The sequence below is a fragment of the Engraulis encrasicolus genome, chromosome 9 (assembly GCF_034702125.1).
Source record: "Engraulis encrasicolus isolate BLACKSEA-1 chromosome 9, IST_EnEncr_1.0, whole genome shotgun sequence".
Classification (NCBI taxonomy): Eukaryota; Metazoa; Chordata; class Actinopteri; order Clupeiformes; family Engraulidae; genus Engraulis; species Engraulis encrasicolus.
The window spans coordinates 4,107,761-4,396,118 of record NC_085865.1 but is presented as its reverse complement, the minus strand read 5'-3'; the positions used below and the strand labels follow the sequence as shown (position 1 = coordinate 4,396,118).

Below are 288,358 nucleotides of genomic sequence, written 5' to 3'. Positions count from 1 at the left end.
AAAACAAGAAAAAAAAGGTTGGGAAAAGAACAGTGATGCCCCCCTTCTCTAGTGACACTGCATCAGTGTAGTCGAAGGCACCAACTCCTCCTATGTACATTCAACGAGAAAGTTACCATTAGGCACGGCATTTATAAATCGATTAAACAGGAGTTGTGTATTGTGGAAATGCACAACTCCCTACACAAGTCAAGAGCTAAGCGTCGAGACTCTTACAGAAAATGCCGGCATTACCTCTGGTTCTCTCGAAGCGGCATGCAAGCAGTCAACCACACAGGACACAAAGTGGAAGCACATCACCAGCGACACTGTGATAGAGTAACACTACATCAGTCACAACAGAGACTACGTTCGCACACACGAGAGAAGCGTACAGAACGCATCTTTTACCTTGAGTTTGCCCAGCTCAGCACACCATCCCAGAACAGCAGCCGACCCCACGCCAGCCGCCGATGGACAGGGCTACAATTAAGTTAAATGGTGTCAGTAACCAACAACTAAGTACATTACAATGCACCAAAAAGAGCAATAAACCAATCGAGAAGGACGCCTACCTTTCCTGTACGGTGGCTCAACCACAAACGGAGGGGCAGAGAGAGCGGTGTGCCCACGCTACACTCGACAGCATCAAAAACACAGCGTCTTTGCTAGCTAGCTACCACCGCAATGATTTATGCTACACACCTGAAGGAAAGGGGAGTGTCGTTACCCCGTCAGAATAAAGGTTCAGGATAACCACCGGTTAGCGAGTTTGCGAAACATAGGACGATATTGCGCCCAACTGCGTTTGGCGTCTCCGATTGGCTACAACGGCTCCCTTGTTCCTCCCCTCTGATGGCTTTCATTTGACAGCAAGAATTTCAACTCTCGCTCAAAGCAGGCTTGCAGAACATTCGTGTACAAATAATTTGGCCGATCTCTTGAAACAGACAAAAGTAGGGTACCCAAACCATTTACGATGCAGTAGGCCTACACAAATGCCGTGTTTCATTTTAGCGTGGTTTGGCATATCTCTTGAAACAGATGTGCCAAGTCAAACAAATGTAGCCGTAGACTACCCAACGATGCAGTGAGCTCCAGTATTTGATTTCATTTTTATTTACATAGCCTAATAAATGAAAGCGTCAGCTAAATGCAATGTAATGTAGCCTAATGTAACCTAATCCTAACTACATAAACTCCTGTGTTAAATGCCGTATCATGTCATTTTATTAATGTTTGGCTGATCTCTTGAAACAGATGACACTGAAAGCATAAACAAAAGCAGGCCTAGCCAACGATGCAATACAAATGACGTTTCTATGGTAGGCCTATTTCATTTTATTCACATTATCCAAACCTCGAGGTGATCTGGTAAGTTGTCCACCGAGTCCATGGCACATGTGGTAGCAAATGTCGGTAAATCTATCTGGTGGTCATATTAGGAACTGCATTCTGCACATCAATTCATCCCCACTTCTGTAGATCTAACATTAACACATGGGTACTTTGATAAGGTCTATAATGAAACACTGAAGTTGTGGTGATAGTTTTCTGTTGTCTAACCTACCTCAGTTTTAACCAACTTTGCCTGTGACCTGACCAAAAATAGGTGGTGTCATGATGACAGACAAGGCATATTGGATTGTAGAAAATTAAATAGTATTTGGAACAAGGTATAAATCAGATTTCAAGGAGTGAAACTGCTACAATGGCAAATCAACACAATGATGAAAGACAATGCATATTGCATTGTAGAAAATGTATTAAATAGTATTTGGAACAAGGTAGGCTATACATCAGCAAGTGAAGAGAAAATCCGAAGTGCTCAGGGAATTGTTCCGAAAAAATCTTGAAGGTGCTCTTTGGTGTCGGGTAAAAAAACAATATCTTGTCAAAAAAGGGAGTCCAAGACACTCTTTTGTGGAAGAATATTAAAAAGCCTTTATTGAATCATGGCTAATAAGTTTAAAAACATGGGAGCAGAGACCCACAGCTTTTTAATATTTTTCCACAAGAAGAGTGCCTTGGACTCCCTTTTTTGACAAGGTATACATCAGATTTCAAATACTGAAACTGCTGCAGTGCCAAATAGACACCGGGAGGCAAGCAGGCAGAGAGCATAATGAGGACAGCACACTCAAATCACGCAGATCAAATCTAAGCATGCAAATGTAAAATCAAGCAGCACAGCAAAACAAACCATGATAAACAATGCAACATGATGCACAGCAACATGAGCCAGTGTGACAGCAAACCACACCAAAAATGTATGCAAAACAACGAAAATGTAAAATCACAAAATGTGGTCAGTTTAAAAACATGCAAACCAAGGAAAATGTAAAATCACAAAATGTAGTTTGTTTAAATCCAATCCAATATGCATTGTCTTTCATCATTGTGTTGATGCCACTGTAGCAGCACCTTGATGAATTGATATGCAGTTAGGGCAGTTCCTAATATGACCACCAGATGGATTTACCGACATAATAAATAGAAGGTTAATCCTACATTTGCTACCACATGTGCCATGGACTCGGTGGACAACTTACCAGATCACCTCGAGGTTTGGATAATGTGAATAAAATGAAATTGTAAGAAACGTCATTTGTATTGCATCGTTGGCTAGGCCTGCTTTTGTTTATGCTTAGAGTGTCATCTGTTTCAAGAGATGAGCCAAACCATAATAAAATGACATGATACAGCATTTGTATAAACACAGGAGTTTATGCAGTTAGGATTAGGCTACATTACATTGCATTTAGTGACGCTTTCATTTACTAGGTCATGTAAATAAAAATGAAATCAAATACTGGAGCTCACTGCATCATTGGGTAGGCTATGGCTACGTTTGTTTGACTTGGCACATCTGTTTCAAGAGATAAGCCAAACCACGCTAAAATGAAATACGACACGGCATTTGTGTAGGCCTACTGCATCGTAGGTAAATGGTTTGGGTAGCCTACTTTTTGTTTGTTGTTACCCTACTTTTAGTGTCTGTTTCAAGTAGGGTTGCCAACTGTCAATGACAAAAATACGGGACACTTCATCGTGCCGGGGGTCTGGGGGTCGTCCCCCAGAAAAATTAGCATTTCTTAGATGTAATTTCTTGCATTTTAACGTCCTGTGTCCCGTTTCAGTTCAATACGGAACCCGTACTTTTATCTCTAAATACAGGACGATTCCGTATTTCAAGGGACGGTTGGCAACCCTAGATGCAAGAGATCGGACAAATTATTTGTACACGAATGTTCTGCAAGCCTGCTTTGAGCGAGAGTTGAAATTCTTGCTGTCAAATGAAAGCCATCAGAGGGGAGGAACAAGGGAGCCGTTGTAGCCAATCGGAGACGCCAAACGCACTTGGGCGCAATATCGTCCTATGTTTCGCAAACTCGCAACCGGTTACATTAGGAATGGGATGGCAGTTCATATGGGAGTCAAGGCAGGTTAGCAAATACTTTTGATAATATAATGTAGGCCTAGGCCAACGCACACGCACACACACACACGCACGTTTATGTCTGTCAAAAGATAGAAAGCATAAAGTTACAAAACTACACTACATGCGTAGAGCAACTTGCCCACCTGAAGTTACTAAAATGGCAAACAATGCTGTAAACTGACACGTGGAGGTGGCAGGGACAGATTACAACAGTCCAAAGGTTTTTTCATCCCTGTAAATTCATGTGACTGCCTCCAGAGGCCACTCCCCCTGCTTAGGGCACGGCCCTTTTACACAGAAACGAAACTCAGCTCTTCCTCTTCCTGCTTTGCTGTTCTGTGTGGGAGAGATCACAAGCTGGTGTGAAAACGACTTACAGTGACATAAAATGGCAAAGGCCAGTGTGTTATTAGCGCAAGATGAGTTCAGCTGTCCAATCTGTTTGGATCTCTTGAAGAATCCTGTAGGCATTCCCTGTGGACACAGTTTCTGTATGGATTGTATCTCCAGCTGCTGGGATCAAGAGGATCCAAAGGGAGTCTACAGCTGCCCACAGTGCAGACAGACTTTTACTCCAAGGCCAGTTCTGGGCAGAAACACGATGCTGGCTGAAGTGGTGGAGAAGCTGAAGCTTCTGGGACTCCAGTCTGCTCCTGCTGCCCACTGCTATGCTGAGCCTGGAGATGTGGAGTGTGACGTCTGCTCTGGGAGAAAGCGAAAGGCTGTCAAGTCCTGTCTGGTGTGTCTGTCCTCTTACTGTGGAACTCACTTCAGAGCTCACAACGATTTAAACCCAGGCAAGAAACACAAAGTGATTGACGCTGCTGGTAAACTGGAGGATCTGATCTGCTCTCGGCATGACAAACTGCTGGAGGTCTTCTGTCGCACTGATCAGACGTGCATATGCATGCTGTGTGTCATGGATGAACACAGTGGACATAAAACTGTTTCAGTCGCAACAGAGAGGACAGAGAAACAGGTGAGACGTGCATTATTAAGTTGCAGTCTGGACACTCAAACATATAGTAGGATATATGCATTGTTGCCATTTGATTTACAACCCAATAAAACAGGTAATAACTTATATATAGGCCTATATTTATAACCCAATAAAAGGTGATACTAAAGTGATAAGCTCATTTTATACCTCTCCTTGAGTTAAATGAATGGGTTTTACCTTTCTCCTGTACTTTCAACCGTTCTCTGAGCGGCAGTGCAAATTTTACCTACATGCTAGCAGTTAACATTGAGTCCTATGAGACCAGCTGGCGGCTAACTGGTCTCATAGGACTCAATGTAAACTGCTAGCTTGGAGGTAAAATTTGCACTGCCAGTCTGCCAAAACCAGAGAACGGTTGAAAGTATAGGAGAATGGTAAAACCCTATTATTTAACTCAAGGGGAGGTGTAAAATAAGCTTATTTCCAAAAATGGGACAGTATCACTTTAAGTTTATGACCTGCAATCAGTAAGAGCCCTGGGTAGCTATAGGTGCATGAGAAATGTAGAGATGATGGGGACCAAAGACATTGTGCGCCTGCTGGTTAGCAGTATGGCCCTGTGATAGATAGACCATTCAGTTATAAAGAACCAGTATCCAAACAAAACCATTGCATAACATTTTTAAATGTATGTTATTAATGTGGATATTTCAATATTTGGAATTATATTGTCAGAGAGAGCTGGGAGAGACACAGAGGAAATCTCAAGAGATCATCAAAGAAAAAGAAAAGCAATTCCAAGAGCTCAGACAGACAGATCTTAGTAACACAGTTTTGTTTTCAGTATTTGAAGAACCTGTGATATGTATATTGGTTACCAAAGGATGGAAATATTAATAAATTATGATTTATTTTCCGGTTTCCACACGACTGTTACAGTTTACAGTCTTTCCAGTCCATTCACTTGCTCTGTGGTTATTGACTTGGGTTACGAACAGACTCCACCAAGTGGTAAGGAAGAGAACTGCGCCTAACAGAAGCAATGGGTTTTGTTTTGATTTTTTAGACCGTCAGTATATCTCCTTATAGTCGAAATAATATTATTATCATACATATATTTATATGTGGTACATTTAGGATGTAGCCTATGTCTGAAGAAACGGAACAAAATAATTACCACACAAGATTCTGATGTGACCAGTGCTGGGTGTGTAGCCTAAGCTGTGGATTAAAGTAGAGTGATTGCAAGAAACAAAGACATTTGCTGCGACGAAGACAGCGTTTTAAGGTAGGCCTACACCGTTTGGTTATACATTTTGTTGACTTATGGTTGTGGTTTGAAGTAGCTATTAGGTTTGGCTTATTTGCTGCATGGTGGGTTTATTGCACAATGTAGACAGACTTTTTGTAAGCTATAGGCTACTATATATTTTGTAAGCCTACTCTTCTAAAAATCCCCACACTCAAAACTTTGTGCCCATGCTCATCCTGTCTTCCTTAAACGATATTTCAATTTCAAACTGTCAAAATGACAGTGGAGTGCACATTTGCATGGAACAGTAGCGTGATGTAGCCTAACCTAGTAGGCCTATGAATGCTTTGGACTGTGATGGCTCCAGTGGTGTAGTCTACTTTTTGAAGTGGGTATACTGTATATTTGAGCATTTTTTGATGTGTGTATAGTCTACTGTATATATTTGTGCTATTGTAAATAATGGATCAATCAATTTTAAGTGGGTATACTGTAATCCCTGAAATTTTGAAATGGGTGCGTAGGCTATACCTGCGTTTTACGTAGACTACACCACTGGCTGTGCATTTCATCAAGGTGTAGGCTACAATTCTCCACTTCAGGTTGATATTTTGACAACACTAATGTCCACATGTAGTACGACTGCAGATTTCGTGGCTTTTGTCTTTTTGGTTAGGAAACCATGTTGTTCGCTTTGTTTTTTTTTTTTTGTTTGTTTTTTTTTTGTTTTTTAAAAGAGGGCCGCCAAGGGGAAAATTCTCCCGGTGGGAAAAGGTGGGCCACTCCGCCCCTGCTTAAGGTGCTTTGTTGTCTTGTGTTTCCAACAGTGTTCTGCCGATGCAGCAGTGGAGAACAGTGAGAGGGTCTTCACTGAGATGATCCGCTCCATTGAGAAAAGACGCTCCGAGGCAACGAAGCTGATCAGAGATCAGGAGAGGGCGGATGTGAGTCGAGCTGAAGAACTCATGAAGACACTGGAACAGGAGATCGCTGAGCTGAAGAGGAGCGTTGATGAGCTGGAGCAGTTTTCACAAAGAGAAAACAACATCCAGTTTCTCAAGGTACTATGGCACTATATATTTATCTGAATAAACACTATTTAAAGGTGCACTGTGTAGGATTGTAGCCAGATCAGGTATTGCAACTCTGCTGCTCATTGGAACTGTGCCGCATATTCCCAAATGTGATCTTTTCATAAATATTTACTTAAAAATAAACTAATATTTACTAGTATGACCAAAGCACAGCACGTTTTGCATAAAAAAATGTCGAATTCTGGATAATCAAATGGTGGACATGGAGGAGATCCATCTTTTCATGTATGAAAAACGGATTTTTCTCAGTCATAATGAATACTTAGAGTTTGATGATGGTGGTAAGTATTTGTGAATGAAGTAACATTTGTGAATGGGTATCATGGCTTCTGGAAATAAACTACTAAAAATATTACACAGTGTACCTTTAAATGTAGGCCTACACGGTTTCATTCTAGTAGCTAATTTAAAATTACAGGTTATGTTTGCAGCCAAGGATAATGGGTTCACATGGGAAGGACCATGTAAGCATTATGGTGTTATACATATTTGTGGAAAAGAGTAGTTTTGTGAATGGGCTCTCTACTTCATGCTGCTACGTCTGGAAATACAGCAGTTTAAAACTAGACCCTTTTCCAAAACATTTGAAGTTTAATATGGCTTAACCAGTTTTCCAAAGACCACAAAGAAAAATACCCATGTGCAACTATTAAAAAATTGCTGACAAGGTGACCATTTGAATTTGAGAGGATATATTTTCACCTAAATGACTTTGTAGATCATTAGTGTGTAAATAAAACAGAGCTTTTGGATCATATACATACAGGCTGTTGTCTTTCAATCGAGCATGTTCTGGCAGGCCACACAGTCAAGCAAAGCTGGCAGGTTTTTTGTTTTGTTATTTTTCTAGGTTCTCAGCTGATGTACCTGTGTATACTGTAAAGTAATATTGGCCTATTGTAGTAGTTGTAACAAGTTCAGACACCAGTAAGTCGTGGACACCACAGAAGACCAAAGACACAAATCAAATGTATATGGGGGTTTATTGAAACAAAGGACACAGAAGACAAATGGGAGGATCGGAGGAATAGCTGCTCACCTACAGGGGTATCAATGCAAACGGGAAACACTGCAATACTATAACCACTACAAATCCTAGGACTACAAACACACAATATTATCAGCATGCAAAGGGTTAAAGGCACTGCAAACTGTTAAGGGTAAAACCAAAACAAACACTAAATACATAAGACTGTGGTGAGCAGCTAACCCCTCACCCCAGCCAGTGGCCCACGATGCACAAGCTTAAAACCCAAGTAATTAAATAGACTATGTTTTAAATATAATTATCTTTATTAAGTTAAACACATAATATCTAAAAGCATAAAATCAACACACATTATCAATAACAAACTACTATCTCACTGGGCCGCTGGCTAGAGTAATTGGTGGCGCACAGTGTCCCAGCACAGGTTGGCCACCCTGTCTGAGACAAACAAAAAATTAAGCAAGCACACACACACACAAACCTTCAATCACACATTAAGACTGCACTCATGCACTCACACAACACCAACGGAAGCCAGCTACAGGAGATTCAGGTGAGTCACCAAGGTAAGTTAACCAGGTAAGTTTAACAGTCTCAATACATAAACACACTCAATATCTTTCACACAACACAGGCACTCAAAAGAAAATAAAGCTGCACGCCACCAACCTTACCCCCTTCACAATGGAGACCAAAGAGGCCCGGCACCTCCAACTTCCTGTTTTTAAAGGAAGCCATCATTTCTGACCGGGCACTTCCTATCCCTCAGCGCCACAGCTCCCCTATGGTCCCGGCCCAGTCATTGCACCCACCCCGAACAGTCCAACCTGTTACATAGTTGTGTATTAAACCTCTATCGTTTTTTGCATCTCAGATTCATTTGAAAGAATAGTGTGGATCTGAAGTAGCCTACACTAAGCTTGTACTGTTGCATATATCTTCTGGTAAAAACAACAGCAGGCCTTTACCTGTTTGCAAGTCAGTTACTGCATGAATGTGATCTTGCTAAGTGAGCTTTAATTCGACAGCATAGAGTCAAGCAAAGCTGTGTGCTTTTACTCTACTCATTGATTATGCATCTTTTGCATCTCATAGAGTTTCCAGTCTCTGTGTGCCTCCACTACATCCGACAAGTCATCTACGTGCTCAGTGCATACAGATGTGCTTTTTGAGAGAGTGAGTGACGGCCTCACTCTGCTCCAAGACAAACTGCAGGATGTGCTCCACCAGGGACTACAGGACATTGTGAAAACTGGTACGTCTGTCTCATAGTCGTGGAAATCATTTATCACTTAACATCATTGGCAAAGCAAATTGGTGCTTGTGGGGGGGGGACGACAGGTGGTCCAATGTAGTATTGGATGGGGGGCCCTTTCAGATGACTTTGTCCTGGGCCCAGCAAAAGCTGTCAGCGGCCCTGACTGGTATATTGTCTTTCAACAGGTGAACAAATCAGCATTTTCAGACCTTCAGAGCCTGTGACCAGAGATGATTTCCTCAAATGTAAGTAAAGCAGGCACACAATTTTGCTAGATTATTCATACGATACAGTTCAGATACATGAAAAGTGTGACATGTAGCTGGTCTGCCTACCTACTGTATCGTGCATTTCTCTAAATAAACATTGGCTGTGGTGGCTTATGGTGGCTATTTGTGTTAAAGAGAGTGTGTGTGAGTGGGCATATTGCAGGATATTAAGACTCAGACCACAAGCTTGGCTAGATACAGTATAACACACACACACACACACACACACACACACACACACACACACACACACACACACACACACACACACACACACACACACACACACACACACACACACACACAGGGAGGGAGAGAGAGAGAGAGAGAGAGAGAGAGAGAGAGAGAGAGAGAGAGAGAGAGAGAGAGAGAGAGAGAGAGAGAGAGAGAGAGTTCCATTCCTAAAATGTTATTAAGTTTGTTTGTTTTACAGGACTAGTAATAATCTGCTGTATGTTAAACATGATCACAATGAATAATAATGATTCTTAAACCCCCACTACAGATTCCTGTCAGCTGACTTTGGACCCCAACACGGCTTATTATATGCTGAGACTCTCTGAGGGAAACAGGGTTGTAGAATTTGTTACAGTGAATCCCTGTTATCCTGACCATCCAGACAGATTTAGTAATGTATCACAGGTGATGTGTTCAGAGGCTACGTCTACCAGATGCTACTGGGAGGTTGAGTGGTCTGGATATGTGTATATAGCTGTTTCATACAAGGGGCTGAAGAGGAAAGGAGGTGATTATGATGCAAAGGTTGGGTACAATACAAACTCCTGGGCACTGTTCTGCCATTCATCTGTGTTCCGCTTCTACCATAATAATAAAATTACATATCTCCCTCATGCTCAGATCTCCTCTAGAATAGGAGTGTATGTGGATCACAGGGCAGGAACTCTGAGCTTCTACAGTGTCAATGCTAACACAGTGACTCTGGTGCACAAAGTCGAGACCACATTCACTGAGCCACTGTATCCTGCCTTTCGGCTCTTTGATTATGGCAACCAAATCAAATTGTGTCAGTAAGGACAGACAGAATAGCAAGTCTACAGTAGGCCTATACATAATGTTTCAGCATCTGCTTTTATGAAACTGTTCAGCCATTGTACACTACTGTATTTTTGATGCTCAATCTATATACGTATATCTACTATAACATAAAGAGCACAGAAGAGCCCCTATATGTTCCATCAAGAGTTGACAAGGTAAAATCATCCTTTTTATAGGTGCTCTTCTGTGCTCTTTATGTTATAGTAGATATACAGTATGGACTGTATAGATTGAGCAGTGGGTATGTGTCAAAATAAAAGTCCTGCTTCAAAAATTCACCAGAGATACGTAAACCGATGTGATGATTTTCTAAATGGGCACCCAAACTTTGTCATACCACTGTATTTTGCTTCAGGTAATTGTTTGTGTGTGCATCCGGGCGGGCGTGCATTTGTGTCTCTTTTTATTTTCTTTAAGATTTGGGAAGTTGGTCATATAATTTATAAGGGGACCTTTCGGGACATTTCTGCAGTCATCTCTCGAAATGAACTGGGTTGCAAATTGCATGGAAGTATTTTATCAGTCAATAGTCTGAATGGAAGAAATCATCAGCTGTGCAGCCTTCATTGTGTGACAAAAGCTGCATTGTTAATACTAATAAAAAATTGTGTTGTTTCAAAGATGGGATGTTTTTCTCTCTCTCTCTCTATGAGAAGGGATAATTACTGGACGTTTGATGTAGAAATTATTGATATTACCACAGGATTCGTTTGTCATTAAAGGAAAAAATGGAAGCCAAATGTTTTCCTATTCATTCCAACCTGATCCTCTTTGATTACAAGTACAATCCAGGATGCTACAAAGTATTTCTTGAAATGTACTAATATGAATAAAAGCATCTGCTGTGTAATGTGATGAATATGTTATTGTTGACAACAAACACCATAAAATACAAGGAATATTGCTTTTAGGATTCCCTGGATGATAAAGTGGAAAAGTTTGGACATACTGCATTTGTGGGAAATACCAGCCCAACCCAACACAACACATAGAATGCAAAGCACTTAGGGCTGCTTGCCTTGGGCATATAACAAAGATCAGCGTTCTTAGTTTGTCAGTTTTTTCAACCCTCATGACCTTACAGGAATGAAAATTAAATAGAAAAAGTACAAAACGGGTTAATAAGCCATATAATAGATATCTGAGCCCATACCAATATGCTTGTCAGCATACCAATGGGTGTACTTGGCCTATTGAGAAGAAGTGACATATTTAAACAGATTTTACTTAAAGGTTAGGCCTATGTGTTTCTGATGGGAAAATGCTCATACTAAACCAGTTTTGGAGAAGGACTAAACGTTGAGAGGGCTAAACGAAGCTCCACAGTAAACTACGTACCTACCATGTGCATATGCAAACACTATGAACAAATATAGGGAACTGTGAGGAATCTAAAGAATAAATCATGTTGTGATAATAAATGTCAATCATTGCATTGGCATGGTTTTTCAATTGTGTGAATATGAAGTGACACATTAATCAAATACCAGGTTTCAAATGCCACACTAAATATCTACTCAAAGCAAATTAATTGATAAAATACATTTTAAAAGAAGTTTTTAACTGTAGCAGCACATTTCAACTATTGTCATTGCACAGTGTGTCAATGGAAATGTTCACTTTATTCAGCCAGTTTTCTTGGCAGAGGTGAGCCCCCTCTCCATTCATTTATATTGCACAGACAGATCTACCTTGTACTCACAGCTGCAGGCACTGCTGTGACAGTTCGGGGCGTGACACCTCTGGTGTTGTATCTACTGTACATCTATGGTTGATAGCTTTGTTTCAGGCTCTCTCCTGCCCTCTGCTGTTCAACTGAAATATAACTGTTGGCAGAGGAGAAGTCACTTGGACCAAGTTGTAAGTTGTGAGCAAGTTGTAAGTATTCAAGTCCCGGTCTAGTCCCAAGTCAGACAAAATAGGTCAGGTTGAGTTAAGTCCAAGTGCACTATATTACCAAAAGTATTCGCTAACCTGCCTTGACTGCCATCACTGTTACCTGTCCTGTCTGCACTTAATGTCAGTTTGTATATGTCTTGTCCTGGCATGGTATAGAGAGAAAACGTAATTTCATTTTTCCTTGTATGTCTTGTGCATATGATGAAAGTGAAGCTGACTTGACTTGACTTGACTTGAGTCACATATGAACTTACCTGCCATCCCATTCCTAACCCATAGGGTTCAATATGACATCAGTCCACCTCTTGCAGCTATTGCAGCTTCAACTCATCTGGGAAGGCTGTCCACAAGGGTGAGGAGTGTGTTAATAGGATTTTTGACCAATCTTTCAAAAGCACATTGGTGAGGTCACTGATGATGTTTGTTGAGAAGTGTCCGCTCCACTTTATCCCAAAGGTGTTCTCTTTGGTTCAGGTTCAGATCCATACCATACTCTGGTGCACAGTCAACTTGGAAGAGAAAGGAGCGTGTTCCAAACTGTTCCCACAACGCTGGAAACATGGAATTGTCCAAAAGGTTTTTGTATCCTCTCCATAATGACATTGAAACATTTTGGACATGTTGTAGATTTTTGGGACATTTTTAAAATTATTTATCTGAAAAAAAACAATTAATTTCATTATCTGTGTAACACATTTATATTGACAATTGAATATTGAGCTTATAGCTATTTGAGCCCAATTAACTAATAATGATAATAAATAAGTAATAGTAATATAAGCACTTGGGTATTAATTAGTAAATAAATAGGCCTATGCACAAGTCAGATAGTGGTTATCCATTGTGTGCTGGCAGATAGCCAAGATGTCTTATTAATGTGTATTGGGTTATGACAATTGATTAGCCCAGCTAAGAATCTTATTTAGTTATGGGTTAATAAAAGAACGACAGACATTTCCACAACGTTGTGTGAACAGTTTGCAGCCCGGCCCTTCCTCTTCTGACATGACTGACCAACGTCTACAGCAGGGGGGGGGCAACTTTCATGATGTCACAGTTCAATTACATCACCTCTGTACCTCTCTACCAGGGGGGGGCAACTGTCATGAGAAGGAGGGCCACACTTTTTCATCGCCACCATTGGAGGGCCACATGACCAGGGATCTGACTGCAATTGGCAGAGTGATTTCACAGTTCAATTACATCAGTACAGTGCTTCTAATAGAAGATAACTGATGTGTTGTCAATAAAGCAATCAATCAATCAATCAACCTCTGTACCTCTATACCAGGGGGGGGGGGGGGCAACTCTCATGAGAAGGAGGGCCACGTTTTTTAAACCCCCCCCCCCCCCCCCCCCCCCCCCCCCCCCCACCCCCCCCCCCCCCCACCATCGGAGGGCCATATGACCATGAAGGATCGGACTGCAACTCACACATTGGAGGTGCAGTGGGTTGCTCACTGACTGCCAAAATTGTTTGTAGGGAGTAGGAGTGATCTCTATCGGCTAATAGTATAATTACAAGGGACCACGGACGGCAGTGTTCTGGAAAATCTAGTCATGTTTTCTTAATTTCTTTAATTATGTATTATCTAAGGGCCAGACTGAGTGAGGAGGCGGGCCGCATGTGGCCCCCGGGCCTCCAGTTGCCCATCCCTGATCTACATCAACAACAGCTGACCAACATCAGGGTGTGGCCTCAGCAAGGCGCTTTTGGAAGAATGGTCAAAATGTCCTATAAACACTCTCTCTCCTCAACCTTGTGGACAGCCTCATCCCAAATGTCCTATAAACACTCTCTCTCCTCAACCTTGTGGACAGCCTCATCCCAAATGTCCTATAAACACTCTCTCTCCTCAACCTTGTGGGCAGCCTCATCCCAAATGTCCTATAAACACTCTCTCTCCTCAACCTTGTGGACAGCCTCATCCCAAATGTCCTATAAACACTCTCTCTCCTCAACCTTGTGGACAGCCTCATCCCAAATGAGTTGAAGCAAGAGCTGCTAAAGGTCGACCGATATCATATTGACATATGACATTGACATATGTGTTAGTAATGGGATGGCAGTTCATATGGGAGTCGAGGCAAGTTAGCAAATACTTTTGATAATATAATGTAGGCCTAGGCCAACACACACACACACACACACACACACACACACACACACAGACACAGACACAGACACAGACACAGACACAGACACAGACACACACACCTCACGCCCGCACACGCACGCACACACACACACACACACACACACACACACACACACGTTTATGCCTGTCAAAAGATAGAAAGCATAAAGTTACAAAACTACACTACATGCGTAGGGCAACTTGCCAACCTGAAGTTACTAAAATTGCAAACAATGCTGTAAATAAACACGAGTAGGGACAGATTGCAACAGTCCAAAGGTTCTGTCATCCCTGTACATTCATGTGGCTGCCTCCAGAGGCCACTCCCCCTGCTTAGGGCACGGCCCTTTTACACAGAAACGAAACTCAGCTCCTCTTCCTGCTTTGCTGTTCTGCGAGGGAGAGATCACAAGCTGGTGTGAAAACGATTTACAGTAACAAAAAATGGCGGAGGCCAGTGTGTTATTAGCTCAAGATCAGTTCAGTTGTCCAATCTGTTTGGATCTCTTAAACAACCCTGTAGGCATTCCCTGTGGACACAGCTTCTGTATGGATTGTATCTCAGGCTGCTGGGATCAAGAGGATGCAAAGGGAGTCTAGCTGCCCTAAGTGCAGACAGACTTTTACTCCAAGGCCAGTTCTGGGCAGAAACACGATGCTGGCTGAAGTGGTGGAGAAGCTGAAGCTTCTGGGACTCCAGTCTGCTCCTGCTGCCCACTGCTACGCTGAGTCTGGAGATGTGGAGTGTGACGTCTGCTCTGGGAGAAAGCGAAAGGCTGTCAAGTCCTGTCTGGTGTGTCTGTCCTCTTACTGTAAAACTCACTTCAGAGTTCACAATGATCTAAACCCAGGCAAGAAACACAAAGTGATTCACGCTGCTGGTAAACTAGAGGATCTGCTCTCTGCATGATAAACTGCTGGAGGTCTTCTGTCGCACTGATCAGACGTGCATATGCATGCTGTGTGTCATGGATGAACACAGTGGACATAAAACTGTTTCAGTTGCAGCAGAGCGGACAGAGAAACAGGTGAGGCGAAATACATCCTCTCAATAGCAGAAATGGCATACTTCAATCAAGTTAAGTTTTAGTTAAAACACTCCTGAACAAAAATATTGAATATATACCAAGCATACATTCAGTATTTATTTACATACAGACATCCATACTTTTTCACTCTGTCAGAAAATTGCATGATATCATACATTAAGGTAAATAATACTGTATGTATATTGCATTTCACTCAGTTAAATGGCATGGCTCTATCTATTACAAGTAGGTCTTATGAGCAGATGCCTGAGAAATGTATATCCCATAAAGGCCCAATGATTATGTTTGTAGGGACCAGTAAACTAGTGTTATGGCATTGTTTAAAGGATATATTGTAATATATTGTGGCGATTATATTTCAAGTTTACACATTTAGTTGTTTTTTTTTACTTCCAGAAAGAGCTGGGAGAAACAGAGAGAAAATTCCATGACATCATTAAAGAAAAAGAGACTCACCTACAAGACCTCAGAAAGGCTGTAAAAACTCTACAGGTAAGTAAACCTTCGCACAAGACAACATAATGCCCCACAATATGCAGAAAATGCTTTCCTGCCCATCGCAGATGTTTGTTACAGATGTTCTCCATGCTGTGTTGTCTTGTGTTTCCAACAGTGTTCTGCTGATGCAGCAGTGGAGAACAGTGAGAGGGTCTTCACTGAGATGATCCGCTCCATTGAGAAAAGACGCTCCGAGGCAACGAAGCTGATCCGAGATCAGGAGAGGGCTGATGTGAGTCGAGCTGAAGAACTCATGGAGACACTGGAGCAGGAGATCGCTGAGCTGGAGCAGTTCTCACAAAGTGAAAATAACATCCAGTTTCTCAAGGTACCATGGCAGCATAAACACTATATAACCATAACACATGGCCTAGTTAATAGGAAATACATTCTTCAAATATTAATGAACTATTTCAAGGAATAGAAGAGGGAAAGTAATACATGTTCAGATTCAAATGCTCTCTATAAATAAAAAGTATAGGCTATTCTCTGGTGCAAGTATGTAAGGTGCAGCCTTTTGCCTTTTGCAGGACATGTAGAATGTGCTCTTGCTAATGGAGCCCAGTGTTAGTTCTAGTGGCCACAGAGTGTAGCAAAGCTGTCAGCTTCCTCTGGGAGCTCAGCTGATCTAGTTGGTCTCCTTACTCAGCTGGGTGTATATTACTAAGCAGCGTACAGTAATCAGTGTGATTATTTACATTTGAAATTCATTGTTTGCGTCTCATAGAGTTTCCAGTCTCTGTGTGCCTCCACTACATCTGACAAGTCATCTACGTGCTCAGTGCATACAGATGTGCTTTTTGAGAGAGTGAGTGACGGCCTCACTCTGCTCCAAGACAAACTGCAGGATGTGCTCCACCAGGGACTACAGGACATTGTGAAAACTGGTATGTCTCACAGTGATGGAAATAACTTTACACTTAACATCATTGGCAAAGCAAATTGGTGCTTAAGGGGGGGGGGGGGGGGGGGGGGGGGGGGGGGGCAGGTGGTCCAAACTTTAGTATTGGATTGGATGGGGGGCCCTTTCAGAACTACAGGACATTGTGAAAACTGGTACGTCTCACAGTGATGGAAATAATTCATCACTTAACATCATTTCCGGGAAGTCGACAGGGGGGGACAAAGGGGTCAGTTGTCCCGGGCCCAGGGAAACAGGTGGTCCAAAATTTAGTTTTCATTACATTGCATGTATTGGATGGGGGGCCCTTTCAGATGACTTTGTCCTGGGCCCTACAAAAAGCTGTCAGTGGCCCTGACTGGTATATTGTCTTTCAACAGGTGAACAAATCAGCATTTTCAGACCTTCAGAGCCTGTGACCAGAGATGATTTCCTAAAATGTAAGTAAAGCAGGCACACAATTTTGCTAGATTATTCATACGATACAGTTCAGATACATGAAAAGTGTGACATGTAGCTGGTCTGCCTACCTACTGTATCGTGCATTTCTCTAAATAAACATTGGCTGTGGTGGCTTATGGTGGCTATTTGTGTTAAAGAGAGTGTGTGTGAGTGGGCATATTGCAGGATATTAAGACTAAGACCACAAGCATGGCTAGATACAGTACAACACACACACACACACACACACACACACACACACACACACACACACACACACACACACACACACACACACACACACACACACACACACACACACACACACACACACAGAGAGAGAGAGAGAGAGAGATGTCAACAGTTCCGTTCCTAAAATGTTATTAAGTTAATTTGTCTTACAGGACTAGTAATAATCTGCTGTATGTTAAACATGATCACAATGAATAATAATGATTCTTAAACCCCCACTACAGATTCCTGTCAGCTGACTTTGGACCCCAACACTGCTCATAATCAGCTGATACTGTCTGAGGGAAACAGGGTTGTAGAATTGGTTAATAAGTGGCACTCTTATCCTGACCATCCAGACAGATTTTCTCATGTAGGACAGGTGATGTGTTCAGAGGCTACGTGTACCAGGTGCTACTGGGAGGTGGAGTGGTCTGGAGATGTGTTTATAGCTGTTTCATACAAGGGGCTGAAGAGGAAAGGAGGTGATTATGATGCAAAGGTTGGGTACAATCCAAATTCCTGGGCACTGTTCTGGGATTCATATGACTTCCGTTTCTACCATAATAATAAAATTACATATCTTCCTCATGCTCAGATCTCCTCTAGAATAGGAGTGTATGTGGATCACAGGGCAGGAACTCTGAGCTTCTACAGTGTCAATGCTAACACAGTGACTCTGCTGCACAAAGTGGAGACCACATTCACTGAGCCACTGTATCCTGCCTTTTGGCTCGGCAATTATCGCAGTAAAATCAAATTGTGTTAGTGACAACAGGCCAACAGCACACCACATGTGTATCATAACATGCCATAACAGTGTGCGCTTTTATGATTTTCTTTGAATAGGCCTATGCAAATGTGCTATGTGTTGTTGAACAATTAACAAAACTAATGACTTTGCCTTTTTCAAATGTTTTTTTTCATATATATATAATAGAATTGCTTAATAATTTCAAGATGTATGAAGTACATTCCCATGAACTCTGTTAATATAGAACCTACAATGACTAAAGTAAAAGTGTGAAGGTACTATATGTGTTAATCATTTTGCTGTATATAGGCCTACTGCATCTATGATATATTGAATTGTGATATTCCATCTAATGCTGAGGCCCTCCAGTGTCATTAAGCAATGTTGTTAACCAGTGCAACTACAGTGCATGTTCCCTGCACTAGAATGAGTTGCTGTCAGTGATACGTACAGTAAGCCATACATCTCTGTTCATGTTCAGATCATCCTGGCTGTTAGTGCAATAACACATAGGCCTATGGTTATTGATGTTATTCTTAAAATGAATTATTTTTCCTCAGGAATTGTATTAAATGCTTGTAGGTTTCAAAAAATATAGTGTGCCTATTAGCAGCTGTCATGATGACTAACTATGCTATGTGTGTGGCAATAAAGGATATGTTTACTTTTAAAGGTGTGTCACTTTCATTATTCATTGAAAGAAGAGAAGATCGGAAAGTGAAATAAATTGTAGCCAAACTGTAATGTCAAATAATTATATTTGTACAGCATACATTTAAAAGCAGGAGTTGGCAGATAGTAAAATGAAAAGGCAGACATTATCGAATGGAGGGGAAGTAGGGATCAGTGTGTCAATGGAAATGTTCACTTTATTCAGCCAGTTTTCTTGGCAGAGGTGAGCCCCTTCTCCATTCATTTATATTCCACAGACAGATCCACCTTGTACTCACAGCTGCAGGGACTGCTGTGACAGTTCGGGGCGTGACACCTCTGGTGTTCTACTGTACATCTATGGTTGATAGCTTTGTTTCAGGCTCTCTCCTGCCCTCTGCTGTTCAACTGAAATATGACTGTTGACAGAGGAGAAGTCACTTGGACCAAGTTGTAAATTGTGAGCAAGTTGTAAATATTCAAGTCCCGGTCTAGTCCCAAGTCAGACAAAATATGTCAGGTTGAGGCAAGTCCAAATACACTAGCCCAGCGGTTCCCAAACTGTTTTCCTTGCGCATTTCAATGTGGTTCGCGCACCCCCTAAGCGAATGTTTGGTGTGCTGATGGCCACTTTAAGTATGGCTTCACTGCACAAATCATTTCAAATTATGCAGAGTCATTTGGGGAATCCTCATTTCCAATAGACCTGATGTTTCTTCCAGCATAAAATTCACCACACAATTAAAATGACTAAATGTTCATTAATGATGTGTAAAAACACACATATCCGCCATTGCCAAATTCAGCTCGCGCACCCCCTTGTAGCAAGCCGCCACGCACCCCCAGGGGTGCACGCACCACAGTTTGGGAAACCCTGCACTAGCCTATATTACCAAAAGTATTCGCTAACCTGCCTTGAACTCACATGTGAACTTAACTGCCATCCCATTCCTAACCCATAGGGGTCAATATGACATCAGTCCACCTCTTGCTGCTATTGCAGCTTCAACTCATCTGGGAAGGCTGTCCACAAGGGGGAGGAGTGTGTTAATAGGATTTGTTGACCAATCTTTCAAAAGCACATTGGTGAGGTCACTGAGGATGTTTGTTGAGAAGTCTCCACTGTAATTTATCCCAAAGGTGTTCTTTTGGGTTCAGGTTCAGATCCATACCATACTCTGTCATCCATGTCCATATGGACCTTGCTTTGTGGACTGGTGCACAGTCAACTTGGAAGAGAAAGGAGCGTGTTCCAAACTGTTCCCACAACGCCGGAAACATGGAATTGTCCCAAATGTTTTTGTATCCTCTCCATAATGACATTGAAACATTTTGGACATGTTGTAGACTTTTGGGACATTTTTACAATTATTTATCTGAAATTAACATATTATTTTCCTTATCTGTGTAACACATTGACTATTGAATATTGATCTTATAGCTATTTGAGCCCAATTAACCAATAATGATAATAACTAAGTAATAGTAATATAAGCACTTGGGTATTAATTAGTAAACTAGACTGCCTGTGCAGTCGCCTTCGACTGCTTAAGGTATATCCCCGAAACGCAACGCTTCCAGTCCCCCATCATTCCTACCACTCCCGTCCACCTTTTCATGAACGTATATGATAAATACAAAATATTAAAGAAATATATTTAATATATATAGATCAATGACATGCATAGGCTTAAAACCAAATGACTATTGTGAAAATGAAGAAAAAAAATGGGGCAAATGGTAACACTGTTTTAATGGTTTACAGTGAATATACCACATTAGGTACAGTGTTATAACCAGTGCAACAACATTTAATGCCATGTAATACCAGTGTAACACCATGTACCAATCTTGTACTTACATCATGTATTTGTGTGTAAGTGGTATTACAGGAATTGCATATTGTTACACTGGTATTACACTGTTGTTACATGGTATTAAATACATTATGCTGGTTATTACACTGTACCTAATGTGGTAGATCCACTGAAAGGGTGAACCTTTAAAATAAAGTGTTACAGGGCAAATCAATCCACCCAGTCAGAAGTTATGTGCCAAATGAAAATTCCGCCATTTTGAAATTATTGGCCTCCAAAATCTAATCAGTTCATGAATCTACCCTAGAACATTGAAACACCAAATCTGGGACAAATCCATCCAACTGGTCAGAAGTTATGGGCCAAACCAAAATTCAGCCATCTTGAATTCAGCCATCTTGAAAGTGTTGGCCTCCAAACTCGAATAAGTTCATGAACCTACCCTAGAGCATTAACACATCAAATCTGGGAGAAATCCATCCACCCAGTCAGAAGTTATGGGCCAGACAAAAAATCGGCCATCTTGAATTCAGCCATCTTGAAAGTGTTGACCTCCAAACTCGAATCAGTTCATGAACCTGCCCTAGAGCATGAACACACCAAATCTGGGAGAAATCCATCCACCCAGTCAGAAGTTATGGGCCAGACAAAAAATCGGCCATCTTGAATTCAGCCATCTTGAAAGTGTTGACCTCCAAACTCGAATCAGTTCATGAACCTGCCCTAGAGCATGAACACACCAAATCTGGGAGAAATCCATCCACCCGGTCAGAAGTTATGGGCCAGACAAAAATTCGGCCATCTTGAATTCAGCCATCTTGAAAGTGTTGACCTCCAAACTCGAATCAGTTCATGAACCTGCCCTAGAGCATTAACACACCAAATCTGGGAGAAATCCATCCACCCGGTCAGAAGTTATGGGCCACACAAAAATTCGGCCATCTTGAATTCAGCCATCTTGAAAGTGTTGACCTCCAAACTCGAATCAGTTCATGAACCTGCCCTAGAGCATTAACACACCAAATCTGGGAGAAATCCATCCACCCGGTCAGAAGTTATGGGCCACACAAAAATTCGGCCATCTTGAATTCAGCCATCTTGAAAGTGTTGACCTCCAAACTCGAATCAGTTCATGAACCTGCCCTAGAGCATTAACACACCAAATCTGGGACAAATCCAAACATCCGTTCAAAAGTTATCGCGTTAACACGAAAAACGTGACGCGGCGGCGGACGCGGCGGCGGCGGTGCACGCAAAACCATTACATCCCCGACGCTCCGCGTTTCGGGGATATAAAAAACCATTACATCCCCGACGCTCCGTACTGTAAGTCAGATAGCAGTTATCCATTGTGCAACTGGCGATAGCCAAAATTAAGTCTTATTAATGTTTATTGGATTATGGCAATTTATTATCCCAGTTATTATATCCCCGAAACGCGGAGCGTCGGGGATGTAATGGTTTTGCGTTATATCCCCGAAACGCGGAGCGTCGGGGATGTAATGGTTTTGCGTGCACCGCCGCGTCCGCCGCCGCGTCCGCCGCCGCGTAAGGTCTTTCGTGTTAACGCGATAACTTTTGAACGGATGTTTGGATTTGTCCCAGATTTGGTGTGTGAATGCTCTAGGGCAGGTTCATGAACTGATTCGAGTTTGGAGGTCAACAATTTCAAGATGGCCGAATTCAAGATGGCCGAATTTTTGTTTGGCCCATAACTTCTGACCGGGTGGATGGATTTGTCCCAGATTTGGTGTGTGAATGTTTTAGGGTAGGTTCATGAACTGATTCGGGTTTGGAGGTCAACAATTTCAAGATGGCCGAATTCAAGATGGCCGAATTTTTGTTTGGCCCATTACTTCTGACCGGGTGGATGGATTTGTCCTAGATTTGGTGTGTGAATGCTCTAGGGTGGGTTCATGAACTGATTACAGTTTGGAGGTTAACACTTTCAAGATGGCCGAATTCAAGATGGCCGAATTTTTGTTTGGTCCATAACTCCTGCCTGGGTGGATGGATTTGTCCCAGATTTGGTGTGTGAATGCTGCAGGGTAGGTTCATGAACTGATTCGAGTTTGGAGGTCAACACTTTCAAAATGGTGGAATTTTTATTTGGCCCATAACTTCTGACTGGGTGGATTGATTTGCCCGGTAACTCCTTAATTTAATGGTTCACCATTTCAGTGAATCTACCATATCAGGTAGGCCTACAGTGTAATAACCAGTGTAACAATATTTAATACCATGTAATACTAGTGTAATACCAGTGTAAAAATAGGCAATACCAGGTACAATGTAATAACCAGTGTAACAATATGTAATACCATGTAATACTAGTGTAATACCAGTGTACAAATATGCAATACCATGTAATACCACTTACACACAAATAGCCTACATGATATAAGTACAAAATTGGTACATGGTGTCACACTGGTATGACGTGGTATTAAATATTGTTACACTGGTTATTACACTGTACCTTATGTGGTATATCCACTGTAATAGTGAACCATTAAAACAGTGTTACCATTTGCCCCATTTTTTCCTTCATTTTCACAATAGTCATTTGGTTTTAAGCCTATGCATGTCATTGATCTATGTATAGATAATAAATATATTTATTTTATATTTTCTATTTATCATAAACGTTCATGAAAAGGTGGACGGGAGTGGTAGGAATGATGGGGGACTGGAAGCGTCGCGTTTCGGGGATATACCTTAAGCAGTCGAAGGCGACTGCACAGGCAGTCTAGTTAATCCTGTTTAGTTATGGGTTACTAAAAGAACGACAGACATTTCCACAACGTTGGGCTGCACGATTATGGAAAAAATCATAATCACGATTATTTTGGTCAAAATCGTAATCATTATTGATTATTGATTTTTTTTTGCAGATTTCTTTACAAATTATAACAAGATGAATTATAACCAAGAAGGAATTATATGCGGGATGAGCAAAATAAAATTAATTGTAATAATTTTGTTAAGGCAATAGCATGAAACTTAGGTGGACAGATTTCTGGCCAGAAACACCAGCCTGTCAGTATGTTCTGGCTTCAAGGACGCTCTCAAAGGTAGGTCATTATTGCCACGATTAAATCACGATTAAAATCACAACTTCGATTTCCCCATTTTATCACGATTTCCAATTATTTTCAATTAATTGTGCAGCCCTAAAAGAAGGACAGACATTTCCACAACGTTGTGGGAAGTGTTTGCAGCCCGGCCCTTCCTCTTCTGACATGACTGACCAACATCTACAGCAGGGGGGGGCAACTTTCATGATGTCACAGTTCAATTACATCACCTCTGTACCTCTATACCAGGGGTGGGGGGCAACTTTCATGATGTCACAGTTCAATTACATCACCTCTGTACCTCTATACCAGGGGGGGGCAGCTTTCATGAGAAGGGGGGCCACGTTTTTTCATCGCCTCCATCGGAGGGCCACATGACCACGGATCGGACTGCAATTCGCAGAGTTCGAGGTGCAGTTGGTTGCTCACTGACTGCCAATATTGTTTGGAGGGAATAGGAGTGATCTCTATCGGCTAACAGTATAATTACAAGGGACCACGGACGGCAGTGTTCTGGAAAATCTAGTAATGTTTTCTTTATTTCTTTAATTATGTATTATCTAAGGGGCCAGACTGAGTGAGGAGGCGGGCCGCATGTGGCCCCCGGGCCGACAGTTGGCCATCCCTGATCTACATCAACAACAGCTGACCAACATCAGGGTGTGGCCTCAGTAAGGCGCTTTTGGAAGAATGGTCAAAATGTCCTATAAACACTCTCTAGTCTCTCCTCAGCCTTGTGGACAGCCTCATCCCAAATGTCCTATAAACACTCTCTCTCCTCAACCTTGTGGACAGCCTCATCCCAAATGTCCTATAAACACTCTCTCTCCTCAACCTTGTGGACAGCCTCATCCCAAATGTCCTATAAACACTCTCTCTCCTCAACCTTGTGGACAGCCTCATCCCAAATGTCCTATAAACACTCTCTCCTCAACCTTGTGGACAGCCTCATCCCAAATGTCCTATAAACACTCTCTCTCCTCAACCTTGTGGACAGCCTCATCCCAAATGTCCTATAAACACTCTCTCTCCTCAACCTTGTGGACAGCCTCATCCCAAATGTCCTATAAACACTCTACTCAACCTTGTGGACAGCCTCATCCCAAATGTCCTATAAACACTCTCTAGTCTCTCCTCAGCCTTCTGGACAGCCTCATCAGGTCCTATAAACACTCTCTCTCCTCAGCCTTGTGGACAGCCTCATCCCAAATGTCCTATAAACACTCTCTCTCCTCAACCTTGTGGACAGCCTCATCCCAAATGTCCTATAAACACTCTCTCTCCTCAACCTTGTGGACAGCCTCATCCCAAATGTCCTATAAACACTCTCTCTCCTCAGCCTTCTGGACAGCCTCATCAGGTCCTATAAACACTCTCTCCTCAACCTTGTGGACAGCCTCATCCCAAATGAGTTGAAACAAGAGCTGCTAAAGGTCGACCGATATCATATTGACATATGACATTGACATATGTGTTAGGAATGGGATGGCAGTTCATATGGGAGTCAAGGCAGGTTAGCAAATACTTTTGATAATGTAATGTAGGCCTAGGCCAGGGGTCAGGAACCTATGGCTCGGGAGCCATATTGGGCTCTTTTGGGAACTGCATCTGGCTCTTACAGTACTTACGCTGTACTGCCAACAGTCCCTTGAAATACAGAATCATCCCGTATTTATAAATAAAATAATGTGTTCCTTATTGAGCAGAAACTGGACACGGGACGTTAAAATGCATTAAAATGTTGGAAATTACATCTTAGAAATACAATTTATACGGGGGGGGGGAGGACCCCCACACCCCCTTCTATAATATAATGAAGTTGACAGTTGTCAACCCTACCTGTTATCAATACAACTTAACTTGACAGTACGCTCTACAATTGTTGGGCATAATTGAAATACATGCTCTTAACTTTCACGCTTTTTTCACTTTCACTTAATTGTATTTTGGCGTTTATGGCTCTCTCCACCAAAAAGGTTCCTGACCCCTGGCCTAGGCCAACACACACACACACACACACACACACACACACACACACACACACACACACACACACACACACACACACACACACACACACACACACACACACACACACACACACACACACACACACACACACACACACACACGTTTATGCCTGTCAAAAGATAGAAAGCATAAAGTTACAAAACTACACTACATGCGTAGGGCAACTTGCCAACCTGAAGTTACTAAAATTGCAAACAATGCTGTAAATTGACACGAGCAGGGACAGATTACAACAGTCCAAAGGTTCTGTCATCCCTGTACATCCATGTGACTGGCTGCCTCCAGAGGCCACTCCCCCTGCTTAGGGCACGGCCCTTTTACACAGAAACGAAACTCAGCTCTTCCTCTTCCTGCTTTGCTGTTCTGCGAGGGAGAGATCACAAGCTGGTGTGAAAACCATTTACAGTAACAAAAAATGGCAAAGGCCAGTGTGTTATTAGCTCAAGATGAGTTCAGCTGTCCAATCTGTTTGGATCTCTTGAAGAATCCTGTAGGCATTCCCTGTGGACACAGTTTCTGTATGGATTGTATCTCAGGCTGCTGGGATCAAGAGGATCCAAAGGGAGTCTACAGCTGCCCACAGTGCAGACAGACTTTTACTCCAAGGCCAGTTCTGGCCAGAAACACAATGCTGGCTGACGTGGTGGAGAAGCTGAAACTTCTGGGACTCCAGTCTGCTGTTGCTGCCCACTGCTATGCTGAGCCTGGCGATGTGGAGTGTGACGTCTGCTCTGGGAGAAAGCGAAAGGCTGTCAAGTCCTGTCTGGTGTGTCTGTCCTCTTACTGTGAAACACACTTCAGAGCTCACAACGATCTCTTCCCAGGCAAGAAACACAAAGTGATTGACGCTGCTGGTAAACTGGAGGATCTGATCTGCTCTCGGCATGATAAACTGCTGGAGGTCTTCTGTCGCACTGATCAGACGTGCATATGCATGCTGTGTGTCATGGATGAACACAGTGGACATAAAACTGTTTCAGTCGCAACAGAGAGGACAGAGAAACAGGTGAGACGTGCTCTATTAAGTTGCAGTCTGGACACTCAGACATATGGTAAACATATGCATTGTTGCCAGGCCTGGAATTTCGTCATTTTGGCAAGGCCACTTGAGAGGGCATCAGAGAGGGCATCAAGGCACTGTGGCCTTATGCCAGATATATTTTCAAGGGCACAAGGCCAAAGTGGGAGGGCACGACGGCCATGGCCCTCAAGGCCCTCGCGAAATTCCTGCCCTGATTGTTGCCATCTGATTTACAGCCCAATAAAACAGCTTTAAGTTTATGACCTGCAATCAGTAAGAGCCATGGTTAGCTACGGTATAGGTGCATGAGAAATGTAGAGATGATGGGGACCAAAGACATTGTGCGCCTGCTGGTTAGCAGTATGGCCCTGTGATAGATAGACCATTCAGTTAAAAGGAACCAGTATCCAAACAAAACCATTGCATAATATTTTTAAATGTATGTTATTAATGTGGATATTTCAATATTTGGAATTATATTGTCAGAGAGAGCTGGGAGAGACACAGAGGAAATCTCAAGAGATCATCAAAGAAAAAGAAAAGCAATTCCAAGAGCTCAGACAGGCTGTGAAAACTCTTCAGGTAAGGACCCTTCATGTGATATACCAGACTGCTCTCTCTTGTTATTGCTCTGCCTACCATATTAAAATATATCTCGCAACAACACCCACCAGGAAACATCATGGAGAACAGAAATGTCTTAAGATGCAGTGTTGTCTTGTGTTTCCAACAGAGTTCTGCTGATGCAGCAGTGGAGAACAGTGAGAGGGTCTTCACTGAGATGATCCGCTCCATTGAGAAAAGACGCTCCGAGGCAACGAAGCTGATCAGAGATCAGGAGAGGGCGGATGTGAGTCGAGCTGAGGAACTCATGGAGACACTGGAACAGGAGATTGCTGAGCTGAAGAGGAGCATTGCTGAGCTGGAGCAGTTCTCACAAAGTGAAAATAACATCCAGTTTCTCAAGGTACTATGGCACTATATTTCATATGAATAAACTCTACTTAAATGTACACTGTTTCATTGTAGAGATTTGAAATTACAGGTTATGTTTTGCAGCCAAGTATGTTAGTCAAGCAAGGTATTGGTGCGCACATCTAAGATGCAGGTGCAGGACCAAAGGTGAGACTCGCATGTAAATCCACCATTTTAACACACTTGGCTGGAAATAAAGGTGGAATGTCCACACACTGCTCCCCTTTTTCTTTTTCTTTTCTTTTATCAAGTGAACGTTTTCGAGCGTTGTGCTCTTCACTAGACTAGCCACCCTCTAAACTAATGCTCCTTGCCAGATAAAACCCGATCACCTTGGGGGTTATGCCAACAAAAAATGAAACTAAACAGACAGACCGTAAGTTAACACAAAATCAAAAGAAAACAAAAACACAAGACAAGACAAGACAGCAGCACGACCTATACCCTGAGCAGTACAGGGTTAAAGGCCATGCTACCTGAAAAACAATCACATGTAAACTGCACAGCTAAGCTCACACATGTTTACATCAACCATTTGCTTCCGCATGTTCAAGTTAGCATTTTACAACTGCACTTGACAAGATTTAGATGAGCATAGAACATACCTGTAAGCAGGCCCAAGGTGGCTACATCAAAGCCAGGCCTTAGCCTGAGGCCCATGTGTGTGGCTACAGTACAGATAAATACAAACAGTCAATACACAAGACAACAAAATAAAGAAATGAATGAATGAATATAATGAAAGGACAACATACCCAAAGTGGCCAGTCTGGCACACACACTAAAGCAGCAGGAACTACCATGCTGTTGGCTCAGGGTTTTTAAAAGATGCATCTAGTGGCCATTGGTTAATTGCCCTGTAGTCGCCCCGCCTCTTTGTTACTGGAGGTAGGTAGGTAGTTACTGGGAAGGGCACAGCGAGGTAGCAGAAAGTGTCACCTGCTACATTTGTTTGTTTATTTTCTGGGATCTCAGTGGACGTTTAAATACTGTAAAGTAATCTACTGTAAAGTAAAGCACTGTAAAATAAACTTTAGTTGTGTACTTAACTATTTCACGATAGTGTGGATCTGAAGTAGCCTACAGTATGTTTGCACTGTGGCCTATATCTCTATTCTTGGGTAAAAACAAGTAGGCCCATACCTTTTGTCAGTATGTGCAGTGTTGGGAAAGTTACTCAAAAACTGTAATGCATTACTGATTACATGTTACTGTCTTTTCAAAATAATCCCTTACACTACAATATTACTATATTTAAAATGTAAGGCATTACACTACTTTTGGATTACTTTAGTTACTTTCGCCAAAAGAACTGTAGGCCTAAATATGGATCTGGCTATTTATTACAGTGTAAATCAAGCTCATGAGTCATGACTTTTTCATCTCCAACCTAGGTGTTTTTAGCAGCATGCAGACTAAACACTACCAGGCTCAGGAATAGCTTCTTTTTGACCCACCACACTAAATACCACTAAAATACAGGTCATTGTAATGCATTTGTAACTGAAGTTATTTTGCAGTGTAACTAGGTAAATATTACCGATTTTTGCTCAGTAATGCCTTACATTACTGCATTACAGCAAAAAGTAATACATTACAGTAATTAATTACTTTTGTAATGCATTACCTCCCAACACTGAGTATGTGCATCATTAATGTATAGCCTAACAAGACTTGAACATGACATTTGGTGTGTCACAGGATGTGCAGACACATCTGAACTATAATATACAGTATGATGGGAAAGAGTGTGTGTAACTATGTGTATGAAGTGCATATACACACAATTTTAGTCTTAAAAAAAAACAAAAAATCCCGGCCCGCGACTTCATTAAAGATTGTGATTTTGGCCCTCAGTCAATTTGAGTTTGACACCCCTGATCTAGATGTATTTCTGAACACTCTACTCATTGATTATGTATCTTTTGCATCTCATAGAGTTTCCAGTCTCTGTGTGCCTCCACTACATCTGACAAGTCATCTACGTGCTCAGTGCATACAGATGTGCTTTTTGAGAGAGTGAGTGACGGCCTCACTCTGCTCCAAGACAAACTGCAGGATGTGCTCCACCAGGGACTACAGGACATTGTGAAAACTGGTACGTCTCATAGTCGTGGAAATCATTTATCACTTAACATCATTGGCAAAGCAAATTGGTGCTTTAATATTGGATGGGGGGGCCCTTTCAGATGACTTTGTCCTGGGCCCAGCAAAAGCTGTCAGCGGCCCTGACTGGTGTTAACCTTTCCTGATGTTATCCCGACCGTAGTCAGAATGTCAGGGGAATTACTTTTATCTCGAGAAGAAACTCCAGGGCCGAAGGACCGTAGTGTCCTTCGGGGTTAACTCCCTACCGTTACAAGTATAAACACACGGGGAGGGTAACTTCATGAGGCTCCTTTTTAACCGGTTTATTGCACCAACATAACCTCACGACCGCTCCGATTGCCGCCCTGACTGCATACAAAAACTTCTCCCGCTAGCTTCAGCCTTCCTATCTCCTCAAGCCCCGCCCGCGCATGCGCACAACGCCTCCCATGGCATATTTTACAACACTACCCCCACTCTGGATAGCAATTACTCATAATTCTAATCCAGTACAGTAGCATACATTTCAGTCCTCATTACTTCACACAAATCAAAAGACATAACAAACCATTTCTAGGAAAATGTCATGAGGCAAAGTCCTGGCAAGGCACATAATAAATGAGGGCATTACAGTTACCATTTAAGTAATAATGCATGTACGTCGACCAATAGCAGTGATGCACAGTCCCCACACTACCTAGGCAACCGGAGCATAAACACATCAATGAAAAGTGAACAACAAAAATTGTCAACAGCAACAATTTTCTTTTTCTTAAAAGTCTCTGTTTCTTTTTCTTTTTATTCAGTCCTTCATGTACTTTTCTAATCTAGGGGTCGGGGTGGACTACCCGGGTCCCCAAGCCGTGTAGGGTTTTATTCTGCCCTGGTTCACAACGGCTTTCTTTCTAGTCAACCCATTCTCCAAACCTGACTGGAGATCTTCGTCGGCGCCTCAGCCTTTGAGAGCGCTGTTCCGGCAGCTGCGCCGTGGCTTCACCCCCACTATCTGCAGCGTCGTCCTCTGGTGAGCCGGTAGGAGGAAGTGAACCGGCCGCCGCAGAGTCGTCTCCCGCTGTACCCAGGACCGACTCCTGGTCCCCGCTGGAGAACAGGTCAGTGAGGTCCAGCGCCACAGAGTCTGTGGCCACAGGCGGAGGGGGAACCTCCACCGGCGTCCATGCCTGGGCCTGCTCCATGACCCAAGCGTTATCCAGTGGATCACGACTCCGGTAGGCCTTCAGCTGATCGTGGTGAACCACTTTCACTTTGGTCTTTGGACCTTTTTGGATGCGATACACTAGGTCGTCCAGCTGTCCCAGGACGAAGTAAGGTCCTTCATAGGACGGAAGGAACTTCCTGACCTTGTTCTTGACTCTCCGTGTGCCCTTTATGAGGTACCACACGGCGTCTCCAATGCAATATTGAGTGCGGCAGCAGTTTTTGTCATATTGTCTCTTTGCACGCTCTACTGACTCCCCAAGTGCATCCCTAGCTATCTGGTGTGCCAGCTCCAGTCGCTCACGGAGACGCTGGACATACTCAGGGGCAGTGGGAGCATCTTCTGGGTCAGGAGGGAGGCCGGTCACCAGGTCGGCCGGCTCACACACCTCCCGGCCAAACATCATGAAATTTGGGCTAAGTCCGGTTGCACTGTGCCTGGTGGCCCTGTAGGCCATGACTGCGTAAGGAATCATCAGATCCCAATCCCAGTGGCAACGCTCGGCAGTTGTGGCTAGGATCTTCTGTAGGGTGGAGTTGAAACGCTCCACTTGGCCATCCGACTGTGGTCGGAATGGGGTGGTTCGCGTCTTCTCAACCCCAAACAGAGCGCACATCTTCTGGAACACTTCAGATTCAAAATTTCTGCCTTGGTCGCTGTGGATAGTATGGGGGGCGCCAAAGCGGCACACCCACTGGGAGGCTAGTACTTCGGCAACAGTCTCTGCTTTTTCATTGGGCAGAGGGAAAGCCTCCACCCATTTCATAGAATAATCCTGGATGACGAGCACATAGCTGTTTCTGCGCTCCGTTTCATTCAGCGGCCCCATGATGTCCAGAGCTACCCGCTCCATCGGGGCTCCGACTCTGACAGTTCCCATGGGAGCCTGGGGTGTTTTACGGGCCCTTGCTTTGGATGCACAGCTTTTGCAAGTCAGACACCTGAGGCTGACATCTGCCCGCATCTGGTACCAGTAGTATCGTGTCTGAAGTCGCGTCACCATGCGCTCTGTTCCAAAGTGACCACCAACAGGCCCTTCATGCATCTGTCTCTTGACATCCGACCAGAATACTCGTGGTAGTATCACTTGAGGATAGAACTGGGCACCATCCAAACAGTAAAACCGCCTAAACAGGATGCCACCTCGGACGAAAAGGCGCCTCCACTGACTCCAGTAGGCTTTAGCGGCTGGGCTATGTGCCGAGATGGTTGTCCATGGAGGCCGTTCTCCACCAGCCTCCAGCCATGCCTTGATAGGAGATATGTCTGGGTCAAACTCCTGCGCGGCTTGTAACTCTTGGGCGGACCAACCACCGAATTGGGGGGTGTCGGGAGATGTTGCGTCTACCCCCACTGCACTCGCCCTTACGGTTACATGCCTGCCCACCCCCACTGGCGTTTGCACTGTTTGGATTTGTGCGGAGTCCAGGTCGCACTGTACGCCCTGGTGGCAGACGTTTCTTGGATAGAGAGATGGGCCTGGCAGTTGACATGGGCATGACTGCCTACAGGGTGGACGGGAGAGACTGTCTGCATGAGTAGAATTTCCAGCATTCGTAGCATTACAGGGTCTAGAAAATTTGTTTTGTGTTTCAAATTGAAGGTTGTGATGAGCTCTATTTATGCACCAAAAAGAAATCAACAGAAATCAACCTATATTGAATAAAACAACAAAGACCTAGCTCAGAAGTTGGTATCAGTGTTGGAGCCAAAAGGGCATTTACACCTATGTCTTAGATAGGCTTAAGGGGGATTCATACTTGGCGTGACTGGTGTAAGTCTCCTTCATACTTCACTCGCGACCTCACTCGCGACCTCACTCGCGCCATCACGTGACCCAAAATGACGTCACATGCCGTGGCGCGAGCTGCCGTGTCGCGACGTCGTGCACCCCACATTTTTTGTAACATGTCGTGCGCCACCAGCGACCATGCAGGTAGGCAGACAAAGCAGGAGTTGCGAAGAGAGGCTACAACTACTGTAGGCTACTACAGAATGGATCCTGCACCATTTTGAGGATAATAAAATGTCATAGAGAGTTATTTTATCTTCTCTCTTAAATGTTCAGTGAAACAATTGTTTACTTTGTTCAGAAGCACGTTGTGTTCAGCGATCTATTTATAAATTCTGCCACCAGAAAAATGCTCTCACGTGGTCTTGGAATGATCTGGCAATGTAGGCTACAACAAAAAAATATATGTTTCAATGTGGTAAGTCACAAGTCAGACGTTCAGTAGCCCTACAGCAGCCGTGTTTGGCTTTCTATTTTATACATCCGTAGAACTCAAGCTGCCGTTTCTCTCATGAACAGCAGAGGGCACTTCCGACAATGCGAGCGAAAGCCTTCTGAAGTATGAATAGTCTGTCGCAAGTGATGACGTCATTAATGGTTCTCGCGCCACACGCGACAAAATGCGCACGTGAAGTATGCAGAGCCCTTTAGAATGCAGCCGGCCCGGGCGATGGACGATGTTGAAGTCATATTCACCAAGTCTCTCGAGCCACCTAGCCAGCTGGCCCTCAGGCTCCCTCATCTTGGTCAGCCAGCGGAGACTGCTGTGGTCGGTACGGACAGTGAATGACCGCCCCAGGAGGTACTGGCGGAAATGTGATGTGAACTCTACAACTGCTAGCAACTCTCGGCGGGTGGTGCAATAATTCTGCTCAGTTTTGGACAGACGACGACTCCCGTAGGCCAGCACCCGCTCTCGCCCTTACGGTTACATGCCTGCCCACCCCCACTGGCGTTTGCACTGTTTGGATTTGTGCGGAGTCCAGGTCGCACTGTACGCCCTGGTGGCAGACGTTTCTTGGATAGAGAGATGGGCCTGGCAGTTGACATGGGCATGACTGCCTACAGGGTGGACGGGAGAGACTGTCTGCATGAGTAGAATTTCCAGCATTCGTAGCATTACAGGGTCTAGAAAATTTGTTTTGTGTTTCAAATTGAAGGTTGTGATGAGCTCTATTTATGCACCAAAAAGAAATCAACAGAAATCAACCTATATTGAATAAAACAACAAAGACCTAGCTCAGAAGTTGGTATCAGTGTTGGAGCCAAAAGGGCATTTACACCTATGGCTTAGATAGGCTTAAGGGGGATTCATACTTGGCGTGACTGGTGTAAGTCTCCTTCATACTTCACTCGCGACCTCACTCGCGACCTCACTCGCGCCATCACGTGACCCAAAATGACGTCACATGCCGTGGCGCGAGCTGCCGTGTCGCGACGTCGTGCACCCCACATTTTTTGTAACATGTCGTGCGCCACCAGCGACCATGCAGGTAGGCAGACAAAGCAGGAGTTGCGAAGAGAGGCTACAACTACTGTAGGCTACTACAGAATGGATCCTGCACCATTTTGAGGATAATAAAATGTCATAGAGAGTTATTTTATCTTCTCTCTTAAATGTTGTTCAGTGAAACAATTGTTTACTTTGTTCAGAAGCACGTTGTGTTCGGCGATATATTTAAAAAATTCTGCCGCCAGAACAATGCTCTCACGTGGTCTTGGAATGATCTGGCAATGTAGGCTACAACAAAAAAATATATGTTTCAATGTGGTAAGTCACAAGTCAGACGTTCAGTAGCCCTACAGCAGCCGTGTTTGGCTTTCTATTTTATACATCCGTAGAACTCATGCTGCCGTTTCTCTCATGAACAGCAGAGGGCACTTCCGACAATGCGAGCGAAAGCCTTCTGAAGTATGAATAGTCTGTCGCAAGTGATGACGTCATTAATGGTTCTCGCGCCACACGCGACAAAATGCGCACGTGAAGTATGCAGAGCCCTTTAGAATGCAGCCGGCCCGGGCGATGGACGATGTTGAAGTCATATTCACCAAGTCTCTCGAGCCACCTAGCCAGCTGGCCCTCAGGCTCCCTCATCTTGGTCAGCCAGCGGAGACTGCTGTGGTCGGTACGGACAGTGAATGACCGCCCAGGAGGTACTGGCGGAAATGTGATGTGAACTCTACAACTGCTAGCAACTCTCGGCGGGTGGTGCAATAATTCTGCTCAGTTTTGGACAGACGACGACTCCCGTAGGCCAGCACCCGCTCTCGCCCTTACGGTTACATGCCTGCCCACCCCCACTGGCGTTTGCACTGTTTGGATTTGTGCGGAGTCCAGGTCGCACTGTACGCCCTGGTGGCAGACGTTTCTTGGATAGAGAGATGGGCCTGGCAGTTGACATGGGCATGACTGCCTACAGGGTGGACGGGAGAGACTGTCTGCATGAGTAGAATTTCCAGCATTCGTAGCATTACAGGGTCTAGAAAATTTGTTTTGTGTTTCAAATTGAAGGTTGTGATGAGCTCTATTTATGCACCAAAAAGAAATCAACAGAAATCAACCTATATTGAATAAAACAACAAAGACCTAGCTCAGAAGTTGGTATCAGTGTTGGAGCCAAAAGGGCATTTACACCTATGGCTTAGATAGGCTTAAGGGGGATTCATACTTGGCGTGACTGGTGTAAGTCTCCTTCATACTTCACTCGCGACCTCACTCGCGACCTCACTCGCGCCATCACGTGACCCAAAATGACGTCACATGCCGTGGCGCGAGCTGCCGTGTCGCGACGTCGTGCACCCCACATTTTTTGTAACATGTCGTGCGCCACCAGCGACCATGCAGGTAGGCAGACAAAGCAGGAGTTGCGAAGAGAGGCTACAACTACTGTAGGCTACTACAGAATGGATCCTGCACCATTTTGAGGATAATAAAATGTCATAGAGAGTTATTTTATCTTCTCTCTTAAATGTTGTTCAGTGAAACAATTGTTTACTTTGTTCAGAAGCACGTTGTGTTCGGCGATATATTTAAAAAATTCTGCCGCGAGAACAATGCTCTCACATGGTCTTGGAATGATCTGGCAATGTAGGCTACAACAAAAAAATATATGTTTCAATGTGGTAAGTCACAAGTCAGACGTTCAGTAGCCCTACAGCAGCCGTGTTTGGCTTTCTATTTTATACATCCGTAGAAAAAATGCTGCCGTTTCTCTCATGAACAGCAGAGGGCACTTCCGACAATGCGAGCGAAAGCCTTCTGAAGTATGAATAGTCTGTCGCAAGTGATGACGTCATTAATGGTTCTCGCGCCACACGCGACAAAATGCGCACGTGAAGTATGCAGAGCCCTTTAGAATGCAGCCGGCCCGGGCGATGGACGATGTTGAAGTCATATTCACCAAGTCTCTCGAGCCACCTAGCCAGCTGGCCCTCAGGCTCCCTCATCTTGGTCAGCCAGCGGAGACTGCTGTGGTCGGTACGGACAGTGAATGACCGCCCCAGGAGGTACTGGCGGAAATGTGATGTGAACTCTACAACTGCTAGCAACTCTCGGCGGGTGGTGCAATAATTTTGCTCAGTTTTGGACAGACGACGACTCCCGTAGGCCAGCACCCGCTCTCTGCCCTTACGGTTACATGCCTGCCCACCCCCACTGGCGTTTGCACTGTTTGGATTTGTGCGGAGTCCAGGTCGCACTGTACGCCCTGGTGGCAGACGTTTCTTGGATAGAGAGATGGGCCTGGCAGTTGACATGGGCATGACTGCCTACAGGGTGGACGGGAGAGACTGTCTGCATTAGTAGAATTTCCAGCATTCGTAGCATTACAGGGTCTAGAAAATTTGTTTTGTGTTTCAAATTGAAGGTTGTGATGAGCTCTATTTATGCACCAAAAAGAAATCAACAGAAATCAACCTATATTGAATAAAACAACAAAGACCTAGCTCAGAAGTTGGTATCAGTGTTGGAGCCAAAAGGGCATTCACACCTATGTCTTAGATAGGCTTAAGGGGGATTCATACTTGGCGTGACTGGTGTAAGTCTCCTTCATACTTCACTCGCGACCTCACTCGCGACCTCACTCGCGCCATCACGTGACCCAAAATGACGTCACATGCCGTGGCGTGAGCTGCCGTGTCGCGACGTCGTGCACCCCACATTTTTTGTAACATGTCGTGCGCCACCAGCGACCATGCAGGTAGGCAGACAAAGCAGGAGTTGCGAAGAGAGGCTACAACTACTGTAGGCTACTACAGAATGGATCCTGCACCATTTTGAGGATAATAAAATGTCATAGAGAGTTATTTTATCTTCTCTCTTAAATGTTGTTCAGTGAAACAATTGTTTACTTTGTTCAGAAGCACGTTGTGTTCGGCGATATATTTAAAAAATTCTGCCGCCAGAACAATGCTCTCACGTGGTCTTGGAATGATCTGGCAATGTAGGCTACAACAAAAAAATATATGTTTCAATGTGGTAAGTCACAAGTCAGACGTTCAGTAGCCCTACAGCAGCCGTGTTTGGCTTTCTATTTTATACATCCGTAGAACTCATGCTGCCGTTTCTCTCATGAACAGCAGAGGGCACTTCCGACAATGCGAGCGAAAGCCTTCTGAAGTATGAATAGTCTGTCGCAAGTGATGACGTCATTAATGGTTCTCGCGCCACACGCGACAAAATGCGCACGTGAAGTATGCAGAGCCCTTTAGAGTGCAGTCGGCCCGGGCGATGGACGATGTTGAAGTCATATTCACCAAGTCTCTCGAGCCACCTAGCCAGCTGGCCCTCAGGCTCCCTCATCTTGGTCAGCCAGCGGAGACTGCTGTGGTCGGTACGGACAGTGAATGACCGCCCCAGGAGGTACTGGCGGAAATGTGATGTGAACTCTACAACTGCTAGCAACTTTCGGCCGGTGGTGCAATAATTCTGCTCAGTTTTGGACAGACGACGACTCCCGTAGGCCAGCACCCGCTCTCTGCCTAGCTGTACTTGAGAAAGAACAGCACCGATGCCAACATCACTCGCGTCCGTATCCAGGACCATGTTCCCTTGGTCCAACGGGTAGCCCAAGACCGGAGCGGTGGTCAGTAGGCGCTTGAGTTGGTCGAAGGCTTGTTGACATTCAGCAGTCCAATGGAATCGAGCATATTTCTTGGTCAATGCATGGAGGGGTCCAGCCACTGTTGCGAAATCTTGGACAAATCGTCGGTAGTACGATGCTAACCCGACGAACTGGCGAACTTCCTGAACTGAAGTGGGCGTAGGCCATTCCTGTACCTTCTGTACCTTGGCGGGGTCCGAAGCCACCCCTTCTTCGGAGACTACATGCCCCAGGTAAGCTACCTGTCGTCGGAAGAGGCAACATTTCGCTGGCTTCAGTTTCAAGTTCGCTTGTAGCAGCCTATCGAAGACTTGACTGAGACGGTGCAACATCTCGGGCACGTTGCGGCCTAGCACTATTATGTCGTCCAAATAGACGAGACACTGCATGCCGGCTAACACCCGGTCCATTAAACGTTGAAATGTTGCCGGAGCGTTGCATAACCCGAACGGCATGACATTCCATTCAAACAGACCGTTTCTTGTGCAGAAAGCAGCAGCTCGACGGGCTCGTGGCGTCAGTTCAACCTGCCAGTATCCAGACGCGAGGTCCAGCGTGCTGAACCACTTGGCAGTGGAGAGGGTGTCAAGGGTGTCCTGGATCCGGGGCAGCGGGTAGGCGTCCTTAATAGTGCAGTCGTTCAGTGCCTGGTAGTCGACGCAGAGGCGGTAAGTTCCATCCTTCTTACGTACCATCACGAGGGGTGAGGCCCAGCTGCTGTTGCTACGGCGTGCCACACCGGCCTCCAGGCCTTGTTCTATCTGCTGGTCAGCATCCCGCTGCTTCTCCCATGCCATGCGACGGGGCTGCTGCTTCACCGCGGCTCCTGGCCGGACCATGATGTCATGTTGTACAAGGCTGGTACGGCCAAGGTCAGTAGGCCCTGTGGAGAACACTGTGCTGTACTTACATAAAAGTTGGGCGAGCTGGGGTTGCTGTTCTTGGTCAAGCTCAGCTGCACTTTGGTTGTAAAGTTCTCTCAGGTGCAGGGGGATATCGCTGTGCTCTGGCAGTTCGGCCATGGCCGTGGTGGCGCTGGGTGGTAGAGCGTGCGCAGGCTGGAGGACGCCAGCAATAGCACCCTTCCTGATGGTGACAGGAGCATTGCCCGGGTTGAATACACGGAGAGGCACACCTTTAGCATGTTGGGCTTGGAGCAGCACACGAGCAACCAGCACTTTGTGTCTCCCTACGAAACCCCTGGTAGGGGTGAGCATCACCTCCCCTTCCACACGCCGTTTAACAGGGATTTTGCCTCTTATGACATACTCCACTCCGGCCTCCACCACCACCGTCCGAGAGACTCTTACAGCCTGGATCTTGGGCTGGCTCACGGTGTTGAAATATGGCACTTCCTCGCCAAAGAGGATGATGCGGTTGGTGCCAAAGTCGAGGCGCGCCTGGGCTTGAGTGAGGAATGGATGGCCCAGGAGGGCCTCTTCGCCAGCAATGTCGGCCACCAGGAAGTTCACGCACCAGGAAGTTCACGCTCACCTGCCGGTTGTTGATCTGGACAAGGAGTTGAACCTCCCCGGTCACTGGAACATCGCCTGGCCCAACCCCCAACAGCGTCTTCACCGTGGATGGCTGAAGTGCAGGCCTAACTTCTGGGTGAATGGCATTGTAACAGTGCAAGGGAAGCACACTCGTCCGGGCCCCGCTGTCCAGAACAGCACAGACGTCCAACTCATACATCATCAAATGGATGTTCATCTCTTGGCCGTGGGTTTTGAAATGGAGGACAGTAGGCTCGGAGCCCTCGCGGGAGGCATTTGTGTACTGGTGAGTTGCCCGGTTCGTTTTCCTGGGAGAGGGACAATGTCTCTGAATGTGCCCGATGCCTGAGCAGTTGTGGCAGCGAATCTCCTCCCATTTAGCATTTTTAAATGTTTTACGGGGGGTTGCTCGATGAAACTCATGGCTAACTGGCCTACTGTTGGCCCCTGGAATGGCTGTGAGGATATCAGTCTCCCCGTCTTCCACTCTTTCTCTGACCATAGCGGTGGTACGGGGTTTTCTTTCGGGAGGGCCCCGGGCTCCTGAGTGCATAAGGGCGGTGACATGTGATGCTGCTCGCTTAGTGGTTTCATAGCGGTGGGCAATGTCATAGGCCTTGGCTAAGGTCTGGGGTCGTTTTTCTAGCAGAATCTTTTCTTTGCACAATCTCTGCATCCCCTATGGCATGGGTGAAAACTTCAACACCTATTGTGTCTTGCTCTTCCTCAGTTCTATCGCAATATGCCACTGACACTTTGCCATATATATCGTCCCTTAACGAATGGAGAGCTTCGCCAGGCTTGCGAATGCGTTGTCTTAATTCAATAGCTACAGCAGCTGCATGCTCTGATGAGGGGCCATACGCATTTTCAACTTCCTCCACTAGGCGGCGATAGCCCCACTGAGTGGACCGGGGGTTCTTATGCACAATTGCCCCTGCGGCGCCCACTAGACAGAACTTTAACTGGATGGCCTTTGTCTTTTCAGTCCAGTGATTTGCTTTGGCGCAGCTCTCAAAACGGTGCTTGAACTCTGTCCATGGCGTGGTGCCATCATACTGGCCAGGACGGAGGGTGGGGATTCTTTCCCTAGTATCATGATCATCCTCACTCTCTGAGGAGGGTTGGTAGTGCACAGAGCGGGGGCGACGGGCATGCCTACTAGTTTGGCGCTGTTCACATTTTGGGGAAGGTGCCATTAATTGTACAGCTGGGCTGTCATCTTGTGCTGAATGTGCTTGGTCAGTGTCTTTGGATGCTTTAACATGGGCAGAGTGGGCCAGTGGCTTTGACTGTGGGACATGACAGGAAATGGGAGTGCTATGGACAAAACTCCCTGAATGGGCAGTGGCAAAGGGGTTTGAGCTGGGGTATGCAATAGTGGCTGTGAATGGTGTTTCCACCTGCCCATTGTCAGTATGATGCACGTGGGTGCAGGGTTGTTTGCACCGCACGTCAGCCTGCTGTCTCTCTACATCTGCCTTAAATGGATTAGTATCAGATAATTTCAGTGACTGAATTTGAATATAACTCGTTGCACTTGCATTTGGCATTTCCCCTTTGCATGAGAAGCTCTGTGTCTTGTGAACATTTTGGTTTACATTCATTTTTATTTCGTATTCACCTGCTGTAGTCATCGACATAGTTGGATTGGAGTGGCTAGTCACGTCGCTGCGTTTATGTTTACCTTCATTCACGTGTACCTGACCGGAGGCCGCCATGTTGTCTTCTTCGTGATTATAAAGTACCGGGAAAAGTTTATACAGTACTATGCCAACATCTCCGGTTTCCTGAGCTATTTTCCAGTATGCTCACCAAAGTTGCAGTGTAATAACTGTCCCTTCGTGGTCGCCAGTGTTAACCTTTCCTGATGTTATCCCGACCGTAGTCAGAATGTCAGGGGAATTACTTTTATCTCGAGAAGAAACTCCAGGGCCGAAGGACCGTAGTGTCCTTCGGGGTTAACTCCCTACCGTTACAAGTATAAACACACGGGGAGGGTAACTTCATGAGGCTCCTTTTTAACCGGTTTATTGCACCAACATCACCAACACCAACAAAACTTCTCCCGCTAGCTTCAGCCTTCCTATCTCCTCAAGCCCCACAACGCCTCCCATGGCATATCTTACAGGACTGGTATATTGTCTTTCAACAGGTGAACAAATCAGCATTTTCAGACCTTCAGAGCCTGTGACCAGAGATGATTTCCTAAAATGTAAGTAAAGCAGGCTCACAATTTTGCTAGATTATTCATACGATACAGTTCAGATGCATGAAAAGTGTGACATGTAGCTGGTCTGCCTACCTACTGTATCGTGCATTTCTCTAAATAAACATTGGCTGTGGTGGCTTATGATGGCAATTTGTATAGAGAGAGAGAGAGAGAGAGAGAGAGAGAGAGAGAGAGAGAGAGAGAGAGAGAGAGAGAGAGAGAGATCCACAGTTCCATTCCTAAAATGTTATTAAGTTTGTTTGTTTTACAGGACTAGTAGTATTCTGCTGTATGTTAAATATGATCACAATGAATAATTATGATTCTTAAACCCCCACTACAGATTCCTGTCAGCTGACTTTGGACCCCAACACGGCTTATTATGAGCTGATACTGTCTGAGGGAAACAGAGTTGTACAATTGGTTAATAAGAGGCACCCTTATCCTGACCATCCAGACAGATTTAGTAATGTATGTCAGGTGATGTGTTCAGAGGCTACGTCTACCAGGTGCTACTGGGAGGTTGAGTGGTCTGTAAATGTGTATATAGCTGTTTCATACAAGGGCCTGAAGAGGAAAGGAAGTGATACTGATGCATATCTTGGGCACAATACAAATTCCTGGGCACTGCTCTGCCATCCATCTGTGTTCCGCTTTTACCATAATAATAAAAATACAGATCTCCCTCATGCTCAGGCCTCTAGAATAGGAGTGTATGTGGATCACAGGGCAGGAGCTCTGAGCTTCTACAGTATCAATGCGAACACAGTGACTCTGCTGCACAAAGTTGAGACAACATTCACTGAGCCACTGTATCCTGCCTTTTTGCTCCAGTGTTATGACAGTAAAATCAAGTTGTGTCAGTAACAACAGACAGAATAGCACGTCTACAGTACATAATGTGAAACATTTATGAAACTGTTCAGCCATTGTACAATAATTTTGATGCTACGTATATCTATATACAACGTAATGACATAAAGAGCACAGAAGAGCACCTATTAAAAAAGGATGCTTTTACCTAGTCAACTCTTGATGTAACATTGGTTGCAGTGATATACTGTAGTCATGTGAGCAGAGGAACTATTAATGGAAAATCTAGCAATGTGCATGGACAAAAAAAATTGCAATTGCAAAATATTCTTCAGTCCAAAAGGGGGGATTGGAAACCGCTGAAGTAATGGGCTGCATGTGAAACAGTTATTCAATCTTTTTATAGTCATAAGATATTTTGAATAATTAAATTCCAGGGCCTATCTCTATTCCAGACCCTCCGTTGTCAATACAGTAGCACCTTTTCAGTCATCGGTACCCAGTGATGTTACTGTACTAGAACCAGTTGGTGTCATTTTTCATCTTCTTTCTTTCTTTTCCCTTTGGTTTAAAAGATGTTGAAATGAAAGTGCTGCTTCAAAAACTCTACCAGAGATCAAGTTGTACCAGAGATACCAGAGATAGCCGATGTAATAATTTTCCCAAACTTTGTCATACCACTGTATTTTTCTTCAGGTCATTGTGTGTGCATCCGGACGGGTGTGCATATGTGTTTCTGTTTATTATTATTAACATTTGGGAAGTTGGTCACATCATTGATAAGGGGATCTTTCTGGGCATTTCTGCAGTTACTCAATGCAACTCTCAAAATGAACTGGATTGCAAATAGCATGTAAGTGTTTTATCAGTCAAGTCAGGCTGAATGGAAGTATTCACCTGCTGTGTAGCCTTCATTGTGTGAGAAAAGCTGCATTGTTACTACTAATAAAAAATTGTGTTGTCTCAAAGATGGGATGTTTTTTTCTTTCTCTCTGAGAAGGGATAATTTCTGGACGTTTGATGTAAAAATTATTGAGGATATTACCACAGGATCCTTTGGTCATTAAAGAAAAAATTGTAAACGAAATGTTTAACTATTCATTCCAACCTGATCACCTTTGATTACAATCCAGAATGCTACAAAGTATTTCTTGAAATGCACTAATATGAATAAAAGCATCTGCTGTGTAATGTGATGAATATGTTATTGTTGACAACACACACGATAAAATGCAGCAAATCTTGCCTTTAGAATTCCCTGGGTGATATAGTGGAAAAGTTTGGACATACTGCATTTGTGAGTAATACCAGCCCAACCAACAAAACACATAGAATGCAAAGCACTTAGGGCTGGTTGCCTATGGGCATATAACAAAGATCAGCGCTCTTAGTTTGTCAGCTTTTTCAACCCTCATGACCTTACAGGTATGAAAATTAAATAGAAAAAGTACAAAACGGGTCTTTAATAATAAGCCACAGATATCTGAGCCCATACCAATGTGCTTATTAGCATACCAAAGGGTGTACTTGACCTATTGAGAAGAAGTGACATATTTAAACAGATTTTACTTAAAGGTTAGGCTTATGTGTTTCTGATGGGAAAATGCTTATACTAAACCAGTTTTGGAGAAGGACTAAAAGTTGAGAGGGCTATACGAAACTCCACAGTAACAGTCATGTGCATGCAAACACTACATGAACAAATACTGGGAACTGTGAGGAATCTAAAGAATAAATTACATTGTGATAAGAAATGTCAATCATTGCATTGACATGATTTTTCAATTGTGTGAATATGAAGTGACACATTAATCAAGGACCAGGTTTCAAATGTCACACTAAATATCTACTCAAAGCAAATGAATTGATAAAATAAATTTGAAAAGAAGTTTTTAAAAAGATATTTACTGTAGCTGCACATTTCAACTATTGTCCTTGTACAGTGCGTCAATGGAAATGTTCACTTTATTCAGCCAGTTTTCTTGGCACAGGTGAGCCCCTTCCCCATTCATTTATATTCCACAGACAGATCTACCTTGTTCTCACAGCTGCAGGCACTGCTGTGACAGTTCGGGGCGTGACACCTCTGGTGGTCTACTGTACATCTATGGTTGATGGCTTTGTTTCAGGCTCTCTCCTGCCCTCTACTGTTCAACTGAAATATAACTGTTGGCAGAGGAGAAGTCACCTGGACCAAGTTGTAAGTTGTGAGCAAGTTGTAAGTATTCAAGTCCCGGTCTAGTCCCAAGTCAGACAAAATAGGTCAGTTTGAGGCAAGTCCACATACACTAGCCCAGCAGTTCCCAAACTGTTTTCCTTGCGCATTTCAATGCGGTTTGTTTGGTGTGCTGATGGCCACTTTAAGTATGGCTTCACTGCACAAATCATTTCAAATTATGCAGAGTCATTTGGGGAATCCTCATTTCCAATAGACCTGATGTTTCTTCCAGCATAAAATTCACCACACAATTAAAATGACTAAATGTTCATTAATGATGTGTAAAAACACACATATCCGCCATTGCCAAATTCAGCTCGTGCACCCCCTTAATTGTAGCAAGCCGCCACGCACCCCCAGGGGTGCACGCACCACAATTTGGGAAACCCTGCAGTAGCCTATTTACCAAAAGTATTTGCTAACCTGCCTTGGACTCACATGTGAACTTAACTGCCATCCCATTCCTAACCCATAGGGGTCAACCTTTTGTCTCTATAGAGTTCTTCAGTAACGCGAAAGCATGTAGTAGATTGTAGTCTTTCATGTTAGCATTTAAGGACTTCCTGGTTCGTATCGGCTTCCGGCCTCCATTGGGAATGAATAGGGGCCAGTTTCAAATAAGCTCCAAGTGCAAGCACGCGCTTAGCGAACCCCCGCAAACTGTCGAGGGTGTTAAAAATAGGCTGTAGGTATGACATGGTTGATCATTTTGTGTCAAACTTCGACATAAATACGATGTTGCGTCCATATGCTAAACCCGGAAACTTTTGGCGACTACAGAAGCGGCGCCTGTATCTAACGTCATGTACGTGCGGAGGGTTGTACCCATGGCAACCAAAGGAAAGTATGTAGTTCGGAAGTTTTAATGATCAGAAAGGGGTTAGCAATATTGAATTAAAATCGTCATGATTTAACATGTGAATACACCAACATGATGATACGATCCGTTCCACTAATGAGAAAGGGATGCGGGGATGCGCTAATGTTCGTTGTTGGTGTGCAACTTATATTTTTGCCAAACCCGTGTTGCAATGTAAAAAAATCGCCATAGAACCGGAAGTCCAAACGCCGCATACAAGTTGACGTCAACGCTGAAGAACTCTATTACAGCTTCAACTCATCTGGGAAGGTTGTCCACAAGGGTGAGGAGTGTGTTAATAGGATTTATTGACCAATCTTTCAAAAGCACATTGCTGAGGTCACTAAGGATGTTGGTTGAGAAGTCTCCACTGTAAATTTATCCCAAAGGTGTTCTTTTGGGTTCAGGTTCAGATCCATACCATACTCTGTCATCCATGTCCATATGGACCTTGCTTTGTGGACTGGTGCACAGTCAACTTGGAAGAGAAAGGAGCGTGTTCCAAACTGTTCCCACAACGCCGGAAACATGGAATTGTCCCAAATGATTTTGTATCCTCTCCATAATGACATTGAAACATTTTGTAGATTTTTGGGACATTTTGTACAATTATTTATCTGAAATTAACACATTATTTTCATTATCTGTGTAACACATTTACACATTGACTATTGAATATTGATCTTATATCTAGTCCAATTAACTAATAATGATAATAACTAAGTAATAGTAATATAAGCACTAATAAGTATTAATTAGTAAATAAATATACATACTGAAAGTCAGATAGTGGTTACCCATTGTGCAACTGGCGATAGCCCAGATTAAGTCTCATTAATGTTTATTGGGTTATGGCAATTTATTATCCCAGTTAATAATCCTGTTTAGTTATGGGTTACTAACACAGTTCAACAAAGACGCTTTTCCACACCTTTGTAGTTGGGCAGGTGCGTAGGATGTTATCCCAGGGGAGTTGTCAGGAAACTTTAATACAACATCCGATCTTCTTCAGGTAAACTTTACCTGAAGGTTGGATGACCGAAACGTTGTATTAAAGTTTCTTGTGGAATGGACAGTGTGCAGGATTTCTTTGCACTGCTTATGGATTAATAAAAGAACGACAGACATTTCCACAACGTTGTGGGAAGTGTTTGCAGCCCGGCCCTTCCTCTTCTGATATGACTGACCAACGTCTACAGCAGGGGGGGGGCAACTTTCATGATTTCACAGTTCAATTACATCACCTCTGTACCTCTATACCAGGGGGGGCAGCTTTCATGATGAGGAGGGCCACATTTTTCATCGGCACCATCGGAGGGCCACATGACCACGGATCTGACTGCAATTCGCAGAGTTCGAGGTGCAGTTGGTTGCTCACTGACTGCCAATATTATTTGGAGGGAATAGGAGTGATCTCTGTCGGCTAACAGTATAATTACAAGGGACCACGGACGGCAGTGTTCTGGAAAATCTAGTCATTATTTCTTAAAGTGTTTATGAAACGAAAACAAAGTAAAGGAATTTGACCATTTCCGGGACAGATTCTGAAAGTTCTAAGCCTTGTGAATAAAATGGGATATTGTCTGGGTGATATTTTGTCCTAAAAGTCATGTTAAAACGTTCCCAAATAGTGTTATGTTCGTTTTTTTTGGTGACATGCAAATTTTATGCAAATGATATGCGTGACATAAAAGGGGGGAGTTCACCTCATTCCACCTTGTTCAGATCAATGGCGGCTAGTACCAAACCAAAGCGCAGTGTCAAGCAGTGTGTTGCTGTAGGGCCGAACGGTGCCAGCTGCAAAAATGGCTACTTGACAGAAGGAATATCTTTGCACAAGTTCCCTTCTGTGAAGAATGATGGAACTGTGGCCAACTGTGGAGAAGGCTAAAACAAGGGCTTTGTGGATCCAATTCGTACGCAGGCACCGGTGTGGCAGCTTTTGTGATATGCACCGGATTCTCATCCGCCCTGTAGGCTATCTGCTTGTAGGATAGACTGAGTAAAGTTAAGCCTATAGGGTACAGTTGGGCTGAATCAAATATGCCTGTGTAACAACAAGACTCTGATCTAATTCCGAAGTGTAGGCATAACATAAATGACAGCCCCAAAACATTTGCTAACCATATCGAAGATTGTGTAATCTCTGTTTATGTTGACATTCGCTTCCTGCCATACATTTGTCCCACATCGCTTGCCATAGCCTCGTACAAGCAGATGTACATGTGGATGAGAATTCCGGTGCATATCACAAAAGCTGCCACACCGGCGTGGTTTTGAAGCAAGCTCATGGTCACTGTTGTGCTCGGCACATTTCCACCCCTCGTGCTTCACCACAAATGTGGAGATCACGGGCATGGTTGGACTGAAGAGAATGCTATTGTCTCAAGCAGTTCCAACAATTGACATCACCGGCATGCAGACTGAAACTGCCCCTGTAACTGCTCGTGCACTGCTTTGCTTTAGGCTACATTTTACCTTGTCCATCTGCTTTGTATGTTGTTTTCAGGAAAGGGTAATGCACATTACATGCCAAACCGGTGCAAATGCTCTCGGGATATGCACTTTTTGTTGATTGCCATTCAACTGGTCAATAAATTGGTTTTGGGATATCCGCGCTTCAGCCTCCGTGGTGCTCTCGGTCGAGGACAGCCAACTCACAGACTGGGCTACTGCTTAGCGAATAAACGAAGATGCATATAGTGTAGGCCTACTTTTTTTCTCTCTTCTTCTTTTTTAGGATTTCGGGGCTGCTCCAACAGCCTATTACCTCTGTTTTTTCTCTAGTTGATCATATGATTTACACAGAAACGAAACTCAGCTCTTCCTCTTCCTGCTTTGCTGTTCTGTGTGGGAGAGATCACAAGCTGGTGTGAAAACAATTTACAGTAGCAAAAAATGGCAAAGGCCAGTGTGTTATTAGCGCAAGATGAGTTCAGCTGTCCAATCTGTTTGGATCTCTTTAAAGATCCAGTTACTATTCCCTGTGGACACAGTTTCTGTATGGATTGTATCACAGACTGCTGGGATCAAGAGGATCCAAAGGGAGTCTACAGCTGCCCACAGTGCAGACAGACTTTTACTCCAAGGCCAGTTTTGGGCAGAAACACAATCCTGGCTGACGTGGTGGAGAAACTGAAGCTTCTGGGACTCCAGTCTGCTCCTGCTGCCCACTGCTATGCTGGACCTGGAGATGTGGAGTGTGACGTCTGCTCTGGGAGAAAGCGAAAGGCTGTCAAGTCCTGTCTGGTGTGTCTGTCCTCTTACTGTGGAACTCACTTCAGAGCTCACAACGATTTAAACCCAGGCAAGAAACACAAAGTGATTGACGCTGCTGGTAAACTGGAGGATCTGATCTGCTCTCGGCATGACAAACTGCTGGAGGTCTTCTGTCGCACTGATCAGACGTGCATATGCATGCTGTGTGTCATGGATGAACACAGTGGACATAAAACTGTTTCAGTCGCAACAGAGAGGACAGGGAAACAGGTGAGATGAGCATTATTGAGTTGCTGTTAGGACACTCAGACATATGGTAAATATATGCATTGTTGCCATTTGATTTACAACTCAATAAAACAGGTAATAACTTATATATAGGCCTATATTTATAACCCAATAAAAGGTGATACTAAAGTGATAAGCTAATTTTATACCTCTCCTTGAGTTAAATTAATGGGTTTTACCATTCTCTTGTACTTTCAACTGTTCTGAGTGGCAGTGCAAATTTTACCTACATGCTAGCAGTTAACATTGAGTCCTATGAGACCAGCTGGCGGCTAACTGGTCTCATAGGACTCAATGTAAACTGCTAGCTTGGAGGTAAAATTTGCACTGCCAGTCTGCCAAAACCAGAGAACGGTTGAAAGTATAGGAGAATGGTAAAACCCTATTATTTAACTCAAGGGGTGGTGTAAAATAAGCTTATTTCCAAAAATGGGACAGTATCACTTTGATTTTATGACCTACAATCAGTAAGAGCCATGGTTAGCTACGGTATAGGTGCATGAGAAATGTAGAGATGATTGGGACCAAAGACATTGTGTGCTGGTTAGCAGTATGGCCCTGTGATAGGTAGACCATTCAGATAAGCAGTATCCAAACAAAACCATTGCATTAAAAAACTACATGTTATTAATTTGGATATTTCAATATTTGGACTAATGTTGTCAGAGAGAGCTGGGAGAGACACAGAGGAAATCTCAAGAGGTCATCAAAGAAAAAGAAAAGCAATTCCAAGAGCTCAGACAGGCTGTGAAAACTCTTCAGGTAAGGACCCTTCATGTGATACACCAGACTGCTTGTTATTGCTCTGCCTCAGTGGTGTAGTCTACTTTTCTGTGGTGGGTATACTGTATATTTGAGCATTTTCTGGGGTGGGTATACTGTATATTTGAGCATTTTCTGGGGTGGGTATACTGTATATTTGAGCATTTTCTGGGGTGGGTATACTGTATATTTGAGCATTTTCTGTGGTGGGTATACTGTATATTTGAGCATTGTTGAGGTGGGTATACTGTATATATTTGTGCTATTCTAAATAGGCCTAATGGATCAATCAATTTTAAGTGGTATACTGACATCCCTGACATTTTGAAGTGGGTATACTGCGTATACCTGCGTTCTACGTAGACTACACCACTGCTCTGCCTGCCGTATTAAAATATATGAAAAACATCTTGCAACAACACCCACCAGGAAACATCACGGAGAGCAGACCCTAACAGAAATGTCTTAAGATGCTGTGTTGTCTTGTGTTTCCAACAGTGTTCTGCTGATGCAGCAGTGGAGAACAGTGAGAGGGTCTTCACTGAGATGATCCGCTCCATTGAGAAAAGACGCTCAGAGGCAACGAAGCTGATCAGAGATCAGGAGAGGGCGGATGTGAGTCAAGCTGAGGAACTCATGGAGACACTGGAGCGGGAGATCGCTGAGCTGAATAGGAGCGTTGCTGAGCTGGAGCAGTTCTCAGAAAGAGAAAACAACATCCAGTTTCTCAAGGTACCATGGCACTATATATTTATCTGAATAAATACTATTTAAATGTAGGCCTACACGGTTTCATTTTAGTAGCTAATTTGAAATTACAGGTTATGTTTACAGCCATGGGAAGGACCATGTAAGCATTATGGTGTTATAGATATTTGTGAAAAAGAGTAGTTTTGTGAATGGGCTTTTTACTTCATGCTGCTACTTCTGGAAATACAGCAGTTTTAAAACTAAACCTTTTTCACAAACATTTGACTTAAATTGGCTTAACCAGTTTTCCAAAGACCACAATGACAAAATATCCATGTGCAACTATTAAAAAAAAGTTGCTGACAAGGTCACCATATGCATTTGAGAGGATATATTTTCACCTAAATAACTTTGTAGATCACTAGTATGTAAATAAAACAGAGCTTTTGGATCATATACAGGCTGTTGTCTTTCAATCGAGCATGTTCTGGCAGGCCACACAGTCAAGCAAAGCTGTCATGGTTTTTGTTTGTTTGTTTTCTGGGATCTCAGTGGATGTACCTGTGGATACTCTTAAGTAATATAGGCCTAGGCCTATTGTAGTAAACTTAAGTAGTTGTGCATTAAACTTCTATTGTTTTTGCATCTCAGATTCATTTGTAGTGTGGATCTGAAGTAGCCCACACTAAGTTTGTACTGTTGCATATGTAACCAAGTGGAACTTTAGAGGTTTTCCTAAAATAATAATCATCAAACTGATACTTGTAATTGCACGACTATGCCACTGGGGGACTTCCACCCCAGAATATATTTTGATTTCAACTAATAAGGCACAACAGGTTCGTAGAATGGACAAGAGACGTACCTTTGTTTAAAGGAATAACAATATTTTCTTTATTAATACAATTGAAGTCAATAGTTAAAACCCTGCGCCGCTGAGATAAAAACAGTAATGCTCATTAGAACGGGGTTGGCTGCCACAGGATAAAAGGGTTTCACCGAGCCAGGCTAGCCGGGCAGGCTTACTAGTCGAGAATAAATTAGTTCACCACTCGTGCACGCGGACAGGCAAACAAACAAACAGAAAGGCTAAACAATTTCGCTATGGGCAAAACAGCGGTGAGCAGCTGCCTCGCAAGCAGTCTGCCCACACTAGACAGAGACCCTCGACGTACTCTGAGGTGTCTGGAATCAGGTGAACACACACACAGGGATCAGTAGGCTACATGTTACATACAAATAGTGGACAAATGCTTAACATGAGCTACGCCTATCAGGCTTGTACGAAATTCCGAATTGGATGAATTCGAATTCACAGTAATGCCATAATATGAACACTAGGTGGTGTCATTACCTTGCATTTCTTTGAATTTAATCTACACCACCCATTGAGAGTACATAGAACACCACCACCTAGTGTTCATATTATGGCATTACTATGAATTCAAATTCATCCAACTCGGAATTTCGTACAAGTCTGACGCCTATGACAAGGATATTTACAAGCTCACCTCCACAACACTGAAAGGGGGGGGGGGGGGGGGCACAAGACTGGGGTTAGATGCCACGGGAACTCTGGGTCCTGAGAATGAACAATATGTTTAAATACACATCTCTAGATGGTTGCAGTCATCTAGACAAAACTGTGATCACACATACCTTGCTGCACCAGTAGCAAAGGCACCGGGCATCATCAGCGAATACCGGCACAACGGGAAGGCTCCAATGAGCCGGTCTAATTCATCTGATTTTATAAAAACAATGGCATAGCCACCAATTACGGATTAGCCACTGAGCGGCTACCTGAGTCCCGTGACGTCATTGGGGTATGGGAACTGCTGAGGGACACACCTTACTAAACAGACAGTGCGCCCTGTTACACATATATCTACAGTGAGTCCAATATGTATTTGATCCCTTGCTGATTTTGTTGGTTTGCCTACTAAAAAAGACATGATCAGTCAATAAATGTTATGATAATATGTATTCTAATATGGAGAGACAGAATATCAAAACGAAAATCCAGAAATTAACTGAAGAGAATATATATTAATTTATTTCCATTTCATCGAGCAAAATAAGTATTTGATCCCCTGCCAACTGATTACAGTTCCGGGCCCACAGACCAGATGGGCACTTCCGATCAACTTGTCATCTGAATTTAAGACACCTGTACATACTAACATGCATAAAAGACACATTGAATCAGCAGAATCAGTCCATAGTATGAGTGAATCAGTCACATTCCAACCTCACCAGCATGGGAAAGACCAAAGAGTGGTCAAATGATATCAGGGACACGATTTTAGACCTGAACAAAGATTAAATGGACTGCAAAGCCACAAGAAAGAGACTGGGTATTAATGACCCAGCTGTTGATGCATTTCTTCCAAAATGTGAGGAATACAAAATGACTATCCATCAGCCTGTCAGGGGTTCTATACAAGATTTGACCTTTGTAGGGATTTGATAATCATGAGAACAGAAAGAAATCACCCTAGAGCTGTACGGGATGAACTAGGCAATGATATCAAAGCTATTGGGACCAAAATCACTGATAAAACTACTGGTAGCACTTAATGCCACAGAGGTTTAAAATCCTGTAGTGCACACATGGTACCTCTACTTCAGAAGGAACCTGTGCAGTCCCACTTGAGGTTTGCCAACGGACATCAGACTGGTTTAGGATATGATAAGGAGGTGCTGTAGTCAGATGAAACCAAAATCAAGCTGTTTGGCATTATCCCAATTCAATGTGTTTTGAGAAAGAGTACTGCTGTCTATGATCCCAAGAACACCCTCCTCACCATCATGCATGAAAGTGGTATCATTATGGTTTGAGGGTGTTTGTCTGGCCAAGGCACAGGACAACTTCACATCGTCAATGAATGGATGGAGGGAGACATGTAATGTGCAATCCTGAGTGCAAACGTCCTTCCCTCCACCACTACACTGAAGGGTGGGCCATTTTTGGATCTCCCAACATGACAATAATACACAACATACAGTCAATGCAACAAAGGAGTGGCTCAATAAGAAGCATATTAAAGTCGTGAAGTGGCCTAGACAGTCTCCAAATATTAACCCTATAGTAATTCTATGGAGAGAACTGAACCTCCCATTTGCCAAGCTACAGCCACAAACTATTAATGTTTTAGAGATAATGTGCAAAGAAAAATGGGCAAAAAATATGTTCTACTATATGCACAAACATTGTCATTAACTAAAAGAAGCATCTAACCTCAGTGCTAGACAACTAGGGCTTTGCCACAAAGCACTTTATCCTCTTTAGCTAGAGGGGTCAAATACTTATTGGCCTAAATTAAATACAAATAAATTAAAATATATTATTTTAAGTTATTTTCTGGAATTTCTTTTTGATATTCTGTCTCTCCATGTTTGAATACATATTATCATACATTTATAGACTGATCATGTCTTAATTAGTGGGCAAACCAGCAAAATCAGCAAGGGATCAAATACATATTGGACTCACTGTATATCTATTCTGGTAAAAACAACAGTAGGCCTTTACCTGTTTGCAAGTCACTTACTGTATGGATGTGATCTTGCTAATTGAGCATTAATTCGATGGCATAGAGTCAAGCAAAGCTGTGTGCTTTATCTGGCAGCTCAGTGTATCAAGTTGATCACCTCGCTAGGTCTAGATGTAGGCCTATTTCTGAACACTCTCATTGATTATGTATCTTTTGCATCTCATAGAGTTTCCAGTCTCTGTGTGCCTCCACTACATCTGACAAGTCATCTACGTGCTCAGTGCATACAGATGTGCTTTTTGAGAGAGTGAGTGACGGCCTCACTCTGCTCCAAGACAAACTGCAGGATGTGCTCCACCAGGGACTACAGGACATTGTGAAAACTGGTACGTACGTCTCATAGTCGTGGAAATAATGTATCACTTAACATCATTGGCAAAGCAAAAAGGCTCACCACTGGTATCAGGGAAGTCGACAAGGGGGGACAAAGGAGTCAGTTGTCCCGGGCCCAGGGAAACGGGTGGTCCAAAATTTAGTTTTCATTACATTGCATGTATTGGATGGGGGGCCCTTTCAGATGACTTTGTCCTGGGCCCAGCAAAAGCTGTCAGTGGCCCTGACTGGTATATTGTCTTTCAACAGGTGAACAAATCAGCATTTTCAGACCTTCAGAGCCTGTGACCAGAGATGATTTCCTAAAATGTAAGTAAATCAGGCACACTCTTTTGCTAGGTTATTCATACGATACAGTTCAGATGCATGAAAAGTGTGACATGTAGCTGGTCTGCCTACCTACTGCATCGTGCATTTCTCTAAATAAACATTGGCTGAGGTGGCCTATGGTGGCTATTTGTGTTGAAGAGAGTGTGTGCGAGTGGGCATATTGCAGGATATTAAGACTCAGATCAGTTCCATTCCTAAAATGTTATTAAGTTTGTTTGTTTTACAGGACTAGTAGTATTCTGCTGTATGTTAAACATGATCACAATGAATAATTGAAGAGTTCAGATGCAAACCTCCCTAAGTGCCTTTTGAGAAAATAATCTTAATTCATTTTTATTTAATACAAAGCTATCAAAATTGCATATTTTTTATTTTTATTTATGTAATATAACTATTTATATGTATTATCAAGTACATGAATGTAAACCAAACCAACAACGGGGTTCTCTAAAAATATAGAAGTGCAGGTCTTCAGAAATGGAGTTAGGGGGTTTTGCATCTGAACTCTTCAATTATGATTCTTAAACCCCCACTACAGATTCCTGTCAGCTGACTTTGGACCCCAACACGGCTCATTATCAGCTGATACTGTCTGAGGGAAACAGGGTTGTACAATTGGTTAATAAGAGGCACTCTTATCCTGACCATCCAGACAAATTTAATCATTTAATGCAGGTGATGTGTTCAGAGGCTACGTGTACCAGGTGCTACTGGGAGGTGGAGTGGTCTGGAAATGTGTATATAGCTGTTTCATACAAGGGGCTGAAGAGGAAAGGAAATGATAATGATGCAATGCTTGGGTTCAATACAAATTCCTGGGCATTGCACTGCCAGTCATCTGTGTTCCGCTTCTACCATAATAAGAAAAATACAGATCTCCCTCATGCTCAGATCTCCTCTAGAATAGGAGTGTATGTGGATCACAGGGCAGGAACTCTGAGCTTCTACACTGTCAATGCTGACACAGTGACTCTGCTGCACAAAGTGGAGACCACATTCACTGAGCCGCTGTATCCTGCCTTTTGGCTCCGCAGTTATGGCAGTAAAATCAAATTGTGTTAGTGACAACAGGCCAACAGAACACCACATGTACATATCATAACATGGCAGTGTGCGCTTTTGTGATTTTTTTTGATAGGCCTATGCAAATGTGCTATGTGTTGTTGAACAATTAACAGATCTAATGACCTTGCCATTTTGAAATGTATTTTTTGTTTCTAGAAGTGCTTAATAACTTCAAGATGTATGAAGCACATTATGAACTCTGTTAATATAGAACCTGCAATGACTAAAGTAAAAGTGTGAATGTACTATATGTGTTAATCATTTTGCTGTATATAGGCCTACTGCATCTATGATATATTGAATTGTGATATTCCATCTCTTGGTGAGGCCCTCCAGTGTCATTAAGCAAGGTTGTTAACCAGTGCAACTACAGTGCATGTTCCCTGCACTAGAATGAGTTGCTGTCAGTGATACGTACACCAAGAAGTCATACATCTCTGTTCATGTTCAGATCATCCTGGCTGTTAGTGTAATAACACATAGGCCTATGGTTATTGGTGTTATTCTTAAAATGAATTATTTTTCTTCTATTTGTACTTGTAGGTTTCAAAAAATATAGGCTATTAGCAGTTGTCATGATGACTAACTATTCTATCTGTGTGGCAATAAAGGATATGTTTACTTTTAAAGTTGTGTCACTTTCATTATTCATTGAAAGAAGAGAAGATCGGAAAGTGAAATAAATTGTAGCCAAACTGTAATGTCAAATAATTATATTTGTACAGCATACATTTAAAAGCAGGAGTTGGCAGATAGTAAAATGAAATAGCAGACATTATCGAATGGAGGGTAAGTAGGGATACGACTCAGTGTGTCAATGGAAATGTTCACTTTATTCAGCCAGTTTTCTTGGCAGAGGTGAGCCCCTTCTCCATTCATTTATATTGCACAGACAGATCTACCTTGTACTCACAGCTGCAGAGACTGCTGTGACAGTTCGGGGCGTGACACCTCTGGTGTTCTACTGTACATCCTATGGTTGATAGCTTTGTTTCAGGCTCTCTCCTGCCATCTGCTGTTCAACTGAAATACAACTGTTGGCAGAGGAGAAGTCACCTGGGCCAAGTTGTACGTTGTGAGCAAGTTGTAAGTATTCAAGTCCCAGTCTTGTCCCAAGTCAGACAAAATAGGTCAGGTTGAGTCAAATCCAAATACACTAGCCCAGCGGTTCGCAAACTGTTTTCCTTGCGCATTTCAATGTGGTTCGCGCACCCCCTAAGCGAATGTTTGGTGTGCTGATGGCCACTTAAGTATGGCTTCACTGCACAAATCATTTCAAAGTATGCAGAGTCATTTGGGGAATCCTCATTTCCAATAGACCTGTCGTTTCTTCCAGCATAAAATTCACCACACAATTAAAATGACTAAATGTTCATTAATGATGTGTAAAAACACACATATCCGCCATTGCCAAATTAAGCTCGTGCACCCCCTTGTAGCAAGCCGCCACGCACCCCCAGGGGTGCACGCACCACAATTTGGGAAACACTGCACTAGCCTATATTACCAAAAGTATTTGCTAACCTGCCTTGGACTCACATGTGAACTTAACTGCCATCCCATTCCTAACCCATAGGGGTCAATATGACATCAGTCCACCTTTTGTTGCTATTACAGCTTCAACTCATCTGGGAAGGTTGTCCACAAGGGTGAGGAGTGTGTTAATAGGATTTATTTTTTCTTTTTAAAAACCTAACCTGTGTTGACTGCCATTGACCTGTCCTGTCTGCACTTTATGTCAGTTTGTCTTTTCCGGGCATGGTATAGAGAGAAAACGTAATTTCATTTTTCCTTGTATGTCTTGTACATATGATGAAAGTGACAATAAAAGTTGACTTGACTTGACTTGACTCACATGTGAACTTAACTGCCATCCCATTCCTAACCCATAGGGGTCAATATGACATCAGTCCACCTCTTGCTGCTATTGCAGCTTCAACTCATCTGGGAAGGCTGTCCACAAGGGGGAGGAGTGTGTTTATAGGTTTTTTTTTGACCAATCTTTCAAAAGCACATTGGTGAGGTCACTGAGGATGTTGGTTGAGAAGTCTCCACTGTAATTTATCCCAAAGGTGTTTTTTGGGTTCAGGTTAAGGTGCTGTTTCCACGTAGCAGGATATTTTTATAGCAGGGTATTTTTTTTCTCCTGTTGAGGTGTAAACGCAACATGTGGATAAAAATAAATCCTCCATTGTAACAAATGCGTTTCAGCCCCCTAAACAGGATATTTTTTTCTCCTGTTTTTAAAACCTGGATTTTAAATTTCTGCTACGTGGAAACGGAAGACCAAAACCAATGCAAAACCAGGAGAAAAAATAACCAGCTACGTGGAAACGGCACCTAAGACTGTGCAGGCCAGTCAAGTTCCACCATACTCTGTCATCCATATCTTTATGGACCTTGATGTTTGTTGAGAAGTCTCTGCTCCAATTTATCCCAAAGGTGTTCTTTTGGGTTCAGGTTAAGATCCATACCATACTCTGTCATCCATGTCCATATGGACCTTGCTTTGTGGACTGGTGCACAGTCAACTTGGAAGAGAAAGGAGCGTGCTCCAAACTCTTCCCACAACGCTGGAAACATGGAATTGTCCAAAATGTTTTTGTATCCTCTCCATAATGACATTGAAACATTTTGGACATGTTGTAGATTTTTGGGACATTTTTACAATTATTTATCTGAAATTAACACATTATTTTCATTATCTGTGTAACACATTTATATTGACTATTGAATATTGAGCTTATAGCTATTTGAGCCCAATTAACTAATAATGGTAAATACTAAGTAATAGTAGTATAAGCACTTGGGTATTAATTAGTAAATAAATAGGCCTATGCACAAGTCAGATAGCGGTTATCCATTGTGCAACTGGCGATAGCCCAGATTAAGTCTCATTAATGTTTATTGGGTTGTGGCAATTTATTATCCCAGTTATTAATCCTGTTTAGTTATGGGTTAATAAAAGAACGTAGGGCTGGACGATTATGGAAAAAATCATAATCACGATTATTTTGGTCAAAATCATAATCACGATTATTGTTTTTTTTGCAGATTTTTTTGAAAATTATAACAAGATGAATTATAACCAAGAAGGAATTATATATGGGATGAGCAAAATAAAATTAATTGTAATAACTTTGTTAAGGCAATAGCATGAAACTTAGGTGGACAGATTTCTGTCCAGAAGCACCAGCCTGTCAGTATGTTCTGGCTTCAAGGATGTTCTCAAAGGTAGGTCATTATTTCCACGATAAAATGACGATTAAAATCACAACTTCGATTTCCCCATTTATTCACGATTTTCAATTATTTTCAATTAATTTTGCAGCCCTAAAAGAACGACAGACATTTCCACAACGTTGTGTGAACAGTTTGCAGCCCGGCCCTTCCTCTTCTGATATGACTGACCAACGTCTACAGCAGGGGGGGGCAATTTTCATGATGTCACAGTTCAATTACATCACCTCTGTACCTCTATACCAGGGGGGGGGGCAACTTTCATGATGTCACAGTTCAATTACATCACCTCTGTACCTGTATACCAGGGGGGGGGCAGCTTTCATGATGTCACAGTTCAATTACATCACCTCTGTACCTCTATACCAGGGGGGGGCAACTTTCATGATTTCACAGTTCAATTACATCACCTCTGTACCTCTATACCAGGGGGGGGCAACTTTCATGATGTCACAGTTCAATTACATCACCTCTGTACCTGTATACCAGGGGGGGCAACTTTCATGATGTCACAGTTCAATTACATCACCTCTGTACCTCTATACCAGGGGGGGGGCAACTTTCATGAGAAGGAGGGCCACGTTTTTTCATCGCCACCATCGGAGGGTCACATGACCAGGGATCGGACTGCAATTCGCAGAGTTCGAGGTGCAGTTGGTTGCTCACTGACTGCCAATATTGTTTGGAGGGAATAGGAGTGATCTCTGTCGGCTAACAGTATAATTACAAGGGACCACGGACGGCAGTGTTCTGGAAAATCTAGTCATGTTTTCTTAATTTCTTTAATTATGTATTATCTAAGGGCCAGACTGAGTGAGGAGGCGGGCCGCATGTGGCCCCCGGGCCGACAGTTGCCCATCCCTGATCTACATCAACAACAGCTGACCAACATCAGGGTGTGGCCTCAGCAAGGCGCTTTTGGAAGAATGGTCAAAATGTCCTATAAACACTCTCTCTCCTCAACCTTGTGGACAGCCTCATCCCAAATGTCCTATAAACACTCTCTCTCCTCAACCTTGTGGACAAAATGTCCTATAAACACTCTCTCTCCTCAGCCTTGTGGACAGCCTCATCCCAAATGTCCTATAAACACTCTCTCTCCTCAACCTTGTGGACAGCCTCATCCCAAATGTCCTATAAACACTCTCGATTCACAGTAACAAAAAATGGCAAAGGCCAGTGTGTTATTAGCGCAAGATGAGTTCAGCTGTCCAATCTGTTTGGATCTCTTGAAGAATCCTGTAGGCATTCCCTGTGGACACAGTTTCTGTATGGATTGTATCTCAGGCTGCTGGGATCAAGAGGATGCAAAGGGAGTCTACAGCTGCCCACAGTGCAGACAGACTTTTACTCCAAGGCCAGTTCTGGGCAGAAACACGATGCTGGCTGACGTGGTGGAGAAGCTGAAGCTTCTGGGACTCCAGTCTGCTCCTGCTGCCCACTGCTATGCTGGACCTGGAGATGTGGAGTGTGACGTCTGCTCTGGGAGAAAGCGAAAGGCTGTCAAGTCCTGTCTGGTGTGTCTGTCCTCTTACTGTGAAACTCACTTCAGAGCTCACAACGATTTAAACCCAGGCAAGAAACACAAAGTGATTGACGCTGCTGGTAAACTGGAGGATCTGATCTGCTCTCGGCATGACAAACTGCTGGAGGTCTTCTGTCGCACTGATCAGACGTGCATATGCATGCTGTGTGTCATGGATGAACACAGTGGACATAAAACTGTTTCAGTCGCAACAGAGAGGACAGAGAAACAGGTGAGACATGCATTATTAAGTTGCTGTTAGGACACTCAGACATATGGTAAATATATGCATTGTTGCCATTTGATTTACAACCCAATAAAACAGCTTTAAAGTGATACTAAAGTGATAAGCTCATTTTATACCTCTCCTTGAGTTAAATGAATGGGTTTTACCTTTCTCCTGTACTTTCAACCGTTCTCTGAGCGGCAGTGCAAATTTTACCTACATGCTAGCAGTTAACATTGAGTCCTATGAGACCAGCTGGCGGCTAACTGGTCTCATAGGACTCAATGTAAACTGCTAGCTTGGAGGTAAAATTTGCACTGCCATAACCAGAGAACGGTTGAAAGTATAGGAGAATGGTAAAACCCTATTATTTAACTCAAGGGGAGGTGTAAGAGAAGCTTATTTCCAAAAATGAGACAGTATCAGTAAGAGCCCTGGGTAGCTATAGGTGCATGAGAAATGTAGAGATGATGGGGACCAAAGACATTGTGCGCCTGCTGGTTAGCAGTATGGCCCTGTGATAGATAGACCATTCAGTTATAAGGAAGCATCCAAACAAAACCATTGCATAACATTTTTAAATGTATGTCATTAATTTGGATATTTCAATATTTGGAATTATATTGTCAGAGAGAGCTGGGAGAGAAACAGAGGAAATCTCAAGTGATCATCAAAGAAAAAGAAAAGCAATTCCAAGAGCTCAGACAGGCTGTGAAAACTCTTCAGGTAAGGACCCTTCATGTGATATACCAGACTGCTCTCTCTTGTTATTGCTCTGCCTACCATATTAAAATATATCTCGCAACAACACCCACCAGGAAACATCATGGAGAACAGAAATGTCTTAAGGTGCGGTGTTGTCTTGTGTTTCCAACAGTGTTCTGCTGATGCAGCAGTGGAGAACAGTGAGAGGGTCTTCACTGAGATGATCCGCTCCATTGAGAAAAGACGCTCCGAGGCAACGAAGCTGATCAGAGATCAGGAGAGGGCGGATGTGAGTCGAGCTGAGGAACTCATGGAGACACTGGAGCAGGAGATCGCTGAGCTGAAGAGGAGCGTTGCTGAGCTGGAGCAGTTCTCACAAAGTGAAAATAACATCCAGTTTCTCAAGGTACTATGGCACTATATTTCATATGAATAAACACTACTTAAATGTACACTGTTTCATTGTAGAGATTTGAAATTACAGGTTATGTTTCGCAGCCAAGTATGTTAGTCAAGCAAGGTAGTGGTGGTGAGCACATCTATGATGCAGGTGCAGGACCAAAGCAACCGTATCTCACTCATTTCGTGAAGTATTCACGAAAAAAATAGCTTCATTTTCGTGGTGCATTCACGTTATTGCCCGGCTTTCGTAAAGTCTTCACGAAAATAATAGATTAATTTTCACGCTGCCTATTCACTTGAATTGCCCGACTGTTGCCTAGCGACCCACTAGTTTGATGCCCTTTCGGTAGCCTACCGTCACATGGTAATCAAACATTTCAAACAAGCAATTTAGGGTTAAGGTTAGGGTTAGGGTTAGGTTTAGGGTTAAGTAGGGTTAAGGTTAGGGTTAGGTTTAGGTTTAGGTTTAGGTTTAGGGGACATAAGGTGTAAGTACCGAAAGGGCGTCGACTTAGTGAGTCCCGAGTGTATCAGCAGTGTTCTGTCAGCACGCCCTCCCCGCCCCCCCCCCCAACCCCCCCCGCCCCTACAGACGTTTGGATAACCATAGCAGCAGTGGGCCAATTCAAGTGAATAGGCAGCGTGAAAATTAATCTATTATTTTCGTGAAGACTTTACGAAAGGCGGGCAATAACGTGAATGCACCGCGAAAATTACTCTATTTTTTTCGTGAAGACTTTACGAAAGGCGTGAGATACGGTTCACCAAAGGTGAGACACGCATGTAAATCCATGATTCTAACAGCAAGTGAACGTTTTCGAGCGTTCTCTACTGTCACGTCTGATGAAGAGCACACCGCTCGAAAACGTTCACTTGGTAAAAGAAAAGAAAAAGAAAAACGGGACCAGTGTGACAACATTCCACCTTTATTTTCAGCCAAGTATGTAAAATGGTGGATTTACATGCGGGTTCTCCCTATAAATTGTAAATTCTCTAGCATGATGGTGTTATAAATATTCATGAAAAAAGTGAATGTTTTGTGAATGAGCTTTCTACTTTTTACTGCTACTTTCTGGAAATTTAGTAGTTTAAAAATACACTTATACACACTAATACTTATACTCAAAAATATTTGGTATGAAACTGATTGAGTTTAATATGGCTGAAAGACCGAAATGGGAAAATATCCATTTGCAAAAAATAGGCCTACCTTACAACATAACAATAAGCTTTTGAGAGGCTATATTTTCACCAAAATTATTTTGTAGGAAGTATTAATGTGTAAATAAAACAGAGCTTTTGGATAATATATAGGCTGGTGCTAATCGAACATGTTCTGGCGGGCCACAAAGTTAAGCGAAGCAGCCAGGTTTTTGTTTGTTTGTTTGTTTGTTTGTTTGTTTATTTTCTGGGATCTCAGTGGACGTTTAAATACTGTAAAGTAATCTACTGTAAAGTAAAGCACTGTAAAGTAAACTTTAGTTGTGTATTTCACTATTTCACAATAGTGTGTGGATCTGAAGTAGCCTACAGTATGTTTGCACTCTAGCCTGTATCTCCATTCTTGGGTAAAAACAACAGTAGGCCACGCCCACACCTTTTGCCAGGATGTGATCTTGCTAATCGAGCATTCAATATTCAATGGCCCTGGAGTCCAACAAAGCTGTGTGCTTTTTCTGGCAGCTCAGTAGATCTAGTTGATCACCTTACTCTTCTAGCCTAGGTCTAGATCAGGGGTGTCAAACTTAGGCCCGGGGGCCAAATCTGGCCCGCGGAGCCATTTTGTTCGGCCCGCGAGATCATTTCAAATGTGTATTACAGTTGGCCCTTATACCGTACATCATTAATGTATAGCGTAACAAGACTTGAACATGACATTTGGTGTGTCAGAGGATGTGCAGACAAAGGTGTAGGTTTGGCTCGAAAAGTGGTTGGGACATTTCAATCCGAATGGTCCGGATATGCTGTTTTTGCATTAGGCCTATATTTGTGAAAGAATGGTAGGGACAAGCTAGGTTTATCTGGAAAGTGGTATGGACATGTCCCCACCGTCCCCCCCTAAAATTACGCCCATGTGTGCAGACCATTGACAGTAAATAGAATGGACGCCAAATCAACGCTATTTGCCATTCAACGCTTTGAAGCCAGATTTGGGAACATTCCAACTTACATTCCACCTTAGCAACGCCAAACACAGGTGCTGATTGGACAACAACAAGACTTCTAACGGTCAATCAAACCATGTTCTGATGCTCATTGGTCAATTTAACTTTTAATATCTCTCTAAAATAAAACATCACCACAAAAAATCACCACCCTGGTAAGTTGGAGAGCAAGGGGACCTACTAGTTGAGCGAAAAATGATCCCCCTGGAGTGGCATTTAAGGGAGATACAGGGTTTTATGTCTCTCATAGGAATGAATGGGATTTGGCCATTTTTTGGTCTTTTTGGGTCCAACCTTGGCTCCAACTTGGCTTCAACAATGAAATAGAATTTTGGCCTCCATTCTATTTACTCTCAATGGTGCAGACACATCTGAACTATAATATACAGTATGATGGGAAAGAGTGTATGAAACTATGAGTATATGAATTGCATATACGCACAATTTTAGTCTTGAAAAACTGTAAAAAATCCCGGCCCGCGACTTCATTAAAGATTTGATTTTGGCCCTCAGTCAATTTGAGTTTGACACCCCTGATCTAGATGTATTTCTGAACACTCTACTCATTGATTATGTATCTTTTGCATCTCATAGAGTTTCCAGTCTCTGTGTGCCTCCACTACATCTGACAAGTCATCTACGTGCTCAGTGCATACAGATGTGCTTTTTGAGAGAGTGAGTGACGGCCTCACTCTGCTCCAAGACAAACTGCAGGATGTGCTCCACCAGGGACTACAGGACATTGTGAAAACTGGTACGTCTCATAGTCGGGGTGGCAGGTGGTCCCCAAATTAGTTTTCATTACATTGCATGTATTGGATGGGGGGCCCTTTCAGATGACTTTGTCCTGGGCCCAGCAAAAGCTGTCAGCGGCCCTGACTGGTATATTTTCTTTCAACAGGTGAACAAATCAGCATTTTCAGACCTTCAGAGCCTGTGACCAGAGATGATTTCCTCAAATGTAAGTAAAGCAGGCACACAATTTTGCTAGATTATTCATACGATACAGTTCAGATACATGAAAAGTGTGACATGTAGCTGGTCTGCCTACTGTATCGTGCATTTCTCTAAATAAACATTGGCTGTGGTGGCCTATGGTGGCTATTTGTGTTAAAGAGAGTGTGTGTGAGTGGGCATATTGCAGGATATTAAGACTCAGACCACAAGCTTGGCTAGATACAGTATAAGACACACACACACACACACACACACACACACACACACACACACACACACACACACACACACACACACACACACACACACACACACACACACACACACACACACACACACACACACACACACACACACACACACACATGTCAACAGTTCCATTCCTAAAATGTTATTAAGTTTGTTTGTTTTACAGGACTAGTAGTATTCTGCTGTATGTTAAACATGATCACAATGAATAATAATGATTCTTAACCCCCCACTACAGATTCCTGTCAGCTGACTTTGGACCCCAACACGGCTCAAAATCAGCTGAGACTGTCTGAGGGAAACAGAGTTGTACAATTGGTTAATAAGTGGCACTCTTATCCTGACCATCCAGACAGATTTAGTCATGTATCGCAGGTGATGTGTTCAGAGGCTACATCTACCAGGTGCTACTGGGAGGTGGAGTGGTCTGGAGATGTGTTTATAGCTGTTTCATACAAGGGGCTGAAGAGGAAAGGAAATGGTAATGATGTAAGACTTGGGTACAATCCAAACTCCTGGGCACTGTACTGCGATTCATATGGGTTCTGTTTCTACCATAATAATAAAAATACCGATCTCCCTCGTGCTCAGATCTCCTCTAGAATAGGAGTGTATGTGGATCACAGGGCAGGAACTCTGAGCTTCTACACTGTCAATGATAACACAGTGACTCTGCTGCACAAAGTGGAGACCACATTCACTGAGCCACTGTATCCTGCCTTTCGACTCCAGCGTTATGGCAACCAAATCAAATTGTGTCAGTAAGGACAGACAGAATAGCACATCTACAGTACATAATGTGAAACATTTATGAAACTGTTCAGCCATTGTACAATAATTTTGATGCTACGTATATCTATATACAACGTAATGACATAAAGAGCACAGAAGAGCACCTATTAAAAAAGGATGCTTTTACCTAGTCAACTCTTGATGTAACATTGGTTGCAGTGATATACTGTAGTCATATGAGCAGAGAAACTATTAATGGAAAATCTAGCAATTTGCATGGACAAAAAAAAATGCAATTGCAAAATATTCTTCTGTCCAAAAGGGGGGATTGGAAACCGCTGAAGTAAAGGGCTGCATGTGAAACAGTTATTCAATCTTTTTATAGTCAGGAGATATTTTGAATAATTAAATTCCAGGGCCTATCTCTATGCCAGACCCTCCAGTGTCAGTACAGTAGCGTCTTTTCAGTCATTGGTACCCAGTGATGTTACTGCACTAGAACCAGTTGGTGTAATTTTTCATCTTCTTTCTTTCTTTTCCCTTTGGTTTAAAATATGTTGAAATGAAAGTGCTGCTTCAAAAACTCTACCAGAGATCAAGTTGTACCAGAGATACCAGAGATAGCCGATGTAATAATTTTTTCCCAAACTTTGTCATACCACTGTATTTTGCTTCAGGTAATTGTTTGTGTGTGCATCCGGGCGGGCGTGCATTTGTGTTTCTTTTTATTTTTTATGAACATTTGGGAAAGTTGGTCATATCATTTATAAGGGGACCTTTCTGGGCATTTCTGCAGTTATTTAATGCAACTCTCGAAATGAACTGGGTTGCAAATAGCATGTAAGTGTTTTATCAGTCAAGCATTCATCAGCTGTGCAGCCTTCATTGTGTGAGAAAAGCTGCATTGTTACTACTAATAATAAATTGTGTTGTTTCAAAGATGGGATGTTTTTCTCTCTCTCTCTCTGAGAAGGGATAATTACTGAACGTTTGATGTAGAAATTATTGAGGATATTACCACGGGATCCTTTTGTCATTAAAGGAAAAAATGGAAGCCAAATGTTTTCCTATTCATTCCAACCTGATACTCTTTGATTACAATCCAGGATGCTACAAAGTATTTATCGAAATGTACTAATATGAATAAACGCATCTGCTGTGTAAAGTGATCAATATGTTATTGTTGACAACAAACACCATAAAATACAGTGAATATTGCTTTTAGGATTCCCTGGGTGATAAAGTGCAAGTTTAGACGTGCTGCATTTGTGGGAAATACCAGCCCAACCCAACAAAACACATAGAATGCAAAGCACATAGGGCTGGTTGCCTTGGGCATATAACAAAGATCAGCGCTCTTAGTTTGTCAGTTTTTCCAACCCTCGTGACCTTACAGGAATGAAAATTAAATTGAAAAAGTACAAAACGGGTCTTTAATAATAAACCACAGATATCTGAGCCCATACCAATGTGCTTGTCAGCATACCAATGGGTGTACTTGACCTATTGAGAAGAAGTGACATATTTAAACAGATTTTACTTAAAGGTTAGGCCTATGTGTTTCTGACGGGAAAATGCTCATACTAAACCAGTTTTGGAGAAGGACTAAAGGTTGAGAGGGCTATAGGAAACTCCACAGTAAACTACGTAACTGTCACGTCACGTGTATATGCAAACACTACATGAACAAATACTGGGAACTGTGAGGAATCTAAAGAATAAATCATATTGTGATAAGAAATGGCAATCATTGCGTTGACATGGATTTTCAATTGTGTGAATATGAAGTGACACATTAATGAAGGACCAGATTTTTAAAATAAGTTAATATTATTTAGGTAGATATTTACTGTAGCAGCACATTTCAACTATTGTCCTTGTACAGTGCGTCAATGGAAATATTAACTTTATTCAGCCATATTTTGGCAGAGGTGAGCCCCTTCCCCATTCATTTATATTGCACAGACAGATCTACCTTGTACTCATAGCTGCAGGGACTGCTGTGACAGTTTGGGGCGTGACACCTCTGGTGTTGTATCTACTGTACATCTATGGTTGATAGCTTTGTTTCAGGCTCTCTCCTGCCCTCTGCTGTTCAACTGAAATATAACTGTTGGCAGAGGAGAAGTCACTTGGGCCAAATTGTAAGTATTCAAGTCCCGGTCTAGTCCCAAGTCAGACAAAATAGGTCAGGTTGAGGCAAGTCCAAATACACTATATTACCAAAAGTATTCGCTAACCTGCCTTGACTGACATCACTGTTACCTGTCCTTTCTGCACTTTATGTCAGTTTGTCTTGTCCTGGCATGGTATAGAGAGAAAACGTAATTTCATTTTTCCTTGTATGCCTTGTGCATATGATGAAAGTGACAATAAAAGCTGACTTGACTTGACTTGACTTGACTTGACTTGACTCACATATGAAATTAACTGCCATCCCATTCCTAACCCATAGGGGTCAATATGACATCAGTCCACCTCTTGCAGCTTTTACAGCTTCAACTCATCTGGGAAGGCTGTCCACAAGGGTGAGGAGTGTGTTAATAGGATTTTTTTGACCAATCTTTCAAAAGCAAATTGGTAAGGTCACTGAGGATGTTTGTTGAGAAGTCTCCACTGTAATTTTTCCCAAACGTGTTCTTTTGGGTTCAGGTTAAGATCCATACCATACTCTGTCATCCATGTCCATATGGACCTTGCTTTGTGGACTGGTGCACAGTCAACTTGGAAGAGAAAGGAGCGTGTTCCAAACTGTTCCCACAACGCTGGAAACTTGGAATTGTCCAAAATGTTTTTGTATCCTCTCCATAATGACATTGAAACATTTTGGACATGTTGTAGATTTTTGGGACATTTTTACAATTATTTATCTGAAATTAACATATTATTTTCATTATCTGTGTAACACATTTATATTGACTATTGAATATTGAGCTTATAGCTATTTGAGCCCAATTAACTAATAATGATAATAACTAAGTAATAGTAATATAAGCACTTTGGTATTAATTAGTAAATAAATATACATAGGCCTACTGTTAGTCAGATAGTGGTTATCCATTGTACAACTGGCGATAGCCCAGATTAAGTCTCTAATGTTTATTGGGTTATGACAATTTATTATCCCAATTAATGATCCTGTTTAGTTATGGGTTACTAAAAGAACGACAGACATTTTCCACAACGTTGTGGGAAGTGTCTGCAGCGCGGCCCTTCCTCTTCTGACATGACTGACCAACGTCTACAGCAGGGGGGGGCAACTTTCATGATGTCACAGTTCAATTACATCACCTCTGTACCTCTATACCAGGGGGGGGGCAACTTTCATGATGTCACAGTTCAATTACATCACCTCTCTATACCAGGGGGGGGGCAACTTTCATGAGAAGGAGGGCCACATTTTTTCATCGCCACCATCGGAGGGCCACATGACCAGGGATCGGACTGTCACTTGCAGAGTTCGAGGTGCAGTTGGTTGCTCACTGACTGCCAATATTGTTTGGAGGGAATAGGAGTGATCTCTGTCGGCTAACAGTATAATTACAAGGGACCACGGACGGCAATGTTCTGGAAAATCTAGTCATGTTTTCTTAATTTCTTTAATTATATGTTATCTAAGGGCCAGACTGAGTGAGGAGGCGGGCCGCATGTGGCCCCCGGGCCGACAGTTGCCCATCCCTGATCTACATCAACAACAGCTGACCAACATCAGGGTGTGGCCTCAGCAAGGCGCTTTTGGAAGAATGGTCAAAATGTCCTATAAACACTCTCTCTCCTCAACCTTGTGGGCCTCATCCCAAATGTCCTATAAACACTCTCTCTCCTCAACCTTGTGGACAGCCTCATCCCAAATGTCCTATAAACACTCTCTCTCCTCAACCTTGTGGACAGCCTCATCCCAAATGTCCTATAAACACTCTCTGCTAAAGGTTGACCGATATCATATTGACATATGACATTGACATATGTGTTAGGAATGGGATGGCAATTCATATGGGAGTCAAGGCAGGTTAGCAAATACTTTTGATAATATAATGTAGGCCTAGGCCAACGCGCACACACACACACACACACACACACACACACACACACACACACACACACACACACACACACACACACACACACACACACACACACACACACACACACACATACACACACACACACACACACACACACACACACACACACACACACACACACACACACACACACACGCACGTTTATGCTTGTCAAAAGATAGAAAGCCTAAAGTTACAAAGCACTACACTACATGCGTAGGGCAACTTGCCAACCTGAAGTTACTAAAATGGCAAACAATGCTGTAAATTGACACGTGGAGGTGGCAGGGACAGATTACAACAGTCCAAAGGTTTTGTCATCCCTGTACATTCATGTGACTGCCTCCAGAGGCCACTCCCCTGCTTAGGGCACGGCCCTTTTACACAGAAACGAAACTCAGCTCCTCTTCCTGGTTTGCTGTTCTGTGTGGGAGAGATCACAAGCTGGTGTGAAAACGATTTACAGTAACAAAAAATGGCAAAGGCCAGTGTGTTATTAGCGCAAGATGAGTTCAGCTGTCCAATCTGTTTGGATCTCTTGAAGAATCCTGTAGGCATTCCCTGTGGACACAGTTTCTGTATGGATTGTATCTCAGGCTGCTGGGATCAAGAGGATCCAAAGGGAGTCTACAGCTGCCCACAGTGCAGACAGACTTTTACTCCAAGGCCAGTTCTGGGCAGAAACACGATGCTGGCTGACGTGGTGGAGAAGCTGAAGCTTCTGGGACTCCAGTCTGCTCCTGCTGCCCACTGCTATGCTGGACCTGGAGATGTGGAGTGTGACGTCTGCTCTGGGAGAAAGCGGAAGGCTGTCAAGTCCTGTCTGGTGTGTCTGTCCTCTTACTGTGAAACTCACTTCACATCTCACAACGATCTCTTCCCAGGAAAGAAACACAAAGTGATTGAAGCTGCTGGTAAACTGGAGGATCTGATCTGCTCTCAGCATGATAAACTGCTGGAGGTCTTCTGTCGCACTGATCAGACGTGCATATGCATGCTGTGTGTCATGGATGAACACAGTGGACATAAAACTGTTTCAGTCGCAACAGAGAGGACAGAGAAACAGGTGAGGCGAAATACATCCTCTCAATAGCAGAAATGGCATACTTCAATCAAGTTAAGTTTTAGTTAAAACACTCCTGAACAAAAATATTGAATATATACCAAGCATACATTCAGTATTTATTTACATGCAGACATCCATACTTTTTCACTCTGTCAGACAATTGCAATATATCTTACATTAAGGTAAATAATACTGTATGTATATTGCTTTTCACTCAGTTAAATGACATGGCTCTATCTACTACAAGTAGGTCTTATGAGCAGATGCCTGAGAAATGTATATCCCAGAAAGGCCCAATGATTATGTTTGTAGGGACCAGTAAACTAGTGTTATGGCATTGTTTAAAGGATATATTGTAATATATTGTGGCGATTATATTTCAAGTTTACACATTTAGGTTTTTTTTTTTTACTTCCAGAAAGAGCTGGGAGAAACAGAGAGAAAATTCCATGACATCATTAAAGAAAAAGAGAGCCACCTACAAGACCTCAGAAAGGCTGTAAAAACTCTACAGGTAAGTAAACCTTCGCACAAGACAACATAATGCCCCGCAATATGCAGAAAATGCTTTCCTGCCCATCGCAGATGTTTGTTACAGATGTTCTCCATGCTGTGTTGTCTTGTGTTTCCAACAGTGTTCTGCTGATGCAGCAGTGGAGAACAGTGAGAGGGTCTTCACTGAGATGATCCGCTCCATTGAGAAAAGACGCTCCGAGGCAACGAAGCTGATCCGAGATCAGGAGAGGGCTGATGTGAGTCGAGCTGAAGAACTCATGGAGACACTGGAGCAGGAGATCGCTGAGCTGAAGAGGAGAGTTGCTGAGTTGGAACAGTTCTCACAGAGTGAAAATAACATCCGTTTTCTCAAGGTACCGTGGCCTCTTAAACACTACATAGGCCTATAACCATAACACATAGTTAATAGGAAATACATTATTTTAATATTAATGAACTATTTCAAGGAATAGGAGAGGGGAAATATTTTTTACGTTTTTAATGCTCTATAAATAATAAGCATCTGAGGGAATACTATGAAGACTGCATATTCTCTGGTGCAAATATGTTTTGGTAATAAAGTTTATGTAAGGTGCAACCTTTTGCCTTTTGCAGGACATGTAGAATGTGCTCTTGCTAATGGAGCCCAGTGTTAGTTCTGGTGGCCACAGAGTGTAGCAAAGCTGTCAGCTTCCTCTGGGAGCTCAGCTGATCTAGTTGGTCTCCTTACTCAGCTGGGTGTATATTACTAAGCAGCGTAAAGTAATCAGTGTGATTATTTATTTACATTTGAAATTCATTGTTTGCATCTCATAGAGTTTCCAGTCTCTGTGTGCCTCCACTACATCTGACAAGTCATCTACGTGCTCAGTGCATACAGATGTGCTTTTTGAGAGAGTGAGTGACGGCCTCACTCTGCTCCAAGACAAACTGCAGGATGTGCTCCACCAGGGACTACAGGACATTGTGAAAACTGGTACGTCTGTCTCATAGTCGTGGAAATAATGTATCACTTAACATCATTGGCAAAGCAAAAATGCTCACCACTGGTATCAGGGAAGTCGACAGGGGGGGACAAAGGGGTCAGTTGTCCCGGGCCCAGGGAAACAGGTGGTCCAAAATTTAGTTTTCATTACATTGCATGTATTGGATGGGGGGCCCTTTCAGATGACTTTGTCCTGGGCCCAGCAAAAGCTGTCAGCGGCCCTGACTGGTATATTGTCTTTCAACAGGTGAACAAATCAGCATTTTCAGACCTTCAGAGCCTGTGACCAGAGATGATTTCCTAAAATGTAAGTAAAGCAGGCACACATTATTCATACGATATAGTGTTGCACCGATACCATTTTTTGGCCCCGATACCGATACCCGATACCTGGCTGTGCAGTATCGGCCGATACCGATACATACCGATACCACTATTTGAAATGTATATACAGCTCCCAGGAAAAGGTTTGTACACCCTTTGAAATTTCTTACATTTCTGTCAAAATTGGTCATAAAGCATGGTCTGATCTTCCTGGAAATCACAAGAAGGAACAACCAGAGTCTGCTTTAACTAATTCAACCCAAACATTTACAAGTTTACATATTTTCATTGGCCATAAGATGTAAACATTCACAGGACAGCAAGGCATAAGTAAGTACACCCTTGCATTCAATAGGTTTTAACCCTCAGTTAGTTGCAATATCCTCAACCAGACTTGTCCTGTAGTTGCAGATCAGATTAACAAAACAATCTGGATGTATCTTGACTCCCTCTTCTTTAGAAAACTGCCCTTCTTCAGCAAGGTTTCTGGGATATCTGGAGTGAATAGCTTTATTGACTTCATGCCATATCATCTCAAATGTTTTTTGTCAGAGCTTTGACTGGGCTATTCCAGAATGTGTATTTCATTGTTATGAAGCAATTCAAAAGTCAATTGCCTCTAAAATATGGGTTGTTGTCCCATTTCAGCACCCATCCTCTTGTGTGCCTCAACTGTGTGACAGACTACCTCACATTTTTTCTGTAAAATATCTCAATAAACTTCTGAGTTCATTGTTCCACGATAATAGCAAACTGACAAGGGCCTGAGGCACCAAGGTAGCCGCATATAATGATGCTCCCGCCACCATACTCAAAAGTGGAGATGATGTTTTGGTGAAGGTGTGGTTCTCCAGTTCTCCAGTTCTCCTCCAAACATGATACTATGTGTTCCCCTGAAAAATTCAACTTTGGTTTCAACGTTGGTCTACAGAATATTTAGCAGTAATTTTATGAAGCATATAAATGCTTTTTCGCAAACCTCAAACGTGCAGCAATATTTTTTTGGACACCCCATTAATTTTAGATTGGCAGAATGAACCCCATTTTTAGCTATTCTTGGTTACATCTCCACTTCTGAGTATGGTGGCGGGAGCATCATTATATGCGGCTACCTTGCTGCCTCAGGCCTTTGAAAGTTTGCTATTATCAGTGGAGCAATGAACTCAAGTTTATTGTGATATTTTACAGAAAAAAACGTGAGGAAGTCTGTCACACAGTTGAAGCACATAAGAGGATGGGTGCTGAAATGTGACAACAACCCATACTTTAGAAGCAAATCGACTTTAGAATGGCTTCATAACAATGAAATACACATTCTGGAATAGTCCAGTCAAAGCCCTGACAAAAAACAATTGAGATTATATGGCATGAAGTCAATAAAGCTATGCACTCCAGACATCCCAGAAACCTTGCTGACGAGAGGCAGTTCTCTAAAGAAGAGGGAGACAAGATACATCCAGATTGTTTTGTTAATCTGATCTGCAACTACAGGACAAGTCTGGTTGAGGATATTGCAACTAACTGAGGGTTAAAACCTATTTAATGCAAGGGTGTACTTACTTATGCCTTGCTGTCCTGTGAATGTTATGGCCTTATGACCAATACAAATATGATAACATGTAAATGTTTGTGTGGAATTAGTTAAAGCAGACTCTGATTGTTCCTTCTTGAGATTTCCGGGAAGATCAGACCATGTTTTATGATAAATTTTGACTGAAATGTAAGAAATGTCAAAGGGTGTACAAACTTTTTCCTGGGACTGTATATGAAGGGCTGTAGTGCATCCTACTTGGATGTAAAATTATTGCATGGCTTTGTCAGGCTGCTGCCTACCTTTGTGAAACAGGAAAAAAGACTAATACAAAGTCAATCCAGCAAAATACCTGTTAATACCTGTATTCAATAACTATTTTCAAGGCTGTTTAAGTGTCATACAAGCACCTGTAAATGGTATCGGTGCCCTATTTGTTGGTACTCGCCGATACCGATACCACCATTTTAGTGCCGATCCACCGATTACACAATACTGGTATCGGTGCAACACTAGATACAGTTCAGATACATGAAAAGTGTGACATGTAGCTGGTCTGCCTACTTACTGTATCGTGCATTTCTCTAAATAAACATTGGCTGGGGTGGCTTATGGTGGTTATTTGTGTTAAAGAGAGTGTGTGCGAGTGGGCATAAGGCAGGATATTAAGACGACCAGTTCCATTCCTAAAATGTTATTAAGTTTGTTTGTTTTTACAGGACTAGTAATAATCTGCTGTATGTTAAACATGATCACAATGAATAATAATGATTCTTAAACCACTATACAGATTTCTGTCAGCTGACTTTGGACCCCAACACGGCTAATTATCAGCTGAGTCTGTCTGAGGGAAACAGAGTTGTAGAATTGGTTAATAAGGTGCTCTATTATCCTGACCATCCAGACAGATTTAGTCATGTATATCAGGTGATGTGTTCAGAGGCTACGTCTACCAGGTGCTACTGGGAGGTGGAGTGGTCTGGAAATGTGTTTATAGCTGTTTCATACAAGGGGCTGAAGAGGAAAGGAAATGATACTGATGCAGTTCTTGGGTTCAATCCAAATTCCTGGGCACTGCACTGCTATTCATCTGGGCTCCGTTTCTACCATAATAATAAAAAAACTGATCTCCCTCATGCTCAGATCTCCTCTAGAATAGGAGTGTATGTGGATCACAGGGCAGGAACTCTGAGCTTCTACAGTGTCAATGCTGACACAGTGACTCTGCTGCACAAAGTGGAGACCACATTCACTGAGCCACTGTATCCTGCCATTTGGCTCCGCGATTATGGCCACCAAATCAAATTGTGTCAGTAAGGACAGACAGAATAGCAAGTCTACAGTAGGCCTATACATAATGTTTCAGCATCTGCTTTTATGAAACTGTTCAGCCATTGTACACTACTGTATTTTTGATGCTCAATCTATATACGTATATCTACTATAACATAAAGAGCACAGAAGAGCACCTATAAAAATGGATGATTTGACCTTGTCAGCTCTTGATGGAACATTGGTTACAGCAGAGAGAGTAGAGAGAGAGAGAGGTCCCATTGGCCCATTGATTCTGGGTTCTATTATTGCAAGGGGGAGGGGGGGGATTAACCTTTAGGCAGACCTAGGCAGACCTAAGGACTGTTCTATTCAATGCTAGGAGTATTATGACACGCCCCTTTAGGCAGACCGGAACCTGGTCATGTTAGGTGCCCATAGCAACCTATTACATTGGCATATCTCTATATACTTAAAGAATCTCTGTTTGCAGTGGAATGCTGTAGTCATGTGCAGATGTACTGTGTTTGCAGATTTCTAACAATATTAGCAGATAAACTATTAATGGATATGCAATATGCAATATGAATGGACAAAAAAATGCAATTGCAAAATATTCTTCTGTCCAAAAGGGGGGATTGGAAACCGCTGAAGTAATATGCTGCATGTGAAACAGTTATTCAATATTTTTATAGTCAGGAGATATTTTGAATATTTAAATTCCAAGGCCTATCTCTATGCCAGACCCTCCAGTGTCAATACAGTAGCACCTTTTCAGTCATCGGTACCCAGTGATGTTGTCTGCACTAGAACCAGTTGGTGTCATTTTTCATCTTCTTTCTTTCTTTTCCCTTTGGTTTAAAAGATGTTGAAATGAAAGTGCTGCTTCAAAAACTCTACCAGAGATCAAGTTGTACCAGAGATACCAGAGATAGCCGATGTAATAATTTTCCCAAACTTTGTCATACCACTGTATTTTTCTTCAGGTAATTGTTTGTGTTGTGTATCCGGGCGGACGTGCATGTTTCTTTTTATTTTCTTTAACAATTGGGAAGTTGGTCATATCATTTATAAGGGGACCTTTCGGTGCATTTCTGCAGCTATCCAATGCAACTCTCGAAATGAACTGAGTTGCAAACACAGGCGATTCAGGTGGGGCCCCAAGCAAAAATCCAAAAGAATGAGCATTATAACCAAAATCACCACTACTGTGGTAAAATATGGGCTGTCACTTGCCTGGTTAACACCAGACCTAATCACAAGTGAGATCGAAATGATTGTGTAGAACTAAAGGCAGTATGGGAGTTCCCAGGTAGGCCGTCACCATCTAGGGTCTTGGGGGGGGCCCAAGCGGCTGCCTGGTGGCAAGATGCACCTCTGGTTGCAAATAGCATGTGAGCAGTGCTTAATTTGTCAAGCGGGAGGTCCAGGAGCGCAGAGGATGGGTGCCCCCCCCCCAGAGGGGGTGTCTATGATGTCTTTCCCTGAGGTTCCATCCAAGGTTCCAGAGCTCTCGTCTGAGGTTCCGAAGCTAGCTCCCCCTTGCTCCCCCTCAAATTAAGCACTGCATGTGAGTGTTTTATCAGTCAAGTTAGGCTGAATGGAAGTATTCACCAGCTGTGCAGCCTTCATTGTGTGAGAAAAGCAGCATTGTTACTACAAATAATAAATTGTGCTGTCTCAAAGATGGGATGTTTTTTCTTTCTCTTTGAGAAGGGATCATTTCTGGACGTTTGATGTAGAAATTATTGAGGATATTACCACAGGATCCGTTTGTCATTTGCCCCTTAATGCGCGCCGTACCTCCAGTGGCACGCTGTAATAGTCATTGAAATGTAACTACCACAGCACTACAATACTATGACACAACACAGACCCTTAAGTAATGTACCACGACTACATCACCATACTGGTAACAACAAATTAAATAAACCAGCGTCTTAAGGGGTTTTTAAAGAAAAAAATGTAAGCCAAATGTTTTCCTATTCATTCCAACCTGACCTCCTTTGTTTTACAATCCAGGACGCTACAAAGTACAAACCCCAACTCCGGTGAAGTTGGGACGTTTGGTAAACAGTGAATAAAATCAAAATGCTATAATTTTCAAAACATTCAATCTATTCATTAGATGGAGAATAGTGAAAAGACAACATATTAAGTGTTAAACCCGAGAAAAAAATATTATTTTGGGAGACATATGTAGGCCTAAGTTACTCATTTCTAATTTGATAAATCCAACACGTCTCAAATAAGTTGGTTTTCAACACTCATGACCTTACAGGAATGAAAATTAAATAGAAAAAGTACAAAACGGGTCTTTAATAATAAGCCACAGATATCTGAGCCCATACCAATGTGCTTGTCAGCATACCAATGGGTGTACATGACCTATTGAGAAGAAGTGACATATTTAAACAGATTTTACTTAAAGGTTAGGCTTATCTGTTTCTGATGGGAAAATGCTTATACTAAACCAGTTTTGGAGAAGGACTAAAAGTTGAGAGGGCTATAGGAAACTCCACAGTAAACTAGGTAACTTTCACGTGTATATGCAAACACTACATGAACAAATACTGGGAACTGTGAGGAATCTAAAGGACAAATCATATTGTGAAAAGAAATGTCAATCATTGCATTGACATGGTTTTTCAATTGTGTGAATATGAAGTGACACATTAATCAAGGAGCAGATTTAAAATGTCACGCTAAATATCTACTAATATAATATGAAATAAAATCATTTTTAAAATAAGTTAATATTATTTAGGTAGATATTTACTGTAGCAGCACATTTCAACTATTGCCATTGTACAGTGTGTCAATGGAAATATTCACTTTATTCAGCCATATTTTGGCAGAGGTGAGCCCCCTCTCCATTGATTTATATTGCACAGATCTTCCTTGCACTCATAGCTGCAGGGACTGCCGTGACAGTTCGGGGCGTGACACCTCTGGTGTTCTACTGTACATCTATGGTTGATAGCTTTGTTTCAGGCTCTCTCCTGCCCTCTGCTGTTCAACTGAAATATAACTGTTGGCAGAGGAGAAGTCACTTGGACCAAGTTGTAAGTTGTGAGCAAGTTGTAAGTATTCAAGTCCCGGTCTAGTCCCAAGTCAGACAAAATAGGTCAGGTTGAGGCAAGTCCACATACACTAGCCCAGCGGTTCCCAAACTGTTTTCCTTGCGCATTTCAATGTGGTTTGTTTGGTGTGCTGATGGCCACTTTAAGTATGGCTTCACTGCACAAATCATTTCAAATTATGCAGAGTCATTTGGGGAATCCTCATTTCCAATAGACCTGATGTTTCTTCCAGCATAAAATTCACCACACAATTAAAATGACTAAATGTTCATTAATGATGTATAAAAACACACATATCCGCCATTGCCAAATTCAGCTCGTGCCCCTTAATTGTAGCAAGCCGCCACGCACCCCCGGGGGTGCACGCACCACAGTTTGGGAAACACTGCTCTAGCCTATATTACCAAAAGTATTCGCTAACCTGCCTTGAACTCACATGTGAACTTAACTGCCATCCCATTCCTAAACCATAGGGGTCAATATGACATCAGTCCACCTTTTGTCTCTATAGAGTTCTACAGTAATGCGAAAGCATGTAGTAGATTGTAGTCTTTCATGTTAGCATTTAAGGACTTCCTGGTTCGTATCGGCTTCCGGCCTGCATTGGGAATGAATAGGGGCCAGTTTCAAATAAGCTCCGAGTGCAAGCACGCGCTTAGTGAACCCCCGCAAACTGTCGAGGGTGTTAAAAATAGGCTGTAGGTATGACATGGTTGATCATTTTGTGTCAAACTTCGACATAAATACGATGTTGCGTCCATATGCTAAACCCGGAAACTTTTGGCGACTACAGAAGCGGCGCCTGTATCTAACGTCAGAAATGTTCTAAGCTATGAGATAGCCGTCTCTCATTGGCTCCCATTATAGCCCCGTTGGCGCACGCAGCCAAGTAAAAGATGAATGGGAGCCTATTGGGCTAAATGGCTCAGCAGGGATTTGTGACGATTCTGTTCTCTGGTTTGTAAAGATGTGTGCACATTCTGTACCTTATCATGGAAGTTGTATTAGAAGTGAAGTTAAAGGTTCCTGACATGGCTTTGTTCTCCCAAAGACGTGTTAGTTTTGCCCTGCAACACGCTAGCATTCGGCTAATACCTGCTGGCTGAGGAATCTCTGCGACTATTCACGACCAGAGCTGACGAGAGACGTACTCTGACTGATCCTCCTAGCAGAGACATCTACGGTCACACACCTCAACCCCCACCACCGTCCAACATGTTAATTGAAGGTGCCCAAATTCTTAAGGATGAGCGCAGTCATTTCCTTTACCCCATGTACACATGCCGCTTTTCCACCACCTTAAATGCAATAAATAACAGGTGTCCGCAACAATCCTAACATAACTTTAAACACATCGACATCTGAAGTCAGACTTAAAACTACAAAACAAATGGCGTATGCCGTAAAGTCGATTGTCACGTGTTATGTCATTGCTATAGTTGAAATAAGGGTCATTTTCACGAATCTAACACTTGACAAGATGCAAACGTGTCGGCAAATGCTTTCACTTACTCATATCTATCGAACGCGACTTCATTGTTTCCAGGGAAAAAATCACACGGGCAGATAGTTCTAAGAGAAGCGTACAGCCCCATTGGCACCCATTCATTATTTACTTGGCTGCGATAACATAGCTGCAGTGCCACTCCTGGCCACACCAGCTAGTTGTCGTTCTTGTACAAGATTCCATTTTCTTTGCTAACGTCATGTACGTGCGGAAGGTTGTATCCATGGCAACCAAAGGAAAGTATGTAGTTCGGAAGTTTTAATGATCAGAAAGGGGTTAGCAATATTGAATTAAAATCGTCATGATTTAACATGTGAATACACCAACATGATGATACGATCCGTTCCACTAATGAGAAAGGGATGCGGGGATGCGCTAATGTTCGTTGTTGGCGTGCAACTTATATTTTTGCCAAACCTGAATCTCTATGGCGTGTTGCAATGTAAAAAAATCGCCATAGAACCGGAAGTCCAAACGCCGCATACAAGTTGACGTCAACGCTGAAGAACTCTATTGCAGCTTCAACTCATCTGGGAAGGTTGTCCACAAGGGGGAGGAGTGTTAATAAGATTTATTGACCAATCTTTTAAAAGCACATTGCTGAGGTCACTGATGATGTTTGTTGAGAAGTCTCTGCTCCAATTTATCCCAAAGGTGTTATTTTGGGTTCAGGTTCAGATCCATACCATACTCTGTCATCCATGTCCATATGGACCTTGCTTTGTGGACTGGTGCACAGTCAACTTGGAAGAGAAAGGAGCGTGTTCCAAACTGTTCCCACAACACTGGAAACATGGAATTGTCCAAAATGTGTTTGTATCCTCTTCATAATGACATTGAAACATTTTGTAGATTTTTGGGACATTTTGTACAATTATTTATCTGAAATTAACACATTATTTTCATTATCTGTGTAACACATTTACACATTGACTATTGAATATTGATCTTATATCTAGTCCAATTAACTAATAATGATAATAACTAAGTAATAGTAATATAAGCACTTGGGTATTAATTAGTAAATAAATATACATACTGTAAGTCAGATAGTGGTTATCCATTGTGCAACTGGCGATAGCCCAGATTAAGTTTCATTAATGTTTATTGGGTTATGGCAATTTATTATCCCAATTAATAATCCTGTTTAGTTATGGGTTACTAAAAGAACGTAGGGCTGCACGATTATGGAAAACAATCATAATCACGATTATTTTGGTCAAAATCGTAATCATTATTGATTATTGATTATTTTTTGCAGATTTTTTTGAAAATTATAACAAGATGAATTATAACCAAGGAGGAATTATATACTGGATGAACAAAATAAAATTAATTGTAATAATTTTGTTAAGGCAATAGCATGAAACTTAGGTGGACAGATTTCTGGCCAGAAACACCAGCCTGTCAGTATGTTCTGGCTTCAAGGACGCTCTCAAAGGTAGGTCACTATTGCCACGATTAAATCACGATTAAAATCACAACTTCGATTTCCCCATTTTATCACGATTTTCAATTATTTTCGATTAATTGTGCAGCCCTAAAAGAACGACAGACATTTCCACAACGTTGTGGGAAGTGTTTGCAGCCCGGCCCTTCCTCTTCTGATATGACTGACCAACGTCTACAGCAGGGGGGGGGCAACTTTCATGATGTCACAGTTCAATTACATCACCTCTGTACCTGTATACCAGGGGGGGGCAACTTTCATGATGTCACAGTTCAATTACATCACCTCTGTACCTCTATACCAGGGGGGGGGGGGGGGGGCAACTTTCATGAGAAGGGGGGCCACGTGTTTTCATCGCCACAATCGGAGGGCCACATGACCAGGGATCGGACTGTGACTTGCAGAGTTCGAGGTGCAGTTGGTTGCTCACAGGTCTATTTTTGTGCAAAGAAACTTTACTTGACTTGCAAGCTTTCGGTCCTTAGACCTTCATCAGGCAGATGTTTATACAAAAACCAATCTTTCAAAAGCACATTGCTGAGGTCACTGATGATGTTTGTTGAGAAGTCTTTTAGTAATTTATCCCAAATGTGTTCTTTTGGGTTCAGGTTAAGATCCATACCATACTCTGTCATCCATGTCCATATGGACCTTGCTTTGTGGACTGGTGCACAGTCAACTTGGAAGAGAAAGCAGCGTGTTCCAAACTGTTCCCACAACGCTGGAAACATGGAATTGTCCAAAATGTTTTTGTATCCTCTTCATATTGACACTGAAACATTTTGAAGACATTTTTACAATTATTTATCTGAAATTAACATATTATTTTCATTATCTGTGTTGTAACACATTTATATTGACTATTGAATATTGAGCTTATAGCTATTTGAGCCCAATTAACTAATAATGATAATAACTAAGTAATAGTAGTATAAGCACTTGGGTATTAATTAGTAAATAAACATACATACTGTAAGTCAGTCAGATAGTGGTTATCCACTGTGAAAGTGGCGATAGCCCAGATTAAGTCTCATTAATGTTTATTGGGTTATGGCAATTTATCATCCCAGTTAATAATCCTGTTTAGTTATGGGTTAATAAAAGAACGACAGACATTTCCACAACGTTGTGGGAAGTGTTTGCAGCCCGGCCCTTCCTCTTCTGATATGACTGACCAACATCTACAGTAGGGGGGGGCAACTTTCATGATTTCACAGTTCAATTACATCACCTCTGTACCTCTGTACCAGGGGGGGGGGGGCAACTTTCATGATTTCACAGTTCAATTACATCACCTCTGTACCTCTATACCAGGGGTGTGGGCAACGTTCATGATAAGGAGGGATACATTTTTTCATTGCCACCATCGGAGGGCCACATGACCAGGAATCGAACTGTCACTTGCAGAGTTCAAGGTGCAGTCGGTTGCTCACTGACTGCCAATATTGTTTGGAGGGAATAGGAGTGATCTTTATTGGCCAACAGTATAATTACAAGGGACCACGGACGGCAGTGTTCTGGAAAATCTAGTAATTATTTATTCATTTATTTAGTTATGTATCATCTAAGGGTCACACTGAGTGAGGAGGGGGGCCGCATGTGGCCCCCGGGCCTCCAGTTGCCCATCCCTGATCTACATCAACAACAGCTGACCAACATCAGGGTGTGGCCTCAGCAAGGCGCTTTTGGAAGAAAGGTCAAAATGTCCCATAAACACTCTCTCTCCTCAACCTTGTGGACAGCCTCATCAGGTCCTATAAACACTCTCTCTCCTCAACCTTGTGGACAGCCTCATCCCAAATGTCCTATAAACACTCTCTCTCCTCAGCCTTGTGGACAGCCTCATCCCAAATAAACACTCTCTCTCCTCAGCCTTGTGGACAGCCTCATCCCAAATGTCCTATAAACACTCTCTCTCCTCAGCCTTGTGGACAGCCTCATCCCAAATGTCCTATAAACACTCTCTCTCCTCAACCTTGTGGACAGCCTCATCCCAAATGTCCTATAAACACTCTCTCTCCTCAGCCTTGTGTGGGCCTCATCCCAAATGTCCTATAAACACTCTCTCTCCTCAGCCTTGTGGACAGCCTCATCCCAAATGTCCTATAAACACTCTCTCTCCTCAGCCTTGTGGACAGCCTCATCCCAAATGTCCTATAAACACTCTCTCTCCTCAACCTTGTGGACAGCCTCATCCCAAATGAGTTGAAGCAAGAGCTGCTAAAGGTCGACCAATATATTGAATCAGATGTGTTAGGAATGGGATGGCAATTCATATGAGAGTCAAGGCAGGTTAGCAAATACTTCTTGTAATATAATGTAGGCCTACACACACACACACACACACACACACACACACACACACACACACACACACACACACACACACACACACACACACACACACCACACACACACACACACACACACACACACACACACACACACACACACACACACACACACACACACACACACACACACACACACACACACACACACACACACGCTCGTTTATGCCTGTCAAAAGATAGAAAGCATAAAGTTACAAAACTACACTACATACGTAGGGCAACTTGCCAACCTGAAGTTACTAAAATTGCAAACAATGCTGTAAATTGACATGTGGAAGTGGCAGGGACACACACACACACACACACACACACACACACACACACACACACACACACACACACACACACACACACACACACACACACACACACACACACACACACACACACACACACACACACACACACACACACACACAGTGTGCAAACAATGCTGTAAATTGACATGAGCAGGGACAGATTACAACAGTCCAAAGGTTCTGTCATCCCTGTACATTCATGTGACTGCCTCCAGAGGCCACTCCCCTGCTTAGGCACGGCCCTTTTACACAGAAACGAAACTCAGCTCCTCTTCCTGCTTTGCTGTTCTGCGTGGGAGAGATCACAAGTTGGTGTGAAAAACGATTTACAGTGACAAAAAATGGCAAAGGCCAGTGTGTTATTAGCGCAAGATGAGTTCAGCTGTCCAATCTGTTTGGATCTCTTTAAAGATCCAGTTACTATTCCCTGTGGACACAGTTTCTGTATGGATTGTATCACAGACTGCTGGGATCAAGAGGATCCAAAGGGAGTCTACAGCTGCCCACAGTGCAGACAGACTTTTACTCCAAGGCCAGTTCTGGGCAGAAACACAATCCTGGCTGACGTGGTGGAGAAGCTGAAGCTTCTGGGACTCCAGTCTGCTCCTGCTGCCCACTGCTATGCTGAGCCTGGAGATGTGGAGTGTGACGTCTGCTCTGGGAGAAAGCGAAAGGCTGTCAAGTCCTGTCTGGTGTGTCTGTCCTCTTACTGTGAAACTCACTTCAGAGCTCACAACGATTTAAACCCAGGCAAGAAACACAAAGTGATTGACGCTGCTGGTAAACTGGAGGATCTGATCTGCTCTCTGCATGATAAACTGCTGGAGGTCTTCTGTCGCACTGATCAGACGTGCATATGCATGCTGTGTGTCATGGATGAACACAGTGGACATAAAACTGTTTCAGTCGCAACAGAGAGGACAGAGAAACAGGTGAGTCATGCATTATTAAGTTGCTTGCTTGGACACTCAAACATACATGGTAAATATGCATTGTTGCCATTTGATTTACAACCCAATAAAACAGCTTTAAAGTGATAAGCTCATTTTATACCTCTCTTTGAGTTAAATGAATGGTTTTTACCTTTCTTCTGTACTTTCAACCGTTCTCTGAGCGGCAGTGCTGGCGGCTAACTGGTCTCATAGGACTCAATGTAAACTGCTAGCTATAGGAGGTAAAATTTGCACTGCCATAACCAGAGAACGGTTGAAAGTATAGGAGGATGGTAAAACCCTATTATTTAACTCAAGGGGTGGTGGAAAATAAGCTTATTTCCAAAAATGGGACAGTATCACTTTAAGTTTATGACCTGCAATCAGTAAGAGCCATGGGTAGCTACGCTATAGGTGCATGAGAAATGTAGAGATGACCAGACATTGTGCATCTGCTGGTTAGCAGTATGGCCCTGTGATAGACCATTCAGTTATAAGGAAGCATCCAAACAAAACCATTGCATAACATTTTTAAATGTATGTTATTAATTTGGATATTTCAATATTTGGAATTATATTGTCAGAGAGAGCTGGGAGAGACACAGAGGAAATCTCAAGAGATCATCAAAGAAAAAGAAAAGCAATTCCAAGAGCTCAGACAGGCTGTGAAAACTCTTCAGGTAAGGACCCTTCATGTGATACACCAGACAAGCGGTGTAGTCTACTTTTTTGAAGTGGGTATACTGTATATTCGAGCATTTTTGGAAGTGGGTATACTGTATATATTTATGCTATTCTAAATAATGGATCAATCAATTTTAAGTGGGTATACTGAAGCCCCTAAAATTTAGAAGTCGGTATACTCCGTATACCTGCGTTCTACGTAGACTACACCACTGCTCTGCCTGCCGTATTAAAATATATGAAAAACATCTTGCAACAACACCCACCAGGAAACATCACGGAGAGCAGACCCTAACAGAAATGTCTTAAGATGCTGTGTTGTCTTGTGTTCCAACAGTGTTCTGCTGATGCAGCAGTGGAGAACAGTGAGAGGGTCTTCACTGAGATGATCCGCTCCATTGAGAAAAGACGCTCCGAGGCAACGAAGCTGATCAGAGATCAGGAGAGGGCTGATGTGAGTCGAGCTGAGGAACTCATGGAGACACTGGAGCAGGAGATCGCTGAGCTGAAGAGCAGAGTTGCTGAGCTGGAGCAGTTCTCACAAAGAGAAAACAACATCCAGTTTCTCAAGGTACTATGGCACTATATATTTATCTGAATAAACACTATTTAAAGGTGCACTGTGTAGGATTGTAGCCAGATCAGGTATTGCAACTCTGCTGCTCATTGGAACTGTGCCGCATATTCCCAAATGTGATCTTTTCATAAATATTTACTTAAAAATAAACTAATATTTACTAGTATGACCAAAGCACAGCACGTTTTGCCTTGAAAAAAATGTCTAATTCTGGATAATCAAAATGGTGGACATGGAGGAGATCCATCTTTTCATGTATGAAAAGCGCATTTTTCTCAGTCAAAATGAATACTTAGAGTTTGGTGATGGTGATAAGTATTCGTGAATGAAGCAACATTTGTGAATGGGCATCATGGCTTCTGGAAATAAACTACTAAAAATATTACACAGTGTACCTTTAAATGTAGGCCTACACGGTTTCATTTTAGTGGCTAATTTGAAATTACAGGTTATGTTTGCAGTCGAGGATATTGGGTTTACATGGGAAGGACCATGTAAGCATTATGGTGTTATAAATATTTGTGAAAAAGAGTAGTTTTGTGAATGGGCTTTCTACTTCATGCTGCTACTTCTGGAAATACAGCAGTTTAAAACTAGACCTTTTTCAAAAACATTTGAAACTGATTAAGTTTAATATGGCTTAACCAGTTTTCCAAAGACCACAATGACAAAATACCCATGTGCAACTATTGAAAAAATAGCTGACAAGGTAACCATATGCATTTGAGAGGATATATTTTCACCTAAATAACGTTGTAAATCATTAGTGTGTAAATAAAACAGAGCTTTTGGATCATATACAGGCTGCTATCTTTCAATCGAGCATATTCTCGCAGGCCACACAGTCAAGCAAAGCTGTCATGTTATTTTTTTGGGGTTGTTTTCTGGGATCTCAGTGGATGTACCTGTGGATACTGTAAAGTAATATAGGCCTATTGTAGTAAACTTAAGTAGTTGTGTATTAAACTTCTATCGTTTTTGCATCTCAGATTCATTTGAAAGAATAGTGTGGATCTGAAGTAGCCTACACTAAGTTTGTGTTGCATATATCTATATCTATTCTGGTAAAAACAGCAGTAGGCCTTTACCTGTTTGCAAGTCACTTACTGTATGGATGTGATCTTGCTAATTGAGCATTAATTCGATGGCATAGAGTCAAGCAAAGCTGTGTGCTTTATCTGGCAACTCAGTATCAAGTTGATCACCTCGCTAGGTCTAGATGTATTTCTGAACACTCTCATTGATTATGCATCTTTTGCATCTCATAGAGTTTCCAGTCTCTGTGTGCCTCCACTACATCTGACAAGTCATCTACGTGCTCAGTGCATACAGATGTGCTTTTTGAGAGAGTGAGTGACGGCCTCACTCTGCTCAAAGACAAACTGCAGGATGTGCTCCACCAGGGACTACAGGACATTGTGAAAACTGGTACGTCTCATAGTCGTGGAAATAATTTATCACTTAACATCATTGGCAAAGCAAATTGGTGCTTGGGGCGTGGGGTGGGGGGGCGGGGTGGGGGGGGAGACAGGTGGTCCAAAACTTAGTATTGGATGGGGGGCCCTTTCAGAACTACAGGACATTGTGAAAACTGGTATGTCTCACAGTCGTGGACATAATTTATCACTTAACATCATTGGTAAAGCAAAAAGGCTCACCACTGGTATAAGGGAAGCTGACAGGGGGGGACAAAGGGGTTAGTTGTCCCAGGACCAGGGAAACAGGTGGTCCAAAATTTAGTTTTCATTACATTGCATGTATTGGATGGGGGGCCCTTTCAGATGACTTTGTCCTGGGCCCAGCAAAAGCTGTCAGTGGCCCTGACTGGTATATTGTCTTTCAACAGGTGAACAAATCAGCATTTTCAGACCTTCAGAGCCTGTGACCAGAGATGATTTCCTCAAATGTAAGTAAAGCAGGCACACAATTTTGCTAGATTATTCATACGATACAGTTCAGATACATGAAAAGTGTGACATGTAGCTGGTCTGCCTACCTACTGTATCGTGCATTTCTCTAAATAAACATTGGCTGTGGTGGCTTATGGTGGCTATTTGTGTTAAAGAGAGTGTGTTCAAGTGGGCATATTGATAAGACTCAGACCACAAGCTTGGCTAGATACAATATAAGACACACACACACACACACACACACACACACACACACACACACACACACACACACACACACACACACACACACACACACACACACACACACACACACACACACACACACACACACACACACACACACACGGGGAGGGAGAGAGAGAGCGAGAGAGCGAGAGAGAGATGTCAACAGTTCCATTCCTAAAATGTAATTAAGTTTGTTTGTTTTACAGGACTAGTAATAATCTGCTGTATGTTATTAAACATGATCACAATGAATAATAATGATTCTTAAACCCCCACTACAGATTCCTGTCAGCTGACTTTGGACCCCAACACGGCTCATAATAAGCTGATACTGTCTGAGGGAAACAGGGTTGTAGAATTTGGACCAGTGAGTCACTCTTACCCTGACCATCCAGACAGATTTAATAATTTTACACAGGTGATGTGTTCAGAGGCTACGTCTACCAGGTGCTACTGGGAGGTTGAGTGGTCTGGATATGTGCTAATAGCTGTTTCATACAAGGGGCTGAAGAGGAAAGGAAATGGTAATGATGCAATTCTTGGGTTTAATACAAATTCCTGGGCACTGTACTGCGATTCATATGAGCTCTGTTTCTACCATAATAATAAAATTACATATCTCCCTCATGCTCAGATCTCCTCTAGAATAGGAGTGTATGTGGATCACAGGGCAGGAACTCTGAGCTTCTACAGTGTCAATGCTGACACAGTGACTCTGCTGCACAAAGTGGAGACCACATTCACTGAGCCACTGTATCCTGCCTTTTGGCTCGGCAATTATCGCAGTAAAATCAAATTGTGTTAGTGACAACAGGCCAACAGAACACCACATGTACATATCATAACATGCCAGTGTGCACTTTTGTGTTTTTTTGGATAGGTCTATGCAAATGTGCTATGTGTTGTTGAACAATTAACAAAACTAATGACCTTGCCTTTTTCAAATGTTTTTTGTCATAGAATTGCTTAATAATTTCAAGATGTATGAAGCACATTCCCACGAACTCTGTTAATATAGAACCTGCAATGACTAAAGTAAAAGTGTGAATGTACTATATGTGTTAATCATTTTGCTGTACTGCATCTATGATATATTGAATTGTGATATTCCATCTCTTGTGAGGCCCTCCAGTGTCATTAAGCAAGGTTGTTAACCAGTGCAACTACAGTGTATGTTCCCTGCACTAGAATGAGTTGCTGTCAGTGATACGTACAGTAAGTCATACATCTCTGTTCATGTTCAGATCATCCTGGCTGTTAGTGTAATAACACAGGATATGTTTAGGCTACTTTTAAAGTTGTGTCACTTTCATTATTCATTGAAAGAAGAGAAGATCGGAAAATGAAATAAACTGTAGCCAAACTGTAATGTCAAATAATTATATTTGTACAGCATACATTTAAAAGCAGGAGTTGGCAGATAGTAAAATGAAATAGCAGACATTATCGAATGGAGGGGAAGTAGGGATCAGTGTGTCAATGGAAATGTTCACTTTATTCAGCCAGTTTTCTTGGCAGAGGTGAGCCCCTTCCCCATTCATTTATATTGCACAGACAGATCTAAATTGTACTCACAGCTGGTGTTGTATCTACTGTAGCCTACATCTATGGTTGATAGCTTTGTTTCAGGCTCTCTCCTGCCCTCTGCTGTTCAACTGAAATATAACTGTTGGCAGTGAGTCACTTGGACCAAGTTGTAAGTTGTGAGCAAGTTGTAAGTATTCAAGTCCCGGTCTAGTCCGAAGTCAGACAAAATATGTCAGGTTGAGGCAAGTCCAAATACACTAGCCCAGCGGCTCCCAAACTGTTTTCCTTGCACATTTCAATGTGGTTCGCGCACCACCTAAGCGAATGGTTGGTGTGCTGATAGCCACTTATGGCTTCACTGCACAAATCATTTCAAATTATGCAGAGTCATTTGGGGAATCCTCATTTCCAATAGACCTGTTGTTTCTTCCAGCATAAAATTCACCACACAATTAAAATGACTAAATGTTCATTAATGATGTGTAAAAACACACATATCCGCCATTGCCAAATTCAGCTCGTGCACCCCCTTGTAGCAAGCCGCCACGCACCCCCAGGGGTGCGCGCACCACAGTTTGGGAAACCCTGCACTAGCCTATATTACCAAAAGTATTCGCTAACCTGCCTTGACTCACATATGAACTTAACTGCCATCCCATTCCTAACCCATAGGGTTCAATATGACATCAGTCCACCTTTTGTTGTTATTACAGCTTCAACTCTATTCGCTAACCTGTGTTGACTGCCATTGACCTGTCCTGTCTGCACTTTATGTCAGTTTGTATTTGTCTTGTCCTGGCATGGTATAGAGAGAAAACGTAATTTCATTTTTCCTTGTATGTCTTGTGCATATGATGAAAGTGACCATAAAAGCTGACTTGACTTGACTTGACTTGAACTCACATGTGAACTTAACTGCCATCCCATTCCTAACCCATAGGGGTCAATATGACATCAGTCCACCTTTTGCAGCTCTCTCAGCTTCAACAGAAATTGAGTGGAGTCCAATATGCGGACTTCCCTCCTCCCTTGCTCACTTGCCTGCTTGTGATCTCATGATGATGTCACTGACAATGGAAAATGAATTCAATATCTTGCAAAAGCGCAATTGTAAACTCATTTTCTCATTTGCAAACTGGATGATGAATGAAGAATAGTCCCCCAAAAATTATTTTGGCTAGGCTGACAGCTGGGAAACTTTATTGTTTTCTCCACGGAGGAGGGGCCAGGAGGCGGGGCGAGGAGACAAGCACAAGTGGAGGAAGCAAGGTCGCATATTGGGATGCACCCATTGACTCCCATTATAGCCCCGTTGGCGAACGCAGCCAAGTAAAAGATGAATGGGAGCCTATTGGGCTAAATGGCTCAGCAGGGATTTGTGACGGTTCTGTTCTCTGGTTTGTAAAGATGTGTGCACATTCTGTACCTTATCATGAACGTTGTATTAGAAGTGAAGTTAAAGGTTCCTGACATGGCTTTGTTCTCCCAAAGACGTGTTAGTTTTGTCCTGCAACACGCTAGCATTCGGCTAATACCTGCTGGCTGAGGAATCTTTGCGACTATTCACGACCAGAGCTGACGAGAGACGTACTCTGACTGATCCTAGCAGAGACATGTACGGTCACACACCTCAAAACCCCCCACCGCCGTCCAACATGTTAATTGAAGGTGCCCAAATTCTTAAGGATGAGCGCAGTCATTTCCTTTACCCCATGTACACATGCCGCTTTTCCACCACCTTAAATGCAATAAATAACAGTTGTCCGCAACAATCCTAACATAACTTTAAACACATCGACATCTGAAGTCAGACTTAAAACTACAAAACAAATGGCGTAGTGCCGTAAAGTCGATTGTCACGTGTTATGTCATTGCTATAGTTGAAATAAGGGTAATTTTCACGAATGTAACACTTGACAAGATGCAAACGTGTCGGCAAATGCTTTCACTTACTCATATCTATCGAACGCGACTCCATTGTTTCCAGGGAAAAAATCACACGGGCAGAAAGTTCTATGAGAAGGGTACAGCCCCATTGGCACCCATTCATTATTTACTTGGCTGTGATAACATAGCTGCAGTGCCACTCCTGGCCACACCAGCTAGTTGTGCTTCTTGTACAAGATTCCATTTTCTTTGGCTTCAACTCATCTGGGAAGGTTGTCCACAAAGGGGAGGAGTGTGTTAATAGGATTTTTTTGACCAATCTTTCAAAAGCACATTGCTGAGGTCACTGAGGATGTTTGTTGAGAAGTCTCCACTGTAATTTATCCCAAATGTGTTCCTTTGGGTTCAGGTTAAGGTGTTGTTTCCATGTAGCAGGATATTTTTTTATAGCAGGATATTTTTTCTCCTGTTGAGGTGTAAACGCAACATGTGGATAAAAATAAATCCTCCATTGTAACAAATATATTTCAGCCCCCTAAACAGGATATTTGTTTCTCCTGCTTTTAATACCTGGATTTTAAATATCTGCTACGTGGAAACGGAAGGCCAAAACCAATGCAAAACCAGGAGAAAAAAATATCCACATATAAAAATATCCAGCTACATGGAAACAGCACCTAAGACTGTGCAGGCCAGTCAAGTTCCACCATACTCTGTCATCCATATCTTTTTGGACCTTGCTTTGTGGACTGGTGCACAGTCAACTTGGAAGAGAAAGGAGCGTGTTCCAAACTGTTCCCACAACGCTGGAAACATGGAATTGTCCAAAATGTTTTTGTATCCTCTCCATAATGACATTGAAACATTTTGGACATGTTGTAGATTTTTGGGAAATTTTTACCATTATTTATCTGAAATTAGCATATTATTTTCATTATCTGTGTAGCACATTTATATTGACTATTGAATATTGAGCTTATCACTATTTGAGCCCAATTAACTAATAATGATAATAACTAAGTAATAGTAATATAAGCACTTTGGTATTAATTAAATAAATAAATAAATAAATAAATAAATATACATACTGTAAGTCAGATAGTGGTTATCCATTGTGCAACTGGCGATAGCCCAGATTAAGTCTCATTAATGTTTATTGGGTTATGGCAATTTATTATCCCAATTAATGATCCTGTTTAGTTATGGGTTAATAAAAGTGTTTGCAGCCCGGCCCTTCCTCTTCTGACATGACTGACCAACGTCTACAGCAGGGGGGGGCAACTTTCATGATGTCACAGTTCAATTACATCACCTCTGTACCTCTCTACCAGGGGGGGGCAACTGTCATGAGAAGGAGGGCCATGTTTTTTAACCCCCCCCAACATCGGAGGGCCACATGACCAGGGATCGAATCTGACTGTCACTTGCAGAGTTCGAGGTGCAGTTGGTTGCTCACTGGCTGCCATTATTGTTTGGAGGGAATAGGAGTGATCTCTGTCGGCTAACAGTATAATTAAAAGGGAACACGGACGGTAGTATTCTGGAAAATCTAGTCATTATTTATTTCTATCTTTAATTATGTTTTATCTAAGGGCCACATTGAGTGAGGAGGCGGGCCGCATGTGGCCCCCGGGCCGACAGTTGCCCATCCCTGATCTACATCAACAACAGCTGACCAACATCAGGGTGTGGCCTCAGCAAGGCGCTTTTGGAAGAATGGTCAAAAGGTCCTATAAACACTCTCTCTCCTCAACCTTGTGGACAGCCTCATCCCAAATGTCCTATAAACACTCTCTCTCCTCAACCTTGTGGACAGCCTCATCCCAAATGAGTTGAAGCAAGAGCTGCTAAAGGTCGACCGATATCATATTGACATATGACATTGACATATGTGTTAGTGTGGCCTGCGTTATCTCTTTACCGTAATATTTTTAAGATTTTTAGATGTTTTTAAGATGTTTAGTGACTACGCCACTCTCATTTGTTAGGGTGAGAGAACCCAACCATCAAACACTTGATTTGACTTTCCCCGCAACAGGTTAGTGAATAACAAGAGATACAACTGTCATACAATTCAGAGTTCTGTTTCACTCAAGAAAGGCTGCCAGACGGCTAGCCCAAGGGGCTGGAATATAATCCGCGCATGCGCGAGTTCTGAGGTACACTTATATCAAAACTTCATCACGTGAGTGTGCCGCGCTACTGTACACGGGGTCAGCCCAATGTTCCCACGGCCCATTGATCCCACAACCCATTGGTCCCACATTGCTAAGACTTTTGCGTTTTTTCAAAATTAGGCCCAATGGTCCCACAGCCCATTGGTCCCACAGCCCATTGGTCCCACATCACTAACATTTTTTAATTTATTTTTAGGTCCGTTGGTCCCACAGCCCAATGGTCCCACAGTCCATTGGTCCCACATCACAAACACTTCAATGGGCTGTGGGACTTAACATGGTAATCAAACATTTCAAACAAGCGATTTAAGGTTAGGTTTAGGGTTAAGGTTAGGGTTAAGGTTAGGGTTAGGTTTAGGGTTAAGGTTAGGATTAGGGTTAGGTTTAGGGTCGTATGACGTAAGTGGTAAGTACCGAAAGGGCGTCAAACTAGTGAGTCCCGGGACCAATGGGCCTAAAAATTCAAATAAAAAAAGCAATGTGGGACCAATGGGCTGTGGGACCAATGGACTGTGGGACCAATGGGCTGTGGGACCAATGGGCCTAAAAAATGGAAAAAAGTCTTAGTGACGTGGGACCAATGGGCTGTGGGACCAATGGGTTGTGGGACCAATGGGCTGTGGGACCAGTGGGCCGTGGGACCAATGGGCTGTGGGACCAGTAAGTCCCAGCGCGGCATACTTCGTCCTCTTTAATCCCTCACGCGATCTGATAAGGTACGAATTGATACTGGTAACGAGGTGCCTACTGGCAGTTAGCTGTCCGAGAGCTGGTGACTATTGTTGCCCCTCTCCAGGCTATCGTTATCAGGCTATTATCCCCACCTTATTAAAGTGTGCTATCGCCGCAGTAACGGTGGCTTCTCCCTGTAGCTTGTGCTTTCGCATGTGAAGCTACTCTCGTGGAATCCCCGAGGCGCATATCCACCTGAAATTCAACTTGAGGTAAGTAATCTGTTGTTGTGGTTTGCTCTAGGGAGGAAAGAGATTACAGAGACATCTCTCTAGCTATATCTCTAATGTTGCTACAGGCACCTTCGGCGCCGTTCAGTAGCTCACTGTGATTCTGCCGCCACTCTCCCTCTATCGAGTTGCTTGTGTGCATGAACTCTCCTGCAGGACGGCCGTGACTTCCTCTGTCGAGGAAGTCACTCGCTGGGCTTGTTGGTTCCACAGTGGAATAATTATCCTGTGTAACAAACTGCCGCCACTCTCCCTCTATCGAGTTGCTTGCGTGCATGTTATACTCCAGCTGCCTCATCTGACGTGATCTCGTGCTGCGCAACTCTCGGCACCGACAATCTCATTCTCGGTACCGGTGAGAGATCAACGCTGGTACCAGAATTCCACTTGAAATTCAACTTGAAATTCAACTTGAGGTAAGTAATCTGTTGTTGTGGTTTGCTCTAAGGAGGAAAGAGATTACAGAGACATCTCTCTAGCTAATCAACGCTGCCTGCCGCCGCTCTCCCTCTGTCGAAGGAGTTGCTTGCGTGCATGTTATAGGCTACTCCAGCAGCCTCACATGACGTGATCTCGTGCTGCGCAACTCTTGGTACCAACAATCTCATTCTCGGTACCGATGAGTGATCAACGCTGGTACCAGGGTCGGTACCTAGGGTGATTAGTGCTGCTACTGGAGTGTGAGACACTTGTGTGTCGTGTGACGTGTGCCCACCATCTCTTGCACCTCTGCTGGAACCATATCTGGTACCAGGCAGTGACAGTGCTATCAGGTTCATGCCTAAAGTCAAGGTGTGACTGAAATAATAATGATACTTAATGATGAAGTAATAATAATAATAATAATAATAATAATAATATTTATATATTTTAATATAAGTTAAAAAAAAGGAAAAAAAAGGGATGCCTGGATCCCAGAACTGTTCTAATTGCAACAGTAGAATGCCAGTGAAAGATGGACATACACTGTGTGTGACATGTATGAGCCCTGATCATGCACTAGCTTTAAGGGCAGGGAGAGCGGTCTCCCCTTCTCATCACATACTCTACTGAGTAAGGTGAATAAGGCTACATGAGATAATACACCATCCTCCCAGGCGTCCACGGACTCAGGTTCGATACCAGCTACTCAACCCTCTCCTCAGCAACTGTCTGAGACTTATGATGTTCTAGCAATAAAATGGCGTCTCTGGTGAAGGGAAATTTGTCCTTGGCATCCGGTCAACAGTGGTTGATGCAGCAGCTGGCTGAGCGCCACTAGGGCCTGGGCACCAGGCAGCCCCATTAGGGCCCGAGCACCAGGCTGCGCCATCAGGCACAGAGCGCCAGGTGGCCCCTTCAGTGCAGCCTGCAAGGGTGTCACCACAGCAGCTGTCCCCACAAGGTGCTGATAATAGTGTGGAGCTGCTATCAGTGCAAGCATCCGATAACCTTGATGCTGGATACATAGATGGCTTAACATCTCCCCATCATTCTGATTTGAGCTCAGACCTCTTCCCCCGGACTTTGTCAGGGAAATGACGACTGTGTGGGAGCAACCAGAGGCGGCTACCCCTATGCGACAGTGGGCACAGTTTGCCAACATCCACGGAGCGGATAACGTTGGTTTTTGGCAACTATTTCGCGATGGATGACTATTGCTGCTCTCGTCCTCCCTCCTACAGCTCTTGTGGGGAGGGACCCTCCATGCCCGAACAAACAGTGCCGCACCACTGATAAATGGCCGAAAAAGTCATTCTACAATGCGTCCCTTGGGGCACACCTTATGAACACAACATCTTTACTCATGTTGTACCAGATGGAGCTTATTGAAGACCTCTCAGCCGCCCCTGCTCAGGAACTGGTGGAGGAGTTTAAAAAGGCCTTTGAAATCCTTTTGCACCTTGCCAAGGGTGCAGCACACTCTAGTGGGAGATCCACTGCTTCACTGTGGATGACACAGAGGCACCTGGGTCTGGCTCAGTTGAAGTGGCCCAAGCAGGACAGGAGCAGGCTCATGGAGCTACCTCTTACTCCTGGCGTTACCTTTGGACCTGGAGCAGCTGACATGCTCCACCGGGCCAGAGAGTCTAGGGTGTCAAAGAAGGAGTGGGAGTAACTGTTGCCAAGGCCCCCTCCACCCAAACGGCATCGGCCTAATAAGGGCTATTCAGGTAACCCCAGTGTGCCCTTCCCAAAGAGCTGCCCCAATATGCAGAGACATGGGCAAAAACGACCGGCGCATGTTTCCCCCTTTGCAAGCCGCCGGCCTGGAAACCCTGCTAGGCCTTATAGGCCTCGGCAGCGTGATGGCCACAGACCAGTTCTGCCGCCCCGCAGCCTTATTCCAGATATTCAAGTGGCCCTGCCGCACGTTTTCTCCCACACTCAATTGGAGGTGTGGGAAATGTGTTCTCCCAGTTCTTGGGTTGTTCAACGGTAAGGTTTGGTTACCGGCTACAGTTCAGGCGCCGCCCACCCATGTTCAAGGGTGTTCTTGTTTCTCATCAGCCAGACCCAGAGCGGCAGCTGGCCTTACAGAGGAGATAAATACTCTGTTAAGGAAAGGAGCAATACGGGAGTTAAGTCGCAACGAACGGCGGAGTGGCTTTTATTTGAGCTACTTCCTAGTTCCGAAACTAGATGGTGGATTCCGTGCAATACTGGACCTAAGGCCACTAAACCAGTATTTACGCCCGTTGCATTTCAAATGCTGTCACTGACCCAAATCTGTCAATCGTGCGGGCATTGGTTCACGAGTATAGGCCTCAGAGGTGCCTATTTCCACATTGCAGTCCACCCTGCTCATCGCCAGTTTCTCCGATTGCGTTGGAGGACAGAACTTTCGAGTTCAATGTCCGTCCCTTCGGCCTATCTCATTCACAAAGTACATGGACACAGCCTTGAGCCCGCTGTGTCAGAGGGGCGTCAGAGTCAATTATCTATCTCAATTACGACTGGTTAAAATTCATGGCTGCTGCATCCTAGGTGGTACGCCTTGGCCTTCTAGATATGGGTTCAGTGCAAAGTGGTACCTGCCCAAGTACACCCAGTACTGGACAGGAGAAAATCTGTCCCTATGCCACCTTTGTGCCTACGAGCCCTCCAATGGTGGGCCATACCCCGGAATTTGTGCAGAGGTGTACTTCTAGGCAGAATCTACCGGCGTGAAGTTCTGACAACAGACGCATCGCTGTCAGGCTGGGGGGCAGTCTGGAATGGTGTAGGAGCCAGAGGAGTGTGGCGCCCACCTTGGAAAACTGCCCACATAAATATTCTCGAGTTGAGACCGATATATCTTGCCCTCCGGCACTTTTTGCCAGTACTCCAGAACAAGAGTGTCTTCATTCGAACAGACAACATGTCGGCCATAGCATATGTGACCGCCAGGGAGGCCTGAGGTCCCAGGCGTTACGCAACATGGCCCGGGAACTCCTCCTCTAAGCAGGCACTCGACTCCACTCGATCAGAGCAGTGCACCTGCCGGGCACTCTGAACACAGCAGCATACCTGCTGTCAAGGGGTAAGCCACACCCAAGTGAATGGCGATTGCACCCGGAAACAGTGCATCTGATCTGGGTTCAATTTGGGAAGGCACACCGCAATCTTTTCGCCTCAAGGGAGTCGACCCACTGTCCACTCTGGTTTTCCTTAAACCAAGACGACGCACCACTGGGGGTGGACGATCTTCCCCCCTCTCTCCATGATTCCTGGAGAAGACCAGGAAGGAGAACCTGAGAGTTGTCTTAATGGCTCCATTTCGCCCCCAGGTGCCATGGTTTGCAGAGATTCAGACCCTCCTCTCGAGCACCCCATGGCAACTCCCATTGCGCAAGGGGAGAGTTGTGGCACCTGACACCAGCCGCCCTAAATCTGTGGGTCTGGCCGTTAGAAGGGACACCCTCCTCGCTCGGGGGTTGTTATTCCTTGCAGTGTGCTAGGGCCCCATCGACAAGAGCCTTGTACTCTTAAAGATGGGCAGCCTTCAAAGCATGGTGCGAACAGTGGCATGAGTGCCCCCGGTCCTGCCCTCTAGCTTCAGTCCTGGAATTCTTGCAAAAGAAACTTGGCGAAGGCAAGTCCCCTTCAACACTAAAGGTTTTTCTCTCTGCAATATCCGCCTGCCATGGGAGAGTAGATGGCAAAACACTGAGAGCTAACCCTCTGTCTATCCAATTCATGAGAGGAGCTCAAAGACTGCGCCCAAGGAGGCTTCAATCTGTGCCGCCATGGCAGTTCCACATTGTCCTCAGTGCTCTGGCGAAGCCCCCATTCGAGCCCGTTTGGAGTATCAACCTAAAATGGCTGTCTCAGAAGGCGATTTTTCTTCTCGCCATCACCTCAGCGAAGCGTATTGGAGAGCTACATGCGCTGTCCATTCATCCTGACTGCTTCCATGTTCAGCCAGAAGGCACCGGTGTGGTCCTACGCCCTAATACAGACTTTATGCCGAAGATTCTTTCAACACAGAATCTCAACCAGGCGATTGTGTTGGACTCCTACCGCCCTCCTAACTCTGAGCCACCTCATGGTCGCTCCTGAAGGGAGTCCTTTTACAAGAAGTTTGCCCGGTGGCCTGCTGGGCTTCACCGTCGATCTTCACAAAGTTCTATAACCTCAACATGTTATCTCCCACATCCTTTGGGAATTCGGTTCTAAGCTTGTGACAGATGGTCACATATTCGACTGTGTTTAACTTGAGTTCTGTTAACCAGTCACTCTAGCCCTGTTGGCATGTGGACATTCAATAAGGGTTTTTGACTCTTGCATTGTCCAGTGTCTTTATTCAATTGTCGTATGGTTGTCCGCTGCGACGTTTGGGCATACATATTCCAGCCCCTTGGGCTAGCCGTCTGGCAGCCTTTCTTGAGTGAAACAGAACGTTGGGTTACGGATGTAACCTTGGTTCTGTGAAGGAAAGAAAGGCTGCCAGACTTCGTCGTCGCTCTGGACTTCGCGTTCAGGATTTTTATGAGGACGAAGTATGCCGCGCTGGGACTTATATACTGTGTACAGTAGCGCGGCACACTCACGTGATGAAGTTTTGATATAAGTGTACCTCAGAACTCGCGCATGCGCGGATTATATTCCAGCCCCTTGGGCTAGCCGTCTGGCAGCCTTTCTTTCCTTCACAGAACCAAGGTTACATCCGTAACCCAACGTTCTTTTTATTTTCTTTCTTTTCGTAATGAGTCTCTGTATCTGAAAATATGCCTCACGGGCTCAGTCAAATATAAAAATAGAATATGAACTTTTACAGTATTTGTAGGCACGCCATCTCAATATACAAAATTGTGCAAATGTGCTAGCTATGCAAAAGTGCTGATTGCGCGAGGCAATTACACGAGGGGCAGACCAAATAACAAAAATTGCACGGCAAACAAAGTTAGTAAATCAAATTGTACAAAAGAAAACAAACTGCCAAAAGGGCAAAATTGGTAATGGCCACCACACACACACACAAGCCTGTTAGACACACGTCTTTGGTCTCCCCCTACAGCAAGTATAGGTTCCAAAAGGAGTCTGAGATTTAAGATACGTCTCCCAGTAATACTTCAGTGTTCATACCCTAATCATATACACAAGCTCCGTCTTGGCGGTTACTAAGTAGAAACTTACACGAGCCCCTTCGTCTCGGATGTTAGAGTGAAACTTACACGAGCCCCTTCGTCTTGGACGTCAAAGTGAAAAGGTTGCACAGGATGAATCACTCACACAATAGGACAAAACAAGAAAAAAGGTTGGGAAAAGAACAGTGATGCCCCCCTTCTCTAGTGACACAGCATCAGTGTAGTCGAAGGCACCATCTCCTCCTATGTACATTCAACGAGAAAGTTACCATTAGGCACGGCATTTATAAATCGATTAAACAGGAGTTGTGTATTGTGGAAATGCACAACTCCCTACACAAGTCAAGAGCTAAGCGTCGAGACTCTTACAGAAAATGCCGGCATTACCTCTGGTTCTCTCGAAGCGGCATGCAAGCAGTCAACCACACAGGACACAAAGTGGAAGCACATCACCAGCGACACTGTGATAGAGTAACACTACATCAGTCACAACAGAGACTACGTTCGCACACACGAGAGAAGTGTACAGAACGCATCTTTTACCTTGAGTTTGCCCAGCTCAGCACACCATCCCAGAACAGCAGCCGACCCCACGCCAGCCGCCGATGGACAGGGCTACAATTAAGTTAAATGGTGTCAGTAACCAACAACTAAGTACATTACAATGCACCAAAAAGAGCAATAAACCAATCGAGAAGGACGCCTACCTTTCCTGTACGGTGGCTCAACCACAAACGGAGGGAGAGAGAGAGCGGTGTGCCCACGCTACACTCGACAGCATCAAAAACACAGCGTCTTTGCTCGCTAGCTGCCACCACAATGATTTATGCTACACACCTGAAGGAAAGGGGAGTGTCGTTACCCCGTCAGAATAAAGGTTCAGGATAACCACCGGCGAGCGAGTTTGCGAAACATAGGACGATATTGCGCCCAACTGCGTTTGGCGTCTCCGATTGGCTACAACGGCTCCCTTGTTCCTCCCCTCTGATGGCTTTCATTTGACAGCAAGAATTTCAACTCTCGCTCAAAGCAGGCTTGCAGAACATTCGTGTACAAATAATTTGGCCGATCTCTTGAAACAGACACTAAAAGTAGGGTAACAACAAACAAAAAGTAGGCTACCCAAACCATTTACGATGCAGTAGGCCTACACAAATGCCGTGTTTCATTTTAGCGTGGTTTGGCATATCTCTTGAAACAGATGTGCCAAGTCAAACAAATGTAGCCGTAGACTACCCAACGATGCAGTGAGCTCCAGTATTTGATTTCATTTTTATTTACATAGCCTAATAAATGAAAGCGTCAGCTAAATGCAATGTAATGTAGCCTAATGTAGCCTAATCCTAACTGCATAAACTCCTGTCATTTTATTATGGTTTGGCTGATCTCTTGAAACAGATGACACTAAAAGCATAAACAAAAGCAGGCCTAGCCAACGATGCAATACAAATGACGTTTCTATGGTAGGCCTATTTCATTTTATTCACATTATCCAAACCTCGAGGTGATCTGGTAAGTTGTCCACCGAGTCCATGGCACATGTGGTAGCAAATGTCGGTAAATCCATCTGGTGGTCATATTAGGAACTGCATTCTGCACATCAATTCATCCCCACTTCTGTAGATCTAACATTAACACATGGGTACTTTGATAAGGTCTATAATGAAACACTGAAGTTGTGGTGATAGTTTTCTGTTGTCTAACCTACCTCAGTTTTAACCAACTTTGCCTGTGACCTGACCAAAAATAGGTGGTGTCATGATGACAGACAAGGCATATTGGATTGTAGAAAATTAAATAGTATTTGGAACAAGGTATAAATCAGATTTCAAGGAGTGAAACTGCTACAATGGCAAATCAACACAATGATGAAAGACAATGCATATTGCATTGTAGAAAATGTATTAAATAGTATTTGGAACAAGGTATACATCAGCAAGTGAAGAGAAAATCCGAAGTGCTCAGGGAATGGTTCAGAAAAAATCTTGAAGGTGCTCTTTGGTGTTGGGGAAAAAACAATATCTTGTCAAAAAAGGGAGTCCAAGGCACTCTTCTTGTGGAAAAATATTAAAAGCCTTTATTGAATCATGGCTAATATGTTTAAAAATATGGGAGCAGAGACCCACAGCTTTTTAATATTTTTCCACAAGAAGAGTGCCTTGGACTCCCTTTTTTGACAAGGTATACATCAGATTTCAAATACTGAAACTGCTGCAGTGCCAAATAGACACCGGGAGGCAAGCAGGCAGAGAGCATAATGAGGACAGCACACTCAAATCACGCAGATCAAATCTAAGCATGCAAATGTAAAATCAAGCAGCACAGCAAAACAAACCATGATAAACAATGCAACATGATGCACAGCAACATGAGCCAGTGTGACAGCAAACCACACCAAAAATGTATGCAAAACAACGAAAATGTAAAATCACAAAATGTGGTCAGTTTAAAAACATGCAAACCAAGGAAAATGTAAAATCACAAAATGTAGTTTGTTTAAATCCAATCCAATATGCATTGTCTTTCATCATTGTGTTGATGCCACTGTAGCAGCACCTTGATGAATTGATATGCAGTTAGGGCAGTTCCTAATATGACCACCAGATGGATTTACCGACATAATAAATAGAAGGTTAATCCTACATTTGCTACCACATGTGCCATGGACTCGGTGGACAACTTACCAGATCACCTCGAGGTTTGGATAATGTGAATAAAATGAAATTGTAAGAAACGTCATTTGTATTGCATCGTTGGCTAGGCCTGCTTTTGTTTATGCTTAGAGTCATCTGTTTCAAGAGATGAGCCAAACCATAATAAAATGACATGATACAGCATTTGTATAAACACAGGAGTTTATGCAGTTAGGATTAGGCTACATTACATTGCATTTAGTGACGCTTTCATTTACTAGGTTATGTAAATAAAAATGAAATCAAATACTGGAGCTCACTGCATCATTGGGTAGGCTATGGCTATGTTTGTTTGACTTGGCACATCTGTTTCAAGAGATAAGCCAAACCACGCTAAAATGAAATACGACACGGCATTTGTGTAGGCCTACTGCATCGTAGGTAAATGGTTTGGGTAGCCTACTTTTTGTTTGTTGTTACCCTACTTTTAGTGTCTGTTTCAAGAGATCGGCCAAATTATTTGTACACGAATGTTCTGCAAGCCTGCTTTGAGCGAGAGTTGAAATTCTTGCTGTCAAATGAAAGCAATCAGAGGGGAGGAACAAGGGAGCCGTTGTAGCCAATCGGAGACGCCAAACGCAGTTGGGCGCAATATCGTCCTATGTTTCGCAAACTCGCCTCCGGTTACATTAGTAATGCGATGGCAATTCATATGGTAGTCAAGGCAGGTTAGCAAATACTTTTGATAATATAATGTAGGCCTAGGCCAACGCGCACGCACGCACGCACGTGACACGTTTATGCCTGTCAAAAGATAGAAAGCATAAAGTTACAAAACTACACTACATGCGTAGGGTACTGCCCACCTGAAGTTACTAAAATGGCAAACAATGCTGTAAAGTGACACGTGGAGGTGGCAGGGACAGATTACAACAGTCCAAAGGTTCTGTCTGCTTAGGGCACGGCCCTTTTACACAGAAACGATACTCAGCTCTTCCTCTTCCTGCTTTGCTGTTCTGTGAGGGAGAGATCACAAGCTGGTGTGAAAACGATTTACAGTGACATAAAATGGCAAAGGCCAGTGTGTTATTAGCTCAAGATGAGTTCAGCTGTCCAATCTGTTTGGATCTCTTGAAGAATCCTGTAGGCATTCCCTGTGGACACAGTTTCTGTATGGATTGTATCTCAGGCTGCTGGGATCAAGAGGATCCAAAGGGAGTCTACAGCTGTCCACAGTGCAGACAGACTTTTACTCCAAGGCCAGTTCTGGCCAGAAACACGATGCTGGCTGAAGTGGTGGAGAAGCTGAAGCTTCTGGGACTCCAGTCTGCTCCTGCTGCCCACTGCTATGCTGGACCTGGAGATGTGGAGTGTGACGTCTGCTCTGGGAGAAAGCGAAAGGCTGTCAAGTCCTGTCTGGTGTGTCTGTCCTCTTACTGTGAAACTCACTTCAGAGCTCACAACGATTTAAACCCAGGCAAGAAACACAAAGTGATTGACGCTGCTGGTAAACTGGAGGATCTGATCTGCTCTCGGCATGATAAACTGCTGGAGGTCTTCTGTCGCACTGATCAGACGTGCATATGCATGCTGTGTGTCATGGATGAGCACAGTGGACATAAAACTGTTTCAGTCGCAACAGAGAGGACAGAGAAACAGGTGAGACGTGCTCCATTAAGTTGCTGTTTGGCACTCAAACATATGGTAAATATATGCATTGTTGCCATTTGATTTACAACTCAATAAAACGGCTTTAAAGTGATACTAAAGTGATAAGCTCATTTTATAGCCTACCTCTCCTTGAGTTAAATGAATGGGTTTTCACCTTTCTCCTGTACTTTCAACCGATCTCTGAGCGGCAGTGCAAATTTTACCTACATGCTAGCAGTTAATCTTGAGTCCTATGAGACCAGCTGGCGGCTAACTGGTCTCATAGGACTCAATGTAAACTGCTAGCTTGGAGGTAAAATTTGCACTGCCATAACCAGAGAACGGTTGAAAGTATAGGAGAATGGTAAAACCCTATTATTTAACTCAAGGGGAGGTGTAAAAATAAGCTTATTTCCAAAAATGGGACAGTATCACTTTAAGTTTATGACCTGCAATCAGTAAGAGCCCTGGGTAGCTATAGGTGCATGAGAAATGTACAAACCCCAACTCCGATGAAGTTGGGACGTTTGGTAAACAGTGAATAAAATCAAAATGCTATCATTTTCAAAACATTCAATCTATTCATTAGATGGAGAATAGTGAAAAGACAACATATTAAGTGTTAAAACCGAGAAAAAATATTGTTTTGGGGGACATATGTACTCATTTCTAATTTGATAAATCCAACACGTCTCAAAAGAGTTGGGACGGGGATCAGTGAAAGTTAGTAAACATCCAAATAAGATAAAACAACAAAGAAGAACATTTCAAAATGAATTGTACTGACGGACAATATAGGTGTCCAGGTATAAGATCATCACAGAGAGGCTGAGTCACTCAGAATTAAAGATGCAAAGGGAATAATTACCATAGTTATTACATACAATTTTGAATTCCCTTTGATTTACCACGATTGAGTGTATATAAGACATATTTTCTTTACTAAAATCATTGTTCATGACATCATGAAATATATATTGGCTGTAGTCTCACTCTAATTCCTGGAGTGCTAGAGCCATTGAAAATTGACCATATTAAGAATGCTTAATGCGTCCAAATGATACAGGGGTGTAACATTCTCCTAACGCTAGAACTACCAGGATTTTTCTGCCTACCTAGAAGTACCAGAGAGGGGTCATTTGACCCGGCAGCTTTTACCTAATACAATAATCACTCATTTTGTTATGGTAATGAGGCTGTTAGGGGCCATGTGTGGGGTGAGGGGTGAGGGGGTCACACCTTACAGTGCTAGCAGCCAAGACAAACAGGGACAGACAGCTTCTTCCCAAGGGCTGTCAGCCTCCAAAATCACCACAGGTAAATAGCAACTTGCATGAAGATATCAGCAATAAAGACAGATAGCACAGTTTGGCGGACAGTGTGTTACAGTTTTTCTCCATTGGTTTGGCTCATTTCTTGAAACTGAGATGTCATTCTCAAAACATGGACAAATCCCAAAACTAATTTGCAGTTCCTCACAACAGAATGGCATTTATCATTGCTTTCATCAAATTTCAAATGCTTTTGTACATGTCTCAATCATTTAGTACATCCTTGCAAATGGCTATGAACAAGTATCCTACAGTTAACACAATCAGCTTACATTTAGTAGACTTTTCAAATGAATGTACCTTGCTGATCTATCCCAATTGGTTGATTCTCAGTGTAATGGTTGTCCTGAAAACATGTCAGCTTATTTCTTCATATAAGTCATCAATGAACGTGTGAATGTCCCATGTGATCATGGCGAATCATATGACTGCAACCAGATAATGGTTGAATTACAGTTTTTCTCGAATGGTTTGGCTCATTTCTTGAAACTGAGATGACATTCCTATAACCATTGGGTCATTTGGCCAAACATTCTTACACTTCTGCACAACAGTTCAGATAACTAGCAAAATGTCATATACCTCCCAAAACAATGGGTGAGCGAGGGCAGTCATGGGTGAGCGGTTAGGGCGACAGACTTGCATCCCAGAAGTTGCCGGTTCGACTCCCGACCCACCAGGTTGGTGGGGGGAGTAATAAACCAGTGCTCTCCCCCATCCTCCTCCAAAACTGAGGTACCCTGAGCATGGTACCGTCCCACCGCACTGCTCCCCATGGGGCGCCACTGAGGGCTGCCCCCTTGCACGGGTGAGGCATAAATGCAATTTCGTTGTGTGCAGTGTTCAATTGTGTGCTGTGGAGTGCTGCGTCACAATGACAATGGGAGTTGGAGTTTCCCAATGGGCTTTCACTTTCACTTTTCTTTCATTCTTGCATCAGCACTAAACCGTCTCACATATAAATAGTGAGTACCATCAAAATGGCATAGATCCTTCTCAATTGCTTTGGCTCATTTGCATTCATTTAGTCCTTCTGTCAAAATAAACTGGATGGTTCAGCATAACTAAATGGATCCTCATCACTCGCTCATATCACCCCAAAAACAGTTTACCCATGTGTCAAAACTAAATTTCTTCCCCACATATATCATCAGTACCCCCAAAATACATTGTCCCTTTGCCATTGTGTAAGGACTGTCAGTCTAAATGGTTAGGTGTTTTATCTACGTTCAGCTAACAGATTTTGACTATGTATAAAAATGAAAAAGTGAGTGAAACCATTGAAGTTTGACAACACAGACAATTTACCAAGGACATTTATCAGTAACTTTCTTTACTGTAAATTCATATACAGAAAGTAATGTCCATATATCACAGGTTTCTCATGGGTTTGGCTCATTTCTCAAAACAGAGATAACATTCTCAAAATAACATGGACAAATGCCAAAGCAACTAGCAATTGTTCAAAACAGAATGTCGTTTGAAAAAATGTCATGAAATTAGCCAAATAACAGAGGAAACTGTAGTATACACGGTTGTAAAATGATTTTCTACTAACTAGTAAAGTTACAATACCATCTGACCTGTTGAACACTGTCATGAATTTACTATGTAATGAAATTCTTAAAATATGATGTCCTTGACTGTTTTGGAATTGCATAGACAACTTTGCATATGATGACTTACACAATGAAATAATGCTGACGTGTTTTGGAGAGGGCAACCATTAGACTGAGAATTGTCTAATTTGTTTAGATAAGCAAGGTCAATTTATTTGGAAAATGTGCTGAATGTATGCTGAATGTGTCAACTGAAGGGTATTTGTACATATCCATCTGCAGAGATGTACTAAACATTTGAGACATGTACAAAGCATTTGATATCTGATGAAAGCAATGAAAAATGCCATTCTGTTTTGGGAAATTGCAAGTTGGTTTGGGGATTTGTCCGTGTTGTTTTGAGAATGTCATCTCAGTTTCGAAAAATTAGCCAAACCAATCGAGAAAAACTGTAACGTGTGAATCTCCCATGCCATGTGACCATAACGACTCATGTGAATACAACCTGGCAATTGTTAGATGGATAAATACCAGTGCATGTGGACTAATGCTTCATTTCCCTCAAGAATTTTGTGGTGAAAGAAGCTCCTCTCCAAGGAACGAAGATGCAGAGATACAGCACTCAACAGGCATTGGAAATGATCTACACACACACACACTCTGTGTCTCAAGTGACAGCTGTGAGCTGCTAACAGCCACATTTCCACAACAAAAGGAGTGTCCGCAGGGGGTCCAAAGGGTCAAATGACCCTCTTGTGGGGCTTTTAGGTAAAAAGGTCAATTGACCCCTCCGTGGTAGTTCTAGTGCTAAGCACCTGAGCTCACTTGAAATAAACCCAGAAGACATGGGAAACTGTCCTTTGCTTACAGAAGTCAGCAGAAGTTGTAGAAGTCCATTCTTTTTGACAATAATAGAGCATTGCACATCCTGTGCTACAGTAAAAATGGACCATCCAACTTGTGTTAGTGCTAGCTTCAAAAGTCAGCTTCCATGATGGCATGCGGGTGCAGTAGTGCATTGGTTAAGATATTCTCACTCATCTGTAGAGTTAAATACAGTGCTGAATGGTATAAATGGGTTTTAAACAGCATGAAAAGCCACTCATGCATTATATTTTGAAGGGAGATCTTCGATTACTGCCACATAGTAAGGTCAAATTGCATTCTCTACTATGTTTTAACAGTTTGGGTCCATCATAAGGACCAGCAGGTGATAAAATGGTGGGTTTTTGGTCAAGACCTGTCATACTGTAAGCATTACAGAAAGGAAGACACTGCAGAACATGACAAGGAATACACCCACCATTTAAGCTGGTGAAATCATGTCCAAGATAGGAATTAACACTGTTTTTTTTATATAAAATCATCTCATCGGTTAATGTATTTAACTATTAAGTGTTGTCTTTTGTTTTGTTTTTAGTCTTCCTCGACATTTGCTGCCATTTATTGTCCCCGTCCCAACTCTTTTGAGACGTGTTGGATTTATCAAATTAGAAATGAGTACATATGTCCCCCAAAACAATATTTTTTCTCGGTTTTAACACTTAATATGTTGTCTTTTCACTATTCTCCATCTAATGAATAGATTGAATGTTTTGAAAATGATAGCATTTTGATTTTATTCACGGTTTACCAAACGTCCCAACTTCATCGGAGTTGGGGTTTGTAGAGATGATGGGGACCAAAGACATTGAGCGCCTGCTGGTTAGCAGTATGGCCCTGTGATAGATAGACCATTCACAGTTTTATAAGGAAGCAGTATCCAAACAAAACTATTGCATAATATTTTTAAATGTATGTTATTAATGTGGATATTTCAATATTTGGAATTATATTGTCAGAGAGAGCTGGGAGAGAAACAGAGGAAATCTCAAGAGATCATCAAAGAAAAAGAAAAGCAATTCCAAGACCTCAGACAGGCTGTGAAAACTCTTCAGGTAAGGACCCTTCATGTGATATACCAGACTGCTCTCTCTTGTTATTGCTCTGCCTACCGTATTAAAGTATATCTCGCAACAACACCCACCAGGAAACATCATGGAGAACAGAAATGTCTTAAGGTGCGGTGTTGTCTTGTGTTCCAACAGTGTTCTGCTGATGCAGCTGTGGAGAACAGTGAGAGGGTCTTCACTGAGATGATCCGCTCCATTGAGAAAAGACGCTCCGAGGCAACGAAGCTGATCAGAGATCAGGAGAGGGCGGATGTGAGTCGAGCTGAGGAACTCATGGAGACACTGGAGCAGGAGATCGCTGAGCTGAAGAGCAGAGTTGCTGAGCTGGAGCAGTTCTCACTAAGTGAAAATAACATCCAGTTTCTCAAGGTACTATGGCACTATATATTTACTATCTGAATAAACACTATTTAAATGCAGGCCTACACGGTTTCATTTTAGTAGCTAATTTGAAATTACAGGTTATGTTTGCAGCCAAGGATATTGGGTTTACATGGGAAGGACCATGTAAGCATTATGGTGTTATACATATTTGTGAAAAAGAGTAGTTTTGTGAATGGGCTCTCTACTTCATGCTGCTACGTCTGGAAATACAGCAGTTTAAAACTAGACCTTTTTCAAAAACATTTGAAACCAGTTTTCCAAAGACCCCAATGACAAAATATCCATGTGCAACTATTAAAAAATACAAAGTATATCTGACAAGGTAACCATGTGCATTTGAGAGGATATATTTTCACCTAAATAACGTTGTAAATCATTAGTGTGTAAATAAAACAGAGCTTTTGGATCATATACATACAGGCTGTTGTCTTTCAATCGAGCATGTTCTGGCAGGCCACACAGTCAAGCAACGCTGTCATGTTTTTTTTTTTTTCTGGGATCTCAGTGGATGTACCTGTGGATACTGTAAAGTAATATAGGCCTATTGTAGTAATCTTAAGTAGTTGTGTATTAAACTTCTATCGTTTTTGCATCTCAGATTCATTTGAAAGAATAGTGTGGATCTGAAGTTGCCTACACTAAGTTTGCACTGTTGCATATATCTAGATATCTATTCTGGTAAAAACAGCAGTAGGCCTTTACCTGTTTGTAAGTGACTTACTGTATGGATGGGTGTGATCTTGCTAATTGAGCATTAATTCGATTGCATAGAGTCAAGCAAAGCTGTGTGCTTTATCTGGCAGCTCAGTCTATCAAGTTGATCACCTCGCTAGGTCTAGATGTAGGCCTATTTCTGAACACTCTACTCATTGATTATGTATCTTTTGCATCTCATAGAGTTTCCAGTCTCTGTGTGCCTCCACTACATCTGACAAGTCATCTACGTGCTCAGTGCATACAGATGTGCTTTTTGAGAGAGTGAGTGACGGCCTCACTCTGCTCCAAGACAAACTGCAGGATGTGCTCCACCAGGGACTACAGGACATTGTGAAAACTGGTACGTCTCATAGTCGTGGAAATAATTTATCACTTCACATCATTGGCAAACCGGTGCTTGGGGCGTGGGGGGTGGGGGGGGGAACGACGACAGGTGGTCCAATGTAGTATTGGATGGGGGGCCCTTTCAGAACTACAGGACATTGTGCGAACTGGTACGTCTCATAGTCGTGGAAATAATTTATCACTTAACATCATTGGCAAAGCAAAAATGTTCACCACTGGTATAAGGGAAGCTGACAGGGGGGGACAAAGGGGTTAGTTGTCCCGGGCCCAGGGAAACAGGTGGTCCAAAATGTAGTTTTCATTACATTGCATGTATTGGATGGGGGGCCCTTTCAGATGACTTTGTCCTGGGCCCAGCAAAAGCTGTCAGCGGCCCTGACTGGTATATTGTCTTTCAACAGGTGAACAAATCAGCATTTTCAGACCTTCAGAGCCTGTGACCAGAGATGATTTCCTCAAATGTAAGTAAAGCAGGCACACAATTTTGCTAGATTATTCATACGATACAGTTCAGATACATGAAAAGTGTAACATGTAGCTGGTCTGCCTACCTACTGTATTGTGCATTTCTCTAAATAAACATTGGCTGTGGTGGCTTATGGTGGCTATTTGTGTTGAAGAGAGTGTGTGCGAGTGGGCATATTGCAGGATATTAAGACTTAGACCACAAGCATGGCTAGATACAGTATAACACACACACACACACACACACACACACACACACACACACACACACACACACACACACACACACACACACACACACACACACAGGGAGGGAGGGAGAGAGAGAGAGAGAGAGAGAGAGAGAGAGAGAGAGAGAGAGAGAGAGAGAGAGAGAGAGAGAGAGAGAGAGAGAGAGAGAGAGAGAGATGTCAACAGTTCCATTCCTAAAATGTTATTAAGTTTGTTTGTTTTACAGGACTAGTAATAATCTGCTGTATGTTAAACATGATCACAATGAATAATTATGATTCTTAAACCCCCACTACAGATTCCTGTCAGCTGACTTTGGACCCCAACACGGCTCATAATCAGCTGATACTGTCTGAGGGAAACAGGGTTGTAGAATTGGTTAATAAGTGGCACTCTTATCCTGACCATCCAGACAGATTTAATATTTTTGCACAGGTGATGTGTTCAGAGGCTACGTCTACCAGGTGCTACTGGGAGGTGGAGTGGTCTGGAGATGTGTTTGTAGCTGTTTCATACAAGGGGCTGAAGAGGAAAGGAACCGGTAATGATGTTAAGCTTGGCGGCAATCCAAACTCCTGGGCACTGTTCTGCCATTCATCTGTGTTCCGCTTCTACCATAATAATAAAATTACATATCTCCCTCATGCTCAGATCTCCTCTAGAATAGGAGTGTATGTGGATCACAGGGCAGGAACTCTGAGCTTCTACAGTGTCAATGCTGACACAGTGACTCTGCTGCACAAAGTAGAGACCACATTCACTGAGCCGCTGTATCCTGCCTTTTGGCTCCTTGATGATGTCAGTAAAATCAAATTCTGTTAGTGACAACAGGCCAACAGAACACCACATGTACATATCATAACATGCCAGTGTGCGCTTTAGTGATTTTTTTTGGATAGACCTATGCAAATGTGTTATGTGTTGTTGAACAATTAACAAAACTAATGACGTTGCCATTTTGAAATGTATTTTTTGTCTCTAGAAGTGCTTAATAACTTCAAGATGTATGAAGCACAATCCCATGAACTCTGTTAATATAGAACCTGCAATGACTAAAGTAAAAGTGTGAATGTACTATATGTGTTAATCATTTTGCTGTATATAGGCCTACTGCATCTATGATATATTGAATTGTGATATTCCATCTCTTGCTGAGGCCCTCCAGTGTCATTAAGCAAGGTTGTTAACCAGTGCAACTACAGTGCATGTTCCCTGCACTAGAATGAGTTGCTGTCAGTGATACGTACAGTAAGTCATACATCTCTGTTCATGTTCAGATCATCCTGGCTGTTAGTGTAATAACACATAGGCCTATGGTTATTGATGTTATTCTTAAAATGAATTATTTTTCTTCTATTTGTACTTGTAGGTTGAAAAAAAGATGGGCTATTAGCAGTTGTCATGATGACTAACTATTCTATGTGTGTGGCAATAAAGGATATGTTTAGGCTACTTTTAAAGTTGTGTCACTTTCATTATTCATTGAAAAAAGAGAAGATTGGAAAGTGAAATAAATTGTAGCCAAACTGTAATGTCAAATAATTATATTTGTACAGCATACATTTAAAAGCAGGAGTTGGCAGATAGTAAAATGAAATAGCAGACATTATCGAATGGAGGGTAAGTAGGGATACGACTCAGTGTGTCAATGGAAATGTTCACTTTATTCAGCCATTTTTCTTGGCAGAGGTGAGCCCCTTCTCCATTCATTTATAGTGCACAGACAGATCCACCTTGCACTCACAGCTGCTGGGACTGCTGTGACAGTTCGGGGCGTGACACCTCTGGTGTTCTCTACTGTACATCTATGGTTGATAGCTTTGTTTCAGGCTCTCTCCTGCCCTCTGCTGTTCAACTGAAATATAACTGTTGGCAGAGGAGAAGTCACTTGGACCAAATTGTAAGTTGTGAGCAGTTGTAAGTATTCAAGTCCCGGTCTAGTCCGAAGTCAGACAAAATAGGTCAGGTTGAGTCAAGTCCAAGTGCACTATATTACCAAAAGTATTCGCTAACCTGCCTTGACTGCCCTCACTGTTATCTGTCCTGTCTGCACTTTATGTCAGTTTGTATATGTCTTGTCCTGGCATGGTATAGAGAGAAAACGTAATTTCATTTTTCCTTGTATGTCTTGTGCATATGATGAAAGTGACAATAAAAGCTGACTTGACTTGACTTGACTTGACTTGACTCACATGTGAACTTAACTGCCACCCCATTCCTAACCCATAGGGGTCAATATGACATCAGTTCACCTCTTGCAGCTATTGCAGCTTCAACTCATCTGGGAAGGTTGTCCACAAGGGTGAGGAGTGTGTTAATAGGAGTTTTAAAAAAAATGTTTTATCTTTCTTAAGTTGTGATAGACCACTGCTCATCTGTTTAGAAGGTGCAGGATTCAGTAAAAAAAACTCTGTATAAAAAGAAGACAATCCGCACACTTCAGGTCTATTTTTGTACAAAGAAACTTTACTTGACTTGCAAGTTTTCGATCCTTAGACCTTCATCAGATGAAGGTCTAAGGACCGAAAGCTTGCAAATCAAGTAAAGCTTTAGCAAGCAAAAAACAATCTTTCAAACGCACATTGGTGAGGTCACTGAGGATGTTTGTTGAGAAGTCTCCACTGTAATTTATCCCAAATGTGTTCTTTTGGGTTCAGGTTAAGATCCATACCATACTCTGTCATCCATGTCCATATGGACCTTGCTTTGTGGACTGGTGCATAGTCAACTTGGAAGAGAAAGGAGCGTGTTCCAAACTGTTCCCACAACGCTGGAAACATGGAATTGTCCAAAATGTTTTTGTATCCTCTCCATAATGACATTGAAACATTTTGGACATATTGTAGATTTTTCGGACATTTTTACAATTATTTCTATAATTATTACATCTCAAGGGGCTATCCCTTAATAAAATAATTGAATTGAAAATTGAATTTATCTGAAATTAACACATTATTTTCATTATCTGTGTAACACAGGGGTCAGGAACCTATGGCTCGGGAGCCATATTGTGCTCTTTTGGGAACTGCATCTGGCTCTTACAGTACTTACCTAGGCTTGCCAACAGTCCCTTGAAATACAGAATCATCCCGTATTTATAAATAAAATAATGTGTTCCTTATTGAGCAGAAACTGGACACGGGACGTTAAAATGCATTAAAATGTTGGAAATTACATCTAAGAAATACAATTTATACGGGGGGGGAGGACCCCCACACCCCCTTTTATAATGAAGTTGACAGTTGTCAACCCTACCTGTTATCAATACAACTTAACTTGACAGTACGCTCTACAATTGTTGGGCATAATTGAAATACATGCTCTTAACTTTCACGCTTTTTTCACTTTCACTTAATTGTATTCAGTGTTGAAATGGTATGGCTCTCACAAATATGTCTTTTTAAAAATTTGGCTTTTATGGCTCTCTCCACCAAAAAGGTTCCTGACCCCTGGCCTAGGCCAACACACACACACACACACACACACACACACACACACACACACACACACACACACACACACACACACACACACACACACACACACACACACACACAAACACACACACACACTCTCTCTCTCTCTCACACACACACACACACACACACACACACACACACACACACACACACACACACACACACGTTTATGCCTGTCAAAAGATAGAAAGCATAAATGTTAGGTTCAAACCCTTAACATTTGTAATATGAAACACCTGAAATGAATAGACAACAGAGAATCGTTAATTATGTTTCAAGCCAGCTTGGAGAGCGAGTAGGGAGAACCGTCAGCTACAATTTTCCCCAGTCGTTCTAACCGCTCTAACAGCTCCAAGCCATTTTTATTGAAGGATTGTCCCTGATTACATTTAATCTCTACCCGCTACGGAGGGGGGGCAATCACCCGGATAGAGATTTGTTCATACACACACACACACACACACACACAAACACACAGGCCTTGGCCTGCTATGTGTAGATGTAACTTTGTTGTGTTTAGGCATTCCATCGTTCTGGTACAGATAAAGTCTTCGCCCAGTCCAGTAATCTTCCGCTTAGCCTTGAACAGCAATTCTTGAATGCGAAAAGTCACATTTGTACCAAGGCAACATGTTTGCTCTACTAAAGGATAAAATACAGTTCCAACAATAAAGTTACAAAACTACACTACATGCGTAGGGCAACTTGCCAACCTGAAGTTACTAAAATTGCAAACAATGCTGTAAATTGACATGAGCAGGGACAGATTACAACAGTCCAAAGGTTCTGTCATCCCTGTACATTCATGTGACTGCCTCCAGAGGCCACTCCCCTGCTTAGGGCACGGCCCTTTTACACAGAAATGATACTCAGCTCCTCTTCCTGCTTTGCTGTTCTGTGTGGGAGAGATCACAAGCTGGTGTGAAAACGACTTACAGTGACATAAAATGGCAAAGGCCAGTGTGTTATTAGCGCAAGATGAGTTCAGCTGTCCAATCTGTTTGGATCTCTTTAAAGATCCAGTTACTATTCCCTGTGGACACAGTTTCTGTATGGATTGTATCACAGACTGCTGGGATCAAGAGGATCCAAAGGGAGTCTACAGCTGCCCACAGTGCAGACAGACTTTTACTCCAAGGCCATCATAAGGACCAGCAGGTGGTAAAATGGTGGGTTTTTGGTCAAGACCTGTCATACTGTAAGCATTACAGAAAGGAAGACACTGCAGAACATGACAAGGAATACACCCACCATTTAAGCTGGTGAAATCATGTCCAAGATAGGAATTAACACTGTTTTTTTTATATAAAATCATCTCATCGGTTAATGTATTTAACTATTAAGTGTTGTCTTTTGTTTTGTTTTTAGTCTTCCTCGACATTTGCTGCCATTTATTGTCCCCGTCCCAACTCTTTTGAGACGTGTTGGATTTATCAAATTAGAAATGAGTACATATGTCCCCCAAAACAATATTTTTTCTCGGTTTTAACACTTAATATGTTGTCTTTTCACTATTCTCCATCTAATGAATAGATTGAATGTTTTGAAAATGATAGCATTTTGATTTTATTCACGGTTTACCAAACGTCCCAACTTCATCGGAGTTGGGGTTTGTAGAGATGATGGGGACCAAAGACATTGAGCGCCTGCTGGTTAGCAGTATGGCCCTGTGATAGATAGACCATTCACAGTTTTATAAGGAAGCAGTATCCAAACAAAACTATTGCTTACAAAACATTGAATGTATGTTATTAATTTGGATATACAATATTTGGACTAATGTTGTCAGAGAGAGCTGGGAGAGACACAGAGGAAATCTCATGAGATCATCAAGGAAAAAGAAAAGCAATTCCAAGACCTCAGACAGGCTGTGAAAACTCTTCAGGTAAGGACCCTTAATGTGATATACCAGACTGCTCTCTCTTGTTATTGCTCTGCCTACCGTATTAAAATATATCTCGCAACAACACCCACCAGGAAACATCATGGAGAACAGAAATGTCTTAAGGTGCGGTGTTGTCTTGTGTTCCAACAGTGTTCTGCTGATGCAGCTGTGGAGAACAGTGAGAGGGTCTTCACTGAGATGATCCGCTCCATTGAGAAAAGACGGTCTGAGGCAACGAAGCTGATCCGAGATCAGGAGAGGGCGGATGTGAGTCGAGCTGAGGAACTCATGGAGACACTGGAGCAGGAGATCGCTGAGCTGAAGAGCAGAGTTGCTGAGCTGGAGCAGTTCTCACAAAGAGAAAATAACATCCAGTTTCTCAAGGTACTATGGCACTATATATTTATCTGAATAAACACTATTTAAATGTAGGCCTACACGGTTTCATTTTAGTGGCTAATTTGAAATTACAGGTTATGTTTGCAGCCAAGGATATTGGGTTTACATGGGAAGGACCATGTAAGCATTATGGTGTTATAAATATTTGTGAAAAAGAGTAGTTTTGTGAATGGGCTCTCTACTTCATGCTGCTACGTGTGGAAATACAGCAGTTTAAAACTAGACCTTTTTCAAAAACATTTCAAACTGATTGAGTTTAATATGGCTTAACCAGTTTTCCAAAGACCACAATGACAAAATATCCATGAGCAACTATTGAAAAAATAGCTGACAAGGTAACCATATGCATTTGAGAGGATATATTTTCACCTCAATTACTTAGTAGATCGTTAGTATGTAGCCGAAATAAAGAGCTTTTGGATCATCATGGATCATATACAGGCTGCTATCTTTCAATCGAGCATATTCTCGCAGGCCACACAGTCAAGCTAAGCTGACATGTTTTTTTGTTTGTTTGTTTGTTTTCTGGGATCTCAGTGGATGTACCTGTGGATACTGTAAAGTAATATAGGCCTATTGTAGTAATCTTAAGTAGTTGTGTATTAAACTTCTATCGTTTTTGCATCTCAGATTCATTTGAAAGAATAGTGTGGATCTGAAGTTGCCTACACTAAGTTTGCACTGTTGCATATATCTAGATATCTATTCTGGTAAAAACAGCAGTAGGCCTTTACCTGTTTGTAAGTGACTTACTGTATGGATGGGTGTGATCTTGCTAATTGAGCATTAATTCGATTGCATAGAGTCAAGCAAAGCTGTGTGCTTTATCTGGCAGCTCAGTCTATCAAGTTGATCACCTCGCTAGGTCTAGATGTAGGCCTATTTCTGAACACTCTACTCATTGATTATGTATCTTTTGCATCTCATAGAGTTTCCAGTCTCTGTGTGCCTCCACTACATCTGACAAGTCATCTACGTGCTCAGTGCATACAGATGTGCTTTTTGAGAGAGTGAGTGACGGCCTCACTCTGCTCCAAGACAAACTGCAGGATGTGCTCCACCAGGGACTACAGGACATTGTGAAAACTGGTATGTCTCACAGTCGTGGACATAATTTATCACTTAACATCATTGGCAAACCGGTGCTTGGGGCGTGGGGGGTGGGGGGGGGCACGACGACAGGTGGTCCAATGTAGTATTGGATGGGGGGCCCTTTCAGAACTACAGGACATTGTGAAAACTGGTACATCTCGTAGTCGTGGAAATACTTTATCACTTAACATCATTGGCAAAGCAAATGGGGGGGGTCAAAGCAAATGTTCACCACTGGTATCAGGGAAGTCGACAGGGGGGGACAAAGGGGTCAGTTGTCCCGGGCCCAGGGAAACAGGTGGTCCAAAATTTAGTTTTCATTACATTGCATGTATTGGATGGGGGGCCCTTTCAGATGACTTTGTCCTGGGCCCAGCAAAAGCTGTCAGCGGCCCTGACTGGTATATTGTCTTTCAACAGGTGAACAAATCAGCATTTTCAGACCTTCAGAGCCTGTGACCAGAGATGATTTCCTCAAATGTAAGTAAAGCAGGCACACAATTTTGCTAGATTATTCATACGATACAGTTCAGATACATGAAAAGTGTGACATGTAGCTGGTCTGCCTACCTACTGTATCGTGCATTTCTCTAAATAAACATTGGCTGTGGTGGCTTATGGTGGCTATTTGTGTTGAAGAGAGTGTGTGCGAGTGGGCATATTGCAGGATATTAAGACTTAGACCACAAGCATGGCTAGATACAGTATAACACACACACACACACACACACACACACACACACACACACACACACACACACACACACACACACACACACACACACACACACACACACACACACACACACACACACACACACACACACACACACAGGGAGGGAGGGAGAGAGAGAGAGAGAGAGAGAGAGAGAGAGAGAGAGAGATGTCAACAGTTCCATTCCTAAAATGTTATTAAGTTTGTTTGTTTTACAGGACTAGTAGTATTCTGCTGTATGTTAAACATGATCACAATGAATAATAATGATTCTTAAACCCCCACTACAGATTCCTGTCAGCTGACTTTGGACCCCAACACGGCTTATAATCAGCTGATACTGTCTGAGGGAAACAGGGTTGTAGAATTGGTTAATAAGTGGCACTCTTATCCTGACCATCCAGACAGATTTAATATTTTTGCACAGGTGATGTGTTCAGAGGCTACGTCTACCAGGTGCTACTGGGAGGTGGAGTGGTCTGGAGACGTGTTTATAGCTGTTTCATACAAGGGGCTGAAGAGGAAAGGACATGATAATGATGTAAGACTTGGCTGCAATCCAAACTCCTGGGCACTGCTCTGCCATTCATCTGTGTTTCGCTTCTTCCATAATAATAAAGCTACAAATCTCCCTCATGCTCAGATCTCCTCTAAAATAGGAGTGTATGTGGATCACAGGGCAGGAACTCTGAGCTTCTACAGTGTCAATGCTGACACAGTGACTCTGCTGCACAAAGTAGAGACCACATTCACTGAGCCACTGTATCCTGCCTTTTGGCTGGATTATGGCAGTAAAATCAAATTGTGTTAGTGACAACAGGCCAACAGACCACCACATGTACATATCATAACATGCCAGTGTGCGCTTTAGTGATTTTCTTTGGATAGCCCTATGCAAATGTGCTCTGTGTTGTTGAACAATTAACAAAACTAATGACCTTGCCTTTTTCAAATTTTTTTTTTTTTCATAGCTTAATACTTTCAAGATGCATGAAGCACATTCCCATGAACTCTGTTAATATAGAACCTGCAATGACTAAAGTAAAAGTGTGAATGTACTATATGTGTTAATCAATTTGCTGTATAAAGGCCTACTGCATCTATGATATATTGAATTGTGATATTCCATCTCTTGCTGAGGCCCTCCAGTGTCATTAAGCAAGGTTGTTAACCAGTGCAATACAGTGTATGTTCCCTGCACTAGAATGAGTTGCTGCCAGTGATACGTACAGTAAGTCATACATCACTGTTCATGTTCAGATCATCCTGGCTGTTAGTGTAATAACACATAGGCCTATGGTTATTGATGTTATTCTTAAAATGAATTATTTTTCTTCTATTTGTACTTGTAGGTTGAAAAAAAGATGGGCTATTAGCAGTTGTCATGATGACTAACTATTCTATGTGTGTGGCAATAAAGGATATGTTTAGGCTACTTTTAAAGTTGTGTCACTTTCATTATTCATTGAAAAAAGAGAAGATTGGAAAGTGAAATAAATTGTAGCCAAACTGTAATGTCAAATAATTATATTTGTACAGCATACATTTAAAAGCAGGAGTTGGCAGATAGTAAAATGAAATAGCAGACATTATCGAATGGAGGGTAAGTAGGGATACGACTCAGTGTGTCAATGGAAATGTTCACTTTATTCAGCCAGTTTTCTTGGCAGAGGTGAGCCCCTTCTCCATTCATTTATATTGCACAGATCCACCTTGCACTCACAGCTGCAGGGACTGCTGTGACAGTTCGGGGCGTGACGCCTCTGGTGTATCTGCTGTACATCTATGGTTGATAGCTTTGTTTCAGGCTCTCTCCTGCCCTCTGCTGTTCAACTGAAATATAACTGTTGGCAGAGGAGAAGTCACTTGGACCAAGTTGTAAGTTGTGAGCAAGTTGTACGTTTTCAAGTCCCGGTCTAGTCCCAAGTCAGACAAAATAGGTCAGGTTAAGGCAAGTCCAAATACACTATATTACCAGAAGTATTTGCTAACCTGCCTTGACTGCCATCACTGTTACCTGTCCTGTCTGCACTTTATGTCAGTTTGTATATGTCTTGTCCTGGCATGGTATAGAGAGAAAACGTAATTTCATTTTTCCTTGTATGTCTTGTGCATATGATGAAAGTGACAATAAAAGCTGACTTGACTTGACTTGACTTGACTCACATATGAAATTAACTGCCATCCCATTCCTAACCCATAGGGGTCAATATGACATCAGTCCACCTCTTGCAGCTTTTACAGCTTCAACTCATCTGGGAAGGCTGTCCACAAGGGTGAGGAGTGTGTTAATAGGATTTTTAAAAAAAAACAAACTTTCTTAAGTTGTGACAGACCACTGCTCATCTGTTTAGAAGGTGCAGGATTCAGTAAAAAAAAATCTGCATAAAAAGAAGACAATCCGCACACTTGAGGTCTATTTTTGTGCAAAGAAACTTTACTTGACTTGCAAGCTTTCAGTCCTTAGACCTTCATCAGATGAAGGTCTAAGGACCGAAAGCTTGCAAATCAAGTAAAGCTTTAGCAAGCAAAAAACAATCTTTCAAACGCACATTGGTGAGGTCACTGAGGATGTTTGTTGAGAAGTCTCCACTGTAATTTATCCCAAATGTGTTCTTTTGGGTTCAGGTTAAGATCCATACCATACTCTGTCATCCATGTCCATATGGACCTTGCTTTGTGGACTGGTGCATAGCCAACTTGGAAGAGAAAGGAGCGTGTTCCAAACTGTTCCCACAACGCTGGAAACATGGAATTGTCCAAAATGTTTTTGTATCCTCTCCATAATGACATTGAAACATTTTGGACATATTGTAGATTTTTCGGACATTTTTACAATTATTTCTATAATTATTACATCTCAAGGGGCTATCCCTTAATAAAATAATTGAATTGAAAATTATTTATCTGAAATTAACACATTATTTTCATTATCTGTGTAACACAGGGGTCAGGAACCTATGGCTCGGGAGCCATATTGGGCTCTTTTGGGAACTGCATCTGGCTCTTACAGTACTTACGCTAGGCTTGCCAACAGTCCCTTGAAATACAGAATCATCCCGTATTTATAAATAAAATAATGTGTTCCTTATTGAGCAGAAACTGGACACGGGACGTTAAAATGCATTAAAATGTTGGAAATTACATCTAAGAAATACAATTTATACGGGGGGGGAGGACCCCCACACCCCCTTTTATAATGAAGTTGACAGTTGTCAACCCTACCTGTTATCAATACAACTTAACTTGACAGTACGCTCTACAATTGTTGGGCATAATTGAAATACATGCTCTTAACTTTCACGCTTTTTTCACTTTCACTTAATTGTATTCAGTGTTGAAATGGTATGGCTCTCACAAATATGTCTTTTTAAAAATTTGGCTTTTATGGCTCTCTCCACCAAAAAGGTTCCTGACCCCTGGCCTAGGCCAACACACACACACACACACACACACACACACACACACACACACACACACACACACACACACACACACACACACACACACACACACACACACACACACACACACACACACACACACTCTCTCTCTCTCACACACACACACACACACACACACACACACACACACACACGTTTATGCCTGTCAAAAGATAGAAAGCATAAATGTTAGGTTCAAACCCTTAACATTTGTAATATGAAACACCTGAAATGAATAGACAACAGAGAATCGTTAATTATGTTTCAAGCCAGCTTGGAGAGCGAGTAGGGAGAACCGTCAGCTACAATTTTCCCCAGTCGTTCTAACCGCTCTAACAGCTCCAAGCCATTTTTATTGAAGGATTGTCCCTGATTACATTTAATCTCTACCCGCTACGGAGGGGGGGCAATCACCCGGATAGAGATTTGTTCATACACACACACACACACAAACACACAAACACACAGGCCTTGGCCTGCTATGTGTAGATGTAACTTTGTTGTGTTTGGGCATTCCATCGTTCTGGTACAGATAAAGTCTTCGCCCAGTCCAGTAATCTTGCGCTTAGCCTTGAACAGCAATTCTTGAATGCGAAAAGGCACATTTGTACCAAGGCAACATGTTTGCTCTACTAAAGGATAAAATACAGTTCCAACAATAAAGTTACAAAACTACACTACATGCGTAGGGCAACTTGCCAACCTGAAGTTACTAAAATTGCAAACAATGATGTAAATTGACACAAGCAGGGACAGATTACAACAGTCCAAAGGTTCTGTCATCCCTGTACATTCATGTGACTGCCTCCAGAGGCCACTCCCCTGCTTAGGGCACGGCCCTTTTACACAGAAATGATACTCAGCTCCTCTTCCTGGTTTGCTGTTCTGCGAGGGAGAGATCACAAGCTGGTGTGAAAACGACTTACAGTGACATAAAATGGCAAAGGCCAGTGTGTTATTAGCGCAAGATGAGTTCAGCTGTCCAATCTGTTTGGATCTCTTAAAAGATCCAGTTACTATTCCCTGTGGACACAGTTTCTGTATGGATTGTATCTCAGGCTGCTGGGATCAAGAGGATCCAAAGGGAGCCTACAGCTGCCCACAGTGCAGACATACTTTTACTACAAGGCCAGTTCTGGGCAGAAACACAATGCTGGCTGAAGTGGTGGAGAAACTGAAGCTTCTGGGACTCCAGTCTGCTCCTGCTGCCCACTGCTATGCTGGACCTGGAGATGTGGAGTGTGACGTCTGCTCTGGGAGAAAGCGAAAGGCTGTCAAGTCCTGTCTGGTGTGTCTGTCCTCTTACTGTGAAACTCACTTCGGAGCTCACAACGATTTAAACCCAGGCAAGAAACACAAAGTGATTGACGCTGCTGGTAAACTGGAGGATCTGATCTGCTCTCGGCATGATAAACTGCTGGAGGTCTTCTGTCGCACTGATCAGACGTGCATATGCATGCTGTGTGTCATGGATGAACACAGTGGACATAAAACTGTTTCAGTCGCAACAGAGAGGACAGAGAAACAGGTGAGACATGCTCTATTAAGTTGCTGTTTGGACACTCAAACATACATATGGTAAATATGCATTGTTGCCATTTGATTTACAACCCAATAAAACAGCTTTAAAGTGATACTAAAGTGATAAGCTCATTTTATACCTCTCCTTGAGTTAAATGAATGGGTTTTACCTTTCTCCTGTACTTTCAACCGTTCTCTGAGCGGCAGTGCAAATTTTGCCTACATGCTAGCAGTTAACATTGAGTCCTATGAGACCAGCTGGCGGCTAACTGGTCTAATAGGACTCAATGTAAACTGCTAGCTAGGAGGTAAAATTTGCACTGCCATAACCAGAGAACGGTTGAAAGTATAGGAGAATGGTAAAACCCTATTATTTTACTGTAAAATAAGCCAAATTTCCAAAAATGGGACAGTATCACTTTGATTTTATGACCTGCAATCAGTAAGAGCCCTGGTTAGCTACGGTATAGGTGCATGAGAAATGTAGAGATGATGGGGACCAAAGACATTGTGTGCCTGCTGGTTAGCAGTATGGCCCTGTGATAGATAAACCATTCAGTTATAAGGAACCAGTATCCAAACAAAACCATTGCATAATATTTTTAAATGTATGTTATTAATTTGGATATTTCAATATTTGGACTAATGTTGTCAGAGAGAGCTGGGAGAGACACAGAGGAAATCTCAAGAGATCATCAAAGAAAAAGAAAAGCGATTCCAAGAGCTCAGACAGGCTGTGAAAACTCTTCAGGTAAGGACCCTTCATGTGATACACCAGACTGTTCTGTCTTGTTATTGTTCAGCTCAGTGGTGTAGTCTACTTTTCTGTGGTGGGTATACTGTATATTTGAGCATTTTTTGAAGTGGGTATATTTGTGCTATTCTAAATAATGGATCAATCAATTTTAAGTGGGTATACTGAAATCCCTGAAATTTTGAAGTGGGTATACTGCGTATACCTGCGTTCTACGTAGACTTCACCACTGCTCTGCCTGCTGTATTAAAATATATGAAAAACATCTTGCAACAACACCCACCAGGAAACATCATGGAGAGCAGACCCTAACAGAAATGTCTTAAGATGCGGTGTTGTCTTGTGTTCCAACAGTGTTCTGCTGATGCAGCAGTGGAGAACAGTGAGAGGGTCTTCACTGAGATGATCCGCTCCATTGAGAAAAGACGCTCCGAGGCAACGAAGCTGATCAGAGATCAGGAGAGGGCGGATGTGAGTCGAGCTGAAGAACTCATGGAGACACTGGAGCAGGAGATCGCTGAGCTGAAGAGCAGAGTTGCTGAGCTGGAGCAGTTCTCACAAAGAGAAAATAACATCCAGTTTCTCAAGGTACTATGGCACTATATATTTATCTGAATAAACACTATTTAAAGGTGCACTGTGTGGGATTGTAGCCAGATCAGGTATTGCAACTCTGCTGCTCATTGAAACTGTGCTGCATATTCCCAAATGTGATCTTTTCATGAATATTTACTTAAAAATAAACTAATATTTACTAGTATGACCAAAGCACAGCACGTTTTGCATAAAAAAATGTCGAATTCTGGATAATCAAATGGTGGACATGGAGGAGATCCATCTTTTCATGTATGAAAAGTGCATTTTTTTCAGTCATAATAGTTGAGCGGCTACAGGAAAAATCGTGCAAATTATGATACAAGCGTGAAATTCGGCAAGTATGTGCTCAAGACCCATACGATCAAATCTACCCGATTGGCCACTTGAAATGGCGGCCATTTTCCAAGATGGCCGCCAAAAAAGACCCCAGAAATGGATTTATTGCATAGAATTGACCTAGAAAATTATGATACAAGCATGAAATTCAACATGTATGTGCTCAAGAACAGTATGATCAGATCTACCTGATTGGCCACTTGAAATGGCGGCCATTTTCCAAGATGGCCGCCAAAAAAGACACCAGAAATTGATTTATTGCATGTAATTGACCTTGAAGATTATGATACAAGTATGAAATTCAACATATATGTGCTCAAGACCAATACGATCAAATCTACCTGATTGGCTTCTTCAAATGGCGGCCATTTTCTAAGATGGCCGCCAAAAAGGACCCCAGAAATAGATTTATTGCAGAGAATTGACCTAGAAAATGATGATACAGGCATGAAATTCAACATGTATGTGCTTAAGACCAATACGGTCAAATATACCCGATTGGCCACTTGAAATGGTGGCCATTTTCCAAGATGGCCGCCAAAAAAGACCCCAGAAAGTGATTTATTGCATAAAATTGACCTAGAAAAGTATGATACAAGCATGAAATTCAACATGTATGTGCTTAAGACCAATACGATCAAATCTGTCTGATTTGCCATTTGCAATAGTGGCCATTTTCCAAAATGGCCACCATGAAAAACTCTAAAAATGGATTTGTTGCACAGAATTGAGAAAGGAAATTATGATACAAGCACAACCAAGAAATTTGGCAGTTATGTGCTTAAGACCAACACAATACATTCTAAGTAATTTTCCAGTTTAAATGACGGCAATTTTCCAAGATGGCCGCCAAAAAATACCATAGAAATGGATTTGTTGCACAAGATTGATCAAGCATCAATTTTGGCATGAATGTGCAAAAAAACCAATACAATCAAATCTTCCTGACTAGCCACTTGAAATGGAAGCCATTTTATAATATGGCCACAAAAAGGCTGAATTTAGCCCAGAGGTGACCCAAAAAAATGATGATACAAGTATGTAATTTTGTGTGTTTGTGCTTAAGAGCAATAGGCCTATAATCAAATCCACTCATTTGCAACTTGAAAATGTATGGTAGCCATTTTTAAAGATGGCCATCAAAGAAGACACTAGAACTTCATTAATTGCAATTAATCTAGCAGATGTGGCCCAAATCAATGTTAACATTCACTGTTTGAATTTCCAATGATTTCATCATAGAAGGAAACACAATCAAGCAAAAAGGCACATAACTACACTCGCCTCCAAAAGAGTTGTCGCCTACCCATCTGTTTTGAATAACAGCTAATAACCTGACTTTCAATCAATCACTTGGCTTCAGAAGTCACTCATATGAAAGCTACAACCCTCCCGAATGAAAATGTATATACAAAAATAAATTTCATGCACCAAAGAAAGATTGACCCTTTAATGAACACAGACATGGCAGATTTTGACAAGACAAAAGTTTTGTCGCCTATCGAACATAATGTGAAAATGAGCCGATAAGTCACTTCAAAACACTTCAAATACGCAGATCAGGTGTCATACTTAATCACTGAATCACTCTCACCTCTCCAGAAAATCAACTTTGGCCTTAGGTGTATGTTTAGGGTCATTGTAATCATGGAAAGCAACACAATGAAAATCAATGGAGTTCAATGAGAGATGGTGACATATTTGCTATTCGTAGAGCAATACATTTTTAACTTCATGATGTAATCAATGATAAAAGCCCTCACACACCAGCAGCATGCATGCAGCTCCACATAAGAGCTGTATCCCTCCCATGTTTGACTTTAGACACCAAATTTTGCAAGAATTTTCCAAATTCTTCACCTTTAACACCAAAGAAGTCTCTCCCACTGTCCTGTCTCAAAAAAGTCAGCCAAGAGTATGTCAGGCCTAATTCTGACAAAAATGAAGGCTAATGGGACTCATACTCTGAAGTCAAGATCCCAAGATCAACCATTTTAGAACTGATAGCATCAAAACTATATGGTGTTGGAGATGAAGAATATGAAAAAAGAGAAATGGTGCATAAAGTGAAACATGGTACAGATACAGCTCTTATGAGGAGCTCCATGCATGCTGCAGGTGTTTGAGGGCTTTTATCATTGATTAAATCATGAAGTTAAACATGTATTGCTCTACGAATAGCGAATATGTCACCATCTCTCATTGAACTCCATTGATTTTCATTGTGTTGCTTTCCATGATTACAATGACCCTAAACATACACCTAAGGCCAAAGTTGATTTTCTGGAGAGGTGAGAGTGATTCAGTGATTAAGTATGACACCTGATCTGCATATCTGAAGTGCTTTGAAGTCACTTATCGGCTCATTTTCACATTCTGTTCGATAGTCAACAAGACTTTTGTCTTGTGAAAATCTGCCCTTTATGTGTTCATTAAATGGCCAATCTTCCTTTGGGGCATGATATTTATTTTTGTGCATAAAACTTCATTTGGGAGGGTTGTAGCTTTCATATGGGCGACTTCTGAAGCCAAGTGATTAATTGAAAGTCAGGTTATTAGCTGTTATTCCAAACAGATGGATAGGCGACAACTCTTTTGGAGGCGAGTGTATAGGCTACAGAGGGTAACCCCGGCTCTCTGAGGCATATTAACCAGACATCTCACTATGGGTAACGCCCGCGACCATTAGCCAAAACTTACTTTCAATCATGCCGTCAGGCCAATGAGCTGCACAGCTGGGGATCCCGCCCCCTCGGGGACAAAGCCCAGGTGCGCTGGGCTCTGAGCTTCAATCTGAGGCAACTAACCTTTGAGCTTGTGGGTGAGTGTAGCAATCTAGTGAGATGTCTCGTTCATCTTTCTCAGAGAACCGGAGTTACCCTCGGTAACCTACAGTTCTCTTGATGTCGAAACACTCGACATCCCACTATGGGTATTGAAAAACTCCAGATTGAGTTGCCTTTACCTAGAATGCGCAAACAAAAGCTTGGCCGGGGCACAGACCATTCTCCTTCCGATGCCCAGAGCTGTTGAAGGTGAAGAGGCAGCGTCCATCAGCAGCGATAAGCATCATGCTCACCCAACGCGCAGCCCGAGACGCAACAGTCGCCCAAGGGCCCAGGGTCTTCGTTCCGAACCCGAAGAAAAGAGGCTAGGCACCAGGCGCACAAAGGCAGCTTCCGGACATCCAATACCACGGAGAGCACGCAGTGGAGGGAACCCAGGGCACGGAAACCACAAGTCTGGGTGTAACCGATGTACAGGTGGAGCCCACAGAGGTGTAGCGAGGCCCCCTATACCAAGTGGTATTCCCCAATGGCAAACCAGGCCTTGGCACAAGGGGGAATTTCCAGCATGTTCAGTACACAACATCCGCAGGTGCAACTGTGCTGGCAGAAAAGACCATTCTCCAGCAGGGCCGCAGGTCCAAGTTGCGGATGGAGAACCTAGTAGCAACCACCACCACAGCGAGCTGGCCAAGCCAGCCCCAATAGATATCCATTTGAGGGCACACACTATGGTTCCCAAAGTCCAAGGGGGACATCAAAGATACACTTACCCTCGATTATGCATCCTGGTCGAGCAGGGGCCTGAGATACTTCATTGGAGAAGTATGGTCTAGCTAACCACGGTCGCCCTATCCAGGGACAGCACTCCAGGCAGCACAATTGACACTCGCGCTCCTGCTGAGCGAATGAGACACACACAGTAAGGGGTGACCGACCCAAGGGAGACACGTGTAATGCGTCCTATTAGGAGAGGCGAGGATCCAGGTGGCCTTGACACGATCAGCCTTCTCACCCTCGGGTAGAGGGCGCAACTGACTAGAGAAGTTGCGTTCCACAGAATGTTCCACAGCCTCTGGGAGGAGGCTCTTATCTTTGAATGTTCCAGGCTGACAAGCCAAAGCCATTATGTGATAGCTAAATCAAACATGTTAATGTCAAGTCCAGAGCAAATAAACTAAATTCATGACAATGCTTGTTTCTGGTGTACCTTTTGTTTAACAGCAATATCGAGAGAACCACGAATTGCCGTTATTGACATATTATTACCGCAGTGTCATCGTATTATTAGCATCTCATAACCTTCGGGGTGGGGGGTGGGGAGGCACTGCCTCCATTGATATTAAATTAAGAACTGGCATTAGCATGTCATCACCATGCTATTTGTGTGTCATACTGTGAGTGGCTTATGTGTCATTGCAGAACATTTTTAATATTTGTATCACTTCCATCATCCATGCTAACATATTTAAGGAGAATTATTTCCACCAAATTTGCAATTTGCACATATGAAATTTGCAAATTTCTAGGGTCTTTTTGGCAGCCATCTTGGAAAATGGCCAGCATTTTAAGTAGCAAATAAAGTAGACTTGATTGTAGGCCTATTGGTCTTAATCACATACAAGCCGAATCTGTGCAATAAATCATTTTCTAGGGTCTTTTAGTTTTTTGGCAGCCATCTTAGAAAATGGCCGCCATTTCAAGTGACTAATTGGGTAAATTTGATTGCACTGGTCTTAAGCACGTACATGTTGAATTTCATGCTTGTATCATAATTTGCTAGGTCAATTCTATGCAATAAATCAATGTCTGGCGTCCTTTTGGCGGCCATCTTGGAAAATGGCCACCATTTCAAGTGGCCAATCTGGTAGATTTGATCGTATTGACCTTAAGCACATACATGTTGAATTTCATGCTTGTATCATAATTTTCTAGGTCAATTCTATGCAATAAATCAATTTCTGGTGTCTTTTTTGGCAGCCATCTTGGAAAATGGCCGCTATTTCAAGTGGCCAATCTGTTAGATTTGATCGTATTGATCTTAAGCACATACATGTTGAATTTCATGCTTGTATCATAATTTTCTTGGTCAATTCTATGCAATAAATCCATTTCTGGGGTCTTTTTTGGTAGCCATCTTGGAAAATGGCCGCCATTTCAAGTGGCCAATCAGGTAGACTTGATCGTATATGTCTTAAACACATACATGTTGATTTTCATGCTTTTATCATGAATTTCTAGGTCAATTAAATGCAATAAATCCATTTCTGGAGCCCTTTTTGGCGGACATCTTGGAAAATGGCCCCCATTTCACGTGGCCAATCAGGTAGATTTGATTGTATTGGTCTTAAGCACATACCTGCCAAGTTTCATGCTTGTATCATAATTTGCACGATTCAAGCCAAATTGGCCTTGTAGCCGCTCTACTATAATGAATACTAAAGGGCTCTGCATACTTCACGTGCGCACTTTGTCGCGAGTGGCGCGAGAACCATTAATGACGTCATTACTTGCGACAGACTATTCATACTTCAAAAGCGCCTTGCTCGCATTGTCGGAAGTGCCCTCTGCTGTTCATGAGAGAAACGGCAGTATTTTTCGCAACTCGCAGCGTGAGTTCTACTGATGTATAAAATAGAAAGCCAAACACGGCTGCTGTAGGGCTACTGAACGTCTGACTTGTGACTTATCCATTGACAGTAAATATAATGGACGCCAAATCAACGCTATTTGCCATTCAACGCTTTGAAGCCAGATTTGGGAACATTCCAACTTACATTCCACCTTAGCAACGCCAAACGCAGGTGCTGATTGGACAACAACAAGACTTCTAACGGTCAATCAAACCATGTTCTGATGCTCATTGGTCAATTTAACTTTTAATATCTCTCTAAAATAAAACATCACCACAAAAAATCACCACCCTGGTAAGTTGGAGAGCAAGGGGACCTACTAGTTGAGCGAAAAATGATCCCCCTGGAGTGGCATTTAAGGGAGATACAGGGTTTTATGTCTCTCATAGGAATGAATGGGATTTGGCCATTTTTTGGTCTTTTTGGGTCCAACCTTGGCTCCAACTTGGCTTCAACAATGAAATAGAATTTTGGCCTCCATTCTATTTACTCTCAATGGACTTACCACATTGAAACATATATTTTTTGTTGTAAATTACATTGCCAGATCATTCCAAGACCATGTGAGAGCATTGTTCTGATTTATAAATAGATCGCCGAACACAACGTGCTTCTGAACAAAGTAAACAATTGTTTCACTGAACAACATTTAAGAGAGAAGATAAAATAACTCTCTGACATTTTATTATCCTCAAAATGATGCAGGATCCATTCTGTAGTAGCCTACAGTAGTTGTAGCCTCTCTTCGCAACTCCTGCTTTGTCTGCCTATCTGCGTAGTCGCTGGTGGCGCACGACAAGTTAGAAAAATCCTCGTGTGCACGACGTGGCGACACGCGCCGAATTTTGAGCTTACGACGGGGGGCGTGTCGAAATTTTAGGTCACGTGACGGCGCGCGCCATCGTCGTGAGTGAAGTATGAAGGAGACTAGCACCACTCACGACTAGTATGAATCCCCCTTTAGAGTTTGATGATGGTGATAAGTATTCGTGAATGAAGTAACATTTGTGAATGGGCATCATGGCTTCTGGAAATAAACTACTAAAAATATTACACAGTGTACCTTTAAATGTAGGCCTACACAGTTTCATTCTAGTAGATAATTTGAAATTACAGGTTAAGTTTGCAGTCAAGGATTTTGGGTTAACATGGGAAGGACCATTATGGTGTTATAAATATTTGTGAAAAAGAGTAGTTTTGTGAAAAAGAGTAGTTTTGTGAATAGGCTCTCTACTTCATGCTGCTACTTCTGGAAATACAGCAGTTTAAAACTAGACCTTTTTCACAAACATTTGAAACTGATTAAGTTTAATATGGCTTAACCAGTTTTCCAAAGACCACAATGACAAAATATCCATGTGCAACTATTTAAAAAATGCTGACAAGGTAACCATGCATTTGAGAGGATATATTTTCACCTAAATAACTTTGTAGATCATTAGTGTGTAAATAAAACAGAGCTTTTGGATCATACATACAGGCTGTTGTCTTTCAATCGAGCACATTCTGGCAGGCCACACAGTCAAGCAACGCTGTCATGTTTTTTGTTTGTTTGTTTGTTTTCTGGGATTTCAGTGGATGTACCTGTGGATACTGTAAAGTATTATAGGCCTAGGCCTATTGTAGTAAACTTAAGTACCGGTAGTTGTGTATTAAACTTCTATCGTTTTTGCATCTTAGATTCATTTGAAAGAATAGTGTGGATCTGAAGTAGCCTACACTAAGTTTGTATTGTTGCATATATCTATTGAGCTTTAATTCGACAGCATAGAGTCAAGCAAAGCTGTGTGCTTTATCTGGCAGCTCAGTCTATCAAGTTGATCACCTCGCTAGGTCTAGATGTAGGCCTATTTCTGAACACTCTACACTCGCCTCCAAAAGAGTTGTCGCCTATCCATCTGTTTGGAATAACAGCTAATAACCTGACTTTCAATTAATCACTTGGCTTCAGAAGTCACTCATATGAAAGCTACAACCCTCCCGAATGAAAATGTATGCACAAAAATAAATTTCATGCACCAAAGACAGATTGACCCTTTATTGAACACAGACAGGGCAGATTTTCACAAGACAAAAGTTTTGTCGCCTATGGAACATAATGTGAAAATGAGCAGATAAGTCACTTCAAAACACTTCAAATACGCAGATTGGGTGTCATACCTAATCACTGAATCACTCTCACCTCTCCAGAAAATCGACTTTGGCCTTAGGTGTATGTTTAGGGTCATTGTAATCATGGAAAGCAACACAATGGAAATCAATGGAGTTCAATGAGAGATGGTGACATATTTGCTATTCGTAGAGCAATACATTTTTAACTTCATGATGTAATCAATGATAAAAGCCCTCACACACCAGCAGCATGCATGTAGCTCCACATAAGAGCTGTATCCCTCCCATGTTTGACTTTAGGCACCATGTATTTTTTTCCAAATTCTTCACCTTTAACACCATATACAGTGCCCTCCATAATTATTGGCACCCCTGGTTGAGATGTGTTAAAAGCCTTAAAATAAATTCAGTGTTTATTGCAGAAGAATACTGTCACACTGAAAATTGTAGGAAAATGTAGCCTTCAACTCAAATGAATTGTAAGAAAATAAAAAAATCCCTGACTAAAAAATAATTATTTTTCATTAAATCACCTGTTCCACAATTATTGGCACCCTTAACAATTCCCAGGAAATAAATATAATTGAAGCATTTCTGTCATTTCTACAGTAGTTTACAAAGTTTACCAGAGTATGTAGGAACATTTAATTAGTAATTCATCACTTCCTGTTTCCCTGGGGTATAAATATGACGTGACACAGAGGCCATTTCTCTTATCCACTCTTAAACATGGGAAAGACAAAGGAACACAGCATACAAGTGAGGCAGATGTGCGTCGACCTTCACAGGTCAGGCAGAGGCTACAAGAAGATTGCCACTCAACTGCAGCTGCCCATATCCACTGTGAGAGGAATAATTAAGAAGTTCAAAACAACTGGAACAGTGGTAAACAACCCATGTTTTGCCACCACGCACAGTGAGGAGGATGGTAAGAGAAATCAAAAGATCTCCAAAGCTCACTGTTACAGAATTACAACAAATGGTAGCATCCTGGGGTCACAAAGTCTCCAAATCAACCATCAGGCGCTGTCTACACACCAACAAGCTGTTTGGGAGGCATGCACGGAGAAAACCTTTCCTCACTCACAATCATAAACGCAAACGTCTGGAGTTCGCCAAGCGGTATTGGGGCTTCAACTGGGACCGTGTGCTTTGGTCAGATGAGACCAAGATTGAGCTTTTTGGCAACAAAAACTCTAAGTGGGTCTGGCGTGCCACGAAAGATGCGCATGCTGAAAAGCACCTCATACCCACTGTGAAGTATGGGGGTGGGTCAGTGATGCTGTGGGGCTGTTTCGCTTCCAAAGGCCCTGGGAACCTTGTTAGGGTGCATGGCATCATGAATGCTTTGAAATACCAGGACATTTTAAATCAAAATCTGTTGCCCTCTGCCCGAAAGCTGAAGATGGGTCGTCACTGGGTCTTTCAGCAAGACAATCACCCTAAACATATGGCCAAATTTACACAGAAATGGTTCACCAGACACAAAATCAAGCTCCTCCCATGGCCATCTCAGTCCCCAGACCTCAACCCCATTGAGAACCTGTGGGGTGAGCTGAAGAGGAGAGTACAGAGGAGAGGACCCAGGTCTCTGGATGATTTAGAGAGATTCTGCAAAGAGGAATGGCTGAAGATCCCTCTTTCTGTCTTTTCCCATCTTGTGAAACATTATAGGAGAAGATTAGGTGCTGTTATGTTGGCAAAAGGGGGTTGTACAAAATATTAACACCAGGGGTGCTAATAATTGTGACATACATTATTTGATGTCAAATAATTATTTCTTTATGTGGGATTTTTTCCCCACTGAATAAATGCACTTGTATTGAAGGTTGGATTTTTCTCTTTTTTTCCATTAAGGTCCCATATTATTTAGAAAAATAAATAAATTATTGGAAGCTAAAAAACACATCTCAACCAGGGGTGCCAATAATTATGGAGGGCACTGTAGTTCTGATGCTATCCGTTCTAAAATGGTTGATCTTGGGATCTTGATTTCGGAGTATGAATCCCATTAGCCTTAATTTTTGTCAGAATTAGGCCTGACATACTCTTGGCTGGCTTTTTTGAGACAGGACAGTGGGAGAGACTTCTTTGGTGTTAAAGGTGAAGAATTTGGAAAAAATACATGGTGCCTAAAGTCAAACATGGGAGGGATACAGCTCTTATGTGGAGCTACATGCATGCTGCTGGTGTGTGAGGGCTTTTATCATTGATTACATCATGAAGTTAAAAATGTATTGCTCTACGAATAGCAAATATGTCACCATCTCTCATTGAACTCCATTGATTTTCATTGTGTTGCTTTCCATGATTACAATGACCCTAAACATACACCTAAGGCCAAAGTTGATTTTCTGGAGAGGTGTGAGTGAACCAGTGATTAAGTATGACACCCGATCTGCGTATTTGAAGTGTTTTGAAGTGACTTATCTGCTCATTTTCACATTATGTTCGATAGGTGACAAAACTTTTGTCTTGTCAAAATCTGCCCTGTCTGTGTTCATTAAAGGGTCAATCTTTCTTTGGTGCATGACATTTATTTTTGTACATACATTTTCATTCGAGAGGGTTGTAGCTTTCATATGAGTGACTTCTGAAGCCAAGTGATTAATTGAAAGTCAGGTTATTAGCTGTTATTCCAAACAGATGGGTATGCGACAACTCTTTTGGAGGCGAGTGTACTCATTGATTATGTATCTTTTGCATCTCATAGAGTTTCCAGTCTCTGTGTGCCTCCACTACATCTGACAAGTCATCTACGTGCTCAGTGCATACAGATGTGCTTTTTGAGAGAGTGAGTGACGGCCTCACTCTGCTCAAAGACAAACTGCAGGATGTGCTCCACCAGCAACTACAGGACATTGTGAAAACTGGTACGTCTCACAGTCGTGGAAATAATTTATCACTTCACATCATTGGCATTGCAAAGCAAAAATGATCACCACTGGTATCAGGGAAGCCGACAGGGGGGGACAAAGGGGTCAGTTGTCCCGGGCCCAGGGAAACAGGTGGTCCAAAATTTAGTTTTCATTACATTGCATGTATTGGATGGGGGGCCCTTTCAGATGACTTTGTCCTGGGCCCAGCAAAAGCTGTCAGCGGCCCTGACTGGTATATTTTCTTTCAACAGGTGAACAAATCAGCATTTTCAGACCTTCAGAGCCTGTGACCAGAGATGATTTCCTAAAATGTAAGTAAAGCAGGCACACATTATTCATACTATACAGTCTAGTGATGCACGATACCATTTTTTGGCCCAGATACCGATACCCGATACCTGGCTGTGCAGTATCGGCCAATACCGATACCATACCGATACCATCCTATTTGAAATGTATATATATGAAGGGCTGTAGTGCATCCTACTTGGATGTAAAATTATTGCATGGCTTTGTCAGGCTGCTGCCTACCTTTGTGAAACAGGAAAAAAGACTAATACAAAGTGAATCCAGCAAAACTTTTTATACTTTTTAAATACCTGTATGCAATAACTATTTTCAAGGCTGTTTAAGTGTCATACAAGCACCTGTAAATGGTATCGGTGCCCTATTTGTTGGTACTCGCCGATACCGATACCACCATTTTAGTGCCGATCCACCGATTACACAATACTGGTATTGGTATCGGTGCAACACTAGATGCAGTTCAGATGCATGAAAAGTGTAACATGTAGCTGGTCTGCCTACCTACTGTATCGTGCATTTCTCTAAATAAACATTGGCTGTGGTGGCTTATGGTGGCTATTTGTGTTGAAGAGAGTGTGTGCGAGTGGGCATATTGCAGGATATTAAGACTAAGACCACAAGCTTGGCTAGATACAGTATATGACACACACACACACACACACACACACACACACACACACACGCACACGCACGCACGCACACACACACACACACACACACACACACACACACACACACACACACACACACACACACACACACACACAGGGAGGGAGTGAGAGAGAGAGAGAGAGAGAGAGAGAGAGAGAGAGAGAGAGAGAGGAGAGAGAGAGAGAGAGAGAGGAGAGAGAGAGAGAGAGACAGAGAGAGAGAGAGAGAGAGAGAGAGAGAGAGAGAGAGATGTCAACAGTTCCATTCCTAAAAAAGTCTGTTTGTTTTACAGGACTCATATTACTACTACTGCTGTATGTTAAACATGATCACAATGAATAATAATGATTCTTAAACCCCCACTACAGATTCCTGTCAGCTGACTTTGGACCCCAACACGGCTCATTATCAGCTGATTCTGTCTGAGGGAAACAGGGTTGTACAATTGGGTAAAAAGAGGCACTCTTATCCTGACCATCCAGACAGATTTAATCATGTAGAGCAGGTGATGTGTTCAGAGGCTACGTCTACCAGGTGCTACTGGGAGGTGGAGTGGTCTGGAAATGTGTATATAGCTGTTTCATACAAGGGGCTGAAGAGGAAAGGAAATGATAATGATGCAATTCTTGGGCACAATCCAAATTCCTGGGCACTGCTCTGCCAGTCATCTGTGTTCCATTTCTACCATAATAATACAAATACAGATCTCCCTCATGGTCAGACCACCTCTAGAATAGGAGTGTATGTGGATCACAGGGCAGGAACTCTGAGCTTCTACACTGTCAATGCTAACACAGTGACTCTGCTGCACAAAGTGGAGACCACATTCACTGAGCCACTGTATCCTGCCTTTTGGCTCGGCAATTATGACAGTGCCAGTAAAATCAAATTGTGTTAGTGACAACAGGCCAACAGAACACCACATGTACATATCATAACATGCCAGTGTGCGCTTTTGTGATTTTTTTTGGATAGGCCTATGCAAATGTGCTCTGTGTTGTTGAACAATTAACAAAACTAATGATCTTGCCAATTTCAAATGTATTTTTTTCTCTGGAATTGCTTAATAATTTCAAGATGTATGAAACACATTCCCATGAACTCTGTTAATATAGAACCTGCAACGGCTAAAGTAAAAGTGTGAATGGACTATAGTATGTGTTAATCATTTTGCTGTATATAGGCCTACTGCTTCTATGATCTATTGAATTGTGATATTCCATCTCTTGGTGAGGCCCTCCAGTGTCATTAAGCAAGGTTGTTAACCAGTGCAACTACAGTGCATGTTCCCTGCACTAGAATGAGTTGCTGTCAGTGATACGTACAGTAAGTCATACATCTCTGTTCATGTTCAGATCATCCTGGCTGTTAGTGTAATAACACATAGGCCTATGGTTATTGATGTTATTCTTAAAATGAATTATTTTTCTTCTATTTGTACTTGTAGGTTTCAAAAAATATAGGCTATTAGCAGTTGTCATGATGACTAACTATTCTATGTGTGTGGCAATAAAGTTTAGGCTACTTTTAAAGTTGTGTCACTTTCATTATTCATTGAAAGAAGAGAAGATCGGAAAGTGAAATAAATTGTAGCCAAACTGTAATGTCAAATAATTACATTTGTACAGCATACATTTAAAAGCAGGAGTTGGCAGATAGTAAAATGAAATAGCAGACATTATCGAATGGAGGGGAAGTAGGGATCAGTGTGTCAATGGAAATGTTCACTTTATTCAGCCAGTTTTCTTGGCAGAGGTGAGCCCCTTCTCCATTCATTTATATTGCACAGACAGATCCACCTTGCACTCACAGCTGCAGGGACTGCTGTGACAGTTCGGGGCGTGACACCTCTGGTGTTCTACTGTACATCTATGGTTGATAGCTTTGTTTCAGGCTCTCTCCTGCCCTCTGCTGTTCAACTGAAATATAACTGTTGGCAGAGGAGAAGTCACTTGGGCCAAATTGTAAGTTGTGAGCCATTAGCATCCAAGTCCCGGTCTAGTCCCAGCCAAGTCAGAAAAAATAGTTCAGTTTGAGTCAAGTCCAAGTGCACTATATTACCAAAAGTATTCGCTAACCTGCCTTGACTGCCCTCACTGTTATCTGCCCTGTCTGCACTTTATGTCAGTGTGTATATGTCTTGTCCGCGCATGGTATAGAGAGAAAACGTAATTTCATTTTTCCTTGTATGTCTTGTACATATGATGAAAGTGACAATAAAAGCTGACTTGACTTGACTTGAACTCACATAAGAACTTCACTGCCATCCCATTCCTAATCCATAGGGGTCAATATGACATCGGTCCACCTTTTGCAGGTATTACAGCTTCAACTCATCTGGGAAGGCTGTCCACAAGGGGGAGGAGTGTGTTAATAGGATTTTCTTTTGACCAATCTTTCAAAAGCACATTGGTGAGGTCTCTGAGGATGTTTGTTGAGAAGTCTCCACTGTAATTTATCCCAAATATGTTCTTTTGGGTTCAGGTTAAGATCCATACCATACTCTGTCATCCATGTCCATATGGACCTTGCTTTGTGGACTGGTGCACAGTCAACTTGGAAGAGAAAGGAGCGTGTTCCAAACTGTTCCCACAACGCTGGAAACATGGAACTGTCCCAAATGATTTTGTATCCTCTCCATAATGACATTGAAACATTTTGTAGATTTTTGGGACATTTTTACAATTATTTATCTGAAATTAACATATTATTTTCATTATCTGTGTAACACATTTATATTGACTATTGAATATTGAGCTTATAGCTATTTGAGCCCAATTAACTAATAATGATAATAACTAAGTAATAGTAATATAAGCACTTGGGTATTAATTAGTAAATAAATATACATACTGTAAGTCAGATAGTGGTTATCCATTGTGCAACTGGCGATAGCCCAGATTAAGTCTCATTAATGTTTATTGGGTTATGGCAATTTATTATCCCAGTTAATAATCCTGTTTAGTTATGGGTTAATTTCTGTATAAAAAGAAGGCAATCCGCACACTTCAGGTCTATTTTTGTGCAAAGAAGCTTTACTTGACTTGCAAGCTTTCGGTCCTTAGACCTTCATCAGGCAGGCTTCATCAGCTTGCAAGTCAAGTAAAGCTTCTTTGCACAAAAATAAACCTGAAGTGTGCGGATTGTCTTCTTTTCATACAGAAATTTCTACTGAATCCTGCACCTTCTAAATAGATGAGCGGTGGCCTATCATAACTTAAGTTATGGGTTAATAAAAAAACGACAGACATTTCCACAACGTTGTGGGAAGTGTTTGCAGCCCGGCCCTTCCTCTTCTGACATGACTGACCAACGTCTACAGCAGGGGGGGGCAACTTTCATGATGTCACAGTTCAATTACATCACCTCTGTACCTCTCTACCAGGGGGGGGGGCAACTTTCATGATGTCACAGTTCAATTACATCACCTCTGTACCTCTACAGCAGGGGGGGGCAACTTTCATGAGAAGGAGGGACACGTTTTTTCATCGCCACCATTGGAGGGTCACATGCAGTGGCGGAACCAGACATTTATTCTTGGGGGGGCAATGGGGTAGCCACGTGAATTTCACAGGGGCATGCTCTACACAAAGAAAAAAAACACTCAAACATTATAGAATAGATAAAGAGAATGATTTTCTCGGGGTTCTTATGACACCTGTCAGTGTTACCAGATTGTGCGGTTTCCGATTGTCATCTATGGGTTAAAAAAGGGCTTTGGGCAGGTACGTATTCTGTGGATTTGTGGTCATATAAATCAAGACTTCTGTTTAATTATGGCAGAATTTTAGTCTTAAGGCATTCTTTTTAGTATTTTTGGGTTGGTAATCATTGGTCACATTTGGCAACCCTAACACCCGCTGAAGGCACTGTCACTGAATCCCTTCTAAAGTGCACCCTATAACTGCACCCTTAAGTTTTAAGTCTCCTATTATGTCAAACAGTACACTCACAATTTATGTCTTTTTGTGATTTGTGATGTGTTTTTTTGTGATTTGACCCTCAGAAACTCATTGCATTGCAAATGGCAAGATTTACAAAGAGCTATATAGTGCCTTACATTGACTGAACTTAACTCAAATTACATATCCCAACACCACACAGTCATTTCCGGAGAGAAAATAGTATTAATATAGGCCTAGAAAATATCACATTTCAAGTAAAACATGGCCAATTTTATATACTGCTATCTGTCTTTTCTGAATAAATTTTAACCATTGCAGAAGTAATTATTTAATATGTAGGCTACTCTTTTTTTCTCCAAAGATGTGCCAGAAATGTGGGAAACACAAGTTTTTGAGAAAAGTATGATATGAAGGGCTGCTCTTTTTTGGAAGGTAAATGCCTAATACCTGGGTGCTAGCCATTGAAATACACAGACAGGTGTGTACACCTGTAGGCTATCTGTGTTTGTTTATGTGAGAATCATATAGTTATGTGAGATGATACAGATAAGTGTTTCACTGAAGCCCACTATTGCAGATTTTCAACGTTTCTACATAACTCTCAGAAATAGGAAATTAGGTTGAAAGGAAATTAATGCTTAGGTGTCTGACGGTTAATCAAATTATTTTCTACCATCTGTGTTTTTATGTAATTTCAAATTTCCCATCAATAATTTAAGTCTGAACTCAGACTGCACATTTAAGAGTTACTTACATGCTAAAACCCAGTCACTGTAATGTTGCAATGCTGCTAAGAGCTTGCTACAATTCACACATACACAATGCTATCAAAGGTGCTGTACGGACATTCTTTTAAAATACTCATTAGCATCGTCTATTCCAAACACAGCTATTAGCATATACCAGTTAATATTTGGACTTTAGACATGAGCTTTGAGTTGAATACACAGGAATTAATCATGAAGCTACTGGGGCTACTGTCCATTTTCTGGGGGAGCACCTAGGGTAGCCAATCAAATTTCAGGGGGGTCAAATGCTACCTTAGCCACCCCTGTAGCGCCGCCCCTGGCCACATGACCAGGGATCGAATCTGACTGTCACTTGCAGAGTTCGAGGTGCAGTTGGTTGCTCACTGACTGCCATTATTGTTTGGAGGGAATAGGAGTGATCTCTGTCGGCTAACAGTATAATTACAAGAGACCACGGACGGCAGTGTTCTGGAAAATCTAGTCATGTTTTCTTTATTTATTTAATTATGTTTTATCTAAGGGCCAGACTGAGTGAGGAGGCGGGCCGCATGTGGCCCCCGGGCCTACAGTTGGCCATCCCTGATCTACATCAACAACAGCTGACCAACATCAGGGTGTGGCCTCAGCAAGGCGCTTTTGGAAGAATGGTCAAAATGTCCTATAAACACTCTCTCTCCTCAACCTTGTGGACAGCCTCATCCCAAATGTCCTATAAACACTCTCTCTCCTCAACCTTGTGGACAGCCTCATCCCAAATGTCCTACAAACACTCTCTCTCCTCAACCTTGTGGACAGCCTCATCCCAAATGTCCTATAAACACTCTCTCTCCTCAGCCTTGTGGACAGCCTCATCCCAAATGTCCTATAAACACTCTCTCTCCTCAACCTTGTGGACAGCCTCATCCCAAATGTCCTATAAACACTCTCTCTCCTCAACCTTGTGGACAGCCTCATCCCAAATGAGTTGAAGCAAGAGCTGCTAAAGGTCGATTGATATCATATTGACATAGTGTTAGGAATGGGATGGCAATTCATATGTGAGTCAAGGCAGGTTAGCAAATACTTTTGATAATGTAATGCATCTCTCTCACCCACTTTTTAAAGACACACACAAACACACACAGAGATACACACACAGAGATACACACACACACACACACACACACACACACACACACACACACACACACACACACACACACACACACACACACACACACACTTTTACGCCCGTCAAAGGAAAGAAGGCATAAAGTTACAAAATTACACTACACACTCTTAGGGCTAATTGCCAACCTGATCTAAATAAAATAGCAAACAATGCTGTAAATTGACAGGAGCAGGGACAGATTACAACAGTCCAAAGGTTCTGTCATCCCTGTACATTCATGTGACTGCCTCCAGAGGCCACTCCCCTGCTTAGGGCATGGCCTTTTTACACAGAAACGAAACTCAGCTCTTCCTCTTCCTGCTTTGCTGTTCTGCGAGGGAGAGATCACAAGCTGGTGTGAAAACGATTTACAGTAACAAAAAATGGCGGAGGCCAGTGTGTTATTAGCTCAAGATCAGTTCAGTTGTCCAATCTGTTTGGATCTCTTAAACAACCCTGTAGGTATTCCCTGTGGACACAGTTTCTGTATGGATTGTATCTCAGGCTGCTGGGATCAAGAGGATCCAAAGGGAGTCTACAGCTGTCCACAGTGCAGACAGACTTTTACTCCAAGGCCAGTTCTGGCCAGAAACACAATGCTGGCTGAAGTGGTGGACAAGTTGAAGCTTCTGGGACTCCAGTCTGCTCCTGCTGCCCACTGCTATGCTGGACCTGGAGATGTGGAGTGTGACGTCTGCTCTGGGAGAAAGCGAAAGGCTGTCAAGTCCTGTCTGGTGTGTCTGTCCTCTTACTGTGAAACTCACTTCAGAGCTCACAACGATTTAAACCCAGGCAAGAAACACAAAGTGATTGACGCTGCTGGTAAACTGGAGGATCTGATCTGCTCTCGGCATGACAAACTGCTGGAGGTCTTCTGTCGCACTGATCAGACGTGCATATGCATGCTGTGTGTCATGGATGAACACAGTGGACATAAAACTGTTTCAGTCGCAACAGAGAGGACAGAGAAACAGGTGAGACATGCATTATTAAGTTGCTGTTTGGACACTCAAACATACATATGGTAAATATGCATTGTTGCCATTTGATTTACAACCCAATAAAACAGCTTTAAAGTGATACTAAAGTGATAAGCTCATTTTATACCTCTCCTTGAGTTAAATGAATGGGTTTGACTTTTCTCCTGTACTTTCAACCATTCTCTGAGTGGCAGTGCAAATTTTACCTACATGCTAGCATTTAACATTGAGTCCTATGAGACCAGCTGGCGGCTAACTGGTCTCATAGGACTCCATGTAAACTGCTAGCTTGGAGGTCAAATTTGCACTGCCATAACCAGAGAACGGTTGAAAGTATAGGAGAATGGTAAAACCCTATTATTTAACTCAAGGGGAGGTGTAAAATAAGCTTATTTCCAAAAATGGGACAGTATCACTTTAAGTTTATGACCTGCAATCAGTAAGAGCAGGGGTCGCCAAACTGTTTTCTCCGGGGGCCACATTATCATTCCTGGCTGTGATCAGGGTCAGAGATCAATCATGTGGGCTGTATACTAGGCCTCTGCCTGTTATAGCCATAATTTCTACCACAAAATAGTACATCATTTCGAGTGATTTGCAAAAGAAGTGAGTACTTCACATGTTTTTCAATTTTAAATACCACAGGTATTCCTTTTAATTTCTAATAACCATGTCAAAATAGCAAGGAAGGTTAGAAAAATATGGTGATGGACAGTTTATGAGTGATACAATAGAAATGGTAGGCCTGATTAGCTACGGGGTAGCTACGCTATAGGTGCATGAGAAATGTAGAGATGATGGGGACCAAAGACATTGAGCGCCTGCTGGTTAGCAGTATGGCCCTGTGATAGACCATTCAGTTATAAGGAACCAGTATCCAAACAAAACCATTGCATAACATTTTTAAATGTATGTTATTAATGTGGATATTTCAATATTTGGAATTATATTGTCAGAGAGAGCTGGGAGAGACACAGAGGAAATCTCAAGAGATCATCAAAGAAAAAGAAAAGCAATTCCAAGAGCTCAGACAGGCTGTGAAAACTCTTCAGGTAAGGACCCTTCATGTGATTCACCAGACTGTTCTGTCTTGTTATTGCTGCAGCCTCAGTGGTGTAGTCTACTTTTCTGGGGTGGGTATACTGTATATTTGAGCATTTTTGAGGTGAGTATATTTGTGCAATTCTAAATAATGGATCAATCAATTATAAGTGGGTATACTGACATCCCTGAATTAAGTGGGTATACTGCGTATACCTGTGTTCTACGTAGACTACACCACTGCTCTGCCTACCGTATTAAAATATATGAAAAACATCTTGCAACAACACCCACCAGAAAACATCACGGAGAGCAGACCCTAACAGAAATGTCTTAAGGTGCGGTGTTGTCTTGTGTTCCAACAGTGTTCTGCTGATGCAGCAGTGGAGAACAGTGAGAGGGTCTTCACTGAGATGATCCGCTCCATTGAGAAAAGACGCTCGGAGGCAACGAAGCTGATCCGAGATCAGGAGAGGGCTGATGTGAGTCGAGCTGAGGAACTCATGAAGACACTGGAGCGGGAGATCGCTGAGCTGAAGAGCAGAGTTGCTGAGCTGGAGCAGTTCTCACAAAGAGAAAATAACATCCAGTTTCTCAAGGTACTATGGCACTATATATTTATCTGAATAAACACTATTTAAAGGTGCACTGTGTGGGATTGTAGACAGATCAGGTATTGCAACTCTGCTGCTCATTGAAACTGTGCTGCATATTCCCAAATGTGATCTTTTCATGAATATTTACTTAAAAATAAAGTAACATTTACTAGTATGACCAAAGCACAGCATGTTTTGAATTTTAAAAAAATGTCGAATTCTGGATAATGAAATGGTGGACATGGAGGAGATCCATCTTATGAAAAGCGCATTTTTCTCAGTCAAAATGAATACTAAGAGTTTGATGATGGTGATAAGTATTCGTGAATGAAGTAACATTTGTGAATGGGCATCATGGCTTCTGGAAATAAACTACTAAAAATATTACACAGTGTACCTTTAAATGTAGGCCTACACAGTTTCATTCTAGTAGATAATTTGAAATTACAGGTTAAGTTTGCAGTCAAGGATTTTGGGTTAACATGGGAAGGACCATGTAAGCATTATGGTGTAATAAATATTTGTGAAAAAGAGTAGTTTTGTGAATAGGCTCTCTACTTCATGCTGCTACGTCTGGAAATACAGCAGTTTAAAACAAACATTTCAAACTGATTGAGTTTAATATGGCTTAACCAGTTTTCCAAAGACCACAATGACAAAATATCCATGAGCAACTATTTAAAAAAATAGCTGAGAAGGTAACCATATGCATTTGAGAGGATATATTTTCACCTAATCTTTGTAGATCGTTAGTATATAAATAAAACAGAGCTTTTGGATCATATAACCTACAGGCTGTTGTCTTTCAATCGAGCATATTCTGGCAGGCCACACAGTCAAGCAACGCTGTCATGTTTTTTTTTTGTTTTTTTTTTCTGGGATCTCAGTGGATGTACCTGTGGATACTGTAAAGTAATATAGGCCTATTGTAGTAAACTTAAGTAGTTGTGTATTAAACTTCTATCGTTTTTGCATCTCAGATTCATTTGAAAGAATAGTGTGGATCTGAAGTAGCCTACACTAAGTTTGTACTGTTGCATATATTCTGGTAAAAACAGCAGTAGGCCTTTACCTGTTTGCAAGTCACTTACTGTATGGATGGATGTGATCTTGCTAATTGAGCTTTAATTCGATGGCATAGAGTCAAGCAAAGCTGTGTGCATTATCTGGCAGCTCAGTGTATCAAGTTGATTACCTCGCTAGGTCTAGATGTAGGCCTATTTCTGAACACTCTACTCATTGATAATGTATCTTTTGCATCTCATAGAGTTTCCAGTCTCTGTGTGCCTCCACTACATCTGACAAGTCATCTACGTGCTCAGTGCATACAGATGTGCTTTTTGAGAGAGTGAGTGACGGCCTCACTCTGCTCAAAGACAAACTGCAGGATGTGCTCCACCAGGGACTACAGGACATGACTAAAACTGGTATGTCTCACAGTGATGGAAATAACTTTACATTTAAAGGGGCACTGTGTACGATTTTTGGTTGTTAATTTCCAGAATTACGTATAAAAGTATGTATGTCTCATAGTCGTGGAAATCATTTATCACTTCACATCATTGGCAAAGAAAATTGGTTGAGGGGGGGCAAAATTTAGTACTGGGTGGGGGGCCCTTTCAGATGACTTTGTCCTGGGCCCGGCGAAAGCTGTCAGCGGCCCTGACTGGTATATTGTCTTTCAACAGGTGAACAAATCAGCATTTTCAGACCTTCAGAGCCTGTGACCAGAGATGATTTCCTAAAATGTAAGTAAAGCAGGCTCACAATTTTGCTAGATTATTCATACGATACAGTTCAGATGCATGAAAAGTGTGACATGTAGCTGGTCTGCCTACCTACTGTATCGTGCATTTCTCTAAATAAACATTGGCTGTGGTGGCCTATGGTGGCTATTTGTGTTGAAGAGAGTGTGTGCGAGTGGGCATATTGCAGGATATAGACCACAAACTTGGCTAGATACAGTATAAGACACACACACACACACACACACACACACACACACACACACACACACACACACACACACACACACACACACACAAAGAGAGAGAGAGAGAGAGGGAGAGAGAGAGAGAGAGAGAGAGAGAGAGAGAGAGAGAGAGAGAGAGAGAGAGAGAGAGAGAGAGAGAGTTCCATTCCTAAAATTTTATTAAGTTTGTTTGTTTTACAGGACTAGTAGTAATCTGCTGTATGTTAAACATGATCACAATGAATCACTATTGTTCTTAAACCCCCACTACAGATTCCTGTCAGCTGACTTTGGACCCCAGCACGGCTAATAATCAGCTGATACTGTCTGAGAGAAACAGGGTTGTAGAATGTGTTAAAGTCAGTCACTGTTACCCTGACCGTCCAGACAGATTTAATATTTTTGCACAGGTGATGTGTTCAGAGGCTACGTCTACCAGGTGCTACTGGGAGGTGGAGTGGTCTAGAAGTGTGCATATAGCTGTTTCATACAAGGGGTTGAAGAGGAAAGGAAGTGATAATGATGCAATTCTTGGGTCCAATACAAATTCCTGGGCACTGTACTGCCATCCATCTGAGCTCCGTTTTTACCATAATAATAAATATACACATCTCCCTCATGCTCAGATCTCTAAAATAGGAGTGTATGTGGATCACATGGCAGGAACTCTGAGCTTCTACAGTGTCAATGCTAACACAGTGACTCTGCTGCACAAAGTGGAGACCACATTCACTGAGCCGCTGTATCCTGCCTTTTGGCTCCGCGATTATGGCAGTAAAATAAAATTGTGTTAGTGACAACAGGCCAACAGACCACCACATGTGTACATATCATAACATGCCAGTGTGGCCTTTTGTGATTTTTTTTGATAGACCTATGCAAATGTGCTATGTGTTGTTGAACAATTAACAAAACTAATGACCTTGCCTTTTTCAAATGTATTTTTTTCTCTAGAAGTGCTTAATAACCTCAAGATATATGAAGCACATTCCCATGAACTCTGTTAATATAGAACCTGGCTAAAGTAAAAGTGTGAATGTACTATATGTGTTAATCATTTTGCTGTATATACTGCATCTATGATATATTGAATTGTGATATTCCATCTCTTGGTGAGGCCCTCCAGTGTCATTAAGCAAGGTTGTTAACCAGTGCAACTACAGTGTATGTTCTCTGCACTAGAAAATTGTTTTTAACCAATTAACTGCCTTTTTAATGTCTAATAGCTATTTTGATAAGTTTCAATCTGGTTTCCGTGCCTACCACAGCACTGAAACAGCTCTTATCAAAGTTATGAATGACATAAGATTGAATTCTGATGCTGGCAAATCATCCGTCTTGGTACTTCTTGATTTGAGTGCTGCTTTCGATACAGTTAATCATTCTATACTACTACATAGACTGGAACACTGGGTTGGCTTTACGGGCATAGTGATCGACTGGTTAAAATCGTACTTACAACAAAGAAGTTTTTTTGTCGCCATTGGAAGACATACTTCATCACCAATGTCTCTGGATTGTGGGGTCCCCCAGGGTTCCATTCTGGGACCACTACTGTTCAATCTGTACACTCGCCTCCAAAAGAGTTGTCGCCTATCCATCTGTTTGGAATAACAGCTAATAACCTGACTTTCAATTAATCACTTGGCTTCAGAAGTCACTCATATGAAAGCTACCACCCTCTCGAATGAAAATGAATGTACAGAAATAAATTTCATGCACCAAAGAAAGATTGACCCTTTAATGAACACAGACAGGGCAGATTTTGACAAGACAAAAGTTTTGTCGCCTATCAAACATAATGTGAAAATGAGCAGATAAGTCACTTCAAAACACTTCAAATACGCAGATCGGGTGTCATACTTAATCACTGATTCACTCACACCTCTCCAGAAAATCGACTTTGGCCTTAGGCGTATGTTTAGGGTCATTGTAATCATGGAAAGCAACACAATGAAAATCAATGGAGTTCAATGAGAGATGGTGAAATATTTGCTATTCGTAGAGCAATACATTTTTAACTTCATGATGTAATCAATGATAAAAGCCCTCACACACCAGCAGCATGCATGCAGCTCCACATAAGAGCTGTATCCCTCCCATGTTTGACTTTAGGCAACATGTATTGTTTCCAAATTCTTCACCTTTAACACCAAAGAAGTCTCTCCCACTGTCCTGTCTCAAAAAAGCCAGCCAAGAGTATGTCAGGCCTAATTCTGACAAAAATGAAGGCTAATGGAACTCATACTCTGAAGTCAAGATCCCAAGATCAACCATTTTAGAACTGATAGCATGAAAACTATATGGTGTTGGAGATGAAGAATATGAAAAAAGATAAATGGTGCATAAAGTGAAACATGGTACAGATACAGCTCTTATGAGGAGCTGCATGCATGCTGCAGGTGTTTGAGGGCTTTTATCATTGATTAAATCAAGAAGTTAAACATGTATTGCTCTACGAATAGCGAATATGTCACCATCTCTCATTGAACTCCATTGATTTTCATTGTGTTGCTTTCCATGATTACAATGACCCTAAACATACACCTAAGGCCAAAGTTGATTTTCTGGAGAGGTGAGAGTGATTCAGTGATTAATTATGACACCCAATCTGCGTATTTGAAGTGTTTTGAAGTGACTTATCTGCTCATTTTCCCATTATGTTCGATAGGCGACAAAACTTTTGTCTTGTCAAAATCTGCCCTGTCTGTGTTCAATAAAGGGTCAATCTTTCTTTGGTGCATGAAATTTATTTTTGTACATACATTTTCACTCGGGAGGGTTGTAGCTTTCATATGAGTGACTTCTGAAGCCAAGTGATTAATTGAAAGTCAGGTTATTAGCTGTTATTCCAAAGAGATGGATAGGCGACAACTCTTTTGGAGGCGAGTGTATATGTTGCCACTGGGACACATTATCGAGAATAACTCCATAAATTACCATAGCTATGCGGATGATACCCAGCTCTACTTATCTATGTCCCCCAATGACTACACCCCCCTTGAATCACTCTATCATTGCATGGACCAAATTAACAAATGGATGTCTCACAATTTCCTCCAGCTGAACACAGAAAAAACTGAAGTAATTATATTTGGGAAAAGAGAGGAGAGACAAAAGATTGCTACTATCCTTGAAACGAAGGGACTGAAACCAAGGGAAACAGTTAAAAATCTTGGGGTCCTCATTGACAGTGACCTAAATTTCAACAGTCACATGAAAGCTATTACTAAGTCTGCATTTTATCACATAAAAAACGTCTCTAAATTTAGGGGCCTGATGTCTAAACATGATCTGGAGAAGCTAATACATGCCTTCATTTCTAGTAAAGTCGATTACTGTAACAGTCTGTTTACTGGCCTCCCAAATAAGACCATTAAACAGCTTCAACTGGTACAAAATGCAGCTGCAAGGGTTCTTACAAAGACAAGGAAGTTTGACCACATTACTCCAATTTTAAGATCGCTGCATTGGCTCCCAGTAAGCTACAGAATTGATTTTAAGGCAATGCTACTTGTATTTAAATCATTAAATGGAATGGGACCCGCATATCTACTGGATATGTTTCAGCTGTATGCACCGGCCAGGTCACTAAGGTCAACGGAGAAGAATTTGCTGGTGATTCCAAAAGTCAAAACAAAATGTGGAGAGGCAGCCTTTAGCTTCTATGCTTCAAAGCTTTGGAACCAGCTTCCAGATGACGTAAAAAATGCACCCACTATTGATAGCTTTAAATCTAGACTCAAGACAAAGCTGTTCTCACATGCTTTCTTAAATTATTGAATGAAAAGACGGTAAAATAAGAGAAGTAAATTAGTAAAATAAGAATTGTTTTTCAAGGTTTTATGTTTATTTATGTTTTATTTTATTATTATTTTTACCTTATGTTTTATCTTAATGTCTTAAATGTTTTTTTTTTGACTCTAATTCATTTCCCTGTTTTCCTTTCATTTACATTTGTTAACTTTGTGAAGCACATTGAGTTGCACCTGTGTATGAAATGCGCTATATAAATAAACTTGCCTTGCCTTGCCTAGAATGAGTTGCTGTCAGTGATAGGTAGGCCTACAGTAAGTCATACATCTCTGTTCATGTTCAGATCATCCTGGCTGTTAGTGTAATAACACATAGGCCTATGGTTATTGATGTTATTCTTAAAATGAATTATTTTTCTTCTATTTGTACTTGTAGGTTTCAAAAAATATAGACTATTAGCAGTTGTCATGATGACTAACTATGTGTGGCAATAAAGGATATGTTTACTTTTAAAGTTGTGTTACTTTCATTATTCATTGAAAGAAGAGAAGATCGGAAAGTGAAATAAATTGTAGCCAAACTGTAATGTCAAATAATTACATTTGTACAGCATACATTTAAAAGCAGGAGTTGGCAGATAGTAAAATGAAATAGCAGACATTATCGAATAGAGGGTAAGTAGGGATACGACTCAGTGTGTCCAGAGCCGGTTCTGACCTCTGTGGGGCCCTAAGCAAAAATATGCCAAGGGGCCCCCCTAACTATTTAAAAAAAAACAATCCCTAATTTCTTCCAGTGAGTATATATTTGGGCAGCCATAGGCACTACATACTCCCACAGACCCTAGGGCCAGATTACACTTCCGGCCTGATAAACTGACTCACACATGGATATAGGCCTACATGAATGACATTATTAATATTATATGAAATTATTACCCACAAAGGTTAAACATAAAAAATGCATTGGTACCATGGGAGTCTCACAATGTGGCATACAAGTCCTTATTAGTAATCTAAAGAATTTGAAAAAAAAACATGGTCTAACCATAAAAGTTCCCATTAATTTAGAAATGACACAAACTAGACTGGATGCCAACAAAATACATTTCCTTTAGCACAGGTGTTGCCAAAGAGTAGCCTAAATTAGATATTGGAGGCTAGGCTTGCACATCTTAAGACATAAGGCTTGCACATGCAAGACGTGGTGGTAATGTGAAAGTAGGTGAGCAAGTGAATAGCCTACACTGCGCGCCCTCGCCAAAGTCTTCTCTGGCCAGGAGGAGTAAAATGAACAGGTTGCATTTCTCCTCACAAAGTTAACGTTCCAAGCGGAGTTTAGCATTTATTGCTGTTAAATCGCTGTTAAAAGTTTGTTGATCACTCTCCATCTCCCTCTGCAAGCGGGGCTGCACGCGATACCCACACACGACTTTCATTGTTTTGGCGAGCTCATTAGAAAAGCCGACTTGATGATGGACTAGGCTACTGACAAAATTATTCAATACAATTTTCGGGAGATAGACACACACGGCACCCCTTCCTATCTCATACTCTCCTCCGTTGATTCGATTGCACTCACATTTCGTCGGCTAGTCAGCTGATGTTTCTCAACTAGGCAGCTAGGCCTACAACTTTCACAAACAGCAGTAAGGCATTGACAGCAAGACATAATTTCCTTCACTCTTCCCTGTTGATTCGATTACACAGGCGGACTTAAATTCCCGCGGTAACGCAAACAGGAACGCTTGTAATGCGCACTATCGAAGACATGGGCAGGAACTCGGCATTGTTGTGAGATTCTCACTCAAGATTCTCACTCCTGTTCCATCCGAAATTAACCACAGAAGAAGGGGCGAATCACGTAGGCCTAGTTATGTGACGGAATCAATAATAAGTTCGTCGTTTTTTAAATTAGCCTATATATATATGTTTTTTACCTCAACGTAAGTGACGTCATGGGCAACGCGAGGCCCTACGCTGTGAGCGTAGTGAGCGTTATGGGCCCGCCGGCTCTGGGTGTGTCAATGGAAATGTTCACTTTATTCAGCCAGTTTTCTTGGCCCGGTTTTCTTGGGAGGTGAGCCTCTTTTACATTCATTTATATTGCACCCTGACGTGGTATTAACATCAGAGTCAACAAAGCAAGTGGTCCTGGTGGAACTTACCGTCCCCTGGGAAGACAGAGTGGAGGAGGCCAACGAACGCAAGAGGGCGAAATACGCAGAGTTGGTAACTGAGTGTCGGAGCAGGGGCTGGAAAGCCCGCTGTGAACCAGTCGAGGTGGGGTGCAGGGGTTTTGCTGGCCAGTCACTACCCCGCACCTTGAAGCTCCTTGGAGTGAAGGGTCAGCTGTGCAGAAAAGCCATCAGGAGTAGCACAGAGGCAGCGGAGAAAGCCTCTAGATGGCTATGGATCAGGAGGGGGGATCCTTGGAGTAGCGGGCCACTTGGACACAAGTCGGGGGCTGATCACCCCCGGCTGGGTCGCCTGGTGAGGGAGTTTGATGATTGAAGACCCGAAACACCCAATGATCGCAGGTTCATCACTGACGATGTGCCCAAGTAGCACCTAGTGGTGTATTCAAGAACTGAACACAGTCAGATTCACCTTGTACTCATAGCTGCAGGGACTGCTGTGACAGTTCGGGGCGTGACACCTCTGGTGTTCTACTGTACATCTATGGTTGATAGCTTTGTTTCACTGTTGGCAGAGGAGAAGTCACTTGGACCAAGTTGTAAGTTGTGAGCAAGTTGTAAGTATTCAAGTCCCGGTCTAGTCCCAAGTCAGACAAAATATGTCAGGTTGAGGCAAGTCCAAATACACTAGCCCAGCGGCTCCCAAACTGTTTTCCTTGCGCATTTCAATGTGGTTCGTGCACCCCCTAAGCGAATGTTTGGTGTGCTGATGGCCACTTAAGTATGGCTTCACTGCACAAATCATTTCAAATTATGCAGAGTCATTTGGGGAATCCTCATTTCCAATAGACCTGTTGTTTCTTCCAGCATAAAATTCACCACACAATTAAAATGACTAAATGTTCATTAACCCCTTAACGCGCGCCGTACCTCCAGTGGCACGCTGTAATAGACATTGAAATGTAACTACCATAGCACTACAATACTATGACACAACACAGGCCCTTTAGTAATGCACCACGACTTGGTCATTACCACACTGGTAACAACAAATGTATAAAGCCGCGTCTTAAGGGGTTAATGATGTATAAAAACACACATATCCGCCATTGCCAAATTCAGTTCTCGCACCCCGTTGTAGCAAGCCGCCACGCACCCCCAGGGGTGCACGCACCACAGTTTGGGAAACCCTGCACTAGCCTATATTACCAAAAGTATTCGCTAACCTGCCTTGAATCACATGAGCTCAATTGCCATCCCATTCCTAACCCATAGGGGTCAATATGACATCGGTCCACCTTTTGCAGCTCTCACAGCTTCAACCATAGAGGTAGAAAATAACACTAGAGAGGACATGGCAATTCACGACAGTACTGGGAAGTGGCACATGGTGCCTCCCATTGTCTGTAGGTAGTGTAGGCACCTTCAGTCAATTCAAGTCAATGGAAAACACGCCCACCTCTGTTAAAAATTGGACTAAAACTGTATGAATATGAAGTAACCCATTAATCAAAGACCAGATTTGAAATGACAGGATAAATATCTACTTAAATCATATGAGTCGATAAAATACATCTAAAAATCGAATTATATTAATTCTGCACATATTTAGCAACACACTTCAACTATTGTCCTTGTAGAGTGTGTTGATGGACATTTTCACATTATTAAGCCATTTTTGACAGCGGTGAGCCTCCTTGTCCATTCATTTCCATTTATCAGACCTACCTACAGATAATGGCCGCCACAGATTGCCGTCAGAAGGGGGGCGGGGTCACCTCTAGTGTTATTTTCTACCTCTATGGCTTCAACTCATCTGGGAAGGTTGTCCACAAGGGTGAGGAGGGTTAATAGGAGTTTTTTTTTAAAACAATCTTCCGTAAGTTGTGATAGACCACTGCTCATCTGTTTAGAAGAAGTAGGATTCAGTAAAAAAACCCTGTATAAAAAGAAGACAATCCGCACACTTCAGGTCTATTTTTGTGCAAAGAAGCATTACTTGACTTGCAAGCTTTCGGTCCTCAGACCTTCATCAGGCAGACTCCTTTTTTGCACAAAAATAGACCTGAAGTGTGCGGATTGTCTTCTTTTTATACAAAAACCAATCTTTCAAAAGCACATTGGTGAGGTCTCTGAGGATGTTTGTTGAGAAGTCTCTGCTCCAATTTATCCCAAAGGTGTTCTTTTGGGTTCAGGTTCAGATCCATACCATACTCTGTCATCCATGTCCATATGGACCTTGCTTTCTGGACTGGTGCACAGTCAACTTGGAAGAGAAAGGAGCGTGTTCCAAACTGTTCCCACAACATTGGAAACATGGAATTGTCCAAAATGTGTTTGTATCCTCTTCATAATGACATTGAAACATTTTGGACATGTTGTAGATTTTTGGGAAATTTTTACCATTATTTATCTAGAGACACTGACGAAGGCAACAGCCGAAACGATTGTCTACACTTCTGCTGCTATGTAAATAAAAAATAAAAAAGAAGAAAAGAAGAACCCGAGTGCGATCCACTTTTTCACCTTTCAAGTTATTCAACTGGAGACGCACCACATGGAAGAGCGCGGTGTATGAACTACTACTTCTACAGTTATTTATCTGAAATTAACATATTATTTTCATTATCTGTGTAACACATTTATATTGACTATTGAATATTGAGCTTATAGCTATTTGAGCCCAATTAACTAATAATGATAATAACTAAGTAATAGTAATATAAGCACTTGGGTATTAATTAGTAAATAAATATATACATACAGTAAGTCAGATAGTGGTTATCCATTGTGCAACTGGCGATAGCCCAGATTAAGTCTCATTAATGTTTATTGGGTTATGGCAATTTATTATCCCAGTTAATAATCCTGTTTAGTTATGGGTTAATAAAAGAACGACAGACATTTCCACAACGTTGTGGGAAGTGTTTGCAGCCCGGCCCTTCCTCTTCTGATATGACTGACCAACGTCTACAGCAGGGGGGGGGCAACTTTCATGATGTCACAGTTCAATTACATCACCTCTGTACCTGTATACCAGGGGGGGGCAACTTTCATGATTTCACAGTTCAATTACATCACCTCTGTACCTGTATACCAGGGGGGGGCAACTTTCATGATGTCACAGTTCAATTACATCACCTCTGTACCTCTATACCAGGGGGGGGCAACTTTCATGAGAAGGAGGGCCACATTTTTTAACCCCCCCCCCAACATCGGAGGGCCACATGACCACGGATCTGACTGCAATTCGCAGAGTTCGAGGTGCAGTTGGTTGCTCACTGACTGCCAATATTGTTTGGAGGGAATAGGAGTGATCTCTATCGGCTAACAGTATAATTACAAGGGACCACGGACGGCAGTGTTCTGGAAAATCTAGTCATGTTTTCTTTATTTCGTTAATTATGTATTATCTAAGGGCCACACTGAGTGAGGAGGCGGGCCGCATGTGGCCCCCGGGCCTCCAGTTGCCCATCCCTGATCTACATCAACAACAGCTGACCAACATCAGGGTGTGGCCTCAGCAAGGCGCTTTTGGAAGAATGGTCAAAATGTCCTATAAACACTCTCTCTCCTCAACCTTGTGGACAGCCTCATCCCAAATGTCCTATAAACACTCTCTCTCCTCAACCTTGTGGACAGCCTCATCCCAAATGTCCTATAAACACTCTCTCTCCTCAACCTTGTGGACAGCCTCATCCCAAATGTCCTATAAACACTCTCTCTCCTCAACCTTGTGGACAGCCTCATCCCAAATGTCCTATAAACACTCTCTCTCCTCAACCTTGTGGACAGCCTCATCAGGTCCTATAAACACTCTCTCTCCTCAACCTTGTGGACAGCCTCATCCCAAATGTCCTATAAACACTCTCTCTCCTCAACCTTGTGGACAGCCTCATCCCAAATGTCCTATAAACACTCTCTCTCCTCAACCTTGTGGGTACCCTCATCCCAAATGTCCTATAAACACTCTCTCTCCTCAACCTTGTGGACAGCCTCATCCCAAATGAGTTGAAGCTGTGATAGCTGCAAAAGGTTGACCAATATATCATATTGACATATGTGTTAGAAATGCGATGGCAATTCATATGGTAGTCAAGGCAGGTTAGCAAATACTTCTGGTAATATAATGTAGGCCTGCCTGCCTACACACACACACACACACACACACACACACACACACACACACACACACACACACACACACACACACACACACGCTCGTTTATGCCTGTCAAAAGATAGAAAGCATAAAGTTACAAAACTACACTACATGCGTAGGGCAACTTGCCAACCTGAAGTTACTAAAATTGCAAACAATGCTGTAAATTGACACGAGCAGGGACAGATTACAACAGTCCAAAGGTTCTGTCATCCCTGTACATTCATGTGACTGCCTCCAGAGGCCACTCCCCCTGCTTAGGGCACGGCCCTTTTACACAGAAACGAAACTCAGCTCCTCTTCCTGCTTTGCTGTTCTGCGAGGGAGAGATCACAAGCTGGTGTGAAACCATTTACAGTAACAAAAAATGGCAAAGGCCAGTGTGTTATTAGCGCAAGATGAGTTCAGCTGTCCAATCTGTTTGGATCTCTTAAAAGATCCAGTTACTATTCCCTGTGGACACAGTTTCTGTATGGATTGTATCTCAGGCTGCTGGGATCAAGAGGATCCAAAGGGAGTCTACAGCTGTCCACAGTGCAGACAGACTTTTACTCCAAGGCCAGTTCTGGCCAGAAACACAATTCTGGCTGACGTGGTGGAGAAACTGAAGCTTCTGGGACTCCAGTCTGCTCCTGCTGCCCACTGCTACGCTGGACCTGGAGATGTGGAGTGTGACGTCTGCTCTGGGAGAAAGCGAAAGGCTGTCAAGTCCTGTCTGGTGTGTCTGTCCTCTTACTGTGAAACTCACCTCACAGCTCACAACGATCTCTTCCCAGGAAAGAAACACAAAGTGATTGAAGCTGCTGGTAAACTGGAGGATCTGATCTGCTCTCGGCATGATAAACTGCTGGAGGTCTTCTGTCGCACTGATCAGACGTGCATATGCATGCTGTGTGTCATGGATGAACACAGTGGACATAAAACTGTTTCAGTCGCAACAGAGAGGACAGAGAAACAGGTGAGTCATGCATTATTAAGTTGCTGTTTGGACACTCAAACATATAGTAAATATATGCATTGTTGCCATTTGATTTACAACCCAATAAAACAGCTTTAAAGTTATACTAAAGTGATAAGCTCATTTTATACCTCTCCTTGAGTTAAATGAATGGGTTTGACCTTTCTCCTGTACTTTCAACCGTTCTCTGAGTGGCAGTGCAAATTTTACCTACATGCTAGCAGTTAACATTGAGTCCTATGAGACCAGCTGGCGGCTAACTGGTCTCATAGGACTCAATGTAAACTGCTAGCTAGGAGGTAAAATTTGCACTGCCATAACCAGAGAACGGTTGAAAGTATAGGAGAATGGTAAAACCCTATTATTTAACTCAAGGGGAGGTGTAAAAATAAGCTTATTTCCAAAAATGGGACAGTATCACTTTAAGTTTATGACCTGCAATCAGTAAGAGCCATGGGTAGCTATAGGTGCATGAGAAATGTAGAGATGATGGGGACCAAAGACATTGAGCGCCTGCTGGTTAGCAGTATGGCCCTGTGATAGATAGACCATTCAGTTATAAGGAACCAGTATCCAAACAAAACCATTGCATAACATTTTTAAATGTATGTTATTAATTTGGATATTTCAATATTTTGAATTATATTGTCAGAGAGAGCTGGGAGAGACACAGAGGAAATCTCAAGAGATCATAAAAGAAAAAGAAAAGCAATTCCAGGAGCTCAGACAGGCTGTGAAAACTCTTCAGGTAAGGACCCTTCATGTGATACACCAGACTGCTCTCTCTTGTTATTGCTCTGCCTCAGTGGTGTAGCGTACTTTTCTGGGGTGGGTATACTGTATATTTGAGCTTTTTCTGGAGTGGGTATACTGTATATTTGAGCATTTTCTGGGGTGGGTATACTGTATATTTGAGCATTTTCTGTGGTGGGTATACTGTATATTTGAACATTTTTTGAGGTGGGTATATTTGTGCTATTCTAAATAATGGATCAATCAATTATAAGTGGGTATACTGACATGACATCTCTGAAATGTTGAAGTGGGTATACTGCGTATACCTGCGTTCTACGTAGACTACACCACTGCTCTGCCTGCCGTATTAAAATAGGCCTATATGAAAAACATCTTTCAACAACACCCACCAGGAAACATCATGGAGAGCAGACCCTAACAGAAATGTCTTAAGATGCTGTGTTGTCTTGTGTTTCAACAGTGTTCAGCTGATGCAGCAGTGGAGAACAGTGAGAGGGTCTTCACTGAGATGATCCGCTCCATTGAGAAAAGACGCTCCGAGGCAACGAAGCTGATCCGAGATCAGGAGAGGGCGGATGTGAGTCGAGCTGAGGAACTCATGGAGACACTGGAGCAGGAGATCGCTGAGCTGAAGAGGAGAGTTGCTGAGCTGGAGCAGTTCTCACAAAGAGAAAATAACATCCAGTTTCTCAAGGTACTATGGCACTATATATTTATCTGAATAAACACTATTTAAATGTAGGCTTACACGGTTTCATTTTAGTAATTTAAAATGACAGGTTATGTTTTGCAGCCAAGGATGTTAGAATGGTGGATTTACATGGAAAGGTCCATGTAAGCTTAATGGTGTTATAAATATTCCTGAAAAAGATAGTTTTGTGAATGGGCTTTCTACATACTGGAAATACTTTTTCTGGAAATAAAGTAGTTCAAAATACACTAGACCTTTCCCACAAACATTTGATAAGAAACGGATTAAGTTTAATATGACTTAATATGACAGGTTTTCCAAAGACCAGAATGTAAATATCCATGTGCAACTATTAAAAAATAGCCGACAAGAGAGGATATATTTTCACCAAAATAACTTTGTAGACTGTTGTAGTAAATATTATATGTAAATAAAACAGAGCTTTTGGATCATATACAGACTGTTGTCTTGCTAATCAAGCACATTCTGACAAGCCACACAGTCAAGCAAAGCTGTCATGTTTTTTTGTTTGTTTGTTTGTTTTCTGGGATCTCAGTGGATGTACCTGTGGATACTTTAAAGTAATATAGGCCTAGGCCTATTGTTTGAAACTTAAATAGCTGTGTATTTAACTATATCGTTTTTGCATCTCAGATTCGATTGAAAGAATAGTGTGGATCTTAAGTACACTATTTTTGCACTGTTGCCTATATCTAGGCCTATATCTATTCTGGTAAAAACAACAGTAGGCCTTTACCTGTTTGCAAGTCACATACTGTATGGCTGTGATCTTCCTAATTGAGCATTAATTCTGGATGGCCCTGGAGTCAAACAGTCTGCCTTATCTGGGAGCTCAGTGGACTGAGTTGATCACTTTACTGTAGATGTATTTCTGAACACTCTACTCATTGATTATGTATCTTTTGCATCTCATAGAGTTTCCAGTCTCTGTGTGCCTCCACTACATCTGACAAGTCATCTACGTGCTCAGTGCATATAGATGTGCTTTTTGAGAGAGTGAGTGACGGCCTCACTCTGCTCCAAGACAAACTGCAGGATGTGCTCCACCAGGGACTACAGGACATTGTGAAAACTGGTACGTCTGTCTCATAGTCGTGGAAATAATTTATCACTTAACATCATTGGCAACGCAAAAATGCTCACCACTGGTATATTGTCTTTCAACAGGTGAACAAATCAGCATTTTCAGACCTTCAGAGCCTGTGACCAGAGATGATTTCCTAAAATGTAAGTAAAGCAGGCACACATTATTCATACGATACAGCTAGTGTTGCACTGATACCATTTTTTGGCCCCGATACCGATACCCGATACCTGGCTGTGCAGTATCGGCCAATACCGATACCATACCGATACCATCCTATTTGAAATGTATATATATGAAGGGCTGTAGTGCATACTACTTGGATGTAAAATTATTGCATGGCTTTGTCAGGCTGCTGCCTACCTTTGTGAAACAGGAAAAAAAGACTAATACAAAGTGAATCCAGCAAAACTTTTTATACTTTTTAAATACCTGTATGCAATAACTATGTTCAAGGCTGTTTAAGTGTCATGCAAGCACCTGTAAATGGTATCGGTGCCCTATTTGTTGGTACTCGCCGATACCGATACCGATACCGATACCACCATTTTAGTGCCGATCCACCGATTACACAATACTGGTATCGGTATCGGTGCTACACTAGATACAGTTCAGATGCATGAAAGGTGTGACATGTAGCTGGTCTGCCTACCTACTGTATCGTGCATTTCTCTAAATAAACATTGGTTATGGTGGCTTATGGTGGCTATTTGTGTTGAAGAGAGTGTGTGCGAGTGGGCATAAGGCAGGATATTAAGACCAGTTCCATTCCTAAAATGTTATTAAGTTTGTTTGTTTTACAGGACTCATAATAATCTGCTGTATGTTAAACATGATCACAATGAATAATAATGATTCTTAAACCCCCACTACAGATTCCTGTCAGCTGACTTTGGACCCCAACACGGCTCATTATCAGCTGATTCTGTCTGAGGGAAACAGAGTTGTAGAATTTGGACCACTGAGTTACTCTTACCCTGACCATCCAGACAGATTTAGTAATAGATCACAGGTGATGTGTTCAGAGGCTATGTCCGCCAGGTGCTACTGGGAGGTGGAGTGGTCTGAAAATGTGTTTATAGCTGTTTCATACAAGGGGCTGAAGAGGAAAGGAGATGGTAATGATGCAATGCTTGGGTCCAATACAAATTCCTGGGCACTTCACTGCAATCCATCTGTGTTCCGCTTCTACCATAATAAAGAAAAAACTGATCTCCCTCATGCTCAGATCTCCTCTAGAATAGGAGTGTATGTGGATCACAGGGCAGGAACTCTGAGCTTCTACACTGTCAATGCTAACACAGTGACTCTGCTGCACAAAGTGGAGACCACATTCACTGAGCCACTGTATCCTGCCTTTTGGCTCCGCAGTTATGACAAAATCAAACTGTGTTAGTGACAACAGGCCAACAGAATGCATACATAACATGCCAGTGTGTGTTTTTCTGATTTTGTGGACATGCAAATGTACTATGTGTTGTTGAACAATTAACAAAACTAATGACCATACATTTTCCAAATACGTAGGCCTATGCATATTTCTCATGAAGTGCATAATAATTTCAAGAGGACATTCCAATGAACTCTGTTAATATACAGTAGGACCTGCAATGACTAAAGTTAAATGTACTATATGTGTTAATCATTTTGCTGTACTGCATCTATGATCTATTGAATTGTGATATTCCATCTCTTGCTGAATGCTGAGGCCCTCCAGTGTCATTAAGCAAGGTTGTTAATCAGTGCAACTACAGTGCATGTTCCCTGAACTAGAATGAGTTGCTGTCAGTGACAGTAAGTCATACATCTCTATTCATGTTCAGATCATCCTGGCTGTTAGTGTAATAATACATAGGCCTATGGTTATTGATGTTATTCTTAAAATGAATTATTTTTCTTCTATTTGTACTTGTAGGTTTCAAAAAATAAAGGCTATTGGCAGTTGTCATGATGACTAACTATTCTATGTGTGTGGCAATAAAGGATATGTTTAGGCTACTTTAAAAGTTGTGTCACTTTCATTATTCATTGAAAGAAGAGAAGATCGGAAAGTGAAATAAATTGTAGCCAAACTGTAATGTCAAATAATTATATTTGTACAGCATACATTTAAAAGCAGGAATTGGCAGAGAGTAAAATGATATAGCAGACATTACCGAATGGAAGGTAAGTAGAGATCAGTGTGTCAATGGAAATGTTCACTTTATCCAGCCAGTTTTCTTGGCAGAGGTGAGCCCCCTCTCCATTCATTTATATTGTACAGACAGATCCACCTTGCACTTATAGCTGCAGCAAAGAAAATGGAATATTGTACAAGAACGACCACTAGCTTGTGTGGCCAGGGGTGGCACTGCAGCTATGTTATCGCAGCCAAGTAAATAATGAATGGGTGCCAATGGGGCTGTACGCTTCTCATAGAACTATCTGCCCGTGTGATTTTTTCCCTGGAAACAATGAAGTCGCGTTCGATAGATATAAGTAAGTGAAAGCATTTGCCGACACGTTTGCATCTTGTCAAGTGTTAGATTCGTGAAAATGACCCTTAATTCAACTATAGCAATGACATAACACGTGACAATCGACTTTACGGCACTACACCATTTGTTTTGTAGTTTTAAGTCTGACTTCAGATGTCGATGTGTTTAAAGTTATGTTAGTATTGTTGCGGACACACGTTATTTATTGCATTTAAGGTGGTGGAAAAGTGGTACGTGTAAATGGGGTAAAGGAAATGACTGCGCTCATCCTTAAGAATTTGGGCACCTTCAATTAACATGTTGGACGGCGGTGGGGGGTTTTGAGGTGTGTGACCGTAGATGTCTCTGCTAGGATCAGTCAGAGTACGTCTCTCGTCAGCTCTGGTCGTGAATAGTCGCAGAGATTCCTCAGCCAGCAGGTATTAGCCGAATGCTAGCGCGTTGCAGGACAAAACTAACACGTCTTTGGGAGAACAAAGCCATGTCAGGAACCTTTAACTTCACTTCTAATACAACTTCCATGATAAGGTACAGAATGTGCACACATCTTTACAAACCAGAGAACAGAACCGTCACAAATCCCTGCTGAGCCATTTAGCCCAATCGGCTCCCATTCATCTTTTACTTGGCTGCGTTCACCAACGGGGCTATAATGGGAGCCAATGAGAGATGGCTTTCTCATAGCTTAGACAATCTCTGGCTGCAGGGACTGCTGTGACAGTTCGGGGGGTGACACCTCTGGTGTTCCACTGTACTTCTATGGTTGATAGCTTTGCTTCAGGCTCTCTCCTGCCCTCTGCTGTTCAACTGAAATATAACTGTTGGCAGAGGAGAAGTCACTTGGACCAAGTTGTAAATTGTGAGCAAGTTGTAAATATTCAAGTCCCGTTCTAGTCCCAAGTCAGACAAAATAGGTCAGGTTGAGTCAAGTCCAAATACACTAGCCCAGCGGCTCCCAAACTGTTTTCCTTGTGCATTTCAATGTGGTTCGCGCACCCCCTAAGCGAATGTTTGGTGTGCTGATGGCCACTTTAAGTATGGCTTCACAAATCATTTCAAATTATGCAGAGTCATTTGGGGAATCCTCATTTCCAATAGACCTGTTGTTTCTTCCAGCATACAATTCACCACACAATTAAAATGACTAAATGTTCATTAATGATGTGTTAAAACACACATATCCGCCATTGCCAAATTCAGCTCGTGCACCCCCTTGTAGCAAGCCGCCACGCACCCCCAGGGGTGCACGCACCACAGTTTGGGAAACCCTGCACTAGCCTATATTACCAAAAGTATTCGCTAACCTGCCTTGAACTCACATATAAAATTAACTGCCATCCCATTCCTAACCCATAGGGGTCAATATGACATCAGTCCACCTCTTGTTGCTATTACAGCTTCAACTCTATTCGCTAACTTGACTGCCATCACTGTTACCTGTCCTGTCTGCACTTTTCCAAATATGTAGGCTTAATAATTTCAAGATGTATGAAGCACATTCCCATGAACTGTTAATATAGAGCCTGACTAAAGTAAAAGTGTGAATGTATGTACTATATGTGTTAATCATTTTGCTGTAGTATATAGGCCTACTGCATCTATGATATATTGAATTGTGATATTCCATCTCTTGCTGAGGCCCTCCAGTGTCATTAAGCAAGGTTGTTAACCAGTGCAACTACAGTGCATGTTCCCTGCGCTAGAATGAGTTGCTGTCAGTGATACGTACAGTAAGTCATACATCACTGTTCATGTTCAGATCATCCTGGCTGTTAGTGTAATAATACATAGGCCTATGGATATTGATGTTATTCTTAAAATGAATTCTTTTTCTTCTATTTGTACTTGTAGGTTTGAAAATATATAGGCGATTAGCAGTTGTCATGATGACTAACTATGCTACAGTATGTGTGTGGCAATAAAGGATATGTTTACTTTTAAAGTTGTGTCACTTTCATTATTCATTGAAAAAAGAGAAGATTGGAAAGTGAAATAAATTGTAGCCAAACTGTAATGTCAAATAATTATATTTGTACAGCATACATTTAAAAGCAGGAGTTGGCAGATAGTAAAATGAAATAGCAGACATTATCGAATGGAGGGGAAGTAGGGATACGACTCAGTGTGTCAATGGAAATGTTCACTTTATTCAGCCAGTTTTCTTGGCAGAGGTGAGCCCCCTCTCCATTCATTTATATTGCACAGATCTACCTTGTACTCATAGCTGCAGAGACTGCTGTGACAGTTCGGGGCGTGACACCTCTGGTGTTCTACTGTACATCTATGGTTGATAGCTTTGTTTCAGGCTCTCTCCTGCCCTCTGCTGTTCAACTGAAATATAACTGTTGGCAGAGGAGAAGTCACTTGGACCAAGTTGTAAGTTGTGAGCAAGTTGTAAGTATTCAAGTCCCGGTCTAGTCCCAAGTCAGACAAAATAGGTCAAGTTGAGGCAAGTCCAAATACACTAGCCCAGCGGCTCCCAAACTGTTTTCCTTGCGCATTTCAATGTGGTTTGCGCACCCCTTAAGCGAATGTTTGGTGTGCTGATGGCCACTTTAAGTATGGTTTCACTGCACAAATCATTTCAAATTATGCAGAGTCATTTGGGGAAACCTCATTTCCCATAGACCTGATGTTTCTTCCAGCATAAAATTCACCCCACAATTAAAATGACTAATTGTTCATTAATGATGTGTAAAAACACACATATCCGCCATTGCCAAATTCAGCTCGTGCACCCCCTTAATTGTAGCAAGCCGCCACACACCCCCAGGGGTGCACGCACCACAGTTTGGGAAACCCTGCACTAGCCTATATTACCAAAAGTATTCGCTAACCTGCCTTGAACTCACATGTGAACTTAACTGCCATCCCATTCCTAACCCATAGGGGTCAATATGACATCAGTCCACCTCTTGCAGCTCTCTCAGCTTCAACTCATCTGGGAAGGTTGTCCACAAGGCTGAGGAGTGTTAATAGGATTTTTTAAGAAACAGTCTTTCTTAAGTTGTGATAGACCACTGCTCATCTGTTTAGAAGGTGCAGGATTCAGTAAAAAAAATCTGTATAAAAAGAAGACAATCTGCACACTTCAGGTCTATTTTTGTGCAAAGAAACTTTACTTGACTTGCAAGCTTTCGGTCCTTAGACCTTCGTCAGGCAGATGTTTATACAAAAAACAATCTTTTAAAAGCACATTGCTGAGGTCACTGAGGATGTTGGTTGAGAAGTCTCCACTGTAATCTATCCCAAAGGTGTTCTTTTGGGTTCAGGTTCAGATCCATACCATACTCTGTCATCCATGTCCATATGGACCTTGCTTTGTGGACTGGTGCACAGTCAACTTGGAAGAGAAAGGAGCGTGTTCCAAACTGTTCCCACAACGCTGGAAACATGGAATTGTCCAAAATGTTTTTGTATCCTCTCCATAATGACATTGAAACATTTTGAAGACATTTTTACAATTATTTATCTGAAATTAACATATTATTTTCATTATCTGTGTTGTAACACATTTATATTGATGACTATTGAATATTGAGCTTATAGCTATTTGAGCCCAATTAACTAATAATGATAATAACTAAGTAATAGTAATATAAGCACTTGGGTATTAATTAGTAAATAAATATACATACTGTAAGTCAGATAGCGATTATCCATTGTGCAAGTGGCGATAGCCCAGATTAAGTCTCATTAATGCTTATTGGGTTATGCCAATTTATTATCCCAATTAATAATCCTGTTTAGTTATGGGTTAATAAAAGAACGACAGACATTTCCACAACGTTGTGGGAAGTGTTTGCAGCCCGGCCCTTCCTCTTCTGATATGACTGACCAACATCTACACCAGGGGGGGGGCAACTTTCATGATTTCACAGTTCAATTACATCACCTCTGTACCTCTATACCAGGGAGGGGGGGGGCAACTTTCATGATGTCACAGTTCAATTACATCACCTCTGTACCTGTATACCAGGGGGGGGCAACTTTCATGATTTCACAGTTCAATTACATCACCTCTGTACCTCTCTACCAGGGGGGGGCAACTTTCATGATTTCACAGTTCAATTACATCACCTCTGTACCTCTACACCAGGGGGGGGCAACTTTCATGAGAAGGAGGGCCACATTTTTTTCATCGCCACCATCGGAGGGCCACATGACCAGGGATCGGACTGTCACTTGCAGAGTTCGAGGTGCAGTTGGTGGCTCACTGACTGCCAATATTGTTTGGAGGGAATAGGAGTGATCTCTGTCGGCTAACAGTATAATTACAAGGGACCACGGACGGCAGTGTTCTGGAAAATCTAGTCATGTTTTCTTTATTTCGTTAATTATGTATTATCTAAGGGCCAGACTGAGTGAGGAGGCGGGCCGCATGTGGCCCCCGGGCCGACAGTTGGCCATCCCTGATCTACATCAACAACAGCTGACCAACATCAGGGTGTGGCCTCAGCAAGGCGCTTTTGGAAGAATGGTCAAAATGTCCTATAAACACTCTCTCTCCTCAGCCTTGTGGACAGCCTCATCAGGTCCTATAAACACTCTCTCTCCTCAACCTTGTGGACAGCCTCATCCCAAATGTCCTATAAACACTCTCTCTCCTCAGCCTTGTGGACGGCCTCATCCCAAATGTCCTATAAACACTCTCTCTCCTCAGCCTTGTGGACCTCATACCAAATGTCCTATAAACACTCTCTCTCCTCAACCTTGTGGACAGCCTCATCCCAAATGTCCTATAAACACTCTCTCTCCTCAACCTTGTGGACAGCCTCATCCCAAATGTCCTATAAACACTCTCTCTCCTCAGCCTTGTGGTCAGCCTCATCCCAAATGTCCTATAAACACCCTCTCTCCTCAGCCTTGTGGACAAATGAGTTGAAGCAAGAGCTGCTCAAGGTCGACCAATATATTGAATCAGATGTGTTAGGAATGCGATGGCAATTCATATGTGAGTCAAGGCAGGTTAGCAAATACTTTTGATATAATGCATCTCTCTCACTCTTTTTAAAGACACACACACGAACGAACGCACACACACACACACACACACACACACACACACACACACACACACACACACACACACACACACACACACACACACACACACACACACACACACACACTTCAACGCCCGTCAAAGGAAAGAAGGCATATGATACAGTTACAAAATTACACTACACACTCTTAGGGCTAATTGCCAACCTGATATTACTAAATAAAATTGCAATCAATGCTGTAAATTGACATGTGGAAGTGGCAGGGACAGATTACAACAGTCCAAAGGTTTTGTCATCCCTGTACATTCATGTGACTGCCTCCAGAGGCCACTCCCCTGCTTAGGGCACGGCCCTTTTACACAGAAACGAAACTCAGCTCCTCTTCCTGCTTTGCTGTTCTGCGAGGGAGAGATCACAAGCTGGTGTGAAACCATTTACAGTAACAAAAAATGGCAAAGGCCAGTGTGTTATTAGCGCAAGATGAGTTCAGCTGTCCAATCTGTTTGGATCTCTTAAAAGATCCAGTTACTATTCCCTGTGGACACAGTTTCTGTATGGATTGTATCTCAGGCTGCTGGGATCAAGAGGATCCAAAGGGAGTCTACAGCTGTCCACAGTGCAGACAGACTTTTACTCCAAGGCCAGTTCTGGGCAGAAACACGATGCTGGCTGACGTGGTGGACAAACTGAAACTTCAGGGACTCCAGTCTGCTCCTGCTGCCCACTGCTATGCTGACCCTGGAGATGTGGAGTGTGACGTCTGCTCTGGGAGAAAGCGAAAGGCTGTCAAGTCCTGTCTGGTTTGTCTGTCCTCTTACTGTGAAACTCACTTCGGAGCTCACAAAGACTTAAACCCAGGCAAGAAACACAAAGTGATTGACGCTGCTGGTAAACTGGAGGATCTGATCTGCTCTCGGCATGACAAACTGCTGGAGGTCTTCTGTCGCACTGATCAGACGTGCATATGCATGCTGTGTGTCATGGATGAACACAGTGGACATAAAACTGTTTCAGTCGCAACAGAGAGGACAGAGAAACAGGTGAGACATGCTCTATTAAGTTGCTGTTTGGACACTCAAACAGACATATGGTAAATATATGCATTGTTGCCATTTGATTTACAACCCAATAAAACAGCTTTAAAGTTATACTAAAGTGATAAGCTCATTTTATACCTCTCCTTGAGTTAAATTAGTAAGTAAGTTTAATTTATAAAGCACCTTTAAACAGCAAGAACTGACCAAAGTGCTGTACAGTGTCAGACTAAAATACTAAAATTAAGCAATACTAAGAATTGGATTAAAAACAAGACAAAGTCAGCAGTAAGAATAAAACACATAAGATACAAAAGGCCTTCCACAGTGAATAAGATAAAATTACATGGATAAAGAAAAAATAAGTAAATAAAACAAGGGGAAAAAAACAGAAAAAAATCTCCTGTACTTTCAACCGTTCTCTGAGTGGCAGTGCAAATTTTACCTACATGCTAGCAGTTAACATTGAGTCCTATGAGACCAGCTGGCGGCTAACTGGTCTCATAGGACTCAATGTAAACTGCTAGCTTGGAGGTAAAATTTGCACTGCCAGTCTACCAAAACCAGAGAACGGTTGAAAGTATTGGAGAATGGCAAAACCCTATTATTTAACTCAAGGGGAGGTGTAAAAATAAGCTTATTTCCAAAAATGGGACAGTAGAGATGATGGGGACCAAAGACATTGTGCGCCTGCTGGTTAGCAGTATGGCCCTGTGATAGGTAGACCATTCAGTTATAAAGAACCAGTATCCAAACAAAACCATTGCATAACATTTTTAAATGTATGTTATTAATGTGGATATTTCAATATTTGGAATTATATTGTCAGAGAGAGCTGGGAGAGAAACAGAGGAAATCTCAAGTGATCATCAAAGAAAAAGAAAAGCAATTCCAAGAGCTCAGACAGGCTGTGAAAACTCTTCAGGTAAGGACTCTTCATGTGATACACCAGACTGCTCTCTCTTGTTATTGCTCTGCCTCAGTGGTGTAGTCTACTTTTCTGTGGTGGGTATACTGTATATTTGAGCATTTTCTGGGGTGGGTATACTGTATATTTGAGCATTTTCTGGGGTGGGTATACTGTATATTTGAGCATTTTCTGTGGTGGGTATACTGTATATTTGAACATTTTCTGTGGTGGGTATACTGTATATTTGAGCATTTTTGAGGTGGGTATACTGTATATTTGAGCATTTTTGAGGTGGGTATACTGTATATATTTGTGCTATTCTAAATAATGGATAAATCAATTTTAAGTGGCTGTACTGAAATCCCTAAAATTTAGAAGTGGGTATACTGCGTATACCTGCGTTCTACGTAGACTACACCACTGCTCTGCCTGCCGTATTAAAATATATGAAAAACATCTTGCAACAACACCCACCAGGAAACATCATGGAGAGCACACCCTAACAGAAATGTCTTAATGTGCTGTGTTGTCTTGTGTTTCCAACAGAGTTCTGCTGATGCAGCAGTGGAGAACAGTGAGAGGGTCTTCACTGAGATGATCCGCTCCATTGAGAAAAGACGCTCCGAGGCAACCAAGCTGATCAGAGATCAGGAGAGGGCTGATGTGAGTCGAGCTGAGGAACTCATGGAGACACTGGAGCAGGAGATCGCTGAGCTGAAGAGCAGAGTTGCTGAGCTGGAGCAGTTCTCACAAAGAGAAAATAACATCCAGTTTCTCAAGGTACCATGGCACTATATATTTATCTGAATAAACTATTTAAAGGAGCACTGTGTAGGATTGTAGCCAGATCAGGTATTGCAACTCTGCTGCTCATTGAAACTGTGCTGAATATTCCCAAATGTGACCTCTTCATGAATATTTACTTAATAATAAACTAATATTTACTAGTATGACCAAAGCACAGCACGTTTTGCATTTAAAAAAATGTCTAATTCTGAATATTCAAAATGGTGGACATGGAGGAGATCCATCTTTTCATGTATGAAAAGCGCATTTTTCTCAGTCAAAATGAATACTTAGAGTTTGGTGATGGTGATAAGTATTCGTGAATTAAGTAACATTTGTGAATGGACATCATGGCTTCTGGAAATAAACTACTAAAAATATTACACAGTGTACCTTTGAATGTAGGCCTACACGGTTTCATTTTAGTGGCTAATTTAAAATTACAGGTTATGTTTGCAGCCAAGGATATTGGGTTTCCATGGGAAGGACCATGTAAGCATTATGGTGTTATAAATATTTGTGAAAAAGAGTAGTTTTGTGAATGGGCTTTCTACTTCATGCTGCTACTTCTGGAAATACAGCAGTTTAAAACTAGACCTTTTTCAAAAACATTTGAAACTGATTAAGTTTAATATGGCTTAACCAGTTTTCCAAAGACCACAATGACAAAATATCCATGTGCAACTATTAAAAAAATAGCTGACAAGGTAACCATATGCATTTGAGAGGATATATTTTCACCTAAATTACTTTGTAGATCGTTAGTATGTAAATAAAACAGAGCTTTTGGATCATATACAGGCTGTTGTCTTTCAATCGAGCATGTTCTGGCAGGCCACACAGTCAAGCAAAGCTGTCATGTTTTTTTTTTTGTTTTGTTTTTTTCTGGGATCTCAGTGGATGTACCTGTGGATACTGTAAAGTAATATAGGCCTATTGTAGTAAACTTAAGTAGTTGTGTATTAAACTTCTATCGTTTTTGCATCTCAGATTCATTTGAAAGAATAGTGTGGATCTGAAGTAGCCTACACTAAGTTTGTACTGTTGCATATATCTTCTGGTAAAAAACAACAGTAGGCCTTTACCTGTTTGCAAGTCACTTACTGTATGGATGTGATCTTGCTAATTGAGCATTAATTCGATGGCATAGAGTCAAGCAAAGCTGTGTGCTTTATCTGGCAGCTCAGTGTATCAAGTTGATCACCTCGCTAGGTCTAGATGTAGGCCTATTTCTGAACACTCTACTCATTGATAATGTATCTTTTGCATCTCATAGAGTTTCCAGTCTCTGTGTGCCTCCACTACATCTGACAAGTCATCTACGTGCTCAGTGCATACAGATGAGCTTTTTGAGAGAGTGAGTGACGGCCTCACTCTGCTCCAAGACAAACTGCAGGATGTGCTCCACCAGGAAATACAGGACATTGTGAAAACTGGTACGTCTCATAGTCGTGGAAATAATTGATCACTTAACATCATTGGCAAAGCAAAAATGTTCATCACTGCAGGGCTTGGCACTGGCACCAGCTAATGCTGGTAAAACTTGACTGTGGCTAGTAATAATTTCAGTCTCACTAGCCAATTTGGCAGGTAACTTATTCTATGGTATGACATGTGGTATGACTTTATTGTGCACTTTGCCCCTTGTGTATCAATATTATGGTTAGTATTTACGAAGAAAAAGCACAGTTACTCAGTTTCTATTCTCATCTTCCTACTTTAGCACCTCTCATTTTCTGAGGTTAGATGTAAAGTATTACGACAAAGAAAAAAAAACAATATAAAATGTGTGGCTAGTAGAATAGCTGAATGGCTAGTAACTCGGGAAATCCACTAGCCATAGTGGCCGGTAAGCAAAAAAGTAAATGTCAAGCCCTGCATCACTGGTATATTGTCTTTCAACAGGTGAACAAATCAGCATTTTCAGACCTTCAGAGCCTGTGACCAGAGATGATTTCCTCAAATGTAAGTAAAGCAGGCACACAATTTTGCTAGATTATTCATACGATACAGTTCAGATACATGAAAAGTGTGACATGTAGCTGGTCTGCCTACCTACTGTATCGTGCATTTCTCTAAATAAACATTGGTTATGGTGGCTTATGGTGGCTATTTGTGTTAAAGAGAGTGTGTGCGAGTGGGCATAAGGCAGGATATTAAGACTCAGACCACAAGCTTGGCTAGATACAGTATAAGACACACACACACACACACACACACACACACACACACACACACACACACACACACACACACACACACACACACACACACACAGAGAGAGAGAGAGAGAGAGAGAGACAGAGAGAGAGAGAGAGAGAGAGAGATGTCAACAGTTCCATTCCTAAAATGTTATTAAGTTTGTTTGTTTTACAGGACTAGTAATAATCTGCTGTATGTTAAACATGATCACAATGAATAATAATGATTCTTAAACCCCCACTACAGATTCCTGTCAGCTGACTTTGGACCCCAACACGGCTCATAATCAGCTGATACTGTCTGAGGGAAACAGGGTTGTAGAATTGGTTAATAAGTGGCACTCTTATCCTGACCATCCAGACAGATTTAGTAATGTATGGCAGGTGATGTGTTCAGAGGCTACGTCTACCAGGTGCTACTGGGAGGTTGAGTGGTCTGGAGATGTGTTTGTAGCTGTTTCATACAAGGGGCTGAAGAGGAAAGGAAGTGATACTGATGCAAAGGTTGGGTGTAATACAAATTCCTGGGCACTGCTCTGCCATTCATATGGGTTCTGTTTCTACCATAATAATAAAGGAATAAATGTCCCTCATGCTCAGATCTCCTCTAGAATAGGAGTGTATGTGGATCACAGGGCAGGAACTCTGAGCTTCTACAGTGTCAATGCTGACACAGTGACTCTGCTGCACAAAGTGGAGACCACATTCACTGAGCCGCTGTATCCTGCCTTTTGGCTCCGCGATTATGGCAGTAAAATAAAATTGTGTTAGTGACAACAGGCCAACAGAACACCACATGTGTACATATCATAACATGCCAGTGTGCGCTTTTGTGGTTTTCTTTGGATAGGCCTATGCAAATGTGCTATGTGTTGTTTAACAATTAACAAAACTAATGACCTTGCCTTTTTCAAATGTATTTTTTTCTCTAGAAGTGCTTAATAACCTCAAGCACATTCCCACGAACTCTGTTAAGGGACTGTACGTTATTTACCGGGGGGGGAGGGCTGGTGCGCTGGAAGTCCGGTCAAAAAAAAAAATCATGCCCCCCCCCCCCCCCCCCCCCCTTTTTTCCCCCCGCCTTGCCCCCCCCCCCCTCCACCTCAATTTTTTCCCCATGGCCCTCCCCCCACTTCAATTTTGTTTTCCCATGGCCCTCCCCCTACAGGTAAAAAAAATATATATGTAAAATTGGTAGATGAACAACCATCATGAGAACAGTCAGAGTAGCCTACATCAAGGGCGGTTGTCTGCACTATTATGTGCTATCGATATCAGTGGATACCTATGAGAAGCCGCTAGAATCTACCTCCGCGGCTGCATGGGATGCCTTTTAACTCCACTGTCACCAAGACAAATTGCCTTCACTATTGTTTTTACGTGTTAAGTAATAATAATGATAATAACAAAAACTTCCATTTCAATACCAATGTCCGAGTTGTTACTACTGTAAACTACAAAGTGGAGAGTTTCCCCACCGCAGCTTCAATATTTCCCTGCTCGACAAGCAGCGCCTTTCACAAAGTACGTTTTACATGTTCAGCACAGTAGCGAAGCCAGGGACGCAGGAACTGGTTTTGACCAGGGGGTGCTGTGAAAAAAAAACTGTTTTTTTAGATGTAATTTCCTGCGTTCTAATCAATTTTAGGGTGAGGAATGGCGAATCACATCTGAATAACTTCCTCATGTTTTATGTAGCCTAAACAAGGATGGGTAGATTTACCTTTTTGCTAAACATCTCACTTTGACATTATTAATTTAAGTTCTTCTTGCGGAAGGGAAACGCGCACCTGATGTGGAGGTGAGGGCGTGTTCAAGAGCAAATCGCGCTGCCCAGAGCCGTAGAGAAAGAGTTGTCCTGAAGCCGTTGACGGCCGCGGACGAGCATGGCTGCTCTACATCCGGGGTTTCGCCGTCACTTCATTTTGCTCAAAGGGTCCTGTGCAGCAACGGGGACGCCATTGAGTGTCGTTGGCGTGTCGACCACTTCCCAGGTAAGTTGATATAATAGGGAGATTAATCAAAGTTGTCTGTCTGTGTCAGCGTAAGCTATCACAAGTACAGTCTCTGAGGATGTAATTTTTCCAGTTTGGGTAATATAAAATCACAATGGTAATGTGAAAACCCGTTAATTGTGTGGTAGCGTTTTCAGCACGGCGCTTGGTTCAACTTTGGATTTTGACGTGTTCGCAAAACATCAATGCTACCTTTCAATCTATATTTTAAACGATGACATGTCACATATGTCGCATATTTTATAAGATACCGTCCTGTTGTCTTCTGTCAATATCCATACAGTCGTTATGTTTGATTTCAGAGCTATTTGCTTACGGTCATTTATAGCTAATGTTTCTAAGCTAGCTGAAGGCTAATGTCAACAAAGTTATACTAGTTGATGCACGGAGATCTTTTGTGCTAACTAATTAGATCCAGTAATGGACTACGAGGCATTCAAATGCTGATGTTCATGGCTTCAGGTATTACTTAAGTAGAATTTGGGATTTTTGTGCCATTGAGTGTCTACTGTGTCGTGTGTCGACACAGGCTATCACAAGTACAGTCTCCGAGGATGTTTGTTGTTTTTGGGTAGTATACAATGGTGATGTTACCTGCTCATTTGTTATGCTGACATTAAGCTTACATTACTCGTGTATCTTTACGATAGCTAGATTCACAATGAACTGCGAGGCATTGAAATGCTGATGTTCATTTTGTCATTTTTCTGTTCGAATCTAGATTCTATAGCTATTTTAAAGCAGATGGTGTGCTGAAGCTGTGAGCTCGTGATGATCAGGGTAAAGTGCTGTTTATACATACCTGGGTATTTTGATAAACGAACATTTTCTTCTCTACGCTTAGCAAAATATTTTTGTTCACATCACAGGCAAATACGCATAAATATGCAGTTGAGAGCTGTCATAAATACGTTAAGCCTGTGCGCCGTAAGTGGAAGTCTGCGTTTATATACAAACGCTAACCGGAGATTTTAAAGAGTTTTTTTTTTGGAACTTCATTTATAGAAGGAAAACCTTCGTTTGTGAACGAAAGGCACAACCGAAGGGGAAGGTCTTAATATATTTAAATACCCGGGTATGTATGAACAGCACCTGATTAGAGTGTGGTTCATATTATTTTCGGTCAGATATTAGTGTGTGACATTACCAAAGAACTGCAAGAATTATTTTTTGTGTACTTGTGTATTAACTACAATCAGTAAAATCATAACCTGGTAGCCTATTCGTCAACGTTTCAACATTGCAGTGTTAATATTTCAGTCGTTGAACAGTTTATGATTAATGCTTGCCTTTCTGTTTTAAAGCTTTCTGTTGGTCTCCCACCCACCAGCAAACTGAAAACCTGCTGGAGCAATCCTGGCGTATTTCCCAATAAGCTGTAGACTTGTGATTCAAGCTGGAAGACACAAACCACTCATATGACCAAAAGGTAAGGTTACTAGGGTTTTTTATCAAAGGGGAAAACGCAGGCACAGTGCCCTCATGCCAGACATAATTTCTCCACAACATTCTAATTATTGCAAACACATCAACTGTAAAGTGTTTTGGAGACAAGAGAATATATGTAGTTAATTGAAATTCACAATCCAGCAATACAATGATAGATTCGACAAATTGTACTAAACTCAAAATGTAGGGATGTGGTGGGTGCAGTAGTGTACTCATTTTTGCACTACCATAATTTCATAATTTCACTGATATTAACAATATTTTTGAATTGTAAGTTCAACTGTCTGTCAAACATTTATTCAAGTTTTACAACTTCATAGAACTTAATAATAATAATAATAATAATAATAATTGTATTTGTATAACACTGTTTCATACAAGGCATGTAACTCAAAGTGCTTAACAAAATGGGAAAAAAAAACATCATTGTTAGAGATGGATTTAAAAGGAGAGGTATAGAGGAGAGGCAGAAAGTAATGTCATCGTTAACTTTAGTTAACAATTTTAAGTAATGTCATTGTTAACTTGGTTAACAATATGATCTACCATAAAAGACACATTTTGATTCAGTTTGGTTATATGTTGGTGGAGACCGCTACAGCAGGCTGGTGCAGGAGGTGGTGTTGGTGGAGACCGCTACAGCAGACTGGTGCAGGAGGTGGTGTTGGTGGAGACCGCTACAGCAGACTGGTGCAGGAGGTGCAGACTGGTGGTATTGGTGGAGACCGCTACAGCAGGCAGGTGCAGGAGGTGCAGGAGGTGCAGGAGGTGGTGTTGGTGGAGACCGCTACAGCAGGCTGGTGCAGAAGGTGCAGGAGGTGGTGTTGGTGGAGACCGCTACAGCAGGCTGGTGCAGGAGGTGCAGACCGGTGGTGTTGGTTGGTTGGTTGCCATTCTTGCTGTGTGATCCATTTAACTTTCCAATAAATGTCCCTCCAGGTTGTGGCCTACCATTTTGGCACTGTACCTTTAAACAAAGTATTGGGTAGGCTGTGGCATTCCAACAAATACAAAGTATTAATTGGTTCTAATTGGCCCAAATTGTGCTAAGAAAATATCCCTATGCCATTCTATCTCCTGCATGAAACGTTGATGTAATACAGGGTTGATCCATCTTTTCATGTTGTTGTCGACAAATTCTGTCAATTCCACCTGAGTGTAGATGTAGATATCAAAACTCATCAGACCAGGCAACATTTTTCCAATCTTTTAGTGTCGTGTATGGTGAGCCAGTCCAAATTGTTGCCTTATTTTCCTGTTCTTAGCTGACAGGAGTGGCAGCAAATGTGCTTTTCTGCTGCTGTAACCCATTTGCCTCAAGATTTGATGTGCCGTGTAATCAGGGATTCTCTTATGCATACCTTTGTTGTACAGAGTTGTTATTTGACTTAATGTTGCCTTTGTATCAGCTCCAACCAGTCTGGCTATTCTCCTCTGACCTCTGCCATCAACAAGACATTTTTTGCCCACAGAATCTCTGCTCACCCTTTTTCCCCCCCTTACCATTCTTTGTTAACCCCAGAGATGGTTATGTGTGAATATCCCAGCAGATCAGTCTTTTCTGAAATATTCAAATCAATCCCTTTCAGCACCAACACCCATGCCATGTATTTAAATAAATCTCTCTCTCTTTTTTTTCTCCTGTCTGCTCCACTCTGGTCATAGGTTGATGCTTTCAATGCATTGGAAGTTCCAGCATGTTTCCAGTTCCAGTGAATTCCAATTCTTCATGCATTATTGATTTCACGAAAACACACACACACACACACACACACACACACACACACACACACACACACACGTCTTGTCATGTACACAGACATGCCGTTTTATTCATAGTTATTTTGTTTGGGTTGTTTATGTTTCTATACCAATATAATTATTATTATTTGGAGTAATTTTTCTTTCAAATAAAAGATTGAACCATTCAAGCACAGGTTGTACAGCTGTGGGTTATTTACTTCATGTTCATTGCATCATGTTCATGTTCATTTGCATCCTGCATTGAGTGGTTTGGCAGGTCTGATGATGACTAGCATCATAAAGGCCGAAATTAACAGTAATGTTATATTACTGTAGGCCTACAACTGGGACATGCTGTGTTTATATATATATATATGTGTGTGTGTTTATTTTTTATGTATTGGAAGTATTTTATCCATTAAAATATCCTACTGTAAATCTGCTGAATCCAAAACAAATAGACATTATCAAGGGCTACGGACAATTAGCATCTCAATGGTAAGTAATGGAGCTTCCTAGCTAAGATGACGTTTCCCTCCAAAAGTGTAACTGCAATGATATTACAGTATTACGGTATTGACACTACAATATTTTTACATGACAATGAAGGCCATAAAATGGCCTACAAAAAACAAACCGAACTCGTTTTTTTGGGGGGGGTATAATCTGATATAATTACCGTAAAAGGACGCTCTCGCTCAATGAAATATATTGACAGCTCCCGGTGTATAGGACCCTTCTGCGGTGGGCGTAGACTACGCAAACCACGTGACCACTCGTCGGCAAAGATCAAAGGATGATCCAACTCTTTCTCTACAGCTCTGGCGCTGCCTTGACAGTTTGTCTCAACATGGGCAGTGTGCAATGTGTGAAATTAGAAGAAATGCTTTGACTAGGCTATGCGATGCACTCGTGAGAGGTGACCGGGCTTTCAAATAATTTAGATTTTCTTGCAATTGCGACTGTGGATCTCAAGGTGCATCTCGATCAGGACCCCTGTCCTGTCTCCCAGACCGCTAAGCACGCACGCACACACACACAGGCATAGCTCTACCTTCCCGAATGTGATTACACTTTGACGGCCAAAGAGTCCGGGATGTGATCGGAGCAAGAAGTAGGCTAAGCGCCAAAGCAGCTCGAGCCATTGCTGGCTATTGATACAGGGAGAGTGAGAAATCCACCTTTAGTTTGCATTTAACGTAGGCCATATTTAAGACGCATTAATAGGTGGTGCTATGGTGGTCAAATCAGCAAAATGGAACAAATTGCCAAAACAGAACCAGTACAACATTCCAAAACATCCAACAATAGCACAGCCATTACACACCGCGGCAATTCAACTTTGACAACTGATGATAGACAAGCCAGGCACACCAGCTGTGTTCTCCTTCAGATTCACCCCATAGCCAACTCCGAGGCTAAGCTAGACTACTTCACCAGCAACAGGCAAGACCTAGCATACCAATACACGCTTCTACGAATCCAATCTCCACAGCAAGAAACAAAAGTCACTTCTTACCTGACACGATGCACAACTTTGGTGACATTCCCTTCTCCCGTCACGCTTTAAATGTAGGCTACACAATTCCTTGCTTAGTTGGTCCGTTTTTGTTCACCAAAGTGACGAGACTTCTCTTCACAACAAGTTAGCTCCTCCAATGGTTTCAAGACCGTATATGATGCATGGCCAACACATCGCCGTTAATACCACTGTTATTACCACCTTGACACCACAAGCTAAAACAAAATCTCCCGCGTCACTGCACCGTTCTACCAAAGTACGTCTAGGCCTACTGTTCATTCCGGTCTGGTTGGGGTTGTCGTGCCGAAAAGCGAGTGCCTGCCAGAACACGAGTGCCCTCATTGAAACCAATGGAAACCGATGACCAATTTTTCAGATAGTTTTTACCCATTTTTGCAGATAAATCTGACACAATTTAAGATGGAAAGCCTATCAATAAAGCATCTACATTCCTTCTGGAAGTATTACAAAGAACTGGTTACAATTTCAGTATTATTTCCATGAAAGAATCGAAGAATTGTCATAACAAATGTTACAGTTTCATTCAAATAGCTCATATTAAGTGCAGGACGAGTAATGTTTCATAAGCATATTTTTAGTTAATAAATTATGTAATTCATTCTGCAAGAAATTGTATAATTTTCTCTCAAAAAATGTCATTGGTTTCAATGAGGGCACTCGTGTTCTGGCAGGCACTCACTTTTTGGCACGACAGGGTCTAAAAGTTTTTTGAACACAGATGTAAAGCACACGGCGGTGCCAATAAATAAAATCATGACTTACCAGAAGCTGTGACCACCAGTTGACTACAACACTGTGGTGTTTAGGGATTACACACACGAAAGTATATCTCGTTTAGGAGCTTTAATGAAAACACATTTACCTCGCATGGACACACGTACAATAATGATTGCCTCGCTATTCTCGTACTCTAGATATGATCTCGTGTGTCTCACTACCCTAATCTCGCGATAGGTTACTATTATTCTCAGAACACTACATCTTCCCTCTTTTTAATAATGAAATTCCTGGAGGTAGAATTAAAGAAAAATCATATCTACATCACTGTAGCTATACTGTATTAACTTAACTTAAGTGTTCTTTCTTTTCTAAGATCAGAATGAAAAAATAAACATCTCTTTTAAACTAAACTGAAAAGTAGTTCACCCTTCCCTCCTTTTAAACAACAAAATCATTCTTTTTTTTTTAAGTTCAGGTAGACATCACATAGTCCTTCTGCCATGTAGGTGGGGACGTGACACGAGTCGACTTCACAGGAACACCAGGTGACGGTTCCGCTGTCATGGGCTCTGGACCTATGGAAGGGGGGGAATGGATTAGTGTGGTATTGGTGACTGGGACAGACTCAGCCGGTGTGGTGACTGGAGTCGGACTGGAGGGGGCGCTGAGACTGACATCACCGTCGAACTTCTTGACATGAGCGGCGTTTCTCATATTGGGTGGGTTGTTGGGTTGTTGAATGATGACTGCATTTCCTTGTTTACTGATGACTTCATATGGCTGTGATTCGAAGTTGGGGTCTAGCTTGTTTGACTTGTGTAGGTTCTTGCAAAGAACGGTGTCTCCTGGTTGTATTTCCTGATCCTTGGCTCCTCTTCTCTGATCCGCAGCAATGTTGCGTTTCAACTTGTGCAGAGCGTCCTTGTCATGTATTTCCTCTGAAGCAGCGGCATGGGGTTCATCACCGTCAGCAGGCATACCGGTGAAGCTTGGCAGTTTGTCGCGGAGCTCTCTGTTCATCAACAGCTTTGCCGGGGTTACTCCTGTGACTGTATGGGGAGTGGTCCGGTAGTGGAACAGAAAACTTTTCAGTGCAACTTTCCAATCTTTGTTTTCAATCTTGGCAATTTTGACTGATTTCAGAATTGTTCTGTTAAACCTTTCCACTTCTCCGTTCGACTGAGGCCAATATGGTACTCCTTTCAGCTGCGTGATGCCATGTGTGGTGAGGTAATCATGGAACTCTCTGGACGCAAACGGTTGTCCGTTGTCGCTTCTCAGATACTTGGGATAGCCATGAATTTGGAACATCATTTCGAGAGCATTAATCACATTGGTTGCATTTGTGACTTTCATGTAGGCAACTTCGGGCCACCTGGAGTAGTAGTCGACTACGGCAAGCACGTAGTTACCTTCAGAGATGCTCAGCAGGTCAATTGCAAGGTAAGTCCAGGGCTGGTCTGGTAATGGCGTGCGCTCTAGCTCTTCTGGTGGAGCGTTCTTGCCACTCACTTCACATGGGTAGCATTTCTTTACTTTCTTTTCGACCATTTTGTCAAGTTCAGGCCACCAGACTTTAGTTCGCAGTCGTTTCTTTGTTTTCCCAATTCCTTGATGTCCTTCATGTCCTAATCGTAGCACATGCTTTTGCAGGGCTTCGGGAATCACGATCCTGTGTCCTCGCATGACCAGCTGTCCAGCCGTCCAAAGTTCATCTTTGACCGCCTGGTATACTGTGCCTTTGAAGCAGGTCCAGTAATTTTTCTGTATGGCTTGACGTAGCTTGGAGATGGTCGGATCGTCCTTTGAAGCCTGCTCGAGCTCACGGGGGGTTAGAGCATGAGGTACGGAATCTTTGATGATGCTGTAGATGTACTCATCGGCCTCCCTCTCCTCAGCTTTATCGCGATGACCAACGGGTTGACGACTCAGGGGGTCGGCCTTGTTGGTTTTGCCGGGAATGTGGAGGACTTGGTAGGTAAACTGTTGCAGGTACAGCAACCACCGTTCCACTCTGGCTGATGGGGGTAGTGAGTTGAGGGAGAGCACTTTCACAAGCGCCTTGTGATCGGTGAGGATCTTGAACTCACATCCGATGAGGTACAAACTGAATTTTCGACAGGCCCAGAATACTCCGAGAGCTTCTCTTTCGAACTGAGAGTAGCGTGACTCAGTAGGTGTGAGCTTCCTGCTGGCGTAGTAGACAGGCTTCCAGACTCCATCTGTTTGTTGTTGCTCTAAGATGGCGCCTACGCCGATGGGGGAAGCGTCACAGGTAATTCTGGTTGGTCTGCCAACTGAGTAGTAGGCCATGACGGGGGCGTCGATCAAAGCGGTCTTGAGCTGGTCAAACGCACGCTGTTCCTCCTTCTCCCATTTCCACTCAGCATCGTGCTTTGTGAGTTCCCAGAGAGGCGCAGTTATTGTGGCGAACTGTGGGACGAACTTTGCACAGAACTGGGCCAATCCGAGGAAACTACGCATTTGTGACGCGTCAGTTGGTGGGGGAGCATGCGTGATGGCTTTGACCTTTTCATCTGACACCTTTAGGCCGTCTTGTGACAGGACGTGGCCCATGTACTTGATGGGTGTCAGTTTGATCTGGCATTTCTTTTCATTGACTGTCAGTCCTCTTTCAGCTAGTTGTTGCACCACGGTAGTTAGCCTTGCGTCATGTTCAGCTTCTGTGCTGCCAACAACGACTATGTCGTCAGACATATTGTACGCACCTGGACAGTCTTTGATAACTTGGCTGATTATCTGTTGGAATTTTTCCGAGGCCATGTTCACTCCGAACAGGAGCCTTTTGTATCTGTAGAGTCCTCCTGGCGCAGCGAATGTTGTGATTTCTCTGGAGTCGGGGTGGAGCTCTACTTGGTGATACGCCATGTTGAGGTCAATTTTGGAAAAGTATTTCCCTCCGGCCATTTCCTGGATGGTTTCGTCGATGGTAGGCACCGGATGGCTCTTCGCATGTCAACGCAGATTCGCACATCTCCATGTTTGCGGTCATTTTCTGGCCTTTTCTCCACAGTGACTTGTGGATTCACCCAATGAGCTGGTTCTGACACTCGCTCGATGACGTCTAGGTCCACTAGCTCTTGTAGCTTTCCAATGACGCGCTGCCGTCGGTTGAATGGAATTCGCCGCACTGGCTGAATGACTGGAGTGACGTCAGGATCAATTTTCAGTCTGAGCTGGTAATTTTTGAGTTTCCCCAGCCCAGTGAAGACTTGTGGGTACTGTGTGCGTAGACTTGACCACACGTTGGCTCCAGAACAGCTGAGGATGTTCGCGTCGATGCCAACTCTCAACAGTCCAAGGTCTTTGCTAGTTCTGCTGCTTAGGAGTGATGCTTGTGCGTGTGGCACCACGAAGAAAAAAGCAGTGGCACGCCGTGTTGTGTTTGGGACTTCAACTTCAAGTGTGCATTTGCCTGAGAGTGTGAGGGCTTGTTTACTGGCATAAGAATACAGTTTGGTAGAGGATGGCTGCAGACTGACTTGGGGCCTGGCCTTCTGTAATCTTTTAAAATCATGCACTGACAGCGTGTTGTGGTGAGCACCAGAGTCTATCACCATGGGTAAGGTGAAACCGTTCAGGTGCAGGTCTAGGGTGTCATCTGCTGTAGATAACCTGAATAGGTAGAGATCTTCGGCATCACTCTGTGAGTCATTGCTTTCTCCTTCTTCTAACCTATGTTGACCTTTTGTTTTTCGACCTTTGCTTTGCTTTGGATCATCCCTGCTGCGACCTGAGGCTCTGCTGTGACCCTGTGAGCCCGGCTTGTCATGTTGGTTTGACTTGCTCTTGTCTTTGTGGAAGCAGAGATCATCAAAATGACCCTTTTTGCCACAGTGGCTGCACTTGTGGTTCTTGGATCGGATGCATTCGCGACCTATGTGTCCTTGTGCACCACATTTGTAGCACCCTGACTGTGATGGTGACTTGGGCTTTATGGGCCTTGCTCTGCCAAAGACCTGGTTTGTGTTGGATGGAGGGCTGAGAATTAGTGCATCTTTGTGGTGGTATGAGGCAATCACTTGGATAAGGCCATCCAGAGTGAGATTAGCCTCTCTGTATAATTTGGCTTTTAATTCAGAATTTTTAATGTGCAGTAGTACTTTATCTCTTACATGATTATCAGCTTCAGCATTGAAGTTGCATGTTTTCACTAGTACTTTGAGGCGAGTGATGAAATTATTTATTGTTTCACCAGCATTTGGCTCTGTTTCCCAGAATTTTGTACGGGATTTTGGAATGTTCTCCCTTAACGCAAACGTGTTGTCGAAGAGTCCAATGGCTACTTGAAATACATCTCGTGCAGCTCGCTGATCATTCGCGGGTTGGTGGGCTTTCTGCTCGTCAGTGAAATTCTTCCATATCTCACGCAGTCCCTCTCCCCCAGTTAACAACAAAACAGCTCGCTTTTGTGCAGCATTCACAACTCCTGATGCTATGATATATATTTCAAGTTCACTCTTCCACATTTCCCATCGTTGATGTAAAGTTTCAGGCTCGCCAACTGTGTCTAACGGCTTCGGTGGTGTGAGACCACCCAGTGCAACAGCATTGGCCATCTTTACTTTAGGTTTCAAACGGGGCTTCTAACAGGTTTTGTAGGCAGTAATTCTGGCATATGCACGCTCAATTTCGGCTATCAAACGTTTTGGCATCACACAGAAAACTTTATTTCACTTCCCTGAAAGAGTGTCGTCGAATTTCCAGTGAAGATCCGGAATCGTAGCTCCGACGTTAGTTGCAATGTTGCGAGGTCGTGACTTGCAGATTTCTTTTTTTCTGCTCCGGGTCCGTTGACAGCTTCGATGGCTTTTTTCTGTCCTTCTATGCTGTCGGGGACATCCTCGTCGCCAGTTGTGGTGTTTAGGGATTACACACACGAAAGTATATCTCGTTTAGGAGCTTTAATGAAAACACATTTACCTCGCATGGACACATGTACAATAAAGATTGCCTCGCTATCCTTGTACTCTAGATATGATCTCGCGTGTGTCACTACCTTAATCTCGCGATAGGTTACTATTATTCTCAGAACACTACAAACACCTCTCCAAAATTCCTCTGGAAATGCCCATCCAATTCGTTGTCAAAACTTCCCAAACTGTTTAGCCCATATAGTTCACCTCAGCTAGTTATTTGCTCACGGGCATTTTCTATGATGCTAAATGTTCCCGTAGCACTAGCAATAGGCCTACAGTGAAAGAGAGTCAGCGCGGGCAATCTACAGTAGCTGCACCTGATAGTTTTTTGACTACAGATACACGCTTCAGTGCTATAGTATGCACCGGGACCTTGCATCGCAAAGCGATGTGTTTCAGAGCATTTTTTATTATTATTTTAAAAAAGAAATAAAAATAAAATAAAATAAATTCGTTTTTTTCCCCATGGCCCTCCCCCTAACTCCGATTTTTTTTCCCATGGCCCTCCCCTCCACCTATTTTTTTTTCATCATGGCCCTCCCCCCCTACGCACCAGCCCTCCCCCCCCCCCCCCCCCCCCCCCCCCCCCCCCCCCCCCTATATTACGAACAGTCCCTAATATAGAACCTGCAATGACTAAAGTAAAAGTGTGAATGTACTATATGTGTTAATCATTTTGCTGTATATAGGCCTACTGCATCTATGATATATTGAATTGTGATATTCCATCTCTTGCTGAGGCCCTCCAGTGTCATTAAGCAAGGTTGTTAACCAGTGCAACTACAGTGCATGTTCCATGCACTAGAATGAGTTGCTGTCAGTGATACATCTCTGTTCATGTTCAGATCATCCTGGCTGTTAGTGTAATAACACATAGGCCTGTGGATATTGATGTTATTCTTAAAGGAACAGTTTGGTCAATTTCAACATGCAGTTGTAATGCTCACACTACCCTGGACTTGTCAGTGCCTGAGATTTTTTTTTCTTCTTCTTCAGCCGTTTCCGAGATCCTGGTCATTGTAATGGGGGCAGCTCTTTGTTTACATTTCAAAAAAACATTTTTATTTATTCTCAAAAACATCCAAAAGGTTATAAAACATCAGCAGACAACTAGCAAACAGCAGTACCTTTTGGGAAAATATTTGGAGTTGGCCTATGTTTCATTTTTTAAAAATGTAAACAAACGCTGCCCCCATTAAATTTGCTCATATCTCGGAAAGGGCTGAGCCGAAAAATGTGGCATCACCAGGTACTGACAAGTCAAGGGTAGCATGAGCAATACAACTGCATGTTGAAATTGACCAAACTTTCCCTTTAAAATGAATTATTGTTTTTCTATTTGTACTTGTAGGTTTCAAAAAATATGGGCTATTAGCAGTTCTCATGATGACTAACTATTCTATCTGTGTGGCAATAAAGGATATGTTTACTTTTAAAGTTGTGTCACTTTCATTATTCATTGAAAGAAGAGAAGATCGGAAAATGAAATAAACTGTAGCCAAACTGTAATGTCAAATAATTATATTTGTACAGCATACATTTAAAAGCAGGAGTTGGCAGATAGTAAAATGAAATAGCAGACATTATCGAATAGAGGGGAAGTAGAGATTAGTGCATCAATGGAAATGTTCACTTTATTCAGCCATATTTTGGCAGAGGTGAGCCCCGTCTCCATTCATTTATATTGCACAGACAGATCCACCTTGTACTCACAGCTGCAGGGACTGCTGTGACAGTTCGGGGCGTGACCAGAGATATATTCTAGTAAGGGGAGATAGGACGGGTCCATAGAAATTAACGGTGAAGATTCGTAACGCAAATATGGCGTCTACCCGCACATCTCCCGCCTTTCTGGTAACAAGAGCCAATGTGCCTGCTGAGCTGCGTTGCCAGTGATCCAATCATCTGGCTGCATCGGCGCACGCGAAATTGTGCACATGCTCAGTTGTGAAAAGCCGTTGCTCTCGTGCCGTTATGGAACTACTGCGCCTGCGCTCTGTCAAAAAAAACCGTGAGAAAAGTGGCTCAAAAAGCTTTATTTTGACTCGTATGACACAATCAAGTAGTCTAGATTGATCAGTTTTTCACGGTCGTTTCAACCATATGGTTTTCACAACCGCTGGGTTCCCCTCCGTCCTATACTCAGTTTCCCCATTCATTTTTCCCATTGACTCTCAGATCTGGTCTACTTAATCGCGAAATAGCACCCCGGAGGCGTCACCAAGATGGCCGCCATATGTCCCCTCTCATTCTAGAATCTCTCTGGCGTGACACCTCTGGTGTTCTACTGTACATCTATGGTTGATAGCTTTGTTTCAGGCTCTCTCCTGCCCTCTGCTGTTCAACTGAAATATGACTGTTGACAGAGGAGAAGTCACTTGGACCAAGTTGTAAATTGTGAGCAAGTTGTAAATATTCAAGTCCCGGTCTAGTCCCAAGTCAGACAAAATAGGCCAGGTTGAGTCAAGTCCAAATACACTAGCCCAGCGGTTCCCAAATTGTTTCCCTTGCGCATTTCAATGTGGTTCGCGCACCCCCTAAGCGAATGTTTGGTGTGCTGATGGCCACTTTAAGTATGGCTTCACTGCAAAAATCATTTCAAATTATGCAGAGTCATTTGGGGAATCCTCATTTCCAATAGGCCTGTTGTTTCTTACAGCATAAAATTCACCACACAATTAAAATGACTAAATGTTCATTAATGATGTGTAAAAACACACATATCCGCCATTGCCAAATTCAGCTCGTGCACCCCCTTGTAGCAAGCCGCCACGCACCCCCAGGGGTGCACGCACCACAGTTTGGGAAACCCTGCACTAGCCTATATTACCAAAAGTATTCGCTAACCTGCCTTGAACTCACATGTGAACTTAACTGCCATCCCATTCCTAACCCATAGGGGTCAATATGACATCAGTCCACCTCTTGCAGCTATTGCAGCTTCAACTCATCTGGGAAGGCTGTCCACAAGGGGGAGGAGTGTGTTTATAGGATTTTTTTTTTTAAAACCTAACCTGTGTTGACTGCCATTGACCTGTCCTGTCTGCACTTTATGTCAGTTTGTCTTTTCCGGGCATGGTATAGAGAGAAAACGTAATTTCATTTTTCCTTGTATGTCTTGTGCATATGATGAAAGTGACAATAAAAGCTGACTTGACTTGACTTGACTTGACTCACATATGAAATTAACTGCCATCCCATTCCTAACCCATAGGGGTCAATATGACATCAGTCCACCTTTTGCTGCTATTACAGCTTCAACTCATCTGGGAAGGCTGTCCACAAGGCTGAGGAGTGTGTTAATAGGATTTTTTGACCAATCTTTCAAAAGCACATTGGTGAAGTCACTGAGGATGTTTGTTGAGAAGTCTCCACTGTAATTTATCCCAAAGGTGTTCTTTTGGGTTCAGGTTAAGATCCATACCATACTCTGTCATCCATGTCCATATGGACCTTGCTTTGTGGACTGGTGCACAGTCAACTTGGAAGAGAAAGGAGCGTGTTCCAAACTCTTCCCACAACACTGGAAACTTGGAATTGTCCAAAATGTTTTTGTATCCTCTCCATAATGACATTGAAACATTTTGGACATGTTGTAGATTTTTGGGACATTTTTACAATTATTTATCTGAAATTAACATATTATTTTCATTATCTGTGTAACACATTTATATTGACTATTGAATATTGAGCTTATAGCTATTTGAGCCCAATTAACTAATAATGATAATAACTAAGTAATAGTAATATAAGCACTTGGGTATTAATTAGTAAATAAATACCTACTGTGAGTCAGATAGTAGTTATCCATTGTGCAACTGGCGATAGCCAGTTAATAATCATGTTTATTATATGGTGTGACGTCATCGGTCGAATGCTCCATTCATTTCAATGGGGCTCCCCAACGTTCGCACGTCTGTTATTTTTCGATAACGGACGGGTTGGTCAATGGCAACAAGACTTTTCACTGCTAAAGCGACTTTTCTCGCCGAACGTTAACTCTTACTTAGTTATGGGTTAATAAAAGAACGACAGACATTTCCACAACGTTGTGGGAAGTGTTTGCAGCCCGGCCCTTCCTCTTCTGACATGACTAACCAGCATCTACAGCAGGTGTGGGCAACGTTCATGATGTCACAGTTCAATTACATCACCTCTGTACCTCTATGCCAGGGGGGGGCAACTTTCATGAGAAGGAGGGCCACATGTTTTTTCATCGCCACCATCGGAGGGCCACATGACCACGGATCTGACTGTCACTTGCAGAGTTCGAGGTGCAGTTGGTTGCTCACTGACTGCCAATATTGTTTGGAGGGAATAGGAGTGATCTCTATCGGCTATCAGTATAATTACAAGGGACCACGGACGGCAGTGTTCTGGAAAATCTAGTCATGTTTTCTTTATTTCGTTAATTATGTATTATCTAAGGGCCAGACTGAGTGAGGAGGCGGGCCGCATGTGGCCCCCGGGCCGACAGTTGCCCATCCCTGATCTACATCAACAACAGCTGACCAACATCAGGGTGTGGCCTCAGCAAGGCGCTTTTGGAAGAATATATAGTATAATTACAAGGGACCACGGACGGCAGTGTTCTGGAAAATCTAGTCATTATTTCTTTATTTCTTTAATTATGTATTATCTAAGGGCCAGACTGAGTGAGGAGGCGGGCCGCATGTGGCCCCCGGGCCGACAGTTGGCCATCCCTGATCTACATCAACAACAGCTGACCAACATCAGGGTGTGGCCTCAGCAAGGCGCTTTTGGAAGAATGGTCAAAATGTCCTATAAACACTCTCTCTCCTCAACCTTGTGGACAGCCTCATCCCAAATGTCCTATAAACACTCTCTCTCCTCAACCTTGTGGACAGCCTCATCCCAAATGTCCTATAAACACTCTCTCTCCTCAACCTTGTGGACAGCCTCATCCCAAATGTCCTATAAACACTCTCTCTCCTCAACCTTGTGGACAGCCTCATCCCAAATGTCCTATAAACACTCTCTCTCCTCAGCCTTGTGGACAGCCTCATCCCAAATGTCCTATAAACACTCTCTCTCCTCAACCTTGTGGACAGCCTCATCCCAAATGAGTTGAAGCAAGAGCTGCAAAAGGTTGACGGATATCATATTGACATATGACATTGACATATGTGTTAGAAATGTGATGGCAGTTCATATGGGAGTCAATGCAGGTTAGCAAATACTTTTGATAATGTAATGCATCTCTCTCACCCACTTTTTAAAGACACACACAAACACACACACACACACACACACACACACACACACACACACACACACACACACACACACACACACACACACACACACACACACACACACACACACACACACACACACACACACACTTTTACGCCCGTCAAAGGAAAGAAGGCATAAAGTTACAAAATTACACTACACACTCTTAGGGCTAATTGCCAACCTGATATTACTAAATAAAATTGCAATCAATGCTGTAAATTGACACGAGCAGGGACAGATTACAACAGTCCAAAGGTTCTGTCATCCCTGTACATTCATGTGACTGCCTCCAGAGGCCACTCCCCCTGCTTAGGGCACGGCCCTTTTACACAGAAACGAAACTCAGCTCCTCTTCCTGCTTTGCTGTTCTGCGAGGGAGAGATCACAAGCTGGTGTGAAAACGATTTACAGGAACAAAAAATGGCAAAGGCCAGTGTTTTATTAGCTCAAGATGAGTTCAGCTGTCCAATCTGTTTGGATCTCTTAAAATATCCAGTTACTATTCTCTGTGGACACAGTTTCTGTATGGATTGTATCTCAGGCTGCTGGGATCAAGAGGATCCAAAGGGAGTCTACAGCTGCCCACAGTGCAGACAGACTTTTACTCCAAGGCCAGTTCTGGGCAGAAACACGATGCTGGCTGACGTGGTGGAGAAGCTGAAGCTTCTGGGACTCCAGTCTGCTCCTGCTGCCCACTGCTACGCTGGACCTGGAGATGTGGAGTGTGACGTCTGCTCTGGGAGAAAGCGAAAGGCTGTCAAGTCCTGTCTGGTGTGTCTGTCCTCTTACTGTGAAACTCACTTCAGAGCTCACAACGATTTAAACCCAGGCAAGAAACACAAAGTGATTGACGCTGCTGGTAAACTGGAGGATCTGATCTGCTCTCGGCATGACAAACTGCTGGAGGTCTTCTGTCGCACTGATCAGACGTGCATATGCATGCTGTGTGTCATGGATGAACACAGTGGACATAAAACTGTTTCAGTTGCAGCAGAGCGGACAGAGAAACAGGTGAGACATATTAAATTCTTATACTTTTAATAACAGCAATGGCAAACTTCAGTCCAGTATCCTACTTTTTAGTAAAACTCTCCACAATACTATAAATATAATTAATATATGTCATGAATGTTTCCATTTACGTAAGGACATGTACAAGGTACAGTACTTGTGCATTTCCATGTACTGCATTATAAATTCAGATATTTAAAGTGTACAGATTCCATTCAATATTATTATTATTATTATTATTATTATTTCCAGAAAGAGCTTGGAAAGGAACAGAGGAAATTTCATGACGTCATCAAAGAAAAAGAGACTCGCCTACAAGACATCAGAAAGGCTGTGAAAACTCTTCAGGTAAGTCACAACGGCAGACTGACCAGCCATATTTATTTCCTTATTACGATCACAAGAAAAAATATGGAGAAAATGTCTTGCTGCCCATCACAGATGTTTGTAACAGATGTTCTCGATGCTGTGTTGTCTTGTGTTCCAACAGAGTTCTGCTGATGCAGCAGTGGAGAACAGTGAGAGGGTCTTCACTGAGATGATCCGCTCCATTGAGAAAAGACGCTCCGAGGCAACGAAGCTGATCAGAGATCAGGAGAGGGCGGATGTGAGTCGAGCTGAGGAACTCATGGAGACACTGGAGCAGGAGATCGCTGAGCTGAAGAGCAGAGTTGCTGAGCTGGAGCAGTTCTCACAAAGTGAAAATAACATCCAGTTTCTCAAGGTACTATGGTAGCATAAACACTATATAACCATAACACATGGCCTAGTTAATAGGAAATACATTCTTCAAATATTAATGAACTATTTCAAGGAATAGAAGAGGGAAAGTAATACATGTTCAGATTGTAATGCTCTCTATAAATAAAAAGTATAGACTATTCTCTGGTGCAAGTATGTGAGGTGCAACCTTTTGCCTTTTGCAGGACATGTAGAATGTGCTCTTGCTAATGGAGCCCAGTGTTAGTTCTGGTGGCCACAGAGTGTAGCAAAGCTGTCAGCTTCCTCTGGGAGCTCAGCTGATCTAGTTGGTCTCCTTACTCAGCTGGGTGTATATTACTAAGCAGCGTACAGTAATCAGTGTGATTATTTACATTTGAAATTCATTGTTTGCGTCTCATAGAGTTTCCAGTCTCTGTGTGCCTCCACTACATCTGACAAGTCATCTACGTGCTCAGTGCATACAGATGTGCTTTTTGAGAGAGTGAGTGACGGCCTCACTCTGCTCAAAGACAAACTGCAGGATGTGCTCCACCAGGGACTACAGGACATGACTAAAACTGGTAGGCATACGTCTCATAGTTGTGGAAATAATGTATCACTTAACATCATTGGCAAAGCAAATTGGTGCTTGTGGGGGGGGGACGACAGGTGGTCCAATGTAGTATTGGATGGGGGGCCCTTTCAGATGACTTTGTCCTGGGCCCAGCAAAAGCTGTCAGCGGCCCTGACTGGTATATTGTCTTTCAACAGGTGAACAAATCAGCATTTTCAGACCTTCAGAGCCTGTGACCAGAGATGATTTCCTAAAATGTAAGTAAAGCAGGCACACAATTTTGCTAGATTATTCATACGATACAGTTCAGATGCATGAAAAGTGTGACGTAGCTGGTCTGCCTGCCTACTGTATCGTGCATTTCTCTAAATAAACATTGGCTGTGGTGGCTTATGATGGCTATTTGTGTTAAAGAGAGTTTGTGCAAGTGGGCATATTGCAGGATATTAAGACTCAGACCACAAGCTTGATACAGTATAAGACAGACACACACGCGCACACACACAGAGAGAGAGAGAGAGAGAGAGAGAGAGAGAGAGAGAGAGAGAGAGAGAGAGAGAGAGAGAGAGAGAGAGAGAGAGAGAGAGAGAGAGAGAGAGAGAGAGATGTCAACAGTTCTATTCCTAAAATGTTATTAAGTTTGTCTGTTTTACAGGACTAGTAGTATTCTGATGTATGTTAAAAATGATCTCAATGAATAATAATGATTCTTAAACCCCTATACAGATTCCTGTCAGCTGACTTTGGACCCCAACACGGCTTATAACTTCCTGAGACTCTCTGAGGGAAACAAAGTTGTAGAATTGGTTGCAGTTATTCACTCTTATCCTGACCATCCAGACAGATTCAGTCCTCTAACGCAGGTGATGTGTTCAGAGGCTACGTCTTCCAGGTGCTACTGGGAGGTGGAGTGGTCTGGAGATGTGTTTATAGCTGTTTCATACAAGGGGCTGAATAGGAAAGGAGGTGATTATGATGCAAAGGTTGGGTACAATCCAAATTCCTGGGCACTGTTCTGCCATTCATCTGTGTTCCGCTTCTACCATAATAATGAAAAAACTGATCTCCCTCATGCTCAGATCTCCTCTAGAATAGGAGTGTATGTGGATCACAGGGCAGGAACTCTGAGCTTCTACAGTGTCAATGCTAACACAGTGACTCTGGTGCACAAAGTGGAGACCACATTCACTGAGCCGCTGTATCCTGCCTTTTGGCTCGGCAGTTAAATGGCAGTGAGATCAAATTGTGTTAGTGACAACAGGCCAACAGAACACCACATGTAGACTACATATCATGCCAGTGTGTGCTTTTCCCCCAATTTTTTTGACATGCAAATTAACTGTTGAACAATTAACAAAACTAATGACCTCGCCTTTTCCAAATATGTAGGCCTATATTTTTCATAGAATTGCTTAATAATTTCAAGATGTATGAAGCACATTCCCACGAACTCTGTTAATATAGAACCTGCAATGACTAAAGTAAAAGTGTGAATGTACTATATGTGTTAATCATTTTGCTGTATATATATATATATAGAGAGAGAGAGAGAGTCATCAGTGGCTGTTAGTGAAATAACACATAGGCCTATGGATATTGATGTTATTCTTAAAATGAATTATTTTTCTTCTATATGTACTTGTAGTTTCAAAAAAATATAGGCTATTAGCAGTTGTCATGATGACTAACTATTCTATATGTGTGGCAATAAAGGATATGTTTACTTTTAAAGTTGTGTCACTTTCATTATTCATTGAAAGAAGAGAAGATTGGAAAGTGAAATAAATTGTAGCCAAACTGTAATGTCAAATAATTATATTTGTACAGCATACATTTAAAAGCAGGAATTGGCAGATAGTAAAATGAAATAGCAGACATTATCGAATGGAGGGGAAGTAGGGATCAGTGTGTCAATGGAAATGTTCACTTTATTCAGCCAGTTTTCTTGGCAGAGGTGAGCCCCTTCCCCATTCATTTATATTGCACAGACAGATCTATCTTGTACTCACAGCTGCAGGCACTGCTGTGACAGTTCGGGGCGTGACACCTCTGGTGTTCTACTGTACATCTATGGTTGATAGCTTTGTTTCAGGCTCTCTCCTGCCCTCTGCTGTTCATCTGAAATATAACTGTTGGCAGAGGAGAAGTCACTTGGACCAAGTTGTAAGTTGTGAGCAAGTTGTAAGTTTTCAAGTCCCGGTCTAGTCCCAAGTCAGACAAAATAGGTCAGGTTGAGTCAAGTCCAAAAACACTAGCCCAGAGGTTCCCAAACTGTTTTCCTTGCGCATTTCAATATGGTTCGCGCACCCCCTAAGTGAATGTTTGGTGTGCTGATGGCCACTAAAGTATGACTTCACTGCACAAATCAAATCAAATTATGCAGAGTCATTTGGGGAATCCTGATTTCTAATAGACCTGATGTTTCTTCCAGCATAAAATTCACCACACAATTAAAATGACTAAATGTTCATTAATGATGTGTAAAAACACACATATCCGCCATTGTCAAATTCAGTTCTCGCACCCCGTTGTAGCAAGCTGCCACGCACCCCCAGGGGTGCACGCACCACAGTTTGGGAAACCCTGCACTAGCCTATATTACCAAAAGTATTCGCTAACCTGCCTTGAACTCACATATGAACTTAACTGCCATCCCATTCCTAACCCATAGGGGTCAATATGACATCAGTCCACCTTTTGCAGCTCTCTCAGCTTCAACTCATCTGGGAAGGCTGTCCACAAGGGGGAGGAGTGTGTTTATAGGTTTTTTTTTGACCAATCTTTCAAAAGCACATTGTTGAGGTCACTGATGATGTTGGTTGAGAAGTCTCCACTGTAAATTTATCCCAAAGGTGTTCTTTTGGGTTCAGGTTCAGATCCATACCATACTCTGTCATCCATGTCCATATGGACCTTGCTTTGTGGACTGGTGCACAGTCAACTTGGAAGAGAAAGGAGCGTGTTCCAAACTGTTCCCACAACGATGGAAACATGGAATTGTCCAAAATGTGTTTGTATCCTCTTCATAATGACATTGAAACATTTTGGACATGTATATTTTTGGGACATTTTTACAATTATTTATCTGAAATTAACATATTATTTTCATTATCTGTGTAACACATTTATATTGACTATTGAATATTGAGCTTATAGCTATTTGAGCCCAATTAACTAATAATGATAATAACTAAGTAATAGTAATATACTTTGTAAGCACTTCGGTATTAATTAGTAAATAAATATACATACTGTAAGTCAGATAGTGGTTATCCATTGTGCAACTGGCGATAGCCCAGATTAAGTCTCATTAATGTTTATTGGGTTATGGCAATTTATTATCCCAGTTATTAATCCTGTTTAGTTATGGGTTACTAAAAGAACGTAGGGCTGCACGATTATGAAAAAAATCATAATCACGATTATTTTGGTCAAAATCGTAATCATTATTGATTATTGATTATTTTTTGCAGATTTTTTTGAAAATTATAACAAGATGAATTATAACCAAGAAGGAATTATATACGGGATGAGTAAAATAAAATTCATTATAATAATTTTGTTAAGGCAATAGCATGAAACTTATGGACAGATTTCTGGCCAGAAACACCAGCCTGTCTGTATGTTCTGGCTTCAAGGACGCTCTCAAAGGTAGGTCACGATTTGCCGTATTGCCACGATTAAATCACGATTAAAATCACAACTTCGATTTCCCCATTTTATCACGATTTTCAATTATTTTCGATTTATTGTGCAGCCAAAGAACGACAGACATTTCCTCAACGTTGTGGGAAGTGTTTGCAGCCCGGCCCTTCCTCTTCTGATATGACTGACCAACGTCTACAGCAGGGGGGGGGCAACTTTCATGATGTCACAGTTCAATTACATCACCTCTGTACCTCTATACCAGGGGGGGGCAACTTTCATGATGTCACAGTTCAATTACATCACCTCTGTACCTCTATGCCAGGGGGGGCAACTTTCATGAGAAGGAGGGCCACGTTTTTTCATCACCACCATCGGAGGGCCACATGACCAGGGATCTGACTGCAATTCGCAGAGTTCGAGGTGCAGTTGGTTGCTCACTGACTGCCAATATTATTTGGAGGGAATAGGAGTGATCTCTGTCGGCTAACAGTATAATTACAAGGGACCACGGACGGCAGTGTTCTGGAAAATCTAGTCATGTTTTCTTTATTTCGTTAATTATGTATTATCTAAGGGCCACACTGAGTGAGGAGGCGGGCCGCATGTGGCCCCCGGGCCGACAGTTGCCCATCCCTGATCTACATCAACAACAGCTGACCAACATCAGGGTGTGGCCTCAGCAAGGCGCTTTTGGAAGAATGGTCAAAATGTCCTATAAACACTCTCTCTCCTCAGCCTTGTGGACAGCCTCATCCCAAATGTCCTATAAACACTCTCTCTCCTCAACCTTGTGGACAGCCTCATCCCAAATGTCCTATAAACACTCTCTCTCCTCAACCTTGTGGACAGCCTCATCCCAAATGTCCTATAAACACTCTCTCTCCTCAGCCTTGTGGTCAGCCTCATCCCAAATGTCCTATAAACACTCTCTCTCCTCAGCCTTGTGGACAGCCTCATCCCAAATGAGTTGAAGCAAGAGCTGCTAAAGGTCGACCGATAGCATATGGACATATGACATTGACATATGTGTTAGTAATGGGATGGCAGTTCATATGGGAGTCGAGGCAAGTTAGCAAATACTTTTGATAATATAATGCATCTCTCTCACCCACTTTTTAAAGACACACACGCACGCACGCACGCACGCACGCACGCAGACACACACACACACACACACACACACACACACACACACACACACACACACACACACACACACACACACACATACACACACACACACACACACACACACACACACACTTTTACGCCCGTCAAAGGAAAGAAGGCATAAAGTTACAAAATTACACTACACACTCTTAGGGCTAATTGCCAACCTGATATTACTAAATAAAATTGCAATCAATGCTGTAAATTGACACGAGCAGGGACAGATTACAACAGTCCAAAGGTTCTGTCATCCCTGTACATTCATGTGACTGCCTCCAGAGGCCACTCCCCCTGCTTAGGGCACGGCCCTTTTACACAGAAACGAAACTCAGCTCCTCTTCCTGCTTTGCTGTTCTGCGAGGGAGAGATCACAAGCTGGTGTGAAAACGATTTACAGTAACAAAAAATGGCAAAGGCCAGTGTGTTATTAGCACAAGATGAGTTCAGCTGTCCAATCTGTTTGGATCTCTTAAAAGATCCAGTTACTATTCCCTGTGGACACAGTTTCTGTATGGATTGTATCTCAGGCTGCTGGGATCAAGAGGATCCAAAGGGAGTCTACAGCTGCCCACAGTGCAGACAGACTTTTACTCCAAGGCCAGTTCTGGGCAGAAACACGATGCTGGCTGACGTGGTGGAGAAGCTGAAGCTTCTGGGACTCCAGTCTGCTCCTGCTGCCCACTGCTACGCTGGACCTGGAGATGTGGAGTGTGACGTCTGCTCTGGGAGAAAGCGAAAGGCTGTCAAGTCCTGTCTGGTGTGTCTGTCTTCTTATTGTGAAATTCACTTTGCGTCTCACAACGATCTTTTCCCAGGAAAGAAACACAAAGTGATTGACGCTGCTGGTAAACTGGAGGATCTGGTCTGCTCTCGGCATGATAAACTGCTGGAGGTCTTCTGCCGCACGGATCAGACGTGCATATGCATGCTGTGTGTCATGGATGAACACAGTGGACATAAAACTGTTTCAGTCGCAACAGAGAGGACAGAGAAACAGGTGAGACGTGCATTATTAAGTTGCTGTTTGGTCACTCAAACAGACATATGGTAAATATATGCATTGTTGCCATTTGATTTACAACCCAATAAAACAGGTAATAACTTATATATAGGCCTATATTTATAACCCAATAAAAGGTGATACTAAAGTGATAAGTTCATTTTATACCTCTCCTTGAGTTAAATTAATGGGTTTTTTACCTTTCTCCTGTACTTTCAACCGTTCTCTGAGCGGCAGTGCAAATTTTACCTACATGCTAGCAGTTAACCTTGAGTCCTAGACCAGCTGGCGGCTAACTGGTCTCATAGGACTCAATGTAAACTGCTAGCTAGGAGGTAAAATTTGCACTGCCAGTCTGCCAAAACCAGAGAACGGTTGAAAGTATAGGAGAATGGTAAAACCCTATTATTTAACTCAAGGGGAGGTGTAAAATAAGCTTATGTCCAAAAATGGGACAGTATCACTTTAAGTTTATGACCTGCAATCAGTAAGAGCCATGGTTAGCTACGGTATAGGTGCATGAGAAATGTAGAGATGATGGGGACCAAAGACATTGTGCGCCTGCTGGTTAGCAGTATGGCCCTGTGATAGATAGACCATTCAGTTATAAGGAAGCATCCAAACAAAACCATTGCATTAAAAAACTACATGTTATTAATTTGGATATTTCAATATTTGGAATTATATTGTCAGAGAGAGCTGGGAGAGAAACAGAGGAAATCTCAAGTGATCATCAAAGAAAAAGAAAAGCAATTCCAAGAGCTCAGACAGGCTGTGAAAACTCTTCAGGTAAGGACCCTTCATGTGATACACCAGACTGCTCTCTCTTGTTATTGCCCAGCGTCAGTGGTGTAGTCTACTTTTCTGGGGTGGGTATACTGTATATTTGAGCATTTTCTGTGGTGGGTATACTGTATATTTGAGCATTTTCTGTGGTGGGTATACTGTATATTTGAGCATTTTTTGAGGTGGGTATACTGTATATTTGATCATTTTCTGTGGTGGGTATATACTGTATATTTGAGCATTTTTGAGGTGGGTATACTGTATATATTTGTGCTATTCTAAATAATGGATCAATCAATTTTAAGTGGCATACTGACATCCCTGAAATTTTGAAGTGGGTACACTGCGTATATATGCGTTCTACGTAGACTACACCACTGCTCTGCCTGCCGTATTAAAATATATGAAAAACATCTTGCAACAACACCCACCAGGAAACATCATGGAGAGCACACCCTAACAGAAATGTCTTAATGTGCTGTGTTGTCTTGTGTTTCCAACAGTGTTCTGCTGATGCAGCAGTGGAGAACAGTGAGAGGGTCTTCACTGAGATGATCCGCTCCATTGAGAAAAGACGCTCCGAGGCAACGAAGCTGATCCGAGATCAGGAGAGGGCTGATGTGAGTCGAGCTGAGGAACTCATGGAGACACTGGAACAGGAGATCGCTGAGCTGAAGAGCAGAGTTGCTGAGCTGGAGCAGTTCTCACAAAGAGAAAATAACATCCAGTTTCTCAAGGTACTATGGCACTATATACTGTATTTCATGTGAATAAATACTATTTAAAATGTAGGATACACTGCTTCATTTTAGTCATTTAAAATTACAGGTTATGTTTTGCAGCCAAGGATGTTAGAATGGTGGATTTACATGGAAAGGTCCATGTAAGCTTATGGTGTTGTAAATATTCCTGAAAAAGATAGTTTTTTCTGGGATCTCAGTGGATGTGCCTGTGGATACTTTAAAGTAATATAGGCCTAGGCCTATTGTTTGAAACTTAAGTAGTTGTGTATTTAACTATATCGTTTTTGCATCTCAGATTCGATTGAAAGAAAAATGTGGATCTGATGTACACTATTTTTGCACTGTTGCCTATATCTAGGCCTATATCTATTCTGGTAAAAACAACAGTAGTTTTTGCAAGTCACATACTGTATGGCTGTGATCTTCCTAATTGAGCATTAATTCTGGATGGTCCTGGAGTCAAACAGTCTGCCTTATCTGGGAGCTCAGTGGACTGAGTTGATCACTTTACTGTAGATGTATTTCTGAACACTCTACTCATTGATTATGTATCTTTTGCATCTCATAGAGTTTCCAGTCTCTGTGTGCCTCCACTACATCTGACAAGTCATCTACGTGCTCAGTGCATACAGATGTGCTTTTTGAGAGAGTGAGTGACGGCCTCACTCTGCTCCAAGACAAACTGCAGGATGTGCTCCACCAGGGACTACAGGACATTGTGAAAACTGGTACGTCTCATAGTCGTGGAAATAATTTATCACTTAACATCATTGGCAAAGCAAAAATGCTCACCACTGGTATCAGGGAAGTCGACAGGGGGGGACAAAGGGGTCAGTTGTCCCGGGCCCAGGGAAACAGGTGGTCCAAAATTTAGTTTTCATTACATTGCATGTAGGCTATTGGATGGGGGGCCCTTTCAGATGACTTTGTCCTGGGCCCAGCAAAAGCTGTCAGCGGCCCTGACTGGTATATTGTCTTTCAACAGGTGAACAAATCAGCATTTTCAGACCTTCAGAGCCTGTGACCAGAGATGATTTCCTAAAATGTAAGTAAAGCAGGCACACAATTTTGCTAGATTATTCATACGATACAGTTCAGATACATGAAAAGTGTGACATGTAGCTGGTCTGCCTACCTACTGTATCGTGCATTTCTCTAAATAAACATTGGCTGTGGTGGCTTATGGTGGCTATTTGTGTTAAAGAGAGTGTGTGCGAGTGGGCATATTGATAAGACTCAGACCACAAGCTTGGCTAGATACAGTGTAACACACACACACACACACACACACACACACACACACACACACGCACACGCACACGCACACGCACACGCATGTTAAGAAATTCTCTGCATTTATATATGTATTATTGAAAATATAAAAGTATAACTTGTAGTTTGTTAGCTTAACCAAGTAAGGTCATATTTCAGCTGACAGAAAGGAGAACCAGAACCAAATAAGGTCATAGTTCAGTTGACAAAAAGGAGAAACAGACAAGACGGTAGTTCAGAGAAGTGGTAACTTATCTGAGACAACCGTTGAGGAGATGGCCTATCTTCTCCAACATATGTCACATACATTACAGCAAGAGCTCACACAGGAACAGAATTCACACAGGGTTTAACCAAACAGAGTTTAACTAGAAACACAGCAAACAAAAGTCCAAACTACAAGTTATACTTTTATATTTTCAATAATACATATATAAATGCAGAGAATTTCTTAACACACACACACACACACACACACACACACACACACACACACACACACACACACACACACACACACACACACACACACACACACACACACACACACACACACACACACACACACACACACACACACACAGGGAGGGAGAGAGAGAGAGAGAGAGAGAGAGAGAGAGAGATGTCAACAGTTCCATTCCTAAAATGTTATTAAGTTTGTTTGTTTTACAGGACTAGTAATAATCTGCTGTATGTTAAACATGATCACAATGAATAATAATGATTCTTAAACCCCCACTACAGATTCCTGTCAGCTGACTTTGGACCCCAACACGGCTCATTATCAGCTGATTCTGTCTGAGGGAAACAGGGTTGTACAATTGGGTAAAAAGAGGCACTCTTATCCTGACCATCCAGACAGATTCAGTCCTCTAACGCAGGTGATGTGTTCAGAGGCTACATCTACCAGGTGCTACTGGGAGGTTGAGTGGTCTGAAAGTGTGTATATAGCTGTTTCATACAAGGGGCTGAAGAGGAAAGGAAGTAATAATGATGTAATTCTTGGGTACAATAAAAATTCCTGGGCCCTGCACTCCCATTCATCTGCGTTCAGTTTCTACCATAATAATAAAAATACAGCTCTCCATCATGCTCAGATCTCCTCTAGAATAGGAGTGTATGTGGATCACAGGGCAGGAACTCTGAGCTTCTACACTGTCAATGCTAACACAGTGACTCTGGTGCACAAAGTGGAGACAACATTCACTGAGCCGCTGTATCCTGCGTTTTGGCTCCGCGATTATGGCAACCAAATCAAATTGTGTCAGTAACAGACAGAATATCACTGTACATAATGTGCGTCTGCTTTTGTGAAACTGTTCAGCCATTGCACACTACTGCATTTTTGATGCTCAATCTATACAGTCCATACTGTATATCTACTATAACATAAAGAGCACAGAAGAGCACCTATATGTTCCATCAAGAGTTGACAAGGTAAAATCATCCTTTTTTATAGGGGCTCTTCTGTGCTCTGTATGTTATAGTAGATATACGTATATAGATTGAGCAGTGGGTATATGTCAAAATAAAAGTCCTGCTTCAAAAACTCTACCAGAGATAAGCCGATGTGATGATTTTCCAAAAGGGTTCCCAAACTTTGTCATACCACTGTATTTTTCTTCAGGTAATTGTTTGTGTGTGCATCTGGGCGGGCGTGCATGTGTGTCTCTTTTTATTTTCTTTAAGATTTGGGAAGTTGGTCATATCATTTATAAGGGGACCTTTCGGGGCATTTCTGCAGTTCTTCAATGCAACTCTCGAAATGAACTGGGTTGCAAATTGCATGGAAGTATTTTATCAGTCAAGTCAGGCTGAATGGAAGAAATCATCAGCTGTGCAGCCTTCATTGTGTGACAAAAGCTGCATTGTTAATACTAATAAAAAATTGTGTTGTTTCAAAGATGGGATGTTTTTCTCTCTCTCTCTCTATGAGAAGGGATAATTTTTGAACGTTAAAGAAAAAAATTGTAAACCAAATGTTTAACTATTCATTCCAACCTGATCCCCTTTGATTACAATCCAGGATGAAGTAGTTCTTAAAATGTTCTAATATGAATAAAAGCATCTGCTGTGTAAAGTGATCAATATGTTATTGTTGACACCAAACACCATAAAATACAAGGAATATTGCTTTTAGGATTCCCTGGGTGATAAAGTGCAAGTTTAGACATGCTGCATTTGTGATGAATACCAGCCCAACCCAAGAAAATACATAGAATGCAAAGCACATAGGGCTGGTTGCCTATGGGCATATAACAAAGATCAGCGCTCTTAGTTTGTCAGGTTTTTTCAACCCTCATGACCTTACAGGTATGAAAATTAAATTGAAAAAGTACAAAACGGGTCTTTAATAATAAGCCACAGATATCTGAGCCCATACCAATGTGCTTGTCAGCATACCAAAGGGTGTACTTGACCTATTGAGAAGAAGTGACATATTTAAACAGATTTTACTTAAAGGTTAGGCCTATGTGTTTCTGATGGGAAAATGCTTATACTAAACCAGTTTTGGAGAAGGACTAAAACTTGAGAGGGCTATACGAAACTCCACAGTAGGCCTAACTGTCATGTGCATGCAAACACTACATGAACAAATACTGGGAACTGTGAGGAATCTAAAGAATAAATCATATTGTGAAAAGAAATGTCAATCATTGCATTGACATGATTTTTCAATTGTGTGAATATGAAGTGACACATTAATCAAGGACCAGAATTAAAATGACACACTAAATATCTACTAATATAATATGAATTGATTAAATAAATGTTAAAATAAGTTAATATTATTTAGGTAGATATTTACTGTAGCAGGACATTTCAGCTATTGTCCTTGTACAGTGTGTCGATGGAAATGTTCACTTTATTCAGCCATTTTTCTTGGCACAGGTGAGCCCCTTCTCTATTAATTTATATTGCACAGACAGATCTACCTTGTACTCACAGCTGCAGGGACTGCTGTGACAGTTCGGGGCGTGACACCTCTGGTGTTCCACTGTACATCTATGGTTGATAGCTTTGTTTCAGGCTCTCTCCTGCCCTCTGCTGTTCAACTGAAATATAACTGTTGGCAGAGGAGAAGTCACTTGGACCAAGTTGTAAGTTGTGAGCTAGTTGTAAGTTTTCAAGTCCCGGTCTAGTTCGAAGTCAGACAAAATAGGTCAGGTTGAGGCAACTCCTAATACACTAGCCCAGCGCTTCCCAAACTGTTTTCCTTGTCCAAATACACTATATTACCAAAAGTATTCGCTAACCTGCCTTGAACTCACATATGAATTTACTGTAAGTGCCATCCCATTCCTAACCCATAGGGGTCAATATGACATCAGTCCACCTCTTGCAGCTCTCCAGCATAGAGGTAGAAAATAACACTAGAGAGGACCCCGCCCCCCTTTTTACGGCAATCTGTAGCGGCCATTATCTGTAGGTAGATCAGAGAAATGGAAATTAACGGAGAACGAGGCTCACCTCTGTCAAAAATGGCTTAATCATGTGAAAATGTCCATCAACACACTATACAAGGACAATAGTTGAAGTGTGTTGCTAACTATGTTCATAAAATATATTATTTGAATTTTAAATGTATTTTATCGACTCATATGATTTAAGTAGATATTTAGCCTGACATTTCAAATCTGGTCTTCGATTAAAGTGTTATTTCATATTTACACAGTTTTAGTTAATTTCTTGACAGGGGTGGGCGTGTTCTCCATTGACTTGCATTGCCTGAAAGTACCTACACTACCTACGGAAGTTGGGAAGCTCCAGCTGCCATTTCCCAGTGCTGTCGCAAATTGCTGTGTCCTCTCTAGTGTTATTTTCTACCTCTATGTCTCACAGCTTCAACTCATCTGGGAAGGTTGTCCACAAGGGGGAGGAGTGTGTTTATAGGATTTTTGACCAATCTTTCAAAAGCACATTGGTGAGGAGGTCACTGAGGATGTTGGTTGAGAAGTCTCCACTGTAATTTATCCCAAATGGGTTCTTTTGTGTTCAGGTTAAGATCCATACCATACTTCCTGTTTGGAGAGTTACCTGTTGAGCTGCTGAACTGGGTAAAACAAATCCACAAATATCTCTGCAATCCTTGATTTTATTACACACCTTTTTAAAGGAGCTTCTGAGCAGAAGAAGTGAAATCTTGTTGGTGCAAATTTGGAAGATTTTGGAAAGTCTGGGACTGTTTTTTTAACAAGAGTTTGAGTTGGATCTAACCAAGACAAAATGGCTGGAGGGAAGGGGAACAAAGAAAGAGGGGAGAAAGACAACGATCAAACTATATCAATGGCACATGTACAAGATCTACTTGAACAACAAAAACTTTTTTACAAAGAACTTTTATCACAGCAGGAAAGCAATTTTAAAACTTGTGTTAGCACCATTATGGAGACATGCAATAAAAGGATTGATGAGATGCTAAAGGACGTGCAAGACTTAAGAACAAGTTTACAATTCACACAAAAGGAGTTGGATGATCTCAAATCTGAAAATAAAGGAATTCACGCCATCTGCAAATCACAAAGAGCAGATATTGATCGACTGGCTGAATCCATGCTGATACTGGATGAAAAATCTGACTTCCTCGACAGGCAAGCAAGGAGAGCAAACTTAATCATTGATGGAGTTCCGGAGGCAGAAAAAGAGAACAATTTAGTCACTGAAGAAAAGGTTCTGGAAATTATCAAGGAGAAACTCAACCTGGACACAAAGACAATTGGAGTGGAACAAGCGATGCGAATTGGAGAGGTGAACATCTCTAGAGACGGCACTCAAGGCAGGCCACGTCCAGTCATGGTGAGATTTCATCGTACAAAGGACAGAGACACTGTGTTTAGGAATGCAAAAAAATTGAAGGGGACGAGGATCTTCATAAACGAGGACTATCCGGAGGCTGTGAGACAAAGAAGGAAGGAACTTGTGCCCAAAATGAAAGAAGCCAGAGAGAGGGGGGACATTGCCTTCCTGCGCTATGACAAATTGATTATCCGGAAGGGACAGAAAAAAGATTCTACAGACCAGTAATTGGACATGACCCTCCAGAAAAAAAAAAAAGATTTTTTGTTTTAATGACAAATGTTTTCTATTGCAGGGCTACCCAAAAAGGGGCTCAAGGTGGCTCACTTGAACATTTGCAGTTTGAGAAACAAAATCAATGACATTGAAGAACTCCTAACCTCAAACTCTGTTCACATTCTGGCTATCTCAGAGACTCATCTCGATGAATCTTTTAGTAATGCTATGATGTCCATTTCAGGCTTTAACATGTACCGGAGAGATAGAAACTGTCACGGTGGTGGAGTAGCCTTTTATGTTCAAGATCATATTCCTGTAAAAGTAAGAGAAGACCTAGAACCAACTGACATTGAAATAAGGTGGTTGCAAATTCATTTGCCTTATCAAAAAGATATATTGATTGGTTGTTGCTACAGACCTCCTAGTGCAAATATTGGTTATATGGATAAAGTCAATAGTATGCTCGACCAGGTATATGACTTAAGCATGGAGGTCATCCTAACAGGTGACCTAAATGTAGATTGGCTACTACCACATTGTCCCTTAAAACAGAGGCTCATGAACATAGCCAATTCATGTAGTTTTAAACAGATGGTGAAGCAGCCAACTAGAATAAACATTAACAAAAAAGGTATCACAACATCGTCATGTATTGACCATATATATGTGAATAGAAAAGAATTATATTCGAAGGCCATTTCAGTTCCTGTAGGCTACAGTGACCACAACTTAGTGGCTATTGCAAGAAAGGGAAATGTACCAAAGGCTAAGCCAAAAGTCATTTTGACTAGGATCATGAAAAGGTTTTCTGAGGAGGCTTTCTTAAATGGCATTTGTAAGACAGACTGGTCAAGTGTACTCAAGGAGGAGGAACCAGATGTAGCATTAAATGTATTTATGTCTAAGTTTGTGCCTGTGATAGACCAGCATGCACCGGTGAAAAAGATGACCGTAAGAACTTCTGGAGCACCTTGGATGAACGAACAACTTAAACAACCGATGGTACTGAGAAATAAGGCAAAGGCAACAGCTAATGAGACGAGGAGTGTAACTGATAGAAGAAAATATTGTAAACTAAGAAACTATGTCACTAAACTCAATCTGAAGAAAAAGAAAGCACACTTGACTTCACAGTTAAGAAAATTTAGCAGTGATGGGAAAAAACTATGGAAAACGTTGAATAGTTTGTTGGGGAATAAAACACCAACACAACCAACATTCATTGAGAATGATGGGACATTCATCACAAACCCAACAAAAATTGCCAATCACCTAAATAATTATTTTCATAACAAAGTGGCTAAACTAAGGAGAGAGCAATTATCAGGGGGGAGTCATGACTCCAACCTTATGATAGGGCAACTAATTAAGGAGCAATCTTGTAGCTTTCAGTTTGCCAAAGTGGAGGAGGATACAGTGAGCAAGTTAATTACTTCATGTTGCAAGGACCAGCAAGCAGGCATTGACAACGTAGATGGTAAGTTTCTGAAAATGGCAGTGAGTTACATCTCCCAGCCCATTTGCCACATATTTAATGTTAGCTTTAAGAGTTGCATTTTTCCCCAAGCCTGGAAGGAAGCAAAAATTATACCACTACCTAAAGATAAAAAGAAAACTTTTACACCACCAAATAGCAGACCAATAAGTTTGCTTCCAGCACTTAGTAAAATATTTGAGAAAATAGTTTTTAATCAAATTCAGCATTATTTTTCTGAGAATAATTTATTAACAGAATTTCAACATGCCTACAGAAAAGGATTTTCAACATGTACAGCATTAACCCAAATGACAGATGACTGGCTGCAAGAAATCGATAACAAAAAAAGCTGTGGTGCTGTCCTTCTAGATTTTACTGCAGCATTTGATGTCATTGATCATGGACTGTTACTTCAAAAGTTTGAGAGATATGGTTTTAAACAGTCAGCACTAAATTGGTTAAATAGCTATCTGACAAATAGATCCCAAAAGGTATATTTTAATGGTAGTTTCTCAAGCAGTGTGAATGTAGACTGTGGGGTGCCGCAAGGCAGTTGTTTGGGACCTTTGTTGTATTCTATTTTCACAAATGATTTACCTTCAGCGATACAAAATGCAAAAGTTGTAATGTATGCAGATGCTATTTATCTGCAAAAACATCAGCTGAACTGACACAAGTTTTGAACAGGGTGCTAGGAACAATAGAAAGATGGGTAAAACAAAACAAACTTGTTCTCAATATATCTAAAACCAAAAGTATTGTTTTTGGCTCTAGTCACTCATTGAGTCGTGACCCAGCACTTAATCTGTGCATTAACAAAGAACAAATTGAACAGGTAAAGGAAGTAAAGCTACTTGGAGTCATCATAGATAGCAGACTGTCCTGGTCTAAACAGATTGACCACATGGTTAAGAAAATGAGTAGTGGCTTGGCACTACTCAGGCATGGTGGCCAGTTTCTCACTCAAGAACTAAGGAAAAGGATTGTATGCTCTTTGGTTCTAGCACAGATGGAGTACTGTACTATTGTGTGGTCAAATGCCAACAAAGATCACCTTGCTAAACTTCAGCGAGTCCAAAACAAGGCAGCACGTCTTGTTCTTAAATGTTCCTACTCAACAAATATCACTTACATGCATTCAGTTTTACAGTGGTTGAGAGTGGAGGAAAGGCTTCACGTCTCTTTACTAACATCAACTTGGGCAGTTTTACACAACAAAATGCCCTTAAATCGCTATAATCTCCTCTGTAAAAGTTGTGATATTCATACATATAACACAAGGCATGCAGCAGCAGGGAGACTGAGCATCCCAAAGAGCAATACAAATGCATTTCTACGCACTGTTGAATATAGATCAATTAAAGCATGGAACAATTTGCCAACCAAATTAACTATATTGAATAGTAAAGTGTTTTTTAAAAAACAAGTGAACAAACATCTGAGCCTATCATATGTAAACTAGGTTAGTGCAGAAGAAGAGATGTTTGTCTTAAATCATTATTATACTAATTTATGTTTATGTTTATATTAAATGTTTTTTTTTTTTTCTTCTTTTTTTTCTGTCTTTCTTTTCAATGTATGGTGCTTAAATTAATGTACAGATTTGTGTAGAACTTTTAACTGTGTGTGATTTTATTGTTGGACCCCAGGAAGAATAGCTGGGTTTGCGCCCAGCTAATGGGGATCCTAATAAACTAAACTAAACTAAACTCTGTCATCCATGTCCATATGGACCTTGCTTTGTGTAACACATTTATATTGACTATCGAATATTGAGCTTATAGCTATTTGTCTTGGCTTCTATGTGCCACTTGGCACATGTTAACACTGTGGATGAGTGTGTGTGTGTGTGTGTGGGGGGGGGGGGTATCCATGGTGCAACTGACGATAGCTCAGATTAAGTCTCATTAATGTTTATTGGGTTATGGCAATTTATTATCCCAATTAATGATCCTGTTTAGTTATGGGTTAATAAAAGAACGACAGACATTTCCACAACGTTGTGGGAAGTGTTTGCAGCCCGGCCCTTCCTCTTCTGATATGACTGACCAGCATCTACAGCAGGGGGGGGGCAACTTTCATGATGTCACAGTTCAATTACATCACCTCTGTACCTCTATACCAGGGGGGGGCAACTTTCATGATGTCACAGTTCAATTACATCACCTCTGTACCTCTATACCAGGGGGGGGGGCAGCTTTCATGATGTCACAGTTCAATTACATCACCTCTGTACCGGGGGGGGGGGGGGGGGGGCAACTTTCATGATGTCACAGTTCAATTACATCACCTCTGTACCTCTCTACCAGGGGGGGGCAACTTTCATGATAAGGAGGGCCACATTTTTTCATCGCCACCATCGGAGGGCCACATGACCACGGATCTGACTGCAACTCGCAGAGTTCGAGGTGCAGTTGGTTGCTCACTGACTGCCCATATTGTTTGGAAGGAATAGGAGTGTTCTCTATCGGCTAACAGTATAATAAATAATAAAAAAGGGACCACGGACGGCAGTGTTCTGGAAAATCTAGTCATTATTTCTTAATTTCTTTAATTATGTATTATCTAAGGGACACACTGACAAACACACACAAACCACATGCCAAGGTACCTAAAGTGGTCCACCCTTTCCAATTCTATACCCCCACTGGATATATGTAGGTTAGGATTAATTGCTCCCCTCCATTCGATAATGTCTGCTATTTCATTTTACTATCTGCCAACTCCTGCTTTTAAATGTGTGCTGCAAAAATGTAATTATTTGACATTACAGTTTGGCTACAATTAATTCACTTTCCGATCTTCTCTTCTTTCAATGAATAATGAAAGTGACACAACTTTAACACTAGAACTACCACGGAGGGGTCAATTGACCTTTTTACCTAAAAGCCCCACAAGGGGGTCATTTGACCCTTTGGACCCCCTGCGGACACTCCTTTTGTTGTGGAAATGTGGCTGTTAGCAGCTCACAGCTGTCACTTGAGACACAGAGTGTGAGTGTGTGTGTGGATCATTTCCAATGCCTGTTGAGTGCTGTATCTCTGCATCTTCGTTCCTTGGAGAGGAGCTTCTTTCACCACAAAATTATTGAGGGAAATGAAGCAGTAGTCCACATGCACTGGTATTTATCCATCTAACAATTGCCAGGTTGCATTCACATGAGTCGTTATGGTCACATGGCATGGGAGATTCACACGTTACAGTTTTTCTCGATTGGTTTGGCTAATTTCTCGAAACTGAGATGACATTCTCAAAACAACACGGACAAATCCCCAAACCAACTTGCAATTTCCCAAAACAGAATGGCATTTTTCATTGCTTTCATCAGATATCAAATGCTTTGTACATGTCTCAAATGTTTAGTACATCTCTGCAGATGGATATGTACAAATACCCTTCAGTTGACACATTCAGCATACATTCAGCACATTTTCCAAATAAATTCACCTTGCTTATCTAAACGAATTAGACAATTCTCAGTCTAATGGTTGCCCTCTCCAAAACACGTCAGCATTATTTCATTGTGTAAGTCATCATATGCAAAGTGGTCTACGCAGTTCCCAAAACTGTCAAGGACATCATATTTTAAGAATTACATTACATAGTAAATCCATGACAGTGTTCAACAGGTCATATGGTATTGTAACTATACTACAGTTTCCATGTTATTTGGCTAATTTCATGACAGTTTTTCAAACGACATTCTGTTTTGAACAGTTGCTAGTTGCTTTGGCATTTGTCCATGTTATCTCTGTTTTGAGAAATGAGCCAAACCCATGAGAAACCTGTGATATATGGGCATTACTTCCTGTATATGAATTTACAGTAAAGAAAGTTACTGATAAATGTCCTTGGTAAATTATCTGTGTTGTCAAACTTCAATAGTTTCACTGACTTTTTCATTTTTATACATAGTCGAAATCTGTTAGCTGAACGTAGATAAAACACCTAACCATTTTGACTGGCAGTGCTTACACAATGGCAAAGGGACAATGTATTTTGAGGGTACTGATGATATATGTGGGGAAGAAATTTAGTTTTGACACATGGGTAAACTGTTTTTGTGGTGATATGAGCGAGTGATGAGGATCCATGTAGTTATGCTGAACCATCCAGTTTATTTTGACAGAAGGACTAAATGAATGCAAATGAGCCAAAGCAATTGAGAAGGATCTATGCCATTTTGATGGTACTGACTATTTATATGTCAGACGGTTTAGTGCTGATGCAAGAATGAGGTGTTTTGGGAGGTATATGACATTTTGCTAGTTATCTGAACTGTTGTGCAGAAGTGTAAGAATGTTTGGCCAAATGACCCAATGGTTATAGGAATGTCATCTCAGTTTCAAGAAATGAGCCAAAACAATCGAGAAAAACTGTAATTCAACCATTATCTGGTTGCAGTCATATGATTCGTCATGATCACATGGGACATTCACACGTTCGTTCATTGATGACTTATATGAAGAAAATGTGCTGACATGTTTTCAGGACAACCATTACACTGAGAATCAACCAATTGGGATAGATCAGCAAGGTACATTCAGTTGAAAATTCTACTAAATGTAAGCTGATTGTGTTAACTGTAGGATACTTGTACATAGCCATTTGCAAGGATGTACTAAATGATTGAGACATGTACAAAAGCATTTGAAATTTGATGAAAGCAATGATAAATGCCATTCTGTTGTGAGGAACTGCAAATTAGTTTTGGGATTTGTCCATGTTTTGAGAATGACATCTCAGTTTCAAGAAATGAGCCAAACCAATGGAGAAAAACGGTAACAAACTGTCCGCCAAACTGTGCTATCTGTCTTTATTGCTGATATCTTCATGCAAGTTGCTATTTACCTGTGGTGATTTTGGAGGCTGACAGCCCTTGGGAAGAAGCTGTCTGTCCCTGTTTGTCTTGGCTGTTAGCACTGTAAGGTGTGACCCCCTCACCCCACACACGGCCCCTAACAGCCTCATTACCATAACAAAATGAGTGATTAGTGTATTAGGTAAAAGCCACCGGGTCAAATGACCCCTCTCTGGTACTTCTAGGTAGGCAGAAAAATCCTGGTAGTTCTAGTGTTAAAAGTAAACATATCCTTTATTGCCACACAGATAGAATATATATATTTTTTTTAAACCTACAAGTACCTACAAGTACAATTCCTGAGGAAAAATAATTCATTTTAAGAATAACATCAATAACCATAGGCCTATGTGTTATTACACTAACAGCCAGGATGATCTGAACATGAACAGAGATGTATGACTTACTGTAGGCCTACCTATCACTGACAGCAACTCATTCTAGTGCAGGGAACATACACTGTAGTTGCACTGGTTAACAACCTTGCTTAATGACACTGGAGGGCCTCACCGAGAGATGGAATATCACAATTCAATATATCATAGATGCAGTGCAGCAAAATGATTAACACATATAGTACATTTACACTTTAACTTTAGTCATTGTAGGTTCTATATTAACAGAGTTCATAATGTGCTTCATACATCTTGAAGTTATTAAGCAGTTCTATGAAGAAAAAAAACATTTGAAAAAGGCAAGGTCATTAGTTTTGTTAATTGTTCAACAACATATAGCACATTTGCATAAAAAAAAATCACAAAAGCGCACGTTATGGCATGTTATGATATGTACACATGTGGTGTTCTGTTGGCCTGTTGTCACTAACACAATTTGATTTTACTGCGATAATTGCCGAGCCAAAAGGCAGGATACAGTGGCTCAGTGAATGTGGTCTCTACTTTGTGCAGCAGAGTCACTGTGTCAGCATTGACACTGTAGAAGCTCAGAGTTCCTGCCCTGTGATCCACATACACTCCGATTCTAGAGGCCTGAGCACGAGGGACACAGGTTCCTTTATCATTATGGTAGAAATGGAGCCCAGATGCATGGCAATACAATGCCCAGGAGTTTGGATTGCAGCCAAGCTTAACATCATTACCGGTTCCTTTCCTCTTCAGCCCCTTGTATGAAACAGCTATAAACACATCTCCAGACCACTCCACCTCCCAGTAGCACCTGGTAGATGTAGCCTCTGAACACATCACCTGTCCTACATGAGAAAATCTGTGTGAATGGTCAGGATAACAGTGAGTCACTGTAACAACTTCTACAACCCTGTTTCCCTCAGAGAGTCTCAGCAGATTATTAGCCGTGTTGGGGTCCAAAGTCAGCTGACAGGAATCTGTAGTGGGGGTTTAAGAATCATTATTATTCATTGTGATCATGTTTAACATACAGCAGATTATTACTAGTCCTGTAAAACAAACAAACTTAATAACATTTTAGGAATGGAACTGTTGACATCTCTCTCTCTCTCTCTCTCTCTCTCTCTCTCTCTCTCTCTCTCTCTCTCACTCTCGCTCTCTCTCTCCAAATAGCCATCATAAGCCACCACAACCAATGTTTATTTAGAGAAATGCACGATACAGTAGGCAGACCAGCTACATGTCACACTTTTCATGTATCTGAACTGTATCGTATGAATAATCTAGCAAAATTGTGTGCCTGCTTTACTTACATTTTAGGAAATCATCTCTGGTCACAGGCTCTGAAGGTCTGAAAATGCTGATTTGTTCACCTGTTGAAAGAAAATATACCAGTCAGGGCCACTGACAGCTTTTGCTGGGCCCAGGACAAAGTCATCTGAAAGGGCCCCCCATCCAATACTACATTTTGGACCACCTGTTTCCCTGGCAACCCCCCAGTCCCCCCCCCCCCCCCCCCCCACCCGTACTCCCCCAAGCACCAATTTGCTTTGCCAATGATGTTAAGTGATACATTATTTCCACGACTATGAGACGTACCAGTTGTCACAATGTCCTGTAGTCCCTGGTGGAGCACATCCTGCAGTTTGTCTTGGAGCAGAGTGAGGCCGTCACTCACTCTCTCAAAAAGCTCATCTGTATGCACTGAGCACGTAGATGACTTGTCAGATGTAGTGGAGGCACACAGAGACTGGAAACTCTATGAGATGCAAAAGATACATTATCAGTGAGTAGAGTGTTCAGAAATACATCTAGATCAGGGGTGTCAAACTCAAATTGACTGAGGGCCAAAATCACAATCTATAATGAAGTCGCAGGCCGGGATTTTTTGGGGTTTTTTAAGACTAAAATTGTGTGTATATGCACTTCATACTCATAGTTTCACACACTCTTTCCCATCAGACTGTATATTATAGTTCAGATGTGTCTGCACATCCCGTGACACACCAAATGTCATGTTCAAGTCTTGTTACGCTATACATTAATGATGTACGAGTGTAATACACATTTGAAATGATTTCGCGGGGCAAACAAAATGGCTCCGCGGGCCAGATTTGGCCCCCGGGCCTAAGTTTGACACCCCTGATCCAGAGGTGTCAAAAGTAAAAGTAAAAGTAAAAAAAAGAAACACGGTTTCCTTCCCACACAAGTAACTTATTTGAGTAAACAGTAGATCTGTGTACTCGCCTTACGATCATCTAACTGCTAACTGTGGTTGGACCAAGTTTGTGGTGGGTCCTTGATAGGTTTTCAGTGTTTTTCAGTAACAACACAGTCTATCTATCCCATTCGTTAAAATGGAGTAAATGGTGTAACAGCTATGTAATGCCATGTGCTAGTGTTGTAATTACACCACAAAAGTACTTTTACTTTTACTTTTGACACCTCTGCCCTGATCTAGACCTAGGCTAGAAGAGTAAGGTGATCAACTGGATCTACTGAGCTGCCAGATAAAGCACACAGCTGTGTTGGACTCCAGGGTCATCCATACCCAGATAGCCACTAAGTTTGCAACGGATCCGTTTTAAGCTGTCTGCCTCCGTTTCTAGCTCAGATGAGGTTTCTGATAGTGGTGCGGACCCGTGTCAGAACCAGAACTCTGTCTTCAACATTCCAACCGAGTCTGCACTGTTTTCAAGAGGTTGCACTGACCTGGTGCAGATCCGTTTGTTGCCACTAAAACAGATGTGTTTTCACTAGTCATTTACTGATATGGAACAGATCCGTTTTGTTGCCACTAAAACAGATGTGTTTTTACAAGTCATACACTGATATGGCGCAGATCCGTAAGACAGATCTAAAGCCAGGATGGAGATAAGTCGTTCCACCAGGTCCCATACGGATACGTGACACATCCGTAAAACACATTGCAGCCGACTGTAGCAACCGTTGGTCTTTGGAACCCTGACGTGCGTGGGAATCAATTCAAATTGGGCTCGTCTGTGCCAACGTTTATTTTCTTTCGTCCTCACGTTTCATCTAGTATGGAAGGATAATGGATTTACATGTGTGTCTCTTTGGTCCTGCACCTGCATCTTAGATGTGCTCACCACTACCTTGCTTGACTAACATACTTGGCTGCAAAACATAACCTGCAATTTCAAATCTCTACAATGAAACAGTGTACATTTAAGTAGTGTTTATTCATATGAAATATAGTGCCATAGTACCTTGAGAAACTGAATGTTATTTTCACTTTGTGAGAACTGCTCCAGCTCAGCAACTCTGCTCTTCAGCTCAGCGCTCTCCCGCTCCAGTGTCTCCATGAGTTCCTCAGCTCGATTCACATCCGCCCTCTCCTGATCTCGGATCAGCTTCGTTGCCTCGGAGCGTCTTTTCTCAATGGAGCGGATCATCTCAGTGAAGACCCTCTCACTGTTCTCCACTGCTGCATCGGCAGAACACTGTTGGAACACAAGACAACACCGCATCTTTAAAAAAAATCTGTTAAAAACTGTTGGGAGCAGGTCTCCATTTTTCTGTTTTCTAAAATGCAATTCATTGCATTTTAGAAAACAAATAAGTGCTACCTAAGTGTCTGTGACCGAAACGTTTGCACTTCACTTGGGTTGCATTTTTTGTTTTCTAAAATGCAATAATAGTATACAATTGCATCAGCATTAAGGTGTGCTAGTTCCCCTTGCTTGCTTCCAGTTCACCTATTGGAACCTACACACCCACCAAGTCCAAAGGTGCGATATCTCCACTGCAATGAACAAATATGGCAGGCTGAGCAATAACAAGACAGAACAGGAATATGACACAACATATGTATTATTTGGTTAAAATGCTGTGTTTGACACATTTTGTGTAAAAAATTACATATTCATAATTCTTATCCTAAATGTATTTTAAATTTACAATGTAGCCAAACTCATCACAAACTAGGACTCTGGTTTAAATATTACACAAAAATAGTTTTACTACCCCTTTCTTACACACATCTACGACACAAAATGTGTTGTCCCTGAGCACACACATTCAAATGTGTTGTCGCTGAGCACACACATTTTGTGTCATTTTCTGAAACAGTACTTTTTAGAGTGTATATCACATGAAGGGTCCTTACCTGAAGAGTTTTCACAGCCTGTCTGAGCTCTTGGAATTGCTTTTCTTTTTCTTTGATGATCTCTTGAGATTTCCTCTGTGTCTCTTCCAGCTCTCTCTGACAACATTAGTCCAAATATTGTATATCCAAATTAATAACATACATTTAAAAATGTTATGCAATGGTTTTGTTTGGATACTGCTTCCTTATAACTGTGAATGGTCTATCTATCACAGGCCCATACTGCTAACCAGGCGCAAAATGTCTTTGGTCCCCATCATCTCCAGGCCTAGCCTATACATTTCTTTTTAATATATATATATTTTTAGGGGGTTTTAAATGCCTTTATTTGATAGGACAGTCTGAGATGGTGACAGGAAGCGAGTGGGACAGAGAGACGGGGTAGGAGGATCGGGAAATGACCCCGGTTGGACTCGAACCGGGGTCCCCGTGGGCATGCGAGCACCCAAATGGGGTCTGCTCGTTTTTCCGACGCCCCATTGGTATTAGGGGTCGACCGATACAGGTTTTTTAATGGCCGATGCGATACCGATATTTTTTCCATCACCCTTGGCCGATACCCGATTTCCGATACCCGATACGCCGATACCGATATTGTTAAAAAAAGTGTTAAAAATGACAAAAATCAGTACTGTATCATTTTTAAAAAAATCCTATCCCATCACCTTTTCATCACACCATAACATGAATAACAGGAAAATAACTGTCATGTACAAAGCACACTGAGCAACTAGTTTTTCAAGCATCTGTAGCCTATACTGTATTATAGCCACCTAAAAAGGTATACATAAGGCATTAAAAATTCAAAGGACTGTGGCTTGACAGTGGTACAATAGCATAGAGCTTGACTGTAAATTTGAAACATGTTGGGGATGACCAAGATTATTATGGGTTTAAATATGTATGCCTATTTTTTCACCTGTATAGGTGTACTTGATTTACTAGGGCCTTTCACAAAATAAATCAAATCAACTAAATAACAAACAAAAGCCCAAAATAACAAACCAAAGAAATGCAAACAAAACACATAGACAAGTAAAACCATTTTCTTATTTTCATATTATAAAATACATTGCAAAGAATGCCACCAGTAAAAACACCCCTGTTCAAAATGGTTTGGTCCGCCAAACGGCGGACACCCCTCTATTTTACTCAGATTGGAACATTCACTTGTTGCTGAACGAGGAAGTGGCAGCATGCCAGTGACCTGATCTGTTAAATGTTACAGAACTGTTTTACACAGTATTTCTAACCAAATAAACTTCTATGAATTGAAATAGCCAGTTTGCAAGTGATGTTACTCATTAGAGATCGCTAAACAGATGGAAGTTGATACATGAATGACGCTACGAAATGCGCATTTTGAAACGCGGTGGAAATTTACACTGAAACATGCTGGAAGGCACTCGTTACAACGCTAGGTAAGAGTTATGGCAAATGGATGTGATAAATGACCGAACAATGAACCAGGGAAATAAAAAACAGTAGTTTAACCTCGTTGGAAGAGCTGGTTGGTTGCTCAACGAGATGGCTGCATTATGCAGTCTGCATGCTGATGAGTTGAATGCTACAGAAATGTTTTACAAGAGGCTATTTTAATTTAGCAAGTGATGTTTGCTACCTATTAGATGTCGCTAAAACAGATTGAAGTTGATACATGAATGACGGTATGAAATGCGTTTTGAAAGGCGGTGGAAATTAGACACTGAAACATAGGCCTATGCCGGTTGACACTCGGTTACAACGGTAGAAAGATGGCAAATGGTGATTATTGACTGAACAATGAACCAGGGAATTAAAATCAGTACAGAAAATGGATGGAGCTGATACATTCTCCCTTTAGGCCTATTACATGCACATGCCATGTCATTCAGTGCCACATTCAAATAGGATGCATCTGAAAGTCTAAAACTTTGTGGCAGCCTGCAAGGCTGTTTACTTTACTCCATGAGTGGGGGAGGGGTGACGCAGCTGCGTTCGTGCATTGCGGGTCTGCCAGCAACACAGAGCTGCCCGTCTGTAGTCAAAATCTCGGGGTGGGCGTATCGGCCAAAACCGCATGCGTATCGGCCGATGCCGATACACTTCATAAACGCAAATATCGGCCCGATATATCGGCCGGCCGATATATCGGTCGACCCTTAATTGGTATGCGTCAATGTTCCGAACATTTCCCATTGATTCTATAGCACTTACTCTCAGATAACTTTTTTACCAATGAATTGAAACCCTTTGTCCCGACAGTCCAATGTTCAAAAGCTGCTTTAGATCACCGTCATCTCTGAGTCTGACAGCCTGGGCAGTGGTCATGCTGTCTGTGACAGGTTAGGTTTAGGGGAAGTTTTGGTCAAGGCACAAATTTAAAACTCAGAAACATTGCAATAGCCTAATGACAGGTTAGGGTTAGGAATTGTTTTGGGTAGGGCACAATTGTAAAACTTGGCAACATTGCATTAATGACAGGTTATGTTTTAGGGGTGGTTTTGCACAGCTAGATCGACTCCATATGTGCTCGTTGAAGCAGCGCATGCAGCTGAAGTCTATTGGCACCGGGAAAAGCAGGACATACGACCTGGGATAATGACCAACCCCAAACAGCCATTGGTCGGAACATTGAGCTGTCGGAGCAAATGGTTTAATATAATCATTTCGAGTTAGTGGGCTGTAGGATCAATGGGAAATGTTTTGAATTTTGACTCGTCGGACCAAAGAGGCGTCGGAAAAATGACATGCTACTGGACTTAGCACGCTGCGCCACAGCGCCCCCATATCTACATTTCTCATGCACCTACCATAGTTAATCATACAATGGGGCACCTAAGTCACGCCCTCTACTTCCTGGTTCATGGGGCAGGGGGAGTCAAAAAATAATTACTGGGCTTGAAAATGAGTGTTTTTTTGACACCAATCCAAACCTTGGACCTCCACCTGTGCACCACAAATCCAAAAATCACTCATTTTCAAGTCCAGTAATCATTTTTTTGACTCCCTCTGCCCCATGAACCAGGAAGTAGAGGGCGTGACTTAGGTGCCCCATTAAAGCCGTTTTATTGGCTTGTATGGCCAAATCAAATGGCAACAATGCATATATTTACCACATGTATGTTTGAGTGTCCAAACAGCAACTTACTGGTGCACGTCTCACCTGTTTCTCTGTCCTCTCTGTTGCGACTGAAACAGTTTTATGTCCACTGTCACACTCCACATCTCCAGGTCCAGCGTAGCAGTGGGCAGCAGGAGCAGACTGGAGTCCCAGAAGCTTCAGCTTCTCCACCACGTCAGCCAGCATTGTGTTTTTGCCCAGAACTGGCCGTGGAGTAAAAGTCTGTCTGCACTGTGGACAGCTGTATACTCCCTTTGGATCCTCTTGATCCCAGAAGCCTGAGATACAATCCATACAGAAACTGTGTCCACAGGGAATAGTAACTGGATATCTTAAGATATCCAAACAGATTGGACAGCTGAACTCATCTTGCGCTAATAAAACACTGGCCTTTGACATTTTATGTCACTGTAAATCGTTTTCACACCGGGTTGTGATCTCTCCCACACAGAACAGCAAAGCAGGAAGAAGAGCTTCGTCTTCTTTCTTCGTAATACTGTTTATTGGCGTTTGGCAAGCAACTGGTTGGTGTGCATTACCGCCACCTTCTGAAATGGGGTGTGGGTCTGGAATGCTAAACTACGCTACACGCCCCTCTAAATACACGCCCCCTGTCCTCCAGGACGCAGCCGGACCCTTCTCGGCCAATGTGCGTTTTCAGAGGAAACATTTTGCAAGGCATTGAACAGAGATTGATATTTATACATGCATATTCATATTGTAACAGTGAAATGTTCCTAAATATCATTGCTACTGTCAGAATAAGCATTATTTTCTGTATTCCTGCTAATAGAATGCTTTTGGACAGAATAGCAATTTGTAAATACCTGTAGTAGACCTAGGCCTACTTTGAAGTTTATAGCTTCCTTAAGAAGTGGACACGTTAAGTGCACTTTTTATTTGAAAGAGAAAATGTAAAAGCTGATTTAAAAAAATACATTTTGTGTTTATTTGATTGCTATTCAAGACACTTTTATAAGAATGACTATATTGTTAATAGGCGGCTACTATAATTTGTTTTCATTATTTCATCATTTTTGGTTGGTGGTGTGCCGCGAGATTTTTTGAAGGGAAAAAGTGTGCCCTGGCTCAAAAAAGGTTGGGAAACACTGGTCTGGGGAAGGGTTATCGCTCTGTTCTGTCCTCAGGCATACAGCAGATGGCAGTATATGGACCTAAACTAAACGAAGACGGGACACGGAAGAGGTAGGCTACCACAACAAAGACACGTGACAGAACATGACACGGCTGATGATGTGACAGAGCACAGACAACAGTGGCTGATGTAAGTCAATGTATTGGCCGGTGCAATGTTGGACTTACATACTCCATTAAAACATTTTTGTCACGTCCTTCTTTCTCATTGGGTCGTGCATGTTTCCGTCCGCTGGCGCGCGCTCATAGGCTACTGCGCAGTGGTGGCGAAGTTATAAGACCAGGTATCAGCATCCTCGCGGTTCAGTACCAGTTTCATTAACACCGTTTCATATTTGTATTTGAATTGAGAACACGTATTTTCCACGACTCTCACGGATAGCGAAGCTGTAGGCTACTACTGGTGACTGGACTTCTTCATATTCAGTGACATCGTTGCTCTCAACCTGTTGATGTACCAGCAGTGGAGCTGCACTGCACTCGCTTGAGAGAGTGTCCAGTACAGGCTCCACTCAACAGAATGGCCCTCATCAGCAGGACTCTGCTTCTTGCTAGGGGATTGCTGCTGAGCCTCTTGGCGCTTTGTGACTGCACGCAAACACCCGAGCCGTGAGTTCATACTCTATCTTATCAGCAGCCTAGACTTAGGCTCAGAGTTGCATTAAGGAGACGTAGAAGATGTAATTTCAACACAAATTACATTACACAGCTGAAACCATACAGGCTACTACCAGTGTTATTACATCTGTAAAAGTACTTACTACTTTACAACTGTACAGACTATTCACAGGTGTGATTGTTGGAACTGTATTTTATTCTTTATGAGAGCAAACATGTTGCCTTGGCACAAATGTGCCCTTTCGCATTCAAGAATTCCTGTTCAAGGCTAAGCAGAAGATAACTGGACTGTGCGAGGACTTTATCTGTACCAGAACAATGGAATGCCCAAACACAACAGAGTTGCATCTCCACATGGCAGGCCAAGGCCTGTGTGTTCGTTGCCTGATTATCATAGACTTGCAATCGAGATTCGATCTGCAGCGCCGCCGAAGGTGTTGCGTCACTAGGAGGGCGCAGCCTGGCTAGTGTGTTCGTGTGTCTGTGTGTGTGTGTGAATGAATTAATCTCTATCCGGGTACGCCCCCTTTTCCCCTTAGCGGATAGAGATAATTGTAATCAGGGACATTCCTACAATAAATATGGCTTGGAGATATTACAGCGGTTAGAACGAGTGGGGAAAAATGGTAGCTGACGGTTCTCCCCATCCGCTCTCCAAGCCGGCTTGAAACTTAATTAAGGATTCTCTGTGTCTTTCATTTCAGGTGTTTCATATTTACAAATGTTAAGGGTTTGAACCTAACAGTGATAAATTACTGGTACACTTTTTTGGACACTTTATAACTGTGTGTGTGTGTGCGTGTGTGTGTGTGGGGGGTGGGGGGGGGGGGGGGGGGGGGGGGGGGGGGGGAGAGAGAGAGAGAGAGAGAGAGAGATGCCTTGGGCATAATGTACTGTAGGCCCTATGTGTGTAATGTCTTCTATGTGTGTATGCTACTCGATGCCTTAATTTCCCCCTGGGATCAACAAATTATATCTCTACTTTACTCTACTCTACTTCACAATGTATCAATCACATGGGGTGCCTTTCTCAAAACCAAAGTTGCTTACTACATTAGCTACTTTCTTGTTTTCAATGCATTTTCCCATTGGCAACTACCGAAGTTGCTAACAGGTTAACAACTTCTCTTTTGAGAAATGCACCCCTGCTCTGCTATAACAGGATAATAACAATTATTTTTTGGAATTCAGTTTATAGTTATATAATTTATTATTGCAAATGTACGTTCCACCTACTGACCTCTCATTTGTGTGCCTTGGATTGTTTGCTGTTGAACACGAGTGTTTTTTTCCCCTTCAGATCATTCCTGGTGATATATCCTGTCCTCATAACATCAGAGTCCGAAGCCAAACTCTGTGCCACTGTACTGAGTCCCAATGAGACTCTGGTCATGTCTGTCTATGTGAGTGAAGGATACTTTCTGGACGCTAAAGGCGAGAAAAAGCTTCTGGTCCAGGAGACAACAGACAAGGACTTTCACCGCTGTTTGACTTTTCAGGTACGACCACTATTACAGCTACTACTACTACTACTACTACTACTAAGGTAAGCGTACCCATTAAGCCCATGTACCCTTTAAGCCCACTTTCAACTTTGAGGTCAATTTAAAGAAAGGGAAAAGGTGAATTTTGTTGTTCATCACCCTATCCAATTAAAGGGTTTAGTAACTGACAAAATGTTTTTTATTGCAAACAAATCACATTTTTTATCGTCGAGTTATTCCCGTCCAAGTGAATCCAGTCTCAGGACTACTACAAGAAGTTGCCTCAAAACTTTGCTGTTTTGGGACATGTCAGAAATCATAGAATATCAGCTAGTTTAAGTCAAATGTTTTGAAAACACTTTTATATTTAGTAAACTAAGAGGTAAATGTAATGATTTTTATATATATACATGCAGTGTTTTACTAAATTATAGCATTTCCCTTCAAATGGAAAGATGTGTTTTATGAGCGAGCACACGCCGATATTTTCTTGATACAACCACACACCATCTTTATCTTACTCTACCGTAAGACTTAAGGTGGTTAGGTATGAATTCTAAGCATATTCCAGTTTGTTTGGCATTGGTCTTTAAAGAAATGCATCATGAAATGTTTTGTGGAGTTGATTATTTCCATAAAATAGCTTTTTGTATAGGCGGGCTTAATGGGTACAAGGTGGGCTTAAATGGTACACCCCATTGAAATGCATGCAAGTTTGCATGCATGCTTATGAAAAATGCCTTTGAGGGACATAAAAAGTGCTGTACAATCCCAAGTTGTTGGTTTAAAAGGCGTAATGTAATGAACTAACAATAATCAATAATAAAAAAAAAATTCTCTGTTTGGATGAAGAATTTTATGAAGTATATGAAGTAAAAGATGCCGTAATATTTAATTAGGTTTTATGCACTATTTTTTGAGCAAATCTTACATTTTTGGTCTGAAACCATTTATGCCATGTAGGCTCCACTGTTTAAACTCAATTCACACACCTCACCAGGTATTTTATAGAGAAATAACTATATGAGCTCATTTGGAACACAAGTGTGGTACCATTTAAGCCCATTCAGACTTTGCACTTTTCTCGTAAAAAATCTTCATATTGTACTTTGAAATATTCATCAACTCAGTGACAAACATTGAGAAGAGAGGTAAATCTTACTATTTAACAAAATATTTCACAAAAAAATTATGTGAAGATAATTGAAAAATAAAGAAATTTAGATTTTGGTGGGCTTAATGGGTACGCTTACCTTACTACTACTACTCATCATCATTGTACAATTGACTTCAAATCTATCAGGACCCCACTCACCCTCAGGGGAGGACATGTGACGTCCCTTTGAGGACGTGTGACCCCTCCCTTTTAGGATCATGGTTCCAGTACGAGTGTGTGTGTGTGTGTGTGTGTGTGTGTGTGTGTGTGTGTGTGTGTGTGTGTGTGTGTGTGTGTTGAGGCGTCATGGTTCCAGTAGGAGTCTGCTGCATCAGCTAGTTTCACTTCCCCTTGTGGAGAGGCGTTGGAGTGTAAGGCAATAGGGTGGAGGCTCTACTGTAGGTGGTGACCGTAGATATGCTGTGTGTACGTACTTAGTTTTTTTTGTTTGTTTGTTTTAAATATATATTTTTAGGGGCTTTTGTGCCTTTATTTGATAGGACAGTCTGAGATGGTGACATGAAGCGAGTGGGACAGAGAGATGGGATGGGATTGGGAAATGATTGGACTCGAACCGGGGTCCCCGTGGGCATGCGAGCCCAAATGTGGGGAGCTTAGCGCGCTGCGCCACAGTGGCCCCCATTATTTTTGTCTTTTTGACTATATCCCCTTAATGCACGCCGTACCTCCAGTGGCACGCTGTAATAGTCATTGAAATGCAACTACCATAGCACTACAATACTATGACACAACACAGGCCCTTTAGTAATGCACCACGACTTGGTCATTGCCATACTGGTAACAACAAATGTATAAAGCCGCATCTTAAGGGGTTATTTATGATAGGACAGTGATGGTGGTGACAGGAAGCGAGTGGGGAGAGAGAGACGGGGAAGGACGGGGAAAGGACCTGGGCTGGGAATCGAACACGGGTCAGCCGCATGAGTGCCCTACCGTTTGGCCAAGGCAGGGCACTGTGTGTACATACTTTGTAGATCAGGGATGGGGCAACTGGAGGCCCGGGGGCCACATGTGGCCCACCTCCTCACCCTCTGCAGCCCGTAGATAAAACATTAAAAATGTACATTTAAAAAAGCATTTTAATAAAAAGTCAATCTGTAATTATACTGTTGCTGCTGGCCTACTCCTTCCAAACAAGTCTGTGACATGCAGTCCGATCCGTGGTAGAACTTGTTGTTAGAGGTAGAACACACCTGTTACCGTGCGGACACACCGCGGGCGTTGAACGCGTGGAAAGATGCGGAAGTAATTGACTTTGTATGGGAGAGCAGGCGGCAAATGAGGCAAACGCGTCGGGAGCGTTTCTAGAGGCGAGGGAGTCGAAAGCGTCAAAAGCCGAGGGCGGCAGAAGTTGAACTTCATCTAAAAATATGTAATGAGCTTGGTGGCAGCAGGGCGGCAACAGGTCGTCAGCCAATGGAATGTTCAAATTTTTCTAAACACGAGCTTCAGTTGGTCGAGATTCCTGGCCAAACGCTTCAGGTTGAATCGTTTGTCTTGTTCAACGCCCCTGGCCAGTGCTTTCCAGGCAGGAGTCAGCAGCGTTGTGGCTCTTTCAACGCCGGCAGTGTGATCGCGGCATTATGACCATGGTTGCAGTAAGATCCGGATGCATCAGCTAGTAACTGGCATTGTTACTGGATTTACCACCAGGCTGGAGATATCATTGGACACAAATAACTGCAATTTGTTTTTTTATACTGCATAACATGGCAATGCGCTACCAAGTGCTCATACAGGTATGAACCTATGAGCCTATGGGGTCCTATGTAGGGCTGGGTAAAATAATCGATTCAATCGATAATTGCTCGATTTCATTTAAAATTCACATAATCGATTCACAGGGCACAAAATCAATTTTTTGGTTCTTTTTCTTTTTGTTCTTTTTGTTTAATTTAGGTCTATGGAAAATACCCAGTAGGTATTAGTCAATCAGGCCTAGACCTACTTACTACAAACTTGCAATCTGTTAACACTGTCAAGCCACAGCCCTTTGACATTTTTATATAAAAATAGGCAACAGCATCTTTTTTGGGGAAATCCTGGCACCAAGAAGGGAACGGATTGAATCGATTCGGAATGAATCGAATCGAAGTTAATCGATTAAAATCACTAAGAATCGAAATCGAGTCGATACAGGAACATGGCTGCGATACCCAGCCCTAGTCCTATGTAAGTGGCTTGTTACTGTGGGTTCTTTCCATTATTTTAACTCCTGTCCTAGACCGGTGCTTGTGGCCTCGCACTTGACTGACGCCCCTCCTCTTTCGATTCTTAGGGCTTTGAATCGATTAATCACGATTCGATTCGATTCGATTCATTCCGAATTGATTCAATCCGTCCCTTCTTGGTGCAAGGATTTCCCCCAAAAGATGCTGTTGCCTATTTTTATATAAAAATGTCAAAGGGCTGTGGCTTGACAGTGTTAACAGATTGCTAATCTTTAATAAGTAGGCCCAGGCCTAATTGACTAATATCTACTGGGTATTTTTTCCATAGACCTAAATTAAACAAAAAGAACAAAGAGATTTGTAAAAAATCGATTTTGTGCCCTGTGAATGGATTATGTGAATTTTAAATGATATCGATCGATTATCGATTAAATCGATTATTTTACCCAGCCCTAGTCCTATGTACAAACCCCAACTCCGATGAAGTTGGGACGTTTGGTAAACAGTGAATAAAATCAAAATGCTATCATTTTCAAAACATTCAATCTATTCATTAGATGGAGAATAGTGAAAAGACAACATATTAAGTGTGAAAACTGGGAAAAAATATTGTTTTGGGGGACATATGTACTCATTTCTAATTTGATAAATCCAACACGTCTCAAAAGAGTTGGGACGGGGATCAGTGAAATTTAGTAAACATCCAAATAAGATAAAACAACAAAGAAGAACATTTCAAAATGAATTGTACTGACGGACAATATAGGTGTCCAGGTATAAGATCATCACAGAGAGGCTGAGTCACTCAGAATTAAAGATGCAAAGGGAATAATTACCATAGTTATTACATACATTTTTGAATTCCCTTTGATTTACCACGATTGAGTGTATATAAGACATATTTTTGTTAATAAAGTCATTGTATAGGTTCATGACATCATGAAATATATATTGGCTGTAGTCTCACTCTAATTCCTGGAGTGCTAGAGCTATTGAAAATTGACCATATTAAGAATGCTTAATGCATGAAAATGACACAGGGGTTTAACATTCTCCTAAGCACCTGAGCTCACTTGAAATAGACCCAGAAGACATGAGAAACTGTCCTTTGCTTACAGAAGTCAGCAGAAGTTGTAGAAGTCCATTCTTTTTGACAATAATAGAGCATTGCACATCCTGTGCTACAATGAAAATTGTTGTATAACTGGGGGCTTAGCCCGTTATAGATAAGAAATACTCCGGAGGCGGTTTCACATGCGTGCATACTTTACTGGGTAACTTAACTAACTGGTGTGTTACATTCATATGCGTCCGTGTGACCCCAAGGGGCACGTCAATCATTCCACTGTACACAACACCTCCCCCTCTTAGATAGAAATCTCATTAACAAATAACCTTTAAGGGAGTACTTCAGATTTACTGTAATCTCATTGTATAACCCCAATTTAAACTCATTCATGTTAAAGTTAACTTCATACCAACAGCATTAACTCTTCACTGCTATTCTTTAAACTCATATAACATAAACATCATGTCTCTTACTTACTTTTCTCAAGACATTGTCATAAACATAAATGCAACATAAACACAATGCATTTAACATTCTTTTTCATTCACCACAAAGAACATTTTCTCTTAACCCCTTTCTTTCCCCTCTTTGTTTTTTTTTCCGTTTTCTCAGTCATTTTTGTCCCTTTTTTTTGTTTTTTTTTTGTTTCAAAGTTCCCCCTTTTTCCCAAAAGTCCCCCCCTTCTTCTTCTTCTTCTGTTTCTTCACAAATCCAACCGAACCGGAGGACGGGAGACTCGGCCTGAGGATGTAACGTAGTGTGTGTTATCTGAATGGGGTGTGTTCTGGTCTTGTGGTGCGTGAGTGGGAGTAGGTGTGTTTGTTATGACTGGCTCTGTGTCTGTGACAGGTGTGTGTGTCTGTGTTACCTGTGTTTGTGGATGTGGCTGTTGAAGAGCACGCAAGTGCGTGCGATTTCTCCTCATCAGTCCCGCATCAGTCCGTACAATGTAGGACCGAGGTGTTGGGGCTGGTTGCACCACTGTACCTTTCACCTCTTCTCTCTGGAGCCACACCGCTTGACCAGGACGAAGTGTTGGTAAGGCACGGGTCTGGTAGCGCCGATTGTAGTTGCGCCGTTGGTTCTCCTTTGCCCGTTTCTCTGCTGCTCTGACGCCTTTGATGTTTGGCCAGCGCGGCTGCAGGTGCACTGGAAGCTGGGGAATGGTCGTGCGTAGCTGTCTCCCCATCAGGAGCTGGGCTGGGGAATAGCCATTCTCCAGCGGAGTAGCCCGGTAAGTCATCAAGGCTTTTGTTTTCTCACCTCCTCCCTTCCACAGTCCTTTTACAGTCGCCACTGCACGCTCTGCCTCCCCGTTCGCCTGGGGGTATCTCGGGCTGCTGGTGAGATGGGTGAACCCATACTCCTTGGCAAAGTCTTTGAAGAGCCCACAGCTATACTGTGAGCCGTTGTCGGAGACAACCGTCTGTGGAACTCCGTGACGGCTGAATGTGTCTTTCAGGGCTGCTATGACTGTGTGCGCTGAAGTGACATTAAGTTGAGCCACCTCGATGTAACGTGAGAAGTAGTCAACTATCAGTAAGTATGTCTTTTTCTCCCAGAAAAACAAGTCTGTCCCCACTCGCTGCCACGGGCGTTCTTGCACTGGCGTGGTCATCAGGGGCTCTCTGTGTACAGACCTGCGCTGGGTGCAAATGTCACAGTTCTCCACCATGCTCTGGATCTTCACGGAGATTCCCGGCCACCAGACGGACTGGCGGGCCCTTGCCCTGCACTTGACAATGCCCTGGTGGCCATCGTGTATGCCCTGGTGGCCATCGTGTATGTCCTGGAGCACTTTTTGTCTCATGCAGCTGGGGATCACAATTCTGCACCCTCTGAGGAGCAGATCGCCAGCCAGTGTGAGATTGTCCTTTTCTGCCCAGTATGACCCCAGCTCGGGAGGAAGGGCATTTTTCTCCGGCCACCCTGTGGAGCAGTACTCCCTGAGCCTGGCGCAGACTGGGTCTGCTTTTTGCTTCTCCTCTATCTCCTTTAGTTTAGTCTCTGAAGCTGGCACGCTGCTGATGACTGCGTCCACAAACACCGCCACCTCTCTCTCTCTGTCCTCGTCTTCCTGCGTGTATGCCTGTCTTGCAGGCGCTCTGGACAGCGTGTCTGCCGTTATCAGTTCTTTACCCGGCACATGTACAATGTCGAAGTTGAACTTGAGCAGCCTCAGACGGAATCTGAGGACTCTTGGAGGGAGCTCATCCAGAGCTTTGATGCTCAGCAGTGGCACCAGTGGCTTGTGGTCTGTCTCAAGTCTGAATTTTAACCCCAGCAGGTAAGATGACAGCCGCTCGCAGGCCCACGTCGCTGCCAGAGCCTCCTTTTCAATTTGGGCATAATGTTTTTCAGCGTCTGACAGCCCTCTTGAGATGAACACCACTGGTTTCCACTTGCCATCTGTCTGCCGCTGTGTCAGGACGCCACCCACCCCGAACGATGACGCATCTGCCGAGACGCACGTCTCGGCTGCTGGTGAGTATGGCGCCAGCACACGCGGTGAACTCAGTTCATTTTTCAGTCTCTGAAAAGCCTCTTTTTGTGCTGTGCCCCAGCACCACTCATTTTTCTCGCTGAGAAGATCTTTCATGGGCTTTGTGTATGAGGCCAGGTGGGGCAAAAACTTCCCCAGGTAATTTGCCATGCCCATCACTCTCCTCACTCCTCCTACGTCGGTCGGCTCAGGCATGTCCATTATGCCCTTTATTTTCCCAGGATCTGGTGCCACCCCATTTGCTGAGACGTGGTGGCCGACGAACATGATGCTGTCCCTGGAGAATTCGCATTTCTCATTCAGCGTCAGGCCCTCCGCCTCCAGTCTTTTCAGCACACGATGGAGTCGAGCGTCGTGTTCCTGGTTGTCTTTGCCATGCACGAGGATGTCATCTGCGTGACACACCACCCCGTCACAGTCCTCCAGCATTTGTGACATGCGGCGCTGGAAGTGCTCCGGGGCTGAGGAGATGCCGAATGGCAGGCGGTTGAATGCATACCTGCCAAACGGTGTGATGAATGTTGTCAACAGTGAGCTGTCTTCTGACAAAGGGATTTGCCAAAAGCCACTTGTTGCGTCCAGCTTTGTGAACATCTTTGCCCCTGCCAAACTAGCTAGAGTGTGGTCTACTGCTGGCAGGATATGTCTCTCTCGTCGTACCCACTTGTTCAGATGCGTCAGGTCTACGCACAGCCGAATCTTGCCTGACGCCTTGGGCACTATGACCATGCCCGCGCACCATGGTGTAGCTTGGGTCACCTTTGAAATTACCCCCATGTCCTCCATGCGCTTGAGTTCTGCCCGCACTTTGTCTCGCATGGGCAGTGGCACGCGCCGTGGAGATGACAGAGCAAAGGGGACTGCCTCTGGCTCCAACTCAATTTTGTATGGCTCCTTTAATTTGCCTAGGCCACGGAAAACTTTGGGGTACTGAGCCTTTATGTCAATCTGGTCTGCTTTTACAGTGTGCAGGCGCTGAATTAAAGTAAGTGCCTCAATTGCCGGCAGGCCTAACAGAGGCTTCGACAGTTTGTCAATTACATAAATGTCCTGTTCAGTCTCTCTGTTTTCAATGCTTAACAGTCCCTTAAAACAGCCTCTCACCTCCAGCTTGTGGTTTCCTGGCCCATACAGCACCTTTCTCGCTGGCTGCAGGGCTCCGTGGCTATTGGGGAAGAAAGCGCTGCCTGGAATTGCTGTCACCGCTGCGCCCGTGTCCAGTTTAAACACAGTCTTTTTTCCATTCAGCTGCAGCAGTTCGTTCCACTCACTGTTTCCCCCTGACGCCATTTCTGACAGGTAGAAGTAGTCCTCACCCTCCACGCCGTCGGTGCGTTCCTCGGTGATGTTGTGCACTCCGCCTTTAGATTTGCATTTCTTGGCGAAGTGGCCCTTTTTGTGACACCGTCTGCACTCAGCGTCACGAGCAGGGCAATCCTTCCACAGGTGCTTGGCATTTCCACATCTCCCGCACGCCGATCCCTGGTCTGTCGCGGGATGATCTTTCGCCGATCCTTTCACTCTCGCGGGCCCTCTGCTTTGCCTTTTGTGTATTGCTTCGAGGTTTCCCGCCACGGGCTCCGTCCCGCGCATAACCGGCTGCTGCTTTTTCACAGCATCGCTTTGCCTAACTTTTGTTATGGCCGATTCCAGAGTTAGTTTGGCATCTAGTTGCAAATTTTCTGAGAGCTTGCCGTCTCGAATGCCAACTACAATGCGGTCTCTAATTAACTGATCTCTCAATGTCCCAAATTCACAGTGTTCGGCCAATGCATGCACCGCAGTTAAGAATGACTCCACGCTCTCGCCGGGTTCTTGCACTCGGCGATTGAAACGTGCCCTCTCAAAGATCACGTTCCTTTTGCTAACACAGTATGTAGCGAAGGCATCTGTGACGGCTTTGTAAGAACCTTTCTGCTCTTCTGTTAGCGTAAGCATGTTCATGACACCCTCAGTAGAGATGTCCCGATCCAGGTTTTTGCACTTCCGATCCGATACCGATATTTTATTTCACTTCCGATCCGATACCGATACCGTCCGATACCGATACCGGCCTATCAGAGTATTTAAATTGAAAGTTATTTAGCCTACTTACTTTCTTGTCACACTCATGTTGAAAAGGGGTTTACTCTTGATAACAACTAGCCAGCTGAATTAGGTGAATTTGAGTAATACAATGATTTGTACTGAGAAACCTGTTAAATACAAATTAGGCAAAATAATAGTCAATTAACTACACAAACAAAAATGCCACCAGTGCTCTACTCTTGAACCAGATTCGAAGGAAACCATTGAAAATCCATCAGTGCAAATAATATTCTAAACTGTAAGTGAACGCTTATTCAAGCAGTTGAAGTATTCATCTGTTTTCCATGCAAAGGTGGGTTTTTTTGTAGGCTGCCAGCATGTTGACAATTCAGGACGAGTTTACATTTAACATAGACAAAAAAGTAAAGAAAATTCCAAGACACACAGTAGGCATACCTAGGCTAGCCTACTGGAGGCCCTCTCATATGCCCAAAGTAGCCTAGTAACCTATCATTATGCCATAGGTAGCCTAATACAGCCTAGATTAATGCCAATAAACAACAATCACAACTAAACAACTGCTACAAATTAATCAAAATGGAATTAGATAAATAGCTAAAATAAATCATAAACTAATTCGGACACAACCACTGTCGAGTAGGCTACTATAATATTTATTTACTCAGGTCCATGGACACAATAACATTAACGATACCATTTTCTACCTTATGCTTTTGCTCCTCCATGTGAATTAGCACATCCTTAATTTAACAGCTGCTTAGCATCTTAGCAAGACGGTATTGTCGATATTAAAACACACACACACTCACACACGCACACACACGTCGTGGGACAGAAAGGGAGCGGTACTGTGGCTGGGCAACAAACATTGGGGATGAGAGGAAAGCTGTGCCTCGGAGAGAAGCATGTGAAATCTTTCAGTGTTTGTAGCCAAACATTAGCGCTTGTTACTGAAATGCCATCTGAAACGCAGGCAGAGTGGCATGAAGCACGCAATTCTGTGTGTCTGGACTGTTCACGGACACTTCGGACAGTTTAAAGCTCTTTGAAACCACAGACTGAAAAACTTACGCTGCCTGCGCGTGACACGAGAGCCGAATGAGAGCTGAGGCAGTTGCTCCCACGTGTGTGCTGCTGACGAGAGCTGAAGGTGTGCTGGAAAATGCGGACCGGAGTTTAAGAACAACCACAGTAAAAACTGGAATGGATTGCGGGTGAGCCGGAAAACACGGACCGGATTTTGAAAAAATCTGGATTCTGGATCGGATTCTGGATCGGATTTTTTCGTGCTTGCCGATCCGATCCCGATACGCATTTTTTGCCTATATCGGCCGCCGATCCGATCCAGATATCGGATCGGGACATCCCTAGACCCTCAGCATCATCGCCCGCTGCATACATGAAAGCATTCACCTGAAATTCTTCAGTTTGCGTGTTCAGTCCTGAAGCCACTCGGTATCGCTCGAAGCGCTTCATCCACTTCGGCCATTCATTTACGTTGGAGAAGTCGAACTTGCCTGGCGGGGCTAGCTGTGGCAGGGCTAACGGTGCTATCCGTGCAGCAGGTGTCGCCGCTGGCGCTGCTGCTACTGCAGGTGCTCGCTGCTCTCGCTGCTCCATCTTCTTTCTTTTCTTCTTTTTCTTTCGAAGATCCGTCGCTACAACTTGCAGGTTTAGTTCGTCTTACTCACGATAAGTTTTATTCTGACACCATGTTGTATAACTGGGGGCTTAGCCCGTTATAGATAAGAAATACTCCGGAGGCGGTTTCACATGCGTGCATACTTTACTGGGTAAAGCCCCCTGCACACTACATGCGGTAATACGAATCCGATTTGACCGTTAACCATTCATTGTCTATGAAGAACCGCATTCCGTATGCGGTTGGGGTCCGGACAGTCCGGTGCGGAAGAAAGTCAGCATCCGAGAGCCTCCGCATACGTTCAAATATTTCAGCTCATCCGGAAAATACCGTGCCTGACCGTGCGGTAAAGAGAGCTGTTGCTAGGTGATCATAAACACTGTAGGGTTTCCCGCGGATCTTCTCAAAAATGAATAGATAAATATCACAATTAGGCTGTTTTAAGCGTTTAAAAACAGCAATAAAGTCCAAACTTTATCATTATTAATAATCCACACAGATAGGTAGACAAGAAAACAAGCAGTTATGATTTGATACCAAATTATGAAAACCAAATTCATCACCAAACACAGCAACTTTTCACACATGATCTTTATCAATAACACACTATAAAAATGTGAAACGAAGAATTTTTAGTGTTCAAATAAAGAAGTTTGGTGGCATTTTATGCTCCGTCCGCCATGTTTCAAACAGCCACCACTAGACCTTGCTTGCGGGAGTTTTTCTGAGGTAATACGGTGTCCACTAGGTGGCCACCACTCCGGTGATGCGGTGACCGCATTACCCAGTGTGCAGGGGGCTTAACTTAACTAACTGGTGTGTTACATTCATATGCGTCCGTGTGACCCCAAGGGGCACGTCAATCATTCCACTGTACACAACAAAAATGGACCATCCAACTTGTGTTAGTGCTAGCTTCAAAAGTCAGCCTCCATGATGGAATGCGGATGCAGTAGTGCATTGGTTAAGATGTTCTCACTCATCTGTAGAGTTAAATACAGTGCTGAATGGTATAAATGGGTTTTAAACAGCATGAAAAGCCACTCATGCATTATATTTTGAAGGGAGATCTTCGATTACTGCCACATAGTAAGGTCAAATTGCATTCTCTACTATGTTTTAACAGTTTGGCTCCATCATAAGGACCAGCATGTGATAAAATGGTGGGTTTTTGGTCAAGACCTGTCACACTGTAAGCACTACAGAAAGGAAAACATTGCAAAACATGACAAGGAATACACCCACCATTTAAGCTGGTGAAATCATGTCCAAGATAGGAATTAACACTGTTTTTTATATAAAATCATCTCATCGGTTAATGTATTTAACTGTTAAGTGTTGTCTTTTGTTTTGTTTTTAGTCTTCCTTGACATTTGCTGCCATTTATTGTCCCCGTCCCAACTCTTTTGAGACGTGTTGGATTTCTCAAATTAGAAATGAGTACATATGTCCCCCAAAACAATATTTTTTCTCGATTTTAACACTTAATATGTTGTCTTTTCACTATTCTCCATCTAATGAATAGATTGAGTGTTTTGAAAATGATAGCATTTTGATTTTATTCACTGTTTACCAAGCGTCCCAACTTCATCGGAGTTGGGGTTAGTAAGTGGCTTGTTACTGTGGGTTCTTTCCATTATTTTAACTCCTGTCCTAGACCGGTGCTTGTGGCCTCGCACTTGACTGACGCCCCTCCTCTGTGGAGAAAACAGCGGTGTTTTCCCGCTCACAGGCTAGCCACAACAACTTTTGGGGGGGGACTTTTCCCACATTCAACATCCTGATTGCAAATAAGAAAATGCCCTTTGAATCAAGGTTCTGTGAGATATTGAATTCAACTTCTGTCGTCAATGTCATGTTCCGACTTCATCACGCGGCCACAAGCACAAGGCAAGACGAGAGTTTGGATAATGGATGCATAGAACCCTGTATGACTGATCTAGGGCGTATCTGCCAGACTTGTACGAAATTCCGAATTGAATGAATTGAAATTCACAGTAATGTCATAATATGAACACTAGGTGGTGGTGTTCTATGTACTCTCAATGGGTGGTGTAGATTAAATTCAAAGACGTTCAAGGTAATGACACCACCTAGTGTTCGTATTATGGCATTACTTTGAATTTCAATTCATTCAATTCGGAATTTCGTACAAGCCTGGTATCTGCAGTGTTTTGCGAAAGCTACGAGTGTGCTACGAGATTTTGTGTGGGACTCTGTGGCTGTTGATCGTTTACCCAGTAACTTCAGCCTTAACATTTTGACTCCAACAGGCACCGTCAGTAGGAGAAAACCCTAGGAAGATCATCACCGTGGAGATGAAAGGCCAGACTACTCTCTGGACGGACAAGAAATACATCAAGTTCCGCCCAAAACCTGCTCCCATCACTTTCGTCCAGACGGACAAGCCTTTTTATAGCCCCGGCCAGACAGGTAAGTCACAGATTGCCTGATGAAGGTCTAGTACCGCAACGTTGTTTATTCAAGAAAGAACAGCGAAATGGTCAGTGTGCGGGAGTTTCTTTAAACTATTGCTGAGTGACCCATGGTGCCATCTCCGACGCACCTGCCAGCTGAGGTGTGCGAAAAAAGCAGAAGTTTAAGGTAAGTCACAGAAACACACTGTGGGTTCTACTTTCAGCTGTTGACAGTCAGAAGCAGGCGTAAAGCAGTCTGGCTGGTTCACTTTAAAGCTGAACCAGGTGCAGGAAATGGTCAAAAAAGGTACTGCAACTATGCTGCTCATTGAAACTGGGCTTCCTATTGCTAAATTTGTTCTTTTCATGAAAGCTTACTGAGTAATAAATTAATATTTGCTAGTATGGCCCAAGTACAGTCATTCTTGCAGCTAAAAATAGCTATTTTTGGAAATTCAAAATGGCGGACCATGGAGAAGATCCCCCTTTTAGTGTATGAAAAGTGCAATCTTTCCAGTCATAATGAATACTTAGAATTTGATGGTGGTGGTAAGTATTCATGTAAAAGGTAACATTAGTGAATAGGTAGCATAAATTCTGGAAATAAACAACTAAAAATCATACACAGTGTACCTTTAAAACATTTTATCTGCCTTCGCAGCGGAATTGTCTTTTGTGATTGGCTAATGGGGTGACCATTAATTCTGTGGAACCGGTCAGGCGTCAAGCGTGCGACTAAGTTAGACGCGCTTTGAATCTTCGTTTGGAATGCGGATGGTGTCAAAGGGATAATGCTGTATCTAACACTGTGCGGTCTGGGTTATCGATTCTGATTGGCTGATAGCCGTTGTAAATCGGGCACAAACACACACCATTCCAAATGAAGATTCTATGCGCGTCTAAGTTACATGCGACCCGTCTAAGTTGGTAATGACGCAGTTGGGGTAAAGGGTTTGCAAGAAGAGCACATCTTTGCAACATCTGGGGTTGGGATGTAAGTGTGATTGCAAAGAAGTTTCATTCCTGCTGTGTTTATCGCCCCTTGCTGAGTTTTTGTAGCGAAGTGTGTGTCTGGAAGCGCAACGAACGCACGCATGCCCACCCAGTAGTGTTGCCCGGGGTAACAAACCATTTCCTCAACTTGTCAACTGAACGCCCTGGGGCAAATTAATTGTTATTACAGCGTTTTTAAAGAAATGTGGTCAGCGATTAATTATAACAGTGTTAGGTAAGCAATAAGCCACTTGAGTCCGTGGGCTGTGCTGAATTTATAACGGGTATACGGATCTACTCCGCATACCCGTTATAAATCGAGCACAACCCACGGTCTCTCGTGGCTTATTGCTTAAAGAAACCATGCACATAGTCTATGGAAAAAATAAATAATCACAATGTCGGCACTCCAAACGAAGATTCTAGACGCGTCAAAGTTTCACACCTGCATAGCGGTGCGCCTACAGTATCTTACTCACAAGATTCTGATGCAGTTGACATGGTTCCTACAATTTTACAGACAGTAATAGATTAAAAACCTACCCTACCCTAGCGGCAGATAAGCTGGATAACGGCCTTCGAGGTTGTCTGCCATTATCCCTTACAGATCAGAGGTGACTAGAGCACTCTTGCTACAGTGTGGTGTCAACATAATGTCTCAGAAGATGGAATCTCAGGTTCAGAAACTTAATGACCTGACCTCAATGATTTTCAGTATGTTAACCAAGGTACTGCAGCATACCACGTGTCACCAAAATAGCAGTGGGATCAAGTCCTGTCTCCTTAATGGACATGACTTTCTATTGAACTCTCTTCATTCTAAACGTCTACCAGTCTTTTTAAGGGGGATTTCAGCCATATGATGGCAGCTTAGTATCCGGTCCACTCCCTCCTAGTGACGCTCGCCTTTTGCGTTGCTTATAGTCAGGACATGAGCAATATACATATACGTTTCTGAGCTCAGGAAAAATCGGGAACTCCACCCACTTTGTTGGGAAGCAATCAACTTTGAGCAGCTCCAACGGCCCTGGGTGGAGGTGTGTTCCTTTGTTATCCTATTCCCAAAACGATACCATCAGTAAGTGTTGTGATTCTCATTGTGTTGTCTGTATCCACAGTGTATTTCAGACTGGTCACCATGGACACCAACTTCATTCCTCTCAGTGAGACGGTGAGAGATGCGTCTCCAGAATCTCTGGCGTCTCAAGTGCCAGTATAAGCATTCATTATTTTAAAAAATAATAATAATGAAGGAACGTGTAACACAGAAGCGAAGAGATGAAGTCTGAAACAGAATTATATTATATTGCATTTGTTAACACAAAATCTGAATCTTCAGAAAAACAAATTTCATTGTGTAGTGGCTCCAACTCGCATTTTACTGTATACATCCTGACTCCTGTGTCTTTGAACCAAGATGCACAACTTACAAATCCATCTTTTTGATTTTACAGTACAACCTAATCACTCTGGTGGTAAGTTATTTGCAGTGTTATAGTTCCTTATTCTTAACAACCTGATATGAGTTGGTCATCCATTATCCAGCTGAAGTTTCATGACTTGTGGGTGCTGCCTCTTCACAGGATAGCCGCCAGAACACCATTGGACATTGGCACAACTTGACATCAGAGACCAAGATAGTGCAGCTCTCCTATGGCTTAACCCCAGAGGCTGCAGAAGGAATTTACACCCTCAACGTAGCCTGTCAACATGGCAAAAAATCACTTACATTTGAAGTCAAACAGTATGGTAAGTTTACTTACACTTTGTACGCTTTTGTATGGAATTTGTTTTTTACGGAGCTGTTTCCATGTAGCAGGATATTTTTATGTGTGGATATTTTTTTCTCCTGGTTACAAAATCCAGATATATAAAAGTAGGCTTTAAAAATATCCTACTTAGGGGTCTGAAACGCATTTGTTACAATGGAGGATTTATTTGTATCCAATTGTTGCATTTACACCTCAACAGGAGAAAAAAAATACTCTGCTAAAAAAAATATCCTGCTACGTGGAAACAGCACCTACAGTAAGTTGTTTGCCAATAAAAGAACACTATAGTTTTTTTGAGCATTCATATGTTTGAAGCCACTTATTATGTGGTAATGGGTGATACATGATGCATATGCTGCAGGACACCATATTTTCCTTAAAATGTAAATCTCAACTAATATTTTAGCGTACTGTAATGTTACCATGAATTGAAGTAGATTTGAATGTTCATAGTCAATGAGCTCTGGGGTCCTTTTCAGTCTTGTTTTAGCATTGTTTGCGATATGCAATGATCACACAATAGGTTTTGAAACACCCTACTGTAGAAAAGGCAATTTCTAGCATTTTTCTGAGAGAAACTCTTTTCTTGTAGTACTCCCCAAGTTTGAAGTTTTTGCGATTGCCCCAGAAACGGTCTGTGTTGACGCGGAGGAATTGACACTGAAAATGTGTGCCAAGTAAGTGACGAACTGGACAAACTGCATATCTTGAAAAAAAAGAAATAAATGAACCCCTTAGCGCAGAGCCTATGTTCTCTCACGAAAATTGACCATGGTTTGCTGTAGTAACCATGGTTTTACCATGGTATGTCATGGTACTCTGAACCAACCATAGTATTACCAGAGAGACTGGATAAGACATAATTCTCCTAGAATCTCTGGTATTACTGTGGCTTATCCAAGTTTTTTTGGGGTAACCATGGATCATGCATATTCATGGTTTTCACAGCATGGTTTACACTTTTCATACATGAAAAGGGGGATCTTCTCCATGATCCGCCATTTTGAATATCCAGAAACAGACATTTTTCGCAGCAAAACTGTACTTTGGTCATACTTGTAAATACTAGTTTATTACTCAGTAAATATTCATGAAAAGATTAAATTTAGCATGATTAGGCTGCACAATTTCAATGAAATGCATAGTTGCAATACCTAGTCTGTCCACAATCTTACACAATGCACCTTTAAACTCCTAAAAAATAGCCTTGAACACTTGGTGACGCAATATTGATTCAGAATGTTTGCAGTTGGACCAAAGCATACGTGATTGCAATTTGCGTCACAGCCATGGCTACTGCATGTACCACAAGGACCCAAGGACCGCAATGGAAATAAGCTTCCGAGCTTTATTATGCTATCCTGACTCTCTGTTTTTTTTTGTTTTTTTTAATTGAACTATGTGGTGCGGTTTATATGAAACTCAATCATGTATTTATTTTATTTATATGGACTGAAGATGTCAAATAAAATCATTCATTCATTCATTCATTCATTCATTCATTCATTCATTCATTCATTCATTCATTCATTCATTCATGTGCAACTGTTGAGACAAGTTCAAAACGTATCTTTAGATCATTTTTTTAGCAGGGCACTGTTGTATGATATGTTTGGCATTATAATCACAATTTAGTTCAAAATCAAAGACACACTTCAGCAAACAAGTCCCTTGTGTTTAGTTTCACCGAATGTAGCATTATGGCCTTCGCAGCAAACCGTAACAACAGCGTGAGGAAGCTCGTGGGCCATGGCACATTCATTGGTTCTGGCGCATTGATTGTTCCAAGGTCTTGGCACAAATGCACGTTCAGCCAGGAACCGGTAGTTTGGTCAGTAGTTTGGTCAGTTGTTTAGTCAGTAGTTTGGTCAGTCCTTGGGATTTTAACGCTGCACTGAAGGCAGCATATGTCACATTGAGCTCTCCATGTGGTGAAAGCATTTTGATGTGGTTCCCTCCCATGTTCTCAGGTCCACATTTGGACAGCCTGTGGCAGGAACAGTTTCCATGTCATTGTGTTGGAAACCCACCTGGCACACTCCTGCGCAGCCTTGCTCTGTGGTGGCGCTAGAGGTAAGGCGATGCTGGTCTTGTCAATTCTACAAGTATATCAGTGGGGGGTTTTTGTGTCATGATGAAAAGGTCGTCCAAATATTCAAATTAGGGCTGGGCGGTTCTGGAAAAAATGTGCATCACGGTTTTCTTGACGAAAATTGATATAATGGTATCTTACACACACCGCGCTCTTCCGTCTTGTTCGTGCGTCTCTGAAGTAATCAAGTAGTTAGGAAATGAATCGCACTCAGTTTTTTTTTTCTTTCTTGTTCTTTTCAAGGAAATTTATATAATAAAATCCTTTTTTTATGTTGAATTATTAAATCCATTATTTGAATTGTAAAATCCTCTCAATTCAAAATCCTTGGAATGTGTGTGAGTAGCAAACAGCTTCAAGCTGAGGTGTGGAACTGTGGTATGGAAATCCATACAAAGCAAAACGTTGGGGTTTGTTTTATGTAATTATCACAGATGGATGCAACTGGCTGTGCCTCTCATGCCTTCAAGTTGGCGCCGTTAAAAGTCAGCGAAGCCGTAGAGGGGCATCAACATGAGTTGACATTCAATGCCACTGTGACTGAGGAGGGCACTGGTGAGTGTTTATATGGCCATTTTAAAAAAAGGCTTTGTTGACTTATGGAGGAGTGGGAAAGGATCTGCACACTGCTTGCAAAAGACTTAATTTATTGGGAGCAACGTTTCGATCATAGATCTTCTTCAGGCAATCCTCCTCCTCCCCACTCCTACATGTGACAGTTTTTTGATTTGGCACCTGCGGATGCTTTTTTGCTGGATGTGCGCACTTTCCACTACACTTTGTTGACTTAGGGACCTATTGTTCTACATTCATTTCGCATTATTTATTTACATTTAGGTATCTCTGCGGCGGACAGCAAGAATATTAATTTGGACCACAAACTTGGGACACTCACATTTATTGATACGCCAAATGTTATTGAGAAGGGAGCAGTTTTGGAGGGAAAGGTAAGAAAGTAAAATCTGATGGGGTCAGCCATGGCTCAATGGTTAGTGCGCTGGTCTTTAGATCGGAGCGTTGCAGGTTTCAAATCCCACCCTCACCACCATCTTCATCATCCATGGCTGACGTACCCTTGAGCAAGGCATCTAATCTCCTCATTGCTTCAGGGCCTGTAACCAATACCCTGTACCTAAATAACTGTAAGTCGCTTTGGATAAAAAGCGTCAGCTAAATGTAATGTAATGTAATGTAATAATGTAATGTAATGTAATGTAATGTAATAATGCAATGACTCTTGCCAGATGATTGGGTTCCACCTTGCTCCATGAAGATTCATCTGGAATTATGCCATACAGTAGTGGTTCTTAACCTGGGGTGCGGGCACCCCCTGGGGGTGCGCCAGAGATTTCAGGGGGTGCGCAGAATTTTGTTTGTGTTGAGGTTGTGACCAGTGAGCATTATAATTAGGCCAAATCAAAACCTGTTTTGGTCCCCATGTCAAGACATTAAGGTATTGATTAATGTCTAAAGTAAGAATCATTGTAATTAATCACTTAACTCATTTTTTAGAGCCTATACACATATAGAGGTTTGGATTGGTGGTGGGGGTGTGCGGCTTGTCTTGGGCACAGGTAAAGGGGTGCTTTGAGAAAAAAAAAGGTTAAGAACCACTGCCATACACCACAGATGAGTCTGATGGTTTCCAAAAAATGCTCAAAACCCGCCTGGAAGCACTAAATCCCTTGTCTGGGTCTTGCCTGACCCGTAGTTCCATGCAGCTTCGCGAGCTCCACAACTAGGTCTGGGAAAGCACGCGTTGGCCCCGCCTTCAGAAGGCATGGCTTTATACAATCATTCTGCCCATCCTCGCCACCAACAAATTCCTTCAAAAACGTTTACCGTTGATCTCTAAAGCGTCAATATAGTGTATAATATGTCCTTTGACTCCTCAATGTGAGCTGCCATTGATATGTAAGGGATAACGACAGACAAGGTGACCGGTTACATGAGGTTAATGGCAAGGCGGCGGCTCAGAACCCTCCGCCAAGCCGTTAACTTCGTGTAACCGGTCGACCTCGAAGGCCGTTGTCCCGCTTATCTTCCGTTAGGGTAGGGTATTTTTTTAATCTATTAGGCGTCAGACACACCAAGGCGGAACGGAACAGAAGCGAGACGATTGAGGTCTTTCTGCTTAGTTTCGGCCGGTGTGTTCTACTCTGCCTTTCACACCTACAGCATCGGCATGCGCAGCCAGTCCAGTTCAAAACCCCCCCACAGCCAAAGCTAGCGTTCTACATTGCCATGCATTTGAATGGAACACCGCCGGCGTGAAAAACACGCTCGAGTTCTATTTTCCAAATGCAGCGCGGAGCGGAGCGGAGCCGGCTCCCGCGACGCCCGACTACCGCCGGTTGGTGTGGAAGGACAGATATGTTTCCATGTATTTTCACCAACGCCAGTAAAAATCGCTTCCGTCATGCGATGCTTTACCGCCCTACTCTCTACGCGTCTAGAATCTTTGTTTGGTTGATGTATTAATTATTTAATTTTCCGTACACCATGTGCCAATCTGGCAACACTGCCATAGATTTCAGGTCTTTTTTTTTTTTTTAATTACAGAATCAATGTCTAGGCGGGAGACCATGCGAGCTGCCATTGTTTTCTGAAACAACTGTCGCATTTCACTTATTTTTCCATTTGCCACTATGTTTCAATGTTGACTACGACACATCTCTGAAAACTCTGCGATCCTGATTGGTTTGACTGCATGGCAGTTCAGGAGCAGGGCGAATCTGAAATTCCACCCAGATCCTCGGGGAAGCTCACAAAGCTGAACAGAAATACTCTGGAAAGGATCTGGCAAGAGTCAGGTGAAAGAAAATATGCTGTTTGCCATGAAGTGTAAAAACAAATATCCTTAAAGGTACACAAGATTTGTAGTTGTTTATTTCCAGAATTCATGCTACCCATTCACTAATGTTACCTTTTTCATGAATACTTACCACCATCATCAAATTCATTATGGCTGGAAAAATTGCACTTTTCATGTATGAATTTTGAATTTCCAGAAATAGCCATTTTTAGCTGCAAAAATGACTATAAAATATTAGTTTATTACTTGGTAAACTTTCATGTAAAGATCACATTTGGCAATAGGCAGTACAGTTTCAATGAGCAGCATAGTTGCAGTATTTTTTTTTTTACACTTTCTTGCACAGTGTCCCTTTAAGAAATGTGTGCTTTTGTGTTCCCCAAACAGATCAAATTCACCCGTTACGATGGCACCGCCATTGCTTTCCGAACTGTGTATCTGTTTGACAATTCACAACGACGGAGGTTCAGAGAAATCCAGACCCTCACCACAGACTCTGATGGAGTGGCCCAGTACTCTCTCAACACTGCTACTTTCTGTGGAGACTTTATAGTCATGGTATGATGAACTGTGTGTGTGTGTGTGTGTGTGTGTGTGTGTGTGTGTGTGTGTGTGTGTGTGTGTGTGTGTGTGTGTGTGTGTGTGCAGGGCCGCTGACAGCTTTGGCTGGGCCCGGGACAAATTCATCTGAAAGGGCCCCCTGCCCAATAGATGCAATGTAATATGGACCCAATTCTGGGCCCCCTCTCTCCCTGGGCTCGGGACAACAGACCCCTTAGTCACCCCCCTGTCGGCTTCCCTGTGTGTGTGTGTGTGTGTGTGTGTGTGTGTGTGTGTGTGTGTGTGTGTGTGTGTGTGTGTGTGTGTGTGTGTGTGTGTGTGTGTGTGTGTGTGGTCCAAAGAGGGTCCCAGCAACAAAAAAAAAGATTTAGGGACCACTGCTTTAAATAATGCTGTGGTTGCAAACATCGAAAAGAGTCAATATTCTGATCACACTATAAAAGGGCTTGAAGCGCTCGAGGCTGTGCAAACAACGTTACTCAGGTGCTCATCTGTACTGGGTGAAGTGTAAGGTCCAAAAAAGGAAGGAAAAAGCGGAGGCACTGAGATTTGAGAAAAATATTTTTGAAAACATGGCAATTCTGTTTAAAATCACATGGGTCTACTCGTTGCAGCCATATTGTCCTTCATCAGGGCATAGACAAAGAAGGTAGGTCAAAGGTTAAAAAGGCACCCATACGTATGAACGTCCATCCGGGTACTTTCCTCATGAATGTGTGTTTTTTTTGGGGGAAAGCAAACCGAATGTCTACATGCTACATGTGTACATGCTACATCGGCTAGCCTAACGGAACACAATCCATGCTACAGCCACGGCTGTTTGGCTATATTATTTGAACAGCCGACAACATAACCCCTCTTCTGCATGTTGAGCGTGAACAACGCTAGCCTACAGGTCCTTGTCTTTCGTTAATTCTTTCCCAGCACCACCAATTGACTTCCCACAATCCCCCAAAAAGGGACATAACGCGCATGGCACACGTTACCAGAGATTTTATTAGGGAAGAGGAGATTGGCCAGTAATGTAAACGTCCATAGAAATTAACGGTGAAGATTCGTAACGCAAATATGCCCTCTTCCCGCCTTTCTGGTAACAAGAGCCAATGTGCCTGCTGAGCTGCGTTGTCAGTGATCCAATCATCTGGCTGCATCAGCGCATGTGAAATGTTGCGCATGCTCAGTTGTGAAAAGCCGTTACTCTCGTGCCGTTATGAAACTACTGCGCCTGCGGTCTGTCCAAAAAAATGAGAGAAAAGTGGCTTAAAAAGCTTTATTTTGACTCGCATGACACAATCAAGTAGTCTAGATTGATCAGTTTTTCACGGTGGTTTCAAACACATGGTTTTCACAACCGCTGGGTTCCCTCCCGTCCTTTACTCAGTTTGCCCATTCATTTTTCCCATTGACTCTCAGATCTGGTTTCACTAATCGCAAAATAGCACCCCGAAGGCATCAACAAGATGGCGGCGACTGTCCAGTCTCTGTCTCTGACGTTACGCCGTTTATGCGTCTAGGTGTCAAATGGAGTGCAGTCTTCCCACCATGTTACACCTTGTGACTTGTAAGCCTGTCCAGTCACTGGCTGACAGAATGACTAATAGCAATTACTGAAGAAAGAAAAGACAAAACATTTCAAAGGGGGAGAGAGAAAAAAACAATAGTTCAACAAAAAACAACACACACATCACACACATTTCATACACGTCACAGAAAGGGAGAAGAGTCACATTCCTCATACAAGCCTGGGAAGGAGGTTGCCCCCAGCTTATAATCCAAAACGTTTCTCTCTGGAGGAGGCAGACATAGTTTCTTTCTTGTTACAGTGCCTTCAAGATAGAAAAAAATACTAACGAAAGATTTGTTATTTTCTAGGCAAGAGGGGAAGTTGATCCAAACCTGTACCTCCATCGATATTATAAATCTGCAGCCAGGTTTGTGACCATACAAAGGCCAGAAACCAGCTCTCTGGTCATTGATCCTGTCAGGGACCCTCTCCCCTGTGACACGGAGACCCCCATCACCATCACATACACCTTCGCTGGGGAGACCTTCAACATTGACTTTCTGGACATCGTGTTTGTGGTATGTAAACAGTATCATGTGGGGCAGCCGTGGCCGAGTGCTTAGGGAGGTGGTCTTAAGATCAGAGGGTTGCAGGTTTGAATCCCACCCTTACCTTCACCTTTATCCATGACGGAAGTGCCCTCAAGCAAGGCACCTAATGCCACATTGCTCAAGGGACTGTAAAGCAATACGCTTGTAAATAACTGTAAGTTTGTACAATATGAAAGCGTCAGCCAAGTGAAATGCAATGTTGTCATTATGTGCAGACAAGACCCAGGGACCATTCCATCATTGTCGCTGAATTCAGTGGCGCTTCCGTGCAAAAGCCGAGCTTCAGTTTCAATTAACAGCAGCTGCGCCTTGGCAAGGTTCACTTCAGCTGTGCTCATCAAAGCTGGCGTTGCGCTCGTGCACGTTGCAAAGGGGAAGTCCATAACAACGATGGTCAAAAATGCAATCATATTGTCAACTTGGGCATGCGTAGTCGCATGGTCAAATTAAGTATTTTCGCAGATGTAATGCGAGCATCTGTAGGTGAGCGGTAGCAAAACGGCCCATTGCTGACGTGCCATTGAGAGGCCCGCGTTCAATCCCCACCATGCGCAATGACAAATCATAATGCAATCAGCAAAGAGACAGCCTCAGAACTTCGAATTCATTTCAATGTGTAAAAATAAAATTTTGCATTATCTAAAGTGTTCAATTTTATCTTTCAGAAGAATTTGTTTTAGGATAAAAAAACATAGGTAAAATGTTAGGCAGGGACCATTTGCTGAATCATTGCAATGCAAATTCCAATGTCCGCATCTGCAAGCTGGTTGTGAAGACGTTTTTTTATTGCCTATGCTGTAAAATGTAGCCTAAAGGTCTACATTTAACTGTAGGCCTATTGAAGCCAGCCACAAAGCGTCATCAGAGAGACTAGGCAAATGTATGTTATGAAGTTTTCATTTCTATAACATGTCACCATACAAGACTTTAACCCGGCGTGACCACATACCTGTATCGGTAGTGCACCTGACCACTTGGGCATTCACGTCTTCTTCCCAGTGAAAGGAATTGTTCAAACTCAGGTTATTATTATTATCAAGACAATAAAAGTTTTACCAAATGTGCTAATAATCAGAAATTCCCGGAAATGACGAAAGACAATGGTAATTATTGTCGTTTTTACTGGCATTATCACACCATAGACTACTTACAAACCCCAACTCCGATGAAGTTGGGACGTTTGGTAAACAGTGAATAAAATCAAAATGCTATAATTTTCAAAACATTCAATCTATTCATTAGATGGAGAATAGTGAAAAGACAACATATTAAGTGTTAAAACCGAGAAAAAATATTGTTTTGGGGGACATATGTACTCATTTCTAATTTGATAAATCCAACACGTCTCAAAAGAGTTGGGACGGGGATCAGTGAAATTTAGTAAACATCCAAATAAGATAAAACAACAAAGAAGAACATTTCAAAATGAATTGTACTGACGGACAATATAGGTGTCCAGGTATAAGATCATCACAGAGAGGCTGAGTCACTCAGAATTAAAGATGCAAAGGGAATAATTACCATAGTTATTACATACATTTTTGAATTCCCTTTGATTTACCACGATTGAGTGTATATAAGACATATTTTTGTTAATAAAATCATTGTATAGGTTCATGACATCATGAAATATATATTGGCTGTAGTCTCACTCTAATTCCTGGAGTGCTAGAGCTATTGAAAATTGACCAAATTAAGAATGCTTAATGCATGAAAATGATACAGGGGTGTAACATTCTCCTAAGCACCTGAGCTCACTTGAAATAGACCCAGAAGACATGGGAAACTGTCCTTTGCTTACAGAAGTCAGCAGAAGTTGTAGAAGTCCATTCTTTTTGACAATAATAGAGCATTGCACATCCTGTGCTACAGTAAAAATGGACCATCCAACTTGTGTTAGTGCTAGCTTCAAAAGTCAGCCTCCATGATGGCATGTGGGTGCAGTAGTGCATTGGTTAAGATGTTCTCACTCATCTGTAGAGTTAAATACAGTGCTGAATGGTATAAATGGGTTTTAAAAAGCATGAAAAGCCACTCATGCATTATATTTTGAAGGGAGATCTTCGATTACTGACGCATAGTAAGGTCAAATTGCATTCTCTACTATGTTTTAACAGTTTGGCTCCATCATAAGGACCAGCAGGTGATAGAATGGTGGGTTTTTGGTCAAGACCTGTCACACTGTAAGCACTACAGAAAGGAAAACATTGCAAAACATGACAAGGAATACACCCACCATTTAAGCTGGTGAAATCATGTCCAAGATAGGAATTAACACTGTTTTTTATATAAAATCATCTCATCGGTTAATGTATTTAACTGTTAAGTGTTGTCTTTTGTTTTGTTTTTAGTCTTCCTCGACATTTGCTGCCATTTATTGTCCCCGTCCCAACTCTTTTGAGACGTGTTGGATTTATCAAATTAGAAATGAGTACATATGTCCCCCAAAACAATATTTTTCTCAGTTTTAACACTTAATATGTTGTCTTTTCACTATTCTCCATCTAATGAATAGATTGAATGTTTTGAAAATGATAGCATTTTGATTTTATTCACTGTTTACCAAACGTCCCAACTTCATCGGAGTTGGGGTTTGTAAATAGAGAGACTGGTTCGCTTTGATCTCATAAAATGATGGCCGGAATTAAGCGGAACCGTTGTGACACTGTTTCCTACAGGTTCTTTTTTTTAACACTGATTTATTCAGCCTGGTGTCAAACCTGAGAGCTACAGGTACCAGGTTTGAGTTGGAGCATAAATTACCTTGGCAACGCAGCTGAGTTTCAGGTTAGCAAGACTGATGGAACAGATCTCTATCTAAAAACAGCAGACTTTGTAGTTTATCGACTTGATCTCGGATTTGGGGATAACGCATTTGATGGAATGGTCCCCTAGTGCATTGTTTCCCAACCAGGGGTACGTGTGCCCCAACAAAAACTGTACCAACGTCCGTTAGATTTTACAGCGCGTCCGCGTTTGTGAATCAGATATGGATGCGATTATGGTCCGCGTTTTGACGGTAGAATTTGGGGCGGCGCACGGTGGCGACCCTGATCCACCAACTGGAACCCAAAGGAATGTGACAGTGACACGGATGTGGTGACTTGAACGCGGCTCCGCATCGGAGTCCTCTGCTGTGTGGGGTGCCACTAAGGGTACGCGAACACACTGCAGGGGGTTCATGGAAAACTGAAGAGATGTATGGAGGACAGTCACATTGGGATATAGAGCATGACTGCGGGGGTACTCGTGGTATGACAAAAAGGCTTAGTGGGGTATGTAAGACAAAAAAGGTTGGGAAGCACTGCCCTAGTGTGTCAAAGCCACGAACACACAGCAAACTGTAATGATGCGTTTCCTTATGTGTCTCAGGTTTTCGCTAAAGGAGAGATTGTCCAGAATGGCGTCATGCAGGTTCCAGTGAGCAATGGGCAGCAGGTCATCAAGGGGAAAGGGTCCTTAAAGTTATCGGTGCAGCCAGAGATGGCGCCCTCTGTGCAGGTGTTGGTGTACTGCGTCTTACCCAGCAACAAGACACTCATGGCTGACAGCAGAGAGCTCTCCACTGAGAAGTGCTTCAGAAACAAGGTACAGTATGGCTCCACGAAGAGGAAACAAGCGGTTTTATTTTGTGTAGTATGATTGTGTGACCATGATATGAACACTAGAAGCCGTGTTCATTATTTTTGCGTGGCCAAACCCTGGGCACTGCCCTCTTGGGCCAGTAAAATTATTTTTTTCCACAGATGTTATCGCCACCTACAGGATAGTGCATGTATCACATTGTCACTGATTGATGGCAGCAATATACTGGATACAAAAGATGGTTTACGATCAAGGCCCATTTCGAAACGGTTTCCATCTAACATGCAGGCGGGAATACCTAAACAATTTCATTTTTCCACCGGAAAGTAAAGTAGTAGTGTAGAAACTTGAGAGAAGAGGCACGTTTAGCCTAATATTTGGCTCTGTTCACCCTGACTGCCTGGAAGCACGTTTTTGTACACAGGTGACTTTTGGTTTCATACAGCCCCAGTAGCTTACTTCATGCCTACCTATTTCGGTCTTTCATTTGAATGTGGTGTAAAAACGTACAATCCTTTTTTGCTGCTTTTGAAAGCATCTCTCTTCCTAGAGCACCTGCTTTTTTTCCATTTTCTTTCTGCAATACATGGATTCTAAATTTTGTTCATAACCTGACTGCGTGAAGCTAGCTGCGCACAACTCAACCTCTGATTGTTGGAAACCGCTGTCGGTCAAAGAATTAGCTCACGTGGTTGGCTGCCAGTGTCTTGCCCCTCCTCATAACATCTTGTCGATAAACACAGAGAACCCATGTATACAAAGCACCTCATCAATTAGCGAGAGGCAATGCGAACCCCCTCCCCAGCCTTAAAGGGACACTGTGTGAAATTTTTAGTTGTTTATTTCCAGAATTCATGCTACCCATTCAATAATGTTACCTTTTTCATGAATACTTACCACCAGCATCAAATTCTAAGTATTCATTATGACTGGAAAAATTGCACTTTTCATACATGAAAAGGGGGATCTTCTCCATGGTCTGCCATTTTGAATTTCCTAAAATGCCCATTTTTAGCTGCAAAAATGACTGTACTTGGACCATACTAGAAATTATTTGTTTATTACTTAGTAAATATTTCATGTAAAGATCAAATTTGGCAATAGGCAGCCCAGTTTCAATGAACAGCATAGTTGCAGTACCTTTTTTGACCACTTCCTGCACAGTGTCCCTTTAACAAACCCTGAAGAAAGTGATCAGGCCAGGGTGCCTTTCGCACCATATACGTAGCTACTGTCAGTCCTGTTTTATTGCATAGCCACACAGAATATTTAAAGAAATGTGTGCGTCAAATGCGAACTAAATGTCACAAAAAATGTCCTTCGTTTTGGCGCCCCCATTGACACTGGGCCCATATGCAACCGCATGTAGTGCATAGTCCCTTTTCACGCCTTCAGTGGTTTGATAGTTAGTTTGTTAAGAGCTTAAGCCTAAAGGGCCGTACACACACGTCGCTACTAGTTACTCGCTCAGCGGATGAAGTCAATAGAATGTCGATGTGTTCCAGCGAGACTCGCAGGCGAGTAGGCGAGCACTGTACAAGCGATGCAATGTGGGCGGATTCCGAGTTGAAAATATTTTATCTTCGAGCAAGGCGAGTAAGCGAGTAACCAATTGGAATGCAGAGTTCGGTACTTCTCGCCTGTTCATTGGCAGTTAAAGCCGCGGGAACTTTCAGTGAACGTTCCATGAAAGAGTGGCGAGTAGGCGAGCAAGCGAAAAGCTAGCTTTGTGTGTGTACGCCGCTTTATGCAATGTTCATGGACAGATTACAAAGACAGAATGGGTCAGAAATTCGTTTGGAGAACGAACGGTTCCTGCCAGGATTTGAGCTGCCTTGTTGGAGGTCTGCGCTCTCTGAGTATCCTAGTATCACCCTATTTCTATTTGTTGTGTTTGTCAAGGTAAGTCAAAGTAAATGATCAAACTTTCTGTGTGTCTGCAGGTGTCTGTGCAGCTCTCGTCCCCTACGGCCGTCCCAGGGGAGAGGAGCTCTCTGCAGCTGTCTGCCCAGCCGGGCTCTCTGTGTGGCCTCAGCACTGTAGACCAGAGCGCCTTCATCCTGGCTCCCGGGAAACAGCAGGATGCTCACAAGGTTACTATAGCAACGGTCCAAATGAATAGTGGTAGAGGTGTGATACAGGTAGTAATAGTAGTAGTCCGCGACACCAAGCTCCCGTTTCTCTTATTTTAATATAGTGATGTTTTGGGCAGCATGCCCTTCATCAAACCATGGTGAGACTTTGCTAGTCCTGCACCTAATATTTTCTTTTTGAGACAAATGTGTGTATTTTTCTTTGTTAAATGTGGTAGTAGTAGTAGTATTGAGTATCAGGTGGTGAAAAGGCAAAACTCAGTAAAATCTTTCATTGTGGTAGTAATAGTGAGGAATTGGCAGAAAGATGTCTGTTCTTCAGCCTCTGTGCTGCTCACAGATGAGGGAAGTAGAACGATGCAGGTGTGTCGAAAGGTCAGTCACTCTGTGCACCTATTTTTTTAAAAACTCTGTACTGCGTACCACTCTGTACTGTACATGACATGTGTTGACATGTGTTGACATGTGACGATGTGTTGACATGTTATGATTGAAAAAGCTTCCTACACTCTAAGAGACCACAGTGTGACAAACATTCCACCTCCAGATTCCACCATTGTTTTCTATGGGGACCAAAACTTACTCAAAATCGACAAAAACATTTTAGTGTTTGAATGGTGTCTCTATCTCGAGAGGTCTTGGAGCTTATCCATTTTCAATTTTTACAGACTGACACAATATAAACAAGCAAGCAAACAAGCATAAACGCGACTTAGAGATTACAAGAAGTGGGAATTGATATGGCAAGCCCACTTAATTTAACTTAGTATGTTATCTCAATTTTCAATTATCAAACTTTTAGATTCAATCGTTTTTTTTCCGGGAAACATTGAGATTTCTGGGGAGGGGGTAACGCCACTTATCAGTTAATCGTAAGTCGATCAATAAGGTCAATCAAGAAACAATGAACCAAGAATTAATTCATTAATCGATAATTTGCATCCCTAATAGAATCTTATTATCTCTGATTTTACAAGGTGTTTTCCTTATTACCGGCGTTGGAGTCCAAAATTGATCGTGATGTTCGGGATTCTGATTGTTCATGGCGAGTGGACCCCTTTGGCCCCACTGCAGTTTTTGAGGTACAGCAACGACCAACAACAATGAAGCCAATAATGTAAATATCCTCGTCAGTGCTCGCAGTGTGTGCGTGTGTGTGAGTGTACATGGCAATATGTTCTTTTTCTCTCTTGTTTTCTGTTTTTTTTGCATTGTTTGTATAACTGTACAGTACATTGAATTACTCTGTGCATGAAATGCGCTTTAGACATAAAATTGGCTTGCCTTGTCTTTTTCAGTGAGCATCTATCTGGGAATGTTGTGTTTGTTTCTAGAGATTGGGACTGAAGGCCATTACTAACATGGCTGTAGAAGAAACCATGTGCACAGACTTTGGTGAGTAAGTGCTTCTTTCATACTGGAAGTATTTCTCGTCGCCTTAAAAATCTGTCTCGGCAGATTTGTGATCCAGCACGCAGCCAGAACGATGTTGGAAAATACAGGTATTACTATTGAAGATGCCCCGGCCACTTTCAAATCGTGATCCAGCAAAAGCAGCCAGAATGAAGTCGGAAAATACAGGTATTACTATTGAAGATGCCCCTGCCACTTTCAAAATGTTTGTTTGGCATCATTTTGGGTACCTGGCGGAAATGATGAATGGCAAGAGAGTGACTGATAAGACACGGACCATGTGCAAACTTTGTATGAAAATAATTGCATACACAGCAGCACCAATAATTAAATAAAATGTAATTCTTGTAGACCTTCCAGACATGGCAGATCATCAGAGATGAGTCCAATTGCAGCATATACTCCAAAAGGGTGTCGCGCCTTTAGGTTTGAAGCTGGGAGGGTGTGTAGGTTCCACAAAGTAATCCAATAATGTAGCAAGGAGGAACTTGCACACCACTGATGCCGATACACAAAGAAATTGAATGCATAAGGAAAATAAAGAAAGTGTAACCCAGTGTAGTGCAAAACGTTTTTGGTCCTTCAGACCATCATAAGTGCCAAACTTTTCAAATAAAAAGACACGCCCTGATGTAGCCTAGGTAGGTACGCGTATGCGGAAGGCAAATTGTCCATTCAACCTAACCTGAAGCCAGGTAAAGATGTCAATCAAGTAGTACTGTTTCCTATAGGCTTATCACAGAAGAATACCTAGAATATGTCATATGAAACATATGATGTAAGGGCAAAGAAAAATAGGGAGTTAAGGTATCAATTAGCCATGCCACGCCCTCCTAGTGATCTAACACCTTCGGCGTTGCATCTAGTCAGGCCAGGAGCAATACATATATCGTTTCTGAACTCCGGAGAAATTGGGAACTCTACCCACTTTGTCGGGAACAAATCGACTTTGAGCAGCTCCGACGGCTCTAGGTAGAGGCGTGTTCAAGGCCGTAACACGGTTTAAGCAGAGACGTTCTATTGGTACTGAGAAAAAGTTTGGTTTAAGCTTCGGCACAGCCTTTTCTGACCTCGGCCAGTATAAAATAGAGGCAGGCTGGTCAGCCATGCTGTTTGGGAAATGTTAATCGTTATGCAATTGGTCAGACCAAGTCTGGAAAAGAGATTTGAAAGTCAATGATAATAAGGCAAGGTATCAATGCAATGTCAAAGCATGCACTAGGTTTTACTAAGCCTTTCATTTCTCTTTTGTTTTCTGTTTTGTTTCTGTCAGTTTGTGGTGATGGCGCTTATGACGAGTTTGAAGATGAAGATAATGATGATGCAGGTGAATGATGATTCTTTTTTGTTCAGGTGTCCATGTTTTTTTGCTCTGTTTCTGTTCAAGGTTCATTCTCAAAAAAATAGCAGTGTTGATATCTGTCTTTGGAAACTCAAAAAATTACTGTACAACGAACAAATTATTGGAAAGCAACTGTGCTGAGCAAACTAAACTAATATTTTTTTGCATATCCATGGTTTCTGATAACAGCTTCGTATCTTTGGTTCATGGAGTCGACCAAAATCTCACAACGGTCAACGGGTAATGCAGCCCAGGTTAATTGTACTTAAATAAGTTTAATTGTGAAACTGTTGAAGACCATCGTTATGCAATAAACTATTAGTGTAGGATGTTCAGCAAAGGTGAATTTCAAGAATTTGTTAGTTTGTACGGAACATCTTTGAGTTTCCAGAGACAGATGTCAACACTGTTATTTTTTCGGACATTACATTTCTTTAACTTTATTAAATTTCATGAATTGAATACTTTTCCCATGGATTGAAGTAGAATGTGCCGGATGTACAGTGTCTCTAAAGCATTTTTGCTCATTAAAGTACAATTTATTTGAAGAATTTTGACATTTACTCATCTTTGTAAAGGCACTTATTATGAACAGAACTATAAATGTAATGTGAAATATTTTTACCGCCAAGGAGGTTGTGTTTTCGTTCGCGTTGGTTTGTCTGTCTGTCTGTCTGTTTGTCTGTCAGCAGTGTAGGGTAAAACCTGTGAATTGCGATTAACTAATTAACACTTTAATTGCAATTCATTTTTAAATTGTGCTAATTCTTTTAGTGTGAAGAAGAAGGAGTCTTGATGCTGTTCAGTGAAACTGTATTAAAAGCTGAAAAATAAAGAGAAGCCAAAACAAAAAGTGGGATGCAAACATATCCCACTTTATTTTTCAGGCTCTTTATTTTTCATCTTTTAATACAGTTTCACTGAACAGCATCAAGCTCCTGTGTGCGGCTTCTTTTTCTTCACACTGCATTTTTGTTTGGAATTACGCACCGAGCGAAACTTCTCAAGTAAGACAAAGGCGCGGACGCCATCTCTACCTGCACCTGATTAATCTTTTAAGCATGAGTAGAATTTCCAGCATTTGTGGCATTAGAGGGTCTAGAAAATTAGTTTTGTGTTTCAAATTAAAGTTTGTGATGAAATCTATCTATGTACCCAAAAAGACATATCAGAAATCAACCTATATTGAATAAAACAACAAAGACCTAACTCAGAAGTTGGTATCAGTGTTGGAGCCAAAAGGGCATTTACACCTATGGCTTAGATAGGCTTACTAGTGAAGTGCTAGTTAAAATTGAAGAGAACTGAAACCGCATTGCTTGAAAGTACAGTAAATGTTAAACTGTTCAAGTGTTTCAAATGAAAGATAAATGTGAAATCATAAAAGATCAAACTCAAGAAGAATCTGGTCAGAAATACTTTGCATTTTGAGTTTTAACCGTTAAATGAATTCATTTTTGGGAAAAGGTACTGTCAGCCTATAGCCTAAATATCTCAGCATTTGAGGCATTTAAAAACCTAAGATGAATTGCACTGAAAAGCTAAGACCCTCATGTTGCATTGCGCTACATCGTTCATTGTGCTACACAGCAAATGTTCAAAGTTCTTTTATTTGCTAGTAGTTCAGGCACATAGAGGCCATTTCTCAAAGTCTAGTGTGCACCCTTCTAAGTGTATCAGCCTTCGTAATCACGCCCAGTGATTGGATACTCTTTGGTGAACTCTGCAGAGTATCCAATCACTGGGCGTGACTAATTAGGCTGACACACTTCCAAGGCTCATACACTTGACATCGAGAAACGGTCAGGAACTCTTGTGCAGGCCCTGAGTCAATAAATAAAATTAAATATAAAAAAAGGAAAAACAGTGATAAAACAATCAAAGAGATCAAAAGAATATATATTTTTTAAAAAGTCCAATTTCTTTCCAAACTTCTTTTCTCCGCATCTTGCATATATGTGTTAAACTGTCTTGAAATGCAAATAATAAAAATAATACCAAATTAAAGGTGAGGTTGCAGGTATGACATCACGTTGGGGGAACTCCCCCAGGATTCTAAGGTTCTACATAGACTCCTGCGGAACCCCCAACGTGATGTCATAATGGTACATATTCTTAAAATGGTTAACCTGCAACCTCACCTTTAAAGGCCAGTTCACACCAAAGATTCGCGACGAGACGAGCTGCAACGTTCTAAAAACCAGCAACTGTCTGCAACATGCTGTTCTACTCCAGGCGTTCAGACCACTGCAACTGCAGCTGCAACTGCGACTACGTTCCTATAACAACGGTAGCCGGTCAATGGTAGTATTATGGGATGGTCAGGACCAGGCTACGTGCGCGCACCCATCTGAGTTGTTTTACAAAAGCAAATAGATGCGCTGTTGCGATCAAATTAAATAAACTATTGTAGGTAGCCCTACATTTAGGCTACATTAGGCCTACATAGCCGTGCATTTTGCGCAAAAAATGTATGGAGCCCATTGAACGTGGGTTTTACTTGGCATACTTTCGTAAGAAAATGCAAAGTTTCAGTTTCTCTGATAGGCCTATATTTCTGAAAGCACCGTGGACCCTCCTGCTTGCTTTCTGTGATAACAAGACGAGAAGTTGCGGACAACTTAATGGGTTACATTTAAAGTTCCTTTGTGCGGTGTAACTCTAGCAAATGTGCACATTTCCACGGAAAGGTGACTAACCTCTTGGATACGGAATGCCAATAGGCCTATAACAAGTAGGCATAGCCTAGGCCTAATAGAAGTCCTTTGACTAGGCGAATTTGTCAGCATCGTATTACGAGTGTGCTTTTTCACGGCATCTGAGCTCGTTCATGAGATAACTTTACGCATGCAAGAAGCATCATGAAAGCTCATTTGAGTGACGTGCTTTTACTTAAACGTGAGGATATTAAAGAATGAAGACAGCAGATAGAATAGCCTATGGTAGAGATGCGCTGTCTGATGAAGGTTGGCCATTTATTATTTTCTGAATGTATGCCTTTATTAGTTTGCACCAGGCTATAGGCCTAGCTTTTATAAGGGGTGCGTACAAAAAGCCATAGATGCACTGCGATCAAAATAAATAAACTACAGTATGCCTGCTAGGCCTATACACGCTGTGTATTTTGGGCAAAAAATAAAGGCTACGAAGATCATTGGAAGTGGGTTAGCCTATTTGGCTACTTATTTTCTCGAGAAAGTGCAATCCTCAGAAATATTTCTGAAAGCACTGTTACCGGCTGTCTCCAGTTTGCATTCTGTGATAACACGACGAGAAGTCGGCAAAATAAAGTTTTAAGTTCCTTTGTGCAGTGAGTAGCAAATGTGGAAAGGTGATGTTGTCCTCTTGGAAATCATTTGAAAATTAGCCTATAGAAGAAGCGCAACACTGGGCCGTCATCAAAACCTTGACCTTAGGCAGTGTGACGCCTCTTCTATGCCTACATTTCAAGTGATTTCCATTGCCATATGCCTAGCTGCACCTGCAAACAAAGATTCAAGGTGTGCAGGTCACCTCCTCTGTCCTGTTGGAAATTGTCAAAAGGGATCGATATTAACAATGTCATAGCCTGTAAGACCAGGCAAAATGAAGCAGCCTCACGCTATGCGAGTGTGCTGCTTTTTGTACGGCAGATGGTCTCGTCCGTGATAGGCTACCTTTGTGCAGGCAGATGAACAGTAAGCTCATTGAGTGGCTTGATTTGTTACCAAAACGTTAAGAGATGAAGGCATGGCCAGATCTTATTTTTGGAAGGTGGCTGTTTGCTCCATAAAGGGAGCGCGTAAAATGACAAACCGCTGGCGCTGGTGGTCATGGCACCAGGGGATGCAGGTAGTCTGACATTCCACCTGTTTGTTAGCAGATGCAAACGAAAATAGCCAGCTCATCTAAATAGGTTAGCTTCATTGGCCTTCTCTGATAGCCTACAATGTTCAGTTTTTGGGAATGTAATTGCCACAAATTCCATGAAATGAAATGAATGACAGGTTCACAATATTTGCGCACGACACAATCTCACGCAATATAGGCCTACACATGTGTTTCTAACCCCATCCCGCATTGGTTTACACCAACGCTGATGTTTAGACGGCCAATGTTTAGATTTAAAAATATATATATATATATATATATATTTTTTATTTCTGTCTTCAATTAGTCCTAGCCTCGTCTTGGCCTTACAAATGTCCAGTGGGCAAACTGGCTGTTTTACCCATGAGTTCCGACTTCTCAGCTGTTACGTTGATTGACAGCAAATGTCTTACGCTATTAAAATAACCTGAATGGAGGCATTGATCGGGCGTTCTCGTATAAACGGCCCCTAAGAAAATAAAATGAAACATGATAAACTGCCAGAAGACGTGTCATCTAGGCAGGTGAGGGGACGTCACAGTGGCTTGTGTTCTAAAACCTTGCGACTGCGATTTGACATGATTAATCTTTTGAAACTGCTTGCAACAGCTCGCAACTCCGTGCGACGATTGATTCACACCACTGCAACTCGTCGCTGCAACTCTCTGCAACCGTCCTGTCTCGTCGCGAATCTTTGATGTGAACTGGCCTTTAAGCCAATCCATTCTAACAATGTGTTGGGGCGTGTTTAACAACAGTCCACCCAGAGCCATGGAGTTCAGAGTTGTGACAACCAGGGAACAGAAAGTCGGTTAAAATAATTCTATTTATCTAATAATTCTGCTTTCTTTTCACTAGACACAGAACCACTACATAATAAGCAAATATGACGTAATAATGATTTAAAATGTGTACTGATGTGTTCGATACTCAATTCCTGGAACTGTTTTGGAACTGTCAATGGCAAACCTGTGTGCGAAAGGCTCCATGAGCTGCCATCTTTATGTAAAAATGGAACACAAAAGTCAGTGGGATTAGACAAACTCTTATGTCCATGGTCTCAGTCCACCATACTTCCATCATGAAATAAGTTCTTCTCTGAGTTGAGACGAGCTGATCGTAGCTGTCTGAGCTTTGTGCTCCCGGCCAGTCAGAGGTGGTGTTAGCATGTAGCTAGGTTTAGCATGGCCACTGCCTCCTTTTTAATGTATTTTTATGGGCTTTTTCGCCTTTATTTTAGACAGGACAGTGAAGAGCGACAGGAAGCGATGTGGAGTGAGAGACGGGGTAGGGATAGCAAATGACCCAGGGCGGATTCGAATCCTGGGTGCAACCCTTGGGCATGCAAGCCCAAATGTAGGGGGCTTAGCGCGCTGTGCCACAGCGCCCCCTAGCATGGCCACTGTTTAAAAAATAGTGGGTGAAGGTATCAATGCAATGTCAAAGCACGCACTAAGTGTTACTAAGCTTTTCATTTATTTTCTGTTTTCTGTTTTGTCAGAGGATTGCCACATGTATGACCATCCTGACCGCCGTACTGCTCTGTATTATGGTATGCTACCTGCAGGTAAATGTAAAGCGAAAGATTTCTGTTCTTTTTTTATATTTTTTTATTACTGTTTTTATATTATTTTTCTATTCACTATTATTATGTCCTCGTGCATGGAGTAGTTACCTGGGAGGGAGGGTAGAGGAAGGGATCTGATTTTTGATCAACATCACCACATTCTCACTAGCCTCTTCTTCCGCTTCACAAGAGGCAGATGAAAAACAAGAGGAGACGGACTCGACCACCAGCAGTGTTGCCAGACTGGGCTGCTTCCCGCCCATTTGGGCTGCTTAGGATGGCCGTGTGCGGGAAAAAATGGCATTTAGCAGAAAAAACTTTTTTGCCAAAGAAATCGATAGAATTGGGCGGGATTTTGTGCTTCTAGGCAGGTTTTGACCATTTTTGTGGGCTGGAAATCATCGGCCTCATCTGGCAACCCTGCCCACCAGGTGGGGCTTGAGGGGCAAGCAGACGGCAAGGCAAGTGAGCTGTAGTTACTTTTTTCACCCCAGCCAAGAAAACGAACAGCTAGTGTTAAACTTGCCCAAATAGTCGTTGACCAATGAGCATTACATTACATTACATTACATTGCGTTTGGCAGACGCTTTTTAACCGACTTACAAATGAGACATAATCATAGCAAACGTCAGTAGAAGAAACAACGTACACAGGAAGTATGCAGAACAACAAGTGCAGATGCTAAGTATGGTTCATTTTAAAAAAAGTACATTAACACAGGGATAAGTAGAGTACACACAAACATACACATCATTCCATAGAGTCTGGAACTGGAGCACCTCAACTCAACATTGTAGTAGTAGATGCAGTCAGTGTATTAGTAGATACCGTCACGACACAGACGAGCGTTTACGGGTCAAAGACGTCCAAAATGAAATTGTCCTTCAGTGTAACGGATACCTTCTGCTGACTGTAACTGTAAAAAACATGACTTGAAAAACATGAGCAGAAGGTATCCATTACATTGAAGGACAATTTCATTTTGGACGTCTTTGACCCTTACTTGCTTCTTGAAGGCTGTAAGAGATATGCCTAGTGTTACCGCCTCTGGGAGACCATTCCACCTCTGAGGATCAACGACAGAGGACAGTCTTGACAGGGATCGCTTAGAGCGAGCAGGCGGCAGGGAAGACGGCCTGTGTTGGAGGAGTGTAGTTCTCTTTCAGATAAGCTGGAGCCTTTCCTGCGATGGTTATGTAGGCAAGGGTCAAGACCTTGTGCTTGATCTGAGCAGCGATTGATAGCCAGTGCAAGTTGATGAATAGTAGAGTAACTTGGGTCCTATTGGGTTGAGTGAACACCAAACGTGCCGCCGCATTCTGGACTATCTGCAGTGGTTTTAATGCACAAGCAGGGAGACCTGCCAGGAGGGAGTTGCAGTAGTCAATGCGGGACATGACCGTAGTTTGAACCAGTCGTTGTGCAGCAAGCGACTGAATTGATGTGGTTGGAAAATGATAACTCATCATCAATCATGATGCCAAGGTTTTTGGTGACTTTGTTTGGGGGTCACAATGGCGGAGCCCATCTTGATGTTGATGTTGTGACAGATTGAGTCTTTAGCTGGGATCACTTGGATCTCTGTCTTGGATAGGTTGAGCTGTAAGTTGTGGTTATCTGGATGGAACAACAGGTACATCTGGGTGTCATGAGCAGAGTAGTGATAGGAGAACTCATGTGTTCGAATGAGAAGTCCCAGGGAGGAGGTGTACATTGCAAACAGAAGGGGGCTCAGTACTGATCCTTGGGGTACACCTGTGGAGGGTGTGAGTCGAAGACAGTTTTCCCCGTCATGACACACTGAAGGTGCGTCTAGAAAAGTAGGAGTTGAACCATGAGTGGACACCAGTTATTTCCCATGGTTGTGAGTATCCTGAGGAGTATCTTGTTGTTGACTAAGTAAAAGGCTAATCCTTCTGTTCTTGCAGACCTTAGAGCTTCAGTTACTGAGAGTAACGCGGTTTCAGTTGAGTGCCCACTTCTGAAACCAGATTGTTTTGGATTCAGTAGTCCTTTCTGTCATATGGCTGAACATAATATTGACAGAATGAGTAATTAGCAACAGTTGACAAGGTGTTGTTGCTTTAAAAACTTCTGGAAGTACACTTAGACAGAAGTTGTTACACTGATGAAGGCTCTTGTAGCCAAAACGTCTGTCTGACCCTGGGAAGAATGAATAAAAAGAAAAGGAAAAGGAAAAAGGAAAAAGTGTGATCTATTCCCTACTTGATATATTCTACAGATAACAGTATGTATATGGCAGGGTATGTACAGTATATCGATTGGATACAGTATATGGGTAGGCTGCTTTTGAAATGTATTATTATTGTAAATGTATTATAAATGTATTATTGTAAACCCCATTTAATTAGGGACAGGCATTGTAAATTAGCCTGCTATGAGGTGTTCTCTTGGCCGGTTTAACAGTCTACATTATTACATTACATTAATTACATTATACTTAGCTGACGCTTTCATCCAAAAGGTATTGGTTACAGTACCATGGAGCAGTACGGGGGTCATGTGCCTTACTCAAGGGCACTTGAGCCATGGAGTGTGGTACAGAGTGAAAGGTGGGACTTGAACCTTCTTCTGATCTTAAGTCCATGTCCTTAACCACTAGGCCACGGCTGCCCCAAGAATTGTATCTTTCCTCATCAGATTCGTCCATAACCAAACCAGAGAATCATATATGAGAGTGAGATAAAGCAGGCGGGTTCTTTTCCGGTATCCACTTTACATCCGGTGAACGCCCCTTTTTTAGACCTTCGATTAGGAGACCTTCGGAGTCTTGAGGTAGAGAATAAATGGAGTCCTCTTAGCGCTGTAGATGGCGGTAGCGCACGTCTTGTGCAAACACCACAAAAAGAGAAGAAGAAGGAGGGACAACGCCCCCTTAGGAGACCAAATTTTGAGCACATGCTTTTGCATTGAGTGGGCGTGTTTCGATTCCTCTTATTATATATCCAACCTCTTTGACCAAACTATACTAATATTACTGTGGTTGTGACTTCCGTTGAGGTGACGGCCTTGATGAAGCGAAGAAGGGGGCGGAGGAGGAGGAGGCGGAGGATGAATCGAAGGATGCTGATGATGGACCTGAAGCAGCTGATGCTGAATCTGCTGGCGCGGCGGTCCGCACAGTCTTCCCTGAGACATGGCTCTGGACACTGGAGGAGGTGGGGTGAGTGAAACATGACTCTGGAGGAGGTGGGGTGAGTGAAACATGGCTCTGGACCCTGGAGGAGGTGGGGTGAGTGAAACATGGATCCTGGAGGAGGTGGGGTGAGTGAAACATGGATCCTGGAGGAGGTGGGGTGAGTGAAACATGGATCCTGGAGGAGGTGGGGTGAGTGAAACATGGCGCTTGACTCTAGAGGAGGTCGGGTGAGTGAAACATGGACCCTGGAGGAGGTAGGGTGAGTGACACATGGACCCTGGAGGAGGTGGGGTGAGTGAAACATGGATCTGAGTCTGGAGGAGGTCGGGTGAGTGAAACATGACTCTGGACCCTGGAGGAGGTGGGGTGAGTGAAACATGGCAGCTGGAGGAGGTGGGGTGAGTGAAACATGACTCTGGAGGAGGTCGGGTGAGTGAAACATGGCTCTCTGGACACTGGAGGAGGTCGGGTGAGTGAAACATGACTCTGGACCCTGGAGGAGGTCGGGTGAGTGAAACATGGCTCCTGGAGGAGGTGGGGTGAGTGAAACGTGACCTCTGGAAGGAGTTGGAATGAGTGACTGAGACCTGAGGAACTGTATGCTTGTTGTTGTAGCTGAGGTGTTGTTGTTGCGGTGGTGTTGTTGTAGCGGAGGTGTTGTAGTGTTGTAGCGGAGGTCTTGTTGTTGTGTTGTTGTTGTTGCTGTGTAGGTGTTGTTGTGTTGTAGCTGAGGTGTTGTTGCTGAGGTGTTGTTGCTGAGGTGTTGTTGTAGTGGAGGTGTTGTTGGTGTAGCGGAGGTGTTGTTGTTGCTGAGGTGTTGTTGCTGAGGTGTTGTTGTAGTGTAGGTGTTGTTGTGTTGTAGCTGAGGTGTTGTGTTGTAGCTGAGGTGGTGTTGTAGCTGAGGTGTTGTTGCTGAGGTGTTGTTGCTGAGGTGTTGTTGCTGAGGTGTTGTTGTTGCTGAGGTGGTGTTGTAGCGGAGGTGGTGTGGTGTTGTTGCTGAGGTGTTGTTGCTGAGGTGTTGTTGTAGTGGAGGTGTTGTTGTAGCGGAGGTGTTGTTGTAGCGGAGGTGGTGTTGTAGCGGAGGTGGTGTTGCTGAGGTGGTGTTGTAGCGGAGGTGGTGTTGTAGCGGAGGTGTTGTTGTAGCGGAGGTGGTGTTGTAGCGGAGGTGGTGTTGCTGAGGTGGTGTTGTAGCGGAGGTGGTGTTGTTGCTGAGGTGTTGTTGCTGAGGTGGTGTTGTTGCTGAGGTGGTGTTGTTGCTGAGGTGGTGTTGTTGCTGAGGTGGTGTTGTGTTGTAGCTGAGGTGTTGTTGCGGAGGTGTTGTTATAGCTGAGGTGTTGTTGCTGAGGTGTTGTTGTTCTAGTTGAGGTGTTGTTGCTGAGGTGTTGTTGTTGCTGAGGTGTTGTTGTTCTAGTTGAGGTGTTGTTGTGTTGTTGCTGGGGTGGTGTTGTAGCGGAGGTGGTGTGGTGTTGTAGCGGAGGTCTTGTTGTAGCTGAGGTGTTGTTATAGCTGAGGTGTTGTTGTAGCTGAGGTGTTGTTGTAGCTGAGGTGTTGTTGCTGAGGTGGTGTTGTTGCTGAGGTGGTGTTGTAGCTGAGGTGTTGTTGCTGAGGTGTTGTTGCTGAGGTGTTGTTGCTGAGGTGTTGTTGTTGCTGAGGTGTTGTAGCAGAGGTGTTCCCTCGCAGTCCGCCACTTGGGGCTTGAACCCAGCACCTCAACGGTCCAGTGTGGGAGTCACAGCACGTTACCACTGAGCTAAAGGACCAGTCCAATAGCTCAGCGCTACCGACACCAGAGAGAGTAGAGAGATATATACTTAAAGAATCTCTGACTGACACTGTATGAGGCTTCAGGAGGGAGGTTTAATAACGTTCCACGCCACACTCTGTTAGATAGCCTCCGTTACACTGTTGCTGTGTGTGGCCGTATTAACCCTATCGCGCCGGATGCATCATATATGTCTCATCAAATTCAAAGCCCTCTCCACGCTGACACACAAAAAAATCGATCTGAAAAACATCCTGCGTGTCATTTCCAAACGTCCTGCAGTACACGGAAATCGCCACAATAGAGCAGCGGTCGACAACAAGTTGACCACAGCTCGGCGAAAAACAGGAAAATGGGGTAGAAGCGGTTTCCCTGACCGACGCTGAGATTTCGTCAAATTGCATAAGGTTTGTGTACAAATTTCCGAAATATAACTCTACATCCTTTAATTTGAACACTTGCTTTGTGCAATTAAGCAAGGAAGAGTTTATATTTTTACACCGTGTTGCAGAGAGATCGTGCTAAAACTGATGAGACATATAAGCACCATCCGGCGGTGGCAGGAAGTCAGCCATCAATGCATTTGCTCCATAGGGAAACTTACAAAGCACACCACGACGATCGTTTAACAAAACACACAAGTTGTTTTACTTCAAGACAAAGATATTGCCTTAAGAAACAGGTGATACTTGCTATTTTGAAAATGTAATGCAAAATGTTGAAATTATGATCTCGTAAAAAATGCATTGAAGTGAATGGAGAAATGGTCCAATTGTAGTAATGGACCCATATATTCAAATTACACATCAAAAATGAATAATGATCTATATTACACTCATAAATAGGTTGTTGAGCATTCGATCAGCTATGTTTTTACATAGATTTTAAAAAATTACCCAACCAGGCTGTGGGAAATGTAAAATATGGTCCTGCTAAAACAAGGATAGGCTTAAAAAAATGGCAGGATCTCACTAAATATTTAAAGATAATCCTCAAATTAAATTGTCTGACAACTTTTTTAAATTAAAAAAAAGTTGTAAATGCATTAAAAGTCATTTTTCAATGGTCATGAAATTGGAATTTTCATTCATTAAAAGCCTGATGCATCATATATGATGCATTAAATATCTCAGCGACCTTAACAAAATTTTGATTTTTTTTTTTTTACATTTCTTATAAGGGACCAATATTGAAGCAAATTCCAAAAAATTAGAATTTTCTCTCATTGCTTTCATGGTTCAGGTTTCACAGGGTTAAATTGCCAAATGGGAAAGTGAAGGGAATTGATGGCAGTGGTAAGAATTTATTAAATTCTGGAAATGAACTATTAAAAATATTACACAGTGCACCTTTAAGAAGAAAGCTGATGTGCCTGTTCTCTGAACTCCTTTCCAACAAAGCATAAAGAGAGAGAGAGATGGGGGAGCGCTGTCTTGGGTCCCAAACAATTGCACAGGCTCTCTTCAAGGGAAAAGGGTGTCTTGAGCATCGCGGAAAAGGAGGGTCCCGAGCAGGGCTTGACATTGGCACCTGCAAACCGGCCAAATGCTTGTAAAACGGGGCTGTGGCTGGTAATAATTTCACAGTGTCATTAGCCAATTTGGCAGGTAGCTTATTCGGTAACACTTTATTTTAGGGATACATCTATTAGCACAGTGTTTCCCATACATTGAGGAAACTATGGCGGCCCGCCATAGTTTAAATTTGGCCGCCATAGTTTCCGAAAATTTAAAAAAAAATAAAAAAAAAATTATTTTATTTTTTTTTACTTTTTTTTTTAAACGATTTTTGTTTTTGTTAACGATTTGAATTACGATTTCCTTCGCATTTTCCTCCTGGAGTAAATACAAAGCGGATTCCAAAAAAGTTGGGACACTTGGTATTGTGTGAATAAAATCAAAATGCTGACATTTTCAAAACATTCAATCCATGCATAAGGTGCACAATGGCACAAGGTCAACATAGGAACAGTTAAAATGAGGCAAAAGCATTGTTTTGAGGGAAATATGTGGTCATTTAAAATTCGACCCATGCAACAAATCTCAAAAAAGTTGGGACAGGGCCAAAAAATGTTGTTATAGTTGGATAATTCTAAAAATAACACAAGGAGGAATAATTTGAAAGGAACTGTATTGACTGCACTTGAATGCACAAATAAAAGACCATCACAGAGAGGCTGTGTCACTCAGAAGCGAAGATGTGGAGGGAATAATTACTGATCTATTACATAGAAAGATTGAATTAGGCTATCAAAATTGCAGGCATATAAGGCCTATTTCTGTAATGTACAGTTCTTTAAAATCATTGCACAAGTTATGAGATCATGACATACCCATCGTCAATAAGCAAACTATGACACTCCAACAATGACAGCTGTTGAAAAAATGACCATAAACACAACACTTGATTAAGGCACATGATGCAGACATTAATCAGTGTTGCAAGTGGCAAAGCTCATTCTAGATGGACCTAGGAGACATGTGAAACTGTCCTCTGATTGCAGAATGGACAATATTTCATTCTTTTCTAAAATCATGGAGTCATGCACCCTCCAGGTTATGAAGAATATGAATACTTCAGCTTGATTTAAGTGGTCAGTCTGAAAGACAACATATATGATGGTAAAGGGGTGCAGAGATGCCTTGGTTATGGTCTTCTTACTCATGTAGAGCATCAAAATGAGGGCTGAATGATATATTCAGACTTTAAACAGCATACATAGCTACCAAGGCATTATATTTGGGAGCACAGCCTTTAGATATTGCCCCATAATGATGGCAAATTTCGATCTCTACTATGTTCCCAGAGTGTGGTTCCATCATAAGAGTAAACAGGTGACAAAATTGTTTTCTTGCAGTCAGGATATGCCACATATTAAGCAGAAGGTAAACACGTCGAAGAACACACCTATCAGTTGAGCTGCTGGAATAAGGTCTCGCATATCAAAATATCTATTTTTTAAATAAAATCATGCCATCAGTCAAAGTATTTAAATGTTAAGTCTCCTCCCTTGTGTTGTGTTTAGTCTTATCCAACATGAAAAGCATTTTATTGGCCCTGTCCCAACTTTTTTGGAATTTGTTGCAAGGGTGAATTTTTAAATGATCACATAATTACCCCAAATCAATCATTCTGCTTGCCTTTAACAACTGATATGTTGTCTATACACAATACTCTACCTTATTAACATACTGAATGTTTTGAAAATGGCAGCATTTTGATTTTATTCACAAAATACAAAGTGTCCCAACTTTTTTGGAATCCGCTTTGTACATCCTATGGAGAAAACCATAAGTGCTTGAAAGACAGAGGGATCAAAAGCCTAGTCAAGTTGTTGTAGTTAACTTGGGTTTGGGAGCAATAAAAAACCTTCAGAGGAGGGACAGTTGGGATGAGTTTACTTACACTCTCCAGGCTTTGCTTTACAGTTGTAATGAGTTAGGTGACAGGCTTTCATTGACACGGCAGAGGAGACATCGGACTGTATATATATGAATGTGTGTGAAGTCAAACTTGGGGTTTATATCTTTTTGGGTTTTAGTTCGCTCAACAACAAAAAAATGCACAGGGGAAAAAATAGAAAAAAAGGGTGATGTTTGAACTGGGTGAATTGGAAGGTAATTGGTGAGAAGCGCAAGTCGGCTGATCAGCATCACCTGTCCGTGGTTTAGCTGATTCGGGTTGCGCAGCAAACTCAAGTCCAGGTGTTTAATTAGGCTTCCCAGCTCAGTCTAGGAAATCTCTGGTCAGAGTTGCACGCAAGTTTAAAATGCTGTGCTACTCTTAAGAATCAATTAATACTGTGCAAATGGGACATCTGAAAACTGGAGCGGCAGCCGGTAAGCGCTTGTGTGATCTGACTTGAAATGCGTAGCGAGCAGATTTATAGCGCCTAATTGCGTTCAACTCAGTTGTTTGCCATTGTGATTGTTTGTCAGTGTTTGCGCTACTTGAGTATGTCGTAGTAGTTCATGCTTGTGAATTGAAACTGTAAGTGTAAATTCAAATGGTCTAGTCTCATTGAATTGTTACATAGCGTACAATCTGTCTGTGGTTGCAGCGCGATGGGTGGGGGTTATTTTAAAGTCACGTTTGCAGACTGGGCATGAGCTTTAATGGTTTATAGTGCAGTAGGTTATGGTAAAATTAAGTTTCAGGTAATTTAAATGTGCATACTCCCATTCTTTTTTACAATGTCTTAATTTAAGATGGCTGTTTACATTTGGGGTTTTAGTGTAGTAACTCAATATTGCAGAGTTTATTTTTGATGAATATTTATTGCAAGCGTGTTTGTACATTTACATTGCTTATTTGCACAGGATCCGCAATTGCATTTTTTCACAAAAGTATTAACTGTTAACTGCTGTGTCTTTTTGTATTTTCTACTTTCACCTTAGGTTTTTTACCTTAGGGGAATAAGACTGCAACTGCAAAAACTTTCCTTGATTGTTTGAACCACCCATCATTGAAAACTTATGGACTTGTGCCTTGAACTTTAATAAAAAGAAAAAAAAAAGAGGAAAAGCAAGAAAGGAAACTGTTGTCATGTCAGCTCCTTGAGTGAATTCCAGTACCTCAAACCTCCACCAGATGTCACATTCCTTTATTCAAGTTGGGGAAAATTGCACCAGTTAAAATCAAACCAAACAAAACCAGAAACAACTTGACAGTAAAAAAACGGGAGTCCAGGAACTGGAACCGGAGAAGAAATCATCCAGACGGCGCAGCGCAGAGCCCTGACCACCAAAGACCCAGCAACCAAGGACAACGAACCAGGTGCTGGAGGGGAATTCAGGAGCCTGACTGTGGATGCCGGGAAAAAAAGGAAAACATAAGGCAGGAAAAAGAAGCACAGAGAAAACTCTTACCTTACCATCCACGTGGAACCTGCGAAGGGAAGAGATGTCAAAGACCATGGACGAGCTGAAGAAGGCCCGGACCGTGGCGAAGAGGGCATTCACCCGCATAGCTAACTCGTTGCAGAGGACCTACAAAGAAAAGTCAGCAGCAGACCTAGAGGATTCGTTCAACGCCCTAACCAAAGCAGCAGAAAGAGTCTGGGAAGCAAATGATGACCTGGAGGAACTAGGCACGGAAAATGAAGAAGTGTTATCTGAGGCTCAAAAAGCTGACTTGGAAAAGACTGCTGGTGAGTGCAAAGAGAAGATGGACGAAATCAGAGATCTGCTCCAAGATGTGCTGTGGTCAAATGTTGCAGATGCTGAAGTGTTCGCTGCACTCCAAGTTGCGGAAGCAGAGGCCAAGCGCACAACTGCAGTAGACGTGGATAGCAGCCTGGAGGCTTATGAATTCCTGCTCTCACATCTCCAGCAGCTCACATCAACAGCAAAAGAGTCCTTTGAGCGCTGGAAGAAATGGGCCCCCGCTGAACAGAGGCAAGAGATCCAGGGGCGGTTGAGAGACCTCAGTCAGAAAATTCCTGTCCTTGTGTCAAGAAAGGCAGACTTCATGTGCCAGAAGCTGAAATACGAGCAGCGACAAGTCACCACTGTCTCCCAAGTCCCACTCGTGCCTGCTATCCGCCTGAGGCCAACCGCACTTCCGAAATTCTCCGGCAACAAACGTGATTTTCACCGATGGAGGAAGGACTGGGAAGCTCTGCAAAAGCAAGTCGAGCCCTCAGGCTCCAAAGAGGTAAAGAAGTTTCAGCTACTGGATAGCTTGGAGGAGAGGATCACTTGGGACCTGAGACTCTCAAGTTACCGAGAGGCAGATGACATCTTCCGTGTCCTGGAGAATCGTTTTGGCAACAAAACTGCCATTGCCATTGAGATCGTGGAGGAAGTGCAGAGAATGCCAGCTGTCAGGAGCCATCAACCACGCAGAATAGTGGAACTTATCCAAACCGTCGAGAAGGCACTGCAGGACCTAACTGACCTGGGAGACACCGGCGCAATTAAGAACCCTTTGGTCACCAAGGCCATTGAAGGCAAGCTTCCTGAAACACTGCAGAAGGAGTGGCTTATGCATGCAGCAGATCATAAGAATGCAGTGTCGTCTACAAACAGATTTGACAGCCTGCTGGCCTTCCTCAAGAAGCAAGAAGCAATCTACGAGCAACTTGAGCACCTGAGGGAGGAGGCGCCACAGAAGGAAGTGAGGTCTGAGTGGAAGCATGCAAGAACCAGAACCACTAAGTCTGATGATGCACTTGATGGGTGCGTTGTCTGTGGTGATGGAAAGCATCGACGCAAGCTTTACTTCTGCAGGCAGTTCCGGGGTCTCAGTCCAGCGGAGAAGAGGGCTGCTGTCAAGAAGTTGGGGGCATGTGTGAGATGTCTTGAACTTCATGATGGCCAAGAGTTCTGCAAGCCAAATTTCCTCTGCAAGCACCCTGACTGCATGGATGGACTTCAGCCTGATCATCACTACTACCTTTGCTTCAACGCTCCTGAAAGAACAACTGCTGCCATCAGGAGTGATCATCCCAAGGCCGAGGGGAGAGGGTACACTTGCGACCAGGAGGAATTCATCAGTAAGCTCCCAGCAGAACTGGCAAGACAATGCCGAGATGTATTTTCCAATACTGCCTCAAGGACGCTCAACACAGCAAGTGGACCTTCGAGCCTCCTTATGCAACATGGTCTGGAGGAGCTTCCAGTCTTAATGATGCTGCTTCATGTGACTGTAAACGCTGGGCAACAGATTGGCACTCTGATTGACCTAGCGTCTGACACAAATTACATCACACACGAGGCAGCAAGACGACTAAACCTCCGCAGCGAGGAGATGACCCTCATCGTTCACGGTGTTGGAGGAATGAAGGTCCATCTTAAGACTAGGAGATACCTGTTGAAAATTCAAGTGAAGACCGCAAACGGTGGCCAGCAATCCCACCAGTTGGTCTGCTATGGACTTGAGAATATAGCAGACATCAATCAGGGGGTAACAGCGGGAAAATTGCAGAAATTCTTCCCTGACATACCCTTGAAAGACCTCACAAGACCCAAAAGCATCGACCTGCTGATAAGTCACAGAGAGGGCAAACTGGCACCACAGCGGGTCAGAGTGGTCGAAGACCTGGTCCTCTGGGATGGGCCATTGGGGAAGACCGTTGGAGGCACCCATCCAGACCTGTTTGAAGACGTTGCCATATCAACCCACGCATCGGGCACGCACTTTGCCAGGTCGATGAGCATCGCCACCATGAAGCCTGCGGAGCTCCCAGTCAAGATTTCAGAGCCGTTGCCCGAAACCATCCCGTCTCACCGTGACCAAGAGCCCTCAAATCATCCCCAGATCATGAACCTTGAACCAGAACACTTTGTAATGCAGTACAACCTTACCTCTGAGAATTACAGCAGGCCCCTGAAGACCCCCGCCACCAAGCGCATGCCCAAGGTCAGGCCCAAACCCCAGGTCCTCTCTGAGCAAAGTGGGAGGCAGGTATCTCAGGAAGGACTGGAGAGCAGAGCAAGATCCAAACCTGCAATTGTTGCTAACTCTGTTCCTGTAAAGCCAGAGCAAACCATTCCGGTGTGCAAAGCGGACCAAGAAGCAAAAGGCAACGGTCCTCCCATGAAAGATGTATGGCACACCGCACTCTCTGGCCTGGGAGAACAAACAGTTCAGCCCACACCACCTCGGAAAGCAAAGCAAGCACCAGACAAAAGTCCAAAGACCAGCTGGACATCAGTCAAGAATGACTACAATTCAAAGCCACAACTACAAAGCCGTCCAAAACGCAACAATCAGTGCCAGGGTCTGAAGGGCAGCAGAGGGGTTCTGTGGACCAAGTCGAACCCTCAACAGAGCAAAGTGGGAGGAGGCTCTGTCAAGTGGCATCCTTCCAGTGCTGGTGAACTTTTCCCTTGCGGCAAAAGAGGGCGCCAAGTCCTCTAGCACTCATCCAAGCTGGCGCACTTCAGAGGTGTCAGGCAGCAGGTCATCCTGGTACCTGTTGAAGAGAATGAGGGTCACGAATTGGACCTGGTTTATGTTTGACTTTTAAGTAGCGACCCTATCAGTAGATCTACTGTTAGGGTCGAGTGGGAGGTGTGAAGTCAAACTTGGGGTTTATATCTTTTTGGGTTTTAGTTCGCTCAACAACAAAAAAATGCACAGGGGAAAAAATAGAAAAAAAGGGTGATGTTTGAACTGGGTGAATTGGAAGGTAATTGGTGAGAAGCGCAAGTCGGCTGATCAGCATCACCTGTCCGTGGTTTAGCTGATTCGGGTTGCGCAGCAAACTCAAGTCCAGGTGTTTAATTAGGCTTCCCAGCTCAGTCTAGGAAATCTCTGGTCAGAGTTGCACGCAAGTTTAAAATGCTGTGCTACTCTTAAGAATGATTTAATACTGTGCAAAGGTGACATCTGAAAACTGGAGCGGCAGCCGGTAAGCGCTTGTGTGATCTGACTTGAAATGCGTAGCGAGCAGATTTATAGCGCCTAATTGCGTTCAACTCAGTTGTTTGCCATTGTGATTGTTTGTCAGTGTTTGCGCTACTTGAGTATGTCGTAGTAGTTCATGCTTGTGAATTGAAACTGTAAGTGTAAATTCAAATGGTCTAGTCTCATTGAATTGTTACATAGCGTACAATCTGTCTGTGGTTGCAGCGCGATGGGTGGGGGTTATTTTAAAGTCACGTTTGCAGACTGGGCAGACTGGGCTTTAATGGTTTATAGTGCAATAGGTTATGGTAAAATTAAGTTTCAGGTAATTTAAATGTGCATACTCCCATTCTTTTTTACAATGTCTTAATTTAAGATGGCTGTTTACATTTGGGGTTTTAGTGTAGTAACTCAATATTGCAGAGTTTATTTTTGATGAATATTTATTGCAAGCGTGTTTGTACATTTACATTGCTTATTTGCACAGGATCCGCAATTGCATTTTTTCACAAGTATTAACTGTTAACTGCTGTGTCTTTTTGTATTTTCTACTTTCACCTTAGGTTTTTTACCTTAGGGGAATAAGACTGCAACTGCAAAAACTTTCCTTGATTGTTTGAACCACCCATCATTGAACACTTATGGACTTGTGCCTTGAACTTTAATAAAAAAAAGAAAAAAAAAAGAGGAAAAGCAAGAAAGGAAACTGTTGTCATGTCAGCTCCTTGAGTGAATTCCAGTACCTCAAACCTCCACCAGATGTCACATTCCTTTATTCAAGTTGGGGAAAATTGCACCAGTTAAAATCAAACCAAACAAAACCAGAAACAACTGGACAATGTGAATATAGACATAAATGTGTAATATGTTGTTCAGCCCTTTTAATGGGAGGAATTTTGAAAAACTGGCCAGCACCCCTCATGTAGGCCTACAGTAGAATGTGTACGCCTGTGTGTGTTGGGGGGGGGGGGGGGGGGAATAGGCAAAGCCTCTTAGACCCTTTTTGTCTATGCGTTAACAATTTCACAGTACTCTTAAATTCATTAATTTATTATTTTTTTCATTACATAGACCCCTGCATGAGGGACGAATTAAACTGTTGTAAACAGAAATGATTCACTGGAGGCCTACTGCCTTTAAAAAAAATCCCTGCTGCCCCCATAGTTTCCAAAATTTCTGTGGGAAACACTGTAGCACTAATACATACAATGTGCCTGTAAGTAACTTGTAAGGCATGTACTAAGCAAAATCTGCATGTATTCGCAAATGTCTTGTTCATGCACAACAAGGGACTTATTACCAATTTAACCTTAGTAAGAACCTAGTAGGCCTTAGCATGTCCTTAGTACATGCCTTACAAGGTACTTATGCAGGCATTAACAGTGTATGTATTAGTGCTTGTAGATGTGTCCCTAAAATAAAGTGTAACCGCTTATTCTTTGGAATGACTTATCAGTGTAGGCTATATTCTGTTGTTTGCCCCTTCAAGTTCAAGAAAAAGCTCAGTTCCCATGATTTCTACTTGTTTCTATTTGATTTATTTCCATGTATACAGCTATGCACGCATCTTCTTGCTTTAGCACCTCATCTTCTGAGGTTAGATGTACCATGTGCCATGATGAAAGAACGCAGGGAACCCACTAGCCACAGTGGTCGATGGATGAAAAAGTTAATGTCAAACCCACTCTGCAGTAACACGTGTGTGTGTGTGTGTGTGTGTGTGTGTGTGTGTGTGTGTGTGTGTGTGTGTGTGTGTGTGTGTGTGCGTGCGTGCGTGCGTGCGTGCGTGCGTGTGTGTGTGTGTGTGTATGTGTGTGTCTATGTCTGTGTCACCTGACAACGAGTCGTAGGTCAAAACATTTTTTTTCACAAAATATATCACAGAAATGGAGCTCCAGCCTTTTTTTCATGAATTTACTTATATCCATTACCTACAATAATTGTTTTTTGGGATGTGCGTGTACCTCACACTTTTTGACTCGTGCTTGGTTTGTCTAACAGAGAGCCTGGAACCACGCAGGTCCCCGTCACTGTCCCCGACACCATCACCAGCTGGGAGACGGAGGCCTTCTGCCTGCACCCCCAGGGCTTTGGTCTCGCCCCCCCAGTCAAGCTCACCGTTTTCCAGCCCTTCTTCCTGGAGCTGTCCCTGCCCTTCTCCATCGTCCTGGGAGACGCCTTCCAGCTCAAAGCCACAGTGTTCAACTACCTGCCCAAGTGCATCATGGTACGGCTATGAGTTAAGCTTACAAAGTGCATCCCAATATGTGTCCTTGCCTCCTCCACTTGTGCTTGTCTCCTCGTCCCGCCTCCTGGCCCCTCCTCCGTGGAGAAAACGATAAAGTTTCCCAGCTGTCAGCCTCGCCACAACAACTTTTGAGGGACCGTTTTTCATTCACCATCCCAATTGCAAATGAGAAAAAGACTTTACAATTGAGCTTTTGCAAGATATTGAGATATAATGCTGTTGTCAGTGATGTCATCATGACGAGAAGCAAGTGGAGGAGGCAAGTGGAGGAGGCAAGGTCACATATTGGGATGCACCCAGTGTAGTCCAGAGTAGCAAGTCAAGTGTAGCAAGATCCTCTTCAGCAAGATCCACTTCAATATGTTAAAGGTACACTGTGCAGGAAATGGTCAAAAAAGGTACTGCAACTATGCTGCTCATTGAAACTGGGCAGCCTATTGCCAAATTGGATATTTACATGAGAGTTTATTAAGTAATAAACAAATATTTTCTAGTATGGTCCAAGTAGAGTCATTTTTGCAGCTAAAAATAGCTATTTTTGGAAATTCAAAATGGCAGACCATGGAGAAGATCCTCCTTTTCATGTATGAAAAGTGCTATTTTTCCAGTCATAATGAATACTTAGAATTTGATGGTGGTGGTAAGTATGCATGACAAAGGTAACATTAGTGAATGGGCAGCATGAATTCTGGATAAATAAACAACAAAAAATCTCACAGAGTGTCACTGAATTCTGAATTCCAACTGATTGCTGCTCTGATGTATGTTTTACACAGTGTGTGTGTGGGCCTGTGCGTGTGCGCGGGCGCGCACGCGTGCGTGTGTGTGTGCGTGTGCGTGTGCGTGTGTGTGTGTGTGTAGGTGGTAGTGACTCCAGCCCCCTCATCAGACTTCAGTCTGAGCCCCTCTGCTGATGGCCAGTACTCCTCCTGTCTGTGTGCCAACGGCAGGAAGACCTTCAGCTGGACCCTGGTGCCCTCCACGCTCGGTAATACAGTGTGTGTGTGTGTGTGTGTGTGTGTGTGTGTGTGTGTGTGTGTGTGTGTGTGTGTGTCTATTGTCACTGTAAACCAAGCTATTGGGAATTCCATTTTCTATGCCTGAAGGCTCTGATTTTCAGATGACTTGGTCAGTTTAATGTGACATAGGTGCAGGATCCACCATAGTTCTCTGTCGGTCTCTGTATGTACAGTATACTATAATAGTGCATAATGCTGTGTACTGCCATGTTCTGTGTGTGGCAGGATTGATGGACATTACTGTGGCTGCGGAGGCTACCTCCTCCCAGACCCCGTGTGGCAACGAGTTGGTGACAGTGCCTGAGAGGGGCCGCGTTGACGTAGTCACACGCCCTCTGCTGGTCAAGGTAGGTACAGCCGACACATTGGGCTTGTTCGAAATTACAATGAATTCTGGGTACAGCCGGACACATTGGCATAGAGGATTCCAACTAGAGGGTTCATAAGCATGTTTTATGGGAATCGGTCTGTAGGGGTCGTAGTTTAGCTCTCTCCCATTGACTTCTATACAAACGTCTGGGGTAAAGACTCCGCCCACTTTTGCAACTTCCCGTTCACTTATCATGGTACTTTTCTAAAATTAATTAAAAATTTTGTAACATACTTCACTACAGAAACATGCTTGTGTGACGGAGGTCATCTTGCACCTGTTCACCCCCCTCGGGGATCGAACGTGCGACCTCGTCAACTACAACGATTCGGCAATGGGAGACACAGTACGATACCGCTGGGCCAAGAGACTAGTCTCTCGGCCCAACGGCACGAGACTGTATGAGGCTATCGGAGGGAGGTTTACCAACATTCCACGCCAACTCTGCTAGTTAACATCCGTTACACTCTCCCCCTTAAACCTCACTCCCATCCGGGTCACGGCACCACTGTGACGGAGGTCATCTTGCACCTGTTCACCCCCCTCGGGGATCGAACGTGCGACCTCGTCAACTACAACGATTCGGCAATGGGAGACACAGTACGATACCGCTGGGCCAAGAGACTAGTCTCTCGGCCCAACGGCACGAGACTGTATGACGCTATCGGAGGGAGGTTTACCAACGTTCCACGCCAACTCTGTGCTAGTTAGCATCCGTTACACTTGATTTGGTATAAACCACAGTCACTGAAGAGATTCCCGTTGTTTCAGCAATATTTTTCTTTGTAATTTACGTGGAAATTGAGTAAATGTCACCCATACACCTCTATGTATTTCTGGCGATTTCGAGCGATTTTCACCCCACCCGCCATTTTCTTCCTGCGCAACCGATTCCCGGAAGTTAACATGGTTATGAACCCTCTAGTTGGAATCCTCTATGACATTTGGCTCTTGAGTAATGGTGATGGCGCAGGAGTCCGACGTATGCAGTCTGAGAAATTGCAATGTATTCTGGTTAGAAAATAGTTGCTTTAAAAGACTTCAGGAAATAGACAGAGAGTGTGACACTGAGGAAGGCTCTTGCAGCTGAAACGTCTGTCTGTCCCTGCCATGTTTGAATAGGAAAGAAAAGGATGAGAAAAGAATAAGAAAGAAGAAAAAACTGAGTGCGATCCATTTCCTAACTACTAGAAAATAGTAGAGATGTACAGGATCCAAGATCCGGTTCCGGATCCGGCAGGATAATAGGGTTTTTCACAGGATCCGGATCTGGTTCCAGGATCCAGGATCCGGTAGCCGAGGCTTTTCAGTCAAAATAGTTTGAGCCAACGTGATAAAAAGGGCCCACGTGTGTGAGTAGGCTATGTGTTTCACATGTCTTTCGTAAGATCCGGTATCCGGTTCCGGATCCGGCAGGATCTTAAGCAGTGGATCCGGTATTCGGCAGGATCCTAAAAATCAGGATCCGGTGCATCTCTAGAAAATAGTAACCTGAATGCATTGTAATGGCGAAATGTGCATGCGTGCTGTGCTGAATACTGCTGCATGTGTCATCACCAGGCTTGTACGAAATTCTGAATGGAAAGAATTTCAATTCAAAGTAATGCCATAATACCAACACTAGGTGGTGGTGTTCTATGTACTTTCAATGTGTGGTGTAGATTAAATTCAAAGAAATTCAAGGTAATGGCACCACCTAGTGTTCATATTATGGCATTATTTTGAATTGAAATTCTTTCCATTCGGAATTTCGTACAAGCCTGGTCATCACGAAGGCGACCACTATCCTATCTCCAGTGTTGGAGTACTCAAATTGTTTTTTTTAAAGGGACACTGTGTGAGATTTTTAGTAGTTTATTTCCAGAATTCATGCTGCCCATTCACTAATGTTACCTTTTTCATGAATACTTACCACCAGCATCAAATTCTAAGTATTCATTATGACTGGAAAAATAGCACTTTTCATACATGAAAAGGGGGATCTTCTCCATGGTCCGCCATTTTGAATTTCCAAAAATAGCCATTTTTAGCTGCAAAAATGACTGTGCTTGGATAATACTAGAAAATATTAGTTTATTACCGAGTAAACTTTCATGTAAACATCGAATTTGGCAATAGGCAGCCCAGTTTCAATGAGCACCATAGTTGCAGTACCTTTTTTGGCCATTTCCTGCACAGTGTTCCTTTAAAGTAACAAGTCATATAGCAAATTCAGTAATCAGTAACTCCGCTACTTTCTAAAATAAAGTGCTCATTACTCTGTTACTTTAAGAATTTCCCTTGATAAGGAAAGTCACTTCTTTTCTGCATCTAGTCAGATGTGTCTGCTTGCAGATGTGTCTGCGAGACACGGCGTTGTAGCCGACTGTGCCCGCTACTTCCCTGTGTGTTTGTATGTGTGTTTATGAGAGCCTGCGTAAGTTCTACAAGGGAAATCCTTTTCTCGGTTGTCAACTAAACGATTCTTAATCAATCACTCTGTCTATTGACAGGTCACTTCCATCATCAATTTACAAGGATTGTCAACCAATCACGATGTGAGATTGGGGATTGCCCTTTACGTCACTAATATATCGTTTCTTCTCATCAGCCAGTGGATCGTATTCACATATTTTTAAAAAGCTGTCACTCATTCCGTTCTCTGCTTTCTAGAGTGAGCCGACTCTGATGCCACCTCCACCCCTCCAGCCACCGTCACCAGTGGTTCCCGTCTGACAGGGGGCAGACTACGCCTTCGTCTTCCATGGGAGGATATGCACTCCTGCCGAATGTACTTGGATATGTACTCGGCCGAAACGTCAATTCACCAATACAACATGGAGCAGAGTGTGCTGCATTCTTTTCATTTTCTTTAATATTTGTATGCTCAGGAAGCCAGCACCTCAAGGAAGACTTTATTGGTGTGCGATACCTCTTTTTTTCTAAGGATATGCACTCCTGCCACGGAACTCTACGAAAAGACGGGAGCCTGTGTTACATTCTCTATCTGCCGTCGTGATATGATGTATTTTCATGCTTATGGTGTTGATGCATGTGTAAAATGTATATTTGTAATATTTTTTAGTCGATTGTGAGGGGAAACATTGCCATTTTGACTTGCTAGACCTACAGTATTTCCTAACTATTAATACAGCATTTGGTATTTAGCTTATGTCAGGCTAATGCATATTTCTCTGAGCCGTGAATGCTGGCTTGTTTCTTGTTAATTTCATATTCAGTATTTAGGAGTAATTTTATCCTTCATCATTTGTTTCCCTTTCAGAAAACCACACACACACATGCATGTAAATTATTTGTAATTACTGATTTAACATTATATATTATAGGCCTATTATATTAGCCTATATTACATTATATTACATTACATTATTGGGCTATATGGTTTGGTGGGCCCCAGAATTTTTTCACATTTCAAAGTGGGCCTTGGTGTTCTGAAGTTTGAGAATGGCTGCCACGCAACTTCATGGTTAATTAATTGTTCAATAAATGTCAATATTGTTCACTTTGCCTTCATATAGTCTTCACGGTAGAATATATCTAATTAAACCTTAATTAAGTGCATTCTGAGAGACACATCCCACCCAGGTCACAGTCTGTTTGAATTGCTGCCGTGGGGCAGGAGATTCAGGTCCATGAAGACAGGGACAAACAGACTGAAAAATAGGTTCTATGCAGCGGCCATCACATAACTGAATTTTGCTTCAAAAGCATAGTTTTTATATACATACCATTCTTTTTATTCCATTTTTATTTTTTATTTTTATTTATTTTATTTTATTTTTATTTATTTTTGCTTCAACAAGGAATGCACAATTTCGTTGTGCTTGTCACAATGACAAATAAAATATATTGTATTGTATTGTATTGTATTAAGATCAAGCCCACAGAGGGAAGCATAGTATCACCCACAGTGTTTAGCAGGACTGTAGTACTGGAGTCCAGACTCAAGTCCGTTTTTTTTTATGGACTTGGACTTGTCTTGGACTCGCTATCAATTGGACTCGGACACTGGTCTTGCTAAATTAATTAAGCTTTTGGACTCGACCGGGTCTGTCTTGAATTTATGGTAGCCAATGCTCTAAGCAAAATAGAGTGGAGCTTGAAATCCAACAACATAAAAGTTTGCAACATAAAAAAATACATTTTTTTTATTTTAATTGTCTTGAAATACCGTGCTTGTGTAGTGTTTTGATCCAAAGCAGAAGTGTACCGGAAATTAAGTTAGGGCCATAGGACGTTCATGCTTTGTTTTTGTTTTAACCGTAAACATTCCATGAAACCGTCTATACATAATTTCAAAAGGCCACAATTCTGGTCATGACAGTCTGATCTTCATCTCACCAGGGGGCGATCTAACAGAGGAGGTGGCAGAGCCGTATATAAAGAGAGTCTGGCCAACTCGAATCATGGACGCCATTTTCGAACCCTATGGGCAGCATACCGTCAAAATCGCTGGATTTAAAATACATAAAAGGCTTCATAGACCATCAAACTTGGGTTGTAGTATTATCAAGATCCCAACATATGAAAACAAACGTTAACAAGTTTGTTCGTATAGAAGGGGTTTGCTTAAAAGAGGGTTTTGTCAGCATAGTTTTGATGTGCTCAGCATTGCATTCAAGTGTTACTTCCGCGTTGTTGTTGCCTAGGTAGGGCCAATGTACAGAAATAATATTCACAACAATGGTCAAGTTCATGTGCAGGGACCCTGGTGAAGCAAAGTTTCACGTTGTGTCGAGATTTAGTAGTTTAAAAATAACTTTGATGTGCTCAGCCATGCATAAACGCGATTGCAGTCAGTAGAACTGTAGGATGAGTCTGGATGCTCGTAGGATGAGTCTCTGGATATTCATAGTATGAGACTGGACGTGAGTTCGCATGGGGAAAGGACCTTATTAGCGCGACAGAAATAATAACTTTGTGGGAAAAGTTATGTTTTCACAGTAGCCTATAGCATATTTACAGGTGGCAATTAAGCAAAGGCTGTGAATACTTATGTAAAAGTGAATTCTTTGTTTTTTATTTTTTATAAATTTTCAAAACTGTCAAGACAACTTGTTTTTCACATGGTCATAATGGAATAATTTGTGTAGGATTTTGACAACAGAGATTCATTTGTAGCATTTGGAATAAGGCTGTAAGATGATAAAAAAGTTAAAACAAAGTGAAGTGCTGTGAATACTTTCCGGATTGACTGTAGTGTATATACAATGAAAAGCTTCCTTGCTCGGGGAGTCCCAAAAAAAGGTAAAAAAGGAAAAATCCAAAAGTAGAAGTAGGAAAAAAATATATTTAAAAAACTTGAAAGCTGCATTTTTATAAAATAAAAATTGGTTTTCTTCCTATGGTGGTGATGGTTTGGAATTCAACAGCCTGATGCATTGAGGAAAGAAGCTGTCCCCGAGTCGGCTGGTGGGGACGCGTATGCACCTGTATCTCCGGGCAGATGGTTGAAGGGTGAAGTGTGTGTAGGTGGGGTGGTGCGGATCCACTATAATTCCTATGGCATACTACAGCGTAGTAGGCCCTGGCTATAGCTTTCACAGGCAGAATGACAGAGGCAGAGAGAGAGAGTTAGGCGGATTCATACTTAGTCGACGTCACACGCCCCTTCGCAAGCTGGCGCGGCGCGAGGTCGTGCACCCCATATTTTTTGTAACTTGGCGTGCGCCACCAGCGACCATGCAGGCAGACAAAGCATGAGTTGCGAAGAGAGGCTACAGCTACTGCAGGCTACTACAGAATGGACCCTGCATCATTTTGACGATAATAAAATGTCATTGAGAGTTATTTTATATTCTCCCTTAAATGTTGTTCATTGAAACAATTGTTTACTTTGTTCAGAAGCACGTTGTGTCTGCAGCCAGAACAATACTCTCACATGGTCTTGGAATGATCTGGCAATGTAGGCTACAACAAAAATCTATGTTTCATTGTGGTAAGTCATAAGTCAGACGTTCAGTAGCCCTACAGCAGCCGTGTTTGGCTTTCTATTTTTATACATCTGTAGAACTCACGCTGCGAGTTGCGAAAGATGCTGCCGTTTCTCTCATGAACAGCAGAGGGCACACTTCCGAAAATGCAAGCGAAAGCCTGTTAATGGCGCTTTTGACTATGAATGGTCTGCCACATTTTAATGGTTCTCGCGCCAAATGCGCCAAAGTGCGCACGTGAAGTATGCAGAGCCCTTTAGGCTGCGTTCCAATATGCAACCTTGCGTCCTCCACTTGTGCTTGTGGCCTCGTACCAGGAAGTAGTATGTCGTGATGACATCACTGACTACAGCATTATATTTCAATATCTCACAAAAGCTCAATTATAAAATCATTTTCTCATTTGCAAACTGGATGGTGAATGAAGAACAGTCCCCCCAAAATTGTTTTGGCTAGGCTGACTGTGAGGAAACTTAATTGTTTTCTCCATGGAGGCGGGGCTAGGAGGCAGGGCGAGGCCACAAGCACAAGTGGAGGACGGGAGTGTGCATATTGCAATGCACCCAGAGAGAGTGTGGAGTCACCCAATCGGCGGCAGCTCCTGAAAAGAAACGAGAGTGCAGCGCCACCTAGTGTCGCTGTGGAACCCTGCAATGATCACTGCAGGGCCGTGACACGCTGAAAAGTCAGTAGCTTTTCCTCAAAGTCTGAGGCCAGGCGCTGGGCCGGGCTTGTTCTTCGCCTCAGTGATAGCCCATTGCGCTTAATCATTCTTTTAACCCACCCCAGGCTCACTTTGAACTCATTTGTGGGAATGTTAAGCTCTTTGGCTATCTCCAAAGCCTTTAGTTGTATTACTGCTCGGGATATGAGCATTCCGTCTTGACGTTTTTCCGTCACATATTGACACACTCGTCTGTCAATCTCATGAAAACGGCCTCTTTGAGGTCCGCGGAAAGCTTTTCTATGCCCACTAGCATTCTGAAGACGCTCTTTTTGGGATCGCCACCGACGAACATTGCACTCTGTGACCCCATATTTTTTGGCAGCCCTGGAATTATTGGAGGATTCCGCCTCGTTCACTACAGTCATTTTAAAATAGGCATTATAACTCTGTCGTAGCATTTGATTCGATCCACGCTCATATGGTCTCTGCCTTGTGTGAATGCGTTTGTGCCGTCTTAGATTTCTTGCCTTTGAAAAACGTTTCCCGCACTGTCCACATTGGTATGGTCTCTCCCCGGTGTGAATGCGTTTGTGCCGTTGTAGACTTCCCGACTTTGAAAAATGTGTACTGCACTGTCCACACTTGTAGGGTTTCTCTTCAGTGTTAATGGACTGTTGTACTTGCAGGCTTCCCGTGGCGTTGACGCTCTTACTGTTAACAGAAGAGCCGTGTATCTTGAATGCGTGCGTCGTTGCATCTGGGATGGTCGTGGAGTTGGACATTGCAGATGGAGGTGATTCCGTTTCTGGCCGAACAAAACAAACACAGAAAATACAAAATAATTACCATTCGTCATACTGTGTGCCTTTAATAAACCCATATAGCAGACCTATTCGAATGGAGGCCCTGGGGCTAGATGCGGGGGGGACTGTGGGTCTGGGCTGCGGGCCCAACTAAGCTCTGGTACAGCACAGCACAGCTAGACTCGGATATGGCGGTGAGCAGGGCCGGATCAAGACGGCCTGGGGCCCCTAGGCTACCGGTTGCTGTGGGCCCCCCCGGAAGGGAAACTTCACCACAAATTGTGACATGTGTCACACGTGTCATAATGATGAACTAGGAATTAAAGATACCGTAACTCAACTGCACTCAATACGACATGTGAATTTTGCAATATTACACCCTGTCACAATGCTGCATTTTTTTCACTTTTGGGCCATTCAGAGGCCCCCTGGCAGGTGGGGGCTCTAGGCTACAGCCATATCTCAAGGATTCAAGGATTCAAGGATATTTATTTGTCATGTACATAGAGACACTTTCGTGTCACTTGTAATGAAATGCGTGGCCGTTGCAAAACAAGTGTGCAGAAGAAGGGTGAAGAAGAAATAAAATAAAAATAAAAGGTGTGTGTGTGTGTGTGTGTGTGTGTGTGTGTGTGTGTGTGTGTGTGTGTGTGTGTGTGTGTGTGTGTGTGTGTGTGTGTGTGTGTGTTCAATCAAAGTAATTAGGAGGAATTCAGTAAGCAAATGGCATGAGGAAAAAAGCTCTTTCTCAGTCTCTCAGTTCTAGCTCTGTGACAGCACAGTCGCCTTCCAGATCTCAGTTTTTTAAATAGTCCATATCCTGGGTGTGACTGGTCTTTGACAATGTTATCTAGCCTGTGCATTAATCCGGCCCTGATGGTGATAAATGCGCCAATATGCTCCTGGGCCTACTTGGGGCCCGTTTTCTTGTCACTAGTGTTCTCTAAATTTTAATTAATACATTTATTAATTCCTTGTTATCAGCATCATGCATCTTATACTTGATGCACTTGATGTACACAATGGGTAGAGAAGATAAAATAACGCACACGGGGAAAAAATGACAAAAAATATTTGCACACACCGCAAAAATGTATCTAATGAGAAAAAAATGGCATAACGTTTCGACCAGCAAGCAAAGACCTTGATGGTTGAAACGTTGTGCGAACTTCTTTCACATTAAATCACGACAAGGAGCTTTTTGGGGTGTGCGGATATCTCTTCTCTTTTATGCCCCATCTCTCCCTGCCCAGCCCATCGACCCAGTGAAAAATCATGGCAGTGGTACGACTTTGCGCAATGTGATCTTCTGTTCTGTAAGATTTTGGGAATGAGAAATGGACCCTGGCCAAGAGTGTGACAGTCAAAAAGAGAAAAACACGCACATCCGTCTCAAAAAGATTGGGTGCAGGACCAGCAAAAATACCTGATGAAGGGCATGCTGCCCGAAACGTTACATTAAAAAAAAGAGCAACGGGAGCTTGACGTCGCAGACTTTTCTTTCAGTTTTTCAAGAGTGTGACAGTGACATCTCTTACCTGTCTTGAGGTTTTCTCCATCTCTGTTGTCCTCGTCATTCGTTCCTTCTTCTTCTTCTTCTTCTTGTTTTGTGCAACAGTCGACTAGTCGAACTGATAACCTCCTGAGCTGGTATCGTGACACTAGATCAGGAGGAGGATGGTTCGTCTCGTCGTTCGGGACTGGAGCCATGTCCTCCTCTTCCTAAAGCCCATGAAGAGACCAAAGTATGAATCTCACAGTTGTAAACATGGCAATTGTTGGATGACCCAGAACTGATATTGTTGCTGTTATCTCACTAAAGTTGAATTAGGAGATCACCCCGCCCCCATGCCATGTGGTGGCTGAAACCCCTGGGTCGGGTGTCACTGACCCTACAAGACAAAGGACCTTGGCCACCTCTCTTTACAGTATAAAATATG

General features: G+C 42.5%; 17 protein-coding genes, 2 long non-coding RNA genes and 2 pseudogenes across 20 annotated transcripts; 19 read left to right on the top strand and 2 right to left on the bottom strand.

Moving 5' to 3' along the window:
* The first annotated feature begins 3,753 nt into the window (after positions 1 to 3,753).
* On the top strand, positions 3,754 to 7,569 carry LOC134456082 (E3 ubiquitin/ISG15 ligase TRIM25-like). Its single transcript, XM_063207514.1, has 4 exons — positions 3,754 to 4,400; positions 5,097 to 5,192; positions 6,441 to 6,674; positions 7,558 to 7,569. Exons 1-4 carry the CDS (start codon positions 3,810 to 3,812, stop codon positions 7,567 to 7,569), a joined length of 933 nt encoding a protein of 310 aa, XP_063063584.1. The 5' UTR covers positions 3,754 to 3,809.
* A 634-nt stretch (positions 7,570 to 8,203) lies between these two features.
* On the top strand, positions 8,204 to 10,346 carry LOC134456080 (stonustoxin subunit beta-like). The gene is made up of 3 exons (XM_063207513.1): positions 8,204 to 8,248; positions 8,791 to 8,950; positions 9,728 to 10,346. The coding sequence occupies exons 1-3, from the start codon at positions 8,204 to 8,206 to the stop codon at positions 10,252 to 10,254; spliced, it is 732 nt and encodes a 243-aa protein (XP_063063583.1). The 3' UTR covers positions 10,255 to 10,346.
* A 4,413-nt stretch (positions 10,347 to 14,759) lies between these two features.
* On the top strand, positions 14,760 to 18,782 carry LOC134455381 (tripartite motif-containing protein 16-like; annotated as a pseudogene).
* Positions 18,783 to 26,142: 7,360 nt separating this feature from the next.
* Positions 26,143 to 42,537, top strand: LOC134455380 (tripartite motif-containing protein 16-like). Its single transcript, XM_063206403.1, has 6 exons — positions 26,143 to 26,771; positions 27,273 to 27,368; positions 27,520 to 27,753; positions 29,700 to 29,859; positions 41,614 to 41,673; positions 42,014 to 42,537. Exons 1-6 carry the CDS (start codon positions 26,181 to 26,183, stop codon positions 42,535 to 42,537), a joined length of 1,665 nt encoding a protein of 554 aa, XP_063062473.1. The 5' UTR covers positions 26,143 to 26,180.
* A 5,881-nt stretch (positions 42,538 to 48,418) lies between these two features.
* Positions 48,419 to 56,707, top strand: LOC134455379 (tripartite motif-containing protein 16-like). Its single transcript, XM_063206402.1, has 6 exons — positions 48,419 to 49,049; positions 49,734 to 49,829; positions 50,328 to 50,561; positions 54,243 to 54,402; positions 54,659 to 54,718; positions 55,278 to 56,707. The coding sequence occupies exons 1-6, from the start codon at positions 48,459 to 48,461 to the stop codon at positions 55,799 to 55,801; spliced, it is 1,665 nt and encodes a 554-aa protein (XP_063062472.1). The 5' UTR covers positions 48,419 to 48,458; the 3' UTR covers positions 55,802 to 56,707.
* Positions 56,708 to 60,210: 3,503 nt separating this feature from the next.
* On the top strand, positions 60,211 to 66,038 carry LOC134455377 (tripartite motif-containing protein 16-like). The gene is made up of 6 exons (XM_063206400.1): positions 60,211 to 60,801; positions 61,426 to 61,521; positions 61,673 to 61,906; positions 64,662 to 64,821; positions 64,969 to 65,028; positions 65,512 to 66,038. Exons 1-6 carry the CDS (start codon positions 60,211 to 60,213, stop codon positions 66,036 to 66,038), a joined length of 1,668 nt encoding a protein of 555 aa, XP_063062470.1.
* A 4,402-nt stretch (positions 66,039 to 70,440) lies between these two features.
* On the top strand, positions 70,441 to 72,081 carry LOC134455378 (E3 ubiquitin/ISG15 ligase TRIM25-like). Its single transcript, XM_063206401.1, has 3 exons — positions 70,441 to 71,135; positions 71,554 to 71,649; positions 71,771 to 72,081. The coding sequence occupies exons 1-3, from the start codon at positions 70,545 to 70,547 to the stop codon at positions 72,038 to 72,040; spliced, it is 957 nt and encodes a 318-aa protein (XP_063062471.1). The 5' UTR covers positions 70,441 to 70,544; the 3' UTR covers positions 72,041 to 72,081.
* A 2,920-nt stretch (positions 72,082 to 75,001) lies between these two features.
* On the top strand, positions 75,002 to 76,085 carry LOC134456079 (stonustoxin subunit beta-like). The gene is made up of 2 exons (XM_063207512.1): positions 75,002 to 75,008; positions 75,261 to 76,085. The coding sequence occupies exons 1-2, from the start codon at positions 75,002 to 75,004 to the stop codon at positions 75,785 to 75,787; spliced, it is 534 nt and encodes a 177-aa protein (XP_063063582.1). The 3' UTR covers positions 75,788 to 76,085.
* Positions 76,086 to 84,772: 8,687 nt separating this feature from the next.
* LOC134456078 (E3 ubiquitin/ISG15 ligase TRIM25-like) lies at positions 84,773 to 97,417 on the top strand. Its single transcript, XM_063207511.1, has 7 exons — positions 84,773 to 85,367; positions 85,952 to 86,047; positions 86,389 to 86,622; positions 87,897 to 88,056; positions 88,475 to 88,534; positions 89,048 to 89,133; positions 97,118 to 97,417. The coding sequence occupies exons 1-7, from the start codon at positions 84,777 to 84,779 to the stop codon at positions 97,415 to 97,417; spliced, it is 1,527 nt and encodes a 508-aa protein (XP_063063581.1). The 5' UTR covers positions 84,773 to 84,776.
* A 3,717-nt stretch (positions 97,418 to 101,134) lies between these two features.
* Positions 101,135 to 101,670, bottom strand: LOC134454936 (uncharacterized). Its single transcript, XR_010035933.1, has 3 exons — positions 101,576 to 101,670; positions 101,412 to 101,483; positions 101,135 to 101,329 (listed from the first exon to the last, which is right to left on the bottom strand). It is a non-coding gene; the product is annotated as an uncharacterized LOC134454936 (long non-coding RNA).
* Positions 101,671 to 104,485: 2,815 nt separating this feature from the next.
* LOC134455376 (tripartite motif-containing protein 16-like) lies at positions 104,486 to 113,063 on the top strand. The gene is made up of 6 exons (XM_063206399.1): positions 104,486 to 105,160; positions 109,883 to 109,978; positions 110,129 to 110,362; positions 111,275 to 111,434; positions 111,841 to 111,900; positions 112,434 to 113,063. The coding sequence occupies exons 1-6, from the start codon at positions 104,570 to 104,572 to the stop codon at positions 112,955 to 112,957; spliced, it is 1,665 nt and encodes a 554-aa protein (XP_063062469.1). The 5' UTR covers positions 104,486 to 104,569; the 3' UTR covers positions 112,958 to 113,063.
* Positions 113,064 to 124,047: 10,984 nt separating this feature from the next.
* LOC134455375 (tripartite motif-containing protein 16-like) lies at positions 124,048 to 138,735 on the top strand. Its single transcript, XM_063206398.1, has 6 exons — positions 124,048 to 124,676; positions 125,325 to 125,420; positions 125,778 to 126,011; positions 136,601 to 136,760; positions 137,018 to 137,077; positions 138,092 to 138,735. Exons 1-6 carry the CDS (start codon positions 124,086 to 124,088, stop codon positions 138,619 to 138,621), a joined length of 1,671 nt encoding a protein of 556 aa, XP_063062468.1. The 5' UTR covers positions 124,048 to 124,085; the 3' UTR covers positions 138,622 to 138,735.
* A 5,175-nt stretch (positions 138,736 to 143,910) lies between these two features.
* LOC134456077 (tripartite motif-containing protein 16-like) lies at positions 143,911 to 148,910 on the top strand. Its single transcript, XM_063207510.1, has 6 exons — positions 143,911 to 144,501; positions 145,464 to 145,559; positions 145,914 to 146,147; positions 147,412 to 147,571; positions 147,833 to 147,892; positions 148,390 to 148,910. The coding sequence occupies exons 1-6, from the start codon at positions 143,911 to 143,913 to the stop codon at positions 148,908 to 148,910; spliced, it is 1,662 nt and encodes a 553-aa protein (XP_063063580.1).
* Positions 148,911 to 158,495: 9,585 nt separating this feature from the next.
* On the top strand, positions 158,496 to 163,662 carry LOC134455374 (tripartite motif-containing protein 16-like). The gene is made up of 6 exons (XM_063206396.1): positions 158,496 to 159,129; positions 159,782 to 159,877; positions 160,346 to 160,579; positions 161,513 to 161,672; positions 161,765 to 161,824; positions 162,557 to 163,662. The coding sequence occupies exons 1-6, from the start codon at positions 158,539 to 158,541 to the stop codon at positions 163,075 to 163,077; spliced, it is 1,662 nt and encodes a 553-aa protein (XP_063062466.1). The 5' UTR covers positions 158,496 to 158,538; the 3' UTR covers positions 163,078 to 163,662.
* A 5,906-nt stretch (positions 163,663 to 169,568) lies between these two features.
* On the top strand, positions 169,569 to 175,014 carry LOC134455373 (tripartite motif-containing protein 16-like). Its single transcript, XM_063206395.1, has 6 exons — positions 169,569 to 170,204; positions 171,028 to 171,123; positions 171,655 to 171,888; positions 173,171 to 173,330; positions 173,800 to 173,859; positions 174,343 to 175,014. Exons 1-6 carry the CDS (start codon positions 169,614 to 169,616, stop codon positions 174,864 to 174,866), a joined length of 1,665 nt encoding a protein of 554 aa, XP_063062465.1. The 5' UTR covers positions 169,569 to 169,613; the 3' UTR covers positions 174,867 to 175,014.
* A 920-nt stretch (positions 175,015 to 175,934) lies between these two features.
* LOC134454934 (uncharacterized) lies at positions 175,935 to 178,432 on the top strand. Of its 2 annotated transcripts, none has more exons than XR_010035931.1 (3): positions 175,935 to 176,089; positions 177,415 to 177,539; positions 178,151 to 178,432. It is a non-coding gene; the product is annotated as an uncharacterized LOC134454934 (long non-coding RNA). The 2 variants fall into 2 exon arrangements; XR_010035932.1 differs by having other exon boundaries at positions 178,130 to 178,432.
* Positions 178,433 to 192,156: 13,724 nt separating this feature from the next.
* Positions 192,157 to 195,334, top strand: LOC134456076 (tripartite motif-containing protein 16-like; annotated as a pseudogene).
* A 3,888-nt stretch (positions 195,335 to 199,222) lies between these two features.
* Positions 199,223 to 203,941, top strand: LOC134455372 (tripartite motif-containing protein 16-like). Its single transcript, XM_063206394.1, has 6 exons — positions 199,223 to 199,866; positions 200,563 to 200,658; positions 201,159 to 201,392; positions 201,967 to 202,126; positions 202,384 to 202,443; positions 203,415 to 203,941. The coding sequence occupies exons 1-6, from the start codon at positions 199,276 to 199,278 to the stop codon at positions 203,939 to 203,941; spliced, it is 1,668 nt and encodes a 555-aa protein (XP_063062464.1). The 5' UTR covers positions 199,223 to 199,275.
* Positions 203,942 to 214,239: 10,298 nt separating this feature from the next.
* Positions 214,240 to 222,146, bottom strand: LOC134455389 (tripartite motif-containing protein 16-like protein). The gene is made up of 6 exons (XM_063206408.1): positions 221,664 to 222,146; positions 218,519 to 218,614; positions 217,620 to 217,853; positions 215,989 to 216,148; positions 215,703 to 215,762; positions 214,240 to 215,366 (listed from the first exon to the last, which is right to left on the bottom strand). Exons 1-6 carry the CDS (start codon positions 222,018 to 222,020, stop codon positions 214,846 to 214,848), a joined length of 1,428 nt encoding a protein of 475 aa, XP_063062478.1. The 5' UTR covers positions 222,021 to 222,146; the 3' UTR covers positions 214,240 to 214,845.
* A 741-nt stretch (positions 222,147 to 222,887) lies between these two features.
* Positions 222,888 to 265,567, top strand: LOC134455370 (alpha-2-macroglobulin-like protein 1). Its single transcript, XM_063206392.1, has 19 exons — positions 222,888 to 223,385; positions 224,695 to 224,893; positions 237,763 to 237,922; positions 240,018 to 240,070; positions 240,354 to 240,374; positions 240,483 to 240,648; positions 241,264 to 241,348; positions 242,642 to 242,744; positions 243,198 to 243,318; positions 243,601 to 243,710; positions 245,966 to 246,136; positions 248,012 to 248,221; positions 251,627 to 251,842; positions 253,783 to 253,932; positions 254,910 to 255,014; positions 255,267 to 255,327; positions 256,619 to 256,672; positions 262,038 to 262,103; positions 265,126 to 265,567. Exons 1-19 carry the CDS (start codon positions 223,297 to 223,299, stop codon positions 265,290 to 265,292), a joined length of 2,307 nt encoding a protein of 768 aa, XP_063062462.1. The 5' UTR covers positions 222,888 to 223,296; the 3' UTR covers positions 265,293 to 265,567.
* Positions 265,331 to 282,557, top strand: LOC134455371 (murinoglobulin-1-like). The gene is made up of 5 exons (XM_063206393.1): positions 265,331 to 265,357; positions 277,380 to 277,605; positions 278,488 to 278,614; positions 278,871 to 278,992; positions 281,668 to 282,557. Exons 2-5 carry the CDS (start codon positions 277,603 to 277,605, stop codon positions 281,728 to 281,730), a joined length of 315 nt encoding a protein of 104 aa, XP_063062463.1. The 5' UTR covers positions 265,331 to 265,357; positions 277,380 to 277,602; the 3' UTR covers positions 281,731 to 282,557.
* The last annotated feature ends 5,801 nt before the right edge of the window (positions 282,558 to 288,358 follow it).

Bases quoted from the DNA above. Each gene is read 5' to 3' on its own strand.
- LOC134456082 (XM_063207514.1), top strand. From the start codon at position 3,810: ATGGCAAAGGCCAGTGTGTTATTAGCGCAAGATGAGTTCAGCTGTCCA. The intron at 4,401-5,096 runs GTGAGACGTGCA...TTATATTGTCAG, and splicing joins CAGAGAGGACAGAGAAACAG to AGAGAGCTGGGAGAGACACA. The intron at 5,193-6,440 runs GTTTTGTTTTCA...TGTTTCCAACAG, and splicing joins AGACAGATCTTAGTAACACA to TGTTCTGCCGATGCAGCAGT.
- LOC134456080 (XM_063207513.1), top strand. From the start codon at position 8,204: ATGCACTCACACAACACCAACGGAAGCCAGCTACAGGAGATTCAG. The intron at 8,249-8,790 runs GTGAGTCACCAA...TGCATCTCATAG, and splicing joins GCCAGCTACAGGAGATTCAG to AGTTTCCAGTCTCTGTGTGC. The intron at 8,951-9,727 runs GTACGTCTGTCT...CCCCCACTACAG, and splicing joins ACAGGACATTGTGAAAACTG to ATTCCTGTCAGCTGACTTTG.
- LOC134455380 (XM_063206403.1), top strand. From the start codon at position 26,181: ATGGCAAAGGCCAGTGTGTTATTAGCTCAAGATGAGTTCAGCTGTCCA. The intron at 27,369-27,519 runs GTAAGGACCCTT...TGTTTCCAACAG, and splicing joins AGGCTGTGAAAACTCTTCAG to AGTTCTGCTGATGCAGCAGT. The intron at 27,754-29,699 runs GTACTATGGCAC...TGCATCTCATAG, and splicing joins ATAACATCCAGTTTCTCAAG to AGTTTCCAGTCTCTGTGTGC.
- LOC134455379 (XM_063206402.1), top strand. From the start codon at position 48,459: ATGGCAAAGGCCAGTGTGTTATTAGCGCAAGATGAGTTCAGCTGTCCA. The intron at 49,830-50,327 runs GTAAGGACCCTT...TGTTTCCAACAG, and splicing joins AGGCTGTGAAAACTCTTCAG to TGTTCTGCTGATGCAGCAGT. The intron at 50,562-54,242 runs GTACCATGGCAC...TGCATCTCATAG, and splicing joins ACAACATCCAGTTTCTCAAG to AGTTTCCAGTCTCTGTGTGC.
- LOC134455377 (XM_063206400.1), top strand. From the start codon at position 60,211: ATGGCAAAGGCCAGTGTGTTATTAGCGCAAGATGAGTTCAGCTGTCCA. The intron at 60,802-61,425 runs GTGAGACATGCA...TTATATTGTCAG, and splicing joins CAGAGAGGACAGAGAAACAG to AGAGAGCTGGGAGAGAAACA. The intron at 65,029-65,511 runs GTAAGTAAAGCA...CCCCCACTACAG, and splicing joins CAGAGATGATTTCCTCAAAT to ATTCCTGTCAGCTGACTTTG.
- LOC134455378 (XM_063206401.1), top strand. From the start codon at position 70,545: ATGGCAAAGGCCAGTGTGTTATTAGCGCAAGATGAGTTCAGCTGTCCA. The intron at 71,136-71,553 runs GTGAGGCGAAAT...TTTTACTTCCAG, and splicing joins CAGAGAGGACAGAGAAACAG to AAAGAGCTGGGAGAAACAGA. The intron at 71,650-71,770 runs GTAAGTAAACCT...TGTTTCCAACAG, and splicing joins AGGCTGTAAAAACTCTACAG to TGTTCTGCTGATGCAGCAGT.
- LOC134456078 (XM_063207511.1), top strand. From the start codon at position 84,777: ATGGCAAAGGCCAGTGTGTTATTAGCGCAAGATGAGTTCAGCTGTCCA. The intron at 86,623-87,896 runs GTACTATGGCAC...TGCATCTCATAG, and splicing joins ACAACATCCAGTTTCTCAAG to AGTTTCCAGTCTCTGTGTGC. The intron at 88,535-89,047 runs GTAAGTAAAGCA...CCCCCACTACAG, and splicing joins CAGAGATGATTTCCTCAAAT to ATTCCTGTCAGCTGACTTTG.
- LOC134455376 (XM_063206399.1), top strand. From the start codon at position 104,570: ATGGCAAAGGCCAGTGTGTTATTAGCTCAAGATGAGTTCAGCTGTCCA. The intron at 105,161-109,882 runs GTGAGACGTGCT...TTATATTGTCAG, and splicing joins CAGAGAGGACAGAGAAACAG to AGAGAGCTGGGAGAGAAACA. The intron at 111,435-111,840 runs GTACGTCTCATA...GTCTTTCAACAG, and splicing joins ACAGGACATTGTGAAAACTG to GTGAACAAATCAGCATTTTC.
- LOC134455375 (XM_063206398.1), top strand. From the start codon at position 124,086: ATGGCAAAGGCCAGTGTGTTATTAGCGCAAGATGAGTTCAGCTGTCCA. The intron at 124,677-125,324 runs GTGAGACATGCT...TAATGTTGTCAG, and splicing joins CAGAGAGGACAGAGAAACAG to AGAGAGCTGGGAGAGACACA. The intron at 137,078-138,091 runs GTAAGTAAAGCA...CCCCCACTACAG, and splicing joins CAGAGATGATTTCCTAAAAT to ATTCCTGTCAGCTGACTTTG.
- LOC134456077 (XM_063207510.1), top strand. From the start codon at position 143,911: ATGGCGGAGGCCAGTGTGTTATTAGCTCAAGATCAGTTCAGTTGTCCA. The intron at 144,502-145,463 runs GTGAGACATGCA...TTATATTGTCAG, and splicing joins CAGAGAGGACAGAGAAACAG to AGAGAGCTGGGAGAGACACA. The intron at 146,148-147,411 runs GTACTATGGCAC...TGCATCTCATAG, and splicing joins ATAACATCCAGTTTCTCAAG to AGTTTCCAGTCTCTGTGTGC.
- LOC134455374 (XM_063206396.1), top strand. From the start codon at position 158,539: ATGGCAAAGGCCAGTGTGTTATTAGCGCAAGATGAGTTCAGCTGTCCA. The intron at 160,580-161,512 runs GTACTATGGCAC...TGCATCTCATAG, and splicing joins ATAACATCCAGTTTCTCAAG to AGTTTCCAGTCTCTGTGTGC. The intron at 161,673-161,764 runs GTACGTCTGTCT...GTCTTTCAACAG, and splicing joins ACAGGACATTGTGAAAACTG to GTGAACAAATCAGCATTTTC.
- LOC134455373 (XM_063206395.1), top strand. From the start codon at position 169,614: ATGGCAAAGGCCAGTGTGTTATTAGCGCAAGATGAGTTCAGCTGTCCA. The intron at 170,205-171,027 runs GTGAGACATGCT...TTATATTGTCAG, and splicing joins CAGAGAGGACAGAGAAACAG to AGAGAGCTGGGAGAGAAACA. The intron at 171,124-171,654 runs GTAAGGACTCTT...TGTTTCCAACAG, and splicing joins AGGCTGTGAAAACTCTTCAG to AGTTCTGCTGATGCAGCAGT.
- LOC134455372 (XM_063206394.1), top strand. From the start codon at position 199,276: ATGGCAAAGGCCAGTGTGTTATTAGCACAAGATGAGTTCAGCTGTCCA. The intron at 202,127-202,383 runs GTACGTCTCATA...GTCTTTCAACAG, and splicing joins ACAGGACATTGTGAAAACTG to GTGAACAAATCAGCATTTTC. The intron at 202,444-203,414 runs GTAAGTAAAGCA...CCCCCACTACAG, and splicing joins CAGAGATGATTTCCTAAAAT to ATTCCTGTCAGCTGACTTTG.
- LOC134455389 (XM_063206408.1), bottom strand. From the start codon at position 222,020: ATGTCAAAGGCCAGTGTTTTATTAGCGCAAGATGAGTTCAGCTGTCCA. The intron at 217,854-218,518 runs GTAAGGACCCTT...GTGTTCCAACAG, and splicing joins AGGCTGTGAAAACTCTTCAG to TGTTCTGCCGATGCAGCAGT. The intron at 216,149-217,619 runs GTACTATGGCAC...TGCATCTCATAG, and splicing joins ATAACATTCAGTTTCTCAAG to AGTTTCCAGTCTCTGTGTGC.
- LOC134455370 (XM_063206392.1), top strand. From the start codon at position 223,297: ATGGCCCTCATCAGCAGGACTCTGCTTCTTGCTAGGGGATTGCTGCTG. The intron at 223,386-224,694 runs GTGAGTTCATAC...TTTCCCCTTCAG, and splicing joins TGCACGCAAACACCCGAGCC to ATCATTCCTGGTGATATATC. The intron at 241,349-242,641 runs GTAAGTGACGAA...CCATGTTCTCAG, and splicing joins ACACTGAAAATGTGTGCCAA to GTCCACATTTGGACAGCCTG.
- LOC134455371 (XM_063206393.1), top strand. The intron at 278,615-278,870 runs GTAATACAGTGT...TGTGTGTGGCAG, and splicing joins CCTGGTGCCCTCCACGCTCG to GATTGATGGACATTACTGTG. The intron at 278,993-281,667 runs GTAGGTACAGCC...TCTGCTTTCTAG, and splicing joins CACGCCCTCTGCTGGTCAAG to AGTGAGCCGACTCTGATGCC.